The sequence below is a fragment of the Stenella coeruleoalba genome (genome assembly GCF_951394435.1).
Source record: "Stenella coeruleoalba genome assembly, contig: scaffold_114, whole genome shotgun sequence".
Lineage (NCBI taxonomy): Eukaryota > Metazoa > Chordata > Mammalia > Artiodactyla > Delphinidae > Stenella > Stenella coeruleoalba.
Window position 1 is genome coordinate 20,086 of NW_027646115.1, and position 288,358 is coordinate 308,443.

Genomic DNA, 288,358 nt, shown 5'->3' on the forward strand with positions numbered 1-288,358 from the left:
AAGGGGAAAGGTGAGTTGGGGTGCTGCATAAAACCAGAGATTGAAATGAGCACAGATAAAGTTCCTTAAGTCAAATATTGAATAGACAAGAGCTACTCCTTGCTCAACGAAATGGACTCAACACCGCATATTAAACGTCTAAGAATGTACATGACTAGTAAGTATCTTAAAACCTATGGATTGCTATGTCTCCGAAAGAGAATCAAGCATGTGTACAGGGGCATAAACGCAGCAGTGATAGGATTGGAGAGGTTCGGTGAGCAAATGAAGACCCTTTGAAGTCATATTGCATGGTACCCATTACACGGGTCTTAACTCTCCAGGTTTAAGGTATTCTTCCTTCAGCTAAAACATGCATGTGGAACCCAAGTATGATCAACAATGTGAACGGGAGACGTGTTCAAATATGTCTCAGTTTTCCTCCCCTGGTACTCGGGTGCAACATTCCAGACGCTTTACTAACACTCTCCCCACTTGGAGAGTCAGCGCCTTTAACCTCCTGTTTGGCCCAGTTTGCAATTTCTGCGGAAGATGAACAGGAATAGCGAGAACCAATGAGAGACTAGCTGGAGGTGTTTGGACGGGCAAATTTAACTCTCATTTCCCACCAGGAAGAGGAAATAACCAAAGGCTCAGCGTGCCGTGCCGGAACCAGATTAGGGCAGGAAGCCATCCTGCGGTGTTGCGGCCAGGTCACAAGAAAGCAAGTTGAAGAAAGGAGCTCAGGGGCACTGTAATTCACAAACCTGCAGAGTTATAAATGACAGCTATCGTCCAAAAATAGACTGAAGTAAGGCTGCCAAGAGGACTTGAAAGCGGGGCAGAATTGCAGGAAACCGATTTCAGGAGGTAGACTGGAATTGCATTGAAAGCATAGGAAAAGAGGCAGAACGTCCACAATGATGCACTTGGCCAAAAAGGGCGTATGCGTTTTTTCCTGAATATATTCAGGAAAAAACGCATACGCCCTTTTTGGCCAACCAAGCAAGCTTGCAAAGGAAATCTGCACTACAATGAAGTCTCACTTCCCCCCGGTCAAAAGGGCCATCTGAAAAAAGTGTAAAATCCAGAAAGGCAGGACAGGTCATGGAGAACTGGGAGCCTTGTTATGCTGATGGGCGGGATGTAAATTGCCAACAACCACTCGGGAGAAGTGTATGGTGTTTCCTGAAACATCTAAAAAACAAAGCAACAGAGCCTAGGGCACTTCCACTTATGGTCCTATAGCTTAGGGAAATTAAAATCAAAAAGACACAGCCACCCCAAAGTTTGGAACGGCTCTGTTTACAAGAACCTCGTTTACAGTACAAGTTCAACATCGCAGAAAGTGAAAAATGGATAAAGAAGTTGTGGTATTCACTTACAAAGCAATATCACTCAGCAATGAAATCTATGTCATCAGGACCTTAGCAGCACAATGAGTGGATTCAGGTATGATGATTCTAACTGAAATAAGTCACACAGAAAAAGAAACATCATAAGATATCAGTAATACACGGAATGGAAACTTGGCTACACAGGAACTGAATTACAGAACAGAACTGGGTCACAAATTTAGAAAAACAACTTATGCTTGCTTAAGGGTAAAGGTGAGTTGGGGTGCTGCATAAAACCAGAGATTGAAATGAGCACAGATAAAGTTCCTTAAGCCAAATATGGAATAGACAAGAGCTACTCCTTGCTCAACGAAATGGACTCAACACTGCATATTAAACGCCTAATAATGTACCTGACTTGTAAGTATCTTAAAACCTATAGATTGCTATGTCTCCGAAAGAGAATCAAGCATGTGTACAGGGGCATAAACGCAGCAGTGATAGGATTGGAGAGGTTCGGTGAGCAAATGAAGACCCTTTGAAGTCATATTGCATGGTACCCATTCCACGGGTTTCAACTACCCAGGTTTAAGGTATTCTTCCTTCAGCTAAAACATGCATGTGGAACCTAGAGTATGATCAACCATGTGATCGGGAGACGTGTTCAAATATGTCTCAGTTTTCCTCCCCTGGTACTCGGGTGCAACATTCCAGACGCTTTACTAACACTCTCCCCACTTGGAGAGTCAGTCCCTTTAACCTCCTGTTTGGCCCAGTTTGCAATTTCTGCGGAAGATGAACAGGAATAGCGAGAACCAATGAGAGGCTAGCTGGAGGTGTCTGGACGGGCAAATTTAACTCTCATTTCCCACCAGGAAGAGGAAATAACCAAAGGCTCAGCGTGCCGTACCGGAACCAGATTAGGGCCTGAAGTCATCCTGCGGTGTTGCGGCCAGCTCAAAAGAAAGCGAGTTGAAGAAAGGAGCTCAGGGGCACTGTAATTCACAAACCTGCAGAGTTATAAATGACAGCTATCGTCCAAAAATAGACTGAAGTAAGGCTGCCAAGAGGACTTGAAAGCGGAGCAGAATTGCAGGAAACCGTTTTCAGGAGGTAGACTGGAATTGCATTGAAAGCATAGGAAAAGAGGCAGAACGTCCACAATGATGCACTTGGCCAAAAAGGGCGTATGCGTTTTTTCCTGAATATATTCAGGAAAAAACGCATACGCCCTTTTTGGCCAACCAAGCAAGCTTGCAAAGGAAATCTGCACTACAATGAAGTCTCACTTCCCCCCGGTCAAAAGGGCCATCTGAAAAAAGTGTAAAATCCAGAAAGGCAGGACAGGCCATGGAGAACTGGGAGCCTTGTTATGCTGATGGGCGGGATGTAAATTGCCAACAACCACTCAGGAGAAGTGTACGGTGTTTCCTGAAACATCTAAAAAACAAAGCAACAGAACCTAGGGCACTTCCACTTATGGTCCTATAGCTTAGGGAAATTAAAATCAAAAAGACACAGCCACCCCAAAGTTTGGGACGCCTCTGTTTACAAGAACCTCGTTTACAGTACAAGTTCAACATCGCAGAAAGTGAAAAATGGAAAGAAGTTGTGGTATTTACTTACAAAGCAATATCACTCAGCAATGAAATCTGTGTCATCAGGCCCTTAGCAGCACAATGAGTGGATTCAGGTATCATGATTCTAACTGAAGTAAGTCACACAGAAAAAGAAACATCATAAGATATCAGTAATACACGGAATGGAAACTTGGCTACACAGGAACTGAATTACAGAACAGAACAGGGTCTCAAATTTAGAAAACCAACTTATGCTTGCTTAAGGGTAAAGGTGAGTTGGGGTGCTGCATAAAACCAGAGATTGAAATGAGCACAGATAAAGTTCCTTAAGTCAAATATGGAATAGACAAGAGCTACTCCTTGCTCAACGAAATGGACTCAACACCGCATATTAAACGCCTAAGAATGTACCTGACTAGTAAGTATCTTAAAACCTATGGATTGCTATGTCTCCGAAAGAGAATCAAGCATGTGTACAGGGGCATAAACGCAGCAGTGATAGGATTGGAGACATTCGGTGAGCAAATGAAGACCCTTTGAAGTCATATTGCATGGTACCCATTACACGGGTCTTAACTCTCCAGGTTTAAGGTATTCTTCCTTCAGCTAAAACATGCATGTGGAACCCAAGTATGATCAACCATGTGAACGGGAGACGTGTTCAAATATGTCTCAGTTTTCCTCCCTTGGTACTCGGGTGCAACATTCCAGACGCTTTACTAACACTCTCCCCACTTGGAGAGTCAGCGCCTTTAACCTCCTGTTTGGCCCAGTTTGCAATTTCTGCGGAAGATGAACAGGAATAGCGAGAACAAATGAGAGGCTAGCTGGAGGTGTCTGGACGGGCAAATTTAACTCTCATTTCCCAACAGGAAGAGGAAATAACCAAAGGCTCAGCGTGCCGTACCGGAACCAGATTAGGGCCTGAAGTCATCCTGCGGTGTTGCGGCCAGCTCAAAAGAAAGCGAGTTGAAGAAAGGAGCTCAGGGGCACTGTAATTCACAAACCTGCAGAGTTATAAATGACAGCTATCGTCCAAAAATAGACTGAAGTAAGGCTGCCAAGAGGACTTGAAAGCGGAGCAGAATTGCAGGAAACCGTTTTCAGGAGGTAGACTGGAATTGCATTGAAAGCATAGGAAAAGAGGCAGAACGTCCACAATGATGCACTTGGCCAAAAAGGGCGTATGCGTTTTTTCCTGAATATATTCAGGAAAAAACGCATACGCCCTTTTTGGCCAACCAAGCAAGCTTGCAAAGGAAATCTGCACTACAATGAAGTCTCACTTCCCCCCGGTCAAAAGGGCCATCTGAAAAAAGTGTAAAATCCAGAAAGGCAGGACAGGCCATGGAGAACTGGGAGCCTTGTTATGCTGATGGGTGGGATGTAAATTGCCAACAACCACTCGGGAGAAGTGTATGGTGTTTCCTGAAACATCTAAAAAACAAAGCAACAGAACCTAGGGCACTTCCACTTATGGTCCTATAGCTTAGGGAAATTAAAATCAAAAAGACACAGCCACCCCAAAGTTTGGAACGGCTCTGTTTACAAGAACCTCGTTTACAGTACAAGTTCAACATCGCAGAAAGTGAAAAATGGAAAGAAGTTGTGGTATTTACTTACAAAGCAATATCACTCAGCAATGAAATCTGTGTCATCAGGCCCTTAGCAGCACAATGAGTGGATTCAGGTATCATGATTCTAACTGAAGTAAGTCACACAGAAAAAGAAACATCATAAGATATCAGTAATACACGGAATGGAAACTTGGCTACACAGGAACTGAATTACAGAACAGAACAGGGTCTCAAATTTAGAAAACCAACTTATGCTTGCTTAAGGGTAAAGGTGAGTTGGGGTGCTGCATAAAACCAGAGATTGAAATGAGCACAGATAAAGTTCCTTAAGTCAAATATGGAATAGACAAGAGCTACTCCTTGCTCAACGAAATGGACTCAACACCGCATATTAAACGCCTAAGAATGTACCTGACTAGTAAGTATCTTAAAACCTATGGATTGCTATGTCTCCGAAAGAGAATCAAGCATGTGTACAGGGGCATAAACGCAGCAGTGATAGGATTGGAGAGGTTCGGTGAGCAAATGAAGACCCTTTGAAGTCATATTGCATGGTACCCATTCCACGGGTCTCAACTCTCCAGGTTTAAGGTATTCTTCCTTCAGCTAAAACATGCATGTGGAACCCAAGTATGATCAACCATGTGAACGGGAGACGTGTTCAAATATGTCTCAGTTTTCCTCCCCTGGTACTCGGGTGCAACATTCCAGACGCTTTACTAACACTCTCCCCACTTGGAGAGTCAGCGCCTTTAACCTCCTGTTAGGCCCAGTTTGCAATTTCTGCGGAAGATGAACAGGAATAGCGAGAACCAATGAGAGACTAGCTGGAGGTGTCTGAACGGGCAAATTTAACTCTCATTTCCCACCAGGAAGAGGAAATAACCAAAGGCTCAGCGTGCCGTGCCGGAACCAGATTAGGGCCTGAAGCCATCCTGCGGTGTTGCGGCCAGGTCACAAGAAAGCGAGTTGAAGAAAGGAGCTCAGGGGCACTGTAATTCACAAACCTGCAGAGTTATAAATGACAGCTATCGTCCAAAAATAGACTGAAGTAAGGCTGCCAAGAGGACTTGAAAGCGGGGCAGAATTGCAGGAAACCGATTTCAGGAGGTAGACTGGAATTGCATTGAAAGCATAGGAAAAGAGGCAGAACGTCCACAATGATGCACTTGGCCAAAAAGGGCGTATGCGTTTTTTCCTGAATATATTCAGGAAAAAACGCATACGCCCTTTTTGGCCAACCAAGCAAGCTTGCAAAGGAAATCTGCACTACAATGAAGTCTCACTTCCCCCCGGTCAAAAGGGCCATCTGAAAAAAGTGTAAAATCCAGAAAGGCAGGACAGGCCATGGAGAACTGGGAGCCTTGTTATGCTGATGGGCGGGATGTAAATTGCCAACAACCACTCGGGAGAAGTGTACGGTGTTTCCTGAAACATCTAAAAAACAAAGCAACAGAACCTAGGGCACTTCCACTTATGGTCCTATAGCTTAGGGAAATTAAAATCAAAAAGACACAGCCACCCCAAAGTTTGGGACGCCTCTGTTTACAAGAACCTCGTTTACAGTACAAGTTCAACATCGCAGAAAGTGAAAAATGGATAAAGAAGTTGTTGTATTTACTTACAAAGCAATATCACTCAGCAATGAAATCTATGTCATCAGGCCCTTAGCATCACAATGAGTGGATTCAGGTATGATGATTCTAACTGAAATAAGTCACACAGAAAAAGAAACATCATAAGATATCAGTAATACACGGAATGTAAACTTGGCTACACAGGAACTGAATTACAGAACAGAACAGGGTCTCAAATTTAGAAAACCAACTTATGCTTGCTTAAGGGTAAAGGTGAGTTGGGGTGCTGCATAAAACCAGAGATTGAAATGAGCACAGATAAAGTTCCTTAAGTCAAATATGGAATACACAAGAGCTACTCCTTGCTCAACGAAATGGACTCAACACCGCATATTAAACGCCTAAGAATGTACCTGACTAGTAAGTATCGTAAAACCTATGGATTGCTATGTCTCCAAAAGAGAATCAAGCATGTGTACAGGGGCATAAATGCAGCAGTGATAGGATTGGAGAGGTTCGGTGAGCAAATGAAGACCCTTTGAAGTCATATTGCATGGTACCCATTACACGGGTCTTAACTCTCCAGGTTTAAGGTATTCTTCCTTCAGCTAAAACATGCATGTGGAACCCAAGTATGATCAACCATGTGAACGGGAGACGTGTTCAAATATGTCTCAGTTTTCCTCCCCTGGTACTCGGGTGCAACATTCCAGACGCTTTACTAACACTCTCCCCACTTGGAGAGTCAGCGCCTTTAACCTCCTGTTTGGCCCACTTTGCAATTTCTGCGGAAGATGAACAGGAATAGCGAGAACCAATGAGAGGCTAGCTGGAGGTGTTTGGACGGGCAAATTTAACTCTCATTTCCCACCAGGAAGAGGAAATAACCAAAGGCTCAGCGTGCCGTACCGGAACCAGATTAGGGCCTGAAGCCATCCTGCGGTGTTGCGGCCAGCTCAAAAGAAAGCGAGTTGAAGAAAGGAGCTCAGGGGCACTGTAATTCACAAACCTGCAGAGTTATAAATGACAGCTATCGTCCAAAAATAGACTGAAGTAAGGCTGCCAAGAGGACTTGAAAGCGGGGCAGAATTGCAGGAAACCGATTTCAGGAGGTAGACTGGAATTGCATTGAAAGCATAGGAAAAGAGGCAGAACGTCCACAATGATGCACTTGGCCAAAAAGGGCGTATGCGTTTTTTCCTGAATATATTCAGGAAAAAACGCATACGCCCTTTTTGGCCAACCAAGCAAGCTTGCAAAGGAAATCTGCACTACAATGAAGTCTCACTTCCCCCCGGTCAAAAGGGCCATCTGAAAAAAGTGTAAAATCCAGAAAGGCAACAGGCCATTGAGACCTGGGAGCCTTGTTATGCTGATGGGCGGGATGTAAATTGCCAACAACCACTCGGGAGAAGTGTATGGTGTTTCCTGAAACATCTAAAAAACAAAGCAACAGAGCCTAGGGCACTTCCACTTATGGTCCTATAGCTTAGGGAAATTAAAATCAAAAAGACACAGCCACCCCAAAGTTTGGAACGGCTCTGTTTACAAGAACCTCGTTTACAGTACAAGTTCAACATCACAGAAAGTGAAAAATGGATAAAGAAGTTGTGGTATTTACTTAGAAAGCAATATCACTCAGCAATGAAATCTGTGTCATCAGGCCCTTAGCAGCACAATGAGTGGATTCAGGTATGATGATTCTAACTGAAATAAGTCACACAGAAAAAGAAACATCATAAGATATCAGTAATACACGGAATGGAAACTTGGCTACACAGGAACTGAATTACAGAACAGAACAGGGTCTCAAATTTAGAAAACCAACTTATGCTTGCTTAAGGGTAAAGGTGAGTTGGGGTGCTGCATAAAACCAGAGATTGAAATGAGCACAGATAAAGTTCCTTAAGCCAAATATGGAATAGACAAGAGCTACTCCTTGCTCAACGAAATGGACTCAACACCGCATATTAAACGCCTAAGAATGTACCTGACTAGTAAGTATCTTAAAACCTATGGATTGCTATGTCTCCGAAAGAGAATCAAGCATGTGTACAGGGGCATAAACGCAGCAGTGATAGGATTGGAGAGGTTCGGTGAGCAAATGAAGACCCTTTGAAGTCATATTGCATGGTACCCATTCCACGGGTTTCAACTACCCAGGTTTAAGGTATTCTTCCTTCAGCTAAAACATGCATGTGGAACCTAGAGTATGATCAACCATGTGATCGGGAGCCGTGTTCAAATATGTCTCAGTTTTCCTCCCCTGGTACTCGGGTGCAACATTCCAGACGCTTTACTAACACTCTCCCCACTTGGAGAGTCAGTCCCTTTAACCTCCTGTTTGGCCCAGTTTGCAATTATTGCGGAAGATGAACAGGAATAGTGAGAACCAATGAGAGACTAGCTGGAGGTGTCTGGACGGGCAAATTTAACTCTCATTTCCCACCAGGAAGAGGAAATAACCAAAGGCTCAGCGTGCCGTACCGGAACCAGATTAGGGCCTGAAGTCATCCTGCGGTGTTGCGGCCAGCTCAAAAGAAAGCGAGTTGAAGAAAGGAGCTCAGGGGCACTGTAATTCACAAACCTGCAGAGTTATAAATGACAGCTATCGTCCAAAAATAGACTGAAGTAAGGCTGCCAAGAGGACTTGAAATCGGGGCAGAATTGCAGGAAACCGATTTCAGGAGGTAGACTGGAATTGCATTGAAAGCATAGGAAAAGAGGCAGAACGTCCACAATGATGCACTTGGCCAAAAAGGGCGTATGCGTTTTTTCCTGAATATATTCAGGAAAAAACGCATACGCCCTTTTTGGCCAACCAAGCAAGCTTGCAAAGGAAATCTGCACTACAATGAAGTCTCACTTCCCCCCGGTCAAAAGGGCCATCTGAAAAAAATGTAAAATCCAGAAAGGCAGGACAGGCCATGGAGAACAGGGAGCCTTGTTATGCTGATGGGCGGGATGTAAATTGCCAACAACCACTCGGGAGAAGTGTATGGTGTTTCCTGAAACATCTAAAAAACAAAGCAACAGAGCCTAGGGCACTTCCACTTATGGTCCTATAGCTTAGGGAAATTAAAATCAAAAAGACACAGCCACCCCAAAGTTTGGAACGGCTCTGTTTACAAGAACCTCGGTTACAGTATAAGTTCAACATCGCAGAAAGTGAAAAATGGATAAAGAAGTTGTGGTATTCACTTACAAAGCAATATCACTCAGCAATGAAATCTATGTCATCAGGCCCTTAGCAGCACAATGAGTGGATTCAGGTATGATGATTCTAACTGAAATAAGTCACACAGAAAAAGAAACATCATAAGATATCAGTAATACACGGAATGGAAACTTGGCTACAGAGGAACTGAATTACAGAACAGAACAGGGTCTCAAATTTAGAAAACCAACTTATGCTTGCTTAAGGGTAAAGGTGAGTTGGGGTGCTGCATAAAACCAGAGATTGAAATGAGCACAGATAAAGTTCCTTAAGCCAAATATGGAATAGACAAGAGCCACTCCTTGCTCAACGAAATGGACTCAACACCGCATATTAAACGCCTAAGAATGTACCTGACTAGTAAGTATCTTAAAACCTATGGATTGCTATGTCTCCGAAAGAGAATCAAGCATGTGTACAGGGGCATAAACGCAGCAGTGATAGGATTGGAGAGGTTCGGTGAGCAAATGAAGACCCTTTGAAGTCATATTGCATGGTACCCATTCCACGGGTTTCAATTACCCAGGTTTTAGGTATTCTTCCTTCAGCTAAAACAGGCATGTGGAACCCAGAGTATGATCAACCATGTGATCGGGACACGTGTTCAAATATGTCTCAGTTTTCCTCCCCTGGTACTCGGGTGCAACATTCCAGACGCTTTACTAACACTCTCCCCACTTGGAGAGTCAGCGCCTTTAACCTCCTGTTTGGCCCAGTTTGCAATTTCTGCGGAAGATGAACAGGAATAGCGAGAACCAATGAGAGGCTAGCTGGAGGTGTCTGGACGGGCAAATTTAACTCTCATTTCCCACCAGGAAGAGGAAATAACCAAAGGCTCAGCGTGCCGTGCCGGAACCAGATTAGGGCCTGAAGCCATCCTGCGGTGTTGCGGCCAGGTCACAAGAAAGCGAGTTGAAGAAAGGAGCTCAGGGGCACTGTAATTCACAAACCTGCAGAGTTATAAATGACAGCTATCGTCCAAAAATAGACTGAAGTAAGGCTGCCAAGAGGACTTGAAAGTGGGGCAGAATTGCAGGAAACCGATTTAAGGAGGTAGACTGGAATTGCATTGAAAGCATAGGAAAAGAGGCAGAACGTCCACAATGATGCACCTGGCCAAAAAGGGCGTATGCGTTTTTTCCTGAATATATTCAGGAAAAAACGCATACGCCCTTTTTGGCCAACCAAGCAAGCTTGCAAAGGAAATCTGCACTAAAATGAAGTCTCACTTCCCCCCGGTCAAAAGGGCCATCTGAAAAAAGTGTAAAATCCAGAAAGGCAGGACAGGCCATGGAGAACTGGGAGCCTTGTTATGCTGATGGGCGGGATGTAAATTGCCAACAGACACTCGGGAGAAGTGTATGGTGTTTCCTGAAACATCTAAAAAACAAAGCAACAGAGCCTAGGGCACTGCCACTTATGGTCCTATAGCTTAGGGAAATTAAATTCAAAAAGACACAGCCACCCTAAAGTTTGGGACGCCTCTGTTTACAAGAACCTCGTTTACAGTACAAGTTCAACATCGCAGAAAGTGAAAAATGGATAAAGAACTTGTGGTACTTACGTACAATGCAGTATCACTCAGCAATGAAATCTATGTCATCAGGCACCTAGCAGCATAATGAGTAGATTCAGGTACGATGATTCTAACTGAAATAAGTCACACAGAAAAAGAAACATCATAAGATATCACTAATACACGGAATGTAAACTTGGCTACACAGGAACTGAATTCCAAAACAGAACAGGTTCTCAAATTTAGAAAACCAACTTATGCTTGCTTAAGGGGAAAGGTGAGTTGGGTTGCTGCATAAAACCAGAGATTGAAATGAGCACAGATAAAGTTCCTTAAGTCAAATATGGAATAGACAAGAGCCACTCCTTGCTCAACGAAATGGACTCAACACCGCATATTAAACGCCTAAGAATGTACCTGACTAGTAAGTATCTTAAAACCTATGGATTGCTATGTCTCCGAAAGAGAATCAAGCATGTGTACAGGGGCATAAACGCAGCAGTGATAGGATTGGAGAGGTTTGGTGAGCAAATGAAGACCCTTTGAAGTCATATTGCATGGTACCCATTCCACGGGTTTCAATTACCCAGGTTTTAGGTATTCTTCCTTCAGCTAAAACAGGCATGTGGAACCCAGAGTATGATCAACCATGTGATCGCGAGACGTGTTCAAATATGTCTCAGTTTTCCTCCCCTGGTACTCGGGTGCAACATTCCAGACGCTTTACTAACACTCTCCCCACTTGGAGAGTCAGCGCCTTTAACCTCCTGTTTGGCACAGTTTGCAATTTCTGCGGAAGATGAACAGGAATAGCGAGAACCAATGAGAGGCTAGCTGGAGGTGTCTGGACGGGCAAATTTAACTCTCATTTCCCAACAGGAAGAGGAAATAACCAAAGGCTCAGCGTGCCGTACCGGAACCAGATTAGGGCCTGAAGCCATCCTGCGGTGTTGCGGCCAGCTCAAAAGAAAGCGAGTTGAAGAAAGGAGCTCAGGGGCACTGTAATTCACAAACCTGCAGAGTTATAAATGACAGCTATCGTCCAAAAATAGACTGAAGTAAGGCTGCCAAGAGGACTTGAAAGCGGGGCAGAATTGCAGGAAACCGATTTCAGGAGGTAGACTGAAATTGCATTGAAAGCATAGGAAAAGAGGCAGAACGTCCACAATGATGCACTTGGCCAAAAAGGGCGTATGCGTTTTTTCCTGAATATATTCAGGAAAAAACGCATACGCCCTATTTGGCCAACCAAGCAAGCTTGCGAAGGAAATCTGCACTACAATGAAGTCTCACTTCCCCCCGGTCAAAAGGGCCATCTGAAAAAAGTGTAAAATCCAGAAAGGCAGGACAGGCCATGGAGAACTGGGAGCCTTGTTATGCTGATGGGCGGGATGTAAATTGCCAACAACCACTCGGGAGAAGTGTATGGTGTTTCCTGAAACATCTAAAAAACAAAGCAACAGAGCCTAGGGCACTGCCACTTATGGTCCTATAGCTTAGGGAAATTAAAATCAAAAAGACACAGCCACCTCAAAGTTTGGGACGCCTCTGTTTACAAGAACCTCGTTTCCAGTACAAGTTCAACATCGCAGAAAGTGAAAAATGGATAAAGAAGTTGTGGTATTTACTTACAAAGCAATATCACTCAGCAATGAAATCTATGTCATCAGGCCCTTAGCATCACAATGAGTGGATTCAGGTATGATGATTCTAACTGAAATAAGTCACACAGAAAAAGAAACATCATAAGATATCAGTAATACACGGAATGTAAACTTGGCTACACAGGAACTGAATTACAGAACAGAACAGGGTCTCAAATTTAGAAAACCAACTTATGCTTGCTTAAGGGGTAAGGTGAGTTGGGGTGCTGCATAAAACCAGAGATTGAAATGAGCACAGATAAAGTTCCTTAAGCCAAATATGGAATAGACAAGAGCTACTCCTTGCTCAACGAAATGGACTCAACACCGCATATTAAACGCCTAAGAATGTACCTGACTAGTAAGTATCGTAAAACCTATGGATTGCTATGTCTCCAAAAGAGAATCAAGCATGTGTACAGGGGCATAAATGCAGCAGTGATAGGACTGGAGAGGTTCGGTGAGCAAATGAAGACCCTTTGAAGTCATATTGCATGGTACCCATTACACGGGTCTTAACTCTCCAGGTTTAAGGTATTCTTCCTTCAGCTAAAACATGCATGTGGAACCCAAGTATGATCAACCATGTGAACGGGAGACGTGTTCAAATATGTCTCAGTTTTCCTCCCCTGGTACTCGGGTGCAACATTCCAGACGCTTTACTAACACTCTCCCCACTTGGAGAGTCAGCGCCTTTAACCTCTTGTTTGGCCCACTTTGCAATTTCTGCGGAAGATGAACAGGAATAGCGAGAACCAATGAGAGGCTAGCTGGAGGTGTCTGGACGGGCAAATTTAACTCTCATTTCCCACCAGGAAGAGGAAATAACCAAAGGCTCAGCGTGCCGTACCGGAACCAGATTAGGGCCTGAAGCCATCCTGCGGTGTTGCGGCCAGGTCACAAGAAAGCGAGTTGAAGAAAGGAGCTCAGGGGCACTGTAATTCACAAACCTGCAGAGTTATAAATGACAGCTATCGTCCAAAAATAGACTGAAGTAAGGCTGCCAAGAGGACTTGAAAGCGGGGCAGAATTGCAGGAAACCGATTTCAGGAGGTAGACTGGAATTGCATTGAAAGCATAGGAAAAGAGGCAGAACGTCCACAATGATGCACTTGGCCAAAAAGGGCGTATGCGTTTTTTCCTGAATATATTCAGGAAAAAACGCATACGCCCTTTTTGGCCAACCAAGCAAGCTTGCAAAGGAAATCTGCACTACAATGAAGTCTCACTTCCCCCCGGTCAAAAGGGCCATCTGAAAAAAGTGTAAAATCCAGAAAGGCAGGACAGGCCATGGAGAACTGGGAGCCTTGTTATGCTGATGGGCGGGATGTAAATTGCCAACAACCACTCGGGAGAAGTGTATGGTGTTTCCTGAAACATCTAAAAAACAAAGCAACAGAGCCTAGGGCACTGCCACTTATGGTCCTATAGCTTAGGGAAATTAAAATCAAAAAGACACAGCCACCCCAAAGTTTGGGACGCCTCTGTTTACAAGAACCTCGTTTACAGTACAAGTTCAACATCGCAGAAAGTGAAAAATGGATAAAGAAGTTGTGGTATTCACTTACAAAGCAATATCACTCAGCAATGAAATCTATGTCATCAGGCCCTTAGCAGCACAATGAGTGGATTCAGGTATGATGATTCTAACTGAAATAAGTCACACAGAAAAAGAAACATCATAAGATATCAGTAATACACGGAATGTAAACTTGGCTACACAGGAACTGAATTACAGAACAGAACAGGGTCTCAAATTTAGAAAACCAACTTATGCTTGCTTAAGGGGAAAGGTGAGTTGGGGTGCTGCATAAAACCAGAGATTGAAATGAGCACAGATAAAGTTCCTTAAGTCAAATATGGAATAGACAAGAGCTACTCCTTGCTCAACGAAATGGACTCAACACCGCATATTAAACGTCTAAGAATGTACCTGACTAGTAAGTATCTTAAAACCTATGGATTGCTATGTCTCCGAAAGAGAATCAAGCATGTGTACAGGGGCATAAACGCAGCAGTGATAGGATTGGAGAGGTTCGGTGAGCAAATGAAGACCCTTTGAAGTCATATTGCATGGTACCCATTACACGGGTCTTAACTCTCCAGGTTTAAGGTATTCTTCCTTCAGCTAAAACATGCATGTGGAACCCAAGTATGATCAACCATGTGAACGGGAGACGTGTTCAAATATGTCTCAGTTTTCCTCCCCTGGTACTCGGGTGCAACATTCCAGACGCTTTACTAACAATCTCCCCACTTGGAGAGTCAGCGCCTTTAACCTCCTGTTTCGCCCAGTTTGCAATTTCTGCGGAAGATGAACAGGAATAGCGAGAACCAATGAGAGACTAGCTGGAGGTGTTTGGACGGGCAAATTTAACTCTCATTTCCCACCAGGAAGAGGAAATAACCAAAGGCTCAGCGTGCCGTGCCGGAACCAGATTAGGGCCTGAAGCCATCCTGCGGTGTTGCGGCCAGGTCACAAGAAAGCAAGTTGAAGAAAGGAGCTCAGGGGCACTGTAATTCACAAACCTGCAGAGTTATAAATGACAGCTATCGTCCAAAAATAGACTGAAGTAAGGCTGCCAAGAGGACTTGAAAGCGGGGCAGAATTGCAGGAAACCGATTTCAGGAGGTAGACTGAAATTGCATTGAAAGCATAGGAAAAGAGGCAGAACGTCCACAATAATGCACTTGGCCAAAAAGGGCGTATGCATTTTTTCCTGAATATATTCAGGAAAAAACGCATACGCCCTTTTTGGCCAACCAAGCAAGCTTGCAAAGAAATCTGCACTACAATGAAGTCTCACTTCCCCCTGGTCAAAAGGGCCATCTGAAAAAAGTGTAAAATCCAGAAAGGCAGTACAGGCCATTGAGAACTGGGAGCCTTGTTATGCTGATGGGCGGGATGTAAATTGCCAACAGACACTTGGGAGAAGTGTATGGTGTTTCCTGAAACATCTAAAAAACAAAGCAACAGAGCCTAGGGCACTTCCACTTATGGTCCTATAGCTTAGGGAAATTAAAATCAAAAATACACAGCCACCCCAAAGTTTGGAACGGCTCTGTTTACAAGAACCTCTTTTACCGTGCAAGTTCAACATCGCAGAAAGTGAAAAATGGATAAAGAACTTGTGGTACTTACGTACAATGCAGTATCACTCAGCAATGAAATCTATGTCATCAGGCACGTAGCAGCATAATGAGTAGATTCAGATACGATGATTCTAACTGAAATAAGTCACACAGAAAAAGAAACATCATAAGATATCACTAATACACGGAATGTAAACTTGGCTACACAGGAACTGAATTCCAAAACAGAACAGGTTCTCAAATTTAGAAAACCAACTTATGCTTGCTTAAGGGGAAAGGTGAGTTCAGTTGCTGCATAAAACCAGAGATTGAAATGAGCACAGATAAAGTTCCTTAAGCCAAATATGGAATAGACAAGAGCCACTCCTTGCTCAACGAAATGGACTCAACACCGCATATTAAACGCCTAAGAATGTACCTGACTAGTAAGTATCTTAAAACCTATGGATTGCTATGTCTCCGAAAGAGAATCAAGCATGTGTACAGGGGCATAAACGCAGCAGTGATAGGATTGGAGAGGTTCGGTGAGCAAATGAAGACTCTTTGAAGTCATATTGCATGGTACCCATTCCACGGGTTTCAATTACCCAGGTTTTAGGTATTCTTCCTTCAGCTAAAACATGCATGTGGAACCCAGAGTACGATCAACCATGTGATCGGGAGACGTGTTCAAATATGTCTCAGTTTTCCTCCCTTGGTACTCGGGTGCAACATTCCAGACGCTTTACTAACACTCTCCCCACTTGGAGAGTCAGCGCCTTTAACCTCCTGTTTGGCACAGTTTGCAATTTCTGCGGAAGATGAACAGGAATAGCGAGAACCAATGAGAGGCTAGCTGGAGGTGTCTGGACGGGCAAATTTAACTCTCATTTCCCATCAGGAAGAGGAAATAACCAAAGGCTCAGCGTGCCGTACCGGAACCAGATTAGGGCCTGAAGTCATCCTGCGGTGTTGCGGGCAGCTCAAAAGAAAGCGAGTTGAAGAAAGGAGCTCAGGGGCACTGTAATTCACAAACCTGCAGAGTTATAAATGACAGCTATCGTCCAAAAATAGACTGAAGTAAGGCTGCCAAGAGGACTTGAAAGCGGGGCAGAATTGCAGGAAACCGATTTCAGGAGGTAGACTGAAATTGCATTGAAAGCATAGGAAAAGAGGCAGAACGTCCACAATGATGCACTTGGCCAAAAAGGGCATATGCGTTTTTTCCTGAATATATTCAGGAAAAAACGCATACGCCCTTTTTGGCCAACCAAGCAAGCTTGCAAAGGAAATCTGCACTACAATGAAGTCTCACTTCCCCCCGGTCAAAAGGGCCATCTGAAAAAAGTGTAAAATCCAGAAAGGCAGGACAGGCCATGGAGAACTGGGAGCCTTGTTATGCTGATGGGCGGGATGTAAATCGCCAACAGACACTCGGGAGAAGTGTATGGTGTTTCCTGAAACATCTAAAAAACAAAGCAACAGAACCTAGGGCACTTCCACTTATGGTCCTATAGCTTAGGGAAATTAAAATCAAAAAGACACAGCCACCCCAAAGTTTGGGACGCCTCTGTTTACAAGAACCTCGTTTACAGTACAAGTTCAACATCGCAGAAAGTGAAAAATGGATAAAGAAGTTGTGGTATTTACTTAAAAAGCAATATCACTCAGCAATGAAATCTATGTCATCAGGCCCTTAGCATCACAATGAGTGGATTCAGGTATGATGATTCTAACTGAAATAAGTCACACAGAAAAAGAAACATCATAAGATATCAGTAATACACGGAATGTAAACTTGGCTACACAGGAACTGAATTACAGAACAGAACAGGGTCTCAAATTTAGAAAACCAACTTATGCTTGCTCAAGGGGAAAGGTGAGTTGGGGTGCTGCATAAAACCAGAGATTGAAATGAGCACAGATAAAGTTCCTTAAGTCAAATATGGAATAGACAAGAGCTACTCCTTGCTCAACGAAATGGACTCAACACCGCATATTAAACGCCTAAGAATGTACCTGACTAGTAAGTATCTTAAAACCTATGGATTGCTATGTCTCCGAAAGGGAATCAAGCATGTGTACAGGGGCATAAACGCAGCAGTGATAGGATTGGAGAGGTTCGGTGAGCAAATGAAGACCCTTTGAAGTCATATTGCATGGTACCCATTACACGGGTCTTAACTCTCCAGGTTTAAGGTATTCTTCCTTCAGCTAAAACATGCATGTGGAACCCAAGTATGATCAACCATGTGAACGGGAGACGTGTTCAAATATGTCTCAGTTTTCCTCCCCTGCTACTCGGGTGCAACATTCCAGACGCTTTACTAACAATCTCCCCACTTGGAGAGTCAGCGCCTTTAACCTCCTGTTTCGCCCAGTTTGCAATTTCTGCGGAAGATGAACAGGAATAGCGAGAACCAATGAGAGACTAGCTGGAGGTGTTTGGACGGGCAAATTTAACTCTCATTTCCCACCAGGAAGAGGAAATAACCAAAGGCTCAGCGTGCCGTGCCGGAACCAGATTAGGGCCTGAAGCCATCCTGCGGTGTTGCGGCCAGGTCACAAGAAAGCAAGTTGAAGAAAGGAGCTCAGGGGCACTGTAATTCACAAACCTGCAGAGTTATAAATGACAGCTATCGTCCAAAAATAGACTGAAGTAAGGCTGCCAAGAGGACTTGAAAGCGGGGCAGAATTGCAGGAAACCGATTTCAGGAGGTAGACTGAAATTGCATTGAAAGCATAGGAAAAGAGGCAGAACGTCCACAATAATGCACTTGGCCAAAAAGGGCGTATGCATTTTTTCCTGAATATATTCAGGAAAAAACGCATACGCCCTTTTTGGCCAACCAAGCAAGCTTGCAAAGAAATCTGCACTACAATGAAGTCTCACTTCCCCCTGGTCAAAAGGGCCATCTGAAAAAAGTGTAAAATCCAGAAAGGCAGTACAGGCCATTGAGAACTGGGAGCCTTGTTATGCTGATGGGCGGGATGTAAATTGCCAACAGACACTTGGGAGAAGTGTATGGTGTTTCCTGAAACATCTAAAAAACAAAGCAACAGAGCCTAGGGCACTTCCACTTATGGTCCTATAGCTTAGGGAAATTAAAATCAAAAATACACAGCCACCCCAAAGTTTGGAACGGCTCTGTTTACAAGAACCTCTTTTACCGTGCAAGTTCAACATCGCAGAAAGTGAAAAATGGATAAAGAACTTGTGGTACTTACGTACAATGCAGTATCACTCAGCAATGAAATCTATGTCATCAGGCACGTAGCAGCATAATGAGTAGATTCAGATACGATGATTCTAACTGAAATAAGTCACACAGAAAAAGAAACATCATAAGATATCACTAATACACGGAATGTAAACTTGGCTACACAGGAACTGAATTCCAAAACAGAACAGGTTCTCAAATTTAGAAAACCAACTTATGCTTGCTTAAGGGGAAAGGTGAGTTCAGTTGCTGCATAAAACCAGAGATTGAAATGAGCACAGATAAAGTTCCTTAAGCCAAATATGGAATAGACAAGAGCCACTCCTTGCTCAACGAAATGGACTCAACACCGCATATTAAACGCCTAAGAATGTACCTGACTAGTAAGTATCTTAAAACCTATGGATTGCTATGTCTCCGAAAGAGAATCAAGCATGTGTACAGGGGCATAAACGCAGCAGTGATAGGATTGGAGAGGTTCGGTGAGCAAATGAAGACTCTTTGAAGTCATATTGCATGGTACCCATTCCACGGGTTTCAATTACCCAGGTTTTAGGTATTCTTCCTTCAGCTAAAACATGCATGTGGAACCCAGAGTACGATCAACCATGTGATCGGGAGACGTGTTCAAATATGTCTCAGTTTTCCTCCCTTGGTACTCGGGTGCAACATTCCAGACGCTTTACTAACACTCTCCCCACTTGGAGAGTCAGCGCCTTTAACCTCCTGTTTGGCACAGTTTGCAATTTCTGCGGAAGATGAACAGGAATAGCGAGAACCAATGAGAGGCTAGCTGGAGGTGTCTGGACGGGCAAATTTAACTCTCATTTCCCATCAGGAAGAGGAAATAACCAAAGGCTCAGCGTGCCGTACCGGAACCAGATTAGGGCCTGAAGTCATCCTGCGGTGTTGCGGGCAGCTCAAAAGAAAGCGAGTTGAAGAAAGGAGCTCAGGGGCACTGTAATTCACAAACCTGCAGAGTTATAAATGACAGCTATCGTCCAAAAATAGACTGAAGTAAGGCTGCCAAGAGGACTTGAAAGCGGGGCAGAATTGCAGGAAACCGATTTCAGGAGGTAGACTGAAATTGCATTGAAAGCATAGGAAAAGAGGCAGAACGTCCACAATGATGCACTTGGCCAAAAAGGGCATATGCGTTTTTTCCTGAATATATTCAGGAAAAAACGCATACGCCCTTTTTGGCCAACCAAGCAAGCTTGCAAAGGAAATCTGCACTACAATGAAGTCTCACTTCCCCCCGGTCAAAAGGGCCATCTGAAAAAAGTGTAAAATCCAGAAAGGCAGGACAGGCCATGGAGAACTGGGAGCCTTGTTATGCTGATGGGCGGGATGTAAATCGCCAACAGACACTCGGGAGAAGTGTATGGTGTTTCCTGAAACATCTAAAAAACAAAGCAACAGAACCTAGGGCACTTCCACTTATGGTCCTATAGCTTAGGGAAATTAAAATCAAAAAGACACAGCCACCCCAAAGTTTGGGACGCCTCTGTTTACAAGAACCTCGTTTACAGTACAAGTTCAACATCGCAGAAAGTGAAAAATGGATAAAGAAGTTGTGGTATTTACTTAAAAAGCAATATCACTCAGCAATGAAATCTATGTCATCAGGCCCTTAGCATCACAATGAGTGGATTCAGGTATGATGATTCTAACTGAAATAAGTCACACAGAAAAAGAAACATCATAAGATATCAGTAATACACGGAATGTAAACTTGGCTACACAGGAACTGAATTACAGAACAGAACAGGGTCTCAAATTTAGAAAACCAACTTATGCTTGCTCAAGGGGAAAGGTGAGTTGGGGTGCTGCATAAAACCAGAGATTGAAATGAGCACAGATAAAGTTCCTTAAGTCAAATATGGAATAGACAAGAGCTACTCCTTGCTCAACGAAATGGACTCAACACCGCATATTAAACGCCTAAGAATGTACCTGACTAGTAAGTATCTTAAAACCTATGGATTGCTATGTCTCCGAAAGGGAATCAAGCATGTGTACAGGGGCATAAACGCAGCAGTGATAGGATTGGAGAGGTTCGGTGAGCAAATGAAGACCCTTTGAAGTCATATTGCATGGTACCCATTACACGGGTCTTAACTCTCCAGGTTTAAGGTATTCTTCCTTCAGCTAAAACATGCATGTGGAACCCAAGTATGATCAACCATGTGAACGGGAGACGTGTTCAAATATGTCTCAGTTTTCCTCCCCTGGTAATCGGGTGCAACATTCCAGACGCTTTACTAACACTCTCCCCACTTGGAGAGTCAGCGCCTTTAACCTCCTGTTTGGCCCAGTTTGCAATTTCTGCGGAAGATGAACAGGAATAGCGAGAACCAATGAGAGACTAGCTGGAGGTGTTTGGACGGGCAAATTTAACTCTCATTTCCCACCAGGAAGAGGAAATAACCAAAGGCTCAGCGTGCCGTGCCGGAACCAGATTAGGGCCTGAAGCCATCCTGCGGTGTTGCGGCCAGGTCACAAGTAAGCAAGTTGAAGAAAGGAGCTCAGGGGCACTGTAATTCACAAACCTGCAGAGTTATAAATGACAGCTATCGTCCAAAAATAGACTGAAGTAAGGCTGCCAAGAGGACTTGAAAGCGGGGCAGAATTGCAGGAAACCGATTTCAGGAGGTAGACTGGAATTGCATTGAAAGCATAGGAAAAGAGGCAGAACGTCCACAATGATGCACTTGGCCAAAAAGGGCGTATGCGTTTTTTCCTGAATATATTCAGGAAAAAACGCATACGCCCTTTTTGGCCAACCAAGCAAGCTAGCAAAGGAAATCTGCACTACAATGAAGTCTCACTTCCCCCCGGTCAAAAGGGCCATTTGAAAAAAGTGTAAAATCCAGAAAGGCAGGACAGGCCATGGAGAACTGGGAGCCTTGTTATGCTGATGGGCGGGATGTAAATTGCCAACAACCACTCGGGAGAAGTGTATGGTGTTTCCTGAAACATCTAAAAAACAAAGCAACAGAACCTAGGGCACTTCCACTTATGGTCCTATAGCTTAGGGAAATTAAAATCAAAAAGACACAGCCACCCCAAAGTTTGGGACGCCTCCGTTTACAAGAACCTCGTTTACCATACAAGTTCAATATCACAGAAAGTGAAAAATGGATAAAGAACTTGTGGTACTTACGTACAATGCAGTATCACTCAGCAATGAAATCTGTGTCATCAGGCCCTTAGCAGCACAATGAGTGGATTCAGGTATGATGATTCTAACTGAAGTAAGTCACACAGAAAAAGAAACATCATAAGATATCAGTAATACACGGAATGTAAACTTGGCTACACAGGAACTGAATTACAGAACAGAACAGGGTCTCAAATTTAGAAAACCAACTTATGCTTGCTTAAGGGTAAAGGTGAGTTGGGGTGCTGCATAAAACCAGAGATTGAAATGAGCACAGATAAAGTTCCTTAAGCCAAATATGGAATAGACAAGAGCTACTCCTTGCTCAACGAAATGGACTCAACACCGCATATTAAACGCCTAAGAATGTACCTGACTAGTAAGTATCTTAAAACCTATGGATTGCTATGTCTCCGAAAGAGAATCAAGCATGTGTACAGGGGCATAAACGCAGCAGTGATAGGATTGGAGAGGTTCGGTGAGCAAATGAAGACCCTTTGAAGTCATATTGCATGGTACCCATTACATGGGTCTCAACTCTCCAGGTTTAAGGTATTCTTCCTTCAGCTAAAACATGCATGTGGAACCCAAGTATGATCAACCATGTTAACGGGAGACGTGTTCAAATATGTCTCAGTTTTCCTCCCCTGGTACTCGGGTGCAACATTCCAGACGCTTTACTAACACTCTCCCCACTTGGAGAGTCAGTGCCTTTAACCTCCTGTTTGGCCCAGTTTGCAATTTCTGCGGAAGACGAACAGGAATAGCGAGAACCAATGAGAGGCTAGCTGGAGGTGTCTGGACGGGCAAATTTAACTCTCATTTCCCACCAGGAAGAGGAAATAACCAAAGGCTCAGCGTGCCGTGCCGGAACCAGATTAGGGCCTGAAGCCATCCTGCGGTGTTGCGGCCAGGTCACAAGTAAGCAAGTTGAAGAAAGGAGCTCAGGGGCACTGTAATTCACAAACCTGCAGAGTTATAAATGACAGCTATCGTCCAAAAATAGACTGAAGTAAGGCTGCCAAGAGGACTTGAAAGCGGGGAAGAATTGCAGGAAACCGATTTCAGGAGGTAGACTGGAATTGCATTGAAAGCATAGGAAAAGAGGCAGAACGTCCACAATGATGCACTTGGCCAAAAAGGGCGTATGCGTTTTTTCCTGAATATATTCAGGAAAAAACGCATACGCCCTTTTTGGCCAACCAAGCAAGCTTGCAAAGGAAATCTGCACTACAATGAAGTCTCACTTCCCCCCGGTCAAAAGGGCCATCTGAAAAAAGTGTAAAATCCAGAAAGGCAGGACAGGCCATGGAGAACTGGGAGCCTTGTTATGCTGATGGGCGGGATGTAAATTGCCAACAGACACTCGGGAGAAGTGTATGGTGTTTCCTGAAACATCTAAAAAACAAAGCAACAGAGCCTAGGGCACTGCCACTTATGGTCCTATAGCTTAGGGAAATTAAAATCAAAAAGACACAGCCACCCCAAAGTTTGGGACGCCTCTGATACAAGAACCGCATTTACAGTACAAGCTCAACATCGCAGAAAGTGAAAAATGGATAAAGAAGTTGTGGTATTTAGTTACAAAGCAATATCACTCAGCAATGAAATCTATGTCATCAGTCCCATAGCATCACAATGAGTGGATTCAGGTATGATGATTCTAACTGAAATAAGTCACACAGAAAAAGAAACATCATAAGATATCAGTAATACACGGAATGGAAACTTGGCTACACAGGAACTGAATTACAGAACAGAACAGGGTCTCAAATTTAGAAAACCAACTTATGCTTGCTTAAGGGTAAAGGTGAGTTGGGGTGCTGCATAAAACCAGAGATTGAAATGAGCACAGATAAAGTTCCTTAAGCCAAATATGGAATAGACAAGAGCTACTCCTTGCTCAACGAAATGGACTCAACACCGCATATTAAACGCCTAAGAATGTACCTGACTAGTAAGTATCTTAAAACCTATGGATTGCTATGTCTCCGAAAGAGAATCAAGCATGTGTACAGGGGCATAAACGCAGCAGTGATAGGATTGGAGAGGTTCGGTGAGCAAATGAAGACCCTTTGAAGTCATATTGCATGGTACCCATTACATGGGTCTCAACTCTCCAGGTTTAAGGTATTCTTCCTTCAGCTAAAACATGCATGTGGAACCCAAGTATGATCAACCATGTGAACGGGAGATGTGTTCAAATATGTCTCAGTTTTCCTCCCCTGGTACTCGGGTGCAACATTCCAGACGCTTTACTAACACTCTCCCCACTTGGAGAGTCAGTGCCTTTAACCTCCTGTTTGGCCCAGTTTGCAATTTCTGCGGAAGACGAACAGGAATAGCGAGAACCAATGAGAGGCTAGCTGGAGGTGTCTGGACGGGCAAATTTAACTCTCATTTCCCACCAGGAAGAGGAAATAACCAAAGGCTCAGCGTGCCGTGCCGGAACCAGATTAGGGCCTGAAGCCATCCTGCGGTGTTGCGGCCAGGTCACAAGTAAGCAAGTTGAAGAAAGGAGCTCAGGGGCACTGTAATTCACAAACCTGCAGAGTTATAAATGACAGCTATCGTCCAAAAATAGACTGAAGTAAGGCTGCCAAGAGGACTTGAAAGCGGGGCAGAATTGCAGGAAACCGATTTCAGGAGGTAGACTGGAATTGCATTGAAAGCATAGGAAAAGAGGCAGAACGTCCACAATGATGCACTTGGCCAAAAAGGGCGTATGCGTTTTTTCCTGAATATATTCAGGAAAAAACGCATACGCCCTTTTTGGCCAACCAAGCAAGCTTGCAAAGGAAATCTGCACTACAATGAAGTCTCACTTCCCCCCGGTCAAAAGGGCCATCTGAAAAAAGTGTAAAATCCAGAAAGGCAGGACAGGCCATGGAGAACTGGGAGCCTTGTTATGCTGATGGGCGGGATGTAAATTGCCAACAACCACTCGGGAGAAGTGTATGGTGTTTCCTGAAACATCTAAAAAACAAAGCAACAGAACCTAGGGCACTTCCACTTATGGTCCTATAGCTTAGGGAAATTAAAATCAAAAAGACACAGCCACCCCAAAGTTTGGAACGGCTCTGTTTACAAGAACCTCGTTTACAGTACAAGTTCAACATCGCAGAAAGTGAAAAATGGATAAAGAAGTTGTGGTATTTACTTACAAAGCAATATCACTCAGCAATGAAATCTGTGTCATCAGACCCTTAGCAGCACAATGAGTGGATTCAGGTATGATGATTCTAACTGAAATAAGTCACACAGAAAAAGAAACATCATAAGATATCAGTAATACACGGAATGTAAACTTGGCTACACAGGAACTGAATTACAGAACAGAACAGGGTCTCAAATTTAGAAAACCAACTTATGTTTGCTTAAGGGTAAAGGTGAGTTGGGGTGCTGCATAAAACCAGAGATTGAAATGAGCACAGATAAAGTTCCTTAAGCCAAATATGGAATAGACAAGAGCTACTCCTTGCTCAACGAAATGGACTCAACACCGCATATTAAACGCCTAAGAATGTACCTGACTAGTAAGTATCTTAAAACCTATGGATTGATATGTCTCCGAAAGAGAATCAAGCATGTGTACAGGGGCATAAACGCAGCAGTGATAGGATTGGAGAGGTTCGGTGAGCAAATGAAGACCCTTTGAAGTCATATTGCATGGTACCCATTCCACGGGATTCAACTACCCAGGTTTAAGGTATTCTTCCTTCAGCTAAAACATGCATGTGGAACCTAGAGTATGATCAACCATGTGAACGGGAGACGTGTTCAAATATGTCTCAGTTTTCCTCCCCTGGTACTCGGGTGCAACATTCCAGACGCTTTACTAACACTCTCCCCACTTGGAGAGTCAGTCCCTTTAACCTCCTGTTTGGCCCAGTTTGCAATTTCTGCGGAAGATGAACAGGAATAGCGAGAACCAATGAGAGGTTAGCTGGAGGTGTCTGGACGGGCAAATTTAACTCTCATTTCCCACCAGGAAGAGGAATTAAGAAAAGGCTCAGCATGCCGTGCCGGAACCAGATTAGGGCCTGAAGCCATCCTGCGGTGTTGCGGCCAGGTCACAAGAAAGCGAGTTGAAGAAAGGAGCTCAGGGGCACTGTAATTCACAAACCTGCAGAGTTATAAATGACAGCTATCGTCCAAAAATAGACTGAAGTAAGGCTGCCAAGAGGACTTGAAAGCGGGGCAGAATTGCAGGAAACCGATTTCAGGAGGTAGACTGGAATTGCATTGAAAGCATAGGAAAGGAGGCTGAACGTCCACAATGATGCACTTGGCCAAAAAGGGCGTATGCGTTTTTTCCTGAATATATTCAGGAAAAAACGCATACGCCCTTTTTGGCCAACCAAGCAAACTTGCAAAGGAAATCTGCACTACAATGAAGTCTCACTTCTCCCCGGTCAAAAGGGCCATCTGAAAAAAGTGTAAAATCCAGAAAGGCAGGACAGGCCATGGAGAACTGGGAGCCTTGTTATGCTGATGGGCGGGATGTAAATTGCCAACAGACACTCAGGAGAAGTGTATGGTGTTTCCTGAAACATCTATAAAACAAAGGAACAGAGCCTAGGGCACTTCCACTTATGGTCCTATAGCTTAGGGAAATTAAAATCAAAAAGACACAGCCACCCCAAAGTTTGGGACGCCTCTGTTTACAAGAACCTCGTTTTCCGTACAAGTTCAATATCACAGAAAGTGAAAAATGGATAAAGAACTTGTGGTACTTACGTACAATGCAGTATCACTCAGCAATGAAATCTATGTCATCAGGCCCGTAGCAGCATAATGAGTGGATTCAGGTACGATGATTCTAACTGAAATAAGTCACACAGAAAAAGAAACATCATAAGATATCACTAATACACGGAATGTAAACTTGGCTACACAGGAACTGCATTCCAAAACAGAACAGGGTCTCAAATTTAGAATACCAACTTATGGTTGCTTAAGGGGAAAGGTGAGTTGGGGTGCTGCATAAAACCAGAGATTGAAATGAGCACAGATAAAGTTCCTTAAGCCAAATATGGAATAGACAAGAGCTACTCCTTGCTCAACAAAATGGACTCAAAACCCCATATTAAACGAATAAGAATGTACCTGACTAGTAAGTATCTTAAAACCTATGGATTGCTATGTCTCCAAAAGAGAATCAAGCGTGTGTACAGGGGCATAAACGCAGCAGTGATAGGATTGGAGAGGTTCGGTGAGCAAATGAAGACCCTTTGAAGTCATATTGCATGGTACCCATTACACGGGTCTCAACTCTCCAGGTTTAAGGTATTCTTCCTTCAGCTAAAACATGCATGTGGAACCTAGAGTATGATCAACCATGTGAACGGGAGACGTGTTCAAATATGTCTCAGTTTTCCTCCCCTGGTACTCGGGTGCAACATTCCAGACGCTTTAATAACACTCTCCCGACTTGGAGAGTCAGTCCCTTTAACCTCCTTTTTGGCCCAGTTTGCAATTTCTGCGGAAGATGAACAGGAATAGCGAGAACCAATGAGAGACTAGCTGGAGGTGTCTGGACGGGCAAATTTAACTCTCATTTCCCACCAGTAAGAAGAATTAACCAAAGGCTCAGCATGCCGGGCCAGAACCAGATTAGGGCCTGAAGACATCCTGCGGTGTTGCGGCCAGGTAACAAGAAAGCGAGTTGAAGAAAGGAGCTCAGGGGCACTGTAATTCACAAACCTGCAGAGTTATAAATGACAGCTATCGTCCAAAAATAGACTGAAGTAAGGCTGCCAAGAGGACTTGAAAGCGGGGCAGAATTGCAGGAAACCGATTTCAGGAGGTAGACTGGAATTGCATTGAAAGCATAGGAAAAGAGGCAGAACGTCCACAATGATGCACTTGGCCAAAAAGGGCGTATGCGTTTTTCCTGAATATATTCAGGAAAAAACGCATACGCTCTTTTTGGCCAACCAAGCAAGCTTGCAAAGGAAATCTGCACTACAATGAAGTCTCACTTCCCCCCGGTCAAAAGGGCCATCTGAAAAAAGTGTAAAATCCAGAAAGGCAGGACAGGCCATGGAGAACTGGGAGCCTTGTTATGCTGATGGGCGGGATGTAAATTGCCAACAACCACTCGGGAGAAGTGTATGGTGTTTCCTGAAACATCTAAAAAACAAAGCAACAGAACCTAGGGCACTTCCACTTATGGTCCTATAGCTTAGGGAAATTAAAATCAAAAAGACACAGCCACCCCAAAGTTTGGAACGGCTCTGTTTACAAGAACCTCGTTTACAGTACAAGTTCAACATCGCAGAAAGTGAAAAATGGATAAAGAAGTTGTGGTATTTACTTACAAAGCAATATCACTCAGCAATGAAATCTGTGTCATCAGGCCCTTAGCAGCACAATGAGTGGATTCAGGTATGATGATTCTAACTGAAGTAAGTCACACAGAAAAAGAAACATCATAAGATATCAGTAATACACGGAATGTAAACTTGGCTACACAGGAACTGAATTACAGAACAGAACAGGGTCTCAAATTTAGAAAACCAACTTATGCTTGCTTAAGGGTAAAGGTGAGTTGGGGTGCTGCATAAAACCAGAGATTGAAATGAGCACAGATAAAGTTCCTTAAGCCAAATATGGAATAGACAAGAGCTACTCCTTGCTCAACGAAATGGACTCAACACCGCATATTAAACGCCTAAGAATGTACCTGACTAGTAAGTATCTTAAAACCTATGGATTGCTATGTCTCCGAAAGAGAATCAAGCATGTGTACAGGGGCATAAACGCAGCAGTGATAGGATTGGAGAGGTTCGGTGAGCAAATGAAGACCCTTTGAAGTCATATTGCATGGTACCCATTACATGGGTCTCAACTCTCCAGGTTTAAGGTATTCTTCCTTCAGCTAAAACATGCATGTGGAACCCAAGTATGATCAACCATGTGAACGGGAGATGTGTTCAAATATGTCTCAGTTTTCCTCCCCTGGTACTCGGGTGCAACATTCCAGACGCTTTACTAACACTCTCCCCACTTGGAGAGTCAGTGCCTTTAACCTCCTGTTTGGCCCAGTTTGCAATTTCTGCGGAAGACGAACAGGAATAGCGAGAACCAATGAGAGGCTAGCTGGAGGTGTCTGGACGGGCAAATTTAACTCTCATTTCCCACCAGGAAGAGGAAATAACCAAAGGCTCAGCGTGCCGTGCCGGAACCAGATTAGGGCCTGAAGCCATCCTGCGGTGTTGCGGCCAGGTCACAAGTAAGCAAGTTGAAGAAAGGAGCTCAGGGGCACTGTAATTCACAAACCTGCAGAGTTATAAATGACAGCTATCGTCCAAAAATAGACTGAAGTAAGGCTGCCAAGAGGACTTGAAAGCGGGGCAGAATTGCAGGAAACCGATTTCAGGAGGTAGACTGGAATTGCATTGAAAGCATAGGAAAAGAGGCAGAACGTCCACAATGATGCACTTGGCCAAAAAGGGCGTATGCGTTTTTTCCTGAATATATTCAGGAAAAAACGCATACGCCCTTTTTGGCCAACCAAGCAAGCTTGCAAAGGAAATCTGCACTACAATGAAGTCTCACTTCCCCCCGGTCAAAAGGGCCATCTGAAAAAAGTGTAAAATCCAGAAAGGCAGGACAGGCCATGGAGAACTGGGAGCCTTGTTATGCTGATGGGCGGGATGTAAATTGCCAACAGACACTCGGGAGAAGTGTATGGTGTTTCCTGAAACATCTAAAAAACAAAGCAACAGAGCCTAGGGCACTGCCACTTATGGTCCTATAGCTTAGGGAAATTAAAATCAAAAAGACACAGCCACCCCAAAGTTTGGGACGCCTCTGATACAAGAACCTCATTTACAGTACAAGCTCAACATCGCAGAAAGTGAAAAATGGATAAAGAAGTTGTGGTATTTAGTTACAAAGCAATATCACTCAGCAATGAAATCTATGTCATCAGTCCCATAGCATCACAATGAGTGGATTCAGGTATGATGATTCTAACTGAAATAAGTCACACAGAAAAAGAAACATCATAAGATATCAGTAATACACGGAATGTAAACTTGGCTACACAGGAACTGAATTACAGAACAGAACAGGGTCTCAAATTTAGAAAACCAACTTATGCTTGCTTAAGGGTAAAGGTGAGTTGGGGTGCTGCATAAAACCAGAGATTGAAATGAGCACAGATAAAGTTCCTTAAGTCAAATATGGAATAGACAAGAGCTACTCCTTGCTCAACGAAATGGACTCAACACCGCATATTAAACGCCTAAGAATGTACCTGACTAGTAAGTATCTTAAAACCTATGGATTGCTATGTCTCCGAAAGAGAATCAAGCATGTGTACAGGGGCATAAACGCAGCAGTGATAGGATTGGAGAGGTTCGGTGAGCAAATGAAGACCCTTTGAAGTCATATTGCATGGTACCCATTACATGGGTCTCAACTCTCCAGGTTTAAGGTATTCTTCCTTCAGCTAAAACATGCATGTGGAACCCAAGTATGATCAACCATGTGAACGGGAGATGTGTTCAAATATGTCTCAGTTTTCCTCCCCTGGTACTCGGGTGCAACATTCCAGACGCTTTACTAACACTCTCCCCACTTGGAGAGTCAGTGCCTTTAACCTCCTGTTTGGCCCAGTTTGCAATTTCTGCGGAAGACGAACAGGAATAGCGAGAACCAATGAGAGGCTAGCTGGAGGTGTCTGGACGGGCAAATTTAACTCTCATTTCCCACCAGGAAGAGGAAATAACCAAAGGCTCAGCGTGCCGTGCCGGAACCAGATTAGGGCCTGAAGCCATCCTGCGGTGTTGCGGCCAGGTCACAAGTAAGCAAGTTGAAGAAAGGAGCTCAGGGGCACTGTAATTCACAAACCTGCAGAGTTATAAATGACAGCTATCGTCCAAAAATAGACTGAAGTAAGGCTGCCAAGAGGACTTGAAAGCGGGGCAGAATTGCAGGAAACCGATTTCAGGAGGTAGACTGGAATTGCATTGAAAGCATAGGAAAAGAGGCAGAACGTCCACAATGATGCACTTGGCCAAAAAGGGCGTATGCGTTTTTTCCTGAATATATTCAGGAAAAAACGCATACGCCCTTTTTGGCCAACCAAGCAAGCTTGCAAAGGAAATCTGCACTACAATGAAGTCTCACTTCCCCCCGGTCAAAAGGGCCATCTGAAAAAAGTGTAAAATCCAGAAAGGCAGGACAGGCCATGGAGAACTGGGAGCCTTGTTATGCTGATGGGCGGGATGTAAATTGCCAACAACCACTCGGGAGAAGTGTATGGTGTTTCCTGAAACATCTAAAAAACAAAGCAACAGAACCTAGGGCACTTCCACTTATGGTCCTATAGCTTAGGGAAATTAAAATCAAAAAGACACAGCCACCCCAAAGTTTGGAACGGCTCTGTTTACAAGAACCTCGTTTACAGTACAAGTTCAACATCGCAGAAAGTGAAAAATGGATAAAGAAGTTGTGGTATTTACTTACAAAGCAATATCACTCAGCAATGAAATCTGTGTCATCAGACCCTTAGCAGCACAATGAGTGGATTCAGGTATGATGATTCTAACTGAAATAAGTCACACAGAAAAAGAAACATCATAAGATATCAGTAATACACGGAATGTAAACTTGGCTACACAGGAACTGAATTACAGAACAGAACAGGGTCTCAAATTTAGAAAACCAACTTATGCTTGCTTAAGGGTAAAGGTGAGTTGGGGTGCTGCATAAAACCAGAGATTGAAATGAGCACAGATAAAGTTCCTTAAGCCAAATATGGAATAGACAAGAGCTACTCCTTGCTCAACGAAATGGACTCAACACCGCATATTAAACGCCTAAGAATGTACCTGACTAGTAAGTATCTTAAAACCTATGGATTGATATGTCTCCGAAAGAGAATCAAGCATGTGTACAGGGGCATAAACGCAGCAGTGATAGGATTGGAGAGGTTCGGTGAGCAAATGAAGACCCTTTGAAGTCATATTGCATGGTACCCATTCCACGGGTTTCAACTACCCAGGTTTAAGGTATTCTTCCTTCAGCTAAAACATGCATGTGGAACCTAGAGTATGATCAACCATGTGAACGGGAGACGTGTTCAAATATGTCTCAGTTTTCCTCCCCTGGTACTCGGGTGCAACATTCCAGACGCTTTACTAACACTCTCCCCACTTGGAGAGTCAGTCCCTTTAACCTCCTGTTTGGCCCAGTTTGCAATTTCTGCGGAAGATGAACAGGAATAGCGAGAACCAATGAGAGGTTAGCTGGAGGTGTCTGGACGGGCAAATTTAACTCTCATTTCCCACCAGGAAGAGGAATTAAGAAAAGGCTCAGCATGCCGGGCCGGAACCAGATTAGGGCCTGAAGCCATCCTGCGGTGTTGCGGCCAGGTCACAAGAAAGCGAGTTGAAGAAAGGAGCTCAGGGGCACTGTAATTCACAAACCTGCAGAGTTATAAATGACAGCTATCGTCCAAAAATAGACTGAAGTAAGGCTGCCAAGAGGACTTGAAAGCGGGGCAGAATTGCAGGAAACCGATTTCAGGAGGTAGACTGGAATTGCATTGAAAGCATAGGAAAGGAGGCAGAACGTCCACAATGATGCACTTGGCCAAAAAGGGCGTATGCGTTTTTTCCTGAATATATTCAGGAAAAAACGCATACGCCCTTTTTGGCCAACCAAGCAAACTTGCAAAGGAAATCTGCACTACAATGAAGTCTCCCTTCTCCCCGGTCAAAAGGGCCATCTGGAAAAAGTGTAAAATCCAGAAAGGCAGGACAGGCCATGGAGAACTGGGAGCCTTGTTATGCTGATGGGCGGGATGTAAATTGCCAACAGACACTCAGGAGAAGTGTATGGTGTTTCCTGAAACATCTATAAAACAAAGGAACAGAGCCTAGGGCACTTCCACTTATGGTCCTATAGCTTAGGGAAATTAAAATCAAAAAGACACAGCCACCCCAAAGTTTGGGACGCCTCTGTTTACAAGAACCTCGTTTTCCGTACAAGTTCAATATCACAGAAAGTGAAAAATGGATAAAGAACTTGTGGTACTTACGTACAATGCAGTATCACTCAGCAATGAAATCTATGTCATCAGGCCCGTAGCAGCATAATGAGTGGATTCAGGTACGATGATTCTAACTGAAATAATTCACACAGAAAAAGAAACATCATAAGATATCACTAATACACGGAATGTAAACTTGGCTACACAGGAACTGCATTCCAAAACAGAACAGGGTCTCAAATTTAGAATACCAACTTATGGTTGCTTAAGGGGAAAGGTGAGTTGGGGTGCTGCATAAAACCAGAGATTGAAATGAGCACAGATAAAGTTCCTTAAGCCAAATATGGAATAGACAAGAGCTACTCCTTGCTCAACAAAATGGACTCAAAACCCCATATTAAACGAATAAGAATGTACCTGACTAGTAAGTATCTTAAAACCTATGGATTGCTATGTCTCCAAAAGAGAATCAAGCGTGTGTACAGGGGCATAAACGCAGCAGTGATAGGATTGGAGAGGTTCGGTGAGCAAATGAAGACCCTTTGAAGTCATATTGCATGGTACCCATTACACGGGTCTCAACTCTCCAGGTTTAAGGTATTCTTCCTTCAGCTAAAACATGCATGTGGAACCTAGAGTATGATCAACCATGTGAACGGGAGACGTGTTCAAATATGTCTCAGTTTTCCTCCCCTGGTACTCGGGTGCAACATTCCAGACGCTTTACTAACACTCTCCCGACTTGGAGAGTCAGTCCCTTTAACCTCCTTTTTGGCCCAGTTTGCAATTTCTGCGGAAGATGAACAGGAATAGCGAGAACCAATGAGAGACTAGCTGGAGGTGTCTGGACGGGCAAATTTAACTCTCATTTCCCACCAGTAAGAAGAATTAACCAAAGGCTCAGCATGCCGGGCCAGAACCAGATTAGGGCCTGAAGACATCCTGCGGTGTTGCGGCCAGGTAACAAGAAAGCGAGTTGAAGAAAGGAGCTCAGGGGCACTGTAATTCACAAACCTGCAGAGTTATAAATGACAGCTATCGTCCAAAAATAGACTGAAGTAAGGCTGCCAAGAGGACTTGAAAGCGGGGCAGAATTGCAGGAAACCGATTTCAGGAGGTAGACTGGAATTGCATTGAAAGCATAGGAAAAGAGGCAGAACGTCCACAATGATGCACTTGGCCAAAAAGGGCGTATGCGTTTTTCCTGAATATATTCAGGAAAAAACGCATACGCTCTTTTTGGCCAACCAAGCAAGCTTGCAAAGGAAATCTGCACTACAATGAAGTCTCACTTCCCCCCGGTCAAAAGGGCCATCTGAAAAAAGTGTAAAATCCAGAAAGGCAGGACAGGCCATGGAGAACTGGGAGCCTTGTTATGCTGATGGGCGGGATGTAAATTGCCAACAACCACTCGGGAGAAGTGTATGGTGTTTCCTGAAACATCTAAAAAACAAAGCAACAGAACCTAGGGCACTTCCACTTATGGTCCTATAGCTTAGGGAAATTAAAATCAAAAAGACACAGCCACCCCAAAGTTTGGAACGGCTCTGTTTACAAGAACCTCGTTTACAGTACAAGTTCAACATCGCAGAAAGTGAAAAATGGATAAAGAAGTTGTGGTATTTACTTACAAAGCAATATCACTCAGCAATGAAATCTGTGTCATCAGGCCCTTAGCAGCACAATGAGTGGATTCAGGTATGATGATTCTAACTGAAGTAAGTCACACAGAAAAAGAAACATCATAAGATATCAGTAATACACGGAATGTAAACTTGGCTACACAGGAACTGAATTACAGAACAGAACAGGGTCTCAAATTTAGAAAACCAACTTATGCTTGCTTAAGGGTAAAGGTGAGTTGGGGTGCTGCATAAAACCAGAGATTGAAATGAGCACAGATAAAGTTCCTTAAGCCAAATATGGAATAGACAAGAGCTACTCCTTGCTCAACGAAATGGACTCAACACCGCATATTAAACGCCTAAGAATGTACCTGACTAGTAAGTATCTTAAAACCTATGGATTGCTATGTCTCCGAAAGAGAATCAAGCATGTGTACAGGGGCATAAACGCAGCAGTGATAGGATTGGAGAGGTTCGGTGAGCAAATGAAGACCCTTTGAAGTCATATTGCATGGTACCCATTACATGGGTCTCAACTCTCCAGGTTTAAGGTATTCTTCCTTCAGCTAAAACATGCATGTGGAACCCAAGTATGATCAACCATGTGAACGGGAGACGTGTTCAAATATGTCTCAGTTTTCCTCCCCTGGTACTCGGGTGCAACATTCCAGACGCTTTACTAACACTCTCCCCACTTGGAGAGTCAGTGCCTTTAACCTCCTGTTTGGCCCAGTTTGCAATTTCTACGGAAGACGAACAGGAATAGCGAGAACCAATGAGAGGCTAGCTGGAGGTGTCTGAACGGGCAAATTTAACTCTCATTTCCCACCAGGAAGAGGAAATAACCAAAGGCTCAGCGTGCCGTGCCAGAACCAGATTAGGGCCTGAAGCCATCCTGCGGTGTTGCGGCCAGGTCACAAGTAAGCAAGTTGAAGAAAGGAGCTCAGGGGCACTGTAATTCACAAACCTGCAGAGTTATAAATGACAGCTATCGTCCAAAAATAGACTGAAGTAAGGCTGCCAAGAGGACTTGAAAGCGGGGCAGAATTGCAGGAAACCGATTTCAGGAGGTAGACTGGAATTGCATTGAAAGCATAGGAAAAGAGGCAGAACGTCCACAATGATGCACTTGGCCAAAAAGGGCGTATGCGTTTTTTCCTGAATATATTCAGGAAAAAACGCATACGCCCTTTTTGGCCAACCAAGCAAGCTTGCAAAGGAAATCTGCACTACAATGAAGTCTCACTTCCCCCCGGTCAAAAGGGCCATCTGAAAAAAGTGTAAAATCCAGAAAGGCAGGACAGGCCATGGAGAACTGGGAGCCTTGTTATGCTGATGGGCGGGATGTAAATTGCCAACAGACACTCGGGAGAAGTGTATGGTGTTTCCTGAAACATCTAAAAAACAAAGCAACAGAGCCTAGGGCACTGCCACTTATGGTCCTATAGCTTAGGGAAATTAAAATCAAAAAGACACAGCCACCCCAAAGTTTGGGACGCCTCTGATACAAGAACCTCATTTACAGTACAAGTTCAACATCGCAGAAAGTGAAAAATGGATAAAGAAGTTGTGGTATTTAGTTACAAAGCAATATCACTCAGCAATGAAATCTATGTCATCAGTCCCATAGCATCACAATGAGTGGATTCAGGTATGATGATTCTAACTGAAATAAGTCACACAGAAAAAGAAACATCATAAGATATCAGTAATACACGGAATGTAAACTTGGCTACACAGGAACTGAATTACAGAACAGAACAGGGTCTCAAATTTAGAAAACCAACTTATGCTTGCTTAAGGGTAAAGGTGAGTTGGGGTGCTGCATAAAACCAGAGATTGAAATGAGCACAGATAAAGTTCCTTAAGCCAAATATGGAATAGACAAGAGCTACTCCTTGCTCAACGAAATGGACTCAACACCGCATATTAAACGCCTAAGAATGTACCTGACTAGTAAGTATCTTAAAACCTATGGATTGCTATGTCTCCGAAAGAGAATCAAGCATGTGTACAGGGGCATAAACGCAGCAGTGATAGGATTGGAGAGGTTCGGTGAGCAAATGAAGACCCTTTGAAGTCATATTGCATGGTACCCATTACATGGGTCTCAACTCTCCAGGTTTAAGGTATTCTTCCTTCAGCTAAAACATGCATGTGGAACCCAAGTATGATCAACCATGTGAACGGGAGATGTGTTCAAATATGTCTCAGTTTTCCTCCCCTGGTACTCGGGTGCAACATTCCAGACGCTTTACTAACACTCTCCCCACTTGGAGAGTCAGTGCCTTTAACCTCCTGTTTGGCCCAGTTTGCAATTTCTGCGGAAGACGAACAGGAATAGCGAGAACCAATGAGAGGCTAGCTGGAGGTGTCTGGACGGGCAAATTTAACTCTCATTTCCCACCAGGAAGAGGAAATAACCAAAGGCTCAGCGTGCCGTGCCGGAACCAGATTAGGGCCTGAAGCCATCCTGCGGTGTTGCGGCCAGGTCACAAGTAAGCAAGTTGAAGAAAGGAGCTCAGGGGCACTGTAATTCACAAACCTGCAGAGTTATAAATGACAGCTATCGTCCAAAAATAGACTGAAGTAAGGCTGCCAAGAGGACTTGAAAGCGGGGCAGAATTGCAGGAAACCGATTTCAGGAGGTAGACTGGAATTGCATTGAAAGCATAGGAAAAGAGGCAGAACGTCCACAATGATGCACTTGGCCAAAAAGGGCGTATGCGTTTTTTCCTGAATATATTCAGGAAAAAACGCATACGCCCTTTTTGGCCAACCAAGCAAGCTTGCAAAGGAAATCTGCACTACAATGAAGTCTCACTTCCCCCCGGTCAAAAGGGCCATCTGAAAAAAGTGTAAAATCCAGAAAGGCAGGACAGGCCATGGAGAACTGGGAGCCTTGTTATGCTGATGGGCGGGATGTAAATTGCCAACAACCACTCGGGAGAAGTGTATGGTGTTTCCTGAAACATCTAAAAAACAAAGCAACAGAACCTAGGGCACTTCCACTTATGGTCCTATAGCTTAGGGAAATTAAAATCAAAAAGACACAGCCACCCCAAAGTTTGGAACGGCTCTGTTTACAAGAACCTCGTTTACAGTACAAGTTCAACATCGCAGAAAGTGAAAAATGGATAAAGAAGTTGTGGTATTTACTTACAAAGCAATATCACTCAGCAATGAAATCTGTGTCATCAGACCCTTAGCAGCACAATGAGTGGATTCAGGTATGATGATTCTAATTGAAATAAGTCACACAGAAAAAGAAACATCATAAGATATCAGTAATACACGGAATGTAAATTTGGCTACACAGGAACTGAATTACAGAACAGAACAGGGTCTCAAATTTAGAAAACCAACTTATGCTTGCTTAAGGGTAAAGGTGAGTTGGGGTGCTGCATAAAACCAGAGATTGAAATGAGCACAGATAAAGTTCCTTAAGCCAAATATGGAATAGACAAGAGCTACTCCTTGCTCAACGAAATGGACTCAACACCGCATATTAAACGCCTAAGAATGTACCTGACTAGTAAGTGTCTTAAAACCTATGGATTGATATGTCTCCGAAAGAGAATCAAGCATGTGTACAGGGGCATAAACGCAGCAGTGATAGGATTGGAGAGGTTCGGTGAGCAAATGAAGACCTTTTGAAGTCATATTGCATGGTACCCATTCCACGGGTTTCAACTACCCAGGTTTAAGGTATTCTTCCTTCAGCTAAAACATGCATGTGGAACCTAGAGTATGATCAACCATGTGAACGGGAGACGTGTTCAAATATGTCTCAGTTTTCCTCCCCTGGTACTCGGGTGCAACATTCCAGACGCTTTACTAACACTCTCCCCACTTGGAGAGTCAGTCCCTTTAACCTCCTGTTTGGCCCAGTTTGCAATTTCTGCGGAAGATGAACAGGAATAGCGAGAACCAATGAGAGGTTAGCTGGAGGTGTCTGGACGGGCAAATTTAACTCTCATTTCCCACCAGGAAGAGGAATTAAGAAAAGGCTCAGCATGCCGGGCCGGAACCAGATTAGGGCCTGAAGCCATCCTGCGGTGTTGCGGCCAGGTCACAAGAAAGCGAGTTGAAGAAAGGAGCTCAGGGGCACTGTAATTCACAAACCTGCAGAGTTATAAATGACAGCTATCGTCCAAAAATAGACTGAAGTAAGGCTGCCAAGAGGACTTGAAAGCGGGGCAGAATTGCAGGAAACCGATTTCAGGAGGTAGACTGGAATTGCATTGAAAGCATAGGAAAGGAGGCAGAACGTCCACAATGATGCACTTGGCCAAAAAGGGCGTATGCGTTTTTTCCTGAATATATTCAGGAAAAAACGCATACGCCCTTTTTGGCCAACCAAGCAAACTTGCAAAGGAAATCTGCACTACAATGAAGTCTCACTTCTCCCCGGTCAAAAGGGCCATCTGAAAAAAGTGTAAAATCCAGAAAGGCAGGACAGGCCATGGAGAACTGGGAGCCTTGTTATGCTGATGGGCGGGATGTAAATTGCCAACAGACACTCAGGAGAAGTGTATGGTGTTTCCTGAAACATCTATAAAACAAAGGAACAGAGCCTAGGGCACTTCCACTTATGGTCCTATAGCTTAGGGAAATTAAAATCAAAAAGACACAGCCACCCCAAAGTTTGGGACGCCTCTGTTTACAAGAACCTCGTTTTCCGTACAAGTTCAATATCACAGAAAGTGAAAAATGGATAAAGAACTTGTGGTACTTACGTACAATGCAGTATCACTCAGCAATGAAATCTATGTCATCAGGCCCGTAGCAGCATAATGAGTGGATTCAGGTACGATGATTCTAACTGAAATAAGTCACACAGAAAAAGAAACATCATAAGATATCACTAATACACGGAATGTAAACTTGGCTACACAGGAACTGCATTCCAAAACAGAACAGGGTCTCAAATTTAGAATACCAACTTATGGTTGCTTAAGGGGAAAGGTGAGTTGGGGTGCTGCATAAAACCAGAGATTGAAATGAGCACAGATAAAGTTCCTTAAGCCAAATATGGAATAGACAAGAGCTACTCCTTGCTCAACAAAATGGACTCAAAACCCCATATTAAACGAATAAGAATGTACCTGACTAGTAAGTATCTTAAAACCTATGGATTGCTATGTCTCCAAAAGAGAATCAAGCGTGTGTACAGGGGCATAAACGCAGCAGTGATAGGATTGGAGAGGTTCGGTGAGCAAATGAAGACCCTTTGAAGTCATATTGCATGGTACCCATTACACGGGTCTCAACTCTCCAGGTTTAAGGTATTCTTCCTTCAGCTAAAACATGCATGTGGAACCTAGAGTATGATCAACCATGTGAACGGGAGACGTGTTCAAATATGTCTCAGTTTTCCTCCCCTGGTACTCGGGTGCAACATTCCAGACGCTTTACTAACACTCTCCCGACTTGGAGAGTCAGTCCCTTTAACCTCCTTTTTGGCCCAGTTTGCAATTTCTGCGGAAGATGAACAGGAATAGCGAGAACCAATGAGAGACTAGCTGGAGGTGTCTGGACGGGCAAATTTAACTCTCATTTCCCACCAGTAAGAAGAATTAACCAAAGGCTCAGCATGCCGGGCCAGAACCAGATTAGGGCCTGAAGCCATCCTGCGGTGTTGCGGCCAGGTAACAAGAAAGCAAGTTGAAGAAAGGAGCTCAGGGGCACTGTAATTCACAAACCTGCAGAGTTATAAATGACAGCTATCGTCCAAAAATAGACTGAAGTAAGGCTGCCAAGAGGACTTGAAAGCGGGGCAGAATTGCAGGAAACCGATTTCAGGAGGTAGACTGGAATTGCATTGAAAGCATAGGAAAAGAGGCAGAACGTCCACAATGATGCACTTGGCCAAAAAGGGCGTATGCGTTTTTCCTGAATATATTCAGGAAAAAACGCATACGCTCTTTTTGGCCAACCAAGCAAGCTTGCAAAGGAAATCTGCACTACAATGAAGTCTCACTTCCCCCCGGTCAAAAGGGCCATCTGAAAAAAGTGTAAAATCCAGAAAGGCAGGACAGGCCATGGAGAACTGGGAGCCTTGTTATGCTGATGGGCGGGATGTAAATTGCCAACAACCACTCGGGAGAAGTGTATGGTGTTTCCTGAAACATCTAAAAAACAAAGCAACAGAACCTAGGGCACTTCCACTTATGGTCCTATAGCTTAGGGAAATTAAAATCAAAAAGACACAGCCACCCCAAAGTTTGGAACGGCTCTGTTTACAAGAACCTCGTTTACAGTACAAGTTCAACATCGCAGAAAGTGAAAAATGGATAAAGAAGTTGTGGTATTTACTTACAAAGCAATATCACTCAGCAATGAAATCTGTGTCATCAGGCCCTTAGCAGCACAATGAGTGGATTCAGGTATGATGATTCTAACTGAAGTAAGTCACACAGAAAAAGAAACATCATAAGATATCAGTAATACACGGAATGGAAACTTGGCTACACAGGAACTGAATTACAGAACAGAACAGGGTCTCAAATTTAGAAAACCAACTTATGCTTGCTTAAGGGTAAAGGTGAGTTGGGGTGCTGCATAAAACCAGAGATTGAAATGAGCACAGATAAAGTTCCTTAAGTCAAATATGGAATAGACAAGAGCTACTCCTTGCTCAACGAAATGGACTCAACATCGCATATTAAACGCCTAAGAATGTACCTGACTAGTAAGTATCTTAAAACCTATGGATTGATATGTCTCGGAAAGAGAATCAAGCATGTGTACAGGGGCATAAACGCAGCAGTGATAGGATTGGAGAGGTTCGGTGAGCAAATGAAGACCCTTTGAAGTCATATTGCATGGTACCCATTACACGGGTCTTAACTCTCCAGGTTTAAGGTATTCTTCCTTCACCTAAAACATGCATGTGGAACCCAAGTATGATCAACCATGTGAACGGAAGACGTGTTCAAATATGTCTCAATTTTCCTCCCCTGGTACTCGGGTGCAACATTCCAGACGCTTTACTAACACTCTCCCCACTTGGAGAGTCAGCGCCTTTAACCTCCTGTTTGGCCCAGTTTGCAATTTCTGCGGAAGATGAACAGGAATAGCGAGAACCAATGAGAGACTAGCTGGAGGTGTCTGGTCGGGCAAATTTAACTCTCATTTCCCACCAGGAAGAGGAAATAACCAAAGGCTCAGCGTGCCGTGCCGGAACCAGATTAGGGCCTGAAGCCATCCTGCGGTGTTGCGGCCAGCTCAAAAGAAAGCGAGTTGAAGAAAGGAGCTCAGGGGCACTGTAATTCACAAACCTGCAGAGTTATAAATGACAGCTATCGTCCAAAAATAGACTGAAGTAAGCCTGCCAAGAGGACTTGAAAGCGGGGCAGAATTGCAGGAAACCGATTTCAGGAGGCAGACTGGAATTGCATTGAAAGCATAGGAAAAGAGGCAGAACGTCCACAATGATGCACTTGGCCAAAAAGGGCGTATGCGTTTTTTCCTGAATATATTCAGGAAAAAACGCATACGCCCTTTTTGGCCAACCAAGCAAGCTTGCAAAGGAAATCTGCACTACAATGAAGTCTCACTTCCCCCCGGTCAAAAGGGCCATCTGAAAAAAGTGTAAAATCCAGAAAGGCAGGACAGGCCATGGAGAACTGGGAGCCTTGTTATGCTGATGGGCGGGATGTAAACTGCCAACAACCACTCGGGAGAAGTGTATGGTGTTTTCTGAAACATCTAAAAAACAAAGCAACAGAGCCTAGGGCACTGCCACTTATGGTCCTATAGCTTAGGGAAATTAAAATCATAAAGACTCAGCCACCCCAAAGTTTGGGACGCCTCTGTTTACAAGAACCTCATTTACAGTACAAGTTCAACATCGCAGAAAGTGAAAAATGGATAAAGAAGTTGTGGTATTTACTTACAAAGCAATATCACTCAGCAATGAAATCTATGTCATCAGGCCCTTAGCAGCACAATGAGTGGATGCAGGTATGATGATTCTAACTGAAATAAGTCACACAGAAAAAGAAACATCATAAGATATCAGTAATACACGGAATGTAAACTTGGCTACACAGGAACTGAATTACAGAACAGAACAGGGTCTCAAATTTAGAAATCCAACTTATGCTTGCTTAAGGGGAAAGGTGAGTTGGGGTGCTGCATAAAACCAGAGATTGAAATGAGCACAGATAAAGTTCCTTAAGCCAAATATGGAGTAGACAAGAGCTACTCCTTGCTCAAAGAAATGGACTCAGCACCGCATGTTAAACGCCTAAGAATGTACCTGACTAGTAAGTATCTTAAAACCTATGGATTGCTAAGTCTCCGAAAGAGAATCAAGCATGTGTACAGGGGCATAAACGCAGCAGTGATAGGATTGGAGAGGTTCGTGAGCAAATGAAGACCCTTTGAAGTCATATTGCATGGTACCCATTCCACGGGTCTCAACTCTCCAGGTTTAAGGTATTCTTCCTTCAGCTAAAACATGCATGTGGAACCTAAAGTATGATCAACCATGTTATCGGGAGTCGTTTTCAAATATGTCTCAGTTTTCGTACGCTGGTACTCGGGTGCAGCATTCCAGACGCTTTACTAACACTCTCCCCACTTGGAGAGTCAGTCCCTTTAACCTCCTGTTTGGCCCAGTTTGCAATTTCTGCGGAAGATGAACAGGAATAGCGAGAACCAATGAGAGACTAGCTGGAGGTGTCTGGATGGGCAAATTTAACTCTCATTTCCCACCAGGAAGAGGAATTATCCAAAGGCTCAGCGTGCCATGCCGGAAACAGATTAGGGCCTGAAGCCATCCTGCGGTGTTGCGGCCAGGTCACAAGAAAGCGAGTTGAAGAAAGGAGCTCAGGGGCACTGTAATTCACAAACCTGCAGAGTTATAAATGACAGCTATCGTCCAAAAATAGACTGAAGTAAGGCTGCCAAGAGGACTTGAAAGCGGGGCAGAATTGCAGGAAACCAATTTCAGGAGGTAGACTGGAATTGCATTGAAAGCATAGGAAAAGAGGCAGAACGTCCACAATGATGCACTTGGCCAAAAAGGGCGTATGCGTTTTTTCCTGAATATATTCAGGAAAAAACGCATACGCCCTTTTTGGCCAACCAAGCAAACTTGCAAAGGAAATGTGCACTACAATGAAGTCTCACTTCTCCCCGGTCAAAAGGGCCATCTGAAAAAAGTGTAAAATCCAGAAAGGCAGGACAGGCCATGGAGAACTGGGAGCCTTGTTATGCTGATGGGCGGGATGTAAATTGCCAACAAACACTCAGGAGAAGTGTATGGTGTTTCCTGAAACATCTATAAAACAAAGCAACAGAGCCTAGGGCACTTCCACTTATGGTCCTATAGCTTAGGGAAATTAAAATCAAAAAGACACAGCCACCCCAAAGTTTGGGACGCCTCTGTTTACAAGAACCTCGTTTTCCGTACAAGTTCAATATCACAGAAAGTGAAAAATGGATAAAGAACTTGTGGTACTTACGTACAATGCAGTATCACTCAGCAATGAAATCTATGTCATCAGGCCCGTAGCAGCATAATGAGTGGATTCAGGTACGATGATTCTAACTGAAATAAGTCACACAGAAAAAGAAACATCATAAGATATCACTAATACACAGAATGTAAACTTGGCTACACAGGAACTGAATTCCAAAACACAACAGGGTCTCATATTTAGAAAAGCAACTTATGCTTGCTTAAGGGGAAAGGTGAGTTGGGGTGCTGCATAAAACCAGAGATTGAAATGAGCACAGATAAAGTTCCTTAAGCCAAATATGGAATAGACAAGAGCTACTCCTTGCTCAACGAAATGGACTCAACACCGCATATTAAACGCCTAAGAATGTACCTGACTAGTAAGTATCTTAAAACCTATGGATTGCTATGTCTCCAAAAGAGAATCAAGCATGTGTACAGGGGCATAAACGCAGCAGTGATAGGATTGGAGAGGTTCGGTGAGCAAATGAAGACCCTTTGAAGTCATATTGCATGGTACCCATTCCACGGGTCTCAACTCTCCAGGTTTAAGGTATTCTTCCTTCAGCTAAAACATGCATGTGGAACCTAGAGTATGATCAACCATGTTATCGGGAGTCGTTTTCAAATATGTCTCAGTTTTCGTACCCTGGTACTCGGGTGCAGCATTCCAGACGCTTTACTAACACTCTCCCCACTTGGAGAGTCAGTCCCTTTAACCTCCTGTTTGGCCCAGTTTGCAATTTCTGCGGAAGATGAACAGGAATAGCGAGAACCAATGAGAGACTAGCTGGAGGTGTATGGATGGGCAAATTTAACTCTCATTTCCCACCAGGAAGAGGAATTATCCAAAGGCTCAGCGTGCCATGCCAGAACCAGATTAGGGCCTGAAGCCATCCTGCGGTGTTGCGGCCAGGTCACAAGAAAGCGAGTTGAAGAAAGGAGCTCAGGGGCACTGTAATTCACAAACCTGCAGAGTTATAAATGACAGCTATTGTCCAAAAATAGACTGAAGTAAGGCTGCCAAGAGGACTTGAAAGCGGGGCAGAATTGCAGGAAACCGATTTCAGGAGGTAGACTGGAATTGCATTGAAAGCATAGGAAAAGAGGCAGAACGTCCACAATGATGCACTTGGCCAAAAAGGGCGTATGCGTTTTTTCCTGAATATATTCAGGAAAAAACGCATACGCACTTTTTGGCCAACCAAGCAAGCTTGCAAAGGAAATCTGCACTACAATGAAGTCTCACTTCCCCCCGGTCAAAAGGGCCATCTGAAAAAAGTGTAAAATCCAGAAAGGCAGGACAGGCCATGGAGAACTGGGAGCCTTGTTATGCTGATGGGCGGGATGTAAATTGCCAACAACCACTCGGGAGAAGTGTATGGTGTTTCCTGAAACATCTAAAAAACAAAGCAACAGAACCTAGGGCACTTCCACTTATGGTCCTATAGCTTAGGGAAATTAAAATCAAAAAGACACAGCCACCCCAAAGTTTGGAACGGCTCTGTTTACAAGAACCTCGTTTACAGTACAAGTTCAACATCGCAGAAAGTGAAAAATGGATAAAGAAGTTGTGGTATTTACTTACAAAGCAATATCACTCAGCAATGAAATCTGTGTCATCAGGCCCTTAGCAGCACAATGAGTGGATTCAGGTATGATGATTCTAACTGAAGTAAGTCACACAGAAAAAGAAACATCATAAGATATCAGTAATACACGGAATGTAAACTTGGCTACACAGGAACTGAATTACAGAACAGAACAGGGTCTCAAATTTAGAAAACCAACTTATGCTTGCTTAAGGGTAAAGGTGAGTTGGGGTGCTGCATAAAACCAGAGATTGAAATGAGCACAGATAAAGTTCCTTAAGTCAAATATGGAATAGACAAGAGCTACTCCTTGCTCAACGAAATGGACTCAACATCGCATATTAAACGCCTAAGAATGTACCTGACTAGTAAGTATCTTAAAACCTATGGATTGATATGTCTCAGAAAGAGAATCAAGCATGTGTACAGGGGCATAAACGCAGCAGTGATAGGATTGGAGAGGTTCGGTGAGCAAATGAAGACCCTTTGAAGTCATATTGCATGGTACCCATTACACGGGTCTCAACTCTCCAGGTTTAAGGTATTCTTCCTTCAGCTAAAACATGCATGTGGAACCCAGAGTATGATCAACCATGTGAACGGGAGACGTGTTCAAATATGTCTCAGTTTTCCTCCCCTGGTACACGGGTGCAACATTCCAGACACTTTACTAACACTCTCCTGACATGGAGAGTCATTCCCTTTAACCTCCTGTTTGGCCCAGTTTGCAATTTCTGCGGAAGATGAACAGGAATAGTGAGAACCAATGAGAGGCTAGCTGGAGGTGTCTGGACGGGCAAATTTAACTCTCATTTCCCACCAGGAAGAGGAAATAACCAAAGGCTCAGCGTGCCGTACCGGAACCAGATTAGGGCCTGAAGCCATCCTGCGGTGTTGCGGCCAGGTCACAAGAAAGCGAGTTGAAGAAAGGAGCTCAGGGGCACTGTAATTCACAAACCTGCAGAGTTATAAATGACAGCTATCGTGCAAAAATAGACTGAAGTAAGGCTGCCAAGAGGACTTGAAAGCGGGGCAGAATTGCAGGGAACCGATTTCAGGAGGTAGACTGGAATTGCATTGAAAGCATAGGAAAAGAGGCAGAACGTCCACAATGATGCACTTGGCCAAAAAGGGCGTATGTGTTTTTTCCTGAATATATTCAGGAAAAAACGCATACGCCCTTTTTGGCCAACCAAGCAAGCTTTCAAAGGAAATCTGCACTACAATGAAGTCTCACTTCCCCCCGGTCAAAAGGGCCATCTGAAAACAGTGTAAAATCCAGAAAGGCAACAGGCCATGGAGAACTGGGAGCCTTGTTATGCTGATGGGCGGGATGTAAATTGCCAACAGATACTCGGGAGAAGTGTATGGTGTTTCCTGAAACATCTAAAAAACAAAGCAACAGAGCCTAGGGCACTTCCACTTATGGTCCTATAGCTTAGGGAAATTAAAATCAAAAAGACACAGCCACCCCAAAGTTTGGAACGGCTCTGTTTACAAGAACCTCGTTTACAGTACAAGTTCAACATCGCAGAAAGTGAAAAATGGATAAAGATGTTGTGGTATTCACTTACAAAGCAATATCACTCAGCAATGAATTCTATGTCATCAGGCCCTTAGCAGCACAATGAGTGGATTCATGTATGATGATTCTAACTGAAATAAGTCACACAGAAAAAGAAACATCATAAGATATCAGTAATACACGGAATGTAAACTTGGCTACACAGGAACTGAATTACAGAACAGAACAGTGTCTCAGATTTAGAAAACCAACTTATGCTTGCTTAAGGGTAAAGGTGAGTTGGGGTGCTGCATAAAACCAGAGATTGAAATGAGCACAGATAAAGTTCCTTAAGCCAAATATGGAATAGACAAGAGCTACTCCTTGCTCAACGAAATGGACTCAACACTGCATATTAAACGCCTAAGAATGTACCTGACTAGTAAGTATCTTAAAACTTATGGATTGCTATGTCTCCGAAAGAGAATCAAGCATGTGTACAGGGGCATAAACGCAGCAGTGATAGGATTGGAGAGGTTCGGTGAGCAAATGAAGACCTTTTGAAGTCATATTGCATGGTACCCGTTCCACGGGTTTCAACTACCCAGGTTTTAGGTATTCTTCCTTCAGCTAAAACATGCATGTGGAACCTAGAGTATGATCAACCATGTGATCGGGAGCCGTGTTCAAATATGTCTCAGTTTTCGTACCCTGGTACTCGAGTGCAACATTCCAGACGCTTTACTAACACTCTCCCGACTTGGAGAGTCAGTCCCTTTAAACTCCTGTTTGGCCCAGTTTGCAATTTCTGCGGAAGATGAACAGGAATAGCGAGAACCAATGAGAGACTAGCTGGAGGTGTCTGGACGGGCAAATTTAACTCTCATTTCCCACCAGGAAGAGGAATTAACCAAAGGCTCAGCGTGCCGTGCCAGAACCAGATTAGGGCCTGAAGCCATCCTGCGGTGTTGCGGCCAGCTCAAAAGAAAGCGAATTGAAGAAAGGAGCTCAGGGGCACTGTAATTCACAAACCTGCAGAGTTATAAATGACAGCTATCGTCCAAAAATAGACTGAAGTAAGGCTGCCAAGAGGACTTGAGAGTGGGGCAGAATTGCAGGAAACCGATTTCAGGAGGTAGACTGGAATTGCATTTCAAGCATAGGAAAAGAGGCAGAACGTCCACAATGATGCACTTGGCCAAAAAGGGCGTATGTGTTTTTTCCTGAATATATTCAGGAAAAAACGCATACGCCCTTTTTGGCCAACCAAGCAGGCTGAAAAGGTAATCTGCACTACAATGAAGTCTCAATTCCCCCTGCTCAAAGGGGCCAACTGAAATAAGTGTAAAATCCAGAAAGGCAGGACAGGCCATGAAGAACTGGGAGCCTTGTTATGCTGATGGGCGGGATGTAAATTGCCAACAGCCACTCGGGAGAAGTGTATGGTGTTTCCTGAAACATCTAAAAAACAAAGCAACAGAGCCTAGGGCACTTCCACTTATGGTCCTATAGCTTAGGGAAATTAAAATCAAAAAGACACAGCCACCCCAAAGTTTGGGACGTGTCTGCTTACAAAAACCTCGTTTACCGTACAAGTTCAATATCGCAGAAAGTGAAAAATGGATAAAGAAGTTGTGGTACTTACGTACAATGCAGTATCAATCAGCAATGAAATCTATGTCATCAGGCCCGTAGCGGCATAAGGAGGGGATTCAGGTACGATGATTCTAACTGAAATAAGTCACACAGAAAAAGAAACATCATAAGATATCACTAATACACGGAATGTAAACTGGCTACACAGGAACTGAATTCCAAAACAAAACAGGGTCTCAAATTTAGAAAACCAACTTATGCTTGCTTAAGGGGAAAGGTGAGTTGGGGTGCTGCATAAAACCAGAGATTGAAATGAGCACAGATAAAGTTCCTTAAGCCAAATATGCAATAGACAAGAGCTACTCCTTGCTCAACGAAATGGACACAACACCCCATATTAAACGCCTAAGTATATACCTGACTAGTAAGTATCTTAAAACCTATGGATTGCTATGTCTCCAAAAGAGAATCAAGCGTGTGTACAAGGGTCATAAACGCAGCAGTGATAGGATTGGAGAGGTTCGGTGAGCAAATGAAGACCCTTTGAAGTCATATTGCATGGTACCCATTCCACGGGTCTCAACTCTCCAGGTTTAAGGTATTCTTTCTTCAGCTAAAACATGCATGTGGAACCCAGAGTATGATCAACCGTGTGATTGGGAGACGTGTTCAAATATGTCTCAGTTTTCATCCCCTGGTACTTCGGTGCAACATTCCAGACGCTTTACTAACACTCTCCCCACTTGGAGAGTCAGTCCCTTTAACCTCCTGTTTCGCCCAGTTTGCAATTTCTGCAGAAGATGAACAGGAATAGTGAGAACCAATGAGAGGCTAGCTGGAGGTGTCTGGACGGGCAAATTTAACTCTAATTTCCCACCAGGAAGAGGAAATAGCCAAAGGCTCAGCGTGCCGTACCGGAACCAGATTAGGGCCTGAAGCAATCCTGCGGTGTGGCGGCCAGCTCACAAGAAAGCGAGTTGAAGAAAGGAGCTCAGGGGCACTGTAATTCACAAACCTGCAGAGTTATAAATGACAGCTATCGTCCAAAAATAGACTGAAGTAAGTCTGCCAAGAGGACTTGAAAATAGGGCAGAATTGCAGGAAACCGATTTCAGGAGGTAGACTGGAATTGCATTGAAAGCATAGGAAAAGAGGCAGAACGTCCACAATGATGCACTTGGCCAAAAAGGGCGTATGCGTTTTTTCCTGAATATATTCAGGAAAAAACGCATACGCCCTTTTTGGCCAACCAAGCAAGCTTGCAAAGGAAATCTGCACTACAATGAAGTCTCACTTCCCCCCGGTCAAAAGGGCCATCTGAAAAAAGTGTAAAATCCAGAAAGGCAACAGGCCATTGAGAACTGGGAGCCTTGTTATGCTGATGGGCGGGATGTAAATTGCCAACAGACACTCGGGAGAAGTGTATGGTGTTTCCTGAAACATCTAAAAAACAAAGCAACAGAGCCTAGGGCACTTCCACTTATGGTCCTATAGCTTAGGGAAATTAAAATCAAAAAGACACAGCCACCCCAAAGTTTGGAACGGCTCTGTTTACAAGAACCTCGTTTACAGTACAAGTTCAACATCGCAGAAAGTGAAAAATGGATAAAGAAGTTGTGGTATTCACTTACAAAGCAATATCACTCAGCAATGAAATCTATGTCATCAGACCCTTAGCAGCACAATGAGTGGATTCAGGTATGATGATTCTAACTGAAATAAGTCACACAGAAAAAGAAACATCATAAGATATCAGTAATACACGGAATGTAAACTTGGCTACACAGGAACTGAATTACAGAACAGAACAGGGTCTCAAATTTAGAAAACCAACTTATGCTTGCTTAAGCGTAAAGGTGAGTTGGGGTGCTGCATAAAACCAGAGATTGAAATGAGCACAGATAAAGTTCCTTAAGCCAAATATGGAATAGACAAGAGCTACTCCTTGCTCAACGAAATGGACTCAACACCGCATATTAAACGCCTAAGAATGTACCTGACTAGTAAGTATCTTAAAACCTATGGATTGCTATGTCTCTGAAAGAGAATCAAGCATGTGTACAGGGGCATAAACGCAGCAGTGATAGGATTGGAGAGGTTCGGTGAGCAAATGAAGACCCTTTGAAGTCATATTGCATGGTACCCATTCCACGGGTTTCAACTACCCAGGTTTAAGGTATTCTTCCTTCAGCTAAAACATGCATGTGGAACCTAGAGTATGATCAACCATGTGATCGGGAGACGTGTTCAAATATGTCTCAGTTTTCGTACCCTGGTACTCGGGTGCAACATTCCAGACGCTTTACTAACACTCTCCCGACTTGGAGAGTCAGTCCCTTTAACCTCCTGTTTGGCCCAGTTTGCAATTTCTGCGGAAGATGAACAGGAATAGCGAGAACCAATGAGAGACTAGCTGGAGGTGTCTGGACGGGCAAATTTAACTCTCATTTCCCACCAGGAAGAGGAATTAACCAAAGGCTCAGCGTGCCGTGCCAGAACCAGATTAGGGCCTGAAGCCATCCTGCGGTGTTGCGGCCAGCTCAAAAGAAAGCGAGTTGAAGAAAGGAGCTCAGGGGCACTGTAATTCACAAACCTGCAGAGTTATAAATGACAGCTATCGTCCAAAAATAGACTGAAGTAAGGCTGCCAAGAGGACTTGAGAGCGGGGCAGAATTGCAGGAAACCGATTTCAGGAGGTAGACTGGAATTGCATTGAAAGCATAGGAAAAGAGGCAGAACGTCCACAATGATGCACTTGGCCAAAAAGGGCGTATGCTTTTTTTCCTGAATATATTCAGGAAAAAAAGCATACGCCCTTTTTGGCCAACCAAGCAAGCTTGCAAAGGAAATCTGCACTACAATGAAGTCTCACTTCCCCCCGGTCAAAAGAGCCATCTGAAATAAGTGTAAAATCCAGAAAGGCAGGACAGGCCATGGAGAACTGGGAGCCTTGTTATGCTGATGGGCGGGATGTAAATTGCCAACAACCACTCGGGAGAAGTGTATGGCGTTTCCTGAAACATCTAAAAAACAAAGCAACAGAGCCTAGGGCACTTCCACTTATGGTCCTATAGCTTAGGGAAATTAAAATCAAAAAGACACAGCCACCCCAAAGTTTGGAACGGCTCTGTTTACAAGAACCTCGTTTACAGTACAAGTTCAACATCTCAGAAAGTGAAAAATGGATAAAGAAGTTGTGGTATTTACTTACAAAGCAATATCACTCAGCAATGAAATCTATGTCATCAGGCCCTTAGCAGCACAATGAGTGCATTCAGGTATGATGATTCTAACTGAAATAAGTCACACAGAAAAAGAAACATCATAAGATATCAGTAATACACGGAATGTAAACTTGGCTACACAGGAACTGAATTACAGAACAGAACAGGGTCTCAAATTTAGAAAACCAACTTATGCTTGCTTAAGGGTAAAGGTGAGTTGGGGTGCTGCATAAAACCAGAGATTGAAATGAGCAAAGATAAAGTTCCTTAAGCCAAATATGGAATAGACAAGAGCTACTCCTTGCTCAACGAAATGGACTCAACATCGCATATTAAACGCCTAAGAATGTACCTGACTAGTAAGTAACTTAAAACCTATGGATTGCTATGTCTCCGAAAGAGAATCAAGCATGTGTACAGGGGCATAAACACAGCAGTGATAGGATTGCAGACGTTCGGTGAGCAAATGAAGTCCCTTTGAAGTCATATTGCATGGTACGCATTCCACGGGTTTCAACTACCCAGGTTTAAGGTATTCTTCCTTCAGCTAAAACATGCATGTGGAACCTAGAGTATGATCAACCATGTGAACGGGAGACGTGTTCAAATATGTCTCAGTTTTCGTACGCTGGTACTCGGGTGCAACATTCCAGACGCTTTACTAACACTCTCCCGACTTGGAGAGTCAGTCCCTTTAACCTCCTGTTTGGCCCAGTTTGCAATTTCTGCGGAAGATGAACAGGAATAGCGAGAACCAATGAGAGACTAGCTGGAGGTGTCTGGACGGGCAAATTTAACTCTCATTTCCCACCAGGAAGAGGAATTAACCAAAGGCTCAGCGTGCCGTGCCAGAACCAGATTAGGGCCTGAAGCCATCCTGCGGTGTTGCGGCCAGCTCAAAAGAAAGCGAGTTGAAGAAAGGAGCTCAGGGGCACTGTAATTCACAAACCTGCAGAGTTATAAATGACAGCTATCGTCCAAAAATAGACTGAAGTAAGGCTGCCAAGAGGACTTGAGAGCGGGGCAGAATTGCAGGAAACCGATTTCAGGAGGTAGACTGGAATTGCATTGAAAGCATAGGAAAAGAGGCAGAACGTCCACAATGATGCACTTGGCCAAAAAGGGCGTATGCGTTTTTTCCTGAATATATTCAGGAAAAAAAGCATACGCCCTTTTTGGCCAACCAAGCAAGCTTGCAAAGGAAATCTGCACTACAATGAAGTCTCACTTCCCCCCGGTCAAAAGAGCCATCTGAAATAAGTGTAAAATCCAGAAAGGCAGGACAGGCCATGGAGAACTGGGAGCCTTGTTATGCTGATGGGCGGGATGTAAATTGCCAACAACCACTCGGGAGAAGTGTATGGTGTTTCCTGAAACATCTAAAAAACAAAGCAACAGAGCCTAGGGCACTTCCACTTATGGTCCTATAGCTTAGGGAAATTAAAATCAAAAAGACACAGCCACCCCAAAGTTTGGAACGGCTCTGTTTACAAGAACCTCGTTTACAGTACAAGTTCAACATCTCAGAAAGTGAAAAATGGATAAAGAAGTTGTGGTATTTACTTACAAAGCAATATCACTCAGCAATGAAATCTATGTCATCAGGCCCTTAGCAGCACAATGAGTGCATTCAGGTATGATGATTCTAACTGAAATAAGTCACACAGAAAAAGAAACATCATAAGATATCAGTAATACACGGAATGTAAACTTGGCTACACAGGAACTGAATTACAGAACAGAACAGGGTCTCAAATTTAGAAAACCAACTTATGCTTGCTTAAGGGTAAAGGTGAGTTGGGGTGCTGCATAAAACCAGAGATTGAAATGAGCACAGATAAAGTTCCTTAAGCCAAATATGGAATAGACAAGAGCTACTCCTTGCTCAACGAAATGGACTCAACATCGCATATTAAACGCCTAAGAATGTACCTGACTAGTAAGTAACTTAAAACCTATGGATTGCTATGTCTCCGAAAGAGAATCAAGCATGTGTACAGGGGCATAAACACAGCAGTGATAGGATTGCAGACGTTCGGTGAGCAAATGAAGTCCCTTTGAAGTCATATTGCATGGTACGCATTCCACGGGTTTCAACTACCCAGGTTTAAGGTATTCTTCCTTCAGCTAAAACATGCATGTGGAACCTAGAGTATGATCAACCGTGTGAACGGGAGACGTGTTCAAATATGTCTCAGTTTTCGTACGCTGGTACTCGGGTGCAACATTCCAGATGCTTTACTAACACTCTCCCGACTTGGACAGTCAGTCCCTTTAACCTCCTGTTTGGCCCAGTTTGCAATTTCTGCAGAAGATGAACAGGAATAGCGAGAACCAATGAGAGACTAGCTGGAGGTGTCTGGACGGGCAAATTTAACTCTCATTTCCCACCAGGAAGAGGAATTAACCAAAGGCTCAGCGTGCCATGCCGGAACCAGATTAGGGCCTGAAGCCATCCTGCAGTGTTGCGGCCAGGTCACAAGAAAGCGAGTTGAAGAAAGGAGCTCAGGGGCACTGTAATTCTCAAACCTGCAGAGTTATAAATGACAGCTATCGTCCAAAAATATACTGAAGTAAGGCTGCCAAGAGAACTAGAAAGCGGGGCAGAATTGCAGGAAACCGATTTCAGGAGGTAGACTGGAAATGCATTGAAAGCATAGGAAAAGAGGCAGAACGTCCACAATGATGCACTTGGCCAAAAAGGGCGTATGCGTTTTTTCCTGAATATATTCAGGAAAAAACGCATACGCCCTTTTTGGCCAACCAAGCAAACTTGCAAAGGAAATCTGCACTACAATGAAGTCTCACTTCCCCCCGGTCAAAAGGGCCATCTGAAAAAAGTGTAAAATCCAGAAAGGCAGGACAGGCAATGGAGAACTGGGAGCCTTGTTATGCTGATGGGCGGGATGTAAATTGCCAACAGCCACTCGGGAGAAGTGTATGGTGTTTCCTGAAACATCTAAAAAACAAAGCAACAGAGCCTAGGGCACTTCCACTTATGGTCCTATAGCTTAGGGAAATTAAAATCAAAAAGACACAGCCGGAGGAAGGCGGAAGATGGCGGAAGAGTAAGACGCGGAGATCACCTTCCTCCCCACAGATACACCAGAAATACAACTACACGTGGAACAACTCCTACAGAACACCTACTGAAGGCTGGCAGAAGACCTCAGACCTCCCAAAAGGCAAGAAACTCCCCACGTACCTGGGTAGGGCAAAAGAAAAAACAGAGACAAAAGAATAGGGACGGCACCTGCACCAGTGGGAGGGAGCTGTGAAGGAGGAAAAGTTTCCACACTCTAGGAAGCCCCTTCGCGGGCGGAGACTGCGGGAGGCGGAGGGGGGAGCTTCGAAGCTGCGGAGGAGTGCACAGCAACGGGTGCGGAGGGCAAAGCGGGGAGATTCCCACACAGAGGATCGGTGCCGACCGGCACTCACCAGCCCGAGAGGCTTGTCTGCTCACCCGCCGGGGCGGGCGGGGCTGCGAGCTGAGGCCGGAGCGCAGGGAGAGGACTGGGGTTGGCGGCTTGAACATAGCCTGAAGGGGTTAGTGCACCACAGCTAGCCGGGAGGGAGTCCGGGGAAAAGCCTGCACCTGCAGAAGAGGCAGGAGACTTTTCCTTCCCTCTTTGTTTCCTGGTGCGTGAGGAGAGGGGTTTAAGAACGCTGCTTAAAGGAACTCCAGAGACGGGTGCGAGCCGCGGCTAAAAGCGCGAACCCCAGAGACGGGCGCGAGCCGCGGCTGAAAGCGCAGAATCCAGAGACGGGCGCGAGCCGCGGCTGAAAGCGCAGAATCCAGAGACGGGCGCGAGCCGCGGCTGAAAGCGCGGAATCCAGAGACGGGCGCGAGCCGCGGCTGAAAGCGCGGAATCCAGAGACGGGCGCGAGCCGCGGCTGAAAGCGCGGAATCCAGAGACGGGTGCAAGCCGCGGCTAAAAGCGCGGACCCCAGAGGCGGACGGGAGACGTTAAGGCTGCTGCTGCCGCCACCGAGGGGCCTGTGTGCGAGTACAGGTCACTCTCCACACCCCTCCTCCGCGGAGCCTGTGCAGCCCGCCACTGCCGGGTTCCCGGGATCCAGAGACAACTTCCCCGGGAGAGCGCACAGCGCGCCTCAGGCTGGTGCAAAGTCACGCCGGCCTTTGCCACCGCAGGCCCGCTCCGCACTCTGTGCCCCTCCGTCCCCGCCGGCCTGAGTGCGCCGGAGCCCCCAATCAGCGGCTCTTTTAACCCCATCCTGTCTGAGCAAAAAACAGACGCCCTCCAGCGATCTACACGCAGTGGCAGGGCCAAATCCAAAGCTTAGCCCTGGGAGCTGTGAGAACAAAGAAGAGAAAGGGAAATCTCTCCCAGCAGCCTCAGAAGCAGCGGATTAAAGCTCCACAATCAACTTGATGTACCCTGCATCTGTGGAATACCTGAATAGACAACCAATCATCCCAAATTAAGGAAGTGGACTTTAGGAGCAAGATCTATGATTTTTTCCCCTTTCCTCTTTTTGTGAATGTGTATGTGTATGCTTCTGTGTGAGATCTTGTCTGTATAGTCTTGCTTCCACCATTTGTCCTAGGGTTCTATCCGTCCATGTTTTTTTTTTTTAATTTTTTTTCTTAATAATTAATTTTAATAACCTTATTATACTTTACCTTCGTTCTTTCTTTCTTTCTTTCCGTCCTTCCTTCCCTCCTTTAGACAACGAATCATCCCAAATTGAGGAAGTGGTCTCTGACAGCAAGATTTAGGATTCTTCCCCATTTACCTCTTTTAGTGAGGGTGTATGTGTATGCTTCTGTGTAAGATTTTGTCTGTATAGCTTTGCTTCCAACATTTGTCCTAAGGTTCTTTCCGTCCCTTTTTTTTTTTTCTAAATAAGAAGTTTTTAATTCAATAACTTTATTATACTTTATTTTATTTTTACTGTATCTTCTTTCTTTCTGTCTTTTTTCCTTCTTTCCCTCCTTCCTTCCTTCCTCCCTCCCTCCCTCCCTCCTTTCTTTCCTTCTTGCCTTCTTTCCTTCTTTGCTTCTTTCTTTCTTTCTTCCTTCCTTCCTACCCTCCTTTCCTTCTTTCTTTCCTCATACTTCTACTAATTCCCTCTACTTTTTCTCCCTTTTATCCTGAGCCTGTGGATGAAAAGCTTTTGGTGCTCCAGCCAGGAGGCAGGGCTGTGCCTCTGAGGTAGGACAGCCAACTTCAGGACACTGATCAACAAGAGACCTCCCAGCTCCACATAATATCAAACGGCGAAAATCTCCCAGAGACCTCCATCTTAACACCAGCACCCAGCTTCACTCAACGACCAGCAAGCCACAGGGCTGGAAAACCTATGCCAAACAACTAGCAAAACAGGAACACAACCCCACCCATTAGCAGAGAGGCTGCCTAAAATCATAATAAGGCCACAGACACCCCCAAACACACCACCAGACGTGAACCTGCCTACTAGAGAGACAAGATCCAGCCTCATCCACCACAACACAGGCACTAGCCCCCTCCACCAGGAAGCCTACACAACCCACTGAACCAACCTTAGCCACTGGAGACAGACATCAAAAACAGGAGGAACTACAAACCTGCAGCCTGCAAAAACGAGACCCCAAACACAGTAAGATAAGCAAAATGAGAAGACAGAAAAACACACAGCAGATGAAGGAGCAAGATAAAAACCCACCAGACCTAACAAATGAAGAGGAAATAGGCAGTCTACCTGAAAGAGAATTCAGAATAATGATAGTAAGGTTGATCCGAAATCTTGGAGATAGAATGGACAATAGATTGGACAAAATGCAAGAATCAGTTAACAAGGACCTAGAAGAACTAAAGATGAAACAAGCAACGATGAACAACACAATAAATGAAATTAAAAGTACTCTAGATGGGATCAATAGCAGAATAACTGAGGCAGAAGAACGGATAAGTGACCTGGAAGATAAAATAGTGGAAATAACTACTGCAGAGCAGAATAAAGAAAAAAGAATGAAAAGAACTGAGGACAGTCTCAGAGACCTCTGGGACAACATTAAACGCACCAACATTCGAATTATAGGGGTTCCAGAAGAAGAAGAGAAAAAGAAAGGGACTGAGAAAATATTTGAAGAGATTATAGTTGAAAACTTCCCTAATATGGGAAAGGAAATAGTTAATCAAGTCCAGGAAGCACAGAGAGTCCCATACAAGATAAATACAAGGAGAAATACGCCAAGACACATATTAATCAAACTGTCAAAAATTAAATACAAAGAAAGCATATTAAAAGCAGCAAGGGAAAAACAACAAATAACACATAAGGGAATCCCCATAAGGTTAACAGCTGATCTCTCAGCAGAAACCCTACAAGCCAGAAGGGAGTGGCAGGACATACTGAAAGTGATGAAGGAGAAAAACATGCAGCCAAGACTACTCTACCCAGCAAGGATCTCATTCAGATTTGATGGAGAAATTAAAACCTTTACAGACAAGCAAAAGCTGAGAGAGTTCAGCACCACCAAACCAGCTTTACAACAAATGCTAAAGGATCTTCTCTAGGCAAGAAACACAAGAGAAGGAAAAGACCTATAATAACGAACCCAAAACAATTTAGAAAATGGGAATAGGAACATACATATCGATAATTACCTTAAATGTAAATGGACTAAATGCTCCCACCAAAAGACACAGATTAGCTGAATGGATACAAAAACAAGACCCTTATATATGCTGTCTACAAGAGACCCACTTCAGACCTAGAGACACATACAGACTGAAAGTAAGGGGATGGAAAAAGATATTCCATGCAAATGGAAGCCAAAAGAAAGCTGGAGTAGCAATTCTCATATCAGACAAAATAGACTTTAAAATAAGGACTATTAAAAGAGACAAAGAAGGACACTACATAATGATCAAGGGATCGATCCAAGAAGAAGATATAACAATTGTAAATATTTATGCACCCAACATAGGAGCACCTCAATACATAAGGCAAATACTAACAGCCATAAAAGGGGAAATCGACAGTAACACATTCATAGTAGGGGACTTAAACACCCCACTTTCACCCATGGACAGATCATCCAAAATGAAAATAAATAAGGAAACACAAGCTTTAAATGATACATTAAACAAGATGGACTTAATTGATATTTATAGGACACTCCATCCAAAAACAACAGAATACACATTTTTCTCAAGTGCTCATGGAACATTCTCCAGGATAGATCATATCTTAGGTCACAAATCAAGCCTTGGTAAATTTAAGAAAATTGAAATTGTATCAAGTATCTTTTCCGACCACAACGCCATGAGACTAGATATCAATTACAGGAAAAGATCTGTAAAAAATACAAACACATGGAGGCTAAACAATACACTACTTAATAATGAAGAGATCACTGAAGAAATCAAAGAGGAAATCAAAAAATACCTAGAAACAAATGACAATGGAGACACAACGACCCAAAACCTGTGGGATGCAGCAAAAGCAGTTCTAAGGGGGAAGTTTATAGCAATACAAGCCCACCTTAAGAAGCAGGAAACATCTCGAATAAACAACCTAACCTTGCACCTCAAGCAATTAGAGAAAGAAGAACAAAAAAACCCCAAAGCTAGCAGAAGGAAAGAAATCATAAAAATCAGATCAGAAATAAATGAAAAAGAAATGAAGGAAACAATAGCAAAGATCAATAAAACTAAAAGCTGGTTCTTTGAGAAGATAAACAAAATAGATAAACCACTAGCCAGACTCATCAAGAAAAAAAGGGAGAAGACTCAAATCAATAGAATTAGAAATGAAAAAGGAGAGGTAACAACTGACACTGCAGAGATAAAAGAGATCATGAGAGATTACTACAAGCAACTCTATGCCAATAAAATGGACAATCTGGAAGAAATGGACAAATTCTTAGAAATGCACAACCTGCCAAGACTGAATCAGGAAGAAATAGAAAATATGAACAGACCAATCACAAGCACTGAAATTGAAACTGTGATTAAAAATCTTCCAACAAAGAAAAGCCCAGGACCAGATGGCTTCACAGGCGAATTCTATCAAACATTTAGAGAAGAGCTAACACCTATCCTTCTCAAACTCTTCCAAAATATAGCAGAGGGAGGACCACTCCCTAACTCCTTCTACGAGGCCACCATCACCTTGATACCAAAACCAGACAAGGATGTCACAAAGAAAGAAAACTACAGGCCAATATCACTGATGAACATAGATGCAAAAATCCTCAACAAAATACTAGCAAACAGAATCCAACAGCACATTAAACGGATCATACACCATGATCAAGTGGGGTTTATTCCAGGAATGCAAGGATTCTTCAATATACGCAAATCTATCAATGTGATAAACCATATTAACAAATTGAAGGAGAAAAACCATATGATCATCTCAATAGATGCAGAGAAAGCTTTTGACAAAATTCAACACCCATTTATGATAAAAACCCTGCAGAAAGTAGGCATAGAGGGAACTTTCCTCAACATAATAAAGGCCATATATGACAAGCCCACAGCAAACATCATCCTCAATGGTGAAAAACTGAAAGCATTTCCACTAAGATCAGGAACAAGACAAGGTTGCCCACTCTCACCACTATTATTCAACATTGTTTTGGAAGTTTTAGCCACAGCAATCAGAGAAGAAAAGGAAATAAAAGGAATCCAAATTGGAAAAGAAGAAGTAAAGCTGTCACTGTTTGCAGATGACATGATCCTATACATAGAGAACCCTAAAGATGCTACCAGAAAACTACTAGAGCTAATCAATGAATTTGGTAAAGTGGCAGGATACAAAATTAATGCACAGAAATCTCTGGCATTCCTATATACTAATGATGAAAAATCTGAAAGTGAAATCAAGAAAACACTCCCATTTACCATTGCAACAAAAAGAATAAAATATCTAGGAATAAACCTACCTAAGGAGACAAAAGACCTGTATGCAGAAAATTATAAGACACTGATGAAAGAAATTAAAGATGATATAAATAGATGGAGAGATATACCATGTTCTTGGATTGGAAGAATCAACATTGTGAAAATGACTCTACTACCCAAAGCAATCTATAGATTCAATGCAATCCCTATCAAACTACCACTGGCATTTTTCACAGAACTAGAACAAAAAATTTCACAATTTGTATGGAAACACAAAAGACCCCGAATAGCCAAAGCAATCTTGAGAACGAAAGAAGGAACTGGAGGAATCAGGCTCCCTGACTTCAGACTATACTACAAAGCTACAGTCATCAAGACGGTATGGTACTGGCACAAAAACAGAAAGATAGATCAATGGAACAGGATAGAAAGCCCAGAGATAAACCTATGCACATATGGACACCTTATCTTTGATAAAGGTGGCAATAATGTACAATGGAGAAAGGACAGCCTCTTCAATAAGTGGTGCTGGGAAAACTGGACAGGTACATGTAAAAGTATGAGATTAGATCACTCCCTAACACCATACACAAAAATAAGCTCAAAATGGATTAAAGACCTAAATGTAAGGCCAGAAACTATCAAACTCTTAGAGGAAAACATAGGCAGAACACTCTATGACATAAATCAAAGCAAGATCCTTTCTGACCCACCTCCTAGAGTAATGGAAATAAAAACAAAAATAAACAAATGGGACCTAATGAAACTTCAAAGCTTTTGCACAGCAAAGGAAACCATAAACAAGACCAAAAGACAACCCTCAGAATGGGAGAAAATTTTTGCAAATGAAGCAACTGACAAAGGATTAATCTCCAAAATTTACAAGCAGCTCATGCAGCTCAATAACAAGAAAACAAACAACCCAATCCAAAAATGGGCAGAAGACCTAAATAGACATTTCTCCAAAGAAGATATACAGACTGCCAACAAACACATGAAAGAATGCTCAACATCATTAATCATTAGAGAAATGCAAATCAAAACTACAATGAGATATCATCTCACACCAGTCAGAATGGCCATCATCAAAAAATCTAGAAACAATAAATGCTGGAGAGGGTGTGGAGAAAAGGGAACACTCTTGCACTGCTGGTGGGAATGTGAATTGGTTCAGCCACTATGGAGAACAGTATGGAGGTTCCTTAAAAAACTACAAATAGAACTACCATATGACCCAGCAATCCCACTACTGGGCATATACCCTGAGAAAACCAAAATTCAAAAAGAGTCATGTACCAAAATGTTCATTGCAGCTCTATTTACAATAGCCCGGAGATGGAAACAACCTAAGTGCCCGTCATCGGATGAATGGATAAAGAGGATGTGGCACATATATACAATGGAATATTACTCAGCCATAAAAAGAAACGAAATTGAGCTATTTGTAATGAGGTGGATAGACCTAGAGTCTGTCATACAGAGTGAAGTAAGTCAGAAAGAAAAAGACAAATACCGTATGCTAACACATATATATGGAATTTAAGAAAAAAATGTCATGAAGAACCTAGGGGTAAAGCAGGAATAAAGACGCAGACCTCTTAGAGAACGGACTTGAGGTTATGGGGAGGGGGAAGGGTGAGCTGTGACAGGGCGAGAGAGAGTCATGGGCATATACATAGTAACAAACGCAGTAAGGTAGATAGCTAGTGGGAAGCAGCCGCATGGCACAGGGATATTGGCTCGGTGCTTTGTGACAGCCTGGAGGGGTGGGATGGGGAGGGTGGGAGGGAGGGAGACGCAACAGGGAAGACATATGGGAACATATGTTTATGTATGACTGATTCACTTTGTTATAAAGCAGAAACTAACACACCATTGTAAAGCAATTATACCCCAATAAAGATGTTAAAAAAAAAAAAAAAAAAAAGACACAGCCACCCCAAAGTTTGGGATGCCTCCGTTTACAAGAACCTCGTTTACCGTACAAGTTCAATATCACAGAAAGTGAAAAATGGATAAAGAATTTGTGGTACTTACGTACAATGCAGTATCACTCAGCAATTAAATCTATGTCATCAGGCCCGTAGCAGCATAATGAGTGGATCCAGGTACGATGACTCTAACTGAAATAAGTCACACAGAAAAAGAAACATCATAAGATATCACTAATACACGGAATGTAAACTTGGCTACACAGGAACTGCATTCCAAAACAGAACAGGGTCTCAAATTTAGAAAACCAACTTATGCTTGCTTAAGTGGAAAGGTGAGTTGGGGTGCTGTATAAAACCAGAGATTGAAATGAGCACAGATAAAGTTCCTTAAGCCAAATATGGACTAGACAAGAGCTACTCCTTGCTCAACGAAATGGACTCAAAACCCCATATTAAACGCCTAAAAATGTACCTGACTAGTAAGTATCTTAAAACCTATGGATTGCTATGTCTCCGAAAGAGAATCAAGCATGTGTACAGGGGCATAAACGCAGCAGTGATAGGATTGGAGAGGTTCGGTGAGCAAATGAAGACCCTTTGAAGTCATATTGCATGGTACCCATTACACGGGTCTCAACTCTCCAGGTTTAAGGTATTCTTCCTTCAGCTAAAACATGCATGTGGAACCCAAGTATGATCAACCATGTGAACGGGAGACGTGTTCAAATATGTCTCAGTTTTCCTCCCCTGGTACTCGGGTGCAACATTCCAGACGCTTTACTAACACTCTCCCGACTTGGAGAGTCAGTCCCTTTAACCTCCTGTTTGGCACAGTTTGCAATTTCTGCGGAAGATGAACAGGAATAGCGAGAACCAATGAGAGGCTAGCTGGAGGTGTCTGGACGGGCAAATTTAACTCTCATTTCCCACCAGGAAGAGGAAATAACCAAAGGCTCAGCGTGCAGTACCGGAACCAGATTAGGGCCTGAAGCCATCCTGCGGTGTTGCGGCCAGCTCAAAATAAAGCGAGTTGAAGAAAGGAGCTCAAGGGCACTGTAATTCACGAACCTGCAGAGTTATAAATGACAGCTATCGTCCAAAAATAGACTGAAGTAAGGCTGCCAAGAGGACTTGAAAATAGGGCAGAATTGCAGGATACCGATTTCAGGAGGTAGACTGGAATTGCATTGAAAGCATAGGAAAAGAGGCAGAACGTCCACAATGATGCACTTGGCCAAAAAGGGCGTATGCGTTTTTTCCTGAATATATTCAGGAAAAAACGCATACGCCCTTTTTGGCCAACCAAGCAAGCTTGCAAAGGAAATCTGCACTACAATGAAGTCTCACTTCCCCCCGGTCAAAAGGGACATCTGAAAAAAGTGTAAAATCCAGAAAGGCAGGACAGGCCATGGAGAACTGGGAGCCTTGTTATGCTGATGGGCGGGATGTAAATTGCCAACAGACACTCGGGAGAAGTGTATGGTGTTTCCTGAAACATCTAAAAAACAAAGCAACAGAGCCTAGGGCACTTCCACTTATGGTCCTATAGCTTAGGGAAATTAAAATCAAAAAGACACAGCCACCCCAAAGTTTGGAACGGCTCTGTTTACAAGAACCTCGTTTACAGTACAAGTTCAACATCGCAGAAAGTGAAAAATGGATAAAGAAGTTGTGGTATTTACTTACAAAGCAATATCACTCAGCAATGAAATCTGTGTCATCAGGCCCTTAGCAGCACAATGAGTGGATTCAGGTATGATGATTCTAACTGAAATAAGTCACACAGAAAAAGAAACATCATAAGATATCAGTAATACACGGAATGTAAACTTGGCTACACAGGAACTGAATTACAGAACAGAACAGGGTCTCAAGTATAGAAAACCAAGTTATGCCTGCTTAAGGGGGAAGGTGAGTTGGGGTGCTGCATAAAACCAGAGATTGAAATGAGCACAGATACCGTTCCATAAGCCAAATATGTAATAGACAAGAGCTACCCCTTGCTCAACGAAATGGATTCAACAATGAGGTATCACCTCACACCTGGTAGAATAGGCATCATTGAAAATCTACAAACAAAAAATGCTGGAAAGGGTGTGGAGAAAAGGAACCCTCTTCCACTATTGTTGGGAATATAAATTGATACAGTCATTATGGAGAACAATATGGAATTTCTTAAGAAACTAACAATAGAATTACCATATGATACAGCAATCCCAGTACTGGACATATACCCAGACAAAACCATAAATCAAAAAGAGTCATTCACCGCAATGTTCATTGCATCACTATTTACAATATCGAGGTAATGGAAGCAACCTAAATGCCCACAGACAGACGAATGCATAAAGCTGTGGTACATATATAAAATGGAATATTACTAAGCCATGAAAAGGAATGAAATTGGGTCATTTGTAGAGACGTCGATGGATCTAGAGACTGTCATACAGAGTGAAGTAAGTCAGAAAGAGAAAAACAAGTCTTGTATATTCATGCATATATGTGGAACCTAGAAAAACTGTACAGATTAACCATTTTGCAAGGCATAAATAGAGCAACAGATGTAGACAACAAACGTATGGACAACAAGGGGGGAAAGCTGTTGGGGGGTGGTGGTGGGAGGAGTTGAGAGACTGGGATTGGCATGTATACATTTATATGTATAAAATAGATAACCAATAAGAACCTGCTGTATAAAAATATAAAATAAAATTCAAAATTAAAAAGAAATAAAATTTAAAAAATAAAACAGAAAAAACAATTATTCCCTGCACATACATGTATTTATATGAATAAATTATTTCCATGCTTATATCTGTAAATACAAAAAAGAGGAATAAAATCTACCTTGAACCAAAAACGAAAAAGAGAAAAAAAACACAGAACCCACCAGTTACACAGAGGAAAACCGTATCAGGGCACTTGCTCCAGTTGTAAACAATTCTGAAGTTGGTCAGTGGTGGGGAATCGTCTCCCATTCAGCCAGCAGCCCCCACGCAACAAGCGTCCTCATTGCAAAGCTGGGGCACCGTGCCGAGGCATCTGTGAGTAAACGTGAGCTGAGCCCCAGGCCAGTTGCTGCTGAACTATTCCCACCCGTCCCAGGTAAAACACCTGAATATATACAAGGACTTGAAAGCCTAGAGGAAGGGCCATAGAGCCACACGAGTGACAGCATGCCGGCCGACTTGGTGCCTGCAGGCCAGCCAGGATGGTCCTGGCCCTGGGTGCTCTTCTGGAAGATTTCCATTTCCCTGCCTGAGATACCCGTCCTGTCCCTGCCCCCACTGCTTTTTTCCTTCCTCACCTCTGCCCAGGGAGAAATTCCAGCAGCAGGTATGGGTGACACATCCTCTTCTTTAGCAGGTGGCAGCCTGGCAACTGCTGCAGAAAGTCCAGCAGAGCCCCACTCACACTGGGCCACCCACAAAGCCGTGGCCTCTCACTCCCTCCCACCAGCCCAGCCCCGAGACTGCTGACAGGGCAGAGAAAATGGCGTCAGGCACGGCTGCAGGGGCTCTTGCTGCCTGGAGTGGTATTTATATTGATCTCAACCCAGGCACACCTGGGGAGGGCTGGCCAGCACGGTAAGGCTGCCCAGGTCAGCCAATCATCACCCCTCAGGGGCTCACAGTTGCAGAAAATGGAACTTGCTGAACCGGCCAGGTCCAAGGAACAGGTGTGGGCTCCTGAGAGTCAGGATAGACAAGGGGCTGCAGCTTTGGCTTGTTTTCTAATCATTTTATCTGGCCCATGAGTGGGAGACAACTTCAAGAAAACCCTCTCCTAATGAGAGGAACCCAGGAGTCAGGGAGAGGAGGGGTGGGTGGTGGTTGGAGACAGAGGCCTGGTGCCCCGGGTGCAGTGGAAGTCTCTGGAAGACCAGGTGGAGGGAGGCCTCACGGAGTGATGCCCAGGGTCACAGACCTGTCGCAGCTGCTGTTTGTTAGTTCAAGTCCTGCTCTGAGGTGCTCTGTGTCAGCTCTGAGCGACAGGTGAGCTGGGGGTGCTCTGCAATGAGGGCTATGTGCACGGTTCCTGTGTGCCCAGCCCTGCCACGGTACCTGCAAGGGTAGCTCTGTATCCTGGGAGGGGCCTGACCACGAGAGCCCCGTGGGCTGGGGTGGGGGTGGGGTACCTGCCCAGGTGAGCTCCATATTCTGGGATTGGTCTGACCACGAGAACCCCATGGGCTGCTGGGGACCTGGTAAAGGATGTCAGGACAGTCAGTGAAGCCACCGAGGATATACCTCCAGTTGCTCCTAATTCCTACACCCTGCTGGTCATTCTACCAACCACCAGGACATGGTATTCTGTATTAGTCTTCAATGATGCCTTCTTTTGTATTCCATTAGTCCCAGAGTCACAAGAAATTTTGGCTTGTGAGTGGCAGGACTCAACATACAACTAAAACAATACTTCCGGGCCGTCTGGCCCCAAGGGTGCAAAAATTCCCACACCATCTTTGGGGAAAGCTTAGCTAAAGACCTAAAAGTTCTACCTCTGGAAAAGGAAACCCTCCTTCAATATGCAGACGACATTCTGATCACCAGCCCTACTAAGGAGGCCTCTGAACTACCAAGCCAATAAAGGATAGAAGTTGTCCAAGAAAAAGCTCAAATATCACAGACTGCGGTGACCTGCCTGGGCTTCATTCTCACAGAAGGTCAGAGAAGCCCATCCCAGGAAAGGGAAGAAACCATTTTCAGCCTTACCCCTTTCTAAAACTAGAAGACAGCTTAGGGGTTCCTGGGGAGGCCAGGGTTTGCTGCTTCTGGATCCCTAACTACAGTCTACTAGCTGGGCCTCTATATGAAACACTGAAAGGAAAAGATGATGATCCTTTTGAATAGAATCCAGAAGTGGCCTTTCAAGAATGGAAAGAGCAGTCAATTCAGACCCTTGCCCTGGAACTCCCTAATTTAGCTAAACCCTTTGACCTTTACATTCCCGGTGAAAGGTGAATCGCCATTGGAGAATTAGTGCAAAAACTGGGACCACTTGAAATGGAACAATGCAAGAATGCCATCCAGGTAGGATAAACTACGGTCACTAAGGGGCTTGGCCCACTGCCACATCTGGCCAAGATACTGGCGGTATCTAAAAACCTGGAAATCAGCAGCCCAAAAGGCCACCTCCCTCCTAAGGGAAAAGGACCCCACGTGGTGATCCTAACCACCAACCATGCCCTGAAGTTGCAGGGTTCGCTCCGTGGGCACACTGACCTCGAGTGAGGAGGCCCTCCAACTCCAACATCCAGAGAGATAACCGGGGGCAACAGGGCACCATGACGACTCGTGTGAACATCACTTGACCTGGAGTTTCTCTCATAAAACAACAAGAGTGTGTCCCAAAAGAGTAGACTACTGCTTGCAGGACTTACTGCACCCAGAGGGGAGCTAATAATCTTGGTGGGGGAACAGTATACCACACTGTCACCATAGAAAAGCCTACAGACACCGTGATGATGGTGGCCAATAAGACCGGCTGGACTCCTGTTTACTTCAAAAGGCTGTTGACTCAGTAGCCATCATGGTCCTTGATCACCACTGACCCTGGACTGTCTGGGAGTTGAGCGGGCAGGGCTCTGACACCTGGTGCTGTTTGTACGTTAATTCAGGGGCCTAACTGAAGAAAGCGCAGACTACTGGTCAGAGCATCTAGGCTGGCAGAGACGGTCAGCCTAAGGTGGCCGAACAAATGTGGGGCGGGGTGAAACCGGCCCCCACAGCGTCTCTGCACATCTCTTTCCTGGACCCTTAAAGGTCATTAGAATCTATAACACTTCCAATGCTGGTGCTCAGGTGGACGAGCAGGGAGGCAGGGGTCCTGGGGACAATCAATGTCACCGGGAGGCTGCTGGGGAGAAGCTCTGACCCTCGCCCCAGGGTATGAGGGCTCCCAACTCAGCACTCAGCAGTTACAGAAGAAGGGTCTGCACCCTCAGCACTCCAAGAATGAGGAACGGGACAAAAGGCAGAGGAGGGGTTTGTCCCCAGCAAAGCCCATTAAAAATCCCTGGGAGATAAAAATAGAATCTGGGCAATAAAGTCAAGTCTAACCTTTTTTATCCTTTGTGCTTTGTCTAATTTCACGTGCTCCTAGGGTCCCGCATGCAGAGGTTCCACACCCGGCACTTCAGACCAGATTTCCTAGTGCAGAATGGCTGGGTCGACACCTCAGCTCCTGGGGCCCAGTGCAGACTCCACGATATAGAGCCTGAGCTACAGCCAACCCGGCCCTCGAGAGCTCCGCCGCCTCCCTCCCTCCCACTGACTCTGACAGGATCTCTACACAGCAGCCCAGCCCACAGCCCACGGGGTAGTGCATGCTCTCACCTCTCCATTCTCTGATCAAAATATAAAGTTTCCTTTGCTTGTGAACCAAACTCAGTCTCGATCTGTTGGCCCCAATGACACTGGGCAGGGGGACACTTGTTGGGGTCCACTCTGGAGGATCAGTAACAGAAATTGAGACTATTGTAACCTCAATGAACAGATGTGTGAGCCAAACTGTAGTTAACATAGAACAGTGTATAAGGCTCGGGTAAAATAAGATGTTTTTAACACTTCCATTTGATATTTCCATCACTTTTTATAAGCAAGTTCAGTGAAAAGGTTTGTCTTATTTGTCAGGTCAATATTAGAGAAACGAAGTGATTTCTTTCCAAGGATGTACAGCTAATAATCTTGGTTAAACCTTCAATCTTGTTTTAAATGCTTTTCCATTGAAAATGATACCTCTCTTTCAGCTCCCCCATTTCTGAGAAGTATAAAATCTTATAATTTATTATTACCAAAGGGGAAAGGTGGGAGGAGGGATAAATTAACAGTTTGGAATGAACACATACACACTGCTATGTATAAAATAGATCATCAACAAGGAACTACTGTATAGCACAGGGAACTACACTCAACATTTTGCAATAACCTATAAGGGGAAATAATCTGAAAAAGAATAGATATTTTTATTGACATCATCTATCAATGACAGTTAAAGTGTAGCCTAAGGGAAGCTGGTGGTGAGTGCTTCTGACCCTGAAGACTTCAATCATCTAAAGTTTGGACTCTGCCTACTTCCCAAGGCCCTTAATGAACATATGTGTAGCCGTAGCTTAAAAACTTCCCCAGTTTGGGTTTCGGGGAGACACTGATTTTGAAAAAGCCCTGGTGTTCTCCTTACATGAATGGGACTCTTCCTACTGCTAAAACATGTCTGTCACACCCAGAGGATGGTATACCGTCTGATCGGGAAGAGTTTGGAAAAGGCATCTCATCTCCTCATCTCCTGGTGCTCGGGTTCACCCCTCCAGCGTCTTTACTAACAGTCTCCCCACTTGGAGATGTCAGCACTGTCAACATCCTGTTGCGTACAGTTTGGAATTTGTCCAGAGGATGAAGCGGAAGGATGAGGAACAATGAGAGACAAGTCCTAGGTGTTCAGACAGGCACATGTCACTCTAATTTCCAATCAGGAAGACGAATTGACCAAAAGCTAGGGTTGCCCATGGAAACAGTATAGGGCTTGAGGAAATCCCGCTGCTTTGTGGCCAGTTCCCATAAACACGAGTTGAACAATGGAACTCAGGGGCAGTAAAATTCACAAAACTGCAGAGTTGAAAATATCCATCACTGAAAAATGTCTTGAGGAAAGTCAGAGAAAAGGACTTGTAAGCAAGGGAGAATGGCAGGAAAGGGATTTGAGGAGGTAGAAAGGACTCGCCATTAAGCACAAGAAAAGGAGCTGAACATTGCCAACATTGCAGTTGGCCAAAAAGGGTGTATGCGTTCTTTTCTGTATATATTCAAGAAAAGGGCATACACTTTTTTAGCCAACCAAACAGGTGGGCACTGGAAGTCAATACTACAAAAGATATCACTTTGCATCAGTCAGAAGAGCCATCCTCATAAAGCGTAAACAACAGAAATGCAGGACAGGGCAACGAGAAGAGGGAGCCCTGTGAGACTTATAGTGGAAATGTATATTGCCAACGGCCATTCTGGAGAAGTGTATTGTGTTTACTAAAGCATCTAAAAAATGAGCTACAGAGCATAGGGCACTTGCACTCATGGGCGTATATCTTGGGAAAAACAAAAATCGAGAGGACACAGGCACCCCAATGTTTACCCCCTCTCTGTTTAAAAGATCCTCGACTAGGATATAACTTAAATGTCTCTGGAGGGAAAAAATGGATAGAGATGTGGTACTTAGGTAGAGTGGAATATTATTCAGCCTGGAAATCAATGAAATATGGCCAGTTGTAACAACTCCGGAGGAGTTACGTATGATCATTCTAAGTGACAGAATTCAAAAAGAAAAAGACACATATCATAAGATATCACTTAAAGGTGGAATCCAAAATGGCTACACATGAAATAAATTACAAAACAAAAACATAGTCAAATATGTAGAAAACACGCATAAGGCTGCTAAACGGGAAAGGTGGGGAGGGGTGAGGCATCATCCAGGAGGTTGAAATTAGCAAAGATACCATTCCAAATACCAAACTGATAATCAACAAGGCCTACACGGTAGCTAAAAGAACTGCACTCAGCACACTCAAGTCACCGGAAAAGAATATATACGACTGGTAAGAATCTGAAAAAGAATTTATTGATGTCTCTCTGTACGTGAATCAAGTGGATGTACAGCAGCAAGAAACAGAGCTTTGAAAATCAGCTGTAACCAATATAGTAATAAATTGAAAAAAATAAACGACAGAGAGACAGAGAAAACCTCTTACAACTTTTCCTCAGGGACGGTGATGCAACATGGATTGAACACATCTAGACCCACAGCAGGATGAGACATAAGGCTGGAAACTGTTTGCGCTAAGAGAAATGTGAGGTTGGGTGAGGAAATGCACACCCTTTAAAGTAATACTACCTGGTACCCATTCAATGGGTCCCAAATCTGCAGGTTCAAGGGATCTTCCTACAGCTAAAACATGCATGGAAAACCCAGAGGACTGTACACCATGTGATCGGGAGATGTGTCTAAAATGCACCTCATTTATCCTCTCCTGGTGCTCCTGTTCACCATTCCAGCCACGCTACTTAGAATCTCCCCACTTGGAGAATCAGCACATTTAAACTTCTGTTTCACACATTTTGCAAATTGTGAGGAGGATGAACGGGAAGAGGGGGAACCAATGAGAGAAGAGTTGTAGGGGTTTGGACGGGCACATATCACTCTAATTTCCCATTAAGAATAAGAATTAAAGAAAGGCTCAGCCTGCCTCGCCGGAGCCAAAATAGGGCCTGAAGCAATCCTGCGGGTTTGAGGCCAGCTCACAAAAGAACAACTTAAAAAATGGAGCTCAGGGTCACTGCAATTCACAAACCTGCAGAGTTATAAATGAAAACTAACGTCCAAAAATATGTTGAGGTAAGGCAAAGAAGAGGATCTGAATGCAAGACAGAATTGCAAGAAACAGATTTCAAGAGATAGATTGGACTCGTCTTTAACGCACATGAAAAGCGGCAGAATTTCGACAATGATGCAGTTGGCCCAAAAGGGCGTATGCGTTTTTTCCTGATTATATCCAGGAAAAAACGCATACGCACTTTATGGGCAACGAAGCAAGCAAGCAATGCAAATGTGCACAACAAAGAAGTCTCACTTCCCCCCGGTCAAAAAGGCCATCCTAAAAAATTGTAAAAACCAGAAATGCAGGACAGGCCATGGAGAACAGGGAGCCTTTATACACTGATGGGCAGTGTGTGAACTGCCGAGAGCCACTCTGGAGAAGTGTATGGTGGTTCCTAAATCATCTAAAAAACAGAGCTACAGAGCATAGGACACTTCCAATCATGGGAGTATATCTAGGGAAGTCTAAAAATCAACAAGACACAAGCACACCACAGTTTAGGGCTACTCTGTTTACAAGAACCTCAACTTCAGTACACCTTAAATACCCCAGGAAAGAGAACAATGGATAAAGAAGATGTGGTACTTATGTACAATGGAATATCTCTTCACCATGAAATCAATGTAATAAGGCTAGTAGAAGGATAAAGAGTGGATTTAGGTCCGATAATACTACTTGAAATAAGTCAAACAGAAAAAGAAACATATCATAAGATATCACTTATAGAGGGAGGGTAAATATGGCTGCACAAGAAATGAATTACAGAACAGAACAGTGTCTCACATTTAGAAAACACACTTATGTCAGCTTAAGGGGAAAGGAGAGGTGGGGTGATGCATAAAACCAGAGTTTGAAATTAGCACAGATACCGTTCAATAAACCAAATAGGTATTAGACAAGATCTACACCTTGCTCAATGAACTGGCCTCAACACACCCTATACACCGCAGAGAAATATATCTGAGTAATAAGAATCTTAAAACCCATGTATTGATATATCTCCATAAGGGAATCAAGTGTGTGCAGAGCGGCACAAACACAGCAGTGAAAATGAGCTAAACCCCATTATAGAAATAAATTTTAAAAACAAAACGCTGAAACAATGAAAGAGAGAAAAATTCTTACAAAATTCGCTCAGGGGCTGTGATGCAACCTGGATTGACCACATATAAACCCACAGCTGGATAAGACATAAGGCTGGACACTTGGGGCTGACAGGATTGGTGAGCTTTGGTGAGCAACTGCCGAAAGTTTAATGCAATACTTCATGCTACTCAGTCCAAGGGTCCCAACACTCCAGGTTGAAGGGAATCTTCCTACAGCTAAACCATGCTTGGGAAACCCAGCGACTGGTATACCATATGATCGGGAAAGGTTTCTAAAACGCACCTCATTTTTCCTCTCCTGGGGCTCCGGATCGACATTCCAGCCGCTTTACTAACAACATCCCCACATGGAGTCAATGCCTTTAAGTTCTGGTATCGCACAGTCTGCAGTTAGTGCAGAGGATGAATGGGAATAGGGGGAACCAGTGAGAAACTAGCTGTAGCGGTTTCAATGGGCACATGTCACTCTAATATCACATCAGTAAGAAGAATTAACCAAAGGGACAGCAAGGTGCCCCAGAAGAAAAATAGGGCTTCAAGGAATCCTGTGGTTACGGGGCAAGACCACAAAAATAAGAGCTAAAAAATGGAGCTAAGGGCCACTGCAATTCAAAAACCTGCAGAGTTATAAAGGCCAACTATTTTTTAAAAATATATTGAGGTAAGGCTATGAAGAGGCATTGAAAGCAAGGCAGAATTGCAGGAAACCGATTTCAGGAGGTAGACTGGAATTGCACTGAAAACATATGAAGAGAGTCAGAAACTCAACAATGATGCACTTGCCCAAAAAGGGCGTATGTGTTTTTTCCTGAATATATTCAGGAAAAAACGCATACGCACTTTTTGGCCAACGAAGCAAGCTTGCAAAGGAAATTTGCACTACAATGAAGTCTCACTTCCACCTGGTCAAAACGGCCATCTGAAAAAAGTGTAAAATCCATAAAGGCATGACAGGCCATGGAGAACTAGGAGCCTTCTTATGCTGATGGGCGGGATGTAAATTGCCAACAGCCACTCTGGAGAAGAGTATGGTGTTTCCTGAAACATCTAAAAAACAAAGCAACAGAGCCTAGGGCACTTCCACTTATGCTCCTATAGCTTAGGGAAATTAAAATCAAAAAGACACAGCCACCCCAAAGTTTGGGACGGCTCTGTTTACAAGAACCTCGTTTACGGTACAAGTTCAATATTGCAGAAAGTGAAAAATGGATAAAGAACTTGTGGTACTTACGTACAATGCAATATCACTCAGCAATGAAATCTATGTCATCAGGCCCGTAGCAGCATAATGAGTGGATTCAGGTATGATGATTCGAACTGAAATAAGTCACACAGAAAAGAAACATCATAAGGTATCACTAATACACAGAATGTGAACTTGGCTACACTGGAACTGCATTCCAAAACAGAACAGTGTCTCAAGTTTAGAAAACCAACTTACGCTTGCTTAACGGGGAACGTGAGTTGGGGTGCTGCATAAAACCAGAGATTGAAATGAGCACAGATAAAGTTCCTTAAGCCAAATATGGAATAGACAAGAGCTACTCCTTGCTCAACGAAATGGACTCAACACCCCATATAAAACGCCTAAGAATGTACCTGACTAGTAAGTATCTTAAAACCTATGGATTGCTATGTCTCCGAAAGAGAATCAAGCATGTGTACAGGGGCATAAACGCAGCAGTGATAGGATTGGAGAGGTTCGGTGAGCAAATGAAGACCCTTTGAAGTCATATTGCATGGTACCCATTACACAGGTCTCAACTCTCCAGGTTTAAGGTATTCTTTCTTCAGCTAAAACATGCATGTGGAACCCAGAGTATGATCAACGATGCGAAAGGGAGACGTGTTCAAATATGTCTCAGTTTTCCTCCCCTGGTACTCGGGTGCAACATTCCAGATGCTTTACTAACACTCTCCCTACTTGGAGAGTCAGTGCCTTTAACCTCCTGTTTGCCCCAGTTTGCAATTTCTGCGGAAGATGAACAGGAATAGCGAGAACCAATGAGAGACTACCTGGAGGTGTCTGAACGGGCAAATTTAACTCTCATTTCCCACCAGGAAGAGGAATTAACCAAAGGCTCAGCGTGCCATGCCGGAACCACATTAGGGCCTGAAGACATCCTGCGGTGTTGCGGCCAGCTCACAAGAAAGGGAGTTGAAGAAAGGAGCTCAGGGGCACTGTAATTCACAAACCCGCAGAGTTATAAATGACAGCTATCGTCCAAAAATATACTGAAGTAAGCCTGCCAAGAGGACTTGAAAGCGGGGCAGAATTGCAGGAAACCGATTTCAGGAGGTAGACAGGAATTGCATTTCAAGCATAGGAAAAGAGGCAGAACGTCCACAATGATGCACTTGGCCAAAAAGGGCGTATGCGTCTTTTCCTGAATATATTCAGGAAAACACGCATATGCACTTTTTGGCCAACCAAGCAAGCTTGCAAAGGAAATCTGCACTACAATGAAGTCTCACTACCCCCCAGTCAAAAGGGGCATCTGAAAAAAGTGTAAAATCCAGAAAGGCAGGACAGGCCATGGAGAACTGGGAGCCTTGTTATGCTGAAGGGTGGGATGTAAATTGCAAACAACCACTCGGGAGAAGTGTATGGTGTTTCCTGAAACATCTAAAAAACAAAGCAACAGAGCCTAGGGCACTTCCACTTATGGTCCTATAGCTTAGGGAATTTAAAATCAAAAAGACACAGACACCCCAAAGTTTCGAACAGCTCTGCTTACAAGAACCTCGTTTACAGTACAAGTTCAACATCGCAGAAAGTGAAAAATGGATAAAGAAGTTGTGGTATTTACTTACAAAGCAATATCACTCAGCAATGAAATCTGTGTCATCAGGCCCTTAGCAGCACAATGAGTGGATTCAGGTATGATGATTCTAACTGAAATAAGTCACACAGAAAAAGAAATATCATAAGATATCAGTAATACACGGAATGTAAACTTGCCTACACAGGAACTGAATTACAGAACAGAACAGGGTCTCAAATTTAGAAAACCAACTTATGCTTGCTTAAGGGGAAAGGTGAGTTGGGGTGCTGCATAAAACCAGAGATTGAAATGAGCACAGATAAAGTTCCTTAAGTCAAATATGGAATAGACAAGAGCTACTCCTTGCTCAACGAAATGGACTCAACACCGCATATTAAACGCCTAAGAATGTACCTGACTAGTAAGTATCTTAAAACCTATGGATTGATATGTCTCCGAAAGAGAATCAAGCATGTGTACAGGGGCATAAACGCAGCAGTGATAGGATTGGAGAGGTTTGGTGAGCAAATGAAGACCCTTTGAAGTCATATTGCATGGTACCCATTACACGGGTCTCAACTCTCCAGGTTTAAGGTATTCTTCCTTCAGCTAAAACATGCATGTGGAACCCAAGTATGATCAACCATGTGAACGGGAGACGTGTTCAAATATGTCTCAGTTTTCCTCCCCTGGTACTCGGGTGCAACATTCCAGATGCTTTACTAACACTCTCCCCACTTGGAGAGTCAGCGCCTTTAACCTCCTGTTTGGCCCAGTTTGCAATTTCTGCGGAAGATGAACAGGAATAGCGAGAACCAAAGAGAGGCTAGCTGGAGGTGTCTGGACGTGCAAATTTAACTCTCATTTCCCACCAGGAAGAGGAAATAACCAAAGGCTCAGCGTGCCGTACCGGAACCAGATTAGGGCCTGAAGCCATCCTGCGGTGTTGCGGCCAGCTCAAAAGAAAGCGAGTTGAAGAAAGGAGCTCAGGGGCACTGTAATTCACAAACCTGCAGAGTTATAAATGACAGCTATCGTCCAAAAATAGACTGAAGTAAGCCTGCCAAGAGGACTTGAAAGCGGGGCAGAATTGCAGGAAACCGATTTCAGGAGGTAGACTGGAATTGCATTGAAAGCATAGGAAAAGAGGCAGAACGTCCACAATGATGCACTTGGCCAAAAAGGGCGTATGCGTTTTTTCCTGAATATATTCAGGAAAAAACGCATACGCCCTTTTTGGCCAACCAAGCAAGCTTGCAAAGGAAATCTGCACTACAATGAAGTCTCACTTCCCCCCGGTCAAAAGGGGCATCTGAAAAAAGTGTAAAATCCAGAAAGGCAGGACAGGCCGTGGAGAACTGGGAGCCTTGTTACGCTGATGGGCGGGATGTAAATTGCCAACAGACACTAGGGAGAAGTGTATGGTGTTTCCTGAAACATCGAAAAAGCAAAGCAACAGAGCCTAGGGCACTGCCACTTATGGTCCTATAGCTTAGGGAATTTAAAATCAAAAAGACACAGCAACCCCAACGTTTGGGACGCCTCTGTTTACAAGAACCTCGTTTACAGTACAAGTTCAACATCGCAGAAAGTGAAAAATGGATAAAGAACTTGTGGTACTTACGTACAATGCAGTATCACTCAGCAATGAAATCTATGTCATCAGGCCCGTAGCAGCATAATGAGTGGATTCAGGTACGATGATTCTAACTGAAATAAGTCACACAGAAAAAGAAACATCATAAGATATCACTAATACACGGAATGTAAACTTGGCTACACAGGAACTGCATTCCAAAACAGAACAGGGTCTCAAATTTAGAAAACCAACTTATGCTTGCTTAAGGGGAAAGGTGAGTTGAGGTGCTGCATAAAACCAGAGATTGAAATGAGCACAGATAAAGTTCCTTAAGCCAAATATGGAATAGACAAGAGCTACTCCTTGCTCAACAAAATGGACTCAAAACCCCATATTAAACCCCTAAAAATGTACCTGACTAGTAAGTATCTTAAAACCTATGGATTGCTATGTCTCCAAAAGAGAATCAAGCATGTGTACAGGGGTATAAACGCAGCAGTGATAGGATTGGAGAGGTTCGGTGAGCAAATGAAGACCCTTTGAAGTCATATTGCATGGTACCCATTACACGGGTCTCAACTCTCCAGGTTTAAGGTATTCTTCCTTCAGCTAAAACATGCATGTGGAACCCAGAGTATGATCAACCATGTGAACGGGAGACGTGTTCAAATATGTCTCAGTTTTCCTCCCCTGGTACTCGGGTGCAACATTCCAGACGCTTTACTAACACTCTCCCCACTTGGAGAGTCAGCGCCTTTAACCTCCTGTTTGGCCCAGTTTGCAATTTCTGCGGAAGATGAACAGGAATAGCGAGAACCAATGAGAGGCTAGCTGGAGGTGTCTGGACGGGCAAATTTAACTCTCATTTCCCACCAGGAAGAGGAATTAACGAAAGGCTCAGCATGCCGGGCCGGAACCAGATTAGGGCCTGAAGCCATCCTGCGGTGTTGCGGCCAGGTCACAAGAAAGCGAGTTGAAGAAAGGAGCTCAGGGGCACTGTAATTCACAAACCTGCAGAGTTATAAATGACAGCTATCGTCCAAAAATAGACTGAAGTAAGGCTGCCAAGAGGACTTGAAAGCGGGGCAGAATTGCAGGAAACCGATTTCAGTAGGTAGACTGGAATTGCATTGAAAGCATAGGAAAAGTGGCAGAACGTCCACAATAATGCACTTGGCCAAAAAGGGCGTATGCGTTTTTTCCTGAATATATTCAGGAGAAAACGCATACACCCTTTTTGGCCAACCAAGCAAGCTTGCAAAGGAAATCTGCACTACAATGAAGTCTCACTTCCCCCCGGTCAAAAGGGCCATCTGAAAAAAGTGTAAAATCCAGAAAGGCAGGACAGGCCATGGAGAACTGGGAGCCTTGTTATGCTGATGGGCGGGATGTAAATTGCCAACAACCACTCGGGAGAAGTGTATGGTGTTTCCTGAAACATCTAAAAAACAAAGCAACAGAACCTAGGGCACTTCCACTTATGGTCCTATAGCTTAGGGAAATTAAAATCAAAAAGACACAGTCACCCCAAAGTTTGGAACGGCTCTGTTTACAAGAACCTCGTTTACAGTACAAGTTCAACATCGCAGAAAGTGAAAAATGGATAAAGAAGTTGTGGTATTTACTTACAAAGCAATATCACTCAGCAATGAAATCTGTGTCATCAGGCCCTTAGCAGCACAATGAGTGGATTCAGGTATGATGATTCTAACTGAAGTAAGTCACACAGAAAAAGAAACATCATAAGATATCAGTAATACACGGAATGTAAACTTGGCTACACAGGAACTGAATTACAGAACAGAACAGGGTCTCAAATTTAGAAAACCAACTTATGCTTGCTTAAGGGTAAAGGTGAGTTGGGGTGCTGCATAAAACCAGAGATTGAAATGAGCACAGATAAAGTTCCTTAAGTCAAATATGGAATAGACAAGAGCTACTCCTTGCTCAACGAAATGGACTCAACACCGCATATTAAACGCCTAAGAATGTACCTGACTAGTAAGTATCTTAAAACCTATGGATTGCTATGTCTCCGAAAGAGAATCAAGCATGTGTACAGGGGCATAAACGCAGCAGTGATAGGATTGGAGAGGTTCGGTGAGCAAATGAAGACACTTTGAAGTCATATTGCATGGTACCCATTACACGGGTCTCAACTCTCCAGGTTTAAGGTATTCTTCCTTCAGCTAAAACATGCATGTGGAACCCAAGTATGATCAACCATGTGAACGGGAGACGTGTTCAAATATGTCTCAGTTTTCCTCCCCTGGTACTCGGGTGCAACATTCCAGACGCTTTACTAACACTCTCCGGACTTGGAGAGTCAGCGCCTTTAACCTCCTGTTTGGCCCAGTTTGCAATTTCTGCGGAAGATGAACAGGAATAGCGAGAACCAATGAGAGGCTAGCTGGAGGTGTCTGGACGGGCAAATTTAACTCTCATTTCCCACCAGGAAGAGGAAATAACCAAAGGCTCAGCGTGCCGTACCGGAACCAGATTAGGGCCTGAAGCCATCCTGCGGTGTTGCGGCCAGCTCAAAAGAAAGCGAGTTGAAGAAAGGAGCTCAGGGGCACTGTAATTCACAAACCTGCAGAGTTATAAATGACAGCTATCGTCCAAAAATAGACTGAAGTAAGGCTGCCAAGAGGACTTGAAAGCGGGGCAGAATTGCAGGAAACCGATTTCAGGAGGTAGACTGGAATTGCATTGAAAGCATAGGAAAAGAGGCAGAACGTCCACAATGATGCACTTGGCCAAAAAGGGCGTATGCGTTTTTTCCTGAATATATTCAGGAAAAAACGCATACGCCCTTTTTGGCCAACCAAGCAAGCTTGCAAAGGAAATCTGCACTACAATGAAGTCTCACTTCCCCCCGGTCAAAAGGGCCATCTGAAAGAAGTGTAAAATCCAGAAAGGCAGGACAGGCCATGGAGAACTGGGAGCCTTGTTATGCTGAAGGGTGGGATGTAAATTGCCAACAACCACTCGGGAGAAGTGTATGGTGTTTCCTGAAACATCTAAAAAACAAAGCAACAGAGCCTAGGGCACTTCCACTTATGGTCCTATAGCTTAGGGAATTTATAATCAAAAAGACACAGACACCCCAAAGTTTCGAACAGCTCTGCTTACAAGAACCTCGTTTACAGTACAAGTTCAACATCGCAGAAAGTGAAAAATGGATAAAGAAGTTGTGGTATTTACTTACAAAGCAATATCACTCAGCAATGAAATCTGTGTCATCAGGCCCTTAGCAGCACAATGAGTGGATTCAGGTATGATGATTCTAACTGAAATAAGTCACACAGAAAAAGAAACATCATAAGATATCAGTAATACACGGAATGTAAACTTGGCTACACAGGAACTGAATTACAGAACAGAACAGGGTCTCAAATTTAGAAAACCAACTTATGCTTGCTTAAGGGGAAAGGTGAGTTGGGGTGCTGCATAAAACCAGAGATTGAAATGAGCACAGATAAAGTTCCTTAAGTCAAATATGGAATAGACAAGAGCTACTCCTTGCTCAACGAAATGGACTCAACACCGCATATTAAACGCCTAAGAATGTACCTGACTAGTAATTATCGTAAAACCTATGGATTGCTATGTCTCCGAAAGAGAATCAAGCATGTGTACAGGGGCATAAACGCAGCAGTGATAGGATTGGAGAGGTTTGGTGAGCAAATGAAGACCCTTTGAAGTCATATTGCATGGTACCCATTACACGGGTCTCAACTCTCCAGGTTTAAGGTATTCTTCCTTCAGCTAAAACATGCATGTGGAACCCAAGTATGATCAACCATGTGAACGGGAGACGTGTTCAAATATGTCTCAGTTTTCCTCCCCTGGTACTCGGGTGCAACATTCCAGATGCTTTACTAACACTCTCCCCACTTGGAGAGTCAGCGCCTTTAACCTCCTGTTTGGCCCAGTTTGCAATTTCTGCGGAAGATGAACAGGAATAGCGAGAACCAAAGAGAGGCTAGCTGGAGGTGTCTGGACGTGCAAATTTAACTCTCATTTCCCACCAGGAAGAGGAAATAACCAAAGGCTCAGCGTGCCGTACCGGAACCAGATTAGGGCCTGAAGCCATCCTGCGGTGTTGCGGCCAGCTCAAAAGAAAGCGAGTTGAAGAAAGGAGCTCAGGGGCACTGTAATTCACAAACCTGCAGAGTTATAAATGACAGCTATCGTCCAAAAATAGACTGAAGTAAGCCTGCCAAGAGGACTTGAAAGCGGGGCAGAATTGCAGGAAACCGATTTCAGGAGGTAGACTGGAATTGCATTGAAAGCATAGGAAAAGAGGCAGAACGTCCACAATGATGCACTTGGCCAAAAAGGGCGTATGCGTTTTTTCCTGAATATATTCAGGAAAAAACGCATACGCCCTTTTTGGCCAACCAAGCAAGCTTGCAAAGGAAATCTGCACTACAATGAAGTCTCACTTCCCCCCGGTCAAAAGGGGCATCTGAAAAAAGTGTAAAATCCAGAAAGGCAGGACAGGCCGTGGAGAACTGGGAGCCTTGTTACGCTGATGGGCGGGATGTAAATTGCCAACAGACACTAGGGAGAAGTGTATGGTGTTTCCTGAAACATCGAAAAAGCAAAGCAACAGAGCCTAGGGCACTGCCACTTATGGTCCTATAGCTTAGGGAAATTAAAATCAAAAAGACACAGCAACCCCAACGTTTGGGACGCCTCTGTTTACAAGAACCTCGTTTACAGTACAAGTTCAACATCGCAGAAAGTGAAAAATGGATAAAGAACTTGTGGTACTTACGTACAATGCAGTATCACTCAGCAATGAAATCTATGTCATCAGGCCCGTAGCAGCATAATGAGTGGATTCAGGTACGATGATTCTAACTGAAATAAGTCACACAGAAAAAGAAACATCATAAGATATCACTAATACACGGAATGTAAACTTGGCTACACAGGAACTACATTCCAAAACAGAACAGGGTCTCAAATTTAGAAAACCAACTTATGCTTGCTTAAGGGGAAAGGTGAGTTGAGGTGCTGCATAAAACCAGAGATTGAAATGAGCACAGATAAAGTTCCTTAAGCCAAATATGGAATAGACAAGAGCTACTCCTTGCTCAACGAAATGGACTCAAAACCCCATATTAAACCCCTAAAAATGTACCTGACTAGTAAGTATCTTAAAACCTATGGATTGCTATGTCTCCAAAAGAGAATCAAGCGTGTGTACAGGGGTATAAACGCAGCAGTGATAGGATTGGAGAGGTTCGGTGAGCAAATGAAGACCCTTTGAAGTCATATTGCATGGTACCCATTACACGGGTCTCAACTCTCCAGGTTTAAGGTATTCTTCCTTCAGCTAAAACATGCATGTGGAACCCAGAGTATGATCAACCATGTGAACGGGAGACGTGTTCAAATATGTCTCAGTTTTCCTCCCCTGGTACTCGGGTGCAACATTCCAGACGCTTTACTAACACTCTCCCCACTTGGAGAGTCAGCGCCTTTAACCTCCTGTTTGGCCCAGTTTGCAATTTCTGCGGAAGATGAACAGGAATAGCGAGAACCAATGAGAGGCTAGCTGGAGGTGTCTGGACGGGCAAATTTAACTCTCATTTCCCACCAGGAAGAGGAATTAACGAAAGGCTCAGCATGCCGGGCCGGAACCAGATTAGGGCCTGAAGCCATCCTGCGGTGTTGCGGCCAGGTCACAAGAAAGCGAGTTGAAGAAAGGAGCTCAGGGGCACTGTAATTCACAAACCTGCAGAGTTATAAATGACAGCTATCGTCCAAAAATAGACTGAAGTAAGGCTGCCAAGAGGACTTGAAAGCGGGGCAGAATTGCAGGAAACCGATTTCAGTAGGTAGACTGGAATTGCATTGAAAGCATAGGAAAAGAGGCAGAACGTCCACAATAATGCACTTGGCCAAAAAGGGCGTATGCGTTTTTTCCTGAATATATTCAGGAGAAAACGCATACACCCTTTTTGGCCAACCAAGCATTCTTGCAAAGGAAATCTGCACTACAATGAAGTCTCACTTCCCCCCGGTCAAAAGGGCCATCTGAAAAAAGTGTAAAATCCAGAAAGGCAGGACAGGCCATGGAGAACTGGGAGCCTTGTTATGCTGATGGGCGGGATGTAAATTGCCAACAACCACTCGGGAGAAGTGTATGGTGTTTCCTGAAACATCTAAAAAACAAAGCAACAGAACCTAGGGCACTTCCACTTATGGTCCTATAGCTTAGGGAAATTAAAATCAAAAAGACACAGTCACCCCAAAGTTTGGAACGGCTCTGTTTACAAGAACCTCGTTTACAGTACAAGTTCAACATCGCAGAAAGTGAAAAATGGATAAAGAAGTTGTGGTATTTACTTACAAAGCAATATCACTCAGCAATGAAATCTGTGTCATCAGGCCCTTAGCAGCACAATGAGTGGATTCAGGTATGATGATTCTAACTGAAGTAAGTCACACAGAAAAAGAAACATCATAAGATATCAGTAATACACGGAATGTAAACTTGGCTACACAGGAACTGAATTACAGAACAGAACAGGGTCTCAAATTTAGAAAACCAACTTATGCTTGCTTAAGGGTAAAGGTGAGTTGGGGTGCTGCATAAAACCAGAGATTGAAATGAGCACAGATAAAGTTCCTTAAGTCAAATATGGAATAGACAAGAGCTACTCCTTGCTCAACGAAATGGACTCAACACCGCATATTAAACGCCTAAGAATGTACCTGACTAGTAAGTATCTTAAAACCTATGGATTGCTATGTCTCCGAAAGAGAATCAAGCATGTGTACAGGGGCATAAACGCAGCAGTGATAGGATTGGAGAGGTTCGGTGAGCAAATGAAGACCCTTTGAAGTCATATTGCATGGTACCCATTCCACGGGTCTCAACTCTCCAGGTTTAAGGTATTCTTCCTTCAGCTAAAACATGCATGTGGAACCCAAGTATGATCAACCATGTGAACGGGAGACGTGTTCAAATATGTCTCAGTTTTCCTCCCCTGGTACTCGGGTGCAACATTCCAGATGCTTTACTAACACTCTCCCCACTTGGAGAGTCAGCGCCTTTAACCTCCTGTTTGGCCCAGTTTGCAATTTCTGCGGAAGATGAACAGGAATAGCGAGAACCAATGAGAGGCTAGCTGGAGGTGTCTGGACGGGCAAATTTAACTCTCATTTCCCACCAGGAAGAGGAAATAACCAAAGGCTCAGCGTGCCGTACCGGAACCAGATTAGGGCCTGAAGCCATCCTGCGGTGTTGCGGCCAGCTCAAAAGAAAGCGAGTTGAAGAAAGGAGCTCAGGGGCACTGTAATTCACAAACCTGCAGAGTTATAAATGACAGCTATCGTCCAAAAATAGACTGAAGTAAGGCTGCCAAGAGGACTTGAAAGCGGGGCAGAATTGCAGGAAACCGATTTCAGGAGGTAGACTGGAATTGCATTGAAAGCATAGGAAAAGAGGCAGAACGTCCACAATAATGCACTTGGCCAAAAAGGGCGTATGCGTTTTTTCCTGAATATATTCAGGAAAAAACGCATACGCCCTTTTTGGCCAACCAAGCAAGCTTGCAAAGGAAATCTGCACTACAATGAAGTCTCACTTCCCCCCGGTCAAAAGGGCCATCTGAAAGAAGTGTAAAATCCAGAAAGGCAGGACAGGCCATGGAGAACTGGGAGCCTTGTTATGCTGAAGGGTGGGATGTAAATTGCCAACAACCACTCGGGAGAAGTGTATGGTGTTTCCTGAAACATCTAAAAAACAAAGCAACAGAGCCTAGGGCACTTCCACTTATGGTCCTATAGCTTAGGGAATTTATAATCAAAAAGACACAGACACCCCAAAGTTTCGAACAGCTCTGCTTACAAGAACCTCGTTTACAGTACAAGTTCAACATCGCAGAAAGTGAAAAATGGATAAAGAAATTGTGGTATTTACTTACAAAGCAATATCACTCAGCAATGAAATCTGTGTCATCAGGCCCTTAGCAGCACAATGAGTGGATTCAGGTATGATGATTCTAACTGAAATAAGTCACACAGAAAAAGAAACATCATAAGATATCAGTAATACATGGAATGTAAACTTGGCTACACAGGAACTGAATTACAGAACAGAACAGGGTCTCAAATTTAGAAAACCAACTTATGCTTGCTTAAGGGGAAAGGTGAGTTGGGGTGCTGCATAAAACCAGAGATTGAAATGAGCACAGATAAAGTTCCTTAAGTCAAATATGGAATAGACAAGAGCTACTCCTTGCTCAACGAAATGGACTCAACACCGCATATTAAACGCCTAACAATGTACCTGACTAGTAAGTATCTTAAAACCTATGGATTGCTATGTCTCCGAAAGAGAATCAAGCATGTGTACAGGGGCATAAACGCAGCAGTGATAGGATTGGAGAGGTTTGGTGAGCAAATGAAGACCCTTTGAAGTCATATTGCATGGTACCCATTACACGGGTCTCAACTCTCCAGGTTTAAGGTATTCTTCCTTCAGCTAAAACATGCATGTGGAACCCAAGTATGATCAACCATGTGAACGGGAGACGTGTTCAAATATGTCTCAGTTTTCCTCCCCTGGTACTCGGGTGCAACATTCCAGATGCTTTACTAACACTCTCCCCACTTGGAGAGTCAGCGCCTTTAACCTCCTGTTTGGCCCAGTTTGCAATTTCTGCGGAAGATGAACAGGAATAGCGAGAACCAAAGAGAGGCTAGCTGGAGGTGTCTGGACGGGCAAATTTAACTCTCATTTCCCACCAGGAAGAGGAAATAACCAAAGGCTCAGCGTGCCGTACCGGAACCAGATTAGGGCCTGAGGCCATCCTGCGGTGTTGCGGCCAGCTCAAAAGAAAGCGAGTTGAAGAAAGGAGCTCAGGGGCACTGTAATTCACAAACCTGCAGAGTTATAAATGACAGCTATCGTCCAAAAATAGACTGAAGTAAGGCTGCCAAGAGGACTTGAAAGCGGGGCAGAATTGCAGGAAACCGATTTCAGGAGGTAGACTGGAATTGCATTGAAAGCATAGGAAAAGAGGCAGAACGTCCACAATGATGCACTTGGCCAAAAAGGGCGTATGCGTTTTTTCCTGAATATATTCAGGAAAAAACGCATACGCCCTTTTTGGCCAACCAAGCAAGCTTGCAAAGGAAATCTGCACTACAATGAAGTCTCACTTCCCCCCGGTCAAAAGGGGCATCTGAAAAAAGTGTAAAATCCAGAAAGGCAGGACAGGCCGTGGAGAACTGGGAGCCTTGTTATGCTGATGGGCGGGATGTAAATTGCCAACAGACACTAGGGAGAAGTGTATGGTGTTTCCTGAAACATCGAAAAAGCAAAGCAACAGAGCCTAGGGCACTGCCACTTATGGTCCTATAGCTTAGGGAAATTAAAATCAAAAAGACACAGCAACCCCAATGTTTGGGACGCCTCTGTTTACAAGAACCTCGTTTACAGTACAAGTTCAACATTGCAGAAAGTGAAAAATGGATAAAGAACTTGTGGTACTTACGTACAATGCAGTATCACTCAGCAATGAAATCTATGTCATCAGGCCCATAGCAGCATAATGAGTGGATTCAGGTACGATGATTCTAACTGAAATAATTCACACAGAAAAAGAAACATCATAAGATATCACTAATACACGGAATGTAAACTTGGCTACACAGGAACTGCATTCCAAAACAGAACAGGGTCTCAAATTTAGAAAACCAACTTGTGCTTGCTTAAGGGGAAAGGTGAGTTGGGGTGCTGCATAAAACCAGAGATTGAAATGAGCACAGATAAAGTTCCTTAAGCCAAATATGGAATAGACAAGAGCTACTCCTTGGTCAACGAAATGGACTCAAAACCCCATATTAAACCCCTAAAAATGTACCTGACTAGTAAGTATCTTAAAACCTATGGATTGCTATGTCTCCAAAAGAGAATCAAGCGTGTGTACAGGGGTATAAACGCAGCAGTGATAGGATTGGAGAGGTTCGGTGAGCAAATGAAGATCCTTTGAAGTCATATTGCATGGTACCCATTACACGGGTCTCAACTCTCCAGGTTTAAGGTATTCTTCCTTCAGCTAAAACATGCATGTGGAACCCAGAGTATGATCAACCATGTGAACGGGAGACGTGTTCAAATATGTCTCAGTTTTCCTCCCCTGGTACTCGGGTGCAACATTCCAGACGCTTTACTAACACTCTCCGGACTTGGAGAGTCAGTCCCTTTAACCTCCTGTTTGGCCCAGTTTGCAATTTCTGCGGAAGATGAACAGGAATAGCGAGAACCAATGGGAGGCTAGCTGGAGGTGTCTGGACGGGCAAATTTAACTCTCATTTCCCACCAGGAAGAGGATTTAACCAAAGGCTCAGCATGCCGGGCCGGAACCAGATTAGGGCCTGAAGCCATCCTGCGGTGTTGCGGCCAGGTCACAAGAAAGCGAGTTGAAGAAAGGAGCTCAGGGGCACTGTAATTCACAAACCTGCAGAGTTATAAATGACAGCTATCGTCCAAAAATAGACTGAAGTAAGGCTGCCAAGAGGACTTGAAAGCGGGGCAGAATTGCAGGAAACCGATTTCAGGAGGTAGACTGGAATTGCATTGAAAGCATAGGAAAAGAGGCAGAACGTCCACAATGATGCACTTGGCCAAAAAGGGCGTATGCGTTTTTTCCTGAATATATTCAGGAGAAAACGCATATGCCCTTTTTGGCCAACCAAGCAAGCTTGCAAAGGAAATCTGCACTACAATGAAGTCTCACTTCCCCCCGGTCAAAAGGGCCATCTGAAAAAAGTGTAAAATCCAGAAAGGCAGGACAGGCCATGGAGAACTGGGAGCCTTGTTATGCTGATGGGCGGGATGTAAATTGCCAACAACCACTCGGGAGAAGTGTATGGTGTTTCCTGAAACATCTAAAAAACAAAGCAACAGAACCTAGGGCACTTCCACTTATGGTCCTATAGCTTAGGGAAATTAAAATCAAAAAGACACAGTCACCCCAAAGTTTGGAACGGCTCTGTTTACAAGAACCTCGTTTACAGTACAAGTTCAACATCGCAGAAAGTGAAAAATGGATAAAGAAGTTGTGGTATTTACTTACAAAGCAATATCACTCAGCAATGAAATCTGTGTCATCAGGCCCTTAGCAGCACAATGAGTGGATTCAGGTATGATGATTCTAACTGAAGTAAGTCACACAGAAAAAGAAACATCATAAGATATCAGTAATACACGGAATGTAAACTTGGCTACACAGGAACTGAATTACAGAACAGAACAGGGTCTCAAATTTAGAAAACCAACTTATGCTTGCTTAAGGGTAAAGGTGAGTTGGGGTGCTGCATAAAACCAGAGATTGAAATGAGCACAGATAAAGTTCCTTAAGTCAAATATGGAATAGACAAGAGCTACTCCTTGCTCAACGAAATGGACTCAACACCGCATATTAAACGCCTAAGAATGTACCTGACTAGTAAGTATTTTAAAACCTATGGATTGCTATGTCTCCGAAAGAGAATCAAGCATGTGTACAGGGGCATAAACGCAGCAGTGATAGGATTGGAGAGGTTCGGTGAGCAAATGAAGACCCTTTGAAGTCATATTGCATGGTACCCATTCCACGGGTCTCAACTCTCCAGGTTTAAGGTATTCTTCCTTCAGCTAAAACATGCATGTGGAACCCAAGTATGATCAACCATGTGAACGGGAGACGTGTTCAAATATGTCTCAGTTTTCCTCCCCTGGTACTCGGGTGCAACATTCCAGACGCTTTACTAACACTCTCCCCACTTGGAGAGTCAGCGCCTTTAACCTCCTGTTTGGCCCAGTTTGCAATTTCTGCGGAAGATGAACAGGAATAGCGAGAACCAATGAGAGGCTAGCTGGAGGTGTCTGGACGGGCAAATTTAACTCTCATTTCCCACCAGGAAGAGGAAATAACCAAAGGCTCAGCGTGCCGTACCAGAACCAGATTACGGCCTGAAGCCATCCTGCGGTGTTGCGGCCAGCTCAAAAGAAAGCGAGTTGAAGAAAGGAGCTCAGGGGCACTGTAATTCACAAACCTGCAGAGTTATAAATGACAGCTATCGTCCAAAAATAGACTGAAGTAAGGCTGCCAAGAGGACTTGAAAGCGGGGCAGAATTGCAGGAAACCGATTTCAGGAGGTAGACTGGAATTGCATTGAAAGCATAGGAAAAGAGGCAGAACGTCCACAATGATGCACTTGGCCAAAAAGGGCGTATGCGTTTTTTCCTGAATATATTCAGGAAAAAACGCATACGCCCTTTTTGGCCAACCAAGCAAGCTTGCAAAGGAAATCTGCACTACAATGAAGTCTCACTTGCCCCCGGTCAAAAGGGCCATCTGAAAAAAGTGTAAAATCCAGAAAGGCAGGACAGGCCATGGAGAACTGGGAGCATTGTTATGCTGAAGGGTGGGATGTAAATTGCCAACAACCACTCGGGAGAAGTGTATGGTGTTTCCTGAAACATCTAAAAAACAAAGCAACAGAGCCTAGGGCACTTCCACTTATGGTCCTATAGCTTAGGGAATTAAAAATCAAAAAGACACAGACACCCCAAAGTTTCGAACAGCTCTGTTTACAAGAACCTCGTTTACAGTACAAGTTCAACATCGCAGAAAGTGAAAAATGGATAAAGAAGGTGTGGTATTTACTTACAAAGCAATATCACTCAGCAATGAAATCTATGTCATCAGGCCCTTAGCAGCACAATGAGTGGATTCAGGTATGATGATTCTAACTGAAATAAGTCACACAGAAAAAGAAACATCATAAGATATCAGTAATACACGGAATGTAAACTTGGCTACACAGGAACTGAATTACAGAACAGAACAGGGTCTCAAATTTAGAAAACCAACTTATGCTTGCTTAAGGGGAAAGGTGAGTTGGGGTGCTGCATAAAACCAGAGATTGAAATGAGCACAGATAAAGTTCCTTAAGTCAAATATGGAATAGACAAGAGCTACTCCTTGCTCAACGAAATGGACTCAACACCGCATATTAAACGCCTAAGAATGTACCTGACTAGTAAGTATCTTAAAACCTATGGATTGCTATGTCTCCGAAAGAGAATCAAGCATGTGTACAGGGGCATAAACGCAGCAGTGATAGGATTGGAGAGGTTTGGTGAGCAAATGAAGACCCTTTGAAGTCATATTGCATGGTACCCATTACACGGGTCTCAACTCTCCAGGTTTAAGGTATTCTTCCTTCAGCTAAAACATGCATGTGGAACCCAAGTATGATCAACCATGTGAACGGGAGACGTGTTCAAATATGTCTCAGTTTTCCTCCCCTGGTACTCGGGTGCAACATTCCAGATGCTTTACTAATACTCTCCCCACTTGGAGAGTCAGCGCCTTTAACCTCCTGTTTGGCCCAGTTTGCAATTTCTGCGGAAGATGAACAGGAATAGCGAGAACCAAAGAGAGGCTAGCTGGAGGTGTCTGGACGGGCAAATTTAACTCTCATTTCCCACCAGGAAGAGGAAATAACCAAAGGCTCAGCGTGCCGTACCGGAACCAGATTAGGGCCTGAAGCCATCCTGCGGTGTTGCGGCCAGCTCAAAAGAAAGCGAGTTGAAGAAAGGAGCTCAGGGGCACTGTAATTCACAAACCTGCAGAGTTATAAATGACAGCTATCGTCCAAAAATAAACTGAAGTAAGCCTGCCAAGAGGACTTGAAAGCGGGGCAGAATTGCAGGAAACCGATTTCAGGAGGTAGACTGGAATTGCATTGAAAGCATAGGAAAAGAGGCAGAACGTCCACAATGATGCACTTGGCCAAAAAGGGCGTATGCGTTTTTTCCTGAATATATTCAGGAAAAAACGCATACGCCCTTTTTGGCCAACCAAGCAAGCTTGCAAAGGAAATCTGCACTACAATGAAGTCTCACTTCCCCCCGGTCAAAAGGGCCATCTGAAAAAAGTGTAAAATCCAGAAAGGCAGGACAGGCCATGGAGAACTGGGAGCCTTGTTATGCTGATGGGCGGGATGTAAATTGCCAACAGACACTAGGGAGAAGTGTATGGTGTTTCCTGAAACATCGAAAAAGCAAAGCAACAGAGCCTAGGGCACTGCCACTTATGGTCCTATAGCTTAGGGAAATTAAAATCAAAAAGACACAGCAACCCCAATGTTTGGGACGCCTCTGTTTACAAGAACCTCGTTTACAGTACAAGTTCAACATCGCAGAAAGTGAAAAATGCATAAAGAACTTGTGGTACTTACGTACAATGCAGTATCACTCAGCAATGAAATCTATGTCATCAGGCCCGTAGCAGCATAATGAGTGGATTCAGGTACGATGATTCTAACTGAAATAAGTCACACAGAAAAAGAAACATCATAAGATATCACTAATACACGGAATGTAAACTTGGCTACACAGGAACTGCATTCCAAAACAGAACAGGGTCTCAAATTTAGAAAACCAACTTATGCTTGCTTAAAGGGAAAGGTGAGTTGAGGTGCTGCATAAAACCAGAGATTGAAATGAGCACAGATAAAGTTCCTTAAGCCAAATATGGAATAGACAAGAGCTACTCCTTGGTCAACGAAATGGACTCAAAACCCCATATTAAACCCCTAAAAATGTACCTGACTAGTAAGTATCTTAAAACCTATGGATTGCTATGTCTCCAAAAGAGAATCAAGCGTGTGTACAGGGGTATAAACGCAGCAGTGATAGGATTGGAGAGGTTCGGTGAGCAAATGAAGACCCTTTGAAGTCATATTGCATGGTACCCATTACACGGGTCTCAACTCTCCAGGTTTAAGGTATTCTTCCTTCAGCTAAAACATGCATGTGGAACCCAGAGTATGATCAACCATGTGAATGGGAGACGTGTTCAAATATGTCTCAGTTTTCCTCCCCTGGTACTCGGGTGCAACATTCCAGACGCTTTACTAACACTCTCCGGACTTGGAGAGTCAGTCCCTTTAACCTCCTGTTTGGCCCAGTTTGCAATTTCTGCGGAAGATGAACAGGAATAGCGAGAACCAATGAGAGGCTAGCTGGAGGTGTCTGGACGGGCAAATTTAACTCTCATTTCCCACCAGGAAGAGGAATTAACCAAAGGCTCAGCATGCCGGGCCGGAACCAGATTAGGGCCTGAAGCCATCCTGCGGTGTTGCGGCCAGGTCACAAGAAAGCGAGTTGAAGAAAAGAGCTCAGGGGCACTGTAATTCACAAACCTGCAGAGTTATAAATGACAGCTATCGTCCAAAAATAGACTGAAGTAAGGCTGCCAAGAGGACTTGAAAGCGGGGCAGAATTGCAGGAAACCGATTTCAGGAGGTAGACTGGAATTGCATTGAAAGCATAGGAAAAGAGGCAGAACGTCCACAATGATGCACTTGGCCAAAAAGGGCGTATGCGTTTTTTCCTGAATATATTCAGGTGAAAACGCATACGCCCTTTTTGGCCAACCAAGCAAGCTTGCAAAGGAAATCTGCACTACAATGAAGTCTCACTTCCCCCCGGTCAAAAGGGCCATCTGAAAAAAGTGTAAAATCCAGAAAGGCAGGACAGGCCATGGAGAACTGGGAGCCTTGTTATGCTGATGGGCGGGATGTAAATTGCCAACAACCACTCGGGAGAAGTGTATGGTGTTTCCTGAAACATCTAAAAAACAAAGCAACAGAACCTAGGGCACTTCCACTTATGGTCCTATAGCTTAGGGAAATTAAAATCAAAAAGACACAGTCACCCCAAAGTTTGGAACGGCTCTGTTTACAAGAACCTCGTTTACAGTACAAGTTCAACATCGCAGAAAGTGAAAAATGGATAAAGAAGTTGTGGTATTTACTTACAAAGCAATATCACTCAGCAATGAAATCTGTGTCATCAGGCCCTTAGCAGCACAATGAGTGGATTCAGGTATGATGATTCTAACTGAAGTAAGTCACACAGAAAAAGAAACATCATAAGATATCAGTAATACACGGAATGTAAACTTGGCTACACAGGAACTGAATTACAGAACAGAACAGGGTCTCAAATTTAGAAAACCAACTTATGCTTGCTTAAGGGGAAAGGTGAGTTGGGGTGCTGCATAAAACCAGAGATTGAAATGAGCACAGATAAAGTTCCTTAAGTCAAATATGGAATAGACAAGAGCTACTCCTTGTTCAACGAAATGGACTCAATACCGCATATTAAACGCCTAAGAATGTACCTGACTAGTAAGTATCTTAAAACCTATGGATTGCTATGTCTCCGAAAGAGAATCAAGCATGTGTACAGGGGCATAAACGCAGCAGTGATAGGATTGGAGAGGTTCGGTGAGCAAATGAAGACCCTTTGAAGTCATATTGCATGGTACCCATTCCACGGGTCTCAACTCTCCAGGTTTAAGGTATTCTTCCTTCAGCTAAAACATGCATGTGGAACCCAAGTATGATCAACCATGTGAACGGGAGACGTGTTCAAATATGTCTCAGTTTTCCTCCCCTGGTACTCGGTTGCAACATTCCAGACGCTTTACTAACACTCTCCCCACTTGGAGAGTCAGCGCCTTTAACCTCCTGTTTGGCCCAGTTTGCAATTTCTGCGGAAGATGAACAGGAATAGCGAGAACCAATGAGAGACTAGCTGGAGGTGTCTGGACGGGCAAATTTAACTCTCATTTCCCACCAGGAAGAGGAAATAACCAAAGGCTCAGCGTGCCGTGCCGGAACCAGATTAGGGCCTGAAGCCATCCTGCGGTGTTGCGGCCAGGTCACAAAAAAGCAAGTTGAAGAAAGGAGCTCAGGGGCACTGTAAATCACAAACCTGCAGAGTTATAAATGACAGCTATCGTCCAAAAATAGACTGAAGTAAGGCTGCCAAGAGGACTTGAAAGTGGGGCAGAATTGCAGGAAACCGATTTCAGGAGGTAGACTGGAATTGCATTGAAAGCATAGGAAAAGAGGCAGAAGGTCCACAATGATGCACTTGGCCAAAAAGGGCGTATGCGTTTTTTCCTGAATATATTCAGGAAAAAACGCATACGCCCTTTTTGGCCAACCAAGCAAGCTTGCAAAGGAAATCTGCAATACAATGAAGTCTCACTTCCCCCCGGTCAAAAGGGCCATCTGAAAAAAGTGTAAAATCCAGAAAGGCAGGACAGGCCATGGAGAACTGGGAGCCTTGTTATGCTGAAGGGTGGGATGTAAATTGCCAACAACCACTCGGGAGAAGTGTATGGTGTTTCCTGAAACATCTAAAAAACAAAGCAACAGAGCCTAGGGCACTTCCACTTATGGTCCTATAGCTTAGGGAATTTAAAATCAAAAAGACACAGACACCCCAAAGTTTCGAACAGCTCTGTTTACAAGAACCTCGTTTACAGTACAAGTTCAACATCGCAGAAAGTGAAAAATGGATAAAGAAGTTGTGGTATTTACTTACAAAGCAATATCACTCAGCAATGAAATCTGTGTCATCAGGCCCTTAGCAGCACAATGAGTGGATTCAGGTATGATGATTCTAACTGAAATAAGTCACACAGAAAAAGAAACATCATAAGATATCAGTAATACACGGAATGGAAACTTGGCTACACAGGAACTGAATTACAGAACAGAACAGGGTCTCAAATTTAGAAAACCAACTTATGCTTGCTTAAGGGGAAAGGTGAGTTGGGGTGCTGCATAAAACCAGAGATTGAAATGAGCACAGATAAAGTTCCTTAAGTCAAATATGGAATAGACAAGAGCTACTCCTTGCTCAACGAAATGGACTCAACACCGCATATTAAACGCCTAAGAATGTACCTGACTAGTAAGTATCTTAAAACCTATGGATTGCTATGTCTCCGAAAGAGAATCAAGCATGTGTACAGGGGCATAAACGCAGCAGTGATAGGATTGGAGAGGTTTGGTGAGCAAATGAAGACCCTTTGAAGTCATATTGCATGGTACCCATTACACGGGTCTCAACTCTCCAGGTTTAAGGTATTCTTCCTTCAGCTAAAACATGCATGTGGAACCCAAGTATGATCAACCATGTGAACGGGAGACGTGTTCAAATATGTCTCAGTTTTCCTCCCCTGGTACTCGGGTGCAACATTCCAGATGCTTTACTAACACTCTCCCCACTTGGAGAGTCAGCGCCTTTAAACTCCTGTTTGGCCCAGTTTGCAATTTCTGCGGAAGATGAACAGGAATAGCGAGAACCAAAGAGAGGCTAGCTGGAGGTGTCTGGACGGGCAAATTTAACTCTCATTTCCCACCAGGAAGAGGAAATAACCAAAGGCTCAGCGTGCCGTACCGGAACCAGATTAGGGCCTGAAGCCATCCTGCGGTGTTGCGGCCAGCTCAAAAGAAAGCGAGTTGAAGAAAGGAGCTCAGGGGCACTGTAATTCACAAACCTGCAGAGTTATAAATGACAGCTATCGTCCAAAAATAGACTGAAGTAAGCCTGCCAAGAGGACTTGAAAGCGGGGCAGAATTGCAGGAAACCGATTTCAGGAGGTAGACTGGAATTGCATTGAAAGCATAGGAAAAGAGGCAGAACGTCCACAATGATGCACTTGGCCAAAAAGGGCGTATGCGTTTTTTCCTGAATATATTCAGGAAAAAACGCATACGCCCTTTTTGGCCAACCAAGCAAGCTTGCAAAGGAAATCTGCACTACAATGAAGTCTCACTTCCCCCCGGTCAAAAGGGGCATCTGAAAAAAGTGTAAAATCCAGAAAGGCAGGACAGGCCGTGGAGAACTGGGAGCCTTGTTATGCTGATGGGCGGGATGTAAATTGCCAACAGACACTAGGGAGAAGTGTATGGTGTTTCCTGAAACATCGAAAAAGCAAAGCAACAGAGCCTAGGGCACTGCCACTTATGGTCCTATAGCTTAGGGAAATTAAAATCAAAAAGACACAGCAACCCCAATGTTTGGGACGCCTCTGTTTACAAGAACCTCGTTTACAGTACAAGTTCAACATCGCAGAAAGTGAAAAATGGATAAAGAACTTGTGGTACTTACGTACAATGCAGTATCACTCAGCAATGAAATCTATGTCATCAGGCCCGTAGCAGCATAATGAGTGGATTCAGGTACGATGATTCTAACAGAAATAAGTCACACAGAAAAAGAAACATCATAAGATATCACTAATACACGGAATGTAAACTTGGCTACACAGGAACTGCATTCCAAAACAGAACAGGGTCTCAAATTTAGAAAACCAACTTATGCTTGCTTAAGGGGAAAGGTGAGTTGAGGTGCTGCATAAAACCAGAGATTGAAATGAGCACAGATAAAGTTCCTTAAGCCAAATATGGAATAGACAAGAGCTACTCCTTGGTCAACGAAATGGACTCAAAACCCCATATTAAAGCCCTAAAAATGTACCTGACTAGTAAGTATCTTAAAACCTATGGATTGCTATGTCTCCAAAAGAGAATCAAGCGTGTGTACAGGGGTATAAACGCAGCAGTGATAGGATTGGAGAGGTTCGGTGAGCAAATGAAGACCCTTTGAAGTCATATTGCATGGTACCCATTACACGGGTCTCAACTCTCCAGGTTTAAGGTATTCTTCCTTCAGCTAAAACATGCATGTGGAACCCAGAGTATGATCAACCATGTGAACGGGAGACGTGTTCAAATATGTCTCAGTTTTCCTCCCCTGGTACCCGGGTGCAACATTCCAGACGCTTTACTAACACTCTCCGGACTTGGAGAGTCAGTCCCTTTAACCTCCTGTTTGGCCCAGTTTGCAATTTCTGCGGAAGATGAACAGGAATAGCGAGAACCAATGAGAGGCTAGCTGGAGGTGTCTGGACGGGCAAATTTAACTCTCATTTCCCACCAGGAAGAGGAATTAACCAAAGGCTCAGCATGCCGGGCCGGAACCAGATTAGGGCCTGAAGCCATCCTGCGGTGTTGCGGCCATGTCACAAGAAAGCGAGTTGAAGAAAAGAGCTCAGGGGCACTGTAATTCACAAACCTGCAGAGTTATAAATGACAGCTATCGTCCAAAAATAGACTGAAGTAAGGCTGCCAAGAGGACTTGAAAGCGGGGCAGAATTGCAGGAAACCGATTTCAGGAGGTAGACTGGAATTGCATTGAAAGCATAGGAAAAGAGGCAGAACGTCCACAATGATGCACTTGGCCAAAAAGGGCGTATGCGTTTTTTCCTGAATATATTCAGGAGAAAACGCATACGCCCTTTTTGGCCAACCAAGCAAGCTTGCAAAGGAAATCTGCACTACAATGAAGTCTCACTTCCCCCCGGTCAAAAGGGCCATCTGAAAAAAGTGTAAAATCCAGAAAGGCAGGACAGGCCATGGAGAACTGGGAGCCTTGTTATGCTGATGGGCGGGATGTAAATTGCCAACAACCACTCGGGAGAAGTGTATGGTGTTTCCTGAAACATCTAAAAAACAAAGCAACAGAACCTAGGGCACTTCCACTTATGGTCCTATAGCTTAGGGAAATTAAAATCAAAAAGACACAGTCACCCCAAAGTTTGGAACGGCTCTGTTTACAAGAACCTCGTTTACAGTACAAGTTCAACATCGCAGAAAGTGAAAAATGGATAAAGAAGTTGTGGTATTTACTTACAAAGCAATATCACTCAGCAATGAAATCTGTGTCATCAGGCCCTTAGCAGCACAATGAGTGGATTCAGGTATGATGATTCTAACTGAAGTAAGTCACACAGAAAAAGAAACATCATAAGATATCAGTAATACACGGAATGTAAACTTGGCTACACAGGAACTGAATTACAGAACAGAACAGGGTCTCAAATTTAGAAAACCAACTTATGCTTGCTTAAGGGTAAAGGTGAGTTGGGGTGCTGCATAAAACCAGAGATTGAAATGAGCACAGATAAAGTTCCTTAAGTCAAATATGGAATACACAAGAGCTACTCCTTGCTCAACGAAATGGACTCAACACCGCATATTAAACGCCTAAGAATGTACCTGACTAGTAAGTATCTTAAAACTTATGGATTGCTATGTCTCCGAAAGAGAATCAAGCATGTGTACAGGGGCATAAACGCAGCAGTGATAGGATTGGAGAGGTTCGGTGAGCAAATGAAGACCCTTTGAAGTCATATTGCATGGTACCCATTCCACGGGTCTCAACTCTCCAGGTTTAAGGTATTCTTCCTTCAGCTAAAACATGCATGTGGAACCCAAGTATGATCAACCATGTGAACGGGAGACGTGTTCAAATATGTCTCAGTTTTCCTCCCCTGGTACTCGGGTGCAACATTCCAGACGCTTTACTAACACTCTCCCGACTTGGAGAGTCAGTCCCTTTAACCTCCTGTTTGGCCCAGTTTGCAATTTCTGCGGAAGATGAACAGGAATAGCGAGAACCAATGAGAGACTAGCTGGAGGTGTCTGGACGGGCAAATTTAACTCTCATTTCCCACCAGGAAGAGGAATTAACCAAAGGCTCAGCGTGCCGTGCCGGAACCAGATTAGGGCCTGAAGCCATCCTGCGGTGTTGCGGCCAGCTCACAAGAAAGCGAGTTGAAGAAAGGAGCTCAGGGGCACTGTAATTCACAAACCTGCAGAGTTATAAATGACAGCTATCGTCCAAAAATAGACTGAAGTAAGGCTGCCAAGAGGACTTGAAAGCGGGGCAGAATTGCAGGAAACCGATTTCAGGAGGTAGACTGGAATTGCATTGAAAGCATAGGAAAAGAGGCAGAACGTCCACAATGATGCACTTGGCCAAAAAGGGCGTATGCGTTTTTTCCTGAATATATTCAGGAAAAAACGCATACGCCCTTTTTGGCCAACCAAGCAAGCTTGCAAAGGAAATCTGCACTACAATGAAGTCTCACTTCCCCCCGGTCAAAAGGGCCATCTGAAAAAAGTGTAAAATCCAGAAAGGCAGGACAGGCCATGGAGAACTGGGAGCCTTGTTATGCTGATGGGCGGGATGTAAATTGCCAACAACCACTCGGGAGAAGTGTATGGTGTTTCCTGAAACATCTAAAAAACAAAGCAACAGAACCTAGGGCACTTCCACTTATGGTCCTATAGCTTAGGGAAATTAAAATCAAAAAGACACAGCCACCCCAAAGTTTGGAACGGCTCTGTTTACAAGAACCTCGTTTACAGTACAAGTTCAACATCGCAGAAAGTGAAAAATGGATAAAGAAGTTGTGGTATTTACTTACAAAGCAATATCACTCAGCAATGAAATCTGTGTCATCAGGCCCTTAGCAGCACAATGAGTGGATTCAGGTATGATGATTCTAACTGAAGTAAGTCACACAGAAAAAGAAACATCATAAGATATCAGTAATACACGGAATGGAAACTTGGCTACACAGGAACTGAATTACAGAACAGAACAGGGTCTCAAATTTAGAAAAACAACTTATGCTTGCTTAAGGGTAAAGGTGAGTTGGGGTGCTGCATAAAACCAGAGATTGAAATGAGCACAGATAAAGTTCCTTAAGTCAAATATGGAATAGACAAGAGCTACTCCTTGCTCAACGAAATGGACTCAACACCGCATATTAAACGCCTAAGAATGTACCTGACTAGTAAGTATCGTAAAACCTATGGATTGCTATGTCTCCGAAAGAGAATCAAGCATGTGTACAGGGGCATAAACGCAGCAGTGATAGGATTGGAGAGGTTCGGTGAGCAAATGAAGACCCTTTGAAGTCATATTGCATGGTACCCATTCCACGGGTCTCAACTCTCCAGGTTTAAGGTATTCTTCCTTCAGCTAAAACATGCATGTGGAACCCAAGTATGATCAACCATGTGAACGGGAGACGTGTTCAAATATGTCTCAGTTTTCCTCCCCTGGTACTCGGGTGCAACATTCCAGACGCTTTACTAACACTCTCCCCACTTGGAGAGTCAGCGCCTTTAACCTCCTGTTTGGCCCAGTTTGCAATTTCTGCGGAAGATGAACAGGAATAGCGAGAACCAATGAGAGGCTAGCTGGAGGTGTCTGGACGGGCAAATTTAACTCTCATTTCCCAACAGGAAGAGGAAATAACCAAAGGCTCAGCGTGCCGTACCGGAACCAGATTAGGGCCTGAAGCCATCCTGCGGTGTTGCGGCCAGCTCAAAAGAAAGCGAGTTGAAGAAAGGAGCTCAGGGGCACTGTAATTCACAAACCTGCAGAGTTATAAATGACAGCTATCGTCCAAAAATAGACTGAAGTAAGGCTGCCAAGAGGACTTGAAAGCGGGGCAGAATTGCAGGAAACCGATTTCAGGAGGTAGACTGGAATTGCATTGAAAGCATAGGAAAAGAGGCAGAACGTCCACAATGATGCACTTGGCCAAAAAGGGCGTATGCGTTTTTTCCTGAATGTATTCAGGAAAAAACGCATACGCCCTTTTTGGCCAACCAAGCAAGCTTGCAAAGGAAATCTGCAATACAATGAAGTCTCACTTCCCCCCGGTCAAAAGGGCCATCTGAAAAAAGTGTAAAATCCAGAAAGGCAGGACAGGCCATGGAGAACTGGGAGCCTTGTTATGCTGATGGGCGGGATGTAAATTGCCAACAGACACTCGGGAGAAGTGTATGGTGTTTCCTGAAACATCTAAAAAACAAAGCAACAGAGCCTAGGGCACTGCCACTTATGGTCCTATAGCTTAGGGAAATTAAAATCAAAAAGACACAGCCACCCCAAAGTTTGGGACGCCTCTGTTTACAAGAACCTCGTTTACAGTACAAGTTCAACATCGCAGAAGGTGAAAAATGGATAAAGAAGTTGTGGTATTCACTTACAAAGCAATATCACTCAGCAATGAAATCTGTGTCATCAGGCCCTTAGCAGCACAATGAGTGGATTCAGGTATGATGATTCTAACTGAAGTAAGTCACACAGAAAAAGAAACATCATAAGATATCAGTAATACACGGAATGTAAACTTGGCTACACAGGAACTGAATTACAGAACAGAACAGGGTCTCAAATTTAGAAAACCAACTTATGCTTGCTTAAGGGTAAAGGTGAGTTGGGGTGCTGCATAAAACCAGAGATTGAAATGAGCACAGATAAAGTTCCTTAAGTCAAATATGGAATAGACAAGAGCTACTCCTTGCTCAACGAAATGGACTCAACACCGCATATTAAACGCCTAAGAATGTACCTGACTAGTAAGTATCTTAAAACCTATGGATTGCTATGTCTCCGAAAGAGAATCAAGCATGTGTACAGGGGCATAAACGCAGCAGTGATAGGATTGGAGAGGTTTGGTGAGCAAATGAAGACCCTTTGAAGTCATATTGCATGGTACCCATTCCACGGGTCTCAACTCTCCAGGTTTAAGGTATTCTTCCTTCAGCTAAAACATGCATGTGGAACCCAAGTATGATCAACCATGTGAACGGGAGACGTGTTCAAATATGTCTCAGTTTTCCTCCCCTGGTACTCGGGTGCAACATTCCAGACGCTTTACTAACACTCTCCCCACTTGGAGAGTCAGCGCCTTTAACCTCCTGTTTGGCCCAGTTTGCAATTTCTGCGGAAGATGAACAGGAATAGCGAGAACCAATGAGAGACTAGCTGGAGGTGTCTGGACGGCCAAATTTAACTCTCATTTCCCACCAGGAAGAGGAAATAACCAAAGGCTCAGCGTGCCGTGCCGGAACCAGATTAGGGCCTGAAGCCATCCTGCGGTGTTGCGGCCAGGTCACAAAAAAGCAAGTTGAAGAAAGGAGCTAAGGGGCACTGTAATTCACAAACCTGCAGAGTTATAAATGACAGCTATCGTCCAAAAATAGACTGAAGTAAGGCTGCCAAGAGGACTTGAATGTGGGGCGGAATTGCAGGAAACCGATTTCAGGAGGTAGACTGGAATTGCATTGAAAGCATAGGAAAAGAGGCAGAACGTCCACAATGATGCACTTGGCCAAAAAGGGCGTATGCGTTTTTTCCTGAATATATTCAGGAAAAAACGCATACGCCCTTTTTGGTCAACCAAGCAAGCTTGCAAAGGAAATCTGCACTACAATGAAGTCTCACTTCCCCCCGGTCAAAAGGGCCATCTGAAAAAAGTGTAAAATCCAGAAAGGCAGGACAGGCCATGGAGAACTGGGAGCCTTGTTATGCTGATGGGCGGGATGTAAATTGCCAACAACCACTCGGGAGAAGTGTATGGTGTTTCCTGAAACATCTAAAAAACAAAGCAACAGAACCTAGGGCACTTCCACTTATGGTCCTATAGCTTAGAGAAATTAAAATCAAAAAGACACAGCCACCCCAAAGTTTGGAACGGCTCTGTTTACAAGAACCTCGTTTACAGTACAAGTTCAACATCGCAGAAAGTGAAAAATGGATAAAGAAGTTGTGGTATTTACTTACAAAGCAATATCACTCAGCAATGAAATCTGTGTCATCAGGCCCTTAGCAGCACAATGAGTGGATTCAGGTATGATGATTCTAACTGAAATAAGTCACACAGAAAAAGAAACATCATAAGATATCAGTAATACACGGAATGTAAACTTGGCTACACAGGAACTGAATTACAGAACAGAACAGGGTCTCAAATTTAGAAAACCAACTTATGCTTGCTTAAGGGGAAAGGTGAGTTGGGGTGCTGCATAAAACCAGAGATTGAAATGAGCACAGATAAAGTTCCTTAAGTCAAATATGGAATAGACAAGAGCTACTCCTTGCTCAACGAAATGGACTCAACACCGCATATTAAACGCCTAAGAATGTACCTGACTAGTAAGTATCTTAAAACCTATGGATTGCTATGTCTCCGAAAGAGAATCAAGCATGTGTACAGGGGCATAAACGCAGCAGTGATAGGATTGGAGAGGTTTGGTGAGCAAATGAAGACCCTTTGAAGTCATATTGCATGGTACCCATTACACGGGTCTCAACTCTCCAGGTTTAAGGTATTCTTCCTTCAGCTAAAACATGCATGTGGAACCCAAGTATGATCAACCATGTGAACGGGAGACGTGTTCAAATATGTCTCAGTTTTCCTCCCCTGGTACTCGGGTGCAACATTCCAGATGCTTTACTAACACTCTCCCCACTTGGAGAGTCAGCGCCTTTAAACTCCTGTTTGGCCCAGTTTGCAATTTCTGCGGAAGATGAACAGGAATAGCGAGAACCAAAGAGAGGCTAGCTGGAGGTGTCTGGACGGGCAAATTTAACTCTCATTTCCCACCAGGAAGAGGAAATAACCAAAGGCTCAGCGTGCCGTACCGGAACCAGATTAGGGCCTGAAGCCATCCTGCGGTGTTGCGGCCAGCTCAAAAGAAAGCGAGTTGAAGAAAGGAGCTCAGGGGCACTGTAATTCACAAACCTGCAGAGTTATAAATGACAGCTATCGTCCAAAAATAGACTGAAGTAAGCCTGCCAAGAGGACTTGAAAGCGGGGCAGAATTGCAGGAAACCGATTTCAGGAGGTAGACTGGAATTGCATTGAAAGCATAGGAAAAGAGGCAGAACGTCCACAATGATGCACTTGGCCAAAAAGGGCGTATGCGTTTTTTCCTGAATATATTCAGGAAAAAACGCATACGCCCTTTTTGGCCAACCAAGCAAGCTTGCAAAGGAAATCTGCACTACAATGAAGTCTCACTTCCCCCCGGTCAAAAGGGGCATCTGAAAAAAGTGTAAAATCCAGAAAGGCAGGACAGGCCGTGGAGAACTGGGAGCCTTGTTATGCTGATGGGCGGGATGTAAATTGCCAACAGACACTAGGGAGAAGTGTATGGTGTTTCCTGAAACATCGAAAAAGCAAAGCAACAGAGCCTAGGGCACTGCCACTTATGGTCCTATAGCTTAGGGAAATTAAAATCAAAAAGACACAGCAACCCCAATGTTTGGGACGCCTCTGTTTACAAGAACCTCGTTTACAGTACAAGTTCAACATCGCAGAAAGTGAAAAATGGATAAAGAACTTGTGGTACTTACGTACAATGCAGTATCACTCAGCAATGAAATCTATGTCATCAGGCCCGTAGCAGCATAATGAGTGGATTCAGGTACGATGATTCTAACAGAAATAAGTCACACAGAAAAAGAAACATCATAAGATATCACTAATACACGGAATGTAAACTTGGCTACACAGGAACTGCATTCCAAAACAGAACAGGGTCTCAAATTTAGAAAACCAACTTATGCTTGCTTAAGGGGAAAGGTGAGTTGAGGTGCTGCATAAAACCAGAGATTGAAATGAGCACAGATAAAGTTCCTTAAGCCAAATATGGAATAGACAAGAGCTACTCCTTGGTCAACGAAATGGACTCAAAACCCCATATTAAAGCCCTAAAAATGTACCTGACTAGTAAGTATCTTAAAACCTATGGATTGCTATGTCTCCAAAAGAGAATCAAGCGTGTGTACAGGGGTATAAACGCAGCAGTGATAGGATTGGAGAGGTTCGGTGAGCAAATGAAGACCCTTTGAAGTCATATTGCATGGTACCCATTACACGGGTCTCAACTCTCCAGGTTTAAGGTATTCTTCCTTCAGCTAAAACATGCATGTGGAACCCAGAGTATGATCAACCATGTGAACGGGAGACGTGTTCAAATATGTCTCAGTTTTCCTCCCCTGGTACCCGGGTGCAACATTCCAGACGCTTTACTAACACTCTCCGGACTTGGAGAGTCAGTCCCTTTAACCTCCTGTTTGGCCCAGTTTGCAATTTCTGCGGAAGATGAACAGGAATAGCGAGAACCAATGAGAGGCTAGCTGGAGGTGTCTGGACGGGCAAATTTAACTCTCATTTCCCACCAGGAAGAGGAATTAACCAAAGGCTCAGCATGCCGGGCCGGAACCAGATTAGGGCCTGAAGCCATCCTGCGGTGTTGCGGCCAGGTCACAAGAAAGCGAGTTGAAGAAAAGAGCTCAGGGGCACTGTAATTCACAAACCTGCAGAGTTATAAATGACAGCTATCGTCCAAAAATAGACTGAAGTAAGGCTGCCAAGAGGACTTGAAAGCGGGGCAGAATTGCAGGAAACCGATTTCAGGAGGTAGACTGGAATTGCATTGAAAGCATAGGAAAAGAGGCAGAACGTCCACAATGATGCACTTGGCCAAAAAGGGCGTATGCGTTTTTTCCTGAATATATTCAGGAGAAAACGCATACGCCCTTTTTGGCCAACCAAGCAAGCTTGCAAAGGAAATCTGCACTACAATGAAGTCTCACTTCCCCCCGGTCAAAAGGGCCATCTGAAAAAAGTGTAAAATCCAGAAAGGCAGGACAGGCCATGGAGAACTGGGAGCCTTGTTATGCTGATGGGCGGGATGTAAATTGCCAACAACCACTCGGGAGAAGTGTATGGTGTTTCCTGAAACATCTAAAAAACAAAGCAACAGAACCTAGGGCACTTCCACTTATGGTCCTATAGCTTAGGGAAATTAAAATCAAAAAGACACAGTCACCCCAAAGTTTGGAACGGCTCTGTTTACAAGAACCTCGTTTACAGTACAAGTTCAACATCGCAGAAAGTGAAAAATGGATAAAGAAGTTGTGGTATTTACTTACAAAGCAATATCACTCAGCAATGAAATCTGTGTCATCAGGCCCTTAGCAGCACAATGAGTGGATTCAGGTATGATGATTCTAACTGAAGTAAGTCACACAGAAAAAGAAACATCATAAGATATCAGTAATACACGGAATGTAAACTTGGCTACACAGGAACTGAATTACAGAACAGAACAGGGTCTCAAATTTAGAAAACCAACTTATGCTTGCTTAAGGGGAAAGGTGAGTTGGGGTGCTGCATAAAACCAGAGATTGAAATGAGCACAGATAAAGTTCCTTAAGTCAAATATGGAATACACAAGAGCTACTCCTTGCTCAACGAAATGGACTCAACACCGCATATTAAACGCCTAAGAATGTACCTGACTAGTAAGTATCTTAAAACTTATGGATTGCTATGTCTCCGAAAGAGAATCAAGCATGTGTACAGGGGCATAAACGCAGCAGTGATAGGATTGGAGAGGTTCGGTGAGCAAATGAAGACCCTTTGAAGTCATATTGCATGGTACCCATTCCACGGGTCTCAACTCTCCAGGTTTAAGGTATTCTTCCTTCAGCTAAAACATGCATGTGGAACCCAAGTATGATCAACCATGTGAACGGGAGACGTGTTCAAATATGTCTCAGTTTTCCTCCCCTGGTACTCGGGTGCAACATTCCAGACGCTTTACTAACACTCTCCCGACTTGGAGAGTCAGTCCCTTTAACCTCCTGTTTGGCCCAGTTTGCAATTTCTGCGGAAGATGAACAGGAATAGCGAGAACCAATGAGAGACTAGCTGGAGGTGTCTGGACGGGCAAATTTAACTCTCATTTCCCACCAGGAAGAGGAATTAACCAAAGGCTCAGCGTGCCGTGCCGGAACCAGATTAGGGCCTGAAGCCATCCTGCGGTGTTGCGGCCAGCTCACAAGAAAGCGAGTTGAAGAAAGGAGCTCAGGGGCACTGTAATTCACAAACCTGCAGAGTTATAAATGACAGCTATCGTCCAAAAATAGACTGAAGTAAGGCTGCCAAGAGGACTTGAAAGCGGGGCAGAATTGCAGGAAACCGATTTCAGGAGGTAGACTGGAATTGCATTGAAAGCATAGGAAAAGAGGCAGAACGTCCACAATGATGCACTTGGCCAAAAAGGGCGTATGCGTTTTTTCCTGAATATATTCAGGAAAAAACGCATACGCCCTTTTTGGCCAACCAAGCAAGCTTGCAAAGGAAATCTGCACTACAATGAAGTCTCACTTCCCCCCGGTCAAAAGGGCCATCTGAAAAAAGTGTAAAATCCAGAAAGGCAGGACAGGCCATGGAGAACTGGGAGCCTTGTTATGCTGATGGGCGGGATGTAAATTGCCAACAACCACTCGGGAGAAGTGTATGGTGTTTCCTGAAACATCTAAAAAACAAAGCAACAGAACCTAGGGCACTTCCACTTATGGTCCTATAGCTTAGGGAAATTAAAATCAAAAAGACACAGCCACCCCAAAGTTTGGAACGGCTCTGTTTACAAGAACCTCGTTTACAGTACAAGTTCAACATCGCAGAAAGTGAAAAATGGATAAAGAAGTTGTGGTATTTACTTACAAAGCAATATCACTCAGCAATGAAATCTGTGTCATCAGGCCCTTAGCAGCACAATGAGTGGATTCAGGTATGATGATTCTAACTGAAGTAAGTCACACAGAAAAAGAAACATCATAAGATATCAGTAATACACGGAATGGAAACTTGGCTACACAGGAACTGAATTACAGAACAGAACAGGGTCTCAAATTTAGAAAAACAACTTATGCTTGCTTAAGGGTAAAGGTGAGTTGGGGTGCTGCATAAAACCAGAGATTGAAATGAGCACAGATAAAGTTCCTTAAGTCAAATATGGAATAGACAAGAGCTACTCCTTGCTCAACGAAATGGACTCAACACCGCATATTAAACGCCTAAGAATGTACCTGACTAGTAAGTATCGTAAAACCTATGGATTGCTATGTCTCCGAAAGAGAATCAAGCATGTGTACAGGGGCATAAACGCAGCAGTGATAGGATTGGAGAGGTTCGGTGAGCAAATGAAGACCCTTTGAAGTCATATTGCATGGTACCCATTCCACGGGTCTCAACTCTCCAGGTTTAAGGTATTCTTCCTTCAGCTAAAACATGCATGTGGAACCCAAGTATGATCAACCATGTGAACGGGAGACGTGTTCAAATATGTCTCAGTTTTCCTCCCCTGGTACTCGGGTGCAACATTCCAGACGCTTTACTAACACTCTCCCCACTTGGAGAGTCAGCGCCTTTAACCTCCTGTTTGGCCCAGTTTGCAATTTCTGCGGAAGATGAACAGGAATAGCGAGAACCAATGAGAGGCTAGCTGGAGGTGTCTGGACGGGCAAATTTAACTCTCATTTCCCACCAGGAAGAGGAAATAACCAAAGGCTCAGCGTGCCGTACCGGAACCAGATTAGGGCCTGAAGCCATCCTGCGGTGTTGCGGCCAGCTCAAAAGAAAGCGAGTTGAAGAAAGGAGCTCAGGGGCACTGTAATTCACAAACCTGCAGAGTTATAAATGACAGCTATCGTCCAAAAATAGACTGAAGTAAGGCTGCCAAGAGGACTTGAAAGCGGGGCAGAATTGCAGGAAACCGATTTCAGGAGGTAGACTGGAATTGCATTGAAAGCATAGGAAAAGAGGCAGAACGTCCACAATGATGCACTTGGCCAAAAAGGGCGTATGCGTTTTTTCCTGAATGTATTCAGGAAAAAACGCATACGCCCTTTTTGGCCAACCAAGCAAGCTTGCAAAGGAAATCTGCACTACAATGAAGTCTCACTTCCCCCCGGTCAAAAGGGCCATCTGAAAAAAGTGTAAAATCCAGAAAGGCAGGACAGGCCATGGAGAACTGGGAGCCTTGTTATGCTGATGGGCGGGATGTAAATTGCCAACAGACACTCGGGAGAAGTGTATGGTGTTTCCTGAAACATCTAAAAAACAAAGCAACAGAGCCTAGGGCACTGCCACTTATGGTCCTATAGCTTAGGGAAATTAAAATCAAAAAGACACAGCCACCCCAAAGTTTGGGACGCCTCTGTTTACAAGAACCTCGTTTACAGTACAAGTTCAACATCGCAGAAGGTGAAAAATGGATAAAGAAGTTGTGGTATTCACTTACAAAGCAATATCACTCAGCAATGAAATCTGTGTCATCAGGCCCTTAGCAGCACAATGAGTGGATTCAGGTATGATGATTCTAACTGAAGTAAGTCACACAGAAAAAGAAACATCATAAGATATCAGTAATACACGGAATGTAAACTTGGCTACACAGGAACTGAATTACAGAACAGAACAGGGTCTCAAATTTAGAAAACCAACTTATGCTTGCTTAAGGGTAAAGGTGAGTTGGGGTGCTGCATAAAACCAGAGATTGAAATGAGCACAGATAAAGTTCCTTAAGTCAAATATGGAATAGACAAGAGCTACTCCTTGCTCAACGAAATGGACTCAACACCGCATATTAAACGCCTAAGAATGTACCTGACTAGTAAGTATCTTAAAACCTATGGATTGCTATGTCTCCGAAAGAGAATCAAGCATGTGTACAGGGGCATAAACGCAGCAGTGATAGGATTGGAGAGGTTTGGTGAGCAAATGAAGACCCTTTGAAGTCATATTGCATGGTACCCATTCCACGGGTCTCAACTCTCCAGGTTTAAGGTATTCTTCCTTCAGCTAAAACATGCATGTGGAACCCAAGTATGATCAACCATGTGAACGGGAGACGTGTTCAAATATGTCTCAGTTTTCCTCCCCTGGTACTCGGGTGCAACATTCCAGACGCTTTACTAACACTCTCCCCACTTGGAGAGTCAGCGCCTTTAACCTCCTGTTTGGCCCAGTTTGCAATTTCTGCGGAAGATGAACAGGAATAGCGAGAACCAATGAGAGACTAGCTGGAGGTGTCTGGACGGCCAAATTTAACTCTCATTTCCCACCAGGAAGAGGAAATAACCAAAGGCTCAGCGTGCCGTGCCGGAACCAGATTAGGGCCTGAAGCCATCCTGCGGTGTTGCGGCCAGGTCACAAAAAAGCAAGTTGAAGAAAGGAGCTAAGGGGCACTGTAATTCACAAACCTGCAGAGTTATAAATGACAGCTATCGTCCAAAAATAGACTGAAGTAAGGCTGCCAAGAGGACTTGAAAGTGGGGCGGAATTGCAGGAAACCGATTTCAGGAGGTAGACTGGAATTGCATTGAAAGCATAGGAAAAGAGGCAGAACGTCCACAATGATGCACTTGGCCAAAAAGGGCGTATGCGTTTTTTCCTGAATATATTCAGGAAAAAACGCATACGCCCTTTTTGGTCAACCAAGCAAGCTTGCAAAGGAAATCTGCACTACAATGAAGTCTCACTTCCCCCCGGTCAAAAGGGCCATCTGAAAAAAGTGTAAAATCCAGAAAGGCAGGACAGGCCATGGAGAACTGGGAGCCTTGTTATGCTGATGGGCGGGATGTAAATTGCCAACAACCACTCGGGAGAAGTGTATGGTGTTTCCTGAAACATCTAAAAAACAAAGCAACAGAACCTAGGGCACTTCCACTTATGGTCCTATAGCTTAGAGAAATTAAAATCAAAAAGACACAGCCACCCCAAAGTTTGGAACGGCTCTGTTTACAAGAACCTCGTTTACAGTACAAGTTCAACATCGCAGAAAGTGAAAAATGGATAAAGAAGTTGTGGTATTTACTTACAAAGCAATATCACTCAGCAATGAAATCTGTGTCATCAGGCCCTTAGCAGCACAATGAGTGGATTCAGGTATGATGATGCTAACTGAAGAAAGTCACACAGAAAAAGAAACATCATAAGATATCAGTAATACACGGAATGTAAACTTGGCTACACAGGAACTGAATTACAGAACAGAACAGGGTCTCAAATTTAGAAAACCAACTTATGCTTGCTTAAGGGTAAAGGTGAGTTGGGGTGCTGCATAAAACCAGAGATTGAAATGAGCACAGATAAAGTTCCTTAAGTCAAATATGGAATAGACAAGAGCTACTCCTTGCTCAACGAAATGGACTCAACACCGCATATTAAACGCCTAAGAATGTACCTGACTAGTAAGTATCTTAAAACCTATGGATTGCTATGTCTCCGAAAGAGAATCAAGCATGTGTACAGGGGCATAAACGCAGCAGTGATAGGATTGGAGAGGTTCGGTGAGCAAATGAAGACCCTTTGAAGTCATATTGCATGGTACCCATTCCACGGGTCTCAACTCTCCAGGTTTAAGGTATTCTTCCTTCAGCTAAAACATGCATGTGGAACCCAAGTATGATCAACCATGTGAACGGGAGACGTGTTCAAATATGTCTCAGTTTTCCTCCCCTGGTACTCGGGTGCAACATTCCAGACGCTTTACTAACACTCTCCCCACTTGGAGAGTCAGCGCCTTTAACCTCCTGTTTGGCCCAGTTTGCAATTTCTGCGGAAGATGAACAGGAATAGCGAGAACCAATGAGAGGCTAGCTGGAGGTGTCTGGACGGGCAAATTTAACTCTCATTTCCCACCAGGAAGAGGAATTAACCAAAGGCTCAGCGTGCCGTGCCGGAACCAGATTAGGGCCTGAAGCCATCCTGCGGTGTTGCGGCCAGCTCAAAAGAAACCGAGTTGAAGAAAGGAGCTCAGGGGCACTGTAATTCACAAACCTGCAGAGTTATAAATGACAGCTATCGTCCAAAAATAGACTGAAGTAAGGCTGCCAAGAGGACTTGAAGGCGGGGCAGAATTGCAGGAAACCGATTTCAGGAGGTAGACTGGAATTGCATTGAAAGCATAGGAAAAGAGGCAGAACGTCCACAATGATGCACTTGGCCAAAAAGGGCGTATGCGTTTTTTCCTGAATACATTCAGGAAAAAACGCATACGCCCTTTTTGGCCAACCAAGCAAGCTTGCAAAGGAAATCTGCACTACAATGAAGTCTCACTTCCCCCCGGTCAAAAGGGCCATCTGAAAAAAGTGTAAAATCCAGAAAGGCAGGACAGGCCATGGAGAACTGGGAGCCTTGTTATGCTGATGGGCGGGATGTAAATTGCCAACAGACACTAGGGAGAAGTGTATGGTGTTTCCTGAAACATCTAAAAAACAAAGCAACAGAGCCTAGGGCACTTCCACTTATGGTCCTATAGCTTAGAGAAATTAAAATCAAAAAGACACAGCCACCCCAAAGTTTGGGACGCCTCTGTTTACAAGAAGCTCGTTTACAGTACAAGTTCAACATCGCAGAAGGTGAAAAATGGATAAAGAAGTTGTGGTATTCACTTACAAAGCAATATCACTCAGCAATGAAATCTGTGTCATCAGGCCCTTAGCAGCACAATGAGTGGATTCAGGTATGATGATTCTAACTGAAGTAAGTCACACAGAAAAAGAAACATCATAAGATATCAGTAATACACGGAATGTAAACTTGGCTACACAGGAACTGAATTACAGAACAGAACAGGGTCTCAAATTTAGAAAACCAACTTATGCTTGCTTAAGGGTAAAGGTGAGTTGGGGTGCTGCATAAAACCAGAGATTGAAATGAGCACAGATAAAGTTCCTTAAGTCAAATATGGAATAGACAAGAGCTACTCCTTGTTCAACGAAATGGACTCAACACCGCATATTAAACGCCTAAGAATGTACCTGACTAGTAAGTATCTTAAAACCTATGGATTGCTATGTCTCCGAAAGAGAATCAAGCATGTGTACAGGGGCATAAACGCAGCAGTGATAGGATTGGAGAGGTTCGGTGAGCAAATGAAGACCCTTTGAAGTCATATTGCATGGTACCCATTCCACGGGTCTCAACTCTCCAGGTTTAAGGTATTCTTCCTTCAGCTAAAACATGCATGTGGAACCCAAGTATGATCAACCATGTGAACGGGAGACGTGTTCAAATATGTCTCAGTTTTCCTCCCCTGGTACTCGGGTGCAACATTCCAGACGCTTTACTAACACTCTCCCCACTTGGAGAGTCAGCGCCTTTAACCTCCTGTTTGGCCCAGTTTGCAATTTCTGCGGAAGATGAACAGGAATAGCGAGAACCAATGAGAGGCTAGCTGGAGGTGTCTGGACGGGCAAATTTAACTCTCATTTCCCACCAGGAAGAGGAAATAACCAAAGGCTCAGCGTGCCGTACCGGAACCAGATTAGGGCCTGAAGCCATCCTGCGGTGTTGCGGCCAGCTCAAAAGAAAGCGAGTTGAAGAAAGGAGCTCAGGGGCACTGTAATTCACAAACCTGCAGAGTTATAAATGACAGCTATCGTCCAAAAATAGACTGAAGTAAGGCTGCCAAGAGGACTTGAAAGCGGGGCAGAATTGCAGGAAACCGATTTCAGGAGGTAGACTGGAATTGCATTGAAAGCATAGGAAAAGAGGCAGAACGTCCACAATGATGCACTTGGCCAAAAAGGGCGTATGCGTTTTTTCCTGAATATATTCAGGAAAAAACGCATACGCCCTTTTTGGCCAACCAAGCAAGCTTGCAAAGGAAATCTGCACTACAATGAAGTCTCACTTCCCCCCGGTCAAAAGGGCCATCTGAAAAAAGTGTAAAATCCAGAAAGGCAGGACAGGCCATGGAGAACTGGGAGCATTGTTATGCTGAAGGGTGGGATGTAAATTGCCAACAACCACTCGGGAGAAGTGTATGGTGTTTCCTGAAACATCTAAAAAACAAAGCAACAGAACCTAGGGCACTTCCACTTATGGTCCTATAGCTTAGGGAAATTAAAATCAAAAAGACACAGCCACCCCAAAGTTTGGAACGGCTCTGTTTACAAGAACCTCGTTTACAGTACAAGTTCAACATCGCAGAAAGTGAAAAATGGATAAAGAAGTTGTGGTATTTACTTACAAAGCAATATCACTCAGCAATGAAATCTGTGTCATCAGGCCCTTAGCAGCACAATGAGTGGATTCAGGTATGATGATTCTAACTGAAGTAAGTCACACAGAAAAAGAAACATCATAAGATATCAGTAATACACGGAATGTAAACTTGGCTACACAGGAACTGAATTACAGAACAGAACAGGGTCTCAAATTTAGAAAAACAACATATTCTTGCTTAAGGGTAAAGGTGAGTTGGGGTGCTGCATAAAACCAGAGATTGAAATGAGCACAGATAAAGTTCCTTAAGTCAAATATGGAATAGACAAGAGCTACTCCTTGCTCAACGAAATGGACTCAACACCGCATATTAAACGCCTAAGAATGTACCTGACTAGTAAGTATCGTGAAACCTATGGATTGCTATGTCTCCGAAAGAGAATCAAGCATGTGTACAGGGGCATAAACGCAGCAGTGATAGGATTGGAGAGGTTCGGTGAGCAAATGAAGACCCTTTGAAGTCATATTGCATGGTACCCATTCCACGGGTCTCAACTCTCCAGGTTTAAGGTATTCTTCCTTCAGCTAAAACATGCATGTGGAACCCAAGTATGATCAACCATGTGAACGGGAGACGTGTTCAAATATGTCTCAGTTTTCCTCCCCTGGTACTCGGGTGCAACATTCCAGACGCTTTACTAACACTCTCCCCACTTGGAGAGTCAGCGCCTTTAACCTCCTGTTTGGCCCAGTTTGCAATTTCTGCAGAAGATGAACAGGAATAGCGAGAACCAATGAGAGACTAGCTGGAGGTGTCTGGACGGGCAAATTTAACTCTCATTTCCCACCAGGAAGAGGAAATAACCAAAGGCTCAGCGTGCCGTGCCGGAACCAGATTAGGGCCTGAAGCCATCCTGCGGTGTTGCGGCCAGGTCACAAAAAAGCAAGTTGAAGAAAGGAGCTCAGGGGCACTGTAATTCACAAACCTGCAGAGTTATAAATGACAGCTATCGTCCAAAAATAGACTGAAGTAAGGCTGCCAAGAGGACTTGAAAGCGGGGCAGAATTGCAGGAAACCGATTTCAGGAGGTAGACTGGAATTGCATTGAAAGCATAGGAAAAGAGGCAGAACGTCCACAATGATGCACTTGGCCAAAAAGGGCGTATGCGTTTTTTCCTGAATATATTCAGGAAAAAACGCATACGCCCTTTTTGGCCAACCAAGCAAGCTTGCAAAGGAAATCTGCACTACAATGAAGTCTCACTTCCCCCCGGTCAAAAGGGCCATCTGAAAAAAGTGTAAAATCCAGAAAGGCAGGACAGGCCATGGAGAACTGGGAGCCTTGTTATGCTGATGGGCGGGATGTAAATTGCCAACAACCACTCGGGAGAAGTTTATGGTGTTTCCTGAAACATCTAAAAAACAAAGCAACAGAACCTAGGGCACTTCCACTTATGGTCCTATAGCTTAGGGAAATTAAAATCAAAAAGACACAGCCACCCCAAAGTTTGGAACGGCTCTGTTTACAAGAACCTCGTTTACAGTACAAGTTCAACATCGCAGAAAGTGAAAAATGAATAAAGAAGTTGTGGTATTTACTTACAAAGCAGTATCACTCAGCAATGAAATCTGTGTCATCAGGCCCTTAGCAGCACAATGAGTGGATTCAGGTATGATGATTCTAACTGAAGTAAGTCACACAGAAAAAGAAACATCATAAGATATCAGTAATACACGGAATGGAAACTTGGCTACACAGGAACTGAATTACAGAACAGAACAGGGTCTCAAATTTAGAAAAACAACTTATGCTTGCTTAAAGGTAAAGGTGAGTTGGGGTGCTGCATAAAACCAGAGATTGAAATGAGCACAGATAAAGTTCCTTAAGTCAAATATGGAATACACAAGAGCTACTCCTTGCTCAACGAAATGGACTCAACACCGCATATTAAACGCCTAAGAATGTACCTGACTAGTAAGTATCGTAAAACCTATGGATTGCTATGTCTCCGAAAGAGAATCAAGCATGTGTACAGGGGCATAAACGCAGCAGTGATAGGATTGGAGAGGTTCGGTGAGCAAATGAAGACCCTTTGAAGTCATATTGCATGGTACCCATTCCACGGGTCTCAACTCTCCAGGTTTAAGGTATTCTTCCTTCAGCTAAAACATGCATGTGGAACCCAAGTATGATCAACCATGTGAATGGGAGACGTGTTCAAATATGTCTCAGTTTTCCTCCCCTGGTACTCGGGTGCAACATTCCAGACGCTTTACTAACACTCTCCCCACTTGGAGAGTCAGCGCCTTTAACCTCCTGTTTGGCCCAGTTTGCAATTTCTGCGGAAGATGAACAGGAATAGCGAGAACCAATGAGAGGCTAGCTGGAGGTGTCTGGACGGGCAAATTTAACTCTCATTTCCCACCAGGAAGAGGAAATAACCAAAGGCTCAGCGTGCCGTACCGGAACCAGATTAGGGCCTGAAGCCATCCTGCGGTGTTGCGGCCAGCTCAAAAGAAAGCGAGTTGAAGAAAGGAGCTCAGGGGCACTGTAATTCACAAACCTGCAGAGTTATAAATGACAGCTATCGTCCAAAAATAGACTGAAGTAAGGCTGCCAAGAGGACTTGAAAGCGGGGCAGAATTGCAGGAAACCGATTTCAGGAGGTAGACTGGAATTGCATTGAAAGCATAGGAAAAGAGGCAGAACGTCCACAATGATGCACTTGGCCAAAAAGGGTGTATGCGTTTTTTCCTGAATACATTCAGGAAAAAACGCATACGCCCTTTTTGGCCAACCAAGCAAGCTTGCAAAGGAAATCTGCACTACAATGAAGTCTCACTTCCCCCCGGTCAAAAGGGCCATCTGAAAAAAGTGTAAAATCCAGAAAGGCAGGACAGGCCATGGAGAACTGGGAGCCTTGTTATGCTGATGGGCGGGATGTAAATTGCCAACAGACACTCGGGAGAAGTGTATGGTGTTTCCTGAAACATCTAAAAAACAAAGCAACAGAGCCTAGGGCACTGCCACTTATGGTCCTATAGCTTAGGGAAATTAAAATCAAAAAGACACAGCCACCCCAAAGTTTGGGACGCCTCTGTTTACAAGAACCTCGTTTACAGTACAAGTTCAACATCGCAGAAGGTGAAAAATGGATAAAGAAGTTGTGGTATTCACTTACAAAGCAATATCACTCAGCAATGAAATCTGTGTCATCAGGCCCTTAGCAGCACAATGAGTGGATTCAGGTATGATGATTCTAACTGAAGTAAGTCACACAGAAAAAGAAACATCATAAGATATCAGTAATACACGGAATGTAAACTTGGCTACACAGGAACTGAATTACAGAACAGAACAGGGTCTCAAATTTAGAAAACCAACTTATGCTTGCTTAAGGGTAAAGGTGAGTTGGGGTGCTGCATAAAACCAGAGATTGAAATGAGCACAGATAAAGTTCCTTAAGTCAAATATGGAATAGACAAGAGCTACTCCTTGCTCAACGAAATGGACTCAACACCGCATATTAAACGCCTAAGAATGTACCTGACTAGTAAGTATCTTAAAACCTATGGATTGCTATGTCTCCGAAAGAGAATCAAGCATGTGTACAGGGGCATAAACGCAGCAGTGATAGGATTGGAGAGGTTTGGTGAGCAAATGAAGACCCTTTGAAGTCATATTGCATGGTACCCATTCCACGGGTCTCAACTCTCCAGGTTTAAGGTATTCTTCCTTCAGCTAAAACATGCATGTGGAACCCAAGTATGATCAACCATGTGAACGGGAGACGTGTTCAAATATGTCTCAGTTTTCCTCCCCTGGTACTCGGGTACAACATTCCAGACGCTTTACTAACACTCTCCCCACTTGGAGAGTCAGCGCCTTTAACCTCCTGTTTGGCCCAGTTTGCAATTTCTGCGGAAGATGAACAGGAATAGCGAGAACCAATGAGAGACTAGCTGGAGGTGTCTGGACGGCCAAATTTAACTCTCATTTCCCACCAGGAAGAGGAAATAACCAAAGGCTCAGCGTGCCGTGCCGGAACCAGATTAGGGCCTGAAGCCATCCTGCGGTGTTGCGGCCAGGTCACAAAAAAGCAAGTTGAAGAAAGGAGCTAAGGGGCACTGTAATTCACAAACCTGCAGAGTTATAAATGACAGCTATCGTCCAAAAATAGACTGAAGTAAGGCTGCCAAGAGGACTTGAAAGTGGGGCAGAATTGCAGGAAACCGATTTCAGGAGGTAGACTGGAATTGCATTGAAAGCATAGGAAAAGAGGCAGAACGTCCACAATGATGCACTTGGCCAAAAAGGGCGTATGCGTTTTTTCCTGAATATATTCAGGAAAAAACGCATACGCCCTTTTTGGTCAACCAAGCAAGCTTGCAAAGGAAATCTGCACTACAATGAAGTCTCACTTCCCCCCGGTCAAAAGGGCCATCTGAAAAAAGTGTAAAATCCAGAAAGGCAGGACAGGCCATGGAGAACTGGGAGCCTTGTTATGCTGATGGGCGGGATGTAAATTGCCAACAACCACTCGGGAGAAGTGTATGGTGTTTCCTGAAACATCTAAAAAACAAAGCAACAGAACCTAGGGCACTTCCACTTATGGTCCTATAGCTTAGAGAAATTAAAATCAAAAAGACACAGCCACCCCAAAGTTTGGAACGGCTCTGTTTACAAGAACCTCGTTTACAGTACAAGTTCAACATCGCAGAAAGTGAAAAATGGATAAAGAAGTTGTGGTATTTACTTACAAAGCAATATCACTCAGCAATGAAATCTGTGTCATCAGGCCCTTAGCAGCACAATGAGTGGATTCAGGTATGATGATGCTAACTGAAGAAAGTCACACAGAAAAAGAAACATCATAAGATATCAGTAATACACGGAATGTAAACTTGGCTACACAGGAACTGAATTACAGAACAGAACAGGGTCTCAAATTTAGAAAACCAACTTATGCTTGCTTAAGGGTAAAGGTGAGTTGGGGTGCTGCATAAAACCAGAGATTGAAATGAGCACAGATAAAGTTCCTTAAGTCAAATATGGAATAGACAAGAGCTACTCCTTGCTCAACGAAATGGACTCAACACCGCATATTAAACGCCTAAGAATGTACCTGACTAGTAAGTATCTTAAAACCTATGGATTGCTATGTCTCCGAAAGAGAATCAAGCATGTGTACAGGGGCATAAACGCAGCAGTGATAGGATTGGAGAGGTTCGGTGAGCAAATGAAGACCCTTTGAAGTCATATTGCATGGTACCCATTCCACGGGTCTCAACTCTCCAGGTTTAAGGTATTCTTCCTTCAGCTAAAACATGCATGTGGAACCCAAGTATGATCAACCATGTGAACGGGAGACGTGTTCAAATATGTCTCAGTTTTCCTCCCCTGGTACTCGGGTGCAACATTCCAGACGCTTTACTAACACTCTCCCCACTTGGAGAGTCAGCGCCTTTAACCTCCTGTTTGGCCCAGTTTGCAATTTCTGCGGAAGATGAACAGGAATAGCGAGAACCAATGAGAGGCTAGCTGGAGGTGTCTGGACGGGCAAATTTAACTCTCATTTCCCACCAGGAAGAGGAATTAACCAAAGGCTCAGCGTGCCGTGCCGGAACCAGATTAGGGCCTGAAGCCATCCTGCGGTGTTGCGGCCAGCTCAAAAGAACGCGAGTTGAAGAAAGGAGCTCAGGGGCACTGTAATTCACAAACCTGCAGAGTTATAAATGACAGCTATCGTCCAAAAATAGACTGAAGTAAGGCTGCCAAGAGGACTTGAAAGCGGGGCAGAATTGCAGGAAACCGATTTCAGGAGGTAGACTGGAATTGCATTGAAAGCATAGGAAAAGAGGCAGAACGTCCACAATGATGCACTTGGCCAAAAAGGGCGTATGCGTTTTTTCCTGAATATATTCAGGAAAAAACGCATACGCCCTTTTTGGCCAACCAAGCAAGCTTGCAAAGGAAATCTGCACTGCAATGAAGTCTCACTTCCCCCCGGTCAAAAGGGCCATCTGAAAAAAGTGTAAAATCCAGAAAGGCAGGACAGGCCATGGAGAACTGGGAGCCTTGTTATGCTGATGGGCGGGATGTAAATTGCCAACAGACACTTGGGAGAAGTGTATGGTGTTTCCTGAAACATCTAAAAAACAATGCAACAGAGCCTAGGGCACTGCCACTTATGGTCCTATAGCTTAGGGAAATTAAAATCAAAAAGACACAGCCACCCCAAAGTTTGGGATGCCTCTGTTTACAAGAACCTCGTTTACAGTACAAGTTCAACATCGCAGAAAGTGAAAAATGGATAAAGAAGTTGTGGTATTCACTTACAAAGCAATATCACTCAGCAATGAAATCTGTGTCATCAGGCCCTTAGCAGCACAATGAGTGGATTCAGGTATGATGATTCTAACTGAAGTAAGTCACACAGAAAAAGAAACATCATAAGATATCAGTAATACACGGAATGTAAACTTGGCTACACAGGAACTGAATTACAGAACAGAACAGGGTCTCAAATTTAGAAAACCAACTTATGCTTGCTTAAGGGTAAAGGTGAGTTGGGGTGCTGCATAAAACCAGAGATTGAAATGAGCACAGATAAAGTTCCTTAAGTCAAATATGGAATAGACAAGAGCTACTCCTTGCTCAACGAAATGGACTCAACACCGCATATTAAACGCCTAAGAATGTACCTGACTAGTAAGTATCTTAAAACCTATGGATTGCTATGTCTCCGAAAGAGAATCAAGCATGTGTACAGGGGCATAAACGCAGCAGTGATAGGATTGGAGAGGTTCGGTGAGCAAATGAAGACCCTTTGAAGTCATATTGCATGGTACCCATTCCACGGGTCTCAACTCTCCAGGTTTAAGGTATTCTTCCTTCAGCTAAAACATGCATGTGGAACCCAAGTATGATCAACCATGTGATCGGGAGACGTGTTCAAATATGTCTCAGTTTTCCTCCCCTGGTACTCGGGTGCAACATTCCAGACGCTTTACTAACACTCTCCCCACTTGGAGAGTCAGCGCCTTTAACCTCCTGTTTGGCCCAGTTTGCAATTTCTGCGGAAGATGAACAGGAATAGCGAGAACCAATGAGAGACTAGCTGGAGGTGTCTGGACGGCCAAATTTAACTCTCATTTCCCACCAGGAAGAGGAAATAACCAAAGGCTCAACGTGCCGTGCCGGAACCAGATTAGGGCCTGAAGCCATCCTGCGGTGTTGCGGCCAGGTCACAAAAAAGCAAGTTGAAGAAAGGAGCTCAGGGGCACTGTAATTCACAAACCTGCAGAGTTATAAATGACAGCTATTGTCCAAAAATATACTGAAGTAAGGCTGCCAAGAGGACTTGAAAGCGGGGCAGAATTGCAGGAAACCGATTTCAGGAGGTAGACTGGAATTGCATTGAAAGCATAGGAAAAGAGGCAGAACGTCCACAATGATGCACTTGGCCAAAAAGGGCGTATGCGTTTTTTCCTGAATATATTCAGGAAAAAACGCATACGCCCTTTTTGGCCAACCAAGCAAGCTTGCAAAGGAAATCTGCACTACAATGAAGTCTCACTTCCCCCCGGTCAAAAGGGCCATCTGAAAAAAGTGTAAAATCCAGAAAGGCAGGACAGGCCATGGAGAACTGGGAGCCTTGTTATGCTGATGGGCGGGATGTAAATTGCCAACAGACACTCGGGAGAAGTGTATGGTGTTTCCTGAAACATCTAAAAAACAAAGCAACAGAGCCTAGGGCACTGCCACTTATGGTCCTATAGCTTAGGGAAATTAAAATCAAAAAGACACAGCCACCCCAAAGTTTGGGACGCCTCTGTTTACAAGAACCTCGTTTACAGTACAAGTTCAACATCGCAGAAAGTGAAAAATGGATAAAGAAGTTGTGGTATTTACTTACAAAGCAATATCACTCAGCAATGAAATCTGTGTCATCAGGCCCTTAGCATCACAATGAGTGGATTCAGGTATGATGATTCTAACTGAAATAAGTCACACAGAAAAAGAAACATCATAAGATATCAGTAATACATGGAATGTAAACTTGGCTACACAGGAACTGAATTACAGAACAGAACAGGGTCTCAAATTTAGAAAACCAACTTATGCTTGCTTAAGGGTAAAGGTGAGTTGGGGTGCTGCATAAAACCAGAGATTGAAATGAGCACAGATAAAGTTCCTTAAGTCAAATATGGAATAGACAAGAGCTACTCCTTGCTCAACGAAATGGACTCAACACCGCATATTAAACGCCTAAGAATGTACCTGACTAGTAAGTATCTTAAAACCTATGGATTGCTATGTCTCCGAAAGAGAATCAAGCATGTGTAGAGGGGCATAAACGCAGCAGTGATAGGATTGGAGACGTTCGGTGAGCAAATGAAGACCCTTTGAAGTCATATTGCATGGTACCCATTACACGGGTCTTAATTCTCCAGCTTTAAGGTATTCTTCTTTCAGCTAAAACATGCATGTGGAACCCAAGTATGATCAACCATGTGAACGGGAGACGTGTTCAAATATGTCTCAGTTTTCCTCCCCTGGTACTCGGGTGCAACATTCCAGACGCTTTACTAACACTCTCCCGACTTGGAGAGTCAGTCCCTTTAACCTCCTGTTTGGCCCAGTTTGCAATTTCTGCGGAAGATGAACAGGAATAGTGAGAACCAATGAGAGGCTAGCTGGAGGTGTCTGGACGGGCAAATTTAACTCTCATTTCCCACCAGGAAGAGGAATTAACCAAAGGCTCAGCATGCCGGGCCGGAACCAGATTAGGGCCTGAGGCCATCCTGCGGTGTTGCGGCCAGGTCACAAGAAAGCGAGTTGAAGAAAGGAGCTCAGGGGCACTGTAATTCACAAACCTGCAGAGTTATAAATGACAGCTATCGTCCAAAAATAGACTGAAGTAAGGCTGCCAAGAGGACTTGAAAGCAGGGCAGAATTGCAGGAAACCGATTTCAGGAGGTAGACTGGAATTGCATTGAAAGCATAGGAAAAGAGGCAGAACGTCCACAATGATGCACTTTTCCAAAAAGGGCGTATGCGTTTTATCCTGAATATATTCAGGAAAAAACGCATACGCCCTTTTTGGCCAACCAAGCAAGCTTGCAAAGGAAATCTGCACTACAATGAAGTCTCACTTCCCCCCGGTCAAAAGGGCCATCTGAAAAAAGTGTAAAATCCAGAAAGGCAGGACAGGCCATGGAGAACTGGGAGCCTTGTTATGCTGATGGGCGGGATGTAAATTGCCAAGAGACACTAGGGAGAAGTGTATGGTGTTTCCTGAAACATCTAAAAAACAAAGCAACAGAGCCTAGGGCACTGCCACTTATGGTCCTATAGCTTAGGGAAATTAAAATCAAAAAGACACAGCCACCCCAAAGTTTGGGACGCCTCTGTTTACAAGAACCTCGTTTACAGTACAAGTTCAACATCGCAGAAAGTGAAAAATGTATAAAGAAGTTTTTGTATTTACTTACAAAGCAATATCACTCAGCAATGAAATCTATGTCATCAGGCCCTTAGCATCACAATGAGTGGATTCAGGTATGATGATTCTAACTGAAATAAGTCACACAGAAAAAGAAACATCATAAGATATCAGTAATACACGGAATGTAAACTTGGCTACACAGGAACTGAATTACAGAACAGAACAGGGTCTCAAATTTAGAAAACCAACTTATGCTTGCTTAAGGGTAAAGGTGAGTTGGGGTGCTGCATAAAACCAGAGATTGAAATGAGCACAGATAAGGTTCCTTAAGTCAAATATGGAATAGACAAGAGCTACTCCTTGCTCAACGAAATGGACTCAACACCGCATATTAAACGCCTAAGAATGTACCTGACTAGTAAGTATCTTAAAACCTATGGATTGCTATGTCTCCGAAAGAAAATCAAGCATGTGTACAGGGGCATAAACGCAGCAGTGATAGGATTGGAGACGTTCGGTGAGCAAATGAAGACCCTTTGAAGTCATATTGCATGGTACCCATTACACGGGTCTTAACTCTCCAGGTTTAAGGTATTCTTCCTTCAGCTAAAACATGCATGTGGAACCCAAGTATGATCAACCATGTGAACGGGAGACGTGTTCAAATATGTCTCAGTTTTCCTCCCCTGGTACTCGGGTGCAACATTCCAGACGCTTTACTAACACTCTCCCGACTTGGAGAGTCAGCCCCTTTAAACTCCTGTTTGGCCCAGTTTGCAATTTCTGCGGAAGATGAACAGGAATAGCGAGAACCAATGAGAGACTAGCTGGAGGTGTCTGGACGGGCAAATTTAACTCTCATTTCCCACCAGGAAGAGGAATTAACCAGAGGCTCAGCGTGCCGTGCCGGAACCAGATTAGGGCCTGAAGCCATCCTGCGGTGTTGCGGCCAGCTCAAAAGAAACCGAGTTGAAGAAAGGAGCTCAGGGGCACTGTAATTCACAAACCTGCAGAGTTATAAATGACAGCTATCGTCCAAAAATAGACTGAAGTAAGGCTGCCAAGAGGACTTGAAAGCGGGGCAGAATTGCAGGAAACCGATTTCAGGAGGTAGACTGGAATTGCATTGAAAGCATAGGAAAAGAGGCAGAACGTCCACAATAATGCACTTGGCCAAAAAGGGCGTATGCGTTTTTTCCTGAATATATTCAGGAAAAAACGCATACGCCCTTTTTGGCCAACCAAGCAAGCTTGCAAAGGAAATCTGCACTACAATGAAGTCTCACTTCCCCCTGGTCAAAAGGGCCATCTGAAAAAAGTGTAAAATCCAGAAAGGCAGGACAGGCCATGGAGAACTGGGAGCCTTGTTATGCTGATGGGCGGGATGTAAATTGCCAACAGACACTTGGGAGAAGTGTATGGTGTTTCCTGAAACATCTAAAAAACAAAGCAACAGAGCCTAGGGCACTTCCACTTATGGTCCTATAGCTTAGGGAAATTAAAATCAAAAAGACACAGCCACCCAAAAGTTTGGAACGGCTCTGTTTACAAGAACCTCTTTTACCGTACAAGTTCAACATCGCAGAAAGTGAAAAATGGATAAAGAACTTGTGGTACTTACGTACAATGCAGTATCACTCAGCAATGAAATCTATGTCATCAGGCACGTAGCAGCATAATGAGTAGATTCAGATACGATGATTCTAACTGAAATAAGTGACACAGAAAAAGAAACATCATAAGATATCACTAATACACGGAATGTAAACTTGGCTACACAGGAACTGAATTCCAAAACAGAACAGGTTCTCAAATTTAGAAAACCAACTTATGCTTGCTTAAGGGGAAAGGTGAGTTCGGTTGCTGCATAAAACCAGAGATTGAAATGAGCACAGATAAAGTTCCTTAAGCCAAATATGGAATAGACAAGAGCCACTCCTTGCTCAACGAAATGGACTCAACACCGCATATTAAACACCTAAGAATGTACCTGACTAGTAAGTATCTTAAAACCTATGGATTGCTATGTCTCCGAAAGAGAATCAAGAATGTGTACAGGGGCATAAACGCAGCAGTGATAGGATTGGAGAGGTTCGGTGAGCAAATGAAGACCATTTGAAGTCATATTGCATGGTACCCATTCCACGGGTTTCAACTACCCAGGTTTTAGGTATTCTTCCTTCATCTAAAACATGCATGTGGAACCCAGAGTATGATCAACCATGTGATCGGGAGACGTGTTCAAATATGTCTCAGTTTTCCTCCCTTGGTACTCGGGTGCAACATTCCAGACGCTTTACTAACACTCTCCCCACTTGGAGAGTCAGCGCCTTTAACCTCCTGTTTGGCACAGTTTGCAATTTCTGCGGAAGATGAACAGGAATAGCGAGAACCAATGAGAGGCTAGCTGGAGGTGTCTGGACGGGCAAATTTAACTCTCATTTCCCAACAAGAAGAGGAAATAACCAAAGGCTCAGCGTGCCGTACCGGAACCAGATTAGGGCCTGAAATCATCCTGCGGTGTTGCGGCCAGCTCAAAAGAAAGCGAGTTGAAGAAAGGAGCTCAGGGGCAGTGTAATTCACAAACCTGCAGAGTTATAAATGACAGCTATCGTCCAAAAATAGACTGAAGTAAGGCTGCCAAGAGGACTTGAAAGCGGGGCAGAATTGCAGGAAACCGATTTCAGGAGGTAGACTGGAATTGCATTGAAAGCATAGGAAAAGAGGCAGAACGTCCACAATGATGCACTTGGCCAAAAAGGGCGTATGCGTTTTTTCCTGAATATATTCAGGAAAAAACGCATACGCCCTTTTTGGCCAACCAAGCAAGCTTGCAAAGGAAATCTGCACTACAATGAAGTCTCACTTCCCCCCGGTCAAAAGGGCCATCTGAAAAAAGTGTAAAATCCAGAAAGGCAGGACAGGCCATGGAGAACTGGGAGCCTTGTTATGCTGATGGGCGGGATGTAAATTGCCAACAGACACTCGGGAGAAGTGTATGGTGTTTCCTGAAACATCTAAAAAACAAAGCAACAGAACCTAGGGCACTTCCACTTATGGTCCTATAGCTTAGGGAAATTAAAATCAAAAAGACACAGCCACCCCAAAGTTTGGGACGCCTCTGTTTACAAGAACCTCGTTTACAGTACAAGTTCAACATCGCAGAAAGTGAAAAATGGATAAAGAAGTTGTGGTATTTACTTACAAAGCAATATCACTCAGCAATGAAATCTATGTCATCACGTCCTTAGCATCACAATGAGTGGATTCAGGTATGATGATTCTAACTGAAATAAGTCACACAGAAAAAGAAACATCATAAGATATCAGTAATACACGGAATGTAAACGTGGCTACACAGGAACTGAATTACAGAACAGAACAGGGTCTCAAATTTAGAAAACCAACTTATGCTTGCTTAAGGGGAAAGGTGAGTTGGGGTGCTGCATAAAACCAGAGATTGAAATGAGCACAGATAAAGTTCCTTAAGTCAAATATGGAATAGACAAGAGCTACTCCTTGCTCAACTAAATGGACTCAACACCGCATATTAAACGTCTAGAATGTACCTGACTAGTAAGTATCTTAAAACCTATGGATTGCTATGTCTCCGAAAGAGAATCAAGCATGTGTACAGGGGCATAAACGCAGCAGTGATAGGATTGGAGAGGTTCGGTGAGCAAATGAAGACCCTTTGAAGTCATATTGCATGGTATCCATTACACGGGTCTTAACTCTCCAGGTTTAAGGTATTCTTCCTTCAGCTAAAACATGCATGTGGAACCCAAGTATGATCAACCATGTGAACGGGAGACGTGTTCAAATATGTCTCAGTTTTCCTCCCCTGGTACTCGGGTGCAACATTCCAGACGCTTTACTAACACTCTCCCCACTTGGAGAGTCAGCGCCTTTAACCTCCTGTTTGGCCCAGTTTGCAATTTCTGCGGAAGATGAACAGGAATAGCGAGAACCAATGAGAGACTAGCTGGAGGTGTTTGGATGGGCAAATTTAACTCTCATTTCCCACCAGGAAGAGGAAATAACCAAAGGCTCAGCGTGCCGTGCCGGAACCAGATTAGGGCCTGAAGCCGTCCTGCGGTGTTGCGGCCAGCTCAAAAGAAAGCGAGTTGAAGAAAGGAGCTCAGGGGCACTGTAATTCACAAACCTGCAGAGTTATAAATGACAGCTATCGTCCAAAAATAGACTGAAGTAAGGCTGCCAAGAGGACTTGAAAGCGGGGCAGAATTGCAGGAAACCGATTTCAGGAGGTAGACTGGAATTGCATTGAAAGCATAGGAAAAGAGGCAGAACGTCCACAATGATGCACTTGGCCAAAAAGGGCGTATGCGTTTTTTCCTGAATATATTCAGGAAAAAACGCATACGCCCTTTTTGGCCAACCAAGCAAGCTTGCAAAGGAAATCTGCACTACAATGAAGTCTCACTTCCCCCTGGTCAAAAGGGCCATCTGAAAAAAGTGTAAAATCCAGAAAGGCAGTACAGGCCATTGAGATCTGGGAGCCTTGTTATGCTGATGGGCGGGATGTAAATTGCCAACAGACACTCAGGAGAAGTGTATGGTGTTTCCTGAAACTTCTAAAAAACAAAGCAACAGAGCCTAGGGCACTTCCACTTATGGTCCTATAGCTTAGGGAAATTAAAATCAAAAAGACACAGCCACCCCAAAGTTTGGAACGGCTCTGTTTACAAGAACCTCGTTTACAGTACAAGTTCAACATCGCAGAAAGTGAAAAATGGATAAAGAAGTTGTGGTATTTACTTACAAAGCAATATCACTCAGCAATGAAATCTGTGTCATCAGGCCCTTAGCAGCACAATGAGTGGATTCAGGTATGATGATTCTAACTGAAGTAAGTCACACAGAAAATGAAACATCATAAGATATCAGTAATACACGGAATGTAAACTTGGCTACACAGGAACTGAATTACAGAACAGAACAGGGTCTCAAATTTAGAAAACCAACTATGCTTGCTTAAGGGTAAAGGTGAGTTGGGGTGCTGCATAAAACCAGAGATTGAAATGAGCACAGATAAAGTTCCTTAAGTCAAATATGGAATAGACAAGAGCTACTCCTTGCTCAACGAAATGGACTCAACACCGCATATTAAACGCCTAAGAATGTACCTGACTAGTAAGTATCTTAAAACCTATGGATTGCTATGTCTCCGAAAGAGAATCAAGCATGTGTACAGGGGCATAAACGCAGCAGTGATAGGATTGGAGAGGTTCGGTGAGCAAATGAAGACCCTTTGAAGTCATATTGCATGGTACCCATTCCACGGGTTTCAACTACCCAGGTTTAAGGTATTCTTCCTTCAGCTAAAACATGCATGTGGAACCTAGAGTATGATCAACCATGTGATCGGGAGACGTGTTCAAATATGTCTCAGTTTTCCTCCCCTGGTACTCGCGTGCAACATTCCAGACGCTTTACTAACACTCTCCCCTCTTGGAGAGTCAGTCCCTTTAACCTCCTGTTTGGCCCAGTTTGCAATTTCTGCGGAAGATGAACAGGAATAGCGAGAACCAATTAGAGGCTAGCTGGAGGTGTCTGGACGGGAAAATTTAACTCTCATTTCCCACCAGGAAAAAGAATTAACCAAAGGCTCAGCATGCCGGGCCGGAACCAGATTAGGGCCTGAAGCCATCCTGCGGTGTTGCGGCCAGGTCACAAGAAAGCGAGTTGAAGAAAGGAGCTCAGGGGCACTGTAATTCACAAACCTGCAGAGTTATAAATGACAGCTATCGTCCAAAAATAGACTGAAGTAAGGCTGCCAAGAGGACTTGAAAGCGGGGCAGAATTGCAGGAAACCGATTTCAGGAGGTAGACTGGAATTGCATTGAAAGCATAGGAAAAGAGGCAGAACGTCCACAATGATGCACTTGGCCAAAAAGGGCGTATGCGTTTTTTCCTGAATATATTCAGGAAAAAACGCATACGCCCTTTTTGGCCAACCAAGCAAGCTTGCAAAGGAAATCTGCACTACAATGAAGTCTCACTTCCCCCCGGTCAAAAGGGCCATCTGAAAAAAGTGTAAAATCCAGAAAGGCAGGACAGGCCATGGAGAACTGGGAGCCTTGTTATGCTGATGGGCGGGATGTAAATTGCCAACAGACACTCGGGAGAAGTGTATGGTGTTTCCTGAAACATCTAAAAAACAAAGCAACAGAGCCTAGGGCACTGCCACTTATGGTCCTATAGCTTAGGGAAATTAAAATCAAAAAGACACAGCCACCCAAAGTTTGGAACGGCTCTGTTTACAAGAACCTCTTTTACCGTACAAGTTCAACATCGCAGAAAGTGAAAAATGGATAAAGAACTTGTGGTACTTACGTACAATGCAGTATCACTCAGCAATGAAATCTATGTCATCAGGCACGTAGCAGCATAATGAGTAGATTCAGATACGATGATTCTAACTGAAATAAGTCACACAGAAAAAGAAACATCATAAGATATCACTAATACACGGAATGTAAACTTGGCTACACAGGAACAGAATTCCAAAACAGAACAGGTTCTCAAATTTAGAAAACCAACTTATGCTTGCTTAAGGGTAAAGGTGAGTTGGGGTGCTGCATAAAACCAGAGATTGAAATGAGCACAGATAAAGTTCCTTAAGCCAAATATGGAATAGACAAGAGCCTACTCCTTGCTCAACGAAATGGACTCAACACCACATATTAAACGCCTAAGAATGTACCTGACTAGTAAGTATTTAAAACCTATGGATTGCTATGTCTCCAAGAGAATCAAGCATGTGTACAGGGGCATAAACGCAGCAGTGATAGGATTGGAGAGGTTCGGTGACCAAATGAAGACCCTTTGAAGTCATATTGCATGGTACCCATTCCACGGGTTTCAATTACCCAGGTTTTAGGTATTCTTCCTTCAGCTAAAACATGCATGTGGAACCCAGAGTATGATCAACCATGTGATCGGGAGACGTGTTCAAATATGTCTCAGTTTTCCTCCCTTGGTACTAGGGTGCAACATTCCAGACGCTTTACTAACACTCTCCCCACTTGGAGAGTCAGCGCCTTTAACCTCCTGTTTGGCACAGTTTGCAATTTCTGCGGAAGATGAACAGGAATAGCGAGAACCAATGAGAGGCTAGCTGGAGGTGTCTGGACGGGCAAATTTAACTCTCATTTCCCAACAGGAAGAGGAAATAACCAAAGGCTCAGCGTGCCGTACCGGAACCAGATTAGGGCCTGAAGTCATCCTGCGGTGTTGCGGCCAGCTCAAAAGAAAGCGAGTTGAAGAAAGGAGCTCAGGGGCAATGTAATTCACAAACCTGCAGAGTTATAAATGACAGCTATCGTCCAAAAATAGACTGAAGTAAGGCTGCCAAGAGGACTTGAAAGCGGGGCAGAATTGCAGGAAACCGATTTCAGGAGGTAGACTGGAATTGCATTGAAAGCATAGGAAAAGAGGCAGAACGTCCACAATGATGCACTTGGCCAAAAAGGGCGTATGCGTTTTTTCCTGAATATATTCAGGAAAAAACGCATACGCCCTTTTTGGCCAACCAAGCAAGCTTGCAAAGGAAATCTGCACTACAATGAAGTCTCACTTCCCCCCGGTCAAAAGGGCCATCTGAAAAAAGTGTAAAATCCAGAAAGGCAGGACAGGCCATGGAGAACTGGGAGCCTTGTTATGCTGATGGGCGGGATGTAAATTGCCAACAACCACTCGGGAGAAGTGTATGGTGTTTCCTGAAACATCTAAAAAACAAAGCAACAGAACCTAGGGCACTTCCACTTATGGTCCTATAGCTTAGGGAAATTAAAATCAAAAAGACACAGCCACCCCAAAGTTTGGAACGGCTCTGTTTACAAGAACCTCGTTTACAGTACAAGTTCAACATCGCAGAAAGTGAAAAATGGATAAAGAAGTTGTGGTATTTACTTACAAAGCAATATCACTCAGCAATGAAATCTATGTCATCAGGCCCTTAGCATCACAATGAGTGGATTCAGGTATGATGATTCTAACTGAAATAAGTCACACAGAAAAAGAAACATCATAAGATATCAGTAATACACGGAATGTAAACTTGGCTACACAGGAACTGAATTACAGAACAGAACAGGGTCTCAAATTTAGAAAACCAACTATGCTTGCTTAAGGGTAAAGGTGAGTTGGGGTGCTGCATAAAACCAGAGATTGAAATGAGCACAGATAAAGTTCCTTAAGTCAAATATGGAATAGACAAGAGCTACTCCTTGCTCAACGAAATGGACTCAACACCGCATATTAAACGCCTAAGAATGTGCCTGACTAGTAAGTATCTTAAAACCTATGGATTGCTATGTCTCCGAAAGAGAATCAAGCATGTGTACAGGGGCATAAACGCAGCAGTGATAGGATTGGAGAGGTTCGGTGAGCAAATGAAGACCCTTTGAAGTCATATTGCATGGTACCCATTACACGGGTCTTAACTCTCCAGGTTTAAGGTATTCTTCCTTCAGCTAAAACATGCATGTGGAACCCAAGTATGATCAACCATGTGAACGGGAGACGTGTTCAAATATGTCTCAGTTTTCCTCCCCTGGTACTCGGGTGCAACATTCCAGACGCTTTACTAACACTCTCCCCACTTAGAGAGTGAGCGCCTTTAACCTCCGGTTTGGCCCAGTTTGCAATTTCTGCGGAAGATGAACAGGAATAGCGAGAACCAATTAGAGACTAGCTGGAGGTGTTTGGACGGGCAAATTTAACTCTCATTTCCCACCAGGAAGAGGAAATAACCAAAGGCTCAGCGTGCCGTGCCGGAACCAGATTAGGGCCTGAAGCCATCCTGCGGTGTTGCGGCCAGGTCACAAGAAAGCGAGTTGAAGAAAGGAGCTCAGGGGCACTGTAATTCACAAACCTGCAGAGTTATAAATGACAGCTATCGTCCAAAAATAGACTGAAGTAAGGCTGCCAAGAGGACTTGAAAGCGGGGCAGAATTGCAGGAAACCGATTTCAGGAGGTAGACTGGAATTGCATTGAAAGCATAGGAAAAGAGGCAGAACGTCCACAATGATGCACTTGGCCAAAAAGGGCGTATGGGTTTTTTCCTGAATATATTCAGGAAAAAACGCATACGCCCTTTTTGGCCAACCAAGCAAGCTTGCAAAGGAAATCTGCACTACAATGAAGTCTCACTTCCCCCCGGTCAAAAGGGCCATCTGAAAAAAGTGTAAAATCCAGAAAGGCAGGACAGGCCATGGAGAACTGGGAGCCTTGTTATGCTGATGGGCGGGATGTAAATTGCCAACAGACACTCGGGAGAAGTGTATGGTGTTTCCTGAAACATCTAAAAAACAAAGCAACAGAGCCTAGGGCACTGCCACTTATGGTCCTATAGCTTAGGGAAATTAAAATCAAAAAGACACAGCCACCCCAAAGTTTGGGACGCCTCTGTTTACAAGAACCTCGTTTACAGTACAAGCTCAACATCGCAGAAAGTGAAAAATGGATAAAGAAGTTGTTGTATGTACTTACAAAGCAATATCACTCAGCAATGAAATCTATGTCATCAGGCCCTTAGCATCACAATGAGTGGATTCAGGTATGATGATTCTAACTGAAATAAGTGACACAGAAAAAGAAACATCATAAGATATCACTAATACACGGAATGTAAACTTGGCTACACAGGAACTGCATTCCAAAACAGAACAGGGTCTCAAATTTAGAAAACCAACTTATGCTTGCTTAAGGGGAAAGGTGAGTTGGGGTGCTGCATAAAACCAGAGATTGAAATGAGCACAGATAAAGTTCCTTAAGTCAAATATGGAATAGACAAGAGCTACTCCTTGCTCAACGAAATGGACTCAACACCGCATATTAAACGCCTAAGAATGTACCTGACTAGTAAGTATCTTAAAACCTATGGATTGCTATGTCTCCGAAAGAGAATCAAGCATGTGTACAGGGGCATAAACGCAGCAGTGATAGGATTGGAGAGGTTCGGTGAGCAAATGAAGACCCTTTGAAGTCATATTGCATGGTACCCATTACACGGGTCTTAACTCTCCAGGTTTAAGGTATTCTTCCTTCAGCTAAAACATGCATGTGGAACCCAAGTATGATCAACCATGTGAACGGGAGACGTGTTCAAATATGTCTCAGTTTTCCTCCCCTGGTACTCGGGTGCAACATTCCAGACGCTTTACTAACACTCTTCCGACTTGGAGAGTCAGTCCCTTTAAACTCCGGTTTGGCCCAGTTTGCAATTTCTGCGGAAGATGAACAGGAATAGCGAGAACCAATGAGAGACTAGCTGGAGGTGTCTGGACGGGCAAATTTAACTCTCATTTCCCACCAGGAAGAGGAATTAACCAAAGGCTCAGCGTGCCGTGCCGGAACCAGATTAGGGCCTGAAGCCGTCCTGCGGTGTTGCGGCCAGCTCAAAAGAAAGCGAGTTGAAGAAAGGAGCTCAGGGGCACTGTAATTCACAAACCTGCAGAGTTATAAATGACAGCTATCGTCCAAAAATAGACTGAAGTAAGGCTGCCAAGAGGACTTGAAAGCGGGGCAGAATTGCAGGAAACCGATTTCAGGAGGTAGACTGGAATTGCATTGAAAGCATAGGAAAAGAGGCAGAACGTCCACAATGATGCACTTGGCCAAAAAGGGCGTATGCGTTTTTTCCTGAATATATTCAGGAAAAAACGCATACGCCCTTTTTGGCCAACCAAGCAAGCTTGCAAAGGAAATCTGCACTACAATGAAGTCTCACTTCCCCCTGGTCAAAAGGGCCATCTGAAAAAAGTGTAAAATCCAGAAAGGCAGTACAGGCCATGGAGAACTGGGAGCCTTGTTATGCTGATGGGCGGGATGTAAATTGCCAACAGACACTTGGGAGAAGTGTATGGTGTTTCCTGAAACATCTAGAAAACAAAGCAACAGAGCCTAGGGCACTTCCACTTATGGTCCTATAGCTTAGGGAAATTAAAATCAAAAACACACAGCCACCCCAAAGTTTGGAACGGCTCTGTTTACAAGAACCTCTTTTACCGTACAAGTTCAACATCGCAGAAAGTGAAAAATGGATAAAGAACTTGTGGTACTTACGTACAATGCAGTATCACTCAGCAATGAAATCTATGTCATCAGGCACGTAGCAGCATAATGAGTAGATTCAGATACGATGATTCTAACTGAAATAAGTCACACAGAAAAAGAAACATCATAAGATATCACTAATACACGGAATGTAAACTTGGCTACACAGGAACTGAATTCCAAAACAGAACAGGTTCTCAAATTTAGAAAACCAACTTATGCTTGCTTAAGGGGAAAGGTGAGTTGGGTTGCTGCATAAAACCAGAGATTGAAATGAGCACAGATAAAGTTCCTTAAGCCAAATATGGAATAGACAAGAGCCACTCCTTGCTCAACGAAATGGACTCAACACCGCATATTAAACGCCTAAAATGTACCTGACTAGTAAGTATTTTAAACCTATGGATTGCTATGTCTCCGAAAGAGAATCAAGCATGTGTACAGGGGCATAAACGCAGCAGTGATAGGATTGGAGAGGTTTGGTGAGCAAATGAAGACCCTTTGAAGTCATATTGCATGGTACCCATTCCACGGGTTTCAATTACCTAGGTTTTAGGTATTCTTCCTTCAGCTAAAACATGCATGTGGAACCCAGAGTATGATCAACCATGTGATCGGGAGACGTGTTCAAATATGTCTCAGTTTTCCTCCCCTGGTACTCGGGTGCAACATTCCAGACGCTTTACTAACACTCTCCCCACTTGGAGAGTCAGCGCCTTTAACCTCCTGTTTGGCACAGTTTGCAATTTCTGCGGAAGATGAACAGGAATAGCGAGAACCAATGAGAGGCTAGCTGGAGGTGTCTGGACGGGCAAATTTAACTCTCATTTCCCAACAGGAAGAGGAAATAACCAAAGGCTCAGCGTGCCGTACCGGAACCAGATTAGGGCCTGAAGTCATCCTGCGGTGTTGCGGCCAGCTCAAAAGAAAGCGAGTTGAAGAAAGGAGCTCAGGGGCAATGTAATTCACAAACCTGCAGAGTTATAAATGACAGCTATCGTCCAAAAATAGACTGAAGTAAGGCTGCCAAGAGGACTTGAAAGCGGGGCAGAATTGCAGGAAACCGATTTCAGGAGGTAGACTGGAATTGCATTGAAAGCATAGGAAAAGAGGCAGAACGTCCACAATGATGCACTTGGCCAAAAAGGGCGTATGCGTTTTTTCCTGAATATATTCAGGAAAAAACGCATACGCCCTTTTTGGCCAACCAAGCAAGCTTGCAAAGGAAATCTGCACTACAATGAAGTCTCACTTCCCCCCGGTCAAAAGGGCCATCTGAAAAAAGTGTAAAATCCAGAAAGGCAGGACAGGCCATGGAGAACTGGGAGCCTTGTTATGCTGATGGGCGGGATGTAAATTGCCAACAACCACTCGGGAGAAGTGTATGGTGTTTCCTGAAACATCTAAAAAACAAAGCAACAGAACCTAGGGCACTTCCACTTATGGTCCTATAGCTTAGGGAAATTAAAATCAAAAAGACACAGCCACCCCAAAGTTTGGAACGGCTCTGTTTACAAGAACCTCGTTTACAGTACAAGTTCAACATCGCAGAAAGTGAAAAATGGATAAAGAAGTTGTGGTATTTACTTACAAAGCAATATCACTCAGCAATGAAATCTATGTCATCAGGCCCTTAGCATCACAATGAGTGGATTCAGGTATGATGATTCTAACTGAAATAAGTCACACAGAAAAAGAAACATCATAAGATATCAGTAATACACGGAATGGAAACTTGGCTACACAGGAACTGAATTACAGAACAGAACAGGGTCTCAAATTTAGAAAACCAACTATGCTTGCTTAAGGGTAAAGGTGAGTTGGGGTGCTGCATAAAACCAGAGATTGAAATGAGCACAGATAAAGTTCCTTAAGTCAAATATGGAATAGACAAGAGCTACTCCTTGCTCAACGAAATGGACTCAACACCGCATATTAAACGCCTAAGAATGTGCCTGACTAGTAAGTATCTTAAAACCTATGGATTGCTATGTCTCCGAAAGAGAATCAAGCATGTGTACAGGGGCATAAACGCAGCAGTGATAGGATTGGAGAGGTTCGGTGAGCAAATGAAGACCCTTTGAAGTCATATTGCATGGTACCCATTACACGGGTCTTAACTCTCCAGGTTTAAGGTATTCTTCCTTCAGCTAAAACATGCATGTGGAACCCAAGTATGATCAACCATGTGAATGGGAGACGTGTTCAAATATGTCTCAGTTTTCCTCCCCTGGTACTCGGGTGCAACATTCCAGACGCTTTACTAACACTCTCCCCACTTAGAGAGTCAGCGCCTTTAACCTCCGGTTTGGCCCAGTTTGCAATTTCTGCGGAAGATGAACAGGAATAGCGAGAACCAATGAGAGACTAGCTGGAGGTGTTTGGACGGGCAAATTTAACTCTCATTTCCCACCAGGAAGAGGAAATAACCAAAGGCTCAGCGTGCCGTGCCGGAACCAGATTAGGGCCTGAAGCCATTCTGCGGTGTTGCGGCCAGGTCACAAGAAAGCGAGTTGAAGAAAGGAGCTCAGGGGCACTGTAATTCACAAACCTGCAGAGTTATAAATGACAGCTATCGTCCAAAAATAGACTGAAGTAAGGCTGCCAAGAGGACTTGAAAGCGGGGCAGAATTGCAGGAAACCGATTTCAGGAGGTAGACTGGAATTGCATTGAAAGCATAGGAAAAGAGGCAGAACGTCCACAATGATGCACTTGGCCTAAAAGGGCGTATGCGTTTTTTCCTGAATATATTCAGGAAAAAACGCATACGCCCTTTTTGGCCAACCAAGCAAGCTTGCAAAGGAAATCTGCACTACAATGAAGTCTCACTTCCCCCCGGTCAAAAGGGCCATCTGAAAAAAGTGTAAAATCCAGAAAGGCAGGACAGGCCATGGAGAACTGGGAGCCTTGTTATGCTGATGGGCGGGATGTAAATTGCCAACAGACACTCGGGAGAAGTGTATGGTGTTTCCTGAAACATCTAAAAAACAAAGCAACAGAGCCTAGGGCACTGCCACTTATGGTCCTATAGCTTAGGGAAATTAAAATCAAAAAGACACAGCCACCCCAAAGTTTGGGACGCCTCTGTTTACAAGAACCTCGTTTACAGTACAAGCTCAACATCGCAGAAAGTGAAAAATGGATAAAGAAGTTGTTGTATGTACTTACAAAGCAATATCACTCAGCAATGAAATCTATGTCATCAGGCCCTTAGCATCACAATGAGTGGATTCAGGTATGATGATTCTAACTGAAATAAGTCACACAGAAAAAGAAACATCATAAGATATCAGTAATACACGGAATGTAAACTTGGCTACACAGGAAATGAATTACAGAACAGAACAGGGTCTCAAATTTAGAAAACCAACTTATGCTTGCTTAAGGGTAAAGGTGAGTTGGGGTGCTGCATAAAACCAGAGATTGAAATGAGCACAGATAAAGTTCCTTAAGTCAAATATGGAATACACAAGAGCTACTCCTTGCTCAACGAAATGGACTCAACACCGCATTTTAAACGCCTAAGAATGTACCTGACTAGTAAGTATCGTAAAACCTATGGATTGCTATGTCTCCAAAAGAGAATCAAGCATGTGTACAGGGGCATAAACGCAGCAGTGATAGGATTGGAGAGGTTCGGTGAGCAAATGAAGACCCTTTGAAGTCATATTGCATGGTACCCATTACACGGGTCTTAACTCTCCAGGTTTAAGGTATTCTTCCTTCAGCTAAAACATGCATGTGGAACCCAAGTATGATCAACCATGTGAACGGGAGATGTGTTCAAATATGTCTCAGTTTTCCTCCCCTGGTACTCGGGTGCAACATTTCAGACGCTTTACTAACACTCTCCCCACTTGGAGAGTCAGCGCCTTTAACCTCCTGTTTGGCCCAGTTTGCAATTTCTGCGGAAGATGAACAGGAATAGCGAGAACCAATGAGAGGCTAGCTGGAGGTGTCTGGACGGGCAAATTTAACTCTCATTTCCCACCAGGAAGAGGAAATAACCAAAGGCTCAGCGTGCCGTACCGGAACCAGATTAGGGCCTGAAGCCATCCTGCGGTGTTGCGGCCAGCTCAAAAGAAAGCGAGTTGAAGAAAGGAGCTCAGGGGCACTGTAATTCACAAACCTGCAGAGTTGTAAATGACAGCTATCGTCCAAAAATAGACTGAAGTAAGGCTGCCAAGAGGACTTGAAAGCGGGGCAGAATTGCAGGAAACCGATTTCAGGAGGTAGACTGGAATTGCATTGAAAGCATAGGAAAAGAGGCAGAACGTCCACAATGATGCACTTGGCCAAAAAGGGCGTATGCGTTTTTTCCTGAATATATTCAGGAAAAAACGCATACGCCCTTTTTGGCCAACCAAGCAAGCTTGCAAAGGAAATCTGCACTACAATGAAGTCTCACTTCCCCCCGGTCAAAAGGGCCATCTGAAAAAGTGTAAAATCCAAAAAGGCAGGACAGGCCATGGAGAACTGGGAGCCTTGTTATGCTGATGGGCGGGATGTAAATTGCCAACAACCACTCGGGAGAAGTGTATGGTGTTTCCTGAAACATCTAAAAAACAAAGCAACAGAACCTAGGGCACTGCCACTTATGGTCCTATAGCTTAGGGAAATTAAAATCAAAAAGACACAGCCACCCCAAAGTTTGGAACGGCTCTGTTTACAAGAATCTCGTTTACAGTACAAGTTCAACATCGCAGAAAGTGAAAAATGGATAAAGAAGTTGTGGTATTTACTTACAAAGCAATATCACTCAGCAATGAAATCTATGTCATCAGGCCCTTAGCAGCACAATGAGTGGATTCAGGTATGATGATTCTAACTGAAGTAAGTCACACAGAAAAAGAAACATCATAAGATATCAGTAATACACGGAATGTAAACTTGGCTACACAGGAACTGAATTACAGAACAGAACAGGGTCTCAAATTTAGAAAACCAACTATGCTTGCTTAAGGGTAAAGGTGAGTTGGGGTGCTGCATAAAACCAGAGATTGAAATGAGCACAGATAAAGTTCCTTAAGTCAAATATGGAATAGACAAGAGCTACTCCTTGCTCAACGAAATGGACTCAACACCGCATATTAAACGCCTAAGAATGTGCCTGACTAGTAAGTATCTTAAAACCAATGGATTGCTATGTCTCCGAAAGAGAATCAAGCATGTGTACAGGGGCATAAACGCAGCAGTGATAGGATTGGAGAGGTTCGGTGAGCAAATGAAGACCCTTTGAAGTCATATTGCATCGTACCCATTCCACGGGTTTCAATTACCCAGGTTTTAGGTATTCTTCCTTCAGCTAAAACATGCATGTGGAACCCAGAGTATGATCAACCATGTGATCGGGAGACTTGTTCAAATATGTCTCAGTTTTCCTCCCTTGGTACTCGGGTGCAACATTCCAGACGCTTTACTAACACTCTCCCCACTTGGAGAGTCAGCGCCTTTAACCTCCTGTTTGGCACAGTTTGCAATTTCTGCGGAAGATGAACAGGAATAGCGAGAACCAATGAGAGGCTAGCTGGAGGTGTCTGGACGGGCAAATTTAACTCTCATTTCCCACCAGGAAGAGGAAATAACCAAAGGCTCAGCGTGCCGTACCGGAACCAGATTAGGGCCTGAAGTCATCCTGCGGTGTTGCGGCCAGCTCAAAAGAATGCGAGTTGAAGAAAGGAGCTCAGGGGCACTGTAATTCACAAACCTGCAGAGTTATAAATGACAGCTATCGTCCAAAAATAGACTGAAGTAAGGCTGCCAAGAGGACTTGAAAGCGGGGCAGAATTGCAGGAAACCGATTTCAGGAGGTAGACTGGAATTGCATTGAAAGCATAGGAAAAGAGGCAGAACGTCCACAATGATGCACTTGGCCAAAAAGGGCGTATGCGTTTTTTCCTGAATATATTCAGGAAAAAACGCATACGCCCTTTTTGGCCAACCAAGCAAGCTTGCAAAGGAAATCTGCACTACAATGAAGTCTCACTTCCCCCCGGTCAAAAGGGCCATCTGAAAAAAGTGTAAAATCCAGAAAGGCAGGACAGGCCATGGAGAACTGGGAGCCTTGTTATGCTGATGGGCGGGATGTAAATTGCCAACAGACACTCGGGAGAAGTGTATGGTGTTTCCTGAAACATCTAAAAAACAAAGCAACAGAACCTAGGGCACTTCCACTTATGGTCCTATAGCTTAGGGAAATTAAAATCAAAAAGACACAGCCACCCCAAAGTTTGGAACGGCTCTGTTTACAAGAACCTCATTTACAGTACAAGTTCAACATCGCAGAAAGTGAAAAATGGAAAGAAGTTGTGGTATTTATTTACAAAGCAATATCACTCAGCAATGAAATATGTGTCATCAGGCCCTTAGCAGCACAATGAGTGGATTCAGGTATGATGATTCTAACTGAAGTAAGTCACACAGAAAAAGAAACATCATAAGATATCAGTAATACACGGAATGTAAACTTGGCTACACAGGAACTGAATTACAGAACAGAACAGGGTCTCAAATTTAGAAAACCAACTATGCTTGCTTAAGGGTAAAGGTGAGTTGGGGTGCTGCATAAAACCAGAGATTGAAATGAGCACAGATAAAGTTCCTTAAGTCAAATATGGAATAGACAAGAGCTACTCCTTGCTCAACGAAATGGACTCAACACCGCATATTAAACGCCTAAGAATGTGCCTGACTAGTAAGTATCTTAAAACCTATGGATTGCTATGTCTCCGAAAGAGAATCAAGCATGTGTACAGGGGCATAAACGCAGCAGTGATAGGATTGGAGAGGTTCGGTGAGCAAATGAAGACCCTTTGAAGTCATATTGCATGGTACCCATTCCACGGGTCTCAACTCTCCAGGTTTAAGGTATTCTTCCTTCAGCTAAAACATGCATGTGGAACCCAAGTATGATCAACCATGTGAACGGGAGACGTGTTCAAATATGTCTCAGTTTTCCTCCCCTGGTACTCGGGTGCAACATTCCAGACACTTTACTAACACTCTCCCCACTTAGAGAGTCAGCGCCTTTAACCTCCGGTTTGGCCCAGTTTGCAATTTCTGTGGAAGATGAACAGGAATAGCGAGAACCAATGAGAGACTAGCTGGAGGTGTTTGGACGGGCAAATTTAACTCTCATTTCCCACCAGGAAGAGGAAATAACCAAAGGCTCAGCGTGCCGTGCCGGAACCAGATTAGGGCCTGAAGCCATCCTGCGGTGTTGCGGCCAGGTCACAAGAAAGCGAGTTGAAGAAAGGAGCTCAGGGGCACTGTAATTCACAAACCTGCAGAGTTATAAATGACAGCTATCGTCCAAAAATAGACTGAAGTAAGGCTGCCAAGAGGACTTGAAAGCGGGGCAGAATTGCAGGAAACCGATTTCAGGAGGTAGACTGGAATTGCATTGAAAGCATAGGAAAAGAGGCAGAACGTCCACAATGATGCACTTGGCCAAAAAGGGCGTATGCGTTTTTTCCTGAATATATTCAGGAAAAAACGCATACGCCCTTTTTGGCCAACCAAGCAAGCTTGCAAAGGAAATCTGCACTACAATGAAGTCTCACTTCCCCCCGGTCAAAAGGGCCATCTGAAAAAAGTGTAAAATCCAGAAAGGCAGGACAGGCCATGGAGAACTGGGAGCCTTGTTATGCTGATGGGCGGGATGTAAATTGCCAACAACCACTCGGGAGAAGTGTATGGTGTATCCTGAAACATCTAAAAAACAAAGCAACAGAACCTAGGGCACTTCCACTTATGGTCCTATAGCTTAGGGAAATTAAAATCAAAAAGACACAGCCACCCCAAAGTTTGGAACGGCTCTGTTTACAAGAACCTCGTTTACAGTACAAGTTCAACATCGCAGAAAGTGAAAAATGGATAAAGAATTTGTGGTATTTACTTACAAAGCAATATCACTCAGCAATGAAATCTATGTCATCAGGCCCTTAGCATCACAATGAGTGGATTCAGGTATGATGATTCTAACTGAAATAAGTCACACAGAAAAAGAAACATCATAAGATATCAGTAATACACGGAATGTAAACTTGGCTACACAGGAACTGAATTACAGAACAGAACAGGGTCTCAAATTTAGAAAACCAACTTATGCTTGCTTAAGGGTAAAGGTGAGTTGGGGCGCTGCATAAAACCAGAGATTGAAATGAGCACAGATAAAGTTCCTTAAGTCAAATATGGAATAGACAAGAGCTACTCCTTGCTCAACGAAATGGACTCAACACAGCATATTAAACGCCTAAGAATGTACCTGACTAGTAAGTATCTTAAAACCTATGGATTGCTATGTCTCCAAAAGAGAATCAAGCATGTGTACAGGGGCATAAACGCAGCAGTGATAGGATTGGAGAGGTTCGGTGAGCAAATGAAAACCCTTTGAAGTCATATTGCATGGTACCCATTACACGGGTCTTAACTCTCCAGGTTTAAGGTATTCTTCCTTCAGCTAAAACATGCATGTGGAACCCAAGTATGATCAACCATGTGAACGGGAGACGTGTTCAAATATGTCTCAGTTTTCCTCCCCTGGTACTCGGGTGCAACATTCCAGACGCTTTACTAACACTCTCCCCACTTGGAGAGTCAGCGCCTTTAACCTCCTGTTTGGCCCAGTTTGCAATTTCTGCGGAAGATGAACAGGAATAAAAAACGCATACGCCCTTTTTGGCCAACCAAGCAAGCTTGCAAAGGAAATCTGCACTACAATGAAGTCTCACTTCCCCCCGGTCAAAAGGGCCATCTGAAAAAAGTGTAAAATCCAGAAAGGCAGGACAGGCCATGGAGAACTGGGAGCCTTGTTATGCTGATGGGCGGGATGTAAATTGCCAAAAACCACTGGGGAGTAGTGTATGGTGTTTCCTGAAACATCTAAAAAACAAAGCAACAGAACCTAGGGCACTTCCACTTATGGTCCTATAGCTTAGGGAAATTAAAATCAAAAAGACACAGCCACCCCAAAGTTTGGAACGGCTCTGTTTACAAGAACCTCGTTTACAGTACAAGTTCAACATCACAGAAAGTGAAAAATGGATAAAGAAGTTGTGGTATTTACTTACAAAGCAATATCACTCAGCAATGAAATCTGTGTCATCAGGCCCTTAGCATCACAATGAGTGGATTCAGGTATGATGATTCTAACTGAAGTAAGTCACACAGAAAAAGAAACATCATAAGATATCAGTAATACACGGAATGTAAACTTGGCTACACAGGAACTGAATTACAGAACAGAACAGGGTCTCAAATTTAGAAAACCAACTATGCTTGCTTAAGGGTAAAGGTGAGTTGGGGTGCTGCATAAAACCAGAGATTGAAATGAGCACAGATAAAGTTCCTTAAGTCAAATATGGAATAGACAAAAGCTACTCCTTGCTCAACGAAATGGACTCAACACCGCATATTAAACGCCTAAGAATGTGCCTGACTAGTAAGTATCTTAAAACCTATGGATTGCTATGTCTCCGAAAGAGAATCAAGCATGTGTACAGGGGCATAAACGCAGCAGTGATAGGATTGGAGAGGTTCGGTGAGCAAATGAAGACCCTTTGAAGTCATATTGCATGGTACCCATTACACGGGTCTTAACTCTCCAGGTTTAAGGTATTCTTCCTTCAGCTAAAACATGCATGTGGAACCCAAGTATGATCAACCATGTGAACGGGAGACATGTTCAAATATGTCTCAGTTTTCCTCCCCTGGTACTCGGGTGCAACATTCCAGACGCTTTACTAACACTCTCCCCACTTAGAGAGTCAGCGCCTTTAACCTCCGGTTTGGCCCAGTTTGCAATTTCTGCGGAAGATGAACAGGAATAGCGAGAACCAATGAGAGACTAGCTGGAGGTGTTTGGACGGGCAAATTTAACTCTCATTTCCCACCAGGAAGAGGAAATAACCAAAGGCTCAGCGTGCCGTGCCGGAACCAGATTAGGGCCTGAAGCCATCCTGCGGTGTTGCGGCCAGGTCAAAAGAAAGCGAGTTGAAGAAAGGAGCTCAGGGGCACTGTAATTCACAAACCTGCAGAGTTATAAATGACAGCTATCGTCCAAAAATAGACTGAAGTAAGGCTGCCAAGAGGACTTGAAAGCGGGGCAGAATTGCAGGAAACCGATTTCAGGAGGTAGACTGGAATTGCATTGAAAGCATAGGAAAAGAGGCAGAACGTCCACAATGATGCACTTGGCCAAAAAGGGCGTATGCGTTTTTTCCTGAATATATTCAGGAAAAAACGCATACGCCCTTTTTGGCCAACCAAGCAAGCTTGCAAAGGAAATCTGCACTACAATGAAGTCTCACTTCCCCCCGGTCAAAAGGGCCATCTGAAAAAAGTGTAAAATCCAGAAAGGCAGGACAGGCCATGGAGAACTGGGAGTCTTGTTATGCTGATGGGCGGGATGTAAATTGCCAACAGACACTCGGGAGAAGTGTATGGTGTATCCTGAAACATCTAAAAAACAAAGCAACAGAACCTAGGGCACTTCCACTTATGGTCCTATAGCTTAGGGAAATTAAAATCAAAAAGACACAGCCACCCCAAAGTTTGGAACGGCTCTGTTTACAAGAACCTCGTTTACAGTACAAGTTCAACATCGCAGAAAGTGAAAAATGGATAAAGAAGTTGTGGTATTTACTTACAAAGCAATATCACTCAGCAATGAAATCTATGTCATCAGGCCCTTAGCATCACAATGAGTGGATTCAGGTATGATGATTCTAACTGAAATAAGTCACACAGAAAAAGAAACATCATAAGATATCAGTAATACACGGAATGTAAACTTGGCTACACAGGAACTGAATTACAGAACAGAACAGGGTCTCAAATTTAGAAAACCAACTTATGCTTGCTTAAGGGTAAAGGTGAGTTGGGGTGCTACATAAAACCAGAGATTGAAATGAGCACAGATAAAGTTCCTTAAGTCAAATATGGAATAGACAAGAGCTACTCCTTGCTCAACGAAATGGACTCAACACAGCATATTAAACGCCTAAGAATGTACCTGACTAGTAAGTATCTTAAAACCTATGGATTGCTATGTCTCCAAAAGAGAATCAAGCATGTGTACAGGGGCATAAACGCAGCAGTGATAGGATTGGAGAGGTTCGGTGAGCAAATGAAGACCCTTTGAAGTCATATTGCATGGTACCCATTACACGGGTCTTAACTCTCCAGGTTTAAGGTATTCTTCCTTCAGCTAAAACATGCATGTGGAACCCAAGTATGATCAACCATGTGAACGGGAGACGTGTTCAAATATGTCTCAGTTTTCCTCCCCTGGTACTCGGGTGCAACATTCCAGACGCTTTACTAACACTCTCCCCACTTGGAGAGTCAGCGCCTTTAACCTCCTGTTTGGCCCAGTTTGCAATTTCTGCGGAAGATGAACAGGAATAAAAAACGCATACGCCCTTTTTGGCCAACTAAGCAAGCTTGCAAAGGAAATCTGCACTACAATGAAGTCTCACTTCCCCCCGGTCAAAAGGGCCATCTGAAAAAAGTGTAAAATCCAGAAAGGCAGGACAGGCCATGGAGAACTGGGAGCCTTGTTATGCTGATGGGCGGGATGTAAATTGCCAACAGACACTCGGGAGAAGTGTATGGTGTATCCTGCAACATCTAAAAAACAAAGCAACAGAACCTAGGGCACTTCCACTTATGGTCCTATAGCTTAGGGAAATTAAAATCAAAAAGACACAGCCACCCCAAAGTTTGGAACGGCTCTGTTTACAAGAACCTCGTTTACAGTACAAGTTCAACATCGCAGAAAGTGAAAAATGGATAAAGAAGTTGTGGTATTTACTTACAAAGCAATATCACTCAGCAATGAAATCTATGTCATCAGGCCCTTAGCATCACAATGAGTGGATTCAGGTATGATGATTCTAACTGAAGTAAGTCACACAGAAAAAGAAACATCATAAGATATCAGTAATACACGGAATGTAAACTTGGCTACACAGGAACTGAATTACAGAAGAGAACAGGGTCTCAAATTTAGAAAACCAACTATGCTTGCTTAAGGGTAAAGGTGAGTTGGGGTGCTGCATAAAACCAGAGATTGAAATGAGCACAGATAAAGTTCCTTAAGTCAAATATGGAATAGACAAGAGCTACTCCTTGCTCAACGAAATGGACTCAACACCGCATATTAAACGCCTAAGAATGTGCCTGACTAGTAAGTATCTTAAAACCTATGGATTGCTATGTCTCCGAAAGAGAATCAAGCATGTGTACAGGGGCATAAACGCAGCAGTGATAGGATTGGAGAGGTTCGGTGAGCAAATGAAGACCCTTTGAAGTCATATTGCATGGTACCCATTACACGGGTCTTAACTCTCCAGGTTTAAGGTATTCTTCCTTCAGCTAAAACATGCATGTGGAACCCAAGTATGATCAACCATGTGATCGGGACACGTGTTCAAGTATGTCTCAGTTTTCCTCCCCTGGTACTCGGGTGCAACATTCCAGACGCTTTACTAACACTCTCCCCACTTGGAGAGTCAGCGCCTTTAACCTCCTGTTTGGCACAGTTTGCAATTTCTGCGGAAGATGAACAGGAATAGCGAGAACCAATGAGAGGCTAGCTGGAGGTGTCTGGACGGGCAAATTTAACTCTCATTTCCCACCAGGAAGAGGAAATAACCAAAGGCTCAGCGTGCCGTACCGGAACCAGATTAGGGCCTGAAGCCATCCTGCGGTGTTGCGGCCAGCTCAAAAGAAAGCGAGTTGAAGAAAGGAGCTCAGGGGCACTGTAATTCACAAACCTGCAGAGTTATAAATGACAGCTATCGTCCAAAAATAGACTGAAGTAAGGCTGCCAAGAGGACTTGAAAGCGGGGCAGAATTGCAGGAAACCGATTTCAGGAGGTAGACTGGAATTGCATTGAAAGCATAGGAAAAGAGGCAGAACGTCCACAATGATGCACTTGGCCAAAAAGGGCGTATGCGTTTTTTCCTGAATATATTCAGGAAAAAACGCATACGCCCTTTTTGGCCAACCAAGCAAGCTTGCAAAGGAAATCTGCACTACAATGAAGTCTCACTTCCCCCCGGTCAAAAGGGCCATCTGAAAAAGTGTAAAATCCAAAAAGGCAGGACAGGCCATGGAGAACTGGGAGCCTTGTTATGCTGATGGGCGGGATGTAAATTGCCAACAACCACTCGGGAGAAGTGTATGGTGTTTCCTGAAACATCTAAAAAACAAAGCAACAGAACCTAGGGCACTGCCACTTATGGTCCTATAGCTTAGGGAAATTAAAATCAAAAAGACACAGCCACCCCAAAGTTTGGAACGGCTCTGTTTACAAGAATCTCGTTTACAGTACAAGTTCAACATTGCAGAAAGTGAAACATGGATAAAGAAGTTGTGGTATTTACTTACAAAGCAATATCACTCAGCAATGAAATCTGTGTCATCAGGCCCTTAGCAGCACAATGAGTGGATTCAGGTATGATGATTCTAACTGAAGTAAGTCACACAGAAAAAGAAACATCATAAGATATCAGTAATACACGGAATGTAAACTTGGCTACACAGGAACTGAATTACAGAACAGAACAGGGTCTCAAATTTAGAAAACCAACTATGCTTGCTTAAGGGTAAAGGTGAGTTGGGGTGCTGCATAAAACCAGAGATTGAAATGAGCACAGATAAAGTTCCTTAAGTCAAATATGGAATAGACAAGAGCTACTCCTTGCTCAACGAAATGGACTCAACACCGCATATTAAACGCCTAAGAATGTGCCTGACTAGTAAGTATCTTAAAACCTATGGATTGCTATGTCTCCGAAAGAGAATCAAGCATGTGTACAGGGGCATAAACGCAGCAGTGATAGGATTGGAGAGGTTCGGTGAGCAAATGAAGACCCTTTGAAGTCATATTGCATGGTACCCATTCCACGGGTTTCAATTACCCAGGTTTTAGGTATTCTTCCTTCAGCTAAAACATGCATGTGGAACCCAGAGTATGATCAACCATGTGATCGGGAGACGTGTTCAAATATGTCTCAGTTTTCCTCCCTTGGTACTCGGGTGCAACATTCCAGACGCTTTACTAACACTCTCCCCACTTGGAGAGTCAGCGCCTTTAACCTCCTGTTTGGCACAGTTTGCAATTTCTGCGGAAGATGAACAGGAATAGCGAGAACCAATGAGAGGCTAGCTGGAGGTGTCTGGACGGGCAAATTTAACTCTCATTTCCCACCAGGAAGAGGAAATAACCAAAGGCTCAGCGTGCCGTACCGGAACCAGATTAGGGCCTGAAGTCATCCTGCGGTGTTGCGGCCAGCTCAAAAGAAAGCGAGTTGAAGAAAGGAGCTCAGGGGCACTGTAATTCACAAACCTGCAGAGTTATAAATGACAGCTATCGTCCAAAAATAGACTGAAGTAAGGCTGCCAAGAGGACTTGAAAGCGGGGCAGAATTGCAGGAAACCGATTTCAGGAGGTAGACTGGAATTGCATTGAAAGCATAGGAAAAGAGGCAGAACGTCCACAATGATGCACTTGGCCAAAAAGGGCGTATGCGTTTTTTCCTGAATATATTCAGGAAAAAACGCATACGCCCTTTTTGGCCAACCAAGCAAGCTTGCAAAGGAAATCTGCACTACAATGAAGTCTCACTTCCCCCCGGTCAAAAGGGCCATCTGAAAAAAGTGTAAAATCCAGAAAGGCAGGACAGGCCATGGAGAACTGGGAGCCTTGTTATGCTGATGGGCGGGATGTAAATTGCCAACAGACACTCGGGAGAAGTGTATGGTGTTTCCTGAAACATCTAAAAAACAAAGCAACAGAACCTAGGGCACTTCCACTTATGGTCCTATAGCTTAGGGAAATTAAAATCAAAAAGACACAGCCACCCCAAAGTTTGGAACGGCTCTGTTTACAAGAACCTCATTTACAGTACAAGTTCAACATCGCAGAAAGTGAAAAATGGAAAGAAGTTGTGGTATTTACTTACAAAGCAATATCACTCAGCAATGAAATATGTGTCATCAGGCCCTTAGCAGCACAATGAGTGGATTCAGGTATGATGATTCTAACTGAAGTAAGTCACACAGAAAAAGAAACATCATAAGATATCAGTAATACACGGAATGTAAACTTGGCTACACAGGAACTGAATTACAGAACAGAACAGTGTCTCAAATTTAGAAAACCAACTTATGCTTGCTTAAGGGTAAAGGTGAGTTGGGGTGCTGCATAAAACCAGAGATTGAAATGAGCACAGATAAAGTTCCTTAAGTCAAATATGGAATAGACAAGAGCTACTCCTTGCTCAACGAAATGGACTCAACACCGCATATTAAACGCCTAAGAATGTACCTGACTAGTAAGTATCTTAAAACCTATGGATTGCTATGTCTCCGAAAGAGAATCAAGCATGTGTACAGGGGCATAAACGCAGCAGTGATAGGATTGGAGAGGTTCGGTGAGCAAATGAAGACCCTTTGAAGTCATATTGCATGGTACCCATTACACGGGTCTCAACTCTCCAGGTTTAAGGTATTCTTCCTTCAGCTAAAACATGCATGTGGAACCCAAGTATGATCAACCATGTGAACGGGAGACGTGTTCAAATATGTCTCAGTTTTCCTCCCCTGGTACTCGGGTGCAACATTCCAGACACTTTACTAACACTCTCCCCACTTAGAGAGTCAGCGCCTTTAACCTCCGGTTTGGCCCAGTTTGCAATTTCTGCGGAAGATGAACAGGAATAGCGAGAACCAATGAGAGACTAGCTGGAGGTGTTTGGACGGGCAAATTTAACTCTCATTTCCCACCAGGAAGAGGAAATAACCAAAGGCTCAGCGTGCCGTACCGGAACCAGATTAGGGCCTGAAGCCATCCTGCGGTGTTGCGGCCAGGTCACAAGAAAGCGAGTTGAAGAAAGGAGCTCAGGGGCACTGTAATTCACAAACCTGCAGAGTTATAAATGACAGCTATCGTCCAAAAATAGACTGAAGTAAGGCTGCCAAGAGGACTTGAAAGCGGGGCAGAATTGCAGGAAACCGATTTCAGGAGGTAGACTGGAATTGCATTGAAAGCATAGGAAAAGAGGCAGAACGTCCACAATGATGCACTTGGCCAAAAAGGGCGTATGCGTTTTTTCCTGAATATATTCAGGAAAAAACGCATACGCCCTTTTTGGCCAACCAAGCAAGCTTGCAAAGGAAATCTGCACTACAATGAAGTCTCACTTCCCCCCGGTCAAAAGGGCCATCTGAAAGAAGTGTAAAATCCAGAAAGGCAGGACAGGCCATGGAGAACTGGGAGCCTTGTTATGCTGATGGGCGGGATGTAAATTGCCAACAACCACTCGGGAGAAGTGTATGGTGTATCCTGAAACATCTAAAAAACAAAGCAACAGAACCTAGGGCACTTCCACTTATGGTCCTATAGCTTAGGGAAATTAAAATCAAAAAGACACAGCCACCCCAAAGTTTGGAACGGCTCTGTTTACAAGAACCTCGTTTACAGTACAAGTTCAACATCGCAGAAAGTGAAAAATGGATAAAGAAGTTGTGGTATTTACTTACAAAGCAATATCACTCAGCAATGAAATCTATGTCATCAGGCCCTTAGCATCACAATGAGTGGATTCAGGTATGATGATTCTAACTGAAATAAGTCACACAGAAAAAGAAACATCATAAGATATCAGTAATACACGGAATGGAAACTTGGCTACACAGGAACTGAATTACAGAACAGAACAGGGTCTCAAATTTAGAAAACCAACTTATGCTTGCTTAAGGGTAAAGGTGAGTTGGGGTGCTGCATAAAACCAGAGATTGAAATGAGCACAGATAAAGTTCCTTAAGTCAAATATGGAATAGACAAGAGCTACTCCTTGCTCAACGAAATGGACTCAACACAGCATATTAAACGCCTAAGAATGTGCCTGACTAGTAAGTATCTTAAAACCTATGGATTGCTATGTCTCCAAAAGAGAATCAAGCATGTGTACAGGGGCATAAACGCAGCAGTGATAGGATTGGAGAGGTTCGGTGAGCAAATGAAGACCCTTTGAAGTCATATTGCATGGTACCCATTACACGGGTCTTAACTCTCCAGGTTTAAGGTATTCTTCCTTCAGCTAAAACATGCATGTGGAACCCAAGTATGATCAACCATGTGAACGGGAGACGTGTTCAAATATGTCTCAGTTTTCCTCCCCTGGTACTCGGGTGCAACATTCCAGATGCTTTACTAACACTCTCCCCACTTGGAGAGTCAGCGCCTTTAACCTCCTGTTTGGCCCAGTTTGCAATTTCTGCGGAAGATGAACAGGAATAAAAAACGCATACGCCCTTTTTGGCCAACCAAGCAAGCTTGCAAAGGAAATCTGCACTACAATGAAGTCTCACTTCCCCCCGGTCAAAAGGGCCATCTGAAAAAAGTGTAAAATCCAGAAAGGCAGGACAGACCATGGAGAACTGGGAGCCTTGTTATGCTGATGGGCGGGATGTAAATTGCCAAAAACCACTCGGGAGAAGTGTATGGTGTTTCCTGAAACATCTAAAAAACAAAGCAACAGAACCTAGGGCACTTCCACTTATGGTCCTATAGCTTAGGGAAATTAAAATCAAAAAGACACAGCCACCCCAAAGTTTGGAACAGCTCTGTTTACAAGAACCTCGTTTACAGTACAAGTTCAACATCACAGAAAGTGAAAAATGGATAAAGAAGTTGTGGTATTTACTTACAAAGCAATATCACTCAGCAATGAAATCTGTGTCATCAGGCCCTTAGCATCACAATGAGTGGATTCAGGTATGATGATTCTAACTGAAGTAAGTCACACAGAAAAAGAAACATCATAAGGTATCAGTAATACACGGAATGTAAACTTGGCTACACAGGAACTGAATTACAGAAGAGAACAGGGTCTCAAATTTAGAAAACCAACTATGCTTGCTTAAGGGTAAAGGTGAGTTGGGGTGCTGCATAAAACCAGAGATTGAAATGAGCACAGATAAAGTTCCTTAAGCCAAATATGGAATAGACAAGAGCTACTCCTTGCTCAACGAAATGGACTCAACACCGCATATTAAACGCCTAAGAATGTGCCTGACTAGTAAGTATCTTAAAACCTATGGATTGCTATGTCTCCGAAAGAGAATCAAGCATGTGTACAGGGGCATAAACGCAGCAGTGATAGGATTGGAGAGGTTCGGTGAGCAAATGAAGACCCTTTGAAGTCATATTGCATGGTACCCATTACACGGGTCTTAACTCTCCAGGTTTAAGGTATTCTTCCTTCAGCTAAAACATGCATGTGGAACCCAAGTATGATCAACCATGTGAACGGGAGACGTGTTCAAATATGTCTCAGTTTTCCTCCCCTGGTACTCGGGTGCAACATTCCAGACGCTTTACTAACACTCTCCCCACTTAGAGAGTCAGCGCCTTTAACCTCCGGTTTGGCCCAGTTTGCAATTTCTGCGGAATATGAACAGGAATAGCGAGAACCAATGAGAGACTAGCTGGAGGTGTTTGGACGGGCAAATTTAACTCTCATTTCCCACCAGGAAGAGGAAATAACCAAAGGCTCAGCGTGCCGTGCCGGAACCAGATTAGGGCCTGAAGCCATCCTGCGGTGTTGCGGCCAGGTCACAAGAAAGCGAGTTGAAGAAAGGAGCTCAGGGGCACTGTAATTCACAAACCTGCAGAGTTATAAATGACAGCTATCGTCCAAAAATAGACTGAAGTAAGGCTGCCAAGAGGACTTGAAAGCGGGGCAGAATTGCAGGAAACCGATTTCAGGAGGTAGACTGGAATTGCATTGAAAGCATAAGAAAAGAGGCAGAACGTCCACAATGATGCACTTGGCCAAAAAGGGCGTATGCGTTTTTCCTGAATATATTCAGGAAAAAACGCATACGCCCTTTTTGGCCAACCAAGCAAGCTTGCAAAGGAAATCTGCACTACAATGAAGTCTCACTTCCCCCCGGTCAAAAGGGCCATCTGAAAAAAGTGTAAAATCCAGAAAGGCAGGACAGGCCATGGAGAACTGGGAGCCTTGTTATGCTGATGGGCGGGATGTAAATTGCCAACAGACACTCAGGAGAAGTGTATGGTGTATCCTGAAACATCTAAAAAACAAAGCAACAGAACCTAGGGCACTTCCACTTATGGTCCTATAGCTTAGGGAAATTAAAATCAAAAAGACACAGCCACCCCAAAGTTTGGAACGGCTCTGTTTACAAGAACCTCATTTACAGTACAAGTTCAACATCGCAGAAAGTGAAAAATGGATAAAGAAGTTGTGGTATTTACTTACAAAGCAATATCACTCAGCAATGAAATCTATGTCATCAGGCCCTTAGCATCACAATGAGTGGATTCAGGTATGATGATTCTAACTGAAATAAGTCACACAGAAAAAGAAAAATCATAAGATATCAGTAATACACGGAATGGAAACTTGGCTACACAGGAACTGAATTACAGAACAGAACAGGGTCTCAAATTTAGAAAACCAACTTATGCTTGCTTAAGGGTAAAGGTGAGTTGGGGTGCTGCATAAAACCAGAGATTGAAATGAGCACAGATAAAGTTCCTTAAGTCAAATATGGAATAGACAAGAGCTACTCCTTGCTCAACGAAATGGACTCAACACAGCATATTAAACGCCTAAGAATGTACCTGACTAGTAAGTATCTTAAAACCTATGGATTGCTATGTCTCCAAAAGAGAATCAAGCATGTGTACAGGGGCATAAACGCAGCAGTGATAGGATTGGAGAGGTTCGGTGAGCAAATGAAGACCCTTTGAAGTCATATTGCATGGTACCCATTACACGGGTCTTAACTCTCCAGGTTTAAGGTATTCTTCCTTCAGCTAAAACATGCATGTGGAACCCAAGTATGATCAACCATGTGAACGGGAGACGTGTTCAAATATGTCTCAGTTTTCCTCCCCTCGTACTCGGGTGCAACATTCCAGACGCTTTACTAACACTCTCCCCACTTGGAGAGTCAGCGCCTTTAACCTCCTGTTTGGCCCAGTTTGCAATTTCTGCGGAAGATGAACAGGAATAAAAAACGCATACGCCCTTTTTGGCCAACCAAGCAAGCTTGCAAAGGAAATCTGCACTACAATGAAGTCTCACTTCCCCCCGGTCAAAAGGGCCATCTGAAAAAAGTGTAAAATCCAGAAAGGCAGGACAGGCCATGGAGAACTGGGAGCCTTGTTATGCTGATGGGCGGGATGTAAATTGCCAAAAACCACTCCGGAGAAGTGTATGGTGTTTCCTGAAACATCTAAAAAACAAAGCAACAGAACCTAGGGCACTTCCACTTATGGTCCTATAGCTTAGGGAAATTAAAATCAAAAAGACACAGCCACCCCAAAGTTTGGAACGGCTCTGTTTACAAGAACCTCGTTTACAGTACAAGTTCAACATCACAGAAAGTGAAAAATGGATAAAGAAGTTGTGGTATTTACTTACAAAGCAATATCACTCAGCAATGAAATCTGTGTCATCAGGCCCTTAGCATCACAATGAGTGGATTCAGGTATGATGATTCTAACTGAAGTAAGTCACACAGAAAAAGAAACATCATAAGATATCAGTAATACACGGAATGTAAACTTGGCTACACAGGAACTGAATTACAGAAGAGAACAGGGTCTCAAATTTAGAAAACCAACTATGCTTGCTTAAGGGTAAAGGTGAGTTGAGGTGCTGCATAAAACCAGAGATTGAAATGAGCACAGATAAAGTTCCTTAAGTCAAATATGGAATAGACAAGAGCTACTCCTTGCTCAACGAAATGGACTCAACACCGCATATTAAACGCCTAAGAATGTGCCTGACTAGTAAGTATCTTAAAACCTATGGATTGCTATGTCTCTGAAAGAGAATCAAGCATGTGTACAGGGGCATAAACGCAGCAGTGATAGGATTGGAGAGGTTCGGTGAGCAAATGAAGACCCTTTGAAGTCATATTGCATGGTACCCATTACACGGGTCTTAACTCTCCAGGTTTAAGGTATTCTTCCTTCAGCTAAAACATGCATGTGGAACCCAAGTATGATCAACCATGTGAACGGGAGACGTGTTCAAATATGTCTCAGTTTTCCTCCCCTGGTACTCGGGTGCAACATTCCAGATGCTTTACTAACACTCTCCCCACTTAGAGAGTCAGCGCCTTTAACCTCCGGTTTGGCCCAGTTTGCAATTTCTGCGGAAGATGAACAGGAATAGCGAGAACCAATGAGAGACTAGCTGGAGGTGTTTGGACGGGCAAATTTAACTCTCATTTCCCACCAGGAAGAGGAAATAACCAAAGGCTCAGCGTGCCGTGCCGGAACCAGATTAGGGCCTGAAGCCATCCTGCGGTGTTGCGGCCAGGTCACAAGAAAGCGAGTTGAAGAAAGGAGCTCAGGGGCACTGTAATTCACAAACCTGCAGAGTTATAAATGACAGCTATCGTCCAAAAATAGACTGAAGTAAGGCTGCCAAGAGGACTTGAAAGCGGGGCAGAATTGCAGGAAACCGATTTCAGGAGGTAGACTGGAATTGCATTGAAAGCATAGGAAAAGAGGCAGAACGTCCACAATGATGCACTTGGCCAAAAAGGGCGTATGCGTTTTTTCCTGAATATATTCAGGAAAAAACGCATACGCCCTTTTTGGCCAACCAAGCAAGCTTGCAAAGGAAATCTGCACTACAATGAAGTCTCACTTCCCCCCGGTCAAAAGGGCCATCTGAAAAAAGTGTAAAATCCAGAAAGGCAGGACAGGCCATGGAGAACTGGGAGCCTTGTTATGCTGAAGGGTGGGATGTAAATTGCCAACAGACACTCGGGAGAAGAGTATGGTGTATCCTGAAACATCTAAAAAACAAAGCAACAGAACCTAGGGCACTTCCACTTATGGTCCTATAGCTTAGGGAAATTAAAATCAAAAAGACACAGCCACCCCAAAGTTTGGAACGGCTCTGTTTACAAGAACCTCATTTACAGTACAAGTTCAACATCGCAGAAAGTGAAAAATGGATAAAGAAGTTGTGGTATTTACTTACAAAGCAATATCACTCAGCAATGAAATCTGTGTCATCAGGCCCTTAGCATCACAATGAGTGGATTCAGGTATGATGATTCTAACTGAAATAAGTCACACAGAAAAAGAAACATCATAAGATATCAGTAATACACGGAATGTAAACTTGGCTACACAGGAACTGAATTACAGAACAGAACAGGGTCTCAAATTTAGAAAACCAACTTATGCTTGCTTAAGGGTAAAGGTGAGTTGGGGTGCTGCATAAAACCAGAGATTGAAATGAGCACAGATAAAGTTCCTTAAGTCAAATATGGAATAGACAAGAGCTACTCCTTGCTCAACGAAATGGACTCAACACAGCATATTAAACGCCTAAGAATGTACCTGACTAGTAAGTATCTTAAAACCTATGGATTGCTATGTCTCCAAAAGAGAATCAAGCATGTGTACAGGGGCATAAACGCAGCAGTGATAGGATTGGAGATGTTCGGTGAGCAAATGAAGACCCTTTGAAGTCATATTGCATGGTACCCATTACACGGGTCTTAACTCTCCAGGTTTAAGGTATTCTTCCTTCAGCTAAAACATGCATGTGGAACCCAAGTATGATCAACCATGTGAACGGGAGACGTGTTCAAATATGTCTCAGTTTTCCTCCCCTGGTACTCGGGTGCAACATTCCAGACGCTTTACTAACACTCTCCCCACTTGGAGAGTCAGCGCCTTTAACCTCCTGTTTGGCCCAGTTTGCAATTTCTGCGGAAGATGAACAGGAATAAAAAACGCATACGCCCTTTTTGGCCAACCAAGCAAGCTTGCAAAGGAAATCTGCACTACAATGAAGTCTCACTTCCCCCCGGTCAAAAGGGCCATCTGAAAAAAGTGTAAAATCCAGAAAGGCAGGACAGGCCATGGAGAACTGGGAGCCTTGTTATGCTGATGGGCGGGATGTAAATTGCCAAAAACCACTCGGGAGAAGTGTATGGTGTTTCCTGAAACATCTAAAAAACAAAGCAACAGAACCTAGGGCACTTCCACTTATGGTCCTATAGCTTAGGGAAATTAAAATCAAAAAGACACAGCCACCCCAAAGTTTGGAACGGCTCTGTTTACAAGAACCTCGTTTACAGTACAAGTTCAACATCACAGAAAGTGAAAAATGGATAAAGAAGTTGTGGTATTTACTTACAAAGCAATATCACTCAGCAATGAAATCTGTGTCATCAGGCCCTTAGCATCACAATGAGTGGATTCAGGTATGATGATTCTAACTGAAGTAAGTCACACAGAAAAAGAAACATCATAAGATATCAGTAATACACGGAATGTAAACTTGGCTACACAGGAACTGAATTACAGAACAGAACAGGGTCTCAAATTTAGAAAACCAACTATGCTTGCTTAAGGGTAAAGGTGAGTTGGGGTGCTGCATAAAACCAGAGATTGAAATGAGCACAGATAAAGTTCCTTAAGTCAAATATGGAATAGACAAGAGCTACTCCTTGCTCAACGAAATGGACTCAACACCGCATATTAAACGCCTAAGAATGTGCCTGACTAGTAAGTATCTTAAAACCTATGGATTGCTATGTCTCCGAAAGAGAATCAAGCATGTGTACAGGGGCATAAACGCAGCAGTGATAGGATTGGAGAGGTTCGGTGAGCAAATGAAGACCCTTTGAAGTCATATTGCATGGTACCCATTACACGGGTCTTAACTCTCCAGGTTTAAGGTATTCTTCCTTCAGCTAAAACATGCATGTGGAACCCAAGTATGATCAACCATGTGAACGGGAGACGTGTTCAAATATGTCTCAGTTTTCCTCCCCTGGTACTCGGGTGCAACATTCCAGACGCTTTACTAACACTCTCCCCACTTAGAGAGTCAGCGCCTTTAACCTCCGGTTTGGCCCAGTTTGCAATTTCTGCGGAAGATGAACAGGAATAGCGAGAACCAATGAGAGACTAGCTGGAGGTGTTTGGACGGGCAAATTTAACTCTCATTTCCCACCAGGAAGAGGAAATAACCAAAGGCTCAGCGTGCCGTGCCGGAACCAGATTAGGGCCTGAAGCCATCCTGCGGTGTTGCGGCCAGGTCACAAGAAAGCGAGTTGAAGAAAGGAGCTCAGGGGCACTGTAATTCACAAACCTGCAGAGTTATAAATGACAGCTATCGTCCAAAAATAGACTGAAGTAAGGCTGCCAAGAGGACTTGAAAGCGGGGCAGAATTGCAGGAAACCGATTTCAGGAGGTAGACTGGAATTGCATTGAAAGCATAGGAAAAGAGGCAGAACGTCCACAATGATGCACTTGGCCAAAAAGGGCGTATGCGTTTTTTCCTGAATATATTCAGGAAAAAACGCATACGCCCTTTTTGGCCAACCAAGCAAGCTTGCAAAGGAAATCTGCACTACAATGAAGTCTCACTTCCCCCCGGTCAAAAGGGCCATCTGAAAAAAGTGTAAAATCCAGAAAGGCAGGACAGGCCATGGAGAACTGGGAGCCTTGTTATGCTGATGGGCGGGATGTAAATTGCCAACAGACACTCGGGAGAAGTGTATGGTGTTTCCTGAAACATCTAAAAAACAAAGCAACAGAGCCTAGGGCACTTCCACTTATGGTCCTATAGCTTAGGGAAATTAAAATCAAAAAGACACAGCCACCCCAAAGTTTGGGACGCCTCTGTTTACAAGAACCTCGTTTACAGTACAAGTTCAACATTGCAGAAAGTGAAAAATGGATAAAGAAGTTGTTGTATTTACTTACAAAGCAATATCACTCAGCAATGAAATCTATGTCATCAGGCCCTTAGCATCACAATGAGTGGATTCAGGTATGATGATTCTAACTGAAATAAGTCACACAGAAAAAGAAACATCATAAGATATCAGTAATACACGGAATGTAAACTTGGCTACACAGGAACTGAATTACAGAACAGAACAGGGTCTCAAATTTAGAAAACCAACTTATGCTTGCTTAAGGGTAAAGGTGAGTTGGGGTGCTGCATAAAACCAGAGATTGAAATGAGCACAGATAAAGTTCCTTAAGTCAAATATGGAATACACAAGAGCTACTCCTTGCTCAACGAAATGGACTCAACACCGCATATTAAACGCCTAAGAATGTACCTGACTAGTAAGTATCATAAAACCTATGGATTGCTATGTCTCCAAAAGAGAATCAAGCATGTGTACAGGGGCATAAACGCAGCAGTGATAGGATTGGAGAGGTTCGGTGAGCAAATGAAGACCCTTTGAAGTCATATTGCATGGTACCCATTTCACGGGTTTCAATTACCCAGGTTTTAGGTATTCTTCCTTCAGCTAAAACAGGCATGTGGAACCCAGAGTATGATCAACCATGTGATCGGGAGAGGTGTTCAAATATGTCTCAGTTTTCCTCCCCTGGTACTCGGGTGCAACATTCCAGACGCTTTACTAACACTCTCCCCACTTGGAGAGTCAGCGCCTTTAACCTCCTGTTTGGCCCAGTTTGCAATTTCTGCGGAAGATGAACAGGAATAGCGAGAACCAATGAGAGGCTAGCTGGAGGTGTCTGGACGGGCAAATTTAACTCTCATTTCCCACCAGGAAGAGGAAATAACCAAAGGCTCAGCGTGCCGTGCCGGAACCAGATTAGGGCCTGAAGCCATCCTGCGGTGTTGCGGCCAGGTCACAAGAAAGCGAGTTGAAGAAAGGAGCTCAGGGGCACTGTAATTCACAAACCTGCAGAGTTATAAATGACAGCTATCGTCCAAAAATAGACTGAAGTAAGGCTGCCAAGAGGACTTGAAAGCGGGGCAGAATTGCAGGAAACCGATTTCAGGAGGTAGACTGGAATTGCATTGAAAGCATAGGAAAAGAGGCAGAACGTCCACAATGATGCACTTGGCCAAAAAGGGCGTATGCGTTTTTTCCTGAATATATTCAGGAAAAAACGCATACGCCCTTTTTGGCCAACCAAGCAAGCTTGCAAAGGAAATCTGCACTACAATGAAGTCTCACTTCCCCCCGGTCAAAAGGGCCATCTGAAAAAAGTGTAAAATCCAGAAAGGCAGGACAGGCCATGGAGAACTGGGAGCCTTGTTATGCTGATGGGCGGGATGTAAATTGCCAACAGACACTCGGGAGAAGTGTATGGTGTTTCCTGAAACATCTAAAAAACAAAGCAACAGAGCCTAGGGCACTGCCACTTATGGTCCTATAGCTTAGGGAAATTAAAATCAAAAAGACACAGCCACCCTAAAGTTTGGGACGCCTCTGTTTACAAGAACCTCGTTTACAGTACAAGTTCAACATCGCAGAAAGTGAAAAATGGATAAAGAAGTTGTGGTATTTACTTACAAAGCAATATCACTCAGCAATGAAATCTGTGTCATCAAGCCCTTAGCAGCACAATGAGTGGATTCAGGTATGATGATTCTAACTGAAGTAAGTCACACAGAAAAAGAAACATCATAAGATATCAGTAATACACGGAATGTAAACTTGGCTACACAGGAACTGAATTACAGAACAGAACAGGGTCTCAAATTTAGAAAACCAACTATGCTTGCTTAAGGGTAAAGGTGAGTTGGGGTGCTGCATAAAACCAGAGATTGAAATGAGCACAGATAAAGTTCCTTAAGTCAAATATGGAATAGACAAGAGCTACTCCTTGCTCAACGAAATGGACTCAACACCGCATATTAAACGCCTAAGAATGTGCCTGACTAGTAAGTATCTTAAAACCTATGGATTGCTATGTCTCCGAAAGAGAATCAAGCATGTGTACAGGGGCATAAACGCAGCAGTGATAGGATTGGAGAGGTTCGGTGAGCAAATGAAGACCCTTTGAAGTCATATTGCATGGTACCCATTCCACGGGTTTCAACTACCCAGGTTTAAGGTATTCTTCCTTCAGCTAAAACATGCATGTGGAACCTAGCGTATGATCAACCATGTGATCGGGAGACGTGTTCAAATATGTCTCAGTTTTCCTCCCCTGGTACTCGGGTGCAACATTCCAGACGCTTTACTAACACTCTCCCCACTTGGAGAGTCAGCGCCTTTAACCTCGTGTTTGGCCCAGTTTGCAATTTCTGCGGAAGATGAACAGGAATAGCGAGAACCAATGAGAGGCTAGCTGGAGGTGTCTGGACGGGCAAATTTAACTCTCATTTCCCACCAGGAAGAGGAAATAACCAAAGGCTCAGCATGCCGGGCCGGATCCAGATTAGGGCCTGAAGCCATCCTGCGGTGTTGCGGCCAGGTCACAAGAAAGCGAGTTGAAGAAAGGAGCTCAGGGGCACTGTAATTCACAAACCTGCAGAGTTATAAATGACAGCTATCGTCCAAAAATAGACTGAAGTAAGGCTGCCAAGAGGACTTGAAAGCGGGGCAGAATTGCAGGAAACCGATTTCAGGAGGTAGACTGGAATTGCATTGAAAGCATAGGAAAAGAGGCAGAACGTCCACAATGATGCACTTGGCCAAAAAGGGCGTATGCGTTTTTTCCTGAATATATTCAGGAAAAAACGCATACGCCCTTTTTGGCCAACCAAGCAAGCTTGCAAAGGAAATCTGCACTACAATGAAGTCTCACTTCCCCCCGGTCAAAAGGGCCATCTGAAAAAAGTATAAAATCCAGAAAGGCAGGACAGGCCATGGAGAACTGGGAGCCTTGTTATGCTGATGGGCGGGATGTAAATTGCCAACAGACACTCGGGAGAAGTGTATGGTGTTTCCTGAAACATCTAAAAAACAAAGCAACAGAGCCTAGGGCACTGCCACTTATGGTCCTATAGCTTAGGGAAATTAAAATCAAAAAGACACAGCCACCCCAAAGTTTGGAACGGCTCTGTTTACAAGAACCTCGTTTACAGTACAAGTTCAACATCACAGAAAGTGAAAAATGGATAAAGAACTTGTGGTACTTACGTACAATGCAGTATCACTCAGCAATGAAATCTATGTCATCAGGCACGTAGCAGCATAATGAGTAGATTCAGGTACGATGATTCTAACTGAAATAAGTCACACAGAAAAAGAAACATCATAAGATATCACTAATACACGGAATGTAAACTTGGCTACACAGGAACTGAATTCCAAAACAGAACAGGTTCTCAAATTTAGAAAACCAACTTATGCTTGCTTAAGGGGAAAGGTGAGTTGGGTTGCTGCATAAAAGCAGAGATTGAAATGAGCACAGATAAAGTTCCTTAAGCCAAATATGGAATAGACAAGAGCCACTCCTTGCTCAACGAAATGGACTCAACACCGCATATTAAACGCCTAAGAATGTACCTGACTAGTAAGTATCTTAAAACCTATGGATTGCTATGTCTGCGAAAGAGAATCAAGCATGTGTACAGGGGCATAAACGCAGCAGTGATAGGATTGGAGAGGTTCGGTGAGCAAATGAAGACCCTTTGAAGTCATATTGCATGGTACCCATTCCACGGGTTTCAACTACCCAGGTTTAAGGTATTCTTCCTTCAGCTAAAACATGCATGTGGAACCTAGAGTATGATCAACCATGTGATCGGGAGACGTGTTCAAATATGTCTCAGTTTTCCTCCCCTGGTACTCGGGTGCAACATTCCAGACGCTTTACTAAAACTCTCCCCACTTGGAGAGTCAGTCCCTTTAACCTCCTGTTTGGCCCAGTTTGCAATTTCTGCGGAAGATGAACAGGAATAGTGAGAACCAATGAGAGGCTAGCTGGAGGTGTCTGGACGGGCAAATTTAACTCTCATTTCCCACCAGGAAGAGGAAATAACCAAAGGCTCAGCGTGCCGTACCGGAACCAGATTAGGGCCTGAAGTCATCCTGCGGTGTTGCGGCCAGCTCAAAAGAAAGCGAGTTGAAGAAAGGAGCTCAGGGGCACTGTAATTCACAAACCTGCAGAGTTATAAATGACAGCTATCGTCCAAAAATAGACTGAAGTAAGGCTGCCAAGAGGACTTGAAATCGGGGCAGAATTGCAGGAAACCGATTTCAGGAGGTAGACTGGAATTGCATTGAAAGCATAGGAAAAGAGGCAGAACGTCCACAATGATGCACTTGGCCAAAAAGGGCGTATGCGTTTTTTCCTGAATATATTCAGGAAAAAACGCATACGCCCTTTTTGGCCAACCAAGCAAGCTTGCAAAGGAAATCTGCACTACAATGAAGTCTCACTTCCCCCCGGTCAAAAGGGCCATCTGAAAAAAGTGTAAAATCCAGAAAGGCAGGACAGGCCATGGAGAACAGGGAGCCTTGTTATGCTGATGGGCGGGATGTAAATTGCCAACAACCACTCGGAAGAAGTGTATGGTGTTTCCTGAAACATCTAAAAAACAAAGCAACAGAGCCTAGGGCACTTCCACTTATGGTCCTATAGCTTAGGGAAATTAAAATCAAAAAGACACAGCCACCCCAAAGTTTGGAACGGCTCTGTTTACAAGAACCTCGTTTACAGTACAAGTTCAACATCGCAGAAAGTGAAAAATGGATAAAGAAGTTGTGGTATTCACTTACAAAGCAATATCACTCAGCAATGAAATCTATGTCATCAGGCCCTTAGCATCACAATGAGTGGATTCAGGTATGATGATTCTAACTGAAATAAGTCACACAGAAAAAGAAACATCATAAGATATCAGTAATACACGGAATGGAAACTTGGCTACAGAGGAACTGAATTCCAAAACAGAACAGGGTCTCAAATTTAGAAAACCAACTTATGCTTGCTTAAGGGTAAAGGTGAGTTGGGGTGCTGCATAAAACCAGAGATTGAAATGAGCACAGATAAAGTTCCTTAAGCCAAATATGGAATAGACAAGAGCCACTCCTTGCTCAACGAAATGGACTCAACACCGCATATTAAACGCCTAAGAATGTACCTGACTAGTAAGTATCTTAAAACCTATGGATTGCTATGTCTCCGAAAGAGAATCAAGCATGTGTACAGGGGCATAAACGCAGCAGTGATAGGATTGGAGAGGTTCGGTGAGCAAATGAAGACCCTTTGAAGTCATATTGCATGGTACCCATTCCACGGGTTTCAACTACCCAGGTTTAAGGTATTCTTCCTTCAGCTAAAACATGCATGTGGAACCTAGAGTATGATCAACCATGTGATCGGGAGACGTGTTCAAATATGTCTCAGTTTTCCTCCCCTGGTACTCGGGTGCAACATTCCAGACGCTTTACTAAAACTCTCCCCACTTGGAGAGTCAGTCCCTTTAACCTCCTGTTTGGCCCAGTTTGCAATTTCTGCGGAAGATGAACAGGAATAGTGAGAACCAATGAGAGGCTAGCTGGAGGTGTCTGGACGGGCAAATTTAACTCTCATTTCCCAACAGGAAGAGGAAATAACCAAAGGCTCAGCGTGCCGTACCGGAACCAGATTAGGGCCTGAAGTCATCCTGCGGTGTTGCGGCCAGCTCAAAAGAAAGCGAGTTGAAGAAAGGAGCTCAGGGGCACTGTAATTCACAAACCTGCAGAGTTATAAATGACAGGTATCGTCCAAAAATAGACTGAAGTAAGGCTGCCAAGAGGACTTGAAATCGGGGCAGAATTGCAGGAAACCGATTTCAGGAGGTAGACTGGAATTGCATTGAAAGCATAGGAAAAGAGGCAGAACGTCCACAATGATGCACTTGGCCAAAAAGGGCGTATGCGATTTTTCCTGAATATATTCAGGAAAAAACGCATACGCCCTTTTTGGCCAACCAAGCAAGCTTGCAAAGGAAATCTGCACTACAATGAAGTCTCACTTCCCCCCGGTCAAAAGGGCCATCTGAAAAAAGTGTAAAATTCAGAAAGGCAGGACAGGCCATGGAGAACTGGGAGCCTTGTTATGCTGATGGGCGGGATGTAAATTGCCAACAGACACTCGGGAGAAGTGTATGGTGTTTCCTGAAACATCTAAAAAACAAAGCAACAGAGCCTAGGGCACTGCCACATATGGTCCTATAGCTTAGGGAAATTAAAATCAAAAAGACACAGCCACCCCAAAGTTTGGGACGGCTCTGTTTACAAGAACCTCGTTTACAGTACAAGTTCAACATCGCAGAAAGTGAAAAATGGATAAAGAAGTTGTGGTATTTACTTACAAAGCAATATCACTCAGCAATGAAATCTATGTCATCAGGCCCTTAGCATCACAATGAGTGGATTCAGGTATGATGATTCTAACTGAAATAAGTCACACAGAAAAAGAAACATCATAAGATATCAGTAATACATGGAATGTAAACTTGGCTACACAGTAACTGAATTACAGAACAGAACAGGGTCTCAAATTTAGAAAACCAACTTATGCTTGCTTAAGGGTAAAGGTGAGTTGGGGTGCTGCATAAAACCAGAGATTGAAATGAGCACAGATAAAGTTCCTTAAGTCAAATATGGAATAGACAAGAGCTACTCCTTGCTCAACGAAATGGACTCAACACCGCATATTAAACGCCTAAGAATGTACCTGACTAGTAAGTATCTTAAAACCTATGGATTGCTATGTCTCCGAAAGAGAATCAAGCATGTGTACAGGGGCATAAACGCAGCAGTGATAGGATTGGAGAGGTTTGGTGAGCAAATGAAGACCCTTTGAATTCATATTACATGGTACCCATTACACGGGTCTTAACTCTCCAGGTTTAAGGTATTCTTCCTTCAGCTAAAACATGCATGTGGAACCCAAGTATGATCAACCATGTGAACGGGAGACGTGTTCAAATATGTCTCAGTTTTCCTCCCCTGTTACTCGGGTGCAACATTCCAGACGCTTTACTAACACTCTCCCGACTTGGAGAGTCAGTCCCTTTAAACTCCTGTTTGGCCCAGTTTGCAATTTCTGCGGAAGATGAACAGGAATAGCGAGAACCAATGAGAGACTAGCTGGAGGTGTCTGGACGGGCAAATTTAACTCTCATTTCCCACCAGGAAGAGGAATTAACCAAAGGCTCAGCGTGCCGTGCTGGAACCAGATTAGGGCCTGAAGCCATCATGCGGTGTTGCGGCCAGCTCAAAAGAAAGCGAGTTGAAGAACGGAGCTCAGGGGCACTGTAATTCACAAACCTGCAGAGTTATAAATGACAGCTATCGTCCAAAAATAGACTGAAGTAAGGCTGCCAAGAGGACTTGAAAGCGGGGCAGAATTGCAGGAAACCGATTTCAGGAGGTAGACTGGAATTGCATTGAAAGCATAGGAAAAGAGGCAGAACGTCCACAATGATGCACTTGGCCAAAAAGGGCGTATGCGTTTTTTCCTGAATATATTCAGGAAAAAACGCATACGCCCTTTTTGGCCAACCAAGCAAGCTTGCAAAGGAAATCTGCACTACAATGAAGTCTCACTTCCCCCTGGTCAAAAGGGCCATCTGAAAAAAGTGTAAAATCAAGAAAGGCAGGACAGGCCATGGAGAACTGGGAGCCTTGTTATGCTGATGGGCGGGATGTAAATTGCCAACAGACACTTGGGAGAAGTGTATGGTGTTTCCTGAAACATCTAAAAAACAAAGCAACAGAGCCTAGGGCACTTCCTCTTATGGTCCTATAGTTTAGGGAAATTAAAATCAAAAAGACACAGCCACCCCAAAGTTTGGAACGGCTCTGTTTACAAGAACCTCGTTTACAGTACAAGTTCAACATCACAGAAAGTGAAAAATGGATAAAGAACTTGTGGTACTTACGTACAATGCAGTATCACTCAGCAATGAAATCTATGTCATCAGGCACGTAGCAGCATAATGAGTAGATTCAGGTACGAAGATTCTAACTGAAATAAGTCACACAGAAAAAGAAACATCATAAGATATCACTAATACACGGAATGTAAACTTGGCTACACAGGAACTGAATTCCAAAACAGAACAGGTTCTCAAATTTAGAAAACCAACTTATGCTTGCTTAAGGGGAAAGGTGAGTTGGGTTGCTGCATAAAACCAGAGATTGAAATGAGCACAGATAAAGTTCCTTCAGCCAAATATGGAATAGACAAGAGCCACTCCTTGCTCAACGAAATGGACTCAACACCGCATATTAAACGTCTAAGAATGTACCTGACTAGTAAGTATCTTAAAACCTATGGATTGCTATGTCTCCGAAAGAGAATCAAGCATGTGTACAGGGGCATAAACGCAGCAATGATAGGATTGGAGAGGTTCGGTGAGCAAATGAAGACCCTTTGAAGTCATATTGCATGGTACCCATTCCACGGGTTTCAATTACCCAGGCTTTAGGTATTCTTCCTTCAGCTAAAACAGGCATGTGGAACCCAGAGTATGATCAACCATGTGATCGGGAGACGTGTTCAAATATGTCTCAGTTTTCCTCCCCTGGTACTCGGGTGCAACATTCCAGACGCTTTACTAACACTCTCCCCACTTGGAGAGTCAGCGCCTTTAACCTCCTGTTTGGCACAGTTTGCAATTTCTGCGGAAGATGAACAGGAATAGCGAGAACCAATGAGAGGCTAGCTGGAGGTGTCTGGACGGGCAAATTTAACTCTCATTTCCCAACAGGAAGAGGAAATAACCAAAGGCTCAGCGTGCCGTACCGGAACCAGATTAGGGCCTGAAGCCATCCTGCGGTGTTGCGGCCAGCTCAAAAGAAAGCGAGTTGAAGAAAGGAGCTCAGGGGCACTGTAATTCACAAACCTGCAGAGTTATAAATGACAGCTATCGTCCAAAAATAGACTGAAGTAAGGCTGCCAAGAGGACTTGAAAGCGGGGCAGAATTGCAGGAAACCGATTTCAGGAGGTAGACTGGAATTGCATTGAAAGCATAGGAAAAGAGGCAGAAAGTCCACAATGATGAACTTGGCCAAAAAGGGCGTATGCGTTTTTTCCTGAATATATTCAGGAAAAAACGCATACGCCCTTTTTGGCCAACCAAGCAAGCTTGCAAAGGAAATCTGCACTACAATGAAGTCTCACTTCCCCCCGGTCAAAAGGGCCATCTGAAAAAAGTGTAAAATCCAGAAAGGCAGGACAGGCCATGGAGAACTGGGAGCCTTGTTATGCTGATGGGCGGGATGTAAATTGCCAACAACCACTGAGGAGAAGTGTATGGTGTTTCCTGAAACATCTAAAAAACAAAGCAACAGAACCTAGGGCACTTCCACTTATGGGCCTATAGCTTAGGGAAATTAAAATCAAAAAGACACAGCCACCCCAAAGTTTGGAACGGCTCTGTTTACAAGAACCTCGTTTACAGTACAAGTTCAACATCGCATAAAGTGAAAAATGGAAAGAAGTTGTGGTATTTACTTACAAAGCAATATCACTCAGCAATGAAATCTGTGTCATCAGGCCATTAGCAGCACAATGAGTGGATTCAGGTATGATGATTCTAACTGAAGTAAGTCACACAGAAAAAGAAACATCATAAGATATCAGTAATACACGGAATGTAAACTTGGCTACACAGGAACTGAATTACAGAACAGAACAGGGTCTCAAATTTAGAAAACCAACTTATGCTTCCTTAAGGGTAAAGGTGAGTTGGGGTGCTGCATAAACCAGAGATTGAAATGAACACAGATAAAGTTCCTTAAGTCAAATATGGAATAGACAAGAGCTACTCCTTGCTCAACGAAATGGACTCAACACCGCATATTAAACGCCTAAGAATGTACCTGACTAGTAAGTATCTTAAAACCTATGGATTGCTATGTCTCCGAAAGAGAATCAAGCATGTGTACAGGGGCATAAACGCAGCAGTGATAGGATTGGAGAGGTTCGGTGAGCAAATGAAGACCCTTTGAAGTCATATTGCATGGTACCCATTACACGGGTCTTAACTCTCCAGGTTTAAGGTATTCTTCCTTCAGCTAAAACATGCATGTGGAACCCAAGTATGATCAACCATGTGAACGGGAGACGTGTTCAAATATGTCTCAGTTTTCCTCCCCTGGTACTCGGGTGCAACATTCCAGACGCTTTACTAACACTCTCCTGACTTGGAGAGTCAGGCCCTTTACACTCCTGTTTGGCACAGTTTGCAATTTCTGCGGAAGATGAACAGGAATAGCGAGAACCAATGAGAGACTAGCTGGAGGTGTCTGGACGGGCAAATTTAACTCTCATTTCCCACCAGGAAGAGGAATTAACCAAAGGCTCAGCGTGCCGTGCCGGAACCAGATTAGGGCCTGAAGCCATCCTGCGGTGTTGCAGCCAGCTCAAAAGAAAGCGAGTTGAAGAAAGGAGCTCAGGGGCAGTGTAATTCACAAACCTGCAGAGTTATAAATGACAGCTATCGTCCAAAAATAGACTGAAGTAAGGCTGCCAAGAGGACTTGAAAGCGGGGCAGAATTGCAGGAAACCGATATCAGGAGGTAGACTGGAATTGCATTGAAAGCATAGGAAAAGAGGCAGAACGTCCACAATGATGCACTTGGCCAAAAAGGGCGTATGCGTTTTTTCCTGAATATATTCAGGAAAAAACGCATACGCCGTTTTTGGCCAACCAAGCAAGCAAGCAAAGGAAATCTGCACTACAATGAAGTCTCACTTCCCCCTGGTCAAAACGGCCATCTGAAAAAAGTGTAAAATCCAGAAAGGCAGGACAGGCCATGGAGAACTGGGAGCCTTGTTATGCTGATGGGCGGGATGTAAATTGCCAACAGACACTCGGGAGAAGTGTATGGTGTTTCCTGAAACATCTAAAAAACAAAGCAACAGAGCCTAGGGCACTTCCACTTATGGTCCTATAGCTTAGGCAAATTAAAATCAAAAAGACACAGCCACCCCAAAGTTTGGAACGGCTCTGTTTACAAGAACCTCGTTTACAGTACAAGTTCAACATCGCAGAAAGTGAAAAATGGATAAAGAAGTTGTGGTATTTACTTACAAAGCAATATCACTCAGCAATGAAATCTGTGTCATCAGGCCCTTAGCAGCACAATGAGTGGATTCAGGTATGATGATTCTAACTGAAGTAAGTCACACAGAAAAAGAAACATCATAAGATATCAGTAATACACGGAATGTAAACTTGGCTACACAGGAACTGAATTACAGAACAGAACAGGGTCTCAAATTTAGAAAACCAACTTATGCTTGCTTAAGGGTAAAGGTGATTGGGGTGCTGCATAAACCAGAGATTGAAATGAGCACAGATAAAGTTCCTTAAGTCAAATATGGAATAGACAAGAGCCACTCCTTGCTCAACGAAATGGACTCAACACCGCATATTAAACGCCTAAGAATGTACCTGACTAGTAAGTATCTTAAAACCTATGGATTGCTATGTCTCCGAAAGAGAATCAAGCGTGTGTACAGGGGCATAAACGCAGCAGTGATAGGATTGGAGAGGTTCGTTGAGCAAATGAAGACCCTTTGAAGTCATATTGCATGGTACCCATTCCACGGGTCTCAACTCTCCAGGTTTAAGGTATTCTTCCTTCAGCTAAAACATGCATGTGGAACCCAAGTATGATCAACCATGTGAACGGGAGACGTGTTCAAATATGTCTCAGTTTTCCTCCCCTGGTACTCGGGTGCAACATTCCAGACGCTTTACTAAAACTCTCCCCACTTGGAGAGTCAGTGCCTTTAACCTCCTGTTTGGCCCAGTTTGCAATTTCTGCGGAAGATGAACAGAAAGAGCGAGAACCAATGAGAGACTAGCTGGAGGTGTCTGGACGGGCAAATTTAACTCTCATTTCCCACCAGGAAGAGGAAATAACCAAAGGCTCAGCGTGCCGTGCCGGAACCAGATTAGGGCCTGAAGCCATCCTGCGGTGATTCGGCCAGGTCACAAGAAAGCGAGTTGAAGAAAGGAGCTCAGGGGCACTGTAATTCACAAACCTGCAGAGTTATAAATGACAGCTATCGTCCAAAAATAGACTGAAGTAAGGCTGCCAAGAGGACTTGAAAGTGGGGCAGAATTGCAGGAAACCGATTTCAGGAGGTAGACTGGAATTGCATTGAAAGCATAGGAAAAGAGGCAGAACGTCCACAATGATGCACTTGGCCAAAAAGGGCGTATGCGTTTTTTCCTGAATATATTCAGGAAAAAACGCATACGCCCTTTTTGGCCAACCAAGCAAGCTTGCAAAGGAAATCTGCACTACAATGAAGTCTCACTTCCCCCCGGTCAAAAGGGCCATCTGAAAAAAGTGTAAAATCCAGAAAGGCAGGACAGGCCATGGAGAAGTAGGAGCCTTGTTATGCTGATGGGCGGGATGTAAATTGCCAACAACCACTCCGGAGAAGTGTATGGTGTTTCCTGAAACATCTAAAAAACAAAGCAACAGAACCTAGGGCACTTCCACTTATGGTCCTATAGCTTAGGGAAATTAAAATCAAAAAGACACAGCCACCCCAAAGTTTGGAACGGCTCTGTTTACAAGAACCTCGTTTACAGTACAAGTTCAACATCGCAGAAAGTGAAAAATGGATAAAGAAGTTGTGGTATTTACTTACAAAGCAATATCACTCAGCAATGAAATCTGTGTCATCAGGCCCTTAGCAGCACAATGAGTGGATTCAGGTATGATGATTCTAACTGAAATAAGTCACACAGAAAAAGAAACATCATAAGATATCAGTAATACACGGAATGTAAACTTGGCTACACAGGAACTGAATTACAGAACAGAACAGGGTCTCAAATTTAGAAAACCAACTTATTCTTGCTTAAGGGTAAAGGTGAGTTGGGGTGCAGCATAAAACCAGAGACTGAAATGAGCACAGATAAAGTTCATTAAGCCAAATATGGAATAGACAAGAGCTACTCCTTGCTCAACGAAATGGACTCAACACCGCATATTAAACGCCTAAGAATGTACCTGACTAGTAAGTATCTTAAAACCTATGGATTGCTATGTCTCCGAAAGAGAATCAAGCATGTGTACAGGGGCATAAACGCAGCAGTGATAGGATTGGAGAGGTTCGGTGAGCAAATGAAGACCCTTTGAAGTCATATTGCATGGTACCCATTCCACGGGTTTCAACTACCCAGGTTTAAGGTATTCTTCCTTCAGCTAAAACATGCATGTGGAACCTAGAGTATGATCAACCATGTGATCGGGAGACGTGTTCAAATATGTCTCAGTTTTCCTCCCCTGGTACTCGGGTGCAACATTCCAGACGCTTTACTAACACTCTCCCCACTTGGAGAGTCAGCGCCTTTAACCTCCTGTTTGGCCCAGTTTGCAATTTCTGCGGAAGATGAACAGGAATAGCGAGAACAAATGAGAGGCTAGCTGGAGGTGTCTGGACGGGCAAATTTAACTCTCATTTCCCACCAGGAAGAGGAATTAACCAAAGGCTCAGCATGCCGTGCCGGAACCAGATTAGGGCCTGAAGCCATCCTGCGGTGTTGCGGCCAGGTCACAAGAAAGCGAGTTGAAGAAAGGAGCTCAGGGGCACTGTAATTCACAAACCTGCAGAGTTATAAATGACAGCTATCGTCCAAAAATAGACTGAAGTAAGGCTGCCAAGAGGACTTGAAAGCGGGGCAGAATTGCAGGAAACCGATTTCAGGAGGTAGACTGGAATTGCATTGAAAGCATAGGAAAAGAGGCAGAACGTCCACAATGATGCACTTGGCCAAAAAGGGCGTATGCGTTTTTTCCTGAATATATTCAGGAAAAAATGCATACGCCCTTTTTGGCCAACCAAGCAAGCTTGCAAAGGAAATCTGCACTACAATGAAGTCTCACTTCCCCCCAGTCAAAAGGGCCATCTGAAAAAAGTGTAAAATCCAGAAAGGCAGGACAGGCCATGGAGAACTGGGAGCCTTGTTATGCTGATGGGCGGGATGTAAATTGCCAACAGACACTCAGGAGAAGTGTATGGTGTTTCCTGAAACATCTAAAAAACAAAGCAACAGAGCCTAGGGCACTGCCACTTATGGTCTTATAGCTTAGGGAAATTAAAATCAAAAAGACACAGCCACCCCAAAGTTTGGGACGCCTCTGTTTACAAGAACCTCGTTTACAGTACAAGTTCAACATCGCAGAAAGTGAAAAATGGATAAAGAAGTTGTGGTATTTACTTACAAAGCAATATCACTCAGCAATAAAATCTATGTCATCAGGCCCTTAACATCACAATGAGTGGATTCAGGTATGATGATTCTAACTGAAATAAGTCACACAGAAAAAGAAACATCATAAGATATCAGTAATACACGGAATGTAAACTTGGCTACACAGGAACTGAATTACAGAACAGAACAGGGTCTCAAATTTAGAAAACCAACTTATGCTTGCTTAAGGGTAAAGGTGAGTTGGGGTGCTGCATAAAACCAGAGATTGAAATGAGCACAGATAAAGTTCCTTAAGTCAAATATGGAATAGACAAGAGCTACTCCTTGCTCAACGAAATGGACTCAACACCGCATATTAAACGCCTAAGAATGTACCTGACTAGTAAGTATCGTAAAACCTATGGATTGCTATGTCTCCAAAAGAGAATCAAGCATGTGTACAGGGGCATAAACGCAGCAGTGATAGGATTGGAGAGGTTCGGTGAGCAAATGAAGACCCTTTGAAGTCATATTGCATGGTACCCATTCCACGGGTCTCAACTCTCCAGGTTTAAGGTATTCTTCCTTCAGCTAAAACATGCATGTGGAACCCAAGTATGATCAACCATGTGAACGGGAGACGTGTTCAAATATGTCTCAGTTTTCCTCCCCTGGTACTCGGGTGCAACATTCCAGACGCTTTACTAACACTCTCCCCACTTGGAGAGTCAGCGCCTTTAACCTCCTGTTTGGCCCAGTTTGCAATTTCTGCGGAAGATGAACAGGAATAGCGAGAACAAATGAGAGGCTAGCTGGAGGTGTCTGGACGGGCAAATTTAACTCTCATTTCCCACCAGGAAGAGGAAATAACCAAAGGCTCAGCGTGCCGTACCGGAACCAGATTAGGGCCTGAAGCCATCCTGCGGTGTTGCGGCCAGCTCAAAAGAAAGCGAGTTGAAGAAAGGAGCTCAGGGGCACTGTAATTCACAAACCTGCAGAGTTATAAATGACAGCTATCGTCCAAAAATAGACTGAAGTAAGGCTGCCAAGAGGACTTGAAAGCGGGGCAGAATTGCAGGAAACCGATTTCAGGAGGTAGACTGGAATTGCATTGAAAGCATAGGAAAAGAGGCAGAACGTCCACAATGATGCACTTGGCCAAAAAGGGCGTATGCGTTTTTTCCTGAATATATTCAGGAAAAAACGCATACGCCCTTTTTGGCCAACCAAGCAAGCTTGCAAAGGAAATCTGCACTACAATGAAGTCTCACTTCCCCCCGGTCAAAAGGGCCATCTGAAAAAAGTGTAAAATCCAGAAAGGCAGGACAGGCCATGGAGAAGTAGGAGCCTTGTTATGCTGATGGGCGGGATGTAAATTGCCAACAACCACTCCGGAGAAGTGTATGGTGTTTCCTGAAACATCTAAAAAACAAAGCAACAGAACCTAGGGCACTTCCACTTATGGTCCTATAGCTTAGGGAAATTAAAATCAAAAAGACACAGCCACCCCAAAGTTTGGAACGGCTCTGTTTACAAGAACCTCGTTTACAGTACAAGTTCAACATCGCAGAAAGTGAAAAATGGATAAAGAAGTTGTGGTATTTACTTACAAAGCAATATCACTCAGCAATGAAATCTGTGTCATCAGGCCCTTAGCAGCACAATGAGTGGATTCAGGTATGATGATTCTAACTGAAATAAGTCACACAGAAAAAGAAACATCATAAGATATCAGTAATACACGGAATGTAAACTTGGCTACACAGGAACTGAATTACAGAACAGAACAGGGTCTCAAATTTAGAAAACCAACTTATTCTTGCTTAAGGGTAAAGGTGAGTTGGGGTGCAGCATAAAACCAGAGACTGAAATGAGCACAGATAAAGTTCATTAAGCCAAATATGGAATAGACAAGAGCTACTCCTTGCTCAACGAAATGGACTCAACACCGCATATTAAACGCCTAAGAATGTACCTGACTAGTAAGTATCTTAAAACCTATGGATTGCTATGTCTCCGAAAGAGAATCAAGCATGTGTACAGGGGCATAAACGCAGCAGTGATAGGATTGGAGAGGTTCGGTGAGCAAATGAAGACCCTTTGAAGTCATATTGCATGGTACCCATTCCACGGGTTTCAACTACCCAGGTTTAAGGTATTCTTCTTTCAGCTAAAACATGCATGTGGAACCTAGAGTATGATCAACCATGTGATCGGGAGACGTGTTCAAATATGTCTCAGTTTTCCTCCCCTGGTACTCGGGTGCAACATTCCAGACGCTTTACTAACACTCTCCCCACTTGGAGAGTCAGCGCCTTTAACCTCCTGTTTGGCCCAGTTTGCAATTTCTGCGGAAGATGAACAGGAATAGCGAGAACAAATGAGAGGCTAGCTGGAGGTGTCTGGACGGGCAAATTTAACTCTCATTTCCCACCAGGAAGAGGAATTAACCAAAGGCTCAGCATGCCGTGCCGGAACCAGATTAGGGCCTGAAGCCATCCTGCGGTGTTGCGGCCAGGTCACAAGAAAGCGAGTTGAAGAAAGGAGCTCAGGGGCACTGTAATTCACAAACCTGCAGAGTTATAAATGACAGCTATCGTCCAAAAATAGACTGAAGTAAGGCTGCCAAGAGGACTTGAAAGCGGGGCAGAATTGCAGGAAACCGATTTCAGGAGGTAGACTGGAATTGCATTGAAAGCATAGGAAAAGAGGCAGAACGTCCACAATGATGCACTTGGCCAAAAAGGGCGTATGCGTTTTTTCCTGAATATATTCAGGAAAAAATGCATACGCCCTTTTTGGCCAACCAAGCAAGCTTGCAAAGGAAATCTGCACTACAATGAAGTCTCACTTCCCCCCAGTCAAAAGGGCCATCTGAAAAAAGTGTAAAATCCAGAAAGGCAGGACAGGCCATGGAGAACTGGGAGCCTTGTTATGCTGATGGGCGGGATGTAAATTGCCAACAGACACTCAGGAGAAGTGTATGGTGTTTCCTGAAACATCTAAAAAACAAAGCAACAGAGCCTAGGGCACTGCCACTTATGGTCTTATAGCTTAGGGAAATTAAAATCAAAAAGACACAGCCACCCCAAAGTTTGGGACGCCTCTGTTTACAAGAACCTCGTTTACAGTACAAGTTCAACATCGCAGAAAGTGAAAAATGGATAAAGAAGTTGTGGTATTTACTTACAAAACAATATCACTCAGCAATAAAATCTATGTCATCAGGCCCTTAACATCACAATGAGTGGATTCAGGTATGATGATTCTAACTGAAATAAGTCACACAGAAAAAGAAACATCATAAGATATCAGTAATACACGGAATGTAAACTTGGCTACACAGGAACTGAATTACAGAACAGAACAGGGTCTCAAATTTAGAAAACCAACTTATGCTTGCTTAAGGGTAAAGGTGAGTTGGGGTGCTGCATAAAACCAGAGATTGAAATGAGCACAGATAAAGTTCCTTAAGTCAAATATGGAATAGACAAGAGCTACTCCTTGCTCAACGAAATGGACTCAACACCGCATATTAAACGCCTAAGAATGTACCTGACTAGTAAGTATCGTAAAACCTATGGATTGCTATGTCTCCAAAAGAGAATCAAGCATGTGTACAGGGGCATAAACGCAGCAGTGATAGGATTGGAGAGGTTCGGTGAGCAAATGAAGACCCTTTGAAGTCATATTGCATGGTACCCATTCCACGGGTCTCAACTCTCCAGGTTTAAGGTATTCTTCCTTCAGCTAAAACATGCATGTGGAACCCAAGTATGATCAACCATGTGAACGGGAGACGTGTTCAAATATGTCTCAGTTTTCCTCCCCTGGTACTCGGGTGCAACATTCCAGACGCTTTACTAACACTCTCCCCACTTGGAGAGTCAGCGCCTTTAACCTCCTGTTTGGCCCAGTTTGCAATTTCTGCGGAAGATGAACAGGAATAGCGAGAACAAATGAGAGGCTAGCTGGAGGTGTCTGGACGGGCAAATTTAACTCTCATTTCCCACCAGGAAGAGGAAATAACCAAAGGCTCAGCGTGCCGTACCGGAACCAGATTAGGGCCTGAAGCCATCCTGCGGTGTTGCGGCCAGCTCAAAAGAAAGCGAGTTGAAGAAAGGAGCTCAGGGGCACTGTAATTCACAAACCTGCAGAGTTATAAATGACAGCTATCGTCCAAAAATAGACTGAAGTAAGGCTGCCAAGAGGACTTGAAAGCGGGGCAGAATTGCAGGAAACCGATTTCAGGAGGTAGACTGGAATTGCATTGAAAGCATAGGAAAAGAGGCAGAACGTCCACAATGATGCACTTGGCCAAAAAGGGCGTATGCGTTTTTTCCTGAATATATTCAGGAAAAAACGCATACGCCCTTTTTGGCCAACCAAGCAAGCTTGCAAAGGAAATCTGCACTACAATGAAGTCTCACTTCCCCCCGGTCAAAAGGGCCATCTGAAAAAAGTGTAAAATCCAGAAAGGCAGGACAGGCCATGGAGAACTGGGAGCCTTGTTATGCTGATGGGCGGGATGTAAATTGCCAACAGACACTCGGGAGAAGTGTATGGTGTTTCCTGAAACATCTAAAAAACAAAGCAACAGAGCCTAGGGCACTGCCACTTATGGTCTTATAGCTTAGGGAAATTAAAATCAAAAAGACACAGCCACCCCAAAGTTTGGGACGCCTCTGTTTACAAGAACCTCGTTTACAGTACAAGTTCAACATCGCAGAAAGTGAAAAATGGATAAAGAAGTTGTGGTATTTACTTACAAAGCAATATCACTCAGCAATGAAATCTATGTCATCAGGCCCTTAGCATCACAATGAGTGGATTCAGGTATGATGATTCTAACTGAAATAAGTCACACAGAAAAAGAAACATCATAAGATATCAGTAATACACGGAATGTAAACTTGGCTACACAGGAACTGAATTACAGAACAGAACAGGGTCTCAAATTTAGAAAACCAACTTATGCTTGCTTAAGGGTAAAGGTGAGTTGGGGTGCTGCATAAAACCAGAGATTGAAATGAGCACAGATAAAGTTCCTTAAGTCAAATATGGAATAGACAAGAGCTACTCCTTGCTCAACGAAATGGACTCAACACCGCATATTAAACGCCTAAGAATGTACCTGACTAGTAAGTATCGTAAAACCTATGGATTGCTATGTCTCCAAAAGAGAATCAAGCATGTGTACAGGGGCATAAACGCAGCAGTGATAGGATTGGAGAGGTTCGGTGAGCAAATGAAGACCCTTTGAAGTCATATTGCATGGTACCCATTCCACGGGTCTCAACTCTCCAGGTTTAAGGTATTCTTCCTTCAGCTAAAACATGCATGTGGAACCCAAGTATGATCAACCATGTGAACGGGAGACGTGTTCAAATATGTCTCAGTTTTCCTCCCCTGGTACTCGGGTGCAACATTCCAGACGCTTTACTAACACTCTCCCCACTTGGAGAGTCAGCGCCTTTAACCTCCTGTTTGGCCCAGTTTGCAATTTCTGCGGAAGATGAACAGGAATAGCGAGAACAAATGAGAGGCTAGCTGGAGGTGTCTGGACGGGCAAATTTAACTCTCATTTCCCACCAGGAAGAGGAAATAACCAAAGGCTCAGCGTGCCGTACCGGAACCAGATTAGGGCCTGAAGCCATCCTGCGGTGTTGCGGCCAGCTCAAAAGAAAGCGAGTTGAAGAAAGGAGCTCAGGGGCACTGTAATTCACAAACCTGCAGAGTTATAAATGACAGCTATCGTCCAAAAATAGACTGAAGTAAGGCTGCCAAGAGGACTTGAAAGCGGGGCAGAATTGCAGGAAACCGATTTCAGGAGGTAGACTGGAATTGCATTGAAAGCATAGGAAAAGAGGCAGAACGTCCACAATGATGCACTTGGCCAAAAAGGGCGTATGCGTTTTTTCCTGAATATATTCAGGAAAAAACGCATACGCCCTTTTTGGCCAACCAAGCAAGCTTGCAAAGGAAATCTGCACTACAATGAAGTCTCACTTCCCCCCGGTCAAAAGGGCCATCTGAAAGAAGTGTAAAATCCAGAAAGGCAGGACAGGCCATGGAGAACTGGGAGCCTTGTTATGCTGATGGGCGGGATGTAAATTGCCAACAACCACTCGGGAGAAGTGTATGGTGTATCCTGAAACATCTAAAAAACAAAGCAACAGAACCTAGGGCACTTCCACTTATGGTCCTATAGCTTAGGGAAATTAAAATCAAAAAGACACAGCCACCCCAAAGTTTGGAACGGCTCTGTTTACAAGAACCTCGTTTACAGTACAAGTTCAACATCGCAGAAAGTGAAAAATGGATAAAGAAGTTGTGGTATTTACTTACAAAGCAATATCACTCAGCAATGAAATCTATGTCATCAGGCCCTTAGCATCACAATGAGTGGATTCAGGTATGATGATTCTAACTGAAATAAGTCACACAGAAAAAGAAACATCATAAGATATCAGTAATACACGGAATGGAAACTTGGCTACACAGGAACTGAATTACAGAACAGAACAGGGTCTCAAATTTAGAAAACCAACTTATGCTTGCTTAAGGGTAAAGGTGAGTTGGGGTGCTGCATAAAACCAGAGATTGAAATGAGCACAGATAAAGTTCCTTAAGTCAAATATGGAATAGACAAGAGCTACTCCTTGCTCAACGAAATGGACTCAACACAGCATATTAAACGCCTAAGAATGTGCCTGACTAGTAAGTATCTTAAAACCTATGGATTGCTATGTCTCCAAAAGAGAATCAAGCATGTGTACAGGGGCATAAACGCAGCAGTGATAGGATTGGAGAGGTTCGGTGAGCAAATGAAGACCCTTTGAAGTCATATTGCATGGTACCCATTACACGGGTCTTAACTCTCCAGGTTTAAGGTATTCTTCCTTCAGCTAAAACATGCATGTGGAACCCAAGTATGATCAACCATGTGAACGGGAGACGTGTTCAAATATGTCTCAGTTTTCCTCCCCTGGTACTCGGGTGCAACATTCCAGATGCTTTACTAACACTCTCCCCACTTGGAGAGTCAGCGCCTTTAACCTCCTGTTTGGCCCAGTTTGCAATTTCTGCGGAAGATGAACAGGAATAAAAAACGCATACGCCCTTTTTGGCCAACCAAGCAAGCTTGCAAAGGAAATCTGCACTACAATGAAGTCTCACTTCCCCCCGGTCAAAAGGGCCATCTGAAAAAAGTGTAAAATCCAGAAAGGCAGGACAGACCATGGAGAACTGGGAGCCTTGTTATGCTGATGGGCGGGATGTAAATTGCCAAAAACCACTCGGGAGAAGTGTATGGTGTTTCCTGAAACATCTAAAAAACAAAGCAACAGAACCTAGGGCACTTCCACTTATGGTCCTATAGCTTAGGGAAATTAAAATCAAAAAGACACAGCCACCCCAAAGTTTGGAACAGCTCTGTTTACAAGAACCTCGTTTACAGTACAAGTTCAACATCACAGAAAGTGAAAAATGGATAAAGAAGTTGTGGTATTTACTTACAAAGCAATATCACTCAGCAATGAAATCTGTGTCATCAGGCCCTTAGCATCACAATGAGTGGATTCAGGTATGATGATTCTAACTGAAGTAAGTCACACAGAAAAAGAAACATCATAAGATATCAGTAATACACGGAATGTAAACTTGGCTACACAGGAACTGAATTACAGAAGAGAACAGGGTCTCAAATTTAGAAAACCAACTATGCTTGCTTAAGGGTAAAGGTGAGTTGGGGTGCTGCATAAAACCAGAGATTGAAATGAGCACAGATAAAGTTCCTTAAGCCAAATATGGAATAGACAAGAGCTACTCCTTGCTCAACGAAATGGACTCAACACCGCATATTAAACGCCTAAGAATGTGCCTGACTAGTAAGTATCTTAAAACCTATGGATTGCTATGTCTCCGAAAGAGAATCAAGCATGTGTACAGGGGCATAAACGCAGCAGTGATAGGATTGGAGAGGTTCGGTGAGCAAATGAAGACCCTTTGAAGTCATATTGCATGGTACCCATTACACGGGTCTTAACTCTCCAGGTTTAAGGTATTCTTCCTTCAGCTAAAACATGCATGTGGAACCCAAGTATGATCAACCATGTGAACGGGAGACGTGTTCAAATATGTCTCAGTTTTCCTCCCCTGGTACTCGGGTGCAACATTCCAGACGCTTTACTAACACTCTCCCCACTTAGAGAGTCAGCGCCTTTAACCTCCGGTTTGGCCCAGTTTGCAATTTCTGCGGAATATGAACAGGAATAGCGAGAACCAATGAGAGACTAGCTGGAGGTGTTTGGACGGGCAAATTTAACTCTCATTTCCCACCAGGAAGAGGAAATAACCAAAGGCTCAGCGTGCCGTGCCGGAACCAGATTAGGGCCTGAAGCCATCCTGCGGTGTTGCGGCCAGCTCAAAAGAAACCGAGTTGAAGAAAGGAGCTCAGGGGCACTGTAATTCACAAACCTGCAGAGTTATAAATGACAGCTATCGTCCAAAAATAGACTGAAGTAAGGCTGCCAAGAGGACTTGAAAGCGGGGCAGAATTGCAGGAAACCGATTTCAGGAGGTAGACTGGAATTGCATTGAAAGCATAAGAAAAGAGGCAGAACGTCCACAATGATGCACTTGGCCAAAAAGGGCGTATGCGTTTTTCCTGAATATATTCAGGAAAAAACGCATACGCCCTTTTTGGCCAACCAAGCAAGCTTGCAAAGGAAATCTGCACTACAATGAAGTCTCACTTCCCCCCGGTCAAAAGGGCCATCTGAAAAAAGTGTAAAATCCAGAAAGGCAGGACAGGCCATGGAGAACTGGGAGCCTTGTTATGCTGATGGGCGGGATGTAAATTGCCAACAGACACTCGGGAGAAGTGTATGGTGTATCCTGAAACATCTAAAAAACAAAGCAACAGAACCTAGGGCACTTCCACTTATGGTCCTATAGCTTAGGGAAATTAAAATCAAAAAGACACAGCCACCCCAAAGTTTGGAACGGCTCTGTTTACAAGAACCTCGTTTACAGTACAAGTTCAACATCGCAGAAAGTGAAAAATGGATAAAGAAGTTGTGGTATTTACTTACAAAGCAATATCACTCAGCAATGAAATCTATGTCATCAGGCCCTTAGCATCACAATGAGTGGATTCAGGTATGATGATTCTAACTGAAATAAGTCACACAGAAAAAGAAAAATCATAAGATATCAGTAATACACGGAATGGAAACTTGGCTACACAGGAACTGAATTACAGAACAGAACAGGGTCTCAAATTTAGAAAACCAACTTATGCTTGCTTAAGGGTAAAGGTGAGTTGGGGTGCTGCATAAAACCAGAGATTGAAATGAGCACAGATAAAGTTCCTTAAGTCAAATATGGAATAGACAAGAGCTACTCCTTGCTCAACGAAATGGACTCAACACAGCATATTAAACGCCTAAGAATGTACCTGACTAGTAAGTATCTTAAAACCTATGGATTGCTATGTCTCCAAAAGAGAATCAAGCATGTGTACAGGGGCATAAACGCAGCAGTGATAGGATTGGAGAGGTTCGGTGAGCAAATGAAGACCCTTTGAAGTCATATTGCATGGTACCCATTACACGGGTCTTAACTCTCCAGGTTTAAGGTATTCTTCCTTCAGCTAAAACATGCATGTGGAACCCAAGTATGATCAACCATGTGAACGGGAGACGTGTTCAAATATGTCTCAGTTTTCCTCCCCTAGTACTCGGGTGCAACATTCCAGACGCTTTACTAACACTCTCCCCACTTGGAGAGTCAGCGCCTTTAACCTCCTGTTTGGCCCAGTTTGCAATTTCTGCGGAAGATGAACAGGAATAAAAAACGCATACGCCCTTTTTGGCCAACCAAGCAAGCTTGCAAAGGAAATCTGCACTACAATGAAGTCTCACTTCCCCCCGGTCAAAAGGGCCATCTGAAAAAAGTGTAAAATCCAGAAAGGCAGGACAGGCCATGGAGAACTGGGAGCCTTGTTATGCTGATGGGCGGGATGTAAATTGCCAAAAACCACTCCGGAGAAGTGTATGGTGTTTCCTGAAACATCTAAAAAACAAAGCAACAGAACCTAGGGCACTTCCACTTATGGTCCTATAGCTTAGGGAAATTAAAATCAAAAAGACACAGCCACCCCAAAGTTTGGAACAGCTCTGTTTACAAGAACCTCGTTTACAGTACAAGTTCAACATCACAGAAAGTGAAAAATGGATAAAGAAGTTGTGGTATTTACTTACAAAGCAATATCACTCAGCAATGAAATCTGTGTCATCAGGCCCTTAGCATCACAATGAGTGGATTCAGGTATGATGATTCTAACTGAAGTAAGTCACACAGAAAAAGAAACATCATAAGATATCAGTAATACACGGAATGTAAACTTGGCTACACAGGAACTGAATTACAGAAGAGAACAGGGTCTCAAATTTAGAAAACCAACTATGCTTGCTTAAGGGTAAAGGTGAGTTGAGGTGCTGCATAAAACCAGAGATTGAAATGAGCACAGATAAAGTTCCTTAAGTCAAATATGGAATAGACAAGAGCTACTCCTTGCTCAACGAAATGGACTCAACACCGCATATTAAACGCCTAAGAATGTGCCTGACTAGTAAGTATCTTAAAACCTATGGATTGCTATGTCTCTGAAAGAGAATCAAGCATGTGTACAGGGGCATAAACGCAGCAGTGATAGGAATGGAGAGGTTCGGTGAGCAAATGAAGACCCTTTGAAGTCATATTGCATGGTACCCATTACACGGGTCTTAACTCTCCAGGTTTAAGGTATTCTTCCTTCAGCTAAAACATGCATGTGGAACCCAAGTATGATCAACCATGTGAACGGGAGACGTGTTCAAATATGTCTCAGTTTTCCTCCCCTGGTACTCGGGTGCAACATTCCAGATGCTTTACTAACACTCTCCCCACTTAGAGAGTCAGCGCCTTTAACCTCCGGTTTGGCCCAGTTTGCAATTTCTGCGGAAGATGAACAGGAATAGCGAGAACCAATGAGAGACTAGCTGGAGGTGTTTGGACGGGCAAATTTAACTCTCATTTCCCACCAGGAAGAGGAAATAACCAAAGGCTCAGCGTGCCGTGCCGGAACCAGATTAGGGCCTGAAGCCATCCTGCGGTGTTGCGGCCAGGTCACAAGAAGGCGAGTTGAAGAAAGGAGCTCAGGGGCACTGTAATTCACAAACCTGCAGAGTTATAAATGACAGCTATCGTCCAAAAATAGACTGAAGTAAGGCTGCCAAGAGGACTTGAAAGCGGGGCAGAATTGCAGGAAACCGATTTCAGGAGGTAGACAGGAATTGCATTGAAAGCATAGGAAAAGAGGCAGAACGTCCACAATGATGCACTTGGCCAAAAAGGGCGTATGCGTTTTTTCCTGAATATATTCAGGAAAAAACGCATACGCCCTTTTTGGCCAAACAAGCAAGCTTGCAAAGGAAATCTGCACTACAATGAAGTCTCACTTCCCCCCGGTCAAAAGGGCCATCTGAAAAAAGTGTAAAATCCAGAAAGGCAGGACAGGCCATGGAGAACTGGGAGCCTTGTTATGCTGAAGGGTGGGATGTAAATTGCCAACAGACACTCGGGAGAAGAGTATGGTGTATCCTGAAACATCTAAAAAACAAAGCAACAGAACCTAGGGCACTTCCACTTATGGTCCTATAGCTTAGGGAAATTAAAATCAAAAAGACACAGCCACCCCAAAGTTTGGAACGGCTCTGTTTACAAGAACCTCATTTACAGTACAAGTTCAACATCGCAGAAAGTGAAAAATGGATAAAGAAGTTGTGGTATTTACTTACAAAGCAATATCACTCAGCAATGAAATCTGTGTCATCAGGCCCTTAGCATCACAATGAGTGGATTCAGGTATGATGATTCTAACTGAAATAAGTCACACAGAAAAAGAAACATCATAAGATATCAGTAATACACGGAATGTAAACTTGGCTACACAGGAACTGAATTACAGAACAGAACAGGGTCTCAAATTTAGAAAACCAACTTATGCTTGCTTAAGGGTAAAGGTGAGTTGGGGTGCTGCATAAAACCAGAGATTGAAATGAGCACAGATAAAGTTCCTTAAGTCAAATATGGAATAGACAAGAGCTACTCCTTGCTCAACGAAATGGACTCAACACAGCATATTAAACGCCTAAGAATGTACCTGACTAGTAAGTATCTTAAAACCTATGGATTGCTATGTCTCCAAAAGAGAATCAAGCATGTGTACAGGGGCATAAACGCAGCAGTGATAGGATTGGAGATGTTCGGTGAGCAAATGAAGACCCTTTGAAGTCATATTGCATGGTACCCATTACACGGGTCTTAACTCTCCAGGTTTAAGGTATTCTTCCTTCAGCTAAAACATGCATGTGGAACCCAAGTATGATCAACCATGTGAACGGGAGACGTGTTCAAATATGTCTCAGTTTTCCTCCCCTGGTACTCGGGTGCAACATTCCAGACGCTTTACTAACACTCTCCCCACTTGGAGAGTCAGCGCCTTTAACCTCCTGTTTGGCCCAGTTTGCAATTTCTGCGGAAGATGAACAGGAATAAAAAACGCATACGCCCTTTTTGGCCAACCAAGCAAGCTTGCAAAGGAAATCTGCACTACAATGAAGTCTCACTTCCCCCCGGTCAAAAGGGCCATCTGAAAAAAGTGTAAAATCCAGAAAGGCAGGACAGGCCATGGAGAACTGGGAGCCTTGTTATGCTGATGGGCGGGATGTAAATTGCCAAAAACCACTCGGGAGAAGTGTATGGTGTTTCCTGAAACATCTAAAAAACAAAGCAACAGAACCTAGGGCACTTCCACTTATGGTCCTATAACTTAGGGAAATTAAAATCAAAAAGACACAGCCACCCCAAAGTTTGGAACGGCTCTGTTTACAAGAACCTCGTTTACAGTACAAGTTCAACATCACAGAAAGTGAAAAATGGATAAAGAAGTTGTGGTATTTACTTACAAAGCAATATCACTCAGCAATGAAATCTGTGTCATCAGGCCCTTAGCATCACAATGAGTGGATTCAGGTATGATGATTCTAACTGAAGTAAGTCACACAGAAAAAGAAACATCATAAGATATCAGTAATACACGGAATGTAAACTTGGCTACACAGGAACTGAATTACAGAACAGAACAGGGTCTCAAATTTAGAAAACCAACTATGCTTGCTTAAGGGTAAAGGTGAGTTGGGGTGCTGCATAAAACCAGAGATTGAAATGAGCACAGATAAAGTTCCTTAAGTCAAATATGGAATAGACAAGAGCTACTCCTTGCTCAACGAAATGGACTCAACACCGCATATTAAACGCCTAAGAATGTGCCTGACTAGTAAGTATCTTAAAACCTATGGATTGCTATGTCTCCGAAAGAGAATCAAGCATGTGTACAGGGGCATAAACGCAGCAGTGATAGGATTGGAGAGGTTCGGTGAGCAAATGAAGACCCTTTGAAGTCATATTGCATGGTACCCATTACACGGGTCTTAACTCTCCAGGTTTAAGGTATTCTTCCTTCAGCTAAAACATGCATGTGGAACCCAAGTATGATCAACCATGTGAACGGGAGACGTGTTCAAATATGTCTCAGTTTTCCTCCCCTGGTACTCGGGTGCAACATTCCAGACGCTTTACTAACACTCTCCCCACTTAGAGAGTCAGCGCCTTTAACCTCCGGTTTGGCCCAGTTTGCAATTTCTGCGGAAGATGAACAGGAATAGCGAGAACCAATGAGAGACTAGCTGGAGGTGTTTGGACGGGCAAATTTAACTCTCATTTCCCACCAGGAAGAGGAAATAACCAAAGGCTCAGCGTGCCGTGCCGGAACCAGATTAGGGCCTGAAGCCATCCTGCGGTGTTGCGGCCAGGTCACAAGAAAGCGAGTTGAAGAAAGGAGCTCAGGGCCACTGTAATTCACAAACCTGCAGAGTTATAAATGACAGCTATCGTCCAAAAATAGACTGAAGTAAGGCTGCCAAGAGGACTTGAAAGCGGGGCAGAATTGCAGGAAACCGATTTCAGGAGGTAGACTGGAATTGCATTGAAAGCATAGGAAAAGAGGCAGAACGTCCACAATGATGCACTTGGCCAAAAAGGGCGTATGCGTTTTTTCCTGAATATATTCAGGAAAAAACGCATACGCCCTTTTTGGCCAACCAAGCAAGCTTGCAAAGGAAATCTGCACTACAATGAAGTCTCACTTCCCCCCGGTCAAAAGGGCCATCTGAAAAAAGTGTAAAATCCAGAAAGGCAGGACAGGCCATGGAGAACTGGGAGCCTTGTTATGCTGATGGGCGGGATGTAAATTGCCAACAGACACTCGGGAGAAGTGTATGGTGTTTCCTGAAACATCTAAAAAACAAAGCAACAGAGCCTAGGGCACTTCCACTTATGGTCCTATAGCTTAGGGAAATTAAAATCAAAAAGACACAGCCACCCCAAAGTTTGGGACGCCTCTGTTTACAAGAACCTCGTTTACAGTACAAGTTCAACATTGCAGAAAGTGAAAAATGGATAAAGAAGTTGTTGTATTTACTTACAAAGCAATATCACTCAGCAATGAAATCTATGTCATCAGGCCCTTAGCATCACAATGAGTGGATTCAGGTATGATGATTCTAACTGAAATAAGTCACACAGAAAAAGAAACATCATAAGATATCAGTAATACACGGAATGTAAACTTGGCTACACAGGAACTGAATTACAGAACAGAACAGGGTCTCAAATTTAGAAAACCAACTTATGCTTGCTTAAGGGTAAAGGTGAGTTGGGGTGCTGCATAAAACCAGAGATTGAAATGAGCACAGATAAAGTTCCTTAAGTCAAATATGGAATACACAAGAGCTACTCCTTGCTCAACGAAATGGACTCAACACCGCATATTAAACGCCTAAGAATGTACCTGACTAGTAAGTATCATAAAACCTATGGATTGCTATGTCTCCAAAAGAGAATCAAGCATGTGTACAGGGGCATAAACGCAGCAGTGATAGGATTGGAGAGGTTCGGTGAGCAAATGAAGACCCTTTGAAGTCATATTGCATGGTACCCATTTCACGGGTCTTAACTCTCCAGGTTTAAGGTATTCTTCCTTCAGCTAAAACATGCATGTGGAACCCAAGTATGATCAACCATGTGAACGGGAGACGTGTTCAAATATGTCTCAGTTTTCCTCCCCTGGTACTCGGGTGCAACATTCCAGACGCTTTACTAACACTCTCCCCACTTGGAGAGTCAGCGCCTTTAACCTCCTGTTTGGCCCACTTTGCAATTTCTGCGGAAGATGAACAGGAATAGCGAGAACCAATGAGAGGCTAGCTGGAGGTGTCTGGACGGGCAAATTTAACTCTCATTTCCCACCAGGAAGAGGAAATAACCAAAGGCTCAGCGTGCCGTACCGGAACCAGATTAGGGCCTGAAGCCATCCTGCGGTGTTGCGGCCAGCTCAAAAGAAAGCGAGTTGAAGAAAGGAGCTCAGGGGCACCGTAATTCACAAACCTGCAGAGTTATAAATGACAGGTATCGTCCAAAAATAGACTGAAGTAAGGCTGCCAAGAGGACTTGAAATCGGGGCAGAATTGCAGGAAACCGATTTCAGGAGGTAGACTGGAATTGCATTGAAAGCATAGGAAAAGAGGCAGAACGTCCACAATGATGCACTTGGCCAAAAAGGGCGTATGCGTTTTTTCCTGAATATATTCAGGAAAAAACGCATACGCACTTTTTGGCCAACCAAGCAAGCTTGCAAAGGAAATCTGCACTACAATGAAGTCTCACTTCCCCCCGGTCAAAAGGGCCATCTGAAAAAAGTGTAAAATCCAGAAAGGCAGGACAGGCCATGGAGAACAGGGAGCCTTGTTATGCTGATGGGCGGGATGTAAATTGCCAACAACCACTCGGAAGAAGTGTATGGTGTTTCCTGAAACATCTAAAAAACAAAGCAACAGAGCCTAGGGCACTTCCACTTATGGTCCTATAGCTTAGGGAAATTAAAATCAAAAAGACACAGCCACCCCAAAGTTTGGAACGGCTCTGTTTACAAGAACCTCGTTTACAGTACAAGTTCAACATCGCAGAAAGTGAAAAATGGATAAAGAAGTTGTGGTATTCACTTACAAAGCAATATCACTCAGCAATGAAATCTATGTCATCAGGCCCTTAGCATCACAATGAGTGGATTCAGGTATGATGATTCTAACTGAAATAAGTCACACAGAAAAAGAAACATCATAAGATATCAGTAATACACGGAATGGAAACTTGGCTACAGAGGAACTGAATTACAGAACAGAACAGGGTCTCAAATTTAGAAAACCAACTTATGCTTGCTTAAGGGTAAAGGTGAGTTGGGGTGCTGCATAAAACCAGAGATTGAAATGAGCACAGATAAAGTTCCTTAAGCCAAATATGGAATAGACAAGAGCCACTCCTTGCTCAACGAAATGGACTCAACACCGCATATTAAACGCCTAAGAATGTACCTGACTAGTAAGTATCTTAAAACCTATGGATTGCTATGTCTCCGAAAGAGAATCAAGCATGTGTACAGGGGCATAAACGCAGCAGTGATAGGATTGGAGAGGTTCGGTGAGCAAATGAAGACCCTTTGAAGTCATATTGCATGGTACCCATTCCACGGGTTTCAATTACCCAGGTTTTAGGTATTCTTCCTTCAGCTAAAACAGGCATGTGGAACCCAGAGTATGATCAACCATGTGATCGGGAGAGGTGTTCAAATATGTCTCAGTTTTCCTCCCCTGGTACTCGGGTGCAACATTCCAGACGCTTTACTAACACTCTCCCCACTTGGAGAGTCAGCGCCTTTAACCTCCTGTTTGGCCCAGTTTGCAATTTCTGCGGAAGATGAACAGGAATAGCGAGAACCAATGAGAGGCTAGCTGGAGGTGTCTGGACGGGCAAATTTAACTCTCATTTCCCACCAGGAAGAGGAAATAACCAAAGGCTCAGCATGCCGGGCCGGATCCAGATTAGGGCCTGAAGCCATCCTGCGGTGTTGCGGCCAGGTCACAAGAAAGCGAGTTGAAGAAAGGAGCTCAGGGGCACTGTAATTCACAAACCTGCAGAGTTATAAATGACAGCTATCGTCCAAAAATAGACTGAAGTAAGGCTGCCAAGAGGACTTGAAAGCGGGGCAGAATTGCAGGAAACCGATTTCAGGAGGTAGACTGGAATTGCATTGAAAGCATAGGAAAAGAGGCAGAACGTCCACAATGATGCACTTGGCCAAAAAGGGCGTATGCGTTTTTTCCTGAATATATTCAGGAAAAAACGCATACGCCCTTTTTGGCCAACCAAGCAAGCTTGCAAAGGAAATCTGCACTACAATGAAGTCTCACTTCCCCCCGGTCAAAAGGGCCATCTGAAAAAAGTATAAAATCCAGAAAGGCAGGACAGGCCATGGAGAACTGGGAGCCTTGTTATGCTGATGGGCGGGATGTAAATTGCCAACAGACACTCGGGAGAAGTGTATGGTGTTTCCTGAAACATCTAAAAAACAAAGCAACAGAGCCTAGGGCACTGCCACTTATGGTCCTATAGCTTAGGGAAATTAAAATCAAAAAGACACAGCCACCCCAAAGTTTGGAACGGCTCTGTTTACAAGAACCTCGTTTACAGTACAAGTTCAACATCACAGAAAGTGAAAAATGGATAAAGAACTTGTGGTACTTACGTACAATGCAGTATCACTCAGCAATGAAATCTATGTCATCAGGCACGTAGCAGCATAATGAGTAGATTCAGGTACGATGATTCTAACTGAAATAAGTCACACAGAAAAAGAAACATCATAAGATATCACTAATACACGGAATGTAAACTTGGCTACACAGGAACTGAATTCCAAAACAGAACAGGTTCTCAAATTTAGAAAACCAACTTATGCTTGCTTAAGGGGAAAGGTGAGTTGGGTTGCTGCATAAAAGCAGAGATTGAAATGAGCACAGATAAAGTTCCTTAAGCCAAATATGGAATAGACAAGAGCCACTCCTTGCTCAACGAAATGGACTCAACACCGCATATTAAACGCCTAAGAATGTACCTGACTAGTAAGTATCTTAAAACCTATGGATTGCTATGTCTGCGAAAGAGAATCAAGCATGTGTACAGGGGCATAAACGCAGCAGTGATAGGATTGGAGAGGTTCGGTGAGCAAATGAAGACCCTTTGAAGTCATATTGCATGGTACCCATTCCACGGGTTTCAACTACCCAGGTTTAAGGTATTCTTCCTTCAGCTAAAACATGCATGTGGAACCTAGAGTATGATCAACCATGTGATCGGGAGACGTGTTCAAATATGTCTCAGTTTTCCTCCCCTGGTACTCGGGTGCAACATTCCAGACGCTTTACTAAAACTCTCCCCACTTGGAGAGTCAGTCCCTTTAACCTCCTGTTTGGCCCAGTTTGCAATTTCTGCGGAAGATGAACAGGAATAGTGAGAACCAATGAGAGGCTAGCTGGAGGTGTCTGGACGGGCAAATTTAACTCTCATTTCCCACCAGGAAGAGGAAATAACCAAAGGCTCAGCGTGCCGTACCGGAACCAGATTAGGGCCTGAAGTCATCCTGCGGTGTTGCGGCCAGCTCAAAAGAAAGCGAGTTGAAGAAAGGAGCTCAGGGGCACTGTAATTCACAAACCTGCAGAGTTATAAATGACAGGTATCGTCCAAAAATAGACTGAAGTAAGGCTGCCAAGAGGACTTGAAATCGGGGCAGAATTGCAGGAAACCGATTTCAGGAGGTAGACTGGAATTGCATTGAAAGCATAGGAAAAGAGGCAGAACGTCCACAATGATGCACTTGGCCAAAAAGGGCGTATGCGTTTTTTCCTGAATATATTCAGGAAAAAACGCATACGCCCTTTTTGGCCAACCAAGCAAGCTTGCAAAGGAAATCTGCACTACAATGAAGTCTCACTTCCCCCCGGTCAAAAGGGCCATCTGAAAAAAGTGTAAAATCCAGAAAGGCAGGACAGGCCATGGAGAACAGGGAGCCTTGTTATGCTGATGGGCGGGATGTAAATTGCCAACAACCACTCGGAAGAAGTGTATGGTGTTTCCTGAAACATCTAAAAAACAAAGCAACAGAGCCTAGGGCACTTCCACTTATGGTCCTATAGCTTAGGGAAATTAAAATCAAAAAGACACAGCCACCCCAAAGTTTGGAACGGCTCTGTTTACAAGAACCTCGTTTACAGTACAAGTTCAACATCGCAGAAAGTGAAAAATGGATAAAGAAGTTGTGGTATTCACTTACAAAGCAATATCACTCAGCAATGAAATCTATGTCATCAGGCCCTTAGCATCACAATGAGTGGATTCAGGTATGATGATTCTAACTGAAATAAGTCACACAGAAAAAGAAACATCATAAGATATCAGTAATACACGGAATGGAAACTTGGCTACAGAGGAACTGAATTCCAAAACAGAACAGGGTCTCAAATTTAGAAAACCAACTTATGCTTGCTTAAGGGTAAAGGTGAGTTGGGGTGCTGCATAAAACCAGAGATTGAAATGAGCACAGATAAAGTTCCTTAAGCCAAATATGGAATAGACAAGAGCCACTCCTTGCTCAACGAAATGGACTCAACACCGCATATTAAACGCCTAAGAATGTACCTGACTAGTAAGTATCTTAAAACCTATGGATTGCTATGTCTCCGAAAGAGAATCAAGCATGTGTACAGGGGCATAAACGCAGCAGTGATAGGATTGGAGAGGTTCGGTGAGCAAATGAAGACCCTTTGAAGTCATATTGCATGGTACCCATTCCACGGGTTTCAACTACCCAGGTTTAAGGTATTCTTCCTTCAGCTAAAACATGCATGTGGAACCTAGAGTATGATCAACCATGTGATCGGGAGACGTGTTCAAATATGTCTCAGTTTTCCTCCCCTGGTACTCGGGTGCAACATTCCAGACGCTTTACTAAAACTCTCCCCACTTGGAGAGTCAGTCCCTTTAACCTCCTGTTTGGCCCAGTTTGCAATTTCTGGGGAAGATGAACAGGAATAGTGAGAACCAATGAGAGGCTAGCTGGAGGTGTCTGGACGGGCAAATTTAACTCTCATTTCCCACCAGGAAGAGGAAATAACCAAAGGCTCAGCGTGCCGTACCGGAACCAGATTAGGGCCTGAAGTCATCCTGCGGTGTTGCGGCCAGCTCAAAAGAAAGCGAGTTGAAGAAAGGAGCTCAGGGGCACTGTAATTCACAAACCTGCAGAGTTATAAATGACAGGTATCGTCCAAAAATAGACTGAAGTAAGGCTGCCAAGAGGACTTGAAATCGGGGCAGAATTGCAGGAAACCGATTTCAGGAGGTAGACTGGAATTGCATTGAAAGCATAGGAAAAGAGGCAGAACGTCCACAATGATGCACTTGGCCAAAAAGGGCGTATGCGATTTTTCCTGAATATATTCAGGAAAAAACGCATACGCCCTTTTTGGCCAACCAAGCAAGCTTGCAAAGGAAATCTGCACTACAATGAAGTCTCACTTCCCCCCGGTCAAAAGGGCCATCTGAAAAAAGTGTAAAATCCAGAAAGGCAGGACAGGCCATGGAGAACTGGGAGCCTTGTTATGCTGATGGGCGGGATGTAAATTGCCAACAGACACTCGGGAGAAGTGTATGGTGTTTCCTGAAACATCTAAAAAACAAAGCAACAGAGCCTAGGGCACTGCCACATATGGTCCTATAGCTTAGGGAAATTAAAATCAAAAAGACACAGCCACCCCAAAGTTTGGGACGGCTCTGTTTACAAGAACCTCGTTTACAGTACAAGTTCAACATCGCAGAAAGTGAAAAATGGATAAAGAAGTTGTGGTATTTACTTACAAAGCAATATCACTCAGCAATGAAATCTATGTCATCAGGCCCTTAGCATCACAATGAGTGGATTCAGGTATGATGATTCTAACTGAAATAAGTCACACAGAAAAAGAAACATCATAAGATATCAGTAATACATGGAATGTAAACTTGGCTACACAGTAACTGAATTACAGAACAGAACAGGGTCTCAAATTTAGAAAACCAACTTATGCTTGCTTAAGGGTAAAGGTGAGTTGGGGTGCTGCATAAAACCAGAGATTGAAATGAGCACAGATAAAGTTCCTTAAGTCAAATATGGAATAGACAAGAGCTACTCCTTGCTCAACGAAATGGACTCAACACCGCATATTAAACGCCTAAGAATGTACCTGACTAGTAAGTATCTTAAAACCTATGGATTGCTATGTCTCCGAAAGAGAATCAAGCATGTGTACAGGGGCATAAACGCAGCAGTGATAGGATTGGAGAGGTTTGGTGAGCAAATGAAGACCCTTTGAATTCATATTACATGGTACCCATTACACGGGTCTTAACTCTCCAGGTTTAAGGTATTCTTCCTTCAGCTAAAACATGCATGTGGAACCCAAGTATGATCAACCATGTGAACGGGAGACGTGTTCAAATATGTCTCAGTTTTCCTCCCCTGTTACTCGGGTGCAACATTCCAGACGCTTTACTAACACTCTCCCGACTTGGAGAGTCAGTCCCTTTAAACTCCTGTTTGGCCCAGTTTGCAATTTCTGCGGAAGATGAACAGGAATAGCGAGAACCAATGAGAGACTAGCTGGAGGTGTCTGGACGGGCAAATTTAACTCTCATTTCCCACCAGGAAGAGGAATTAACCAAAGGCTCAGCGTGCCGTGCTGGAACCAGATTAGGGCCTGAAGCCATCATGCGGTGTTGCGGCCAGCTCAAAAGAAAGCGAGTTGAAGAACGGAGCTCAGGGGCACTGTAATTCACAAACCTGCAGAGTTATAAATGACAGCTATCGTCCAAAAATAGACTGAAGTAAGGTTGCCAAGAGGACTTGAAAGCGGGGCAGAATTGCAGGAAACCGATTTCAGGAGGTAGACTGGAATTGCATTGAAAGCATAGGAAAAGAGGCAGAACGTCCACAATGATGCACTTGGCCAAAAAGGGCGTATGCGTTTTTTCCTGAATATATTCAGGAAAAAACGCATACGCCCTTTTTGGCCAACCAAGCAAGCTTGCAAAGGAAATCTGCACTACAATGAAGTCTCACTTCCCCCTGGTCAAAAGGGCCATCTGAAAAAAGTGTAAAATCAAGAAAGGCAGGACAGGCCATGGAGAACTGGGAGCCTTGTTATGCTGATGGGCGGGATGTAAATTGCCAACAGACACTTGGGAGAAGTGTATGGTGTTTCCTGAAACATCTAAAAAACAAAGCAACAGAGCCTAGGGCACTTCCACTTATGGTCCTATAGTTTAGGGAAATTAAAATCAAAAAGACACAGCCACCCCAAAGTTTGGAACGGCTCTGTTTACAAGAACCTCGTTTACAGTACAAGTTCAACATCACAGAAAGTGAAAAATGGATAAAGAACTTGTGGTACTTACGTACAATGCAGTATCACTCAGCAATGAAATCTATGTCATCAGGCACGTAGCAGCATAATGAGTAGATTCAGGTACGAAGATTCTAACTGAAATAAGTCACACAGAAAAAGAAACATCATAAGATATCACTAATACACGGAATGTAAACTTGGCTACACAGGAACTGAATTCCAAAACAGAACAGGTTCTCAAATTTAGAAAACCAACTTATGCTTGCTTAAGGGGAAAGGTGAGTTGGGTTGCTGCATAAAACCAGAGATTGAAATGAGCACAGATAAAGTTCCTTCAGCCAAATATGGAATAGACAAGAGCCACTCCTTGCTCAACGAAATGGACTCAACACCGCATATTAAACGCCTAAGAATGTACCTGACTAGTAAGTATCTTAAAACCTATGGATTGCTATGTCTCCGAAAGAGAATCAAGCATGTGTACAGGGGCATAAACGCAGCAATGATAGGATTGGAGAGGTTCGGTGAGCAAATGAAGACCCTTTGAAGTCATATTGCATGGTACCCATTCCACGGGTTTCAATTACCCAGGCTTTAGGTATTCTTCCTTCAGCTAAAACAGGCATGTGGAACCCAGAGTATGATCAACCATGTGATCGGGAGACGTGTTCAAATATGTCTCAGTTTTCCTCCCCTGGTACTCGGGTGCAACATTCCAGACGCTTTACTAACACTCTCCCCACTTGGAGAGTCAGCGCCTTTAACCACCTGTTTGGCACAGTTTGCAATTTCTGCGGAAGATGAACAGGAATAGCGAGAACCAATGAGAGGCTAGCTGGAGGTGTCTGGACGGGCAAATTTAACTCTCATTTCCCAACAGGAAGAGGAAATAACCAAAGGCTCAGCGTGCCGTACCGGAACCAGATTAGGGCCTGAAGCCATCCTGCGGTGTTGCGGCCAGCTCAAAAGAAAGCGAGTTGAAGAAAGGAGCTCAGGGGCACTGTAATTCACAAACCTGCAGAGTTATAAATGACAGCTATCGTCCAAAAATAGACTGAAGTAAGGCTGCCAAGAGGACTTGAAAGCGGGGCAGAATTGCAGGAAACCGATTTCAGGAGGTAGACTGGAATTGCATTGAAAGCATAGGAAAAGAGGCAGAACGTCCACAATGATGCACTTGGCCAAAAAGGGCGTATGCGTTTTTTCCTGAATATATTCAGGAAAAAACGCATACGCCCTTTTTGGCCAACCAAGCAAGCTTGCAAAGGAAATCTGCACTACAATGAAGTCTCACTTCCCCCCGGTCAAAAGGGCCATCTGAAAAAAGTGTAAAATCCAGAAAGGCAGGACAGGCCATGGAGAACTGGGAGCCTTGTTATGCTGATGGGCGGGATGTAAATTGCCAACAACCACTGAGGAGAAGTGTATGGTGTTTCCTGAAACATCTAAAAAACAAAGCAACAGAACCTAGGGCACTTCCACTTATGGGCCTATAGCTTAGGGAAATTAAAATCAAAAAGACACAGCCACCCCAAAGTTTGGAACGGCTCTGTTTACAAGAACCTCGTTTACAGTACAAGTTCAACATCGCAGAAAGTGAAAAATGGAAAGAAGTTGTGGTATTTACTTACAAAGCAATATCACTCAGCAATGAAATCTGTGTCATCAGGCCATTAGCAGCACAATGAGTGGATTCAGGTATGATGATTCTAACTGAAGTAAGTCACACAGAAAAAGAAACATCATAAGATATCAGTAATACACGGAATGTAAACTTGGCTACACAGGAACTGAATTACAGAACAGAACAGGGTCTCAAATTTAGAAAACCAACTTATGCTTCCTTAAGGGTAAAGGTGAGTTGGGGTGCTGCATAAACCAGAGATTGAAATGAGCACAGATAAAGTTCCTTAAGTCAAATATGGAATAGACAAGAGCTACTCCTTGCTCAACGAAATGGACTCAACACCGCATATTAAACGCCTAAGAATGTACCTGACTAGTAAGTATCTTAAAACCTATGGATTGCTATGTCTCCGAAAGAGAATCAAGCATGTGTACAGGGGCATAAACGCAGCAGTGATAGGATTGGAGAGGTTCGGTGAGCAAATGAAGACCCTTTGAAGTCATATTGCATGGTACCCATTACACGGGTCTTAACTCTCCAGGTTTAAGGTATTCTTCCTTCAGCTAAAACATGCATGTGGAACCCAAGTATGATCAACCATGTGAACGGGAGACGTGTTCAAATATGTCTCAGTTTTCCTCCCCTGGTACTCGGGTGCAACATTCCAGACGCTTTACTAACACTCTCCTGACTTGGAGAGTCAGGCCCTTTACACTCCTGTTTGGCACAGTTTGCAATTTCTGCGGAAGATGAACAGGAATAGCGAGAACCAATGAGAGACTAGCTGGAGGTGTCTGGACGGGCAAATTTAACTCTCATTTCCCACCAGGAAGAGGAATTAACCAAAGGCTCAGCGTGCCGTGCCGGAACCAGATTAGGGCCTGAAGCCATCCTGCGGTGTTGCAGCCAGCTCAAAAGAAAGCGAGTTGAAGAAAGGAGCTCAGGGGCAGTGTAATTCACAAACCTGCAGAGTTATAAATGACAGCTATCGTCCAAAAATAGACTGAAGTAAGGCTGCCAAGAGGACTTGAAAGCGGGGCAGAATTGCAGGAAACCGATATCAGGAGGTAGACTGGAATTGCATTGAAAGCATAGGAAAAGAGGCAGAACGTCCACAATGATGCACTTGGCCAAAAAGGGCGTATGCGTTTTTTCCTGAATATATTCAGGAAAAAACGCATACGCCGTTTTTGGCCAACCAAGCAAGCAAGCAAAGGAAATCTGCACTACAATGAAGTCTCACTTCCCCCTGGTCAAAAGGGCCATCTGAAAAAAGTGTAAAATCCAGAAAGGCAGGACAGGCCATGGAGAACTGGGAGCCTTGTTATGCTGATGGGCGGGATGTAAATTGCCAACAGACACTCGGGAGAAGTGTATGGTGTTTCCTGAAACATCTAAAAAACAAAGCAACAGAGCCTAGGGCACTTCCACTTATGGTCCTATAGCTTAGGCAAATTAAAATCAAAAAGACACAGCCACCCCAAAGTTTGGAACGGCTCTGTTTACAAGAACCTCGTTTACAGTACAAGTTCAACATCGCAGAAAGTGAAAAATGGATAAAGAAGTTGTGGTATTTACTTACAAAGCAATATCACTCAGCAATGAAATCTGTGTCATCAGGCCCTTAGCAGCACAATGAGTGGATTCAGGTATGATGATTCTAACTGAAGTAAGTCACACAGAAAAAGAAACATCATAAGATATCAGTAATACACGGAATGTAAACTTGGCTACACAGGAACTGAATTACAGAACAGAACAGGGTCTCAAATTTAGAAAACCAACTTATGCTTGCTTAAGGGTAAAGGTGATTGGGGTGCTGCATAAACCAGAGATTGAAATGAGCACAGATAAAGTTCCTTAAGTCAAATATGGAATAGACAAGAGCCACTCCTTGCTCAACGAAATGGACTCAACACCGCATATTAAACGCCTAAGAATGTACCTGACTAGTAAGTATCTTAAAACCTATGGATTGCTATGTCTCCGAAAGAGAATCAAGCGTGTGTACAGGGGCATAAACGCAGCAGTGATAGGATTGGAGAGGTTCGGTGAGCAAATGAAGACCCTTTGAAGTCATATTGCATGGTACCCATTCCACGGGTCTCAACTCTCCAGGTTTAAGGTATTCTTCCTTCAGCTAAAACATGCATGTGGAACCCAAGTATGATCAACCATGTGAACGGGAGACGTGTTCAAATATGTCTCAGTTTTCCTCCCCTGGTACTCGGGTGCAACATTCCAGACGCTTTACTAAAACTCTCCCCACTTGGAGAGTCAGTGCCTTTAACCTCCTGTTTGGCCCAGTTTGCAATTTCTGCGGAAGATGAACAGAAAGAGCGAGAACCAATGAGAGACTAGCTGGAGGTGTCTGGACGGGCAAATTTAACTCTCATTTCCCACCAGGAAGAGGAAATAACCAAAGGCTCAGCGTGCCGTGCCGGAACCAGATTAGGGCCTGAAGCCATCCTGCGGTGTTGCGGCCAGGTCACAAGAAAGCGAGTTGAAGAAAGGAGCTCAGGGGCACTGTAATTCACAAACCTGCAGAGTTATAAATGACAGCTATCGTCCAAAAATAGACTGAAGTAAGGCTGCCAAGAGGACTTGAAAGTGGGGCAGAATTGCAGGAAACCGATTTCAGGAGGTAGACTGGAATTGCATTGAAAGCATAGGAAAAGAGGCAGAACGTCCACAATGATGCACTTGGCCAAAAAGGGCGTATGCGTTTTTTCCTGAATATATTCAGGAAAAAACGCATACGCCCTTTTTGGCCAACCAAGCAAGCTTGCAAAGGAAATCTGCACTACAATGAAGTCTCACTTCCCCCCGGTCAAAAGGGCCATCTGAAAAAAGTGTAAAATCCAGAAAGGCAGGACAGGCCATGGAGAAGTAGGAGCCTTGTTATGCTGATGGGCGGGATGTAAATTGCCAACAACCACTCCGGAGATGTGTATGGTGTTTCCTGAAACATCTAAAAAACAAAGCAACAGAACCTAGGGCACTTCCACTTATGGTCCTATAGCTTAGGGAAATTAAAATCAAAAAGACACAGCCACCCCAAAGTTTGGAACGGCTCTGTTTACAAGAACCTCGTTTACAGTACAAGTTCAACATCGCAGAAAGTGAAAAATGGATAAAGAAGTTGTGGTATTTACTTACAAAGCAATATCACTCAGCAATGAAATCTGTGTCATCAGGCCCTTAGCAGCACAATGAGTGGATTCAGGTATGATGATTCTAACTGAAATAAGTCACACAGAAAAAGAAACATCATAAGATATCAGTAATACACGGAATGTAAACTTGGCTACACAGGAACTGAATTACAGAACAGAACAGGGTCTCAAATTTAGAAAACCAACTTATTCTTGCTTAAGGGTAAAGGTGAGTTGGGGTGCAGCATAAAACCAGAGACTGAAATGAGCACAGATAAAGTTCATTAAGCCAAATATGGAATAGACAAGAGCTACTCCTTGCTCAACGAAATGGACTCAACACCGCATATTAAACGCCTAAGAATGTACCTGACTAGTAAGTATCTTAAAACCTATGGATTGCTATGTCTCCGAAAGAGAATCAAGCATGTGTACAGGGGCATAAACGCAGCAGTGATAGGATTGGAGAGGTTCGGTGAGCAAATGAAGACCCTTTGAAGTCATATTGCATGGTACCCATTCCACGGGTTTCAACTACCCAGGTTTAAGGTATTCTTCCTTCAGCTAAAACATGCATGTGGAACCTAGAGTATGATCAACCATGTGATCGGGAGACGTGTTCAAATATGTCTCAGTTTTCCTCCCCTGGTACTCGGGTGCAACATTCCAGACGCTTTACTAACACTCTCCCCACTTGGAGAGTCAGCGCCTTTAACCTCCTGTTTGGCCCAGTTTGCAATTTCTGCGGAAGATGAACAGGAATAGCGAGAACAAATGAGAGGCTAGCTGGAGGTGTCTGGACGGGCAAATTTAACTCTCATTTCCCACCAGGAAGAGGAATTAACCAAAGGCTCAGCATGCCGTGCCAGAACCAGATTAGGGCCTGAAGCCATCCTGCGGTGTTGCGGCCAGGTCACAAGAAAGCGAGTTGAAGAAAGGAGCTCAGGGGCACTGTAATTCACAAACCTGCAGAGTTATAAATGACAGCTATCGTCCAAAAATAGACTGAAGTAAGGCTGCCAAGAGGACTTGAAAGCGGGGCAGAATTGCAGGAAACCGATTTCAGGAGGTAGACTGGAATTGCATTGAAAGCATAGGAAAAGAGGCAGAACGTCCACAATGATGCACTTGGCCAAAAAGGGCGTATGCGTTTTTTCCTGAATATATTCAGGAAAAAATGCATACGCCCTTTTTGGCCAACCAAGCAAGCTTGCAAAGGAAATCTGCACTACAATGAAGTCTCACTTCCCCCCAGTCAAAAGGGCCATCTGAAAAAAGTGTAAAATCCAGAAAGGCAGGACAGGCCATGGAGAACTGGGAGCCTTGTTATGCTGATGGGCGGGATGTAAATTGCCAACAGACACTCAGGAGAAGTGTATGGTGTTTCCTGAAACATCTAAAAAACAAAGCAACAGAGCCTAGGGCACTGCCACTTATGGTCTTATAGCTTAGGGAAATTAAAATCAAAAAGACACAGCCACCCCAAAGTTTGGGACGCCTCTGTTTACAAGAACCTCGTTTACAGTACAAGTTCAACATCGCAGAAAGTGAAAAATGGATAAAGAAGTTGTGGTATTTACTTACAAAGCAATATCACTCAGCAATAAAATCTATGTCATCAGGCCCTTAGCATCACAATGAGTGGATTCAGGTATGATGATTCTAACTGAAATAAGTCACACAGAAAAAGAAACATCATAAGATATCAGTAATACACGGAATGTAAACTTGGCTACACAGGAACTGAATTACAGAACAGAACAGGGTCTCAAATTTAGAAAACCAACTTATGCTTGCTTAAGGGTAAAGGTGAGTTGGGGTGCTGCATAAAACCAGAGATTGAAATGAGCACAGATAAAGTTCCTTAAGTCAAATATGGAATAGACAAGAGCTACTCCTTGCTCAACGAAATGGACTCAACACCGCATATTAAACGCCTAAGAATGTACCTGACTAGTAAGTATCGTAAAACCTATGGATTGCTATGTCTCCAAAAGAGAATCAAGCATGTGTACAGGGGCATAAACGCAGCAGTGATAGGATTGGAGAGGTTCGGTGAGCAAATGAAGACCCTTTGAAGTCATATTGCATGGTACCCATTCCACGGGTCTCAACTCTCCAGGTTTAAGGTATTCTTCCTTCAGCTAAAACATGCATGTGGAACCCAAGTATGATCAACCATGTGAACGGGAGACGTGTTCAAATATGTCTCAGTTTTCCTCCCCTGGTACTCGGGTGCAACATTCCAGACGCTTTACTAACACTCTCCCCACTTGGAGAGTCAGCGCCTTTAACCTCCTGTTTGGCCCAGTTTGCAATTTCTGCGGAAGATGAACAGGAATAGCGAGAACAAATGAGAGGCTAGCTGGAGGTGTCTGGACGGGCAAATTTAACTCTCATTTCCCACCAGGAAGAGGAAATAACCAAAGGCTCAGCGTGCCGTACCGGAACCAGATTAGGGCCTGAAGCCATCCTGCGGTGTTGCGGCCAGCTCAAAAGAAAGCGAGTTGAAGAAAGGAGCTCAGGGGCACTGTAATTCACAAACCTGCAGAGTTATAAATGACAGCTATCGTCCAAAAATAGACTGAAGTAAGGCTGCCAAGAGGACTTGAAAGCGGGGCAGAATTGCAGGAAACCGATTTCAGGAGGTAGACTGGAATTGCATTGAAAGCATAGGAAAAGAGGCAGAACGTCCACAATGATGCACTTGGCCAAAAAGGGCGTATGCGTTTTTTCCTGAATATATTCAGGAAAAAACGCATACGCCCTTTTTGGCCAACCAAGCAAGCTTGCAAAGGAAATCTGCACTACAATGAAGTCTCACTTCCCCCCGGTCAAAAGGGCCATCTGAAAAAAGTGTAAAATCCAGAAAGGCAGGACAGGCCATGGAGAACTGGGAGCCTTGTTATGCTGATGGGCGGGATGTAAATTGCCAACAGACACTCGGGAGAAGTGTATGGTGTTTCCTGAAACATCTAAAAAACAAAGCAACAGAGCCTAGGGCACTGCCACTTATGGTCTTATAGCTTAGGGAAATTAAAATCAAAAAGACACAGCCACCCCAAAGTTTGGGACGCCTCTGTTTACAAGAACCTCGTTTACAGTACAAGTTCAACATCGCAGAAAGTGAAAAATGGATAAAGAAGTTGTGGTATTTACTTACAAAGCAATATCACTCAGCAATGAAATCTATGTCATCAGGCCCTTAGCATCACAATGAGTGGATTCAGGTATGATGATTCTAACTGAAATAAGTCACACAGAAAAAGAAACATCATAAGATATCAGTAATACACGGAATGTAAACTTGGCTACACAGGAACTGAATTACAGAACAGAACAGGGTCTCAAATTTAGAAAACCAACTTATGCTTGCTTAAGGGTAAAGGTGAGTTGGGGTGCTGCATAAAACCAGAGATTGAAATGAGCACAGATAAAGTTCCTTAAGTCAAATATGGAATAGACAAGAGCTACTCCTTGCTCAACGAAATGGACTCAACACCGCATATTAAACGCCTAAGAATGTACCTGACTAGTAAGTATCGTAAAACCTATGGATTGCTATGTCTCCAAAAGAGAATCAAGCATGTGTACAGGGGCATAAACGCAGCAGTGATAGGATTGGAGAGGTTCGGTGAGCAAATGAAGACCCTTTGAAGTCATATTGCATGGTACCCATTCCACGGGTCTCAACTCTCCAGGTTTAAGGTATTCTTCCTTCAGCTAAAACATGCATGTGGAACCCAAGTATGATCAACCATGTGAACGGGAGACGTGTTCAAATATGTCTCAGTTTTCCTCCCCTGGTACTCGGGTGCAACATTCCAGACGCTTTACTAACACTCTCCCCACTTGGAGAGTCAGCGCCTTTAACCTCCTGTTTGGCCCAGTTTGCAATTTCTGCGGAAGATGAACAGGAATAGCGAGAACAAATGAGAGGCTAGCTGGAGGTGTCTGGACGGGCAAATTTAACTCTCATTTCCCACCAGGAAGAGGAAATAACCAAAGGCTCAGCGTGCCGTACCGGAACCAGATTAGGGCCTGAAGCCATCCTGCGGTGTTGCGGCCAGCTCAAAAGAAAGCGAGTTGAAGAAAGGAGCTCAGGGGCACTGTAATTCACAAACCTGCAGAGTTATAAATGACAGCTATCGTCCAAAAATAGACTGAAGTAAGGCTGCCAAGAGGACTTGAAAGCGGGGCAGAATTGCAGGAAACCGATTTCAGGAGGTAGACTGGAATTGCATTGAAAGCATAGGAAAAGAGGCAGAACGTCCACAATGATGCACTTGGCCAAAAAGGGCGTATGCGTTTTTTCCTGAATATATTCAGGAAAAAACGCATACGCCCTTTTTGGCCAACCAAGCAAGCTTGCAAAGGAAATCTGCACTACAATGAAGTCTCACTTCCCCCCGGTCAAAAGGGCATCTGAAAAAAGTGTAAAATCCAGAAAGGCAGGACAGGCCATGGAGAACTGGGAGCCTTGTTATGCTGATGGGCGGGATGTAAATTGCCAACAGACACTCGGGAGAAGTGTATGGTGTTTCCTGAAACATCTAAAAAACAAAGCAACAGAGCCTAGGGCACTGCCACTTATGGTCCTATAGCTTAGGGAAATTAAAATCAAAAAGACACAGCCACCCCAAAGTTTGGAACGGCTCTGTTTACAAGAACCTCGTTTACAGTACAAGTTCAACATCGCAGAAAGTGAAAAATGGATAAAGAAGTTGTGGTATTTACTTACAAAGCAATATCACTCAGCAATGAAATCTATGTCATCAGGCCCTTAGCAGCACAATGAGTGGATTCAGGTATGATGATTCTAACTGAAATAAGTCACACAGAAAAAGAAACATCATAAGATATCAGTAATACACAGAATGTAAACTTGGCTACACAGGAACTGAATTACAGAACAGAACAGGGTCTCAAATTTAGAAAACCAACTTATGCTTGCTTAAGGGTAAAGGTGAGTTGGGGTGCTGCATAAAACCAGAGATTGAAATGAGCACAGATAAAGTTCCTTAAGTCAAATATGGAATAGACAAGAGCTACTCCTTGCTCAACGAAATGGACTCAACACCGCATATTAAACGCCTAAGAATGTACCTGACTAGTAAGTATCTTAAAACCTATGGATTGCTATGTCTCCAAAAGAGAATCAAGCATGTGTACAGGGGCATAAACGCAGCAGTGATAGGATTAGAGAGGTTCGGTGAGCAAATGAAGACCCTTTGAAGTCATATTGCATGGTACCCATTCCACGGGTCTCAACTCTCCAGGTTTAAGGTATTCTTCCTTCAGCTAAAACATGCATGTGGAACCCAAGTATGATCAACCATGTGAACGGGAGACGTGTTCAAATATGTCTCAGTTTTCCTCCCCTGGTACTCGGGTGCAACATTCCAGACGCTTTACTAACACTCTCCTCACTTGGAGAGTCAGCGCGTTTAACCTACTGTTTGGCCCAGTTTGCAATTTCTGCGGAAGATGAACAGGAATAAAAAACGCATACGCCCTTTTTGGCCAACCAAGCAAGCTTGCAAAGGAAATCTGCACTACAATGAAGTCTCACTTCCCCCCGGTCAAAAGGGCCATCTGAAAAAAGTGTAAAATCCAGAAAGGCAGGACAGGCCATGGAGAACTGGGAGCCTTGTTATGCTGATGGGCGGGATGTAAATTGCCAACAGACACTCCGGAGAAGTGTATGGTGTTTCCTGAAACATCTAAAAAACAAAGCAACAGAACCTAGGGCACTTCCACTTATGGTCCTATAGCTTAGGGAAATTAAAATCAAAAAGACACAGCCACCCCAAAGTTTGGAACGGCTCTGTTTACAAGAACCTCGTTTACAGTACAAGTTCAACATCGCAGAAAGTGAAAAATGGATAAAGAAGTTGTGGTATTTACTTACAAAGCAATATCACTCAGCAATGAAATCTGTGTCATCAGGCCCTTAGCAGCACAATGAGTGGATTCAGGTATGATGATTCTAACTGAAATAAGTCACACAGAAAAAGAAACATCATAAGATATCAGTAATACACGGAATGTAAACTTGGCTACACAGGAACTGAATTACAGAACAGAACAGGGTCTCAAATTTAGAAAACCAACTTATTCTTGCTTAAGGGTAAAGGTGAGTTGGGGTGCAGCATAAAACCAGAGACTGAAATGAGCACAGATAAAGTTCCTTAAGCCAAATATGGAATAGACAAGAGCTACTCCTTGCTCAACGAAATGGACTCAACACCGCATATTAAACGCCTAAGAATGTACCTGACTAGTAAGTATCGTAAAACCTATGGATTGCTATGTCTATGAAAGAGAATCAAGCATGTGTACAGGGGCATAAATGCAGCAGTGATAGGATTGGAGAGGTTCGGTGAGCAAATGAAGACCCTTTGAAGTCATATTGCATGGTACCCATTCCACGGGTCTCAACTCTCCAGGTTTAAGGTATTCTTCCTTCAGCTAAAACATGCATGTGGAACCCAAGTATGATCAACCATGTGAACGGGAGACGTGTTCAAATATGTCTCAGTTTTCCTCCCCTGGTACTCGGGTGCAACATTCCAGACGCTTTACTAACACTCTCCCCACTTGGAGAGTCAGCGCCTTTAACCTCCTGTTTGGCCCAGTTTGCAATTTCTGCGGAAGATGAACAGGAATAGCGAGAACAAATGAGAGGCTAGCTGGAGGTGTCTGGACGGGCAAATTTAACTCTCATTTCCCACCAGGAAGAGGAAATAACCAAAGGCTCAGCGTGCCGTACCGGAACCAGATTAGGGCCTGAAGCCATCCTGCGGTGTTGCGGCCAGCTCAAAAGAAAGCGAGTTGAAGAAAGGAGCTCAGGGGCACTGTAATTCACAAACCTGCAGAGTTATAAATGACAGCTATCGTCCAAAAATAGACTGAAGTAAGGCTGCCAAGAGGACTTGAAAGCGGGGCAGAATTGCAGGAAACCGATTTCAGGAGGTAGACTGGAATTGCATTGAAAGCATAGGAAAAGAGGCAGAACGTCCACAATGATGCACTTGGCCAAAAAGGGCGTATGCGTTTTTTCCTGAATATATTCAGGAAAAAACGCATACGCCCTTTTTGGCCAACCAAGCAAGCTTGCAAAGGAAATCTGCACTACAATGAAGTCTCACTTCCCCCCGGTCAAAAGGGCCATCTGAAAAAAGTGTAAAATCCAGAAAGGCAGGACAGGCCATGGAGAACTGGGAGCCTTGTTATGCTGATGGGCGGGATGTAAATTGCCAACAGACACTCGGGAGAAGTGTATGGTGTTTCCTGAAACATCTAAAAAACAAAGCAACAGAGCCTAGGGCACTGCCACTTATGGTCTTATAGATTAGGGAAATTAAAATCAAAAAGACACAGCCACCCCAAAGTTTGGGACACCTCTGTTTACAAGAACCTCGTTTACAGTACAAGTTCAACATCGCAGAAAGTGAAAAATGGATAAAGAAGTTGTGGTATTTACTTACAAAGCAATATCACTCAGCAATGAAATCTATGTCATCAGGCCCTTAGCAGCACAATGAGTGGATTCAGGTATGATGATTCTAACTGAAATAAGTCACACAGAAAAAGAAACATCATAAGATATCAGTAATACACGGAATGTAAACTTGGCTACACAGGAACTGAATTACAGAACAGAACAGGGTCTCAAATTTAGAAAACCAACTTATGCTTGCTTCAGGGTAAAGGTGAGTTGGGGTGCTGCATAAAACCAGAGATTGAAATGAGCACAGATAAAGTTCCTTAAGTCAAATATGGAATAGACAAGAGCTACTCCTTGCTCAACGAAATGGACTCAACACCGCATATTAAACGCCTAAGAATGTACCTGACTAGTAAGTATCTTAAAACCTATGGATTGCTATGTCTCCGAAAGAGAATCAAGCATGTGTACAGGGGCATAAACGCAGCAGTGATAGGACTGGAGAGGTTCGGTGAGCAAATGAAGACCCTTTGAAGTCATATTGCATGGTACCCATTCCACGGGTCTCAACTCTCCAGGTTTAAGGTATTCTTCCTTCAGCTAAAACATGCATGTGGAACCCAAGTATGATCAACCATGTGAACGGGAGACGTGTTCAAATATGTCTCAGTTTTCCTCCCCTGGCACTCGGGTGCAACATTCCAGACACTTTACTAACACTCTCCTCACTTGGAGAGTCAGCGCCTTTAACCTACTGTTTGGCCCAGTTTGCAATTTCTGCGGAAGATGAACAGGAATAAAAAACGCATACGCCCTTTTTGGCCAACCAAGCAAGCTTGCAAAGGAAATCTGCACTACAATGAAGTCTCACTTCCCCCCGGTCAAAAGGGCCATCTGAAAAAAGTGTAAAATCCAGAAAGGCAGGACAGGCCATGGAGAACTGGGAGCCTTGTTATGCTGATGGGCGGGATGTAAATTGCCAACAACCACTCGGGAGAAGTGTATGGTGTTTCCTGAAACATCTAAAAAACAAAGCAACAGAACCTAGGGCACTTCCACTTATGGTCCTATAGCTTAGGGAAATTAAAATCAAAAAGACACAGCCACCCCAAAGTTTGGAACGGCTCTGTTTACAAGAACCTCGTTTACAGTACAAGTTCAACATCGCAGAAAGTGAAAAATGGATAAAGAAGTTGTGGTATTCACTTACAAATCAATATCACTCAGCAATGAAATCTATGTCATCAGGCCCTTAGCAGCACAATGAGTGGATTCAGGTATGATGATTCTAACTGAAATAAGTCACACAGAAAAAGAAACATCATAAGATATCAGTAATACACGGAATGTAAACTTGGCTACACAGGAACTGAATTACAGAACAGAACAGGGTCTCAAATTTAGAAAACCAACTTATGCATGCTTAAGGGTAAAGGTGAGTTGGGGTGCTGCATAAACCAGAGATTGAAATGAGCACAGATAAAGTTCCTTAAGTCAAATATGGAATAGACAAGAGCTACTCCTTGCTCAACGAAATGGACTCAACACCCCATATTAAACGCCTAAGAATGTACCTGACTAGTAAGTATCTTAAAACCTATGGATTGCTATGTCTCCGAAAGAGAATCAAGCATGTGTACAGGGTCATAAACGCAGCAGTGATAGGATTGGAGAGGTTCGGTGAGCAAATGAAGACCCTTTGAAGTCATATTGCATGGTACCCATTCCACGGGTCTCAACTCTCCAGGTTTAAGGTATTCTTCCTTCAGCTAAAACATGCATGTGGAACCCAAGTATGATCAACCATGTGAACGGGAGATGTGTTCAAATATGTCTCAGTTTTCCTCCCCTGGTACTCGGGTGCAACATTCCAGACGCTTTACTAACACTCTCCCCACTTGGAGAGTCAGCGCCTTTAACCTCCTGTTTGGCCCAGTATGCAATTTCTGCGGAAGATTAACAGGAATAGCGAGAACCAATGAGACACTAGCTGCAGGTGTCTGGACGGGCAAATTTAACTCTCATTTCCCACGAGGAAGAGGAAATAACCAAAGGCTCAGCGTGCCGTGCCGGAACCAGATTAGGGCCTGAAGCCATCCTGCGGTGTTGCGGCCAGGTCACAAGAAAGCAAGTTGAAGAAAGGAGCTCAGGGGCACTGTAATTCTCAAACCTGCAGAGTTATAAATGACAGCTATCGTCCAAAAATAGACTGAAGTAAGGCTGCCAAGAGGACTTGAAAGCGGGGCAGAATTGCAGGAAACCGATTTCAGGAGGTAGACTGGAATTGCATTGAAAGCATAGGAAAAGAGGCAGAACGTCCACAATGATGCACATGGCCAAAAAGGGCGTATGCGTTTTTTCCTGAATATATTCAGGAAAAAACGCATACGCCCTTTTTGGCCAACCAAGCAAGCTTGCAAAGGAAATCTGCACTACAATGAAGTCTCACTTCCCCCCGGTCAAAAGGGCCATCTGAAAAAAGTGTAAAATCCAGAAAGGCAGAACAGGCCATGGAGAACTGGGAGCCCTGTTATGCTGATGGGCGGGATGTAAATGGCCAACAACCACTCGGGAGAAGTGTATGGTGTTTCCTGAAACATCTAAAAAACAAAGCAACAGAACCTAGGGCACTTCCACTTATGGTCCTATAGCTTAGGGAAATTAAAATCAAAAAGACACAGCCACCCCAGAGTTTGGAACGGCTCTGTTTACAAGAACCTCGTTTACAGTACAAGTTCAACATCGCAGAAAGTGAAAAATGGATAAAGAAGTTGTGGTATTCACTTACAAAGCAATATCACTCAGCAATGAAATCTATGTCATCAGGCCCGTAGCAGCACAATGAGTGGATTCAGGTATGATGATTCTAACTGAAATAAGTCACACAGAAAAAGAAACATCATAAGATATCAGTAATACATGGAATGTAAACTTGGCTACACAGGAATTGAATTACAGAACAGAACAGGGTCTCAAATTTAGAAAACCAACTTATCCTTACTTAAGGGTAAAGGTGAGTTGGGGTGCTGCATAAAACCAGAGATTGAAATGAGCACAGATAAAGTTCCTTAAGCCAAATATGGAAAAGACAAGAGCTACTCCTTGCTCAACGAAATGGACTCAACACCCCATATTAAACGCCTAAGAATGTACCTGACTAGTAAGTATCTTAAAACCTATGGATTGCTATGTCTCCGAAAGAGAATCAAGCATGTGTACAGGGGCATAAACGCAGCAGTGATAGGATTGGAGAGGTTCGGTGAGCAAATGAAGACCCTTTGAAGTCATATTGCATGGTACCCATTCCACGGGTTTCAACTACCCAGGTTTAAGGTATTCTTCCTTCAGCTAAAACATGCATGTGGAACCTAGAGTATGATCAACCATGTGATCGGGAGACGTGTTCAAATATGTCTCAGTTTTCCTCCCCTGGTACTCGGGTGCAACATTCCAGACGCTTTACTAACACTCTCCCCACTTGGAGAGTCAGTCCCTTTAACCTCCTGTTTGGCCCAGTTTGCAATTTCTGCGGAAGATGAACAGGAATAGCGAGAACCAATGAGAGGCTAGCTGGAGGTGTCTGGTCGGGCAAATTTAACTCTCATTTCCCACCAGGAAGAGGAATTAACCAAAGGCTCAGCATGCCGGGCCGGAAACAGTTTAGGGCCTGAAGCCATCCTGTGGTGTTGCGGCCAGGTCACAAGAAAGCGAGTTGAAGAAAGGAGCTCAGGGGCACTGTAATTCACAAACCTGCAGAGTTATAAATGACAGCTATCGTCCAAAAATAGACTGAAGTAAGGCTGCCAAGAGGACTTGAAAGCGGGGCAGAATTGCAGGAAACCGATTTCAGGAGGTAGACTGGAATTGCATTGAAAGCATAGGAAAAGAGGCAGAACGTCCACAATGATGCACTTGGCCAAAAAGTGCGTATGTGTTTTTTCCTGAATATATTCAGGAAAAAACGCATACGCCCTTTTTGGCCAACCAAGCAAGCTTGCAAAGGAAATCTGCACTACAATGAAGTCTCACTTCCCCCCGGTCAAAAGGGCCATCTGAAAAAAGTGTAAAATCCAGAAAGGCAACAGGCCATTGAGAACTGGGAGCCTTGTTATGCTGATGGGCGGGATGTAAATTGCCAACAACCACTCGGGAGAAGTGTATGGTGTTTCCTGAAACATCTAAAAAAGAAAGCAACAGAGCCTAGGGCACTTCCACTTATGGTCCTATAGCTTAGGGAAATTAAAATCAAAAAGACACAGCCACCCCAAAGTTTGGAACGGCTCTGTTTACAAGAACCTCGTTTACAGTACAAGTTCAACATCGCAGAAAGTGAAAAATGGATAAAGAAGTTGTGGTATTCACTTACAAAGCAATATCACTCAGCAATGAAATCTATGTCATCAGGCCGTTAGCAGCACAATGAGTGGATTCAGGTATGATGATTCTAACTGAAATAAGTCACACAGAAAAAGAAACATCATAAGATATCAGTAATACACGGAATGGAAACTTGGCTCCAGAGGAACTGAATTACAGAACAGAACAGGGTCTCAAATTTAGAAAACCAACTTATGCTTGCTTAAGGGTAAAGGTGAGTTGGGGTGCTGCATAAAACCAGAGATTGAAATGAGCACAGATAAAGTTCCTTAAGCCAAATATGGAATAGACAAGAGGTACTCCTTGCTCAACGAAATGGACTCAACACCGCATAGTAAACGCCTAAGAATGTACCTGACTAGTAAGTATCTTAAAACCTATGGATTGCTATGTCTCCGAAAGAGAATCAAGCATGTGTACAGGGGCATAAACGCAGCAGTGATAGGATTGGAGAGGTTCGGTGAGCAAATGAAGACCCTTTGAAGTCATATTGCATGGTACCCATTCCACGGGTTTCAACTACCCAGGTTTAAGGTATTCTTCCTTCAGCTAAAACATGCATGTGGAACCTAGAGTATGATCAACCATGTGATCGGGAGACGTGTTCAAATATGTCTCAGTTTTCCTCCCCTGGTACTCGGGTGCAACATTCCAGACGCTTTACTAACACTCTCCCCACTTGGAGAGTCAGCGCCTTTAACCTCCTGTTTGGCCCAGTTTGCAATTTCTGCGGAAGATGAACAGGAATAGCGAGAACCAATGAGAGGTTAGCTGGAGGTGTCTGGACGGGCAAATTTAACTCTCATTTCCCACCAGGAAGAGGAAATAACCAAAGGCTCAGCGTGCCGTACCGGAACCAGATTAGGGCCTGAAGCCATCCTGCGGTGTTGCGGCCAGCTCAAAAGAAAGCGAGTTGAAGAAAGGAGCTCAGGGGCACTGTAATTCACAAACCTGCAGAGTTATAAATGACAGCTATCGTCCAAAAATAGACTGAAGTAAGGCTGCCAAGAGGACTTGAAAGCGGGGCAGAATTGCAGGAAACCGATTTCAGGAGGTAGACTGGAATTGCATTGAAAGCATAGGAAAAGAGGCAGAACGTCCACAATGATGCACTTGGCCAAAAAGGGCGTATGCGTTTTTTCCTGAATATATTCAGGAAAAAACGCATACGCCCTTTTTGGCCAACCAAGCAAGCTTGCAAAGGAAATCTGCACTACAATGAAGTCTCACTTCCCCCTGGTCAAAAGGGCCATCTGAAAAAAGTGTAAAATCCAGAAAGGCAGGACAGGCCATGGAGAACTGGGAGCCTTGTTATGCTGATGGGCGGGATGTAAATTGCCAACAACCACTCGGGAGAAGTGTATGGTGTTTCCTGAAACATCTAAAAAAGAAAGCAACAGAACCTAGGGCACTGCCACTTATGGTCCTATAGCTTAGGGAAATTAAAATCAAAAAGACACAGCCACCCCAAAGTTTGGAACGGCTCTGTTTACAAGAACCTCGTTTACAGTACAAGTTCAACATCGCAGAAAGTGAAAAATGGATAAAGAAGTTGTGGTATTTACTTACAAAGCAATATCACTCAGCAATGAAATCTGTGTCATCAGGCCCTTAGCAGCACAATGAGTGGATTCAGGTATGATGATTCTAACTGAAATAAGTCACACAGAAAAAGAAACATCATAAGATATCAGTAATACACGGAATGTAAACTTGGCTACACAGGAACTGAATTACAGAACAGAACAGGGTCTCAAATTTAGAAAACCAACTTATTCTTACTTAAGGGTAAAGGTGAGTTGGGGTGCTGCATAAAACCAGAGATTGAAATGAGCACAGATAAAGTTCCTTAAGCCAAATATGGAATAGACAAGAGCTACTCCTTGCTCAACGAAATGGACTCAACACCCCATATTAAACGCCTAAGAATGTACCTGACTAGTAAGTATCTTAAAACCTATGGATTGCTATGTCTCCAAAAGAGAATCAAGCATGTGTACAGGGGCATAAACGCAGCAGTGATAGGATTGGAGAGGTTCGGTGAGCAAATGAAGACCCTTTGAAGTCATATTGCATGGTACCCATTCCACGGTTTTCAACTACCCAGGTTTAAGGTATTCTTCCTTCAGCTAAAACATGCATGTGGAACCTAGAGTATGATCAACCATGTGATCGGGAGACGTGTTCAAATATGTCTCAGTTTTCCTCCCCTGGTACTCGGGTGCAACATTCCAGACGCTTTACTAACACTCTCCCCACTTGGAGAGTCAGTCCCTTTAACCTCCTGTTTGGCCCAGTTTGCAATTTCTGCGGAAGATGAACAGGAATAGCGAGAACCAATGAGAGGCTAGCTGGAGGTGTCTGGCCGGGCAAATTTAACTCTCATTTCCCACCAGGAAGAGGAATTAACCGAAGGCTCAGCATGCCGGGCCGGAAACAGTTTAGGGCCTGAAGCCATCCTGCGGTGTTGCGGCCAGGTCACAAGAAAGCGAGTTGAAGAAAGGAGCTCAGGGGCACTGTAATTCACAAACCTGCAGAGTTATAAATGACAGCTATCGTCCAAAAATAGACTGAAGTAAGGCTGCCAAGAGGACTTGAAAGCGGGGCAGAATTGCAGGAAACCGATTTCAGGAGGTAGACTGGAATTGCATTGAAAGCATAGGAAAAGAGGCAGAACGTCCACAATGATGCACTTGGCCAAAAAGGGCGTATGCGTTTTTTCCTGAATATATTCAGGAAAAAACGCATACGCCCTTTTTGGCCAACCAAGCAAGCTTGCAAAGGAAATCTGCACTACAATGAAGTCTCACTTCCCCCCGGTCAAAAGGGCCATCTGAAAAAAGTGTAAAATCCAGAAAGGCAACAGGCCATTGAGAACTGGGAGCCTTGTTATGCTGATGGGCGGGATGTAAATTGCCAACAGACACTCGGGAGAAGTGTATGGTGTTTCCTGAAACATCTAAAAAACAAAGCAACAGAGCCTAGGGCACTTCCACTTATGGTCCTATAGCTTAGGGAAATTAAAATCAAAAAGACACAGCCACCCCAAAGTTTGGAACGGCTCTGTTTACAAGAACCTCGTTTACAGTACAAGTTCAACATCGCAGAAAGTGAAAAATGGATAAAGAAGTTGTGGTATTCACTTACAAAGCAATATCACTCAGCAATGAAATCTATGTCATCAGGCCCTTAGCAGCACAATGAGTGGATTCAGGTATGATGATTCTAACTGAAATAAGTCACACAGAAAAAGAAACATCATAAGATATCAGTAATACACGGAATGTAAACTTGGCTACAGAGGAACTGAATTACAGAACAGAACAGGGTCTCAAATTTAGAAAACCAACTTATGCTTGCTTCAGGGTAAAGGTGAGTTGGGGTGCTGCATAAAACCAGAGATTGAAATGAGCACAGATAAAGTTCCTTAAGCCAAATATGGAATAGACAAGAGCTACTCCTTGCTCAACGAAATGGACTCAACACCGCATATTAAACGCCTAAGAATGTACCTGACTAGTAAGTATCTTAAAACCTATGGATTGCTATGTCTCCAAAAGAGAATCAAGCATGTGTACAGGGGCATAAACGCAGCAGTGATAGGATTGGAGAGGTTCGGTGAGCAAATGAAGACCCTTTGAAGTCATATTGCATGGTACCCATTCCACGGGTTTCAACCACCCAGGTTTAAGGTATTCTTCCTTCAGCTAAAACATGCATGTGGAACCTAGAGTATGATCAACCATGTGATCGGGAGACGTGTTCAAATATGTCTCAGTTTTCCTCCCCTGGTACTCGGGTGCAACATTCCAGACGCTTTACTAACACTCTCCCCACTTGGAGAGTCAGTCCCTTTAACCTCCTGTTTGGCCCAGTTTGCAATTTCTGCGGAAGATGAACAGGAATAGTGAGAACCAATGAGAGGCTAGCTGGAGGTGTCTGGACGGGCAAATTTAACTCTCATTTCCCACCAGGAAGAGGAAATAACCAAAGGCTCAGCGTGCCGTACCGGAACCAGATTAGGGCCTGAAGTCATCCTGCGGTGTTGCGGCCTGCTCAAAAGAAAGCGAGTTGAAGAAAGGAGCTCAGGGGCACTGTAATTCACAAACCTGCAGAGTTATAAATGACAGGTATCGTCCAAAAATAGACTGAAGTAAGGCTGCCAAGAGGACTTGAAAGTGGGGCAGAATTGCAGGAAACCGATTTCAGGAGGTAGACTGGAATTGCATTGAAAGCATAGGAAAAGAGGCAGAACGTCCACAATGATGCACTTGGCCAAAAAGGGCGTATGCGTTTTTTCCTGAATATATTCAGGAAAAAACGCATACGCCCTTTTTGGCCAACCAAGCAAGCTTGCAAAGGAAATCTGCACTACAATGAAGTCTCACTTCCCCCCGGTCAAAAGGGCCATCTGAAAAAAGTGTAAAATCCAGAAAGGCAGGACAGGCCATGGAGAACAGGGAGCCTTGTTATGCTGATGGGCGGGATGTAAATTGCCAACAACCACTCGGGAGAAGTGTATGGTGTTTCCTGAAACATCTAAAAAACAAAGCAACAGAACCTAGGGCACTTCCACTTATGGTCCTATACCTTAGGGAAATTAAAATCAAAAAGACACAGCCACCCCAATGTTTGGAACGGCTCTGTTTACAAGAACCTCGTTTACAGTACAAGTTCAACATCGCAGAAAGTGAAAAATGGATAAAGAAGTTGTGGTATTTAGTTACAAAGCAATATCACTCAGCAATGAAATCTGTGTCATCAGGCCCTAAGCAGCACAATGAGTGGATTCAGGTATGGTGATTCTAACTGAAGTAAGTCACACAGAAAAAGAAACATCATAAGATATCAGTAATACACGGAATGTAAACTTGGCTACACAGGAACTGAATTACAGAACAGAACAGGGTCTCAAATTTAGAAAACCAACTTATGCTTGCTTAAGGGGAAAGGTGAGTTGGGGTGCTGCATAAAACCAGAGATTGAAATGAGCACAGATAAAGTTCCTTAAGTCAAATATGGAATAGACAAGAGCTACTCCTTGCTCAACGAAATGGACTCAACACCGCATATTAAACGCCTAAGAATGTACCTGACTAGTAAGTATCTTAAAACCTATGGATTGCTATGTCTCTGAAAGAGAATCAAGCATGTGTACAGGGGCATAAACGCAGCAGTGATAGGATTGGAGAGGTTCGGTGAGCAAATGAAGACCCTTTGAAGTCATATTGCATGGTACCCATTCCACGGGTTTCAACTACCCAGGTTTAAGGTATTCTTCCTTCAGCTAAAACATGCATGTGGAACCTAGAGTATGATCAACCATGTGATCGGGAGACGTGTTCAAATATGTCTCAGTTTTCCTCCCCTGGTACTCGGGTGCAACATTCCAGACGCTTTACTAACACTCTCCCCACTTGGAGAGTCAGTCCCTTTAACCTCCTGTTTGGCCCAGTTTGCAATTTCTGCGGAAGATGAACAGGAATAGCGAGAACCAATGAGAGGCTAGCTGGAGGTGTCTGGACGGGCAAATTTAACTCTCATTTCCCACCAGGAAGAGGAATTAACCAAAGGCTCAGCATGCCGGGCCGGAACCAGATTAGGGCCTGAAGCCATCCTGCGGTGTTGCGGCCAGGTCACAAGAAAGCGAGTTGAATTAAGGAGCTCAGGGGCACTGTAATTCACAAACCTGCAGAGTTATAAATGACAGCTATCGTCCAAAAATAGACTGAAGTAAGGCTGCCAAGAGGACTTGAAAGCGGGGCAGAATTGCAGGAAACCGATTTCAGGAGGTAGACTGGAATTGCATTGAAAGCATAGGAAAAGAGGCAGAACGTCCACAATGATGCACTTGGCCAAAAAGGGCGTATGCGTTTTTTCCTGAATATATTCAGGAAAAAACGCATACGCCCTTTTTGGCCAACCAAGCAAGCTTGCAAAGGAAATCTGCACTACAATGAAGTCTCACTTCCCCCCGGTCAAAAGGGCCATCTGAAAAAAGTGTAAAATCCAGAAAGGCAGGACAGGCCATGGAGAACTGGGAGCCTTGTTATGCTGATGGGCGGGATGTAAATTGCCAACAGACACTCGGGAGAAGTGTATGGTGTTTCCTGAAACATCTAAAAAACAAAGCAACAGAGCCTAGGGCACTTCCACTTATGGTCCTATAGCTTAGGGAAATTAAAATCAAAAAGACACAGCCACCCCAAAATTTGGGACGCCTCTGTTTACAAGAACCTCGTTTACAGTACAAGTTCAACATCGCAGAAAGTGAAAAATGGATAAAGAAGTTGTGGTATTTACTTATAAAGCAATATCACTCAGCAATGAAATCTATGTCATCAGGCCCTTAGCAGCACAATGAGTGGATTCAAGTATGATGATTCTAACTGAAATAAGTCACACAGAAAAAGAAACATCATAAGATATCAGTAATACACGGAATGGAAACTTGGCTCCAGAGGAACTGAATTACAGAACAGAACAGGGTCTCAAATTTAGAAAACCAACTTATGCTTGCTTAAGGGTAAAGGTGAGTTGGGGTGCTGCATAAAACCAGAGATTGAAATGAGCACAGATAAAGTTCCTTAAGCCAAATATGGAATAGACAAGAGGTACTCCTTGCTCAACGAAATGGACTCAACACCGCATATTAAACGCCTAAGAATGTACCTGACTAGTAAGTATCTTAAAACCTATGGATTGCTATGTCTCCGAAAGAGAATCAAGCATGTGTACAGGGGCATAAACACAGCAGTGATAGGATTGGAGAGGTTCGGTGAGCAAATGAAGACCCTTTGAAGTCATATTGCATGGTACCCATTCCACGGGTTTCAACTACCCAGGTTTAAGGTATTCTTCCTTCAGCTAAAACATGCATGTGGAACCCAAGTATGATCAACCATGTGAATGGGAGACGTGTTCAAATATGTCTCAGTTTTCCTCCCCTGGTACTTGGGTGCAACATTCCAGACGCTTTACTAACACTCTCCCCACTTGGAGAGTCAGCGCCTTTAACCTCCTGTTTGGCCCAGTTTGCAATTTCTGCGGAAGATGAACAGGAATAGCGAGAACCAATGAGAGACTAGCTGGAGGTGTCTGGACGGGCAAATTTAACTCTCATTTCCCACCAGGAAGAGGAAATAACCAAAGGCTCAGCGTGCCGTGCCGGAACCAGATTAGGGCCTGAAGCCATCCTGCGGTGTTGCGGCCAGGTCACAAGAAAGCGAGTTGAAGAAAGGAGCTCAGGGGCACTGTAATTCACAAACCTGCAGAGTTATAAATGACAGCTATCGTCCAAAAATAGACTGAAGTAAGGCTGCCAAGAGGACTTGAAAGCGGGGCAGAATTGCAGGAAACCGATTTCAGGAGGTAGACTGGAATTGCATTGAAAGCATAGGAAAAGAGGCAGAACGTCCACAATGATGCACTTGGCCAAAAAGGGCGTATGCGTTTTTTCCTGAATATATTCAGGAAAAAACGCATACGCCCTTTTTGGCCAACCAAGCAAGCTTGCAAAGGAAATCTGCACTACAATGAAGTCTCACTTCCCCCCGGTCAAAAGGGCCATCTGAAAAAAGTGTAAAATCCAGAAAGGCAACAGGCCATTGAGAACTGGGAGCCTTGCTATGCTGATGGGCGGGATGTAAATTGCCAACAACCAGTCGGGAGAAGTGTATGGTGTTTCCTGAAACATCTAAAAAAGAAAGCAACAGAGCCTAGGGCACTTCCACTTATGGTCCTATAGCTTAGGGAAATTAAAATCAAAAAGACACAGCCACCCCAAAGTTTGGAACGGCTCTGTTTACAAGAACCTCGTTTACAGTACAAGTTCAACATCGCAGAAAGTGAAAAATGGATAAAGAAGTTGTGGTATTCACTTACAAAGCAATATCACTCAGCAATGAAATCTATGTCATCAGGCCGTTAGCAGCACAATGAGTGGATTCAGGTATGATGATTCTAACTGAAATAAGTCACACAGAAAAAGAAACATCATAAGATATCAGTAATACACGGAATGGAAACTTGGCTCCAGAGGAACTGAATTACAGAACAGAACAGGGTCTCAAATTTAGAAAACCAACTTATGCTTGCTTAAGGGGAAAGGTGAGTTGGGGTGCTGCATAAAACCAGAGATTGAAATGAGCACAGATAAAGTTCCTTAAGCCAAATATGGAATAGACAAGAGGTACTCCTTGCTCAACGAAATGGACTCAACACCGCATATTAAACGCCTAAGAATGTACCTGACTAGTAAGTATCTTAAAACCTATGGATTGCTATGTCTCCGAAAGAGAATCAAGCATGTGTACAGGGGCATAAACACAGCAGTGATAGGATTGGAGAGGTTCGGTGAGCAAATGAAGACCCTTTGAAGTCATATTGCATGGTACCCATTCCACGGGTTTCAACTACCCAGGTTTAAGGTATTCTTCCTTCAGCTAAAACATGCATGTGGAACCTAGAGTATGATCAACCATGTGATCGGGAGACGTGTTCAAATATGTCTCAGTTTTCCTCCCCTGGTACTCGGGTGCAACATTCCAGACGCTTTACTAACACTCTCCCCACTTGGAGAGTCAGCGCCTTTAACCTCCTGTTTGGCCCAGTTTGCAATTTCTGCGGAAGATGAACAGGAATAGCGAGAACCAATGAGAGGCTAGCTGGAGGTGTCTGGACGGGCAAATTTAACTCTCATTTCCCACCAGGAAGAGGAAATAACCAAAGGCTCAGCGTGCCGTACCGGAACCAGATTAGGGCCTGAAGCCATCCTGCGGTGTTGCGGCCAGCTCAAAAGAAAGCGAGTTGAAGAAAGGAGCTCAGGGGCACTGTAATTCACAAACCTGCAGAGTTATAAATGACAGCTATCGTCCAAAAATAGACTGAAGTAAGGCTGCCAAGAGGACTTGAAAGCGGGGCAGAATTGCAGGAAACCGATTTCAGGAGGTAGACTGGAATTGCATTGAAAGCATAGGAAAAGAGGCAGAACGTCCACAATGATGCACTTGGCCAAAAAGGGCGTATGCGTTTTTTCCTGAATATATTCAGGAAAAAACGCATACGCCCTTTTTGGCCAACCAAGCAAGCTTGCAAAGGAAATCTGCACTACAATGAAGTCTCACTTCCCCCCGGTCAAAAGGGCCATCTGAAAAAAGTGTAAAATCCAGAAAGGCAGGACAGGCCATGGAGAACTGGGAGCCTTGTTATGCTGATGGGCGGGATGTAAATTGCCAACAACCACTCGGGAGAAGTGTATGGTGTTTCCTGAAACATCTAAAAAAGAAAGCAACAGAACCTAGGGCACTGCCACTTATGGTCCTATAGCTTAGGGAAATTAAAATCAAAAAGACACAGCCACCCCAAAGTTTGGAACGGCTCTGTTTACAAGAACCTCGTTTACAGTACAAGTTCAACATCGCAGAAAGTGAAAAATGGATAAAGAAGTTGTGGTATTTACTTACAAAGCAATATCACTCAGCAATGAAATCTGTGTCATCAGGCCCTTAGCAGCACAATGAGTGGATTCAGGTATGATGATTCTAACTGAAATAAGTCACACAGAAAAAGAAACATCATAAGATATCAGTAATACACGGAATGTAAACTTGGCTACACAGGAACTGAATTACAGAACAGAACAGGGTCTCAAATTTAGAAAACCAACTTATTCTTACTTAAGGGTAAAGGTGAGTTGGGGTGCTGCATAAAACCAGAGATTGAAATGAGCACAGATAAAGTTCCTTAAGCCAAATATGGAATAGACAAGAGCTACTCCTTGCTCAACGAAATGGACTCAACACCCCATATTAAACGCCTAAGAATGTACCTGACTAGTAAGTATCTTAAAACCTATGGATTGCTATGTCTCCAAAAGAGAATCAAGCATGTGTACAGGGGCATAAACGCAGCAGTGATAGGATTGGAGAGGTTCGGTGAGCAAATGAAGACCCTTTGAAGTCATATTGCATGGTACCCATTCCACGGTTTTCAACTACCCAGGTTTAAGGTATTCTTCCTTCAGCTAAAACATGCATGTGGAACCTAGAGTATGATCAACCATGTGATCGGGAGACGTGTTCAAATATGTCTCAGTTTTCCTCCCCTGGTACTCGGGTGCAACATTCCAGACGCTTTACTAACACTCTCCCCACTTGGAGAGTCAGTCCCTTTAACCTCCTGTTTGGCCCAGTTTGCAATTTCTGCGGAAGATGAACAGGAATAGCGAGAACCAATGAGAGGCTAGCTGGAGGTGTCTGGACGGGCAAATTTAACTCTCATTTCCCACCAGGAAGAGGAATTAACCGAAGGCTCAGCATGCCGGGCCGGAAACAGTTTAGGGCCTGAAGCCATCCTGCGGTGTTGCGGCCAGGTCACAAGAAAGCGAGTTGAAGAAAGGAGCTCAGGGGCACTGTAATTCACAAACCTGCAGAGTTATAAATGACAGCTATCGTCCAAAAATAGACTGAAGTAAGGCTGCCAAGAGGACTTGAAAGCGGGGCAGAATTGCAGGAAACCGATTTCAGGAGGTAGACTGGAATTGCATTGAAAGCATAGGAAAAGAGGCAGAACGTCCACAATGATGCACTTGGCCAAAAAGGGCGTATGCGTTTTTTCCTGAATATATTCAGGAAAAAACGCATACGCCCTTTTTGGCCAACCAAGCAAGCTTGCAAAGGAAATCTGCACTACAATGAAGTCTCACTTACCCCCGGTCAAAAGGGCCATCTGAAAAAATTGTAAAATCCAGAAAGGCAACAAGCCATTGAGAACTGGGAGCCTTGTTATGCTGATGGGCGGGATGTAAATTGCCAACAGACACTCGGGAGAAGTGTATGGTGTTTCCTGAAACATCTAAAAAACAAAGCAACAGAGCCTAGGGCACTTCCACTTATGGTCCTATAGCTTAGGGAAATTAAAATCAAAAAGACACAGCCACCCCAAAATTTGGGACGCCTCTGTTTACAAGAACCTCGTTTACAGTACAAGTTCAACATCGCAGAAAGTGAAAAATGGATAAAGAAGTTGTGGTATTTACTTATAAAGCAATATCACTCAGCAATGAAATCTATGTCATCAGGCCCTTAGCAGCACAATGAGTGGATTCAAGTATGATGATTCTAACTGAAATAAGTCACACAGAAAAAGAAACATCATAAGATATCAGTAATACACGGAATGGAAACTTGGCTCCAGAGGAACTGAATTACAGAACAGAACAGGGTCTCAAATTTAGAAAACCAACTTATGCTTGCTTAAGGGTAAAGGTGAGTTGGGGTGCTGCATAAAACCAGAGATTGAAATGAGCACAGATAAAGTTCCTTAAGCCAAATATGGAATAGACAAGAGGTACTCCTTGCTCAACGAAATGGACTCAACACCGCATATTAAACGCCTAAGAATGTACCTGACTAGTAAGTATCTTAAAACCTATGGATTGCTATGTCTCCGAAAGAGAATCAAGCATGTGTACAGGGGCATAAACACAGCAGTGATAGGATTGGAGAGGTTCGGTGAGCAAATGAAGACCCTTTGAAGTCATATTGCATGGTACCCATTCCACGGGTTTCAACTACCCAGGTTTAAGGTATTCTTCCTTCAGCTAAAACATGCATGTGGAACCCAAGTATGATCAACCATGTGAATGGGAGACGTGTTCAAATATGTCTCAGTTTTCCTCCCCTGGTACTTGGGTGCAACATTCCAGACGCTTTACTAACACTCTCCCCACTTGGAGAGTCAGCGCCTTTAACCTCCTGTTTGGCCCAGTTTGCAATTTCTGCGGAAGATGAACAGGAATAGCGAGAACCAATGAGAGACTAGCTGGAGGTGTCTGGACGGGCAAATTTAACTCTCATTTCCCACCAGGAAGAGGAAATAACCAAAGGCTCAGCGTGCCGTGCCGGAACCAGATTAGGGCCTGAAGCCATCCTGCGGTGTTGCGGCCAGGTCACAAGAAAGCGAGTTGAAGAAAGGAGCTCAGGGGCACTGTAATTCACAAACCTGCAGAGTTATAAATGACAGCTATCGTCCAAAAATAGACTGAAGTAAGGCTGCCAAGAGGACTTGAAAGCGGGGCAGAATTGCAGGAAACCGATTTCAGGAGGTAGACTGGAATTGCATTGAAAGCATAGGAAAAGAGGCAGAACGTCCACAATGATGCACTTGGCCAAAAAGGGCGTATGCGTTTTTTCCTGAATATATTCAGGAAAAAACGCATACGCCCTTTTTGGCCAACCAAGCAAGCTTGCAAAGGAAATCTGCACTACAATGAAGTCTCACTTCCCCCCGGTCAAAAGGGCCATCTGAAAAAAGTGTAAAATCCAGAAAGGCAACAGGCCATTGAGAACTGGGAGCCTTGCTATGCTGATGGGCGGGATGTAAATTGCCAACAACCACTCGGGAGAAGTGTATGGTGTTTCCTGAAACATCTAAAAAAGAAAGCAACAGAGCCTAGGGCACTTCCACTTATGGTCCTATAGCTTAGGGAAATTAAAATCAAAAAGACACAGCCACCCCAAAGTTTGGAACGGCTCTGTTTACAAGAACCTCGTTTACAGTACAAGTTCAACATCGCAGAAAGTGAAAAATGGATAAAGAAGTTGTGGTATTCACTTACAAAGCAATATCACTCAGCAATGAAATCTATGTCATCAGGCCGTTAGCAGCACAATGAGTGGATTCAGGTATGATGATTCTAACTGAAATAAGTCACACAGAAAAAGAAACATCATAAGATATCAGTAATACACGGAATGGAAACTTGGCTCCAGAGGAACTGAATTACAGAACAGAACAGGGTCTCAAATTTAGAAAACCAACTTATGCTTGCTTAAGGGGAAAGGTGAGTTGGGGTGCTGCATAAAACCAGAGATTGAAATGAGCACAGATAAAGTTCCTTAAGCCAAATATGGAATAGACAAGAGGTACTCCTTGCTCAACGAAATGGACTCAACACCGCATATTAAACGCCTAAGAATGTACCTGACTAGTAAGTATCTTAAAACCTATGGATTGCTATGTCTCCGAAAGAGAATCAAGCTTGTGTACAGGGGCATAAACACAGCAGTGATAGGATTGGAGAGGTTCGGTGAGCAAATGAAGACCCTTTGAAGTCATATTGCATGGTACCCATTCCACGGGTTTCAACTACCCAGGTTTAAGGTATTCTTCCTTCAGCTAAAACATGCATGTGGAACCTAGAGTATGATCAACCATGTGATCGGGAGACGTGTTCAAATATGTCTCAGTTTTCCTCCCCTGGTACTCGGGTGCAACATTCCAGACGCTTTACTAACACTCTCCCCACTTGGAGAGTCAGCGCCTTTAACCTCCTGTTTGGCCCAGTTTGCAATTTCTGCGGAAGATGAACAGGAATAGCGAGAACCAATGAGAGGCTAGCTGGAGGTGTCTGGACGGGCAAATTTAACTCTCATTTCCCACCAGGAAGAGGAAATAACCAAAGGCTCAGCGTGCCGTACCGGAACCAGATTAGGGCCTGAAGCCATCCTGCGGTGTTGCGGCCAGCTCAAAAGAAAGCGAGTTGAAGAAAGGAGCTCAGGGGCACTGTAATTCACAAACCTGCAGAGTTATAAATGACAGCTATCGTCCAAAAATAGACTGAAGTAAGGCTGCCAAGAGGACTTGAAAGCGGGGCAGAATTGCAGGAAACCGATTTCAGGAGGTAGACTGGAATTGCATTGAAAGCATAGGAAAAGAGGCAGAACGTCCACAATGATGCACTTGGCCAAAAAGGGCGTATGCGTTTTTTCCTGAATATATTCAGGAAAAAACGCATACGCCCTTTTTGGCCAACCAAGCAAGCTTGCAAAGGAAATCTGCACTACAATGAAGTCTCACTTCCCCCCGGTCAAAAGGGCCATCTGAAAAAAGTGTAAAATCCAGAAAGGCAGGACAGGCCATGGAGAACTGGGAGCCTTGTTATGCTGATGGGCGGGATGTAAATTGCCAACAACCACTCGGGAGAAGTGTATGGTGTTTCCTGAAACATCTAAAAAAGAAAGCAACAGAACCTAGGGCACTGCCACTTATGGTCCTATAGCTTAGGGAAATTAAAATCAAAAAGACACAGCCACCCCAAAGTTTGGAACGGCTCTGTTTACAAGAACCTCGTTTACAGTACAAGTTCAACATCGCAGAAAGTGAAAAATGGATAAAGAAGTTGTGGTATTTACTTACAAAGCAATATCACTCAGCAATGAAATCTGTGTCATCAGGCCCTTAGCAGCACAATGAGTGGATTCAGGTATGATGATTCTAACTGAAATAAGTCACACAGAAAAAGAAACATCATAAGATATCAGTAATACACGGAATGTAAACTTGGCTACACAGGAACTGAATTACAGAACAGAACAGGGTCTCAAATTTAGAAAACCAACTTATTCTTACTTAAGGGTAAAGGTGAGTTGGGGTGCTGCATAAAACCAGAGATTGAAATGAGCACAGATAAAGTTCCTTAAGCCAAATATGGAATAGACAAGAGCTACTCCTTGCTCAACGAAATGGACTCAACACCCCATATTAAACGCCTAAGAATGTACCTGACTAGTAAGTATCTTAAAACCTATGGATTGCTATGTCTCCAAAAGAGAATCAAGCATGTGTACAGGGGCATAAACGCAGCAGTGATAGGATTGGAGAGGTTCGGTGAGCAAATGAAGACCCTTTGAAGTCATATTGCATGGTACCCATTCCACGGTTTTCAACTACCCAGGTTTAAGGTATTCTTCCTTCAGCTAAAACATGCATGTGGAACCTAGAGTATGATCAACCATGTGATCGGGAGACGTGTTCAAATATGTCTCAGTTTTCCTCCCCTGGTACTCGGGTGCAACATTCCAGACGCTTTACTAACACTCTCCCCACTTGGAGAGTCAGTCCCTTTAACCTCCTGTTTGGCCCAGTTTGCAATTTCTGCGGAAGATGAACAGGAATAGCGAGAACCAATGAGAGGCTAGCTGGAGGTGTCTGGACGGGCAAATTTAACTCTCATTTCCCACCAGGAAGAGGAATTAACCGAAGGCTCAGCATGCCGGGCCGGAAACAGTTTAGGGCCTGAAGCCATCCTGCGGTGTTGCGGCCAGGTCACAAGAAAGCGAGTTGAAGAAAGGAGCTCAGGGGCACTGTAATTCACAAACCTGCAGAGTTATAAATGACAGCTATCGTCCAAAAATAGACTGAAGTAAGGCTGCCAAGAGGACTTGAAAGCGGGGCAGAATTGCAGGAAACCGATTTCAGGAGGTAGACTGGAATTGCATTGAAAGCATAGGAAAAGAGGCAGAACGTCCACAATGATGCACTTGGCCAAAAAGGGCGTATGCGTTTTTTCCTGAATATATTCAGGAAAAAACGCATACGCCCTTTTTGGCCAACCAAGCAAGCTTGCAAAGGAAATCTGCACTACAATGAAGTCTCACTTACCCCCGGTCAAAAGGGCCATCTGAAAAAATTGTAAAATCCAGAAAGGCAACAAGCCATTGAGAACTGGGAGCCTTGTTATGCTGATGGGCGGGATGTAAATTGCCAACAGACACTCGGGAGAAGTGTATGGTGTTTCCTGAAACATCTAAAAAACAAAGCAACAGAGCCTAGGGCACTTCCACTTATGGTCCTATAGCTTAGGGAAATTAAAATCAAAAAGACACAGCCACCCCGAAGTTTGGAACGGCTCTGTTTACAAGAATCTCGTTTACAGTACAAGTTCAACATCGCAGAAAGTGAAAAATGGATAAAGAAGTTGTGGTATTCACTTACAAAGCAATATCACTCAGCAATGAAATCTATGTCATCAGGCCCTTAGCAGCACAATGAGTGGATTCAGGTATGATGATTCTAACTGAAATAAGTCACACAGAAAAAGAAACATCATAAGATATCAGTAATACACGGAATGTAAACTTGGCTACACAGGAACTGAATTACAGAACAGAACAGGGTCTCAAATTTAGAAAACCAACTTATGCTTGCTTCAGGGTAAAGGTGAGTTGGGGTGCTGCATAAAACCAGAGATTGAAATGAGCACAGATAAAGTTCCTTAAGCCAAATATGGAATAGACAAGAGCTACTCCTTGCTCAACGAAATGGACTCAACACCGCATATTAAACGCCTAAGAATGTACCTGACTAGTAAGTATCTTAAAACCTATGGATTGCTATGTCTCCAAAAGAGAATCAAGCATGTGTACAGGGGCATAAACGCAGCAGTGATAGGATTGGAGAGGTTCGGTGAGCAAATGAAGACCCTTTGAAGTCATATTGCATGGTACCCATTCCACGGGTTTCAACCACCCAGGTTTAAGGTATTCTTCCTTCAGCTAAAACATGCATGTGGAACCTAGAGTATGATCAACCATGTGATCGGGAGACGTGTTCAAATATGTCTCAGTTTTCCTCCCCTGGTACTCGGGTGCAACATTCCAGACGCTTTACTAACACTCTCCCCACTTGGAGAGTCAGTCCCTTTAACCTCCTGTTTGGCCCAGTTTGCAATTTCTGCGGAAGATGAACAGGAATAGTGAGAACCAATGAGAGGCTAGCTGGAGGTGTCTGGACGGGCAAATTTAACTCTCATTTCCCACCAGGAAGAGGAAATAACCAAAGGCTCAGCGTGCCGTACCGGAACCAGATTAGGGCCTGAAGCCATCCTGCGGTGTTGCGGCCAGCTCAAAAGAAAGCGAGTTGAAGAAAGGAGCTCAGGGGCACTGTAATTCACAAACCTGCAGAGTTATAAATGACAGGTATCGTCCAAAAATAGACTGAAGTAAGGCTGCCAAGAGGACTTGAAAGCGGGGCAGAATTGCAGGAAACCGATTTCAGGAGGTAGACTGGAATTGCATTGAAAGCATAGGAAAAGAGGCAGAACGTCCACAATGATGCACTTGGCCAAAAAGGGCGTATGCGTTTTTTCCTGAATATATTCAGGAAAAAACGCATACGCCCTTTTTGGCCAACCAAGCAAGCTTGCAAAGGAAATCTGCACTACAATGAAGTCTCACTTCCCCCCGGTCAAAAGGGCCATCTGAAAAAAGTGTAAAATCCAGAAAGGCAACAGGCCATTGAGAACTGGGAGCCTTGCTATGCTGATGGGCGGGATGTAAATTGCCAACAAGCACTCGGGAGAAGTGTATGGTGTTTCCTGAAACATCTAAAAAACAAAGCAACAGAACCTAGGGCACTTCCACTTATGGTCCTATACCTTAGGGAAATTAAAATCAAAAAGACACAGCCACCCCAATGTTTGGAATGGCTCTGTTTACAAGAACCTCGTTTACAGTACAAGTTCAACATCGCAGAAAGTGAAAAATGGATAAAGAAGTTGTGGTATTTAGTTACAAAGCAATATCACTCAGCAATGAAATCTGTGTCATCAGGCCCTTAGCAGCACAATGAGTGGATTCAGGTATGGTGATTCTAACTGAAGTAAGTCACACAGAAAAAGAAACATCATAAGATATCAGTAATACACGGAATGTAAACTTGGCTACACAGGAACTGAATTACAGAACAGAACAGGGTCTCAAATTTAGAAAACCAACTTATGCTTGCTTAAGGGGAAAGGTGAGTTGGGGTGCTGCATAAAACCAGAGATTGAAATGAGCACAGATAAAGTTCCTTAAGTCAAATATGGAATAGACAAGAGCTACACCTTGCTCAACGAAATGGACTCAACACCGCATATTAAACGCCTAAGAATGTACCTGACTAGTAAGTATCTTAAAACCTATGGATTGCTATGTCTCCGAAAGAGAATCAAGCATGTGTACAGGGGCATAAACGCAGCAGTGATAGGATTGGAGAGGTTCGGTGAGCAAATGAAGACCCTTTGAAGTCATATTGCATGGTACCCATTCCACGGGTTTCAACTACCCAGGTTTAAGGTATTCTTCCTTCAGCTAAAACATGCATGTGGAACCTAGAGTATGATCAACCATGTGATCGGGAGACGTGTTCAAATATGTCTCAGTTTTCCTCCCCTGGTACTCGGGTGCAACATTCCAGACGCTTTACTAACACTCTCCCCACTTGGAGAGTCAGCGCCTTTAACCTCCTGTTTGGCCCAGTTTGCAATTTCTGCGGAAGATGAACAGGAATAGCGAGAACCAATGAGAGACTAGCTGGAGGTGTCTGGACGGGCAAATTTAACTCTCATTTCCCACCAGGAAGAGGAATTAACCAAAGGCTCAGCATGCCGGGCCGGAACCAGATTAGGGCCTGAAGCCATCCTGCGGTGTTGCGGCCAGGTCACAAGAAAGCGAGTTGAAGAAAGGAGCTCAGGGGCACTGTAATTCACAAACCTGCAGAGTTATAAATGACAGCTATCGTCCAAAAATAGACTGAAGTAAGGCTGCCAAGAGGACTTGAAAGCGGGGCAGAATTGCAGGAAACCGATTTCAGGAGGTAGACTGGAATTGCATTGAAAGCATAGGAAAAGAGGCAGAACGTCCACAATGATGCACTTGGCCAAAAAGGGCGTATGCGTTTTTTCCTGAATATATTCAGGAAAAAACGCATACGCCCTTTTTGGCCAACCAAGCAAGCTTGCAAAGGAAATCTGCACTACAATGAAGTCTCACTTCCCCCCGGTCAAAAGGGCCATCTGAAAAAAGTGTAAAATCCAGAAAGGCAACAGGCCATTGAGAACTGGGAGCCTTGCTATGCTGATGGGCGGGATGTAAATTGCCAACAAGCACTCGGGAGAAGTGTATGGTGTTTCCTGAAACATCTAAAAAACAAAGCAACAGAACCTAGGGCACTTCCACTTATGGTCCTATACCTTAGGGAAATTAAAATCAAAAAGACACAGCCACCCCAATGTTTGGAACGGCTCTGTTTACAAGAACCTCGTTTACAGTACAAGTTCAACATCGCAGAAAGTGAAAAATGGATAAAGAAGTTGTGGTATTTAGTTACAAAGCAATATCACTCAGCAATGAAATCTGTGTCATCAGGCCCTTAGCAGCACAATGAGTGGATTCAGGTATGGTGATTCTAACTGAAGTAAGTCACACAGAAAAAGAAACATCATAAGATATCAGTAATACACGGAATGTAAACTTGGCTACACAGGAACTGAATTACAGAACAGAACAGGGTCTCAAATTTAGAAAACCAACTTATGCTTGCTTAAGGGGAAAGGTGAGTTGGGGTGCTGCATAAAACCAGAGATTGAAATGAGCACAGATAAAGTTCCTTAAGTCAAATATGGAATAGACAAGAGCTACACCTTGCTCAACGAAATGGACTCAACACCGCATATTAAACGCCTAAGAATGTACCTGACTAGTAAGTATCTTAAAACCTATGGATTGCTATGTCTCCGAAAGAGAATCAAGCATGTGTACAGGGGCATAAACGCAGCAGTGATAGGATTGGAGAGGTTCGGTGAGCAAATGAAGACCCTTTGAAGTCATATTGCATGGTACCCATTCCACGGGTTTCAACTACCCAGGTTTAAGGTATTCTTCCTTCAGCTAAAACATGCATGTGGAACCTAGAGTATGATCAACCATGTGATCGGGAGACGTGTTCAAATATGTCTCAGTTTTCCTCCCCTGGTACTCGGGTGCAACATTCCAGACGCTTTACTAACACTCTCCCCACTTGGAGAGTCAGCGCCTTTAACCTCCTGTTTGGCCCAGTTTGCAAATTCTGCGGAAGATGAACAGGAATAGCGAGAACCAATGAGAGACTAGCTGGAGGTGTCTGGACGGGCAAATTTAACTCTCATTTCCCACCAGGAAGAGGAATTAACCAAAGGCTCAGCATGCCGGGCCGGAACCAGATTAGGGCCTGAAGCCATCCTGCGGTGTTGCGGCCAGGTCACAAGAAAGCGAGTTGAAGAAAGGAGCTCAGGGGCACTGTAATTCACAAACCTGCAGAGTTATAAATGACAGCTATCGTCCAAAAATAGACTGAAGTAAGGCTGCCAAGAGGACTTGAAAGCGGGGCAGAATTGCAGGAAACCGATTTCAGGAGGTAGACTGGAATTGCATTGAAAGCATAGGAAAAGAGGCAGAACGTCCACAATGATGCACTTGGCCAAAAAGGGCGTATGCGTTTTTTCCTGAATATATTCAGGAAAAAACGCATACGCCCTTTTTGGCCAACCAAGCAAGCTTGCAAAGGAAATCTGCACTACAATGAAGTCTCACTTCCCCCCGGTCAAAAGGGCCATCTGAAAAAAGTGTAAAATCCAGAAAGGCAACAGGCCATTGAGAACTGGGAGCCTTGCTATGCTGATGGGCGGGATGTAAATTGCCAACAAGCACTCGGGAGAAGTGTATGGTGTTTCCTGAAACATCTAAAAAACAAAGCAACAGAACCTAGGGCACTTCCACTTATGGTCCTATACCTTAGGGAAATTAAAATCAAAAAGACACAGCCACCCCAATGTTTGGAACGGCTCTGTTTACAAGAACCTCGTTTACAGTACAAGTTCAACATCGCAGAAAGTGAAAAATGGATAAAGAAGTTGTGGTATTTAGTTACAAAGCAATATCACTCAGCAATGAAATCTGTGTCATCAGGCCCTTAGCAGCACAATGAGTGGATTCAGGTATGGTGATTCTAACTGAAGTAAGTCACACAGAAAAAGAAACATCATAAGATATCAGTAATACACGGAATGTAAACTTGGCTACACAGGAACTGAATTACAGAACAGAACAGGGTCTCAAATTTAGAAAACCAACTTATGCTTGCTTAAGGGGAAAGGTGAGTTGGGGTGCTGCATAAAACCAGAGATTGAAATGAGCACAGATAAAGTTCCTTAAGTCAAATATGGAATAGACAAGAGCTACTCCTTGCTCAACGAAATGGACTCAACACCGCATATTAAACGCCTAAGAATGTACCTGACTAGTAAGTATCTTAAAACCTATGGATTGCTATGTCTCCGAAAGAGAATCAAGCATGTGTACAGGGGCATAAACGCAGCAGTGATAGGATTGGAGAGGTTCGGTGAGCAAATGAAGACCCTTTGAAGTCATATTGCATGGTACCCATTCCACGGGTTTCAACTACCCAGATTTAAGGTATTCTTCCTTCAGCTAAATCATGCATGTGGAACCTAGAGTATGATCAACCATGTGATCGGGAGACGTGTTCAAATATGTTTCAGTTTTCCTCCCCTGGTACTCGCGTGCAACATTCCAGACGCTTTACTAACACTCTCCCCTCTTGGAGAGTCAGTCCCTTTAACCTCCTGTTTGGCCCAGTTTGCAATTTCTGCGGAAGATGAACAGGAATAGCGAGAACCAATGAGAGGCTAGCTGGAGGTGTCTGGACGGGCAAATTTAACTCTCATTTCACACCAGGAAGAGGAATTAACCAAAGGCTCAGCATGCCGGGCCGGAACCAGATTAGGGCCTGAAGCCATCCTGCGGTGTTGCGGCCAGGTCACAAGAAAGCGAGTTGAAGAAAGGAGCTCAGGGGCACTGTAATTCACAAACCTGCAGAGTTATAAATGACAGCTATCGTCCAAAAATAGACTGAAGTAAGGCTGCCAAGAGGACTTGAAAGCGGGGCAGAATTGCAGGAAACCGATTTCAGGAGGTAGACTGGAATTGCATTGAAAGCATAGGAAAAGAGGCAGAACGTCCACAATGATGCACTTGGCCAAAAAGGGCGTATGCGTTTTTTCCTGAATATATTCAGGAAAAAACGCATACGCCCTTTTTGGCCAACCAAGCAAGCTTGCAAAGGAAATCTGCACTACAATGAAGTCTCACTTCCCCCCGGTCAAAAGGGCCATCTGAAAAAAGTGTAAAATCCAGAAAGGCAGGACAGGCCATGGAGAACTGGGAGCCTTGTTATGCTGATGGGCGGGATGTAAATTGCCAACAGACACTCGGGAGAAGTGTATGGTGTTTCCTGAAACATCTAAAAAACAAAGCAACAGAGCCTAGGGCACTTCCACTTATGGTCCTATACCTTAGGGAAATTAAAATCAAAAAGACACAGCCACCCCAAAGTTTGGGACGCCTCTGTTTACAAGAACCTCGTTTACAGTACAAGTTCAACATCGCAGAAAGTGAAAAATGGATAAAGAAGTTGTGGTATTTACTTACAAAGCAATATCACTCAGCAATGAAATCTGTGTCATCAGGCCCTTAGCAGCACAATGAGTGGATTCAGGTATGATGATTCTAACTGAAGTAAGTCACACAGAAAAAGAAACATCATAAGATATCAGTAATACACGGAATGTAAACTTGGCTACACAGGAACTGAATTACAGAACAGAACAGGGTCTCAAATTTAGAAAACCAACTTATGCTTGCTTAAGGGTAAAGGTGAGTTGGGGTGCTGCATAAAACCAGAGATTGAAATGAGCACAGATAAAGTTCCTTAAGTCAAATATGGATTAGACAAGAGCTACTCCTTGCTCAACGAAATGGACTCAACACCGCATATTAAACGCCTAAGAATGTACCTGACTAGTAAGTATCTTAAAACCTATGGATTGCTATGTCTCCGAAAGAGAATCAAGCATGTGTACAGGGGCATAAACGCAGCAGTGATAGGATTGGAGAGGTTCGGTGAGCAAATGAAGACCCTTTGAAGTCATATTGCATGGTACCCATTACACGGGTCTTAACTCTCCAGGTTTAAGGTATTCTTCCTTCAGCTAAAACATGCATGTGGAACCCAAGTATGATCAACCATGTGAATGGGAGACGTGTTCAAATATGTCTCAGTTTTCCTCCCCTGGTACTCGGGTGCAACATTCCAGACGCTTTACTAACACTCTCCCCACTTGGAGAGTCAGCGCCTTTAACCTCCTGTTTGGCCCAGTTTGCAATTTCTGCGGAAGATGAACAGGAATAGCGAGAACCAATGAGAGACTAGCTGGAGGTGTCTGGACGGGCAAATTTAACTCTCATTTCCCACCAGGAAGAGGAAATAACCAAAGGCTCAGCGTGCCGAGCCGTAACCAGATTAGGGCCTGAAGCCATCCTGCGGTGTTGCGGCCAGGTCACAAGAAAGCGAGTTGAAGAAAGGAGCTCAGGGGCACTGTAATTCACAAACCTGCAGAGTTATAAATGACAGCTATCGTCCAAAAATAGACTGAAGTAAGGCTGCCAAGAGGACTTGAAAGCGGGGCAGAATTGCAGGAAACCGATTTCAGGAGGTAGACTGGAATTGCATTGAAAGCATAGGAAAAGAGGCAGAACGTCCACAATGATGCACTTGGCCAAAAAGGGCGTATGCGTTTTTTCCTGAATATATTCAGGAAAAAACGCATACGCCCTTTTTGGCCAACCAAGCAAGCTTGCAAAGGAAATCTGCACTACAATGAAGTCTCACTTCCCCCTGGTCAAAAGGGCCATCTGAAAAAAGTGTAAAATCCAGAAAGGCAGGACAGGCCATGGAGAACTGGGAGCCTTGTTATGCTGATGGGCGGGATGTAAATTGCCAACAGACACTCGGGAGAAGTGTATGGTGTTTCCTGAAACATCTAAAAAACAAAGCAACAGAGCCTAGGGCACTTCCACTTATGGTCCTATAGCTTAGGGAAATTAAAATCAAAAACACACAGCCACCCCAAAGTTTGGAACGGCTCTGTTTACAAGAACCTCGTTTACAGTACAAGTTCAACATCGCATAAAGTGAAAAATGGATAAAGAAGCTGTGGTATTCACTTACAAAGCAATATCACTCAGCAATGAAATCTATGTCATCAGGCCCTTAGCAGCACAATGAGTGGATTCAGGTATGATGATTCTAACTGAAATAAGTCACACAGAAAAAGAAACATCATAAGATATCAGTAATACATGGAATGGAAACTTGGCTACACAGGAACTGAATTACAGAACAGAACAGGGTCTCAAATTTAGAAAAACAACTTATGCTTGCTTAAGGGTAAAGGTGAGTTGGGGTGCTGCATAAAACCAGAGATTGAAATGAGCACAGATAAAGTTCCTTAAGCCAAATATGGATTAGACAAGAGCTACTCCTTGCTCAACGAAATGGACTCAACACCGCATATTAAACGCCTAAGAATGTACCTGACTTGTAAGTATCTTAAAACCTATGGATTGCTATGTCTCCGAAAGAGAATCAAGCATGTGTACAGGGGCATAAACGCAGCAGTGATAGGATTGGAGAGGTTCGGTGAGCAAATGAAGACCCTTTGAAGTCATATTGCATGGTACCCATTCCACGGGTTTCAACTACCCAGGTTTAAGGTATTCTTCCTTCAGCTAAAACATGCATGTGGAACCCAAGTATGATCAACCATGTGAACGGGAGACGTGTTCAAATATGTCTCAGTTTTCCTCCCCTGGTACTCGGGTGCAACATTCCAGACGCTTTACTAACACTCTCCCCACTTGGAGAGTCAGCGCCTTTAACCTCCTGTTTGGCCCAGTTTGCAATTTCTGCGGAAGATGAATAGGAATAGCGAGAACCAATGAGAGGCTAGCTGGAGGTGTCTGGACGGGCAAATTTAACTCTCATTTCCCACCAGGAAGAGGAAATAACCAAAGGCTCAGCGTGCCGTACCGGAACCATATTAGGGCCTGAAGCCATCCTGCGGTGTTGCGGCCAGGTCACAAGAAAGCGAGTTGAAGAAAGGAGCTCAGGGGCACTGTAATTCAAAAACCTGCAGAGTTATAAATGACAGCTATCGTCCAAAAATAGACTGAAGTAAGGCTGCCAAGAGGACTTGAATACGGGGCAGAATTGCAGGAAACCGATTTCAGGAGGTAGACTGGAATTGCATTGAAAGCATAGGAAAAGAGGCAGAACGTCCACAATGATGCACTTGGCCAAAAAGGGCGTATGCGTTTTTTCCTGAATATATTCAGGAAAAAACGCATACGCCCTTTTTGGCCAACCAAGCAAGCTTGCAAAGGAAATCTGCACTACAATGAAGTCTCACTTCCCCCCGGTCAAAAGGGCCATCTGAAAAAAGTGTAAAATCCAGAAAGGCAGGACAGGCCATGGAGAACTGGGAGCCTTGTTATGCTGATGGGCGGGATGTAAATTGCCAACAGACACTCCGGAGAAGTGTATGGTGTTTCCTGAAACATCTAAAAAACAAAGCAACAGAACCTAGGGCACTTCCACTTATGGTCCTATAGCTTAGGGAAATTAAAATCAAAAAGACACAGCCACCCCAAAGTTTGGAACGGCTCTGTTACAAGAACCTCGTTTACAGTACAAGTTCAACATCGCAGAAAGTGAAAAATGGATAAAGAAGTTGTGGTATTTACTTACAAAGCAATATCACTCAGCAATGAAATCTGTGTCATCAGGCCCTTAGCAGCACAATGAGTGGATTCAGGTATGATGATTCTAACTGAAGTAAGTCACACAGAAAAAGAAACATCATAAGATATCAGTAATACACGGAATGTAAACTTGGCTACACAGGAACTGAATTACAGAACAGAACAGGGTCTCAAATTTAGAAAACCAACTATGCTTGCTTAAGGGTAAAGGTGAGTTGGGGTGCTGCATAAAACCAGAGATTGAAATGAGCACAGATAAAGTTCCTTAAGTCAAATATGGAATAGACAAGAGCTACTCCTTGCTCAACGAAATGGACTCAACACCGCATATTAAACGCCTAAGAATGTACCTGACTAGTAAGTATCTTAAAACCTATGGATTGCTATGTCTCCGAAAGAGAATCAAGCATGTGTACAGGGGCATAAACGCAGCAGTGATAGGATTGGAGAGGTTCGGTGAGCAAATGAAGACCCTTTGAAGTCATATTGCATGGTACCCATTCCACGGGTCTCAACTCTCCAGGTTTAAGGTATTCTTCCTTCAGCTAAAACATGCATGTGGAACCCAAGTATGATCAACCATGTGAACGGGAGACGTGTTCAAATATGTCTCAGTTTTCCTCCCCTGGTACTCGGGTGCAGCATTCCAGACGCTTTACTAACAGTCTCCCCACTTGGAGAGTCAGTCGCTTTAACCTCCTGTTTGGCCCAGTTTGCAATTTCTGCGGAAGATGAACAGGAATAGTGAGAACCAATGAGAGACTAGCTGGAGGTGTCTGGACGGGCAAATTTAACTCTCATTTCCCACCAGGAAGAGGAATTAACCAAAGGCTCAGCGTGCCGTGCCGGAACCAGATTAGGGCCTGAAGCCATCCTGCGGTGTTGCGGCCAGGTCACGAGAAAGCAAGTTGAAGAAAGGAGCTCAGGGGCACTGTAATTCTCAAACCTGCAGAGTTATAAATGACAGCTATCGTCCAAAAATAGACTGAAGTAAGGCTGCCAAGAGGACTTGAAAGCGGGGGAGAATTGCAGGAAACCGATTTCAGGAGGTATACTGGAATTGCATTGAAAGCATAGGAAAAGAGGCAGAACGTCCACAATGATGCACTTGGCCAAAAAGGGCGTATGCGTTTTTTCCTGAATATATTCAGGAAAAAACGCATACGCCCTTTTTGGCCAACCAAGCAAGCTTGCAAAGGAAATCTGCACTACAATGAAGTCTCACTTCCCCCCGGTCAAAAGGGCCATCTGAAAAAAGTGTAAAATCCAGAAAGGCAGGACAGGCCATGGAGAACTGGGAGCCTTGTTATGCTGATGGGCGGGATGTAAATTGCCAACAACCACTCGGGAGAAGTGTATGGTGTTTCCTGAAACATCTAAAAAACAAAGCAACAGAACCTAGGGCACTTCCACTTATGGTCCTATAGCTTAGGGAAATTAAAATCAAAAAGACACAGCCACCCCAAAGTTTGGAACGGCTCTGTTTACAAGAACCTCGTTTACAGTACAAGTTCAACATCGCAGAAAGTGAAAAATGGATAAAGAAGTTGTGGTATTCACTTACAAAGCAATATCACTCAGCAATGAAATCTATGTCATCAGGCCCTTAGCAGCACAATGAGTGGATTCAGGTATGATGATTCTAACTGAAATAAGTCACACAGAAAAAGAAACATCATAAGATATCAGTAATACACGGAATGGAAACTTGGCTACACAGGAACTGAATTACAGAACAGAACAGGGTCTCAAATTTAGAAAACCAACTTATGCTTGCTTAAGGGGAAAGGTGAGTTGGGGTGCTGCATAAAACCAGAGATTGAAATGAGCACAGATAAAGTTCCTTAAGTCAAATATGGAATAGACAAGAGCTACTCCTTGCTCAACGAAATGGACTCAACACCGCATATTAAACGCCTAAGAATGTACCTGACTTGTAAGTATCTTAAAACCTATGGATTGCTATGTCTCCGAAAGAGAATCAAGCATGTGTACAGGGGCATAAACGCAGCAGTGATAGGATTGGAGAGGTTCGGTGAGCAAATGAAGACCCTTTGAAGTCATATTGCATGGTACCCATTCCACGGGTTTCAACTACCCAGGTTTAAGGTATTCTTCCTTCAGCTAAAACATGCATGTGGAACCCAAGTATGATCAACCATGTGAACGGGAGACGTGTTCAAATATGTCTCAGTTTTCCTCCCCTGGTACTCGGGTGCAACATTCCAGACGCTTTACTAACACTCTCCCCACTTGGAGAGTCAGCGCCTTTAACCTCCTGTTTGGCCCAGTTTGCAATTTCTGCGGAAGATGAATAGGAATAGCGAGAACCAATGAGAGGCTAGCTGGAGGTGTCTGGACGGGCAAATTTAACTCTCATTTCCCACCAGGAAGAGGAAATAACCAAAGGCTCAGCGTGCCGTACCGGAACCATATTAGGGCCTGAAGCCATCCTGCGGTGTTGCGGCCAGGTCACAAGAAAGCGAGTTGAAGAAAGGAGCTCAGGGGCACTGTAATTCAAAAACCTGCAGAGTTATAAATGACAGCTATCGTCCAAAAATAGACTGAAGTAAGGCTGCCAAGAGGACTTGAAAGCGGGGCAGAATTGCAGGACACCGATTTCAGGAGGTAGACTGGAATTGCATTGAAAGCATAGGAAAAGAGACAGAACGTCCACAATGATGCACTTGGCCAAAAAGGGCGTATGCGTTTTTTCCTGAATATATTCAGGAAAAAACGCATACGCCCTTTTTGGCCAACCAAGCAAGCTTGCAAAGGAAATCTGCACTACAATGAAGTCTCACTTCCCCCCGGTCAAAAGGGCCATCTGAAAAAAGTGTAAAATCCAGAAAGGCAGGACAGGCCATGGAGAACTGGGAGCCTTGTTATGCTGATGGGCGGGATGTAAATTGCCAACAGACACTCCGGAGAAGTGTATGGTGTTCCCTGAAACATCTAAAAAACAAAGCAACAGAACCTAGGGCACTTCCACTTATGGTCCTATAGCTTAGGGAAATTAAAATCAAAAAGACACAGCCACCCCAAAGTTTGGAACGGCTCTGTTACAAGAACCTCGTTTACAGTACAAGTTCAACATCGCAGAAAGTGAAAAATGGATAAAGAAGTTGTGGTATTTACTTACAAAGCAATATCACTCAGCAATGAAATCTGTGTCATCAGGCCCTTAGCGGCACAATGAGTGGATTCAGGTATGATGATTCTAACTGAAGTAAGTCACACAGAAAAAGAAACATCATAAGATATCAGTAATACACGGAATGTAAACTTGGCTACACAGGAACTGAATTACAGAACAGAACAGGGTCTCAAATTTAGAAAACCAACTATGCTTGCTTAAGGGTAAAGGTGAGTTGGGGTGCTGCATAAAACCAGAGATTGAAATGAGCACAGATAAAGTTCCTTAAGTCAAATATGGAATAGACAAGAGCTACTCCTTGCTCAACGAAATGGACTCAACACCGCATATTAAACGCCTAAGAATGTACCTGACTAGTAAGTATCTTAAAACCTATGGATTGCTATGTCTCCGAAAGAGAATCAAGCATGTGTACAGGGGCATAAACGCAGCAGTGATAGGATTGGAGAGGTTCGGTGAGCAAATGAAGACCCTTTGAAGTCATATTGCATGGTACCCATTCCACGGGTCTCAACTCTCCAGGTTTAAGGTATTCTTCCTTCAGCTAAAACATGCATGTGGAACCCAAGTATGATCAACCATGTGAACGGGAGACGTGTTCAAATATGTCTCAGTTTTCCTCCCCTGGTACTCGGGTGCAGCATTCCAGACGCTTTACTAACAGTCTCCCCACTTGGAGAGTCAGTCCCTTTAACCTCCTGTTTGGCCCAGTTTGCAATTTCTGCGGAAGATGAACAGGAATAGTGAGAACCAATGAGAGACTAGCTGGAGGTGTCTGGACGGGCAAATTTAACTCTCATTTCCCACCAGGAAGAGGAATTAACCAAAGGCTCAGCGTGCCGTGCCGGAACCAGATTAGGGCCTGAAGCCATCCTGCGGTGTTGCGGCCAGGTCACGAGAAAGCAAGTTGAAGAAAGGAGCTCAGGGGCACTGTAATTCTCAAACCTGCAGAGTTATAAATGACAGCTATCGTCCAAAAATAGACTGAAGTAAGGCTGCCAAGAGGACTTGAAAGCGGGGGAGAATTGCAGGAAACCGATTTCAGGAGGTATACTGGAATTGCATTGAAAGCATAGGAAAAGAGGCAGAACGTCCACAATGATGCACTTGGCCAAAAAGGGCGTATGCGTTTTTTCCTGAATATATTCAGGAAAAAACGCATACGCCCTTTTTGGCCAACCAAGCAAGCTTGCAAAGGAAATCTGCACTACAATGAAGTCTCACTTCCCCCCGGTCAAAAGGGCCATCTGAAAAAAGTGTAAAATCCAGAAAGGCAGGACAGGCCATGGAGAACTGGGAGCCTTGTTATGCTGATGGGCGGGATGTAAATTGCCAACAACCACTCGGGAGAAGTGTATGGTGTTTCCTGAAACATCTAAAAAACAAAGCAACAGAACCTAGGGCACTTCCACTTATGGTCCTATAGCTTAGGGAAATTAAAATCAAAAAGACACAGCCACCCCAAAGTTTGGAACGGCTCTGTTTACAAGAACCTCGTTTACAGTACAAGTTCAACATCGCAGAAAGTGAAAAATGGATAAAGAAGTTGTGGTATTCACTTACAAAGCAATATCACTCAGCAATGAAATCTATGTCATCAGGCCCTTAGCAGCACAATGAGTGGATTCAGGTATGATGATTCTAACTGAAATAAGTCACACAGAAAAAGAAACATCATAAGATATCAGTAATACACGGAATGGAAACTTGGCTACACAGGAACTGAATTACAGAACAGAACAGGGTCTCAAATTTAGAAAACCAACTTATGCTTGCTTAAGGGGAAAGGTGAGTTGGGGTGCTGCATAAAACCAGAGATTGAAATGAGCACAGATAAAGTTCCTTAAGTCAAATATGGAATAGACAAGAGCTACTCCTTGCTCAACGAAATGGACTCAACACCGCATATTAAACGCCTAAGAATGTACCTGACTTGTAAGTATCTTAAAACCTATGGATTGCTATGTCTCCGAAAGAGAATCAAGCATGTGTACAGGGGCATAAACGCAGCAGTGATAGGATTGGAGAGGTTCGGTGAGCAAATGAAGACCCTTTGAAGTCATATTGCATGGTACCCATTCCACGGGTTTCAACTACCCAGGTTTAAGGTATTCTTCCTTCAGCTAAAACATGCATGTGGAACCCAAGTATGATCAACCATGTGAACGGGAGACGTGTTCAAATATGTCTCAGTTTTCCTCCCCTGGTACTCGGGTGCAACATTCCAGACGCTTTACTAACACTCTCCCCACTTGGAGAGTCAGCGCCTTTAACCTCCTGTTTGGCCCAGTTTGCAATTTCTGCGGAAGATGAATAGGAATAGCGAGAACCAATGAGAGGCTAGCTGGAGGTGTCTGGACGGGCAAATTTAACTCTCATTTCCCACCAGGAAGAGGAAATAACCAAAGGCTCAGCGTGCCGTACCGGAACCATATTAGGGCCTGAAGCCATCCTGCGGTGTTGCGGCCAGGTCACAAGAAAGCGAGTTGAAGAAAGGAGCTCAGGGGCACTGTAATTCAAAAACCTGCAGAGTTATAAATGACAGCTATCGTCCAAAAATAGACTGAAGTAAGGCTGCCAAGAGGACTTGAGAGCGGGGCAGAATTGCAGGAAACCGATTTCAGGAGGTAGACTGGAATTGCATTGAAAGCATAGGAAAAGAGGCAGAACGTCCACAATGATGCACTTGGCCAAAAAGGGCGTATGCGTTTTTTCCTGAATATATTCAGGAAAAAACGCATACGCCCTTTTTGGCCAACCAAGCAAGCTTGCAAAGGAAATCTGCACTACAATGAAGTCTCACTTCCCCCCGGTCAAAAGGGCCATCTGAAAAAAGTGTAAAATCCAGAAAGGCAGGACAGGCCATGGAGAACTGGGAGCCTTGTTATGCTGATGGGCGGGATGTAAATTGCCAACAGACACTCGGGAGAAGTGTATGGTGTTTCCTGAAACATCTAAAAAACAAAGCAACAGAACCTAGGGCACTTCCACTTATGGTCCTATAGCTTAGGGAAATTAAAATCAAAAAGACACAGCCACCCCAAAGTTTGGAACGGCTCTGTTACAAGAACTTCGTTTACAGTACAAGTTCAACATCGCAGAAAGTGAAAAATGGATAAAGAAGTTGTGGTATTTACTTACAAAGCAATATCACTCAGCAATGAAATCTGTGTCATCAGGCCCTGAGCAGCACAATGAGTGGATTCAGGTATGATGATTCTAACTGAAGTAAGTCACACAGAAAAAGAAACATCATAAGATATCAGTAATACACGGAATGTAAACTTGGCTACACAGGAACTGAATTACAGAACAGAACAGGGTCTCAAATTTAGAAAACCAACTATGCTTGCTTAAGGGTAAAGGTGAGATGGGGTGCTGCATAAAACCAGAGATTGAAATGAGCACAGATAAAGTTCCTTAAGTCAAATATGGAATAGACAAGAGCTACTCCTTGCTCAACGAAATGGACTCAACACCGCATATTAAACGCCTAAGAATGTACCTGACTAGTAAGTATCTTAAAACCTATGGATTGCTATGTCTCCGAAAGAGAATCAAGCATGTGTACAGGGGCATAAACGCAGCAGTGATAGGATTGGAGAGGTTCGGTGAGCAAATGAAGACCCTTTGAAGTCATATTGCATGGTACCCATTACACGGGTCTTAACTCTCCAGGTTTAAGGTATTCTTCCTTCAGCTAAAACATGCATGTGGAACCCAAGTATGATCAACCATGTGAACGGGAGACGTGTTCAAATATGTCTCAGTTTTCTTCCCCTGGTACTCGGGTGCAACATTCCAGACGCTTTACTAACACTCTCCCCACTTGGAGAGTCAGTCCCTTTAACCTCCTGTTTGGCCCAGTTTGCAATTTCTGCGGAAGATGAACAGGAATAGTGAGAACCAATGAGAGACTAGCTGGAGGTGTCTGGACGGGCAAATTTAACTCTCATTTCCCACCAGGAAGAGGAATTAACCAAAGGCTCAGCGTGCCGTGCCGGAACCAGATTAGGGCCTGAAGCCATCCTGCGGTGTTGCGGCCAGGTCACGAGAAAGCAAGTTGAAGAAAGGAGCTCAGGGGCACTGTAATTCTCAAACCTGCAGAGTTATAAATGACAGCTATCGTCCAAAAATAGACTGAAGTAAGGCTGCCAAGAGGACTTGAAAGCGGGGCAGAATTGCAGGAAACCGATTTCAGGAGGTAGACTGGAATTGCATTGAAAGCATAGGAAAAGAGGCAGAACGTCCACAATGATGCACTTGGCCAAAAAGGGCGTATGCGTTTTTTCCTGAATATATTCAGGAAAAAACGCATACGCCCTTTTTGGCCAACCAAGCAAGCTTGCAAAGGACATCTGCACTACAATGAAGTCTCACTTCCTCCCGGTCAAAAGGGCCATCTGAAAAAAGTGTAAAATCCAGAAAGGCAGGACAGGCCATGGAGAACTGGGAGCCTTGTTATGCTGATGGGCGGGATGTAAATTGCCAACAGACACTCGGGAGAAGTGTATGGTGTTTCCTGAAACATCTAAAAAACAAAGCAACAGAGCCTAGGGCACTGCCACTTATGGTCCTATAGCTTAGGGAAATTAAAATCAAAAAGACACAGCCACCCCAAAGTTTGGGATGCCTCTGTTTACAAGAACCTCGTTTACAGTACAAGTTCAACATCGCAGAAAGTGAAAAATGGATAAAGAAGTTGTGGTATTTACTTACAAAGCAATATCACTCAGCAATGAAATCTATGTCATCAGGCCCTTAGCATCACAATGAGTGGATTCAGGTATGATGATTCTAACTGAAATAAGTCACACAGAAAAAGAAACATCATAAGATATCACTAATACACGGAATGTAAACTTGGCTACACAGGAACTGAATTACAGAACAGAACAGGGTCTCAAATTTAGAAAACCAACTTATGCTTGCTTAAGGGTAAAGGTGAGTTGGGGTGCTGCATAAAACCAGAGATTGAAATGAGCACAGATAAAGTTCCTTAAGTCAAATATGGAATAGACAAGAGCTACTCCTTGCTCAACGAAATGGACTCAACACCGCATATTAAACGCCTAAGAATGTACCTGACTAGTAAGTATCTTAAAACCTATGGATTGCTATGTCTCCGAAAGAGAATCAAGCATGTGTACAGGGGCATAAACGCAGCAGTGATAGGATTGGAGAGGTTCGGTGAGCAAATGAAGACCCTTTGAAGTCATATTGCATGGTACCCATTCCACGGGTTTCAATTACCCAGGTTTTAGGTATTCTTCCTTCATCTAAAACATGCATGTGGAACCCAGAGTATGATCAACCGTGTGATCAGGAGACGTGTTCAAATATGTCTCAGTTTTCCTCCCCTGGTACTCGGGTGCAACATTCCAGACGCTTTACTAACACTCTCCCCACTTGGAGAGTCAGCGCCTTTAACCTCCTGTTTGGCACAGTTTGCAATTTCTGCGGAAGATGAACAGGAATGGCGAGAACCAATGAGAGGCTAGCTGGAGGTGTCTGGACGGGCAAATTTAACTCTCATTTCCCAACAGGAAGAGGAAATAACCAAAGGCTCAGCGTGCCGTACCGGAACCAGATTAGGGCCTGAAGCCATTCTGCGGTGTTGCGGCCAGCTCAAAAGAAAGCGAGTTGAAGAAAGGAGCTCAGGGGCACTGTAATTCACAAACCTGCAGAGTTATAAATGACAGCTATCGTCCAAAAATAGACTGAAGTAAGGCTGCCAAGAGGACTTGAAAGCGGGGCAGAATTGCAGGAAACCGATTTCAGGAGGTAGACTGAAATTGCATTGAAAGCATAGGAAAAGAGGCAGAACGTCCACAATGATGCACTTGGCCAAAAAGGGCGTATGCGTTTTTTCCTGAATATATTCAGGAAAAAACGCATACGCCCTTTTTGGCCAACCAAGCAAGCTTGCAAAGGAAATCTGCACTACAATGAAGTCTCACTTCCCCCCGGTCAAAAGGGCCATCTGAAAAAAGTGTAAAATCCAGAAAGGCAGGACAGGCCATGGAGAACTGGGAGCCTTGTTATGCTGATGGGCGGGATGTAAATTGCCAACAACCACTCGGGAGAAGTGTATGGTGTTTCCTGAAACATCTAAAAAACAAAGCAACAGAGCCTAGAGCACTGCCACTTATGGTCCTATAGCTTAGGGAAATTAAAATCAAAAAGACACAGCCACCCCAATGTTTGGGACGCCTCTGTTTACAAGAACCTCGTTTCCAGTACATGTTCAACATCGCAGAAAGTGAAAAATGGATAAAGAAGATGTGGTATTTACTTACAAAGCAATATAACTCAGCAATGAAATCTATGTCATCAGGCCCTTAGCATCACAATGAGTGGATTCAGGTATGATGATTCTAACTGAAATAAGTCACACAGTAAAAGAAACATCATAAGATATCAGTAATACACGGAATGTAAACTTGGCTACACAGGAACTGAATTACAGAACAGAACAGGGACTCAAATTTAGAAAACCAACTTATGCTTGCTTAAGGGGAAAGGTGAGTTGGGGTGCTGCATAAAACCAGAGATTGAAATGAGCACAGATAAAGTTCCTTAAGCCAAATATGGAATAGACAAGAGCTACTCCTTGCTCAACGAAATGGACTCAACACCGCATATTAAACGCCTAAGAATGTACCTGACTAGTAAGTATCTTAAAACCTATGGATTGCTATGTCTCTGAAAGAGAATCAAGCATGTGTACAGGGGCATAAACGCAGCAGTGATAGTATTGGAGAGGTTCGGTGAGCAAATGAAGACCCTTTGAAGTCATATTGCATGGTACCCATTCCACGGGTTTCAACTACCCAGGTTTAAGGTATTCTTCCTTCAGCTAAAACATGCATGTGGAACCTAGAGTATGATCAACCATGTGATCGGGAGACGTGTTCAAATATGTCTCAGTTTTCCTCCCCTGGTGCTCGCGTGCAACATTCCAGACGCTTTACTAACACTCTCCCCTCTTGGAGAGTCAGTCCCTTTAACCTCCTGTTTGGCCCAGTTTGCAATTTCTGCGGAAGATGAACAGGAATAGCGAGAACCAATGAGAGGCTAGCTGGAGGTGTCTGGACGGGCAAATTTAACTCTCATTTCCCACCAGGAAGAGGAATTAACCAAAGGCTCAGCATGCCGGGCCGGAACCAGATTAGGGCCTGAAGCCATCCTGCGGTGTTGCGGCCAGGTCACAAGAAAGCGAGTTGAAGAAAGGAGCTCAGGGGCACTGTAATTCACAAACCTGCAGAGTTATAAATGACAGCTATCGTCCAAAAATAGACTGAAGTAAGGCTGCCAAGAGGACTTGAAAGCGGGGCAGAATTGCAGGAAACCGATTTCAGGAGGTAGACTGGAATTGCATTGAAAGCATAGGAAAAGAGGCAGAACGTCCACAATGATGCACTTGGCCAAAAAGGGCGTATGCGTTTTTTCCTGAATATATTCAGGAAAAAACGCATACGCCCTTTTTGGCCAACCAAGCAAGCTTGCAAAGGAAATCTGCACTACAATGAAGTCTCACTTCCCCCCGGTCAAAAGGGCCATCTGAAAAAAGTGTAAAATCCAGAAAGGCAGGACAGGCCATGGAGAACTGGGAGCCTTGTTATGCTGATGGGCGGGATGTAAATTGCCAACAGACACTCGGGAGAAGTGTATGGTGTTTCCTGAAACATCTAAAAAACAAAGCAACAGAGCCTAGGGCACTTCCACTTATGGTCCTATACCTTAGGGAAATTAAAATCAAAAAGACACAGCCACCCTAAAGTTTGGGACGCCTCTGTTTACAAGAACCTCGTTTACAGTACAAGTTCAACATCGCAGAAAGTGAAAAATGGATAAAGAAGTTGTGGTATTTACTTACAAAGCAATATCACTCAGCAATGAAATCTGTGTCATCAGGCCCTTAGCAGCACAATGAGTGGATTCAGGTATGATGATTCTAACTGAAGTAAGTCACACAGAAAAAGAAACATCATAAGATATCAGTAATACACGGAATGTAAACTTGGCTACACAGGAACTGAATTACAGAACAGAACAGGGTCTCAAATTTAGAAAACCAACTTATGCTTGCTTAAGGGTAAAGGTGAGTTGGGGTGCTGCATAAAACCAGAGATTGAAATGAGCACAGATAAAGTTCCTTAAGTCAAATATGGATTAGACAAGAGCTACTCCTTGCTCAACGAAATGGACTCAACACCGCATATTAAACGCCTAAGAATGTACCTGACTAGTAAGTATCTTAAAACCTATGGATTGCTATGTCTCCGAAAGAGAATCAAGCATGTGTACAGGGGCATAAACGCAGCAGTGATAGGATTGGAGAGGTTCGGTGAGCAAATGAAGACCCTTTGAAGTCATATTGTATGGTACCCATTACACGGGTCTTAACTCTCCAGGTTTAAGGTATTCTTCCTTCAGCTAAAACATGCATGTGGAACCCAAGTATGATCAACCATGTGAATGGGAGACGTGTTCAAATATGTCTCAGTTTTCCTCCCCTGGTACTCGGGTGCAACATTCCAGACGCTTTACTAACACTCTCCCCACTTGGAGAGTCAGCGCCTTTAACCTCCTGTTTGGCCCAGTTTGCAATTTCTGCGGAAGATGAACAGGAATAGCGAGAACCAATGAGAGACTAGCTGGAGGTGTCTGGACGGGCAAATTTAACTCTCATTTCCCACCAGGAAGAGGAAATAACCAAAGGCTCAGCGTGCCGTGCCGGAACCAGATTAGGGCCTGAAGCCATCCTGCGGTGTTGCGGCCAGGTCACAAGAAAGCGAGTTGAAGAAAGGAGCTCAGGGGCACTGTAATTCACAAACCTGCAGAGTTATAAATGACAGCTATCGTCCAAAAATAGACTGAAGTAAGGCTGCCAAGAGGACTTGAAAGCGGGGCAGAATTGCAGGAAACCGATTTCAGGAGGTAGACTGGAATTGCATTGAAAGCATAGGAAAAGAGGCAGAACGTCCACAATGATGCACTTGGCCAAAAAGGGCGTATGCGTTTTTTCCTGAATATATTCAGGAAAAAACGCATACGCCCTTTTTGGCCAACCAAGCAAGCTTGCAAAGGAAATCTGCACTACAATGAAGTCTCACTTCCCCCCGGTCAAAAGGGCCATCTGAAAAAAGTGTAAAATCCAGAAAGGCAGGACAGGCCATGGAGAACTGGGAGCCTTGTTATGCTGATGGGCGGGATGTAAATTGCCAACAGACACTCGGGAGAAGTGTATGGTGTTTCCTGAAACATCTAAAAAACAAAGCAACAGAGCCTAGGGCACTGCCACTTATGGTCCTATAGCTTAGGGAAATTAAAATCAAAAAGACACAGCCACCCCAAAGTTTGGAACGGCTCTGTTTACAAGAACCTCGTTTACAGTACAAGTTCAACATCGCAGAAAGTGAAAAATGGATAAAGAAGTTGTGGTATTCACTTACAAAGCAGTATCACTCAGCAATGAAATCTATGTCATCAGGCCCTTAGCAGCACAATGAGTGGATTCAGGTATGATGATTCTAACTGAAATAAGTCACACAGAAAAAGAAACATCATAAGATATCAGTAATACACGGAATGGAAACTTGGCTACACAGGAACTGAATTACAGAACAGAACAGGGTCTCAAATTTAGAAAACCAACTTATGCTTGCTTAAGGGTAAAGGTGAGTTGGGGTGCTGCATAAAACCAGAGATTGAAATGAGCACAGATAAAGTTCCTTAAGCCAAATATGGAATAGACAAGAGCTACTCCTTGCTCAACGAAATGGACTCAACACCGCATATTAAACGCCTAAGAATGTACCTGACTTGTAAGTATCTTAAAACCTATGGATTGCTATGTCTCCGAAAGAGAATCAAGCATGTGTACAGGTGCATAAACGCAGCAGTGATAGGATTGGAGAGGTTCGGTGAGCAAATGAAGACCCTTTGAAGTCATATTGCATGGTACCCATTCCACGGGTTTCAACTACCCAGGTTTAAGGTATTCTTCCTTCAGCTAAAACATGCATGTGGAACCCAAGTATGATCAACCATGTGAACGGGAGACGTGTTCAAATATGTCTCAGTTTTCCTCCCCTGGTACTCGGGTGCAACATTCCAGACGCTTTACTAACACTCTCCCCACTTGGAGAGTCAGCGCCTTTAACCTCCTGTTTGGCCCAGTTTGCAATTTCTGCGGAAGATGAATAGGAATAGCGAGAACCAATGAGAGGCTAGCTGGAGGTGTCTGGACGGGCAAATTTAACTCTCATTTCCCACCAGGAAGAGGAAATAACCAAAGGCTCAGCGTGCCGTACCGGAACCAGATTAGGGCCTGAAGCCATCCTGCGGTGTTGCGGCCAGGTCACAAGAAAGCGAGTTGAAGAAAGGAGCTCAGGGGCACTGTAATTCACAAACCTGCAGAGTTATAAATGACAGCTATCGTCCAAAAATAGACTGAAGTAAGGCTGCCAAGAGGACTTGAAAGCGGGGCAGAATTGCAGGAAACCGATTTCAGGAGGTAGACTGGAATTGCATTGAAAGCATAGGAAAAGAGGCAGAACGTCCACAATGATGCACTTGGCCAAAAAGGGCGTATGCGTTTTTTCCTGAATATATTCAGGAAAAAACGCATACGCCCTTTTTGGCCAACCAAGCAAGCTTGCAAAGGAAATCTGCACTACAATGAAGTCTCACTTCCCCCCGGTCAAAAGGGCCATCTGAAAAAAGTGTAAAATCCAGAAAGGCAGGACAGGCCATGGAGAACTGGGAGCCTTGTTATGCTGATGGGCGGGATGTAAATTGCCAACAGACACTCGGGAGAAGTGTATGGTGTTTCCTGAAACATCTAAAAAACAAAGCAACAGAACCTAGGGCACTTCCACTTATGGTCCTATAGCTTAGGGAAATTAAAATCAAAAAGACACAGCCACCCCAAAGTTTGGAACGGCTCTGTTACAAGAACCTCGTTTACAGTACAAGTTCAACATCGCAGAAAGTGAAAAATGGATAAAGAAGTTGTGGTATTTACTTACAAAGCAATATCACTCAGCAATGAAATCTGTGTCATCAGGCCCTTAGCAGCACAATGAGTGGATTCAGGTATGATGATTCTAACTGAAGTAAGTCACACAGAAAAAGAAACATCATAAGATATCAGTAATACACGGAATGTAAACTTGGCTACACAGGAACTGAATTACAGAACAGAACAGGGTCTCAAATTTAGAAAACCAACTATGCTTGCTTAAGGGTAAAGGTGAGTTGGGGTGCTGCATAAAACCAGAGATTGAAATGAGCACAGATAAAGTTCCTTAAGTCAAATATGGAATAGACAAGAGCTACTCCTTGCTCAACGAAATGGACTCAACACCGCATATTAAACGCCTAAGAATGTACCTGACTAGTAAGTATCTTAAAACCTATGGATTGCTATGTCTCCGAAAGAGAATCAAGCATGTGTACAGGGGCATAAACGCAGCAGTGATAGGATTGGAGAGGTTCGGTGAGCAAATGAAGACCCTTTGAAGTCATATTGCATGGTACCCATTACACGGGTCTTAACTCTCCAGGTTTAAGGTATTCTTCCTTCAGCTAAAACATGCATGTGGAACCCAAGTATGATCAACCATGTGAACGGGAGACGTGTTCAAATATGTCTCAGTTTTCCTCCCCTGGTACTCGGGTGCAACATTCCAGACGCTTTACTAACACTCTCCCCACTTGGAGAGTCAGTCCCTTTAACCTCCTGTTTGGCCCAGTTTGCAATTTCTGCGGAAGATGAACAGGAATAGTGAGAACCAATGAGAGACTAGCTGGAGGTGTCTGGACGGGCAAATTTAACTCTCATTTCCCACCAGGAAGAGGAATTAACCAAAGGCTCAGTGTGCCGTGCCGGAACCAAATTAGGGCCTGAAGCCATCCTGCGGTGTTGCGGCCAGGTCACGAGAAAGCAAGTTGAAGAAAGGAGCTCAGGGGCACTGTAATTCTCAAATCTGCAGAGTTATAAATGACAGCTATCGTCCAAAAATAGACTGAAGTAAGGCTGCCAAGAGGACTTGAAAGCGGGGCAGAATTGCAGGAAACCGATTTCAGGAGGTAGACTGGAATTGCATTGAAAGCATAGGAAAAGAGGCAGAACGTCCACAATGATGCACTTGGCCAAAAAGGGCGTATGCGTTTTTTCCTGAATATATTCAGGAAAAAACGCATACGCCCTTTTTGGCCAACCAAGCAAGCTTGCAAAGGAAATCTGCACTACAATGAAGTCTCACTTCCCCCCGGTCAAAAGGGCCATCTGAAAAAAGTGTAAAATCCAGAAAGGCAGGACAGGCCATGGAGAACTGGGAGCCTTGTTATGCTGATGGGCGGGATGTAAATTGCCAACAACCACTCGGGAGAAGTGTATGGTGTTTCCTGAAACATCTAAAAAACAAAGCAACAGAACCTAGGGCACTTCCACTTATGGTCCTATAGCTTAGGGAAATTAAAATCAAAAAGACACAGCCACCCCAAAGTTTGGAACGGCTCTGTTTACAAGAACCTCGTTTACAGTACAAGTTCAACATCGCAGAAAGTGAAAAATGGATAAAGAAGTTGTGGTATTCACTTACAAAGCAATATCACTCAGCAATGAAATCTATGTCATCAGGCCCTTAGCAGCACAATGAGTGGATTCAGGTATGATGATTCTAACTGAAATAAGTCACACAGAAAAAGAAACATCATAAGATATCAGTAATACACGGAATGGAAACTTGGCTACACAGGAACTGAATTACAGAACAGAACAGGGTCTCAAATTTAGAAAACCAACTTATGCTTGCTTAAGGGGAAAGGTGAGTTGGGGTGCTGCATAAAACCAGAGATTGAAATGAGCACAGATAAAGTTCCTTAAGTCAAATATGGAATAGACAAGAGCTACTCCTTGCTCAACGAAATGGACTCAACACCGCATATTAAACGCCTAAGAATGTACCTGACTTGTAAGTATCTTAAAACCTATGGATTGCTAGGTCTCCGAAAGAGAATCAAGCATGTGTACAGGGGCATAAACGCAGCAGTGATAGGATTGGAGAGGTTCGGTGAGCAAATGAAGACCCTTTGAAGTCATATTGCATGGTACCCATTCCACGGGTTTCAACTACCCAGGTTTAAGGTATTCTTCCTTCAGCTAAAACATGCATGTGGAACCTAGAGTATGATCAACCATGTGATCGGGAGACGTGTTCAAATATGTCTCAGTTTTCCTCCCCTGGTACTCGGGTGCAACATTCCAGACGCTTTACTAACACTCTCCCCACTTGGAGAGTCAGTCCCTTTAACCTCCTGTTTGGTCCAGTTTGCAATTTCTGCGGAAGATGAACAGGAATAGCGAGAACCAATGAGAGGCTAGCTGGAGGTGTCTGGACGGGCAAATTTAACTCTCATTTCCCACCAGGAAGAGGAATTAACCAAAGGCTCAGCGTGCCGGGCCAGAACCAGATTAGGGCCTGAAGCCATCCTGCGGTGTTGCGGCCAGGTCACAAGAAAGCGAGTTGAAGAAAGGAGCTCAGGGGCACTGTAATTCACAAACCTGCAGAGTTATAAATGACAGCTATCGTCCAAAAATAGACTGAAGTAAGGCTGCCAAGAGGACTTGAAAGCGGGGCAGAATTGCAGGAAACCGATTTCAGGAGGTAGACTGGAATTGCATTGAAAGCATAGGAAAAGAGGCAGAACGTCCACAATGATGCACTTGGCCAAAAAGGGCGTATGCGTTTTTTCCTGAATATATTCAGGAAAAAACGCATACGCCCTTTTTGGCCAACCAAGCAAGCTTGCAAAGGAAATCTGCACTACAATGAAGTCTCACTTCCCCCCGGTCAAAAGGGCCATCTGAAAAAAGTGTAAAATCCAGAAAGGCAGGACAGGCCATGGAGAACTGGGAGCCTTGTTATGCTGATGGGCGGGATGTAAATTGCCAACAGACACTCGGGAGAAGTGTATGGTGTTTCCTGAAACATCTAAAAAACAAAGCAACAGAACCTAGGGCACTTCCACTTATGGTCCTATAGCTTAGGGAAATTAAAATCAAAAAGACACAGCCACCCCAAAGTTTGGAACGGCTTTGTTACAAGAACTTCGTTTACAGTACAAGTTCAACATCGCAGAAAGTGAAAAATGGATAAAGAAGTTGTGGTATTTACTTACAAAGCAATATCACTCAGCAATGAAATCTGTGTCATCAGGCCCTGAGCAGCACAATGAGTGGATTCAGGTATGATGATTCTAACTGAAGTAAGTCACACAGAAAAAGAAACATCATAAGATATCAGTAATACACGGAATGTAAACTTGGCTACACAGGAACTGAATTACAGAACAGAACAGGGTCTCAAATTTAGAAAACCAACTATGCTTGCTTAAGGGTAAAGGTGAGTTGGGGTGCTGCATAAAACCAGAGATTGAAATGAGCACAGATAAAGTTCCTTAAGTCAAATATGGAATAGACAAGAGCTACTCCTTGCTCAACGAAATGGACTCAACACCGCATATTAAACGCCTAAGAATGTACCTGACTAGTAAGTATCTTAAAACCTATGGATTGCTATGTCTCCGAAAGAGAATCAAGCATGTGTACAGGGGCATAAACGCAGCAGTGATAGGATTGGAGAGGTTCGGTGAGCAAATGAAGACCCTTTGAAGTCATATTGCATGGTACCCATTACACGGGTCTTAACTCTCCAGGTTTAAGGTATTCTTCCTTCAGCTAAAACATGCATGTGGAACCCAAGTATGATCAACCATGTGAACGGGAGACGTGTTCAAATATGTCTCAGTTTTCCTCCCCTGGTACTCGGGTGCAACATTCCAGACGCTTTACTAACACTCTCCCCACTTGGACAGTCAGTCCCTTTAACCTCCTGTTTGGCCCAGTTTGCAATTTCTGCGGAAGATGAACAGGAATAGTGAGAACCAATGAGAGACTAGCTGGAGGTGTCTGGACGGGCAAATTTAACTCTCATTTCCCACCAGGAAGAGGAATTAACCAAAGGCTCAGTGTGCCGTGCCGGAACCAAATTAGGGCCTGAAGCCATCCTGCGGTGTTGCGGCCAGGTCACGAGAAAGCAAGTTGAAGAAAGGAGCTCAGGGGCACTGTAATTCTCAAATCTGCAGAGTTATAAATGACAGCTATCGTCCAAAAATAGACTGAAGTAAGGCTGCCAAGAGGACTTGAAAGCGGGGCAGAATTGCAGGAAACCGATTTCAGGAGGTAGACTGGAATTGCATTGAAAGCATAGGAAAAGAGGCAGAACGTCCACAATGATGCACTTGGCCAAAAAGGGCGTATGCGTTTTTTCCTGAATATATTCAGGAAAAAACGCATACGCCCTTTTTGGCCAACCAAGCAAGCTTGCAAAGGAAATCTGCACTACAATGAAGTCTCACTTCCCCCCGGTCAAAAGGGCCATCTGAAAAAAGTGTAAAATCCAGAAAGGCAGGACAGGCCATGGAGAACTGGGAGCCTTGTTATGCTGATGGGCGGGATGTAAATTGCCAACAACCACTCGGGAGAAGTGTATGGTGTTTCCTGAAACATCTAAAAAACAAAGCAACAGAACCTAGGGCACTTCCACTTATGGTCCTATAGCTTAGGGAAATTAAAATCAAAAAGACACAGCCACCCCAAAGTTTGGAACGGCTCTGTTTACAAGAACCTCGTTTACAGTACAAGTTCAACATCGCAGAAAGTGAAAAATGGATAAAGAAGTTGTGGTATTCACTTACAAAGCAATATCACTCAGCAATGAAATCTATGTCATCAGGCCCTTAGCAGCACAATGAGTGGATTCAGGTATGATGATTCTAACTGAAATAAGTCACACAGAAAAAGAAACATCATAAGATATCAGTAATACACGGAATGGAAACTTGGCTACACAGGAACTGAATTACAGAACAGAACAGGGTCTCAAATTTAGAAAACCAACTTATGCTTGCTTAAGGGGAAAGGTGAGTTGGGGTGCTGCATAAAACCAGAGATTGAAATGAGCACAGATAAAGTTCCTTAAGTCAAATATGGAATAGACAAGAGCTACTCCTTGCTCAACGAAATGGACTCAACACCGCATATTAAACGCCTAAGAATGTACCTGACTTGTAAGTATCTTAAAACCTATGGATTGCTAGGTCTCCGAAAGAGAATCAAGCATGTGTACAGGGGCATAAACGCAGCAGTGATAGGATTGGAGAGGTTCGGTGAGCAAATGAAGACCCTTTGAAGTCATATTGCATGGTACCCATTCCACGGGTTTCAACTACCCAGGTTTAAGGTATTCTTCCTTCAGCTAAAACATGCATGTGGAACCTAGAGTATGATCAACCATGTGATCGGGAGACGTGTTCAAATATGTCTCAGTTTTCCTCCCCTGGTACTCGGGTGCAACATTCCAGACGCTTTACTAACACTCTCCCCACTTGGAGAGTCAGTCCCTTTAACCTCCTGTTTGGCCCAGTTTGCAATTTCTGCGGAAGATGAACAGGAATAGCGAGAACCAATGAGAGGCTAGCTGGAGGTGTCTGGACGGGCAAATTTAACTCTCATTTCCCACCAGGAAGAGGAATTAACCAAAGGCTCAGCGTGCCGGGCCAGAACCATATTAGGGCCTGAAGCCATCCTGCGGTGTTGCGGCCAGGTCACAAGAAAGCGAGTTGAAGAAAGGAGCTCAGGGGCACTGTAATTCACAAACCTGCAGAGTTATAAATGACAGCTATCGTCCAAAAATAGACTGAAGTAAGGCTGCCAAGAGGACTTGAAAGCGGGGCAGAATTGCAGGAAACCGATTTCAGGAGGTAGACTGGAATTGCATTGAAAGCATAGGAAAAGAGGCAGAACGTCCACAATGATGCACTTGGCCAAAAAGGGCGTATGCGTTTTTTCCTGAATATATTCAGGAAAAAACGCATACGCCCTTTTTGGCCAACCAAGCAAGCTTGCAAAGGAAATCTGCACTACAATGAAGTCTCACTTCCCCCCGGTCAAAAGGGCCATCTGAAAAAAGTGTAAAATCCAGAAAGGCAGGACAGGCCATGGAGAACTGGGAGCCTTGTTATGCTGATGGGCGGGATGTAAATTGCCAACAGACACTCGGGAGAAGTGTATGGTGTTTCCTGAAACATCTAAAAAACAAAGCAACAGAACCTAGGGCACTTCCACTTATGGTCCTATAGCTTAGGGAAATTAAAATCAAAAAGACACAGCCACCCCAAAGTTTGGAACGGCTTTGTTACAAGAACTTCGTTTACAGTACAAGTTCAACATCGCAGAAAGTGAAAAATGGATAAAGAAGTTGTGGTATTTACTTACAAAGCAATATCACTCAGCAATGAAATCTGTGTCATCAGGCCCTGAGCAGCACAATGAGTGGATTCAGGTATGATGATTCTAACTGAAGTAAGTCACACAGAAAAAGAAACATCATAAGATATCAGTAATACACGGAATGTAAACTTGGCTACACAGGAACTGAATTACAGAACAGAACAGGGTCTCAAATTTAGAAAACCAACTATGCTTGCTTAAGGGTAAAGGTGAGTTGGGGTGCTGCATAAAACCAGAGATTGAAATGAGCACAGATAAAGTTCCTTAAGTCAAATATGGAATAGACAAGAGCTACTCCTTGCTCAACGAAATGGACTCAACACCGCATATTAAACGCCTAAGAATGTACCTGACTAGTAAGTATCTTAAAACCTATGGATTGCTATGTCTCCGAAAGAGAATCAAGCATGTGTACAGGGGCATAAACGCAGCAGTGATAGGATTGGAGAGGTTCGGTGAGCAAATGAAGACCCTTTGAAGTCATATTGCATGGTACCCATTACACGGGTCTTAACTCTCCAGGTTTAAGGTATTCTTCCTTCAGCTAAAACATGCATGTGGAACCCAAGTATGATCAACCATGTGAACGGGAGACGTGTTCAAATATGTCTCAGTTTTCCTCCCCTGGTACTCGGGTGCAACATTCCAGACGCTTTACTAACACTCTCCCCACTTGGACAGTCAGTCCCTTTAACCTCCTGTTTGGCCCAGTTTGCAATTTCTGCGGAAGATGAACAGGAATAGTGAGAACCAATGAGAGACTAGCTGGAGGTGTCTGGACGGGCAAATTTAACTCTCATTTCCCACCAGGAAGAGGAATTAACCAAAGGCTCAGCGTGCCGTGCCGGAACCAGATTAGGGCCTGAAGCCATCCTGCGGTGTTGCGGCCAGGTCACGAGCAAGCAAGTTGAAGAAAGGAGCTCAGGGGCACTGTAATTCTCAAACCTGCAGAGTTATAAATGACAGCTATCGTCCAAAAATAGACTGAAGTAAGGCTGCCAAGAGGACTTGAAAGCGGGGCAGAATTGCAGGAAACCGATTTCAGGAGGTAGACTGGAATTGCATTGAAAGCATAGGAAAAGAGGCAGAACGTCCACAATGATGCACTTGGCCAAAAAGGGCGTATGCGTTTTTTCCTGAATATATTCAGGAAAAAACGCATACGCCCTTTTTGGCCAACCAAGCAAGCTTGCAAAGGAAATCTGCACTACAATGAAGTCTCACTTCCTCCCGGTCAAAAGGGCCATCTGAAAAAAGTGTAAAATCCAGAAAGGCAGGACAGGCCATGGAGAACTGGGAGCCTTGTTATGCTGATGGGCGGGATGTAAATTGCCAACAGACACTCGGGAGAAGTGTATGGTGTTTCCTGAAACATCTAAAAAACAAAGCAACAGAGCCTAGGGCACTGCCACTTATGGTCCTATAGCTTAGGGAAATTAAAATCAAAAAGACACAGCCACCCCAAAGTTTGGGATGCCTCTGTTTACAAGAACCTCGTTTACAGTACAAGTTCAACATCGCAGAAAGTGAAAAATGGATAAAGAAGTTGTGGTATTTACTTACAAAGCAATATCACTCAGCAATGAAATCTATGTCATCAGGCCCTTAGCATCACAATGAGTGGATTCAGGTATGATGATTCTAACTGAAATAAGTCACACAGAAAAAGAAACATCATAAGATATCACTAATACACGGAATGTAAACTTGGCTACACAGGAACTGAATTACAGAACAGAACAGGGTCTCAAATTTAGAAAACCAACTTATGCTTGCTTAAGGGGAAAGGTGAGTTGGGGTGCTGCATAAAACCAGAGATTGAAATGAGCACAGATCAAGTTCCTTAAGTCAAATATGGAATAGACAAGAGCTACTCCTTGCTCAACGAAATGGACTCAACACCGCATATTAAACGCCTAAGAATGTACCTGACTAGTAAGTATCTTAAAACCTATGGATTGCTATGTCTCCGAAAGAGAATCAAGCATGTGTACAGGGGCATAAACGCAGCAGTGATAGGATTGGAGAGTTTCGGTGAGCAAATGAAGACCCTTTGAAGTCATATTGCATGGTACCCATTCCACGGGTTTCAATTACCCAGGTTTTAGGTATTCTTCCTTCAGCTAAAACATGCATGTGGAACCCAGAGTATGATCAACCGTGTGATCGGGAGACGTGTTCAAATATGTCTCAGTTTTCCTCCCCTGGTACTCGGGTGCAACATTCCAGACGCTTTACTAACACTCTCCCCACTTGGAGAGTCAGCGCCTTTAACCTCCTGTTTGGCACAGTTTGCAATTTCTGCGGAAGATGAACAGGAATAGCGAGAACCAATGAGAGGCTAGCTGGAGGTGTCTGGACGGGCAAATTTAACTCTCATTTCCCAACAGGAAGAGGAAATAACCAAAGGCTCAGTGTGCCGTACCGGAACCAGATTAGGGCCTGAAGCCATCCTGCGGTGTTGCGGCCAGCTCAAACGAAAGCGAGTTGAAGAAAGGAGCTCAGGGGCACTGTATTTCACAAACCTGCAGAGTTATAAATGACAGCTATCGTCCAAAAATAGACTGAAGTAAGGCTCCCAAGAGGACTTGAAAGCGGGGCAGAATTGCAGGAAACCGATTTCAGGAGGTAGACTGAAATTGCATTGAAAGCATAGGAAAAGAGGCAGAACGTCCACAATGATGCACTTGGCCAAAAAGGGCGTATGCGTTTTTTCCTGAATATATTCAGGAAAAAACGCATACGCCCTTTTTGGCCAACCAAGCAAGCTTGCAAAGGAAATCTGCACTACAATGAAGTCTCACTTCCCCCCGGTCAAAAGGGCCATCTGAAAAAAGTGTAAAATCCAGAAAGGCAGGACAGGCCATGGAGAACTGGGAGCCTTGTTATGCTGATGGGCGGGATGTAAATTGCCAACAACCACTCGGGAGAAGTGTATGGTGTTTCCTGAAACATCTAAAAAACAAAGCAACAGAGCCTAGAGCACTGCCACTTATGGTCCTATAGCTTAGTGAAATTAAAATCAAAAAGACACAGCCACCCCAAAGTTTGGGACGCCTCTGTTTACAAGAACCTCGTTTCCAGTACAAGTTCAACATCGCAGAAAGTGAAAAATGGATAAAGAAGATGTGGTATTTACTTACAAAGCAATATCACTCAGCAATGAAATCTATGTCATCAGGCCCTTAGCATCACAATGAGTGGATTCAGGTATGATGATTCTAACTGAAATAAGTCACACAGAAAAAGAAACATCATAAGATATCAGTAATACACGGAATGTAAACTTGGCTACACAGGAACTGAATTACAGAACAGAACAGGGACTCAAATTTAGAAAACCAACTTATGCTTGCTTAAGGGGAAAGGTGAGTTGGGGTGCTGCATAAAACCAGAGATTGAAATGAGCACAGATAAAGTTCCTTAAGCCAAATATGGAATAGACAAGAGCTACTCCTTGCTCAACGAAATGGACTCAACACCGCATATTAAACGCCTAAGAATGTACCTGACTAGTAAGTATCTTAAAACCTATGGATTGCTATGTCTCCGAAAGAGAATCAAGCATGTGTACAGGGGCATAAACGCAGCAGTGATAGGATTGGAGAGGTTCGGTGAGCAAATGAACACCCTTTGAAGTCATATTGCATGGTACCCATTACACGGGTCTTAACTCTCCAGGTTTAAGGTATTCTTCCTTCAGCTAAAACATGCATGTGGAACCCAAGTATGATCAACCATGTGAACGGGAGACGTGTTCAAATATGTCTCAGTTTTCCTCCCCTGGTACTCGGGTGCAACATTCCAGACACTTTACTAACACTCTCCCCACTTGGAGAGTCAGCGCCTTTAACCTCCTGTTTGGCTCAGTTTTGCAATTTCTGCGGAAGATGAACAGGAATAGCGAGAACCAATGAGAGACTAGCTGGAGGTGTTTGGACGGGCAAATTTAACTCTCATTTCCCACCAGGAAGAGGAAATAACCAAAGGCTCAGCGTGCCGTGCCGGAACCAGATTAGGGCCTGAAGCCATCCTGCGGTGTTGCGGCCAGGTCACAAGAAAGCGAGTTGAAGAAAGGAGCTCAGGGGCACTGTATTTCACAAACCTGCAGAGTTATAAATGACAGCTATCGTCCAAAAATAGACTGAAGTAAGGCTGCCAAGAGGACTTGAAAGCGGGGCAGAATTGCAGGAAACCGATTTCAGGAGGTAGACTGGAATTGCATTGAAAGCATAGGAAAAGAGGCAGAACGTCCACAATGATGCACTTGGCCAAAAAGGGCGTATGCGTTTTTTCCTGAATATATTCAGGAAAAAACGCATACGCCCTTTTTGGCCAAACAAGCAAGCTTGCAAAGGAAATCTGCACTACAATGAAGTCTCACTTCCTCCCGGTCAAAAGGGCCATCTGAAAAAAGTGTAAAAACCAGAAAGGCAGGACAGGCCATGGATAACTGGGAGACTTGTTATGCTGATGGGCGGGATGTAAATTGCCAACAGACACTCGGGAGAAGTGTATGGTGTTTCCTGAAACATCTAAAAAACAAAGCAACAGAGCCTAGGGCACTGCCACTTATGGTCCTATAGCTTAGGGAAATTAAAATCAAAAAGACACAGCCACCCTAAAGTTTGGGACGCCTCTGTTTACAAGAACCTCGTTTACAGTACAAGTTCAACATCGCAGAAAGTGAAAAATGGATAAAGAAGTTGTGGTATTTACTTACAAAGCAATATCACTCAGCAATGAAATCTGTGTCATCAGGCCCTTAGCAGCACAATGAGTGGATTCAGGTATGATGATTCTAACTGAAGTAAGTCACACAGAAAAAGAAACATCATAAGATATCAGTAATACACGGAATGTAAACTTGGCTACACAGGAACTGAATTACAGAACAGAACAGGGTCTCAAATTTAGAAAAACAACTTATGCTTGCTTAAGGGGAAAGGTGAGTTGGGGTGCTGCATAAAACCAGAGATTGAAATGAGCACAGATAAAGTTCCTTAAGTCAAATATGGAATAGACAAGAGCTACTCCTTGCTCAACGAAATGGACTCAACACCGCATATTAAACGCCTAAGAATGTACCTGACTTGTAAGTATTTTAAAACCTATGGATTGCTATGTCTCCAAAAGAGAATCAAGCATGTGTACAGGGGCATAAACGCAGCAGTGATAGGATTGGAGAGGTTCGGTGAGCAAATGAAGACCCTTTGAAGTCATATTGCATGGTACCCATTCCACGGGTCTCAACTACCCAGGTTTAAGGTATTCTTCCTTCAGTTAAAACATGCATGTGGAACCTAGAGTATGATCAACCATGTGATCGGGAGACGTGTTCAAATATGTCTCAGTTTTCCTCCCCTGGTACTCGGGTGCAACATTCCAGACGCTTTACTAACACTCTCCCCACTTGGAGAGTCAGTCCCTTTAACCTCCTGTTTGGCCCAGTTTGCAATTTCTGCGGAAGATGAACAGGAATAGCGAGAACCAATGAGAGGCTAGCTGGAGGTGTCTGGACGGGCAAATTTAACTCTCATTTCCCACCAGGAAGAGGAATTAACCAAAGGCTCAGCGTGCCGGGCCAGAACCAGATTAGGGCCTGAAGCCATCCTGCGGTGTTGCGGCCAGGTCACAAGAAAGCGAGTTGAAGAAAGGAGCTCAGGGGCACTGTAATTCACAAACCTGCAGAGTTATAAATGACAGCTATCGTCCAAAAATAGACTGAAGTAAGGCTGCCAAGAGGACTTGAAAGCGGGGCAGAATTGCAGGAAACCGATTTCAGGAGGTAGACTGGAATTGCATTGAAAGCATAGGAAAAGAGGCAGAACGTCCACAATGATGCACTTGGCCAAAAAGGGCGTATGCGTTTTTTCCTGAATATATTCAGGAAAAAACGCATACGCCCTTTTTGGCCAACCAAGCAAGCTTGCAAAGGAAATCTGCACTACAATGAAGTCTCACTTCCCCCCGGTCAAAAGGGCCATCTGAAAAAAGTGTAAAATCCAGAAAGGCAGGACAGGCCATGGAGAACTGGGAGCCTTGTTATGCTGATGGGCGGGATGTAAATTGCCAACAGACACTCGGGAGAAGTGTATGGTGTTTCCTGAAACATCTAAAAAACAAAGCAACAGAACCTAGGGCACTTCCACTTATGGTCCTATAGCTTAGGGAAATTAAAATCAAAAAGACACAGCCACCCCAAAGTTTGGAACGGCTCTGTTACAAGAACTTCGTTTACAGTACAAGTTCAACATCGCAGAAAGTGAAAAATGGATAAAGAAGTTGTGGTATTTACTTACAAAGCAATATCACTCAGCAATGAAATCTGTGTCATCAGGCCCTTAGCAGCACAATGAGTGGATTCAGGTATGATGATTCTAACTGAAGTAAGTCACACAGAAAAAGAAACATCATAAGATATCAGTAATACACGGAATGTAAACTTGGCTACACAGGAACTGAATTACAGAACAGAACAGGGTCTCAAATTTAGAAAACCAACTATGCTTGCTTAAGGGTAAAGGTGAGTTGGGGTGCTGCATAAAACCAGAGATTGAAATGAGCACAGATAAAGTTCCTTAAGTCAAATATGGAATAGACAAGAGCTACTCCTTGCTCAACGAAATGGTCTCAACACCGCATATTAAACGCCTAAGAATGTACCTGACTAGTAAGTATCTTAAAACCTATGGATTGCTATGTCTCCGAAAGAGAATCAAGCATGTGTACAGGGGCATAAACGCAGCAGTGATAGGATTGGAGAGGTTCGGTGAGCAAATGAAGACCCTTTGAAGTCATATTGCATGGTACCCATTCCACGAGTTTCAACTACCCAGGTTTTAGGTATTCTTCCTTCAGCTAAAACTTGCATGTGGAACCCAGAGTATGATCAACCATGTGATTGGGAGACGTGTTCAAATATGTCTCAGTTTTCCTCCCCTGGTACTCGGGTGCAACATTCCAGACGCTTTACTAACACTCTCCCCACTTGGAGAGTCAGCGCCTTTAACCTCCTGTTTGGCACAGTTTGCAATTTCTGCGGAAGATGAACAGGAATAGCGAGAACCAATGAGAGGCTAGCTGGAGGTGTCTGGACGGGCAAATTTAACTCTCATTTCCCACCAGGAGGAGGAAATAACCAAAGGCTCAGCGTGCCGTACCGGAACCAGATTAGGGCCTGCAGCCATCCTGCGGTGTTGCGGCCAGCTCAAAAGAAAGCGAGTTGAAGAAAGGAGCTCAGGGGCACTGTAATTCACAAACCTGCAGAGTTATAAATGACAGCTATCGTCCAAAAATAGACTGAAGTAAGGCTGCCAAGAGGACTTGAAAGCGGGGCAGAATTGCAGGAAACCGATTTCAGGAGGTAGACTGAAATTGCATTGAAAGCATAGGAAAAGAGGCAGAACGTCCACAATGATGCACTTGGCCAAAAAGGGCGTATGCGTTTTTTCCTGAATATATTCAGGAAAAAACGCATACGCCCCTTTTGGCCAACCAAGCAAGCTTGCAAAGGAAATCTGCACTACAATGAAGTCTCACTTCCCCCCGGTCAAAAGGGCCATCTGAAAAAAGTGTAAAATCCAGAAAGGCAGGACAGGCCATGGAGAACTGGGAGCCTTGTTATGCTGATGGGCGGGATGTAAATTGCCAACAGACACTCGGGAGAAGTGTATGGTGTTTCCTGAAACATCTAAAAAACAAAGCAACAGAGCCTAGGGCACTGCCACTTATGGTCCTATAGCTTAGGGAAATTAAAATCAAAAAGACACAGCCACCCCAAAGTTTGGGACGCCTCTGTTTACAAGAACCTCGTTTACAGTACAAGTTCAACATCGCAGAAAGTGAAAAATGGATAAAGAAGTTGTGGTATTTATTTACAAAGCAATATCACTCAGCAATGAAATCTATGTCATCAGGCCCTTAGCATCACAATGAGTGGATTCAGGTATGATGATTCTAACTGAAATAAGTCACACAGAAAAAGAAACATCATAAGATATCAGTAATACACGGAATGTAAACTTGGCTACACAGGAACTGAATTACAGAACAGAACAGGGTCTCAAATTTGGAAAACCAACTTATGCTTGCTTAAGGGTAAAGGTGAGTTGGGGTGCTGCATAAAACCAGAGATTGAAATGAGCACAGATAAAGTTCCTTAAGTCAAATATGGAATAGACAAGAGCTACTCCTTGCTCAACGAAATGGACTCAACACCGCATATTAAACGCCTAAGAATGTACATGACTAGTAAGTATCTTAAAACCTATGGATTGCTATGTCTCCGAAAGAGAATCAAGCATGTGTACAGGGGCATAAACGCAGCAGTGATAGGATTGGAGAGGTTCGGTGAGCAAATGAAGACCCTTTGAATTCATATTACATGGTACCCATTACACGGGTCTTAACTCTCCAGGTTTAAGGTATTCTTCCTTCAGCTAAAACATGCATGTGGAACCCAAGTATGATCAACCATGTGAACGGGAGACGTGTTCAAATATGTCTCAGTTTTCCTCCCCTGGTACTCGGGTGCAACATTCCAGACGCTTTACTAACACTCTCCCGACTTGGAGAGTCAGTCCCTTTAAACTCCTGTTTGGCCCAGTTTGCAATTTCTGCGGAAGATGAACAGGAATAGCGAGAACCAATGAGAGACTAGCTGGAGGTGTCTGGACGGGCAAATTTAACTCTCATTTCCCACCAGGAAGAGGAATTAACCAAAGGCTCAGCGTGCCATGCCGGAACCAGATTAGGGCCTGAAGCCATCATGCGGTGTTGCGGCCAGCTCAAAAGAAAGCGAATTGAAGAAAGGAGCTCAGGGGCACTGTAATTCACAAACCTGCAGAGTTATAAATGACAGCTATCGTCCAAAAATAGACTGAAGTAAGGCTGCCAAGAGGACTTGAAAGCGGGGCAGAATTGCAGGAAACCGATTTCAGGAGGTAGACTGGAATTGCATTGAAAGCATAGGAAAAGAGGCAGAACGTCCACAATGATGCACTTGGCCAAAAAGGGCGTATGCGTTTTTTCCTGAATATATTCAGGAAAAAACGCATACGCCATTTTTGGCCAACCAAGCAAGCTTGCAAAGGAAATCTGCACTACAATGAAGTCTCACTTCCCCCTGGTCAAAAGGGCCATCTGAAAAAAGTGTAAAATCCAGAAAGGCAGGACAGGCCATGGAGAACTGGGAGCCTTGTTATGCTGATGGGCGGGATGTAAATTGCCAACAGACACTTGGGAGAAGTGTATGGTGTTTCCTGAAACATCTAAAAAACAAAGCAACAGAGCCTAGGGCACTTCCACTTATGGTCCTATAGCTTAGGGAAATTAAAATCAAAAAGACACAGCCACCCCAAAGTTTGGAACGGCTCTGTTTACAAGAACCTCGTTTACAGTACAAGTTCAACATCGCAGAAAGTGAAAAATGGATAAAGAACTTGTGGTACTTACGTACAATGCAGTATCACTCAGCAATGAAATCTATGTCATCAGGCCCGTAGCAGCATAATGAGTAGATTCAGGTACGATGATTCTAACTGAAATAAGTCACACAGAAAAAGAAACATCATAAGATATCAGTAATACACGGAATGTAAACTTGGCTACACAGGAACTGAATTACAGAACAGAACAGGGACTCAAATTTAGAAAACCAACTTATGCTTGCTTAAGGGGAAAGGTGAGTTGGGGTGCTGCATAAAACCAGAGATTGAAATGAGCACAGATAAAGTTCCTTAAGCCAAATATGGAATAGACAAGAGCTACTCCTTGCTCAACGAAATGGACTCAACACCGCATATTAAACGCCTAAGAATGTACCTGACTAGTAAGTATCTTAAAACCTATGGATTGCTATGTCTCCGAACGAGAATCAAGCATGTGTACAGGGGCATAAACGCAGCAGTGATAGGATTGGAGAGGTTCGGTGAGCAAATGAAGACCCTTTGAAGTCATATTGCATGGTACCCATTACACGGGTCTTAACTCTCCAGGTTTAAGGTATTCTTCCTTCAGCTAAAACATGCATGTGGAACCCAAGAATGATCAACCATGTGAACGGGAGACGTGTTCAAATATGTCTCAGTTTTCCTCCCCTGGTACTCGGGTGCAACATTCCAGACGCTTTACTAACACTCTCCCCACTTGGAGAGTCAGCGCCTTTAACCTCCTGTTTGGCCCAGTTTTGCAATTTCTGCGGAAGATGAACAGGAATAGCGAGAACCAATGAGAGACTAGCTGGAGGTGTTTGCACGGGCAAATTTAACTCTCATTTCCCACCAGGAAGAGGAAATAAGCAAAGGCTCAGCGTGCCGTGCCGGAACCAGATTAGGGCCTGAAGCCATCCTGCGGTGTTGCGGCCAGGTCACAAGAAAGCAAGTTGAAGAAAGGAGCTCAGGGGCACTGTAATTCACAAACCTGCAGAGTTATAAATGACAGCTATCGTCCAAAAATAGACTGAAGTAAGGCTGCCAAGAGGACTTGAAAGCGGGGCAGAATTGCAGGAAACCGATTTCAGGAGGTAGACTGGAATTGCATTGAAAGCATAGGAAAAGAGGCAGAACGTCCACAATGATGCACTTGGCCAAAAAGGGCGTATGCGTTTTTTCCTGAATATATTCAGGAAAAAACGCATACGCCGTTTTTGGCCAACCAAGCAAGCTTGCAAAGGAAATCTGCACTACAATGAAGTCTCACTTCCCCCCGGTCAAAAGGGCCATCTGAAAAACGTGTAAAATCCAGAAAGGCAGGACAGGCCATGGAGAACTGGGAGCCTTGTTATGCTGATGGGCGGGATGTAAATTGCCAACAACCACTCGGGAGAAGTGTATGGTGTTTCCTGAAACATCTAAAAAACAAAGCAACAGAGCCTAGGGCACTTCCACTTATGGGCCTATAGCTTAGGGAAATTAAAATCAAAAAGACACAGCCACCCCAAAGTTTGGAACCGCTCTGTTTACAAGAACCTCGTTTACAGTACAAGTTCAACATCGCAGAAAGTGAAAAATGGAAAGAAGTTGTGGTATTTACTTACAAAGCAATATCACTCAGCAATGAAATCTGTGTCATCAGGCCCTTAGCAGCACAATGAGTGGATTCAGGTATGATGATTCTAACTGAAGTAAGTCACACAGAAAAAGAAACATCATAAGATATCAGTAATACACGGAATGTAAACTTGGCTACACAGGAACTGAATTACAGAACAGAAAAGGGTCTCAAATTTAGAAAACCAACTTATGCTTGCTTAAGGGGAAAGGTGAGTTGGGGTGCTGCATAAACCAGAGATTGAAATGAGCACAGATAAAGTTCCTTAAGTCAAATATGGAATAGACAAGAGCTACTCCTTGCTCAACGAAATGGACTCAACACCGCATATTAAACGCCTAAGAATGTACCTGACTAGTAAGTATCTTAAAACCTATGGATTGCTATGTCTCCGAAAGAGAATCAAGCATGTGTACAGGGGCATAAACGCAGCAGTGATAGGATTGGAGAGGTTCGGTGAGCAAATGAAGACCCTTTGAAGTCATATTGCATGGTACCCATTCCACGGGTCTCAACTCTCCAGGTTTAAGGTATTATTCCTTCAGCTAAAACATGCATGTGGAACCCAAGTATGATCAACCATGTGAACGGGAGACGTGTTCAAATATGTCTCAGTTTTCCTTCCCTGGTACTCGGGTGCAACATTCCAGATGCTTTACTAACACTCTCCCCAATTGGAGAGTCAGCGCCTTTAACCTCCTGTTTGGCCCAGTTTGCAATTTCTGCGGAAGATGAACAGAAATAGCGAGAACCAATGAGAGACTAGCTGGAGGTGTCTGGACGGGCAAATTTAACTCTCATTTCCCACCAGGAAGAGGAAATAACCAAAGGCTCAGCGTGCCGTGCCGGAACCAGATTAGGGCCTGAAGCCAGCATGCGGTGTTGCGGCCAGGTCACAAGAAAGCGAGTTGAAGAAAGGAGCTCAGGGGCACTGTAATTCACAAACCTGCAGAGTTATAAATGACAGCTATCGTCCAAAAATAGACTGAAGTAAGGCTGCCAAAAGGACTTGAAAGCGGGGCAGAATTGCAGGAAACCGATTTCAGGAGGTAGACTGGAATTGCACAGAAAGCATAGGAAAAGAGGCAGAACGTCCACAATGATGCACTTGGCCAAAAAGGGCGTATGCGTTTTTTCCTGAATATATTCAGGAAAAAACGCATACGCCCTTTTTGGCCAACCAAGCAAGCTTGCAAAGGAAATCTGCACTACAATGAAGTCTCACTTCCCCCCGGTCAAAAGGGCCATCTGAAAAAAGTGTAAAATCCAGAAAGGCAGGACAGGCCATGGAGAACTGGGAGCCTTGTTATGCTGATGGGCGGGATGTAAATTGCCAACAGACACTCGGGAGAAGTGTATGGTGTTTCCTGAAACATCTAAAAAACAAAGCAACAGAGCCTAGGGCACTGCCACTTATGGTCCTATAGCTTAGGGAAATTAAAATCAAAAAGACACAGCCACCCCAAAGTTTGGGACGCCTCTGTTTACAAGAACCTCGTTTACAGTACAAGTTCAACATCGCAGAAAGTGAAAAATGGATAAAGAAGTTGTGGTATTTACTTACAAAGCAATATCACTCAGCAATGAAATCTATGTCATCAGGCCCTTAGCATCACAATGAGTGGATTCAGGTATGATGATTCAAACTGAAATAAGTCACACAGAAAAAGAAACATCATAAGATATCAGTAATACACGGAATGTAAACTTGGCTACACAGGAACTGAATTACAGAACAGAACAGGGTCTCAAATTTAGAAAACCAACTTATGCTTGCTTAAGGGGAAAGGTGAGTTGGGGTGCTGCATAAAACCAGAGATTGAAATGAGCACAGATAAAGTTCCTTAAGTCAAATATGGAATAGACAAGAGCTACTCCTTGCTCAACGAAATGGACTCAACACCGCATATTAAACGCCTAAGAATGTACCTGACTAGTAAGTATCTTAAAACCTATGGATTGCTATGTCTCCGAAAGAGAATCAAGCATGTGTACAGGGGCATAAACGCAGCAGTGATAGGATTGGAGAGGTTCGGTGAGCAAATGAAGACCCTTTGAAGTCATATTGCATGGTACCCATTACACGGGTCTTAACTCTCCAGGTTTAAGGTATTCTTCCTTCAGCTAAAACATGCATGTGGAACCCAAGTATGATCAACCATGTGAACGGGAGACGTGTTCAAATATGTCTCAGTTTTCCTCCCCTGGTACTCGGGTGCAACATTCCAGACGCTTTACTAACACTCTCCTGACTTGGAGAGACAGGCCCTTTAAACTCCTGTTTGGCACAGTTTGCAATTTCTGCGGAAGATGAACAGGAATAGCGAGAACCAATGAGAGACTAGCTGGAGGTGTCTGGACGGGCAAATTTAACTCTCATTTCCCACCAGGAAGAGGAATTAACCAAAGGCTCAGCGTGCCATGCCGGAACCAGATTAGGGCCTGAAGCCATCCTGCGGTGTTGCGGCCAGCTCAAAAGAAAGCGAGTTGAAGAAAGGAGCTCAGGGGCACTGTAATTCACAAACCTGCAGAGTTATAAATGACAGCTATCGTCCAAAAATAGACTGAAGTAAGGCTGCCAAGAGGACTTGAAAGCGGGGCAGAATTGCAGGAAACCGATTTCAGGAGGTAGACTGGAATTGCATTGAAAGCATAGGAAAAGAGGCAGAACGTCCACAATGATGCACTTGGACAAAAAGGGCGTATGCGTTTTTTCCTGAATATATTCAGGAAAAAACGCATACGCCCTTTTTGGCCAACCAAGCAAGCTTGCAAAGGAAATCTGCACTACAATGAAGTCTCACTTCCCCCCGGTCAAAAGGGCCATCTGAAAAAAGTGTAAAATCCAGAAAGGCAGGACAGGCCATGGAGAACTGGGAGCCTTGTTATGCTGATGGGCGGGATGTAAATTGCCAACAACCACTCGGGAGAAGTGTATGGTGTTTCCTGAAACATCTAAAAAACAAAGCAACAGAGCCTAGGGCACTTCCACTTATGGGCCTATAGCTTAGGGAAATTAAAATCAAAAACACACAGCCACCCCAAAGTTTGGAACGGCTCTGTTTACAAGAACCTCGTTTACAGTACAAGTTCAACATCGCAGAAAGTGAAAAATGGATAAAGAAGTTGTGGTATTCACTTACAAAGCAATATCACTCAGCAATGAAATCTATGTCATCAGGCCCTTAGCAGCACAATGAGTGGATTCAGGTATGATGATTCTAACTGAAATAAGTCACACAGAAAAAGAAACATCATAAGATATCAGTAATACACGGAATGGAAACTTGGCTACAGAGGAACTGAATTACAGAACAGAACAGGGTCTCAAATTTAGAAAACCAACTTATGCTTGCTTAAGGGGAAAGGTGAGTTGGGGTGCTGCATAAAACCAGAGATTGAAATGAGCACAGATAAAGTTCCTTAAGCCAAATATGGAATAGACAAGAGCTACTCCTTGCTCAACGAAATGGACTCAAAACTCCATATTAAACGCCTAAGAATGTACCTGACTAGTAAGTATCTTAAAACCTATGGATTGCTATGTCCCAAAAGAGAATCAAGCGTGTGTACAGGGGCATAAACGCAGCAGTGGTAGGATTGCAGAGGTTCGTGAGCAAATGAAGACCTTTTGAAGTCATATTGCATTGTACCCATTACACGGGTCTCAACTCTCCAGGTTTAAGGTATTCTTCCTTCAGCTAAAACATGCATGTGGAACCCAGAGTATGATCAACCATGTGAACGGGAGACGTGTTCAAATATGTCTCAGTTTTCCTCCCCTGGTACTCGGGTGCAACATTCCAGACGCTTTACTAACACTCTCCCGAATAGGAGAGTCAGTCCCTTTAACCTCCTGTTTGGCCCAGTTTGCAATTTCTGCGGAAGATGAACAGGAATAGCGAGAACCAATGAGAGGCTAGCTGGAGGTGTCTGGACGGGCAAATTTAACTCTCATTTCCCACCAGGAAGAGGAATTAACCAAAGGCTCAGCATGCCGGGCCGGAACCAGATTAGGGCCTGAAGCCATCCTGCGGTGTTGCGGCCAGCTCACAAGAAAGCGAGTTGAAGAAAGGAGCTCAGGGGCACTGTAATTCACAAACCTGCAGAGTTATAAATGACAGCTATCGTCCAAAAATAGACTGAAGTAAGGCTGCCAAGAGGACTTGAAAGCGGGGCAGAATTGCAGGAAACCGATTTCAGGAGGTAGACTGGAATTGCATTGAAAGCATAGGAAAAGAGGCAGAACGTCCACAATGATGCACTTGGCCAAAAAGGGCGTATGCGTTTTTTCCTGAATATATTCAGGAAAAAACGCATACGCCCTTTTTGGCCAACCAAGCAAGCTTGCAAAGGAAATCTGCACTACAATGAAGTCTCACTTCTCCCCGGTCAAAAGGGCCATCTGAAAAACGTGTAAAATCCAGAAAGGCAGGACAGGCCATGGAGAACTGGGAGGCTTGTTATGCTGATGGGCGGGATGTAAATTGCCAACAGACACTCAGGAGAAGTGTATGGTGTTTCCTGAAACATCTAAAAAACAAAGCAACAGAGCCTAGGGCACTTCCACTTATGGTCCTATAGCTTAGGGAAATTAAAATCAAAAAGGCACAGCCACCCCAAAGTTTCGGACGCCTCCGTTTACAAGAACCTCGTTTACCGTACAAGTTCAACATCACAGAAAGTGAAAAATGGATAAAGAACTTTTGGTACTTACGTACAATGCAGTATCACTCAGCAATGAAATCTATGTCATCAGGCCCGTAGCAGCATAATGAGTGGATTCAGGTACGATGATTCTAACTGAAATAAGTCACACAGAAAAAGAAACATCATAAGATATCACTAATACACGGAATGTAAACTTGGCTACACAGGAACTGCATTCCAAAACAGAACAGGGTCTCAAATTTAGAAAACCAACTTATGCTTGCTTAAGGGGAAAGGTGAGTTGGGGTGCTGCATAAAACCAGAGATTGAAATGAGCACAGATAAAGTTCCTTAAGCCAAATATGGAATAGACAAGAGCTACTCCTTGCTCAACGAAATGGACTCAACACCGCATACTAAACTCCTAAGAATGTACCTGACTAGTAAGTATCTTAAAACCTAGGGATTGCTATGTCTCCGAAAGAGAATCAAGCATGTGTACAGGGACATAAACGCAGCAGTGATAGGATTGGAGAGGTTCGGTGAGCAAATGAAGACCCTTTGAATTCATATTGCATGGTACCCATTCCACGGGTCTCAACTCTCCAGTTTTAAGGTATTCTTCCTTCAGCTAAAACATGCATGTGGAACCTAGAGTATGATCAACCATGTGATCGGGAGACGTGTTCAAATATGTCTCAGTTTTCGTACCCTGGTACTCGGGTGCAACATTCCAGACGCTTTACTAACACTCTCCTGACTTGGAGAGTCAGTCCCTTTAACCTCCTGTTTGTCCCAGTTTGCAATTTCTGCGGAAGATGAACAGGAATAGCGAGAACCAATGAGAGACTAGCTGGAGGTGTCTGGACGGGCAAATTTAACTCTCATTTCCCACCAGGAAGAGGAAATAACCAAAGGCTCAGCGTGCCGTACCGGAACCAGATTAGGGCCTGAAGCCATCCTGCGGTGTTGCGGCCAGGTCACACGAAAGCGAGTTGAAGAAAGGAGCTCAGGGGCACTGTAATTCACAAACCTGCAGAGTTATAAATGACAGCTATCGTCCAAAAATAGACTGAAGTAAGGCTGCCAAGAGGACTTGAAAGCGGGGCAGAATTGCAGGAAACCGATTTCAGGAGGTAGACTGGAATTGCATTGAAAGCATAGGAAAAGAGGCAGAACGTCCACAATGATGCACTTGGCCAAAAAGGGCGTATGCGTTTTTTCCTGAATATATTCAGGAAAAAACGCATACGCCCTTTTTGGCCAACCAAGCAAGCTTGCAAAGGAAATCTGCACTACAATGAAGTCTCACTTCCCCCCGGTCAAAAGGGCCATCTGAAAAAAGTGTAAAATCCAGAAAGGCAGGACAGGCCATGGAGAACTGGGAGCCTTGTTATGCTGATGGGCGGGATGTAAATTGCCAACAGACACTCGGGAGAAGTGTATGGTGTTTCCTGAAACATCTAAAAAACAAAGCAACAGAGCCTAGGGCACTTCCACTTATGGTCCTATAGCTTAGGGAGATTAAAATCAAAAAGACACAGCCACCCCAAAGTTTGGGACGCCTCCATTTACAAGAACCTCGTTTACCGTACAAGTTCAATATCACAGAAAGTGAAAAATGGATAAAGAACTTGTGGTACTTACGTACAATGCAGTATCACTCAGCAATGAAATCTATGTCATCAGGCCCGTAGCAGCATAATGAGTGGATTCAGGTACGATGATTCTAACTGAAATAAGTCACACAGAAAAAGAAACATCATAAGATATCACTAATACACGGAATGTAGACTTGGCTACACAGGAACTGCATTCCAAAACAGAACAGGGTCTCAAATTTAGAAAACCAACTTATGCTTGCTTAAGGGTAAAGGTGAGTTGGGGTGCTGCATAAAACCAGAGATTGAAATGAGCACAGATAAAGTTCCTTAAGCCAAATATGGAATAGACAAGAGCTACTCCTTGCTCAACGAAATGGACTCAAAACCCCATATTAAACGCCTAAGAATATACCTGACTAATAAGTATCTTAAAACCTATGGAGTGCTATGTCTCCAAAAGAGAATCAAGCATGTGTACAGGGGCATAAACGCAGCAGTCATAGGATTGGAGAGGTTCGGTGAGCAAATGAAGACCCTTTGAAGTCATATTGCATGGTACCCATTACACGGGTCTCAAATCTCAAGGTTTAAGGTATTCTTCCTTCAGCTAAAACATGCATGTGGAACCCAGAGTATGATCAACCATGTGATCGGGAGACGTGTTCAAATATGTCTCAGTTTTCGTATACTGGTACTCGGGTGCAACATTCCAGACGCTTTACTAACACTCTCCCGACTTGGAGAGTCAGTCCCTTTAACCTCCTGTTTGGCCCAGTTTGCAATTTCTGCGGAAGATGAACAGGAATAGCGAGAACCAATGAGAGACTAGCTGCAGGTGTCTGGACGGGCAAATTTAACTCTCATTTCCCACCAGGAAGAGGAATTAACCAAAGGCTCAGCGTGCCGTGCCGGAACCAGATTAGGGCCTGAAGCCATCCTGCGGTGTTTCGGCCAGCTCACAAGAAAGCGAGTTGAAGAAAGGAGCTCAGGGGCACTGTAATTCACAAACCTGCAGAGTTATAAATGACAGCTATCGTCCAAAAATAGACTGAAGTAAGGCTGCCAAGAGGACTTGAAAGCGGGGCAGAATTGCAGGAAACCGATTTCAGGAGGTAGACTGGAATTGCATTGAAAGCATAGGAAAAGAGGCAGAACGTCCACAATGATGAACTTGGCCAAAAAGGGCGTATGCGTTTTTTCCTGAATATATTCAGGAAAAAACGCACACGCCCTTTTTGGCCAACCAAGCAAGCTTGCAAAGGAAATCTGCACTACAATGAAGTCTCACTTCCCCCCGGTCAAAAGGGCCATCTGAAAAAAGTGTAAAATCCAGAAAGGCAGGACAGGCCATGGAGAACTGGGAGCCTTGTTATGCTGATGGGCGGGATGTAAATTGCCAACAGACACTCGGGAGAAGTGTATGGTGTTTCCTGAAACATCTAAAAAACAAAGCAACAGAACCTAGGGCACTTCCACTTATGGTCCTATAGCTTAGGGAAATTAAAATCAAAAAGACACAGCCACCCCAAAGTTTGGAATGCCTCTGTTTACAAGAACCTCATTTACAGTACAAGTTCAACATCACAGAAAGTGAAAAATGGATAAAGAAGTTGTGGTATTCACTTACAAAGCAATATCACTCAGCAATGAAATCTATGTCATCAGGCCCTTAGCAGCACAATGAGTGGATTCAGGTATGATGATTCTAACTGAAATAAGTCACACAGAAAAAGAAACATCATAAGGTATCACTAATACACAGAATGTAAACTTGGCTACACAGGAACTGAATTCCAAAACAGAACAGGCTCTCAAATTTAGAAAACCAACTTATGCTTCCATAGGGGAAAGGTGAGTTGGGGTGCTGCAAAAAACCAGAGATTGCAATGAGCACAGATAAAGTTCCTTAAGCCAAATATGGAATAGACAAGAGCTACTCCTTGCTCAACGAAATGGACTCAACACCGCATATTAAACGCCTAAGAATGTACCTGACTAGTAAGTATCTTAAAACCTATGGATTGCTATGTCTCCAAAAGAGAATCAAGCATGTGTACAGGGGCATAAACGCAGCAGTGATACGACTGGAGAGGTTCGGTGAGCATATGAAGACCCTTTGAAGTCGTATTGCATGGTACCCATACCAAGGGTCTCAACTCTGCAGGTTTAAGGTATTCTTCCTTCAGGTAAAACATGCATGTGGAACCCAGAGTATGATCAACCGTGTGAACGGGAGACGTGTTCAAATATGTCTCAGTTTTTCTCACCTGGTACTCGGGTGCAACATTCCAGACGCTTTACTAAAACTCTCCCAACTTGGACAGTCAGCGCCTTTAACCTCCTGTTTGGCCCAGTTTGCAATTTCTGCGGAAGATGAACAGGAATAGCGAGAACCAATGAGAGACTAGCTGGAGGTGTCTGGACGGGCAAATTTAACTCTCATTTCCCACCAGGAAGAGGAATTAACCAAAGGCTCAGCGTGCCGTGCCAGAACCAGATTAGGGCCTGAATCCATCCTGCGGTGTTGCGGCCAGGTCACAAGAAAGCGAGTTGAAGAAAGGAGCTCAGGGGCACTGTAATTCACAAACCTGCAGAGTTATAAATGACAGCTATCGTCCAAAAATAGACTGAAGTAAGGCTGCCAAGAGGACTTGAAAGCGGGGCAGAATTGCAGGAAACCGATTTCAGGAGGTAGACTGGAATTGCATTGAAAGCATAGGAAAAGAGGCAGAACGTCCACAATGATGCACTTGGCCAAAAAGGGCGTATGCGTTTTTTCCTGAATATATTCAGGAAAAAATGCATACGCACTTTTTGGCCAACCAAGCAAACTTGCAAAGGAAATCTGCACTACAATGAAGTCTCACTTCCCCCCGGTCAAAAGGGCCATCTGAAAAAAGTGTAAAATCCAGAAAGGCAGGACAGGCCATGGAGAACTGGGAGCCTTGTTATGCTGATGGGCGGGATGTAAATTGCCAACAGACACTCCGGAGAAGTGTATGGTGTTTCCTGAAATATCTAAAAAACAAAGCAACAGAGCCTAGGGCACTTCCACTTATGGTCCTATAGCTTAGGGAAATTAAAATCAAAATGACACAGCCACCCCAAAGTTTGGGACGCCTCTGTTTACAAGAACGTCGTTTACCGTACAAGTTCAATATCACGGAAAGTGAAAAATGGATAAAGAACTTGTGGTACTTACGTACAATGCAGTATCACTCAGCAATGAAATCTGTGTCATCAGGCCCTTAGCAGCACAATGAGTGGATTCAGGTATGATGAGTCTAACTGAAATAAGTCACACAGAAAAAGAAACATCATAAGATATCAGTAATACATGGAATGGAAACTTGGCTACACAGGAACTGAATTACAGAACAGAACAGGGTCTCAAATTTAGAAAACCAACTTATGCTTGCTTAAGGGTAAAGGTGAGTTGGGGTGCTGCATAAAACCAGAGATTGAAATGAGCACAGATAAAGTTCCTTAAGCCAAATATGGAATAGACAAGAGCTACTCCTTGCTCAACGAAATGGACTCAACACCGCATATTAAACGCCTAAGAATGTACCTGACTAGTAAGTATCTTAAAACCTATGGATTGCTATGTCTCCGAAAGAGAATCAAGCATGTGTACAGGGGAATAAACGCAGCAGTGATAGGATTGGAGAGGTTCGGTGAGCAAATGAAGACCCTTTGAAGTCATATTGCATGGTACCCATTCCACGGGTTTCAACCATCCAGGTTTAAGGTATTCTTCCTTCAGCTAAAACATGCATGTGGAACCTAGAGTATGATCAACCATGTGATCGGGAGACGTGTTCAAATATGTCTCAGTTTTCCTCCCCTGGTACTCGGGTGCAACATTCCAGACGCTTTACTAACACTCTCCCGACTTGGAGAGTCAGTCCCTTTAACCTCCTGTTTGGCCCAGTTTGCAATTTCTGCGGAAGATGAACAGGAATAGCGAGAACCAATGAGAGACTAGCTGGAGGTGTCTGAACGGGCAAATTTAACTCTCATTTCCCACCAGGAAGAGGAATTAACCAAAGGCTCAGCGTGCCGTGCCAGAACCAGATTAGGGCCTGAAGCCATCCTGCGGTGTTGCGGCCAGGTCACAAGAAAGTGAGTTGAAGAAAGGAGCTCAGGGGCACTGTAATTCACAAACCTGCAGAGTTATAAATGACAGCTATCGTCCAAAAATAGACTGAAGTAAGGCTGCCAAGAGGACTTGAAAGCGGGGCAGAATTGCAGGAAACCGATTTCAGGAGGTAGACTGGAATTGCATTGAAAGCATAGGAAAAGAGGCAGAACGTCCACAATGATGCACTTGGCCAAAAAGGGCGTATGCGTTTTTTCCTGAATATATTCAGGAAAAAACGCATACGCCCTTTTTGGCCAACCAAGCAAGCTTGCAAAGGAAATCTGCACTACAATGAAGTCTCACTTCCCCCCGGTCAAAAGGGCCATCTGAAAAAAGTGTAAAATCCAGAAAGGCAGGACAGGCCATGGAGAACTGGGAGCCTTGTTATGCTGATGGGCGGGATGTAAATTGCCAACAACCACTCGGGAGAAGTGTATGGTGTTTCCTGAAACATCTAAAAAACAAAGCAACAGAACCTAGGGCACTTCCACTTATGGTCCTATAGCTTAGGGAAATTAAAATCAAAAAGACACAGCCACCCCAAAGTTTGGAACGGCTCTGTTTACAAGAACCTCGTTTACAGTACAAGTTCAACATCGCAGAAAGCGAAAAATGGATAAAGAAGTTGTGGTATTTACTTACAAAGCAATATCACTCAGCAATGAAATCTGTGTCATCAGGCCCTTAGCAGCACAATGAGTGGATTCAGGTATGATGATTCTAACTGAAATAAGTCACACAGAAAAAGAAACATCATAAGATATCAGTAATGCACGGAATGTAAACTTGGCTACACAGGAACTGAATTACAGAACAGAACAGGGTCTCAAATTTAGAAAACCAACTTATGCTTGCTTAAGGGTAAAGGTGAGTTTGGGTGCTGCATAAAACCAGAGATTGAAATGAGCACAGATAAAGTTCCTTAAGCCAAATATGGAATAGACAAGAGCTACTCCTTGCTCAACGAAATGGACTCAACACCGCATATTAAACGCCTAAGAATGTACCTGACTAGTAACTATCTTAAAACCTATGGATTGCTATGTCTCCGAAAGAGAATCAAGCATGTGTACAGGGGCATAAACGCAGCAGTGATAGGATTGGAGAGGTTCGGTGAGCAAATGAAGACCCTTTGAAGTCATATTGCATGGTACCCATTACACGGGTCTTAACTCTCCAGGTTTAAGGTATTCTTCCTTCAGCTAAAACCTGCATGTGGAACCCAGAGTATGATCAACCATGTGATCGGGAGACGTGTTCAAATATGTCTCAGTTTTCGTACCCTGGTACTCGGGTGCAACATTCCAGACGCTTTACTAACACTCTCCCGACTTGGAGAGTCAGTCCCTTTAACCTCCTGTTTGGCCCAGTTTGCAATTTCTGTGGAAGATGAACAGGAATAGCGAGAACCAATGAGAGACTAGCTGGAGGTGTCTGGACGGGCAAATTTAACTCTCATTTCCCACCAGGAAGAGGAATTAACCAAAGGCTCAGCGTTCCGTGCCAGAACCAGATTAGGGCCTGAAGCCATCCTGCGGTGTTGCGGCCAGCTCACAAGAAAGCGAGTTGAAGAAAGGAGCTCAGGGGCACTGTAATTCACAAACCTGCAGAGTTATAAATGACAGCTATCGTCCAAAAATAGACTGAAGTAAGGCTGCCAAGAGGACTTGAAAGCGGGGCAGAATTGCAGGAAACCGATTTCAGGAGGTAGACTGGAATTGCATTGAAAGCATAGGAAAAGAGGCAGAACGTCCACAATGATGCACTTGGCCAAAAAGGGCGTATGCGTTTTTTCCTGAATATATTCAGGAAAAAACGCATACGCCCTTTTTGGCCAACCAAGCAAGCTTGCAAAGGAAATCTGCACTACAATGAAGTCTCACTTCCCCCCGGTCAAAAGGGCCATCTGAAAAAAGTGTAAAATCCAGAAAGGCAGGACAGGCCATGGAGAACTGGGAGCCTTGTTATGCTGATGGGCGGGATGTAAATTGCCAACAACCACTAGGGAGAAGTGTATGGTGTTTCCTGAAACATCTAAAAAACAAAGCAACAGAACCTAGGGCACTTCCACTTATGGTCTTATAGCTTAGGGAAATTAAAATCAAAAAGACACAGCCACCCCAAAGTTTGGAACGGCTCTGTTTACAAGAACCTCGTTTACAGTACAAGTTCAACATCGCAGAAAGCGAAAAATGGATAAAGAAGTTGTGGTATTTACTTACAAAGCAATATCACTCAGCAATGAAATCTGTGTCATCAGGCCCTTAGCAGCACAATGAGTGGATTCAGGTATGATGATTCTAACTGAAATAAGTCACACAGAAAAAGAAACATCATAAGATATCAGTAATACACGGAATGGAAACTTGGCTACACAGGAACTGAATTACAGAACAGAACAGGGTCTCAAATTTAGAAAACCAACTTAAGCTTGCTTAAGGGTAAAGGTGAGTTGGGGTGCTGCATAAAACCAGAGATTGAAATGAGCACAGATAAAGTTCCTTAAGCCAAATATGGAATAGACAAGAGCTACTCCTTGCTCAACGAAATGGACTCAACACCGCATATTAAACGCCTAAGAATGTACCTGACTAGTAAGTATCTTAAAACCTATGGATTGCTATGTCTCCGAAAGAGAATCAAGCATGTGTACAGGGGCATAAACGCAGCAGTGATAGGATTGGAGAGGTTCGGTGAGCAAATGAAGACCCTTTGAAGTCATATTGCATGGTACCCATTCCACGGGTTTCAACTACCCAGGTTTTAGGTATTCTTCCTTCAGCTAAAACATGCATGTGGAACCCAGAGTATGATCAACCATGTGATCGGGAGACGTGTTCAAATATGTCTCAGTTTTCGTACCCTGGTACTCGGGTGCAACATTCCAGACGCTTTACTAACACTCTCCCCACTTGGAGAGTCAGCGCCTTTAACCTCCTGTTTGGCACAGTTTGCAATTTCCGCGGAAGATGAACAGGAATAGCGAGAACCAATGAGAGGCTAGATGGAGGTGTCTGGACGGGCAAATTTAACTCTCATTTCCCACCAGGAAGAGGAAATAACCAAAGGCTCAGCGTGCCGTACCGGAACCAGATTAGGGCCTGAAGCCATCCTGCGGTGTTGCGGCCAGCTCAAAAGAAAGCGAGTTGAAGAAAGGAGCTCAGGGGCACTGTAATTCACAAACCTGCAGAGTTATAAATGACAGCTATCGTCCAAAAATATACTGAAGTAAGGCTGCCAAGAGGACTTGAAAGCGGGGCAGAATTGCAGGAACCCGATTTCAGGAGGTAGACTGGAATTGCATTGAAAGCATAGGAAAAGAGGCAGAACGTCCACAATGATGCACTTGGCCAAAAAGGGCGTATGCGTTTTTTCCTGAATATATTCAGGAAAAAACGCATACGCCCTTTTTGGCCAACCAAGCAAACTTGCAAAGGAAATCTGCACTACAATGAAGTCTCACTTCTCCCTGGTCAAAAGGGCCATCTGAAAAAAGTGTAAAATCCAGAAAGGCAGGACAGGCCATGGAGAACTGGGAGCCTTGTTATGCTGATGGGCGGGATGTAAATTGCCAACAACCACTAGGGAGAAGTGTATGGTGTTTCCTGAAACATCTAAAAAACAAAGCAACAGAACCTAGGGCACTTCCACTTATGGTCCTATAGCTTAGGGAAATTAAAATCAAAAAGACACAGCCACCCCAAAGTTTGGAACGGCTCTGTTTACAAGAACCTCGTTTACAGTACAAGTTCAACATCGCAGAAAGCGAAAAATGGATAAAGAAGTTGTGGTATTTACTTACAAAGCAATATCACTCAGCAATGAAATCTGTGTCATCAGGCCCTTAGCAGCACAATGAGTGGATTCAGGTATGATGAGTCTAACTGAAATAAGTCACACAGAAAAAGAAACATCATAAGATATCAGTAATACATGGAATGGAAACTTGGCTACACAGGAACTGAATTACAGAACAGAACAGGGTCTCAAATTTAGAAAACCAACTTATGCTTGCTTAAGGGTAAAGGTGAGTTGGGGTGCTGCATAAAACCAGAGATTGAAATGAGCACAGATAAAGTTCCTTAAGCCAAATATGGAATAGACAAGAGCTACTCCTTGCTCAACGAAATGGACTCAACACCGCATATTAAACGCCTAAGAATGTACCTGACTAGTAAGTATCTTAAAACCTATGGATTGCTATGTCTCCGAAAGAGAATCAAGCATGTGTACAGGGGAATAAACGCAGCAGTGATAGGATTGGAGAGGTTCGGTGAGCAAATGAAGACCCTTTGAAGTCATATTGCATGGTACCCATTCCACGGGTTTCAACCATCCAGGTTTAAGGTATTCTTCCTTCAGCTAAAACATGCATGTGGAACCTAGAGTATGATCAACCATGTGATCGGGAGACGTGTTCAAATATGTCTCAGTTTTCCTCCCCTGGTACTCGGGTGCAACATTCCAGACGCTTTACTAACACTCTCCCGACTTGGAGAGTCAGTCCCTTTAACCTCCTGTTTGGCCCAGTTTGCAATTTCTGCGGAAGATGAACAGGAATAGCGAGAACCAATGAGAGACTAGCTGGAGGTGTCTGAACGGGCAAATTTAACTCTCATTTCCCACCAGGAAGAGGAATTAACCAAAGGCTCAGCGTGCCGTGCCAGAACCAGATTAGGGCCTGAAGCCATCCTGCGGTGTTGCGGCCAGCTCACAAGAAAGCGAGTTGAAGAAAGGAGCTCAGGGGCACTGTAATTCACAAACCTGCAGAGTTATAAATGACAGCTATCGTCCAAAAATAGACTGAAGTAAGGCTGCCAAGAGGACTTGAAAGCGGGGCAGAATTGCAGGAAACCGATTTCAGGAGGTAGACTGGAATTGCATTGAAAGCATAGGAAAAGAGGCAGAACGTCCACAATGATGCACTTGGCCAAAAAGGGCGTATGCGTTTTTTCCTGAATATATTCAGGAAAAAACGCATACGCCCTTTTTGGCCAACCAAGCAAGCTTGCAAAGGAAATCTGCACTACAATGAAGTCTCACTTCCCCCCGGTCAAAAGGGCCATCTGAAAAAAGTGTAAAATCCAGAAAGGCAGGACAGGCCATGGAGAACTGGGAGCCTTGTTATGCTGATGGGCGGGATGTAAATTGCCAACAACCACTCGGGAGAAGTGTATGGTGTTTCCTGAAACATCTAAAAAACAAAGCAACAGAACCTAGGGCACTTCCACTTATGGTCCTATAGCTTAGGGAAATTAAAATCAAAAAGACACAGCCACCCCAAAGTTTGGAACGGCTCTGTTTACAAGAACCTCGTTTACAGTACAAGTTCAACATCGCAGAAAGCGAAAAATGGATAAAGAAGTTGTGGTATTTACTTACAAAGCAATATCACTCAGCAATGAAATCTGTGTCATCAGGCCCTTAGCAGCACAATGAGTGGATTCAGGTATGATGATTCTAACTGAAATAAGTCACACAGAAAAAGAAACATCATAAGATATCAGTAATGCACGGAATGTAAACTTGGCTACACAGGAACTGAATTACAGAACAGAACAGGGTCTCAAATTTAGAAAACCAACTTATGCTTGCTTAAGGGTAAAGGTGAGTTTGGGTGCTGCATAAAACCAGAGATTGAAATGAGCACAGATAAAGTTCCTTAAGCCAAATATGGAATAGACAAGAGCTACTCCTTGCTCAACGAAATGGACTCAACACCGCATATTAAACGCCTAAGAATGTACCTGACTAGTAACTATCTTAAAACCTATGGATTGCTATGTCTCCGAAAGAGAATCAAGCATGTGTACAGGGGCATAAACGCAGCAGTGATAGGATTGGAGAGGTTCGGTGAGCAAATGAAGACCCTTTGAAGTCATATTGCATGGTACCCATTACACGGGTCTTAACTCTCCAGGTTTAAGGTATTCTTCCTTCAGCTAAAACCTGCATGTGGAACCCAGAGTATGATCAACCATGTGATCGGGAGACGTGTTCAAATATGTCTCAGTTTTCGTACCCTGGTACTCGGGTGCAACATTCCAGACGCTTTACTAACACTCTCCCGACTTGGAGAGTCAGTCCCTTTAACCTCCTGTTTGGCCCAGTTTGCAATTTCTGTGGAAGATGAACAGGAATAGCGAGAACCAATGAGAGACTAGCTGGAGGTGTCTGGACGGGCAAATTTAACTCTCATTTCCCACCAGGAAGAGGAATTAACCAAAGGCTCAGCGTGCCGTGCCAGAACCAGATTAGGGCCTGAAGCCATCCTGCGGTGTTGCGGCCAGCTCACAAGAAAGCGAGTTGAAGAAAGGAGCTCAGGGGCACTGTAATTCACAAACCTGCAGAGTTATAAATGACAGCTATCGTCCAAAAATAGACTGAAGTAAGGCTGCCAAGAGGACTTGAAAGCGGGGCAGAATTGCAGGAAACCGATTTCAGGAGGTAGACTGGAATTGCATTGAAAGCATAGGAAAAGAGGCAGAACGTCCACAATGATGCACTTGGCCAAAAAGGGCGTATGCGTTTTTTCCTGAATATATTCAGGAAAAAACGCATACGCCCTTTTTGGCCAACCAAGCAAGCTTGCAAAGGAAATCTGCACTACAATGAAGTCTCACTTCCCCCCGGTCAAAAGGGCCATCTGAAAAAAGTGTAAAATCCAGAAAGGCAGGACAGGCCATGGAGAACTGGGAGCCTTGTTATGCTGATGGGCGGGATGTAAATTGCCAACAACCACTAGGGAGAAGTGTATGGTGTTTCCTGAAACATCTAAAAAACAAAGCAACAGAACCTAGGGCACTTCCACTTATGGTCCTATAGCTTAGGGAAATTAAAATCAAAAAGACACAGCCACCCCAAAGTTTGGAACGGCTCTGTTTACAAGAACCTCGTTTACAGTACAAGTTCAACATCGCAGAAAGCGAAAAATGGATAAAGAAGTTGTGGTATTTACTTACAAAGCAATATCACTCAGCAATGAAATCTGTGTCATCAGGCCCTTAGCAGCACAATGAGTGGATTCAGGTATGATGATTCTAACTGAAATAAGTCACACAGAAAAAGAAACATCATAAGATATCAGTAATGCACGGAATTTAAACTTGGCTACACAGGAACTGAATTATAGAACAGAACACGGTCTCAAATTTAGAAAACCAACTTATGCTTGCTTAAGGGTAAAGGTGAGTTGGGGTGCTGCATAAAACGAGAGATTGAAATGAGCACAGATAAAGTTCCTTAAGCCAAATATGGAATAGACAAGAGCTACTCCTTGCTCAACGAAACGGACTCAACACCGCATATTAAACGTCTAAGAATGTACCTGACTAGTAAGTATCTTAAAACCTATGGATTGCTATGTCTCTGAAAGAGAATCAAGCATGTGTACAGGGGCATAAACGCAGCAGTGATAGGATTGGAGAGGTCGGTGAGCAAATGAAGACCCTTTGAAGTCATATTGCATGGTACCCATTCCACGGGTTTCAACTACCCAGGTTTTAGGTATTCTTCCTTCAGCTAAAACATGCATGTGGAACCCAGAGTATGATCAACCATGTGATCGGGAGACGTGTTCAAATATGTCTCAGTTTTCGTACCCTGGTACTCGGGTGCAACATTCCAGACGCTTTACTAACACTCTCCCCACTTGGAGAGTCAGCGCCTTTAACCTCCTGTTTGGCACAGTTTGCAATTTCCGCGGAAGATGAACAGGAATAGCGAGAACCAATGAGAGGCTAGATGGAGGTCTCTGGACGGGCAAATTTAACTCTCATTTCCCACCAGGAAGAGGAAATAACCAAAGGCTCAGCGTGCCGTACCGGAACCAGATTAGGGCCTGAAGCCATCCTGCGGTGTTGCGGCCAGCTCAAAAGAAAGCGAGTTGAAGAAAGGAGCTCAGGGGCACTGTAATTCACAAACCTGCAGAGTTATAAATGACAGCTATCGTCCAAAAATAGACTGAAGTAAGGCTGCCAAGAGGACTTGAAAGCGGGGCAGAATTGCAGGAACCCGATTTCAGGAGGTAGACTGGAATTGCATTGAAAGCATAGGAAAAGAGGCAGAACGTCCACAATGATGCACTTGGCCAAAAAGGGCGTATGCGTTTTTTCCTGAATATATTCAGGAAAAAACGCATACGCCCTTTTTGGCCAACCAAGCAAACTTGCAAAGGAAATCTGCACTACAATGAAGTCTCACTTCTCCCTGGTCAAAAGGGCCATCTGAAAAAAGTGTAAAATCCAGAAAGGCAGGACAGGCCATGGAGAACTGGGAGCCTTGTTATGCTGATGGGCGGGATGTAAATTGCCAACAGACACTCAGGAGAAGTGTATGGTGTTTCCTGAAACATCTAAAAAACAAAGCAACAGAGCCTAGGGCACTTCCACTTATGGTCCTATAGCTTAGGGAAATTAAAATCAAAAAGACACAGCCACCCCAAAGTTTGGGACGCCTCCATTTACAAGAACCTCGTTTACCGTACAAGTTCAATATCACAGAAAGTGAAAAATGGATAAAGAACTTGTGGTACTTAGGTACAATGCAGTATCACTCAGCAATGAAATCTATGTCATCAGGCCCGTAGCAGCATAATGAGTGGATTCAGGTACGATGATTCTAACTGAAATAAGTCACACAGAAAAAGAAACATCATAAGATAACACTAATACACGGAATGTAAACTTGGCTACACAGGAACTGCA

At 43.8% G+C, this 288,358-nt stretch overlaps 1 long non-coding RNA gene across 1 annotated transcript; it reads right to left on the minus strand.

Annotated features, from left to right (window-relative positions):
• Positions 1 to 17,149: 17,149 nt before the first annotated feature.
• Positions 17,150 to 218,787, minus strand: LOC307181324. The gene is made up of 3 exons (XR_013826449.1): positions 218,723 to 218,787; positions 20,307 to 20,388; positions 17,150 to 17,230 (listed from the first exon to the last, which is right to left on the minus strand). It is a non-coding gene; the product is annotated as an uncharacterized lncRNA (long non-coding RNA).
• Positions 218,788 to 288,358: the final 69,571 nt, after the last annotated feature.